General features: G+C 45.6%; 9 protein-coding genes and 2 long non-coding RNA genes across 107 annotated transcripts in view; 4 read left to right on the top strand and 7 right to left on the bottom strand.

The window, feature by feature from the left end:
• The window catches only part of LOC147650014 (hemoglobin subunit alpha-D), a 932-nt gene extending 762 nt beyond the window's left edge, over window positions 1–170 (bottom strand). Inside the window, exon 1 of the mRNA XM_086854468.1 lies at window positions 12–170. Coding sequence (XP_086710594.1) covers window positions 12–103 — 92 coding nt within the window. The 5' untranslated portion in view covers window positions 104–170. The remainder of the gene's footprint in view (window positions 1–11) is intronic.
• A 2,219-nt stretch (window positions 171–2,389) lies between these two features.
• LOC111935906 (hemoglobin subunit pi) lies at window positions 2,390–6,971 on the bottom strand. 3 transcript variants are annotated; one of them, XM_023936532.2, is made up of 4 exons: window positions 6,877–6,971; window positions 4,354–4,521; window positions 3,219–3,423; window positions 2,390–2,667 (listed from the first exon to the last, which is right to left on the bottom strand). In XM_023936532.2, the coding sequence occupies exons 1-4, from the start codon at window positions 6,888–6,890 to the stop codon at window positions 2,539–2,541; spliced, it is 516 nt and encodes a 171-aa protein (XP_023792300.2). In that variant the 5' UTR covers window positions 6,891–6,971; the 3' UTR covers window positions 2,390–2,538. The 3 variants fall into 3 exon arrangements, with proteins under 3 accessions (XP_023792300.2, XP_086710595.1, XP_023792299.1); XM_086854469.1 differs by lacking the exon at window positions 6,877–6,971 and adding an exon at window positions 5,816–6,101; XM_023936531.2 differs by lacking the exons at window positions 4,354–4,521; window positions 6,877–6,971 and adding an exon at window positions 5,816–6,101.
• Window positions 6,972–9,606: 2,635 nt separating this feature from the next.
• NPRL3 (NPR3 like, GATOR1 complex subunit) lies at window positions 9,607–50,944 on the top strand. 14 transcript variants are annotated; one of them, XM_086854453.1, is made up of 14 exons: window positions 9,617–9,868; window positions 11,289–11,358; window positions 16,194–16,232; window positions 19,654–19,783; window positions 22,921–22,995; window positions 25,052–25,205; window positions 25,980–26,061; window positions 32,181–32,318; window positions 33,028–33,184; window positions 34,994–35,100; window positions 36,261–36,390; window positions 43,945–44,134; window positions 45,273–45,465; window positions 50,240–50,944. In XM_086854453.1, the coding sequence occupies exons 1-14, from the start codon at window positions 9,751–9,753 to the stop codon at window positions 50,403–50,405; spliced, it is 1,749 nt and encodes a 582-aa protein (XP_086710579.1). In that variant the 5' UTR covers window positions 9,617–9,750; the 3' UTR covers window positions 50,406–50,944. The 14 variants fall into 14 exon arrangements, with proteins under 14 accessions (XP_086710580.1, XP_086710579.1, XP_086710585.1 ...); XM_086854456.1 differs by lacking the exon at window positions 16,194–16,232 and adding an exon at window positions 16,445–16,517 and having other exon boundaries at window positions 9,729–9,868; XM_086854457.1 differs by lacking the exon at window positions 16,194–16,232 and adding an exon at window positions 16,445–16,517 and having other exon boundaries at window positions 9,729–9,786.
• Window positions 21,215–22,185, bottom strand: LOC111935909 (uncharacterized). 2 transcript variants are annotated; one of them, XR_002867913.2, is made up of 2 exons: window positions 21,951–22,185; window positions 21,215–21,839 (listed from the first exon to the last, which is right to left on the bottom strand). It is a non-coding gene; the product is annotated as an uncharacterized LOC111935909 (long non-coding RNA). The 2 variants fall into 2 exon arrangements; XR_002867914.2 differs by having other exon boundaries at window positions 21,215–21,833; window positions 21,951–22,075.
• Window positions 48,362–66,333, bottom strand: MPG (N-methylpurine DNA glycosylase). Of its 6 annotated transcripts, none has more exons than XM_086854463.1 (8): window positions 66,188–66,282; window positions 65,778–65,879; window positions 62,120–62,258; window positions 61,309–61,534; window positions 58,081–58,285; window positions 52,921–53,249; window positions 51,994–52,122; window positions 48,362–51,731 (listed from the first exon to the last, which is right to left on the bottom strand). In XM_086854463.1, exons 4-8 carry the CDS (start codon window positions 61,528–61,530, stop codon window positions 51,711–51,713), a joined length of 906 nt encoding a protein of 301 aa, XP_086710589.1. In that variant the 5' UTR covers window positions 61,531–61,534; window positions 62,120–62,258; window positions 65,778–65,879; window positions 66,188–66,282; the 3' UTR covers window positions 48,362–51,710. The 6 variants fall into 6 exon arrangements, with proteins under 6 accessions (XP_086710589.1, XP_086710590.1, XP_086710588.1 ...); XM_086854464.1 differs by having other exon boundaries at window positions 62,120–62,261; window positions 66,188–66,263; XM_086854462.1 differs by lacking the exon at window positions 65,778–65,879 and having other exon boundaries at window positions 66,188–66,333.
• RHBDF1 (rhomboid 5 homolog 1) lies at window positions 65,058–124,619 on the top strand. Of its 22 annotated transcripts, none has more exons than XM_086854431.1 (20): window positions 65,058–65,201; window positions 87,798–87,953; window positions 89,244–89,299; window positions 104,673–104,817; window positions 106,709–106,842; window positions 111,793–112,006; window positions 113,697–113,903; window positions 114,576–114,698; window positions 114,857–115,017; window positions 117,225–117,476; window positions 118,040–118,151; window positions 119,012–119,086; window positions 119,627–119,788; window positions 119,894–119,994; window positions 120,606–120,669; window positions 121,091–121,185; window positions 122,097–122,172; window positions 122,664–122,764; window positions 123,021–123,174; window positions 123,861–124,619. In XM_086854431.1, the coding sequence occupies exons 1-20, from the start codon at window positions 65,142–65,144 to the stop codon at window positions 124,278–124,280; spliced, it is 2,868 nt and encodes a 955-aa protein (XP_086710557.1). In that variant the 5' UTR covers window positions 65,058–65,141; the 3' UTR covers window positions 124,281–124,619. The 22 variants fall into 22 exon arrangements, with proteins under 22 accessions (XP_086710557.1, XP_023792325.1, XP_086710555.1 ...); XM_023936557.2 differs by lacking the exon at window positions 65,058–65,201 and adding an exon at window positions 66,278–68,944; XM_086854429.1 differs by lacking the exon at window positions 65,058–65,201 and adding an exon at window positions 66,300–69,264.
• On the bottom strand, window positions 86,937–90,767 carry LOC147650015 (uncharacterized). The gene is made up of 2 exons (XR_015277352.1): window positions 90,597–90,767; window positions 86,937–89,090 (listed from the first exon to the last, which is right to left on the bottom strand). It is a non-coding gene; the product is annotated as an uncharacterized LOC147650015 (long non-coding RNA).
• Window positions 124,620–124,743: 124 nt separating the features above from the next.
• On the bottom strand, window positions 124,744–127,398 carry SNRNP25 (small nuclear ribonucleoprotein U11/U12 subunit 25). 2 transcript variants are annotated; one of them, XM_086854471.1, is made up of 6 exons: window positions 127,266–127,398; window positions 127,106–127,196; window positions 126,925–127,030; window positions 126,766–126,840; window positions 125,753–125,814; window positions 124,744–124,934 (listed from the first exon to the last, which is right to left on the bottom strand). In XM_086854471.1, the coding sequence occupies exons 1-5, from the start codon at window positions 127,389–127,391 to the stop codon at window positions 125,760–125,762; spliced, it is 453 nt and encodes a 150-aa protein (XP_086710597.1). In that variant the 5' UTR covers window positions 127,392–127,398; the 3' UTR covers window positions 124,744–124,934; window positions 125,753–125,759. The 2 variants fall into 2 exon arrangements, with proteins under 2 accessions (XP_086710597.1, XP_086710596.1); XM_086854470.1 differs by having other exon boundaries at window positions 127,106–127,391.
• A 9-nt stretch (window positions 127,399–127,407) lies between these two features.
• On the top strand, window positions 127,408–127,991 carry POLR3K (RNA polymerase III subunit K). Its single transcript, XM_086854472.1, has 3 exons — window positions 127,408–127,537; window positions 127,650–127,737; window positions 127,808–127,991. The coding sequence occupies exons 1-3, from the start codon at window positions 127,427–127,429 to the stop codon at window positions 127,933–127,935; spliced, it is 327 nt and encodes a 108-aa protein (XP_086710598.1). The 5' UTR covers window positions 127,408–127,426; the 3' UTR covers window positions 127,936–127,991.
• Window positions 127,992–128,353: 362 nt separating this feature from the next.
• GTF3C1 (general transcription factor IIIC subunit 1) lies at window positions 128,354–166,203 on the bottom strand. 5 transcript variants are annotated; one of them, XM_086854375.1, is made up of 38 exons: window positions 165,695–165,927; window positions 165,376–165,514; window positions 164,617–164,826; window positions 164,280–164,456; window positions 163,052–163,195; window positions 162,383–162,479; window positions 161,808–161,931; window positions 158,704–158,859; window positions 157,933–158,048; window positions 156,613–156,937; window positions 155,451–155,662; window positions 154,850–154,965; window positions 153,002–153,155; window positions 151,964–152,067; window positions 151,543–151,724; window positions 150,986–151,246; window positions 150,608–150,753; window positions 150,107–150,204; window positions 148,493–148,589; window positions 147,599–147,776; window positions 147,075–147,210; window positions 145,921–146,059; window positions 144,086–144,167; window positions 143,265–143,450; window positions 142,631–142,788; window positions 142,375–142,517; window positions 142,108–142,189; window positions 140,894–141,006; window positions 139,897–139,959; window positions 139,265–139,358; window positions 138,203–138,375; window positions 137,379–137,663; window positions 135,173–135,426; window positions 133,529–133,815; window positions 132,358–133,021; window positions 130,858–130,897; window positions 130,003–130,195; window positions 128,354–128,739 (listed from the first exon to the last, which is right to left on the bottom strand). In XM_086854375.1, exons 3-38 carry the CDS (start codon window positions 164,742–164,744, stop codon window positions 128,518–128,520), a joined length of 6,129 nt encoding a protein of 2,042 aa, XP_086710501.1. In that variant the 5' UTR covers window positions 164,745–164,826; window positions 165,376–165,514; window positions 165,695–165,927; the 3' UTR covers window positions 128,354–128,517. The 5 variants fall into 5 exon arrangements, with proteins under 5 accessions (XP_086710501.1, XP_086710502.1, XP_086710500.1 ...); XM_086854376.1 differs by lacking the exon at window positions 165,695–165,927 and adding an exon at window positions 165,558–165,606 and having other exon boundaries at window positions 145,921–146,056; XM_086854374.1 differs by lacking the exon at window positions 165,376–165,514 and having other exon boundaries at window positions 145,921–146,056; window positions 165,921–166,199.
• On the top strand, window positions 165,836–221,463 carry KATNIP (katanin interacting protein). 50 transcript variants are annotated; one of them, XM_086854378.1, is made up of 28 exons: window positions 165,928–166,396; window positions 167,089–167,216; window positions 167,623–167,698; window positions 169,176–169,345; window positions 173,917–174,002; window positions 175,545–175,682; window positions 177,674–177,938; window positions 179,275–179,424; window positions 181,465–181,628; window positions 182,647–182,759; window positions 183,165–183,279; window positions 183,650–183,856; window positions 187,875–188,015; window positions 192,818–193,703; window positions 197,927–198,655; window positions 199,215–199,423; window positions 203,081–203,144; window positions 205,042–205,219; window positions 207,530–207,695; window positions 210,851–211,008; window positions 211,304–211,368; window positions 211,721–211,831; window positions 213,639–213,778; window positions 213,956–213,979; window positions 216,559–216,660; window positions 217,324–217,484; window positions 219,823–219,920; window positions 221,235–221,463. In XM_086854378.1, the coding sequence occupies exons 3-28, from the start codon at window positions 167,637–167,639 to the stop codon at window positions 221,288–221,290; spliced, it is 4,758 nt and encodes a 1,585-aa protein (XP_086710504.1). In that variant the 5' UTR covers window positions 165,928–166,396; window positions 167,089–167,216; window positions 167,623–167,636; the 3' UTR covers window positions 221,291–221,463. The 50 variants fall into 50 exon arrangements, with proteins under 50 accessions (XP_086710538.1, XP_086710530.1, XP_086710515.1 ...); XM_086854386.1 differs by having other exon boundaries at window positions 219,832–219,920; XM_086854392.1 differs by having other exon boundaries at window positions 165,930–166,396; window positions 183,165–183,255.
• The last annotated feature ends 11,515 nt before the right edge of the window (window positions 221,464–232,978 follow it).

Raw genomic sequence — 232,978 nt, forward strand, 5'->3', positions numbered from 1 at the left:
CAGGCCTGTACCTCCACAGGGTCTCGGCTCCGATATCCTCCTCGGCGCCACCCAACTTTCCCCAGATCTGCTGGATCAGCTTCTTGTCCTCGGCGGTCAGCATGGTGGCGGCTGGAAGAGTGGGCAGGGGTTGGTGGCAACAGCACCCGCAGGGACGCCTCTTATAGCTGCTGGTACCTCCACCCAGCCTTATCTTATCACACTGAGGGGCGAGGGGATGGCCGGGCCCTGGGAGCGGCTGCGGCGCTGCCTTGGGGGCCCCGCATAGCTCGGGGGGGCCCTGCCCTAAGGAGGCTCCTGGAGGGCCCAGCTGCCTGTTCTGCCCCACTGCATCAGCCCAACACCAGAATGGGGCAGGGGGCAGCACCTTACCAGGCTGGTACCTTACCCCTGGGCATGCCCCATGGGTACTGCAGCCTTGTCCACCCTGGCTGGCATGTCCTCCAACCTCCTGTTGTGATCTGTCATTCCCCACGGATGGGCCAGGGTCCTCCTGGCTCTGAGGGTGTTGAGGTAGGTCCCACAAGTGTCTCATGTCCCCTCCATACTTCGGTACCCTTCTCTGCCCCAAGAGCCCCAGGGCCTCTGAGTAGGAGCCATGAATAAGCCCTTCCAGAAAAACCCAGACAGGGAACAGCCTCCCCTTTGGCTTCATGGTCTTCCCAAAGTCCATCCTGTGATGCTTGTCAGTTCTGGACTCCTTCCCTTCTTCCCACCTCAAAGTGTGCTCCTGCCTCTTCCCATAAATGCTGGGAAATCCCACAGGGCACATGGTGGCTGATCATACAGTAGCAGAATTTTATAATAATAGAATTATTAATGTTGGAAAAGGTGTCTGGAATCATTGAGCCAAATCATTCCCCCAGTGCTGCAAAGGCCACCACTAAATCAGGTCCCCAGGAGCCACATCTACACATCTGCTAAATCCCTCCAGGGACAGGCACTTCACCACTGCCCTGTACAGATTGTGCCAGTGCCTGACAATGCTTTCAGTGAAGAAATTTTTCCTAATATCCAAGCTAAGGCTCTCCTGGCACAACTTGAGGCCATCTCCTCTGACTCTCACATCCTTTTCTCAGCCTCTGCAGGAAGGAGTTGGTGCAAACACGGGGTAAGGTACACACCAGATGCTGCCCTAGCACGGAAGACATGGATTTAAACTTACAGGTTACCCGACATTCATGGATGCAGAATGCCTTAAAAGCTGTTGTGGTGACATGTTTAGAGCCATTTGATGGCCTGAGAGCTTCCACATCACCCTTCTCCCTCTTGTCCAAACACAGTCCCTAAATTCCATGATGAGATGAGGACTGCCACTTGCAGTGCTGGCTCAGGCTGGCCATCAGAGCAGCTGAAGGCTTTGCACACAGTTTCATGCCAGAAGTCTCTGAGACAGGAGCTGACATGGTGCTGTGCTTCAGGTTTTTGGTCAAACTGGCCCCAATAACAGGCTGATGTTCCAGATTTTGTTGAGCAGTGTTTGCACAGCATCAAGACTGCCTCTGCTTCTCACTCTGCCCCCCACCCAGGGAATAGATTTTGAGGTGCTGGGAGAGAACACAGACAGGCAGATAGGCTAATCAGAGGTATTTCATACCATATAACACCATTCTCAGCAATCAAAGGGAAAATAAGGGGTTTGAGGGAGTTTTAGGGCGGTTCTCCATGGTTTTTGCTCATGAACTGGCTGAACATCAGCCTACCCATGGCATATGGTGAGTGATTGTCTTTGCATCCCCTGTTTTTTTTTCTTCCCTGTGCTTCCACCCAGTCTTCACTTACTAAACAATTATCTCTGTTTATTTGTTTGATCTCAACTCCCCAAATTTTTCTTGCCTTTATCCTCCTTTGCCCTTCACCTCATCCCATTGCAGGGAGGGGGGGAGGTGAGTGGGCAGCTGGGGTGCGGTGGCTGCACAGTGGAGTTAACCCAAAGAAGAAACACGTCAGATACCACATCCATACCCCATGGAGAGAGGCACAAGAGGACAATACCCTGCATTGCAGTGAAGGTTTGGTTCCCAACAGGCTGGGATGAGATTTGGATAAGTCAGGCAAAAACCTGGGTCCGTTCAGTGTCCTAGCAGGGTAAAAGACTCTTTCCTGGTCAGCCTGGAAAGAGACTGTGGTGGATATACCTTGGTGAGCAGCTGCTGTCACAGGGCTCCAGCCCATTCTGTTCAATGCTATGTTGCTCCCACTGAATGTTATGTTATCCCCACTGAACTGGCATACGAATTAGTATGAGTTCATTAGTATATGAATTACTATATGAGTTTATAAAGTCTAATATTTCCCCCTCCATATTTTGTAGACATTTCTAGACACCCCTGCCTGAACAGTCAGGTGTGGGCAGAACACATTGAGATGAAAGCACAGAGACCATAGCTCACATTTGAATTATTTATTGGGTTTTGAAGATGACTGAGCTCCTGCAGCAGGGTTTTAAAGAGCTGCTCAGGAAGAGGTGATACACCAGAGCCTGTGGCAGCAGGGCTGGGCTGTGGATGGGCATCCCTCACCCTCTTTTGAGGTCGTTTATCTGTACTTCTCTGTCAGAACAGAGGAAACACTGGCCAGGAACTTGTCCCACGCAGCATGAACTTCTGGGGTGAAGTCACTGGGATAGCGGGCAGCCACGGAGCACAGGATACAGTGGGAAAGCAGCTGGAAGGGAAAGCAGCATGAAATCCATCACAATGAGCACCAGGTATCAGTGTAGGGGTCTGCAGTGGGCCTTGGGCCCAGCATGCTCGGGGGTGACAGCTACGTGTCCCAAGCAGGCAGTGCTGCTGCCTGAGATGGGAGTGAAGAAGCACAGTTGTCTTTTGTACAGGGCAAAAGGCACTGCTTGATCCCACTCCCTCTTCCATGTGCCCCTTCCTTCCTCAAGTGCAACAAAGTGGGACTGTTTATAATTTATTAAAACTTTGCTCAAGACAGGTGATGTAGCTTGATGTGTGAGGCAGATTCATGAATTACAGCAAAAACAGCAGAGATTTGAGTCTGTCTAACACAAACCACAGGAGCCCCCCCGAGTAGTTCTTTGCCTGCACTGGACCAAAACTTTGATTAAAAGACCCAATCTCAGGTTAAAAATCATATGAGAAACAGGCTGAGCAGCAGTGAGGGATCAAGCTGCCATTAGCCCACATGACCTGTGGTCTCTAATTTTGTGATGGCAGTTTCCACCCCTGAAAGTCTCTGTGCTCACTCACCTTGAAGTTCACAGGGTCCACCCTGAGGATGTAGGCATGCAGCTCGCTGAGCTTGGCCAAAGCCCCTCGGATGTTATCAATGTGCTTCACAGCTTCCCCGACGGCGTTCATGACCTTGGAGCCGTGGCCACGGAGCTGAGCTGAGCCTTGGCTCAGATCGAAGTGAGGGAAGTAGGTTTTTGTCTGGGGGTGGCTGAAGAAAAGCCTGGAGGAGAACATGAGGAAGAGGGTGAGCAGTAGAAATGGTGTGAGGTGGTGAAACCTCAGAACAAGTGCAGTGTAAACCTTCTGCAACATGTGCAGATTAGACAGCAGGTTTATCTGTAGGTACTAGAGAAGAATTAAAAATTATTTAAAACTTAATGTAGTTTTAGGTTTGGTTTTGTTTGGTTTTGTTTTTAATAAATAAAACCCCCAACTTGTCACCAAATTTCCTGTATTATATTATAGCCAAGTTTCCAGGACCTTCAAACTGAAATGAACAAACCAGAATTGATATGAATGGTACTCAAACTCCTGAAAGGAGGATCACAATACTTTATGCTGAGCTGTAAACAGCATTTAAATCACTTTGAATAACAAGAATTTCTGGTAATTTCCAGACCCTTTTATGCCAGCTTGCTTAGTTGGTATGGAGTTTGAATTACTGTGCCATGCTTCATGCAGGGGGTCCAGCTGTCTTGTTTTCTAACAATTTGTTACTCACCAACTGGAACAATGAAACGTGAGCATCCAGTGAATTTAGTGGATATCTATTTTCTAAATGCATAAAAACTGTAAGAGAAAGTGCATCACTTGTACAATAAACCACTTCAAGTTTACCCCCTAACAGGGATAATGGTATTTAGGACACTGAGTATGAATGACTTTGAATTCCTCGCCAGTGCTTCTGGCAATGAATTCTTCTGTATGGCTATAAGGAGAAAAAAATCCTATTAAATGGTTTAAAAAAAAATGGTTTACTGCTAGATTTTGAAGCATTTAGCAGCAGAGATATAACTCCTGAAGATTACATATCAAACAGCACAACTCTTCATCAAGTCTTCCTGGTCCCAGCCTGCTCTCGCTCACCCAAATTCTACATGAGACGCATCCCAATAGCAAAGCCCTCTTTGGAGGCCTGCTGGGGCCTTACCTCTCCAGTGATTCTGCCCCAATGGCATCAGCTTGGGTGGCCACCTTGGCCCAGATGGTAACCACGGCGGCTTTCTCGGCTTGGGTCAGCGTCATTGTGCAGGAGGTGCTGGCTCTGTCCCCTTGCAGTGACCGCTCAGAGAGGTTTGGACTCACCATCCTGGCAGCCCTGGTTATAAAGGGGAAGGGGGGAGCAGACCTTGGTGCCTGTCCACACTCATTGGTCACTCCAGAGGGCCGCTCATGGAGTGGGGGACGCTTATCTCCCGAGAAGCAATGGCTACTTTGGCAAGGGTCAGCACACTGCCCTCCTCGCCTGCCGGCCTTATCAGCTTCTCGCTTCTTAACCTAACGGCTGTGTGGTCCAAAGAAATTGTCTGGACACATATTGATACATGAACAGAGAGAAAATGCTGCAAAATTCCACTGATGAAGCACTAAGCCACATCTTTAAGCTGAGGAGCATGTGGACTCCAGCATACTAAGGAGCTTGGAGAGGAATCTGCATTTCCTCCCTTGGTTCACAGATGTGAACACAAGGCTCTGGGCCTTTCTGACCCAGCCACTTCCAATATATGTGGCTGCACCATGTGCAATATTTCACATAAAATGCTTTGTAGGTAGTGGTAGGACTGGCTGGGAGATCTGTAGTGTAGTTCAGAGGAGAAATGAAATCCTGATTTTTTTATAAAGTAAGTTCAGATTTTGCCATTTCCTTCAGGACTTAAATTTTCCAGCCTCTTGCAAAGAATTAGGGACTCACTTTACAATTGCTGCGTGTAACAGTACTGATAGGAAGGATTACTTTGGATACAGGAATAGAGTCTGTGAAACTGAGTATGGTGCTAGAAAAATGTGTGTGTGAGAAAGCCCAGTCAGATTTCTTTTTTGTAATTCTCAGACTGCACACCTTTGATTTCTAACTGTGTGATCTTATTGTTAACTGTCCCCTACACTGTAAAATAGCCCTCAGCACTCCAGTTAGTGCTGGCTGTGTTGTGCTATGTGCTGGCCATGCACAGGAGCTCCTGGTCCCACAACAGATGGCAGGTAAGGACCAAACAAGCAAAATGAAGACCAGCACAGGTCTGTAATCACAGATAAGTGGGCAAAGTGTCAAAGGAATACCCTACTGGAGACAGTTGCTGCAGAACCTCTGAGAGTAAATACCCTGCCAGCACATAAAGCAGAGGTAAATCTGTTTGCCATGCTGATAAACTCGACATCACCACTGAGAGCTGGCAGCTGTGCACAGAGCACTGGCTGGTACAGCCAGAGGGGTCAGATAATGTTCTCTGCCCAAGCAGCCCTGCACACTTGTGTGTCTCAGCCAGAGATGTCTGCATCTGACAGCAGCACTACCCACTGCCACAGAGGGTGTTCCCCAGCCAAGCTCTTGCTGCTGAAGGGAAATCCCTTCAAGGGATGAAATGATCCTTGGGTCATGTCCAGCCTATGGATACCTGTACCGAAGCACAGGTGTCACACAGGAGTGTGCACTGGCCTTGGAGCCCCTGAGGAGCCACAGGGAGCTGTGCTGCTGCAAAGGCACTGGGTTTGGGGTGGCACCCGTATGTGTGTGTGTGTATGGCAGGGTTCTCCTCTGTGCTGTCACACAGGGATAAGTCTCTCCTCTCTGGGCAGACTCCACAGCCTGGAGGAGTTGATCCATACACTACAAAGAGACACAAAGAGACTTTCCTGGGGCTGTGCCTCTGCCACTGCATCCTGGGCTCAGGTGGGAATGAACCAGTGGTAGGGTCAGAAGCAGGGATGGGGTCAGACAGCAACTTCTGGATCCTCTGGTGTCCCCACTTTGCTGGGGCAAGTGGCACTTGCAGAAGGGCTCCGACCCACCCCTTGTACTCTGCACTGGGCTCTGGTTTAAGCTTCTCTGCATGCCATCTGTCACACAAATTAAAATAAACCTTGGGCTTTCCCAAAAGGCAGGCACAAAGCACTTGGGGCCTCTGAGTCTGGCTGGGTTTGGGGATCCTGAATTATCATATCCTCTGTGGAGGCCAACAACTCCTCTGGAATTTAGTTTCAGATTGTGTTCAGTGCCACAGCTCCTCCTCAGTCCTTCTGACCGTGGGCTGGGTAGTTCATTCACTTTAAGAGGGGATATAAAAGCAGACTCACCTGAGACCCAAGGAGGACAATTGCTTTACCATAGGGAATATTATCAGAGGGTTCTTTGTATACCTTCCCTCTGATAGTGCCACACACATCCCCTGAAAACTCAGAGCTCACTCTGGCTACACAGATGCTGAGCAGTGCAGTCCCCAGTTCAAAGTGCCACTGACAGCATAGGCAGAGCCAGGGCATGGACAACGTGGTATTCAGTTCATACAACTTAAATGGATGGCAGTACCAAGAGAGGCTGTATTCATCATTCCTTGCTACACACATTTTCAAAACTTGCAGTTTTCCCATTGAAAATTTACTTTGAAAATATAGATGCTGCTGTGAAATATCTATTTACAGAACGTTTTTGTCTCCTCCCCAAAGTGCTGCCTCTTACCTGACGTGTTGCATGGCAGTGCTCCAAGCTCTCCTCAGTGAGAGTGCTTTTAATCAGGGGTTACTCAACCAAGCTGTGACCCAGATAAACACAGGGATAAGGCACAGACCATCAGCACTCCTTCCTATTCTGTGTAACCTGGGCATTCCTCCTCTGTGACTGCAGGATTAAGATTTGTGTGTACACAGAGGGATGTCTGCACGGGAGGATTCATCATCACTGAAATCATGATGGAATTTTAATTCCTTTTCTGAGAGTTACTCCTGCACTATCACAGAAACCAGAGCAGCCAAAAGGTGACAGTGCTGGAAGGACTTCATTGCTCACTCAGGATCAGGGCTGTGCTGGGGATTGTTGTGGGAACTCCTCAGGAACAAGCTTGGTGGCAGAAGTCTGATCCTCAACACAATGTGACGTGGAAAATGACTGCCTCCAGCTTTGCATGAACCTCTGAGCCAAATTCCTCATCCCAGGGCTTCAGCTACCCACGGGGTGGTGAGACAAGGGTGTCCTGGCCTCAGGAATGCAAAGAGCTGGACTCAACATGATTGCTGCTGTTCCTGTGTCACAGGGCCAGCGGTGAAGACATGTCCTCTGGGAAACCCCACCAAGCCTGTCTTTCTCTCTTGCTGCTGCTTCTCAAGATGATCCACACCTCCACTGCAGAATGTCCATGGGCAGGTCACGAATCTTTGTCAGGAAATCACCAAAGGGGATTATTTTTTAAAAAAAAAAAATAATGTAGGTATTTTTTAATCCAAAATCTGTTCCAAAAGCCAGCTACCAGGGTTTCTCATTTGAAACAGCAGAAGCAGGCAACAGACCTGTTAGCTAATTGTAAAGGTGGGACTCCAATTTCCAACAGCCCTGATTGTAAATCAGATTGAATGGCATCACTGTGAGATCAGGGATAACTTTCCCCATGGGCCTGTATTATCCACAGGAATTGCCCTGCCCTTAAGTAGAATTCTGTGCATAAGGGGGCACATACATCTGCTTTAACTCCAAAATATTTGAGGCATATTAAATTTTTAAAGTATGAAAAGTGGAGTCTAAATCTTGGCTTCACTGTTTAATTTCCTACTAGGGCTTGAAGAACTTGCAATGATTGCTTTAAACGACAAGGCAAACTACAGCTAAATGTCCAAGAGCTGGGAATGACAGATAGGCCTATAATTTATTATTTAAGAAAGTAAAATTATATTTTGAGGCAGACACAGTGAAATTTTAACGTGACAGCCCAGTGCTGGTGTACCAGGAATGCTCTGCTGTGATAACATGACTGGTCTTTAATCATCCCAGGACAACTCTCTCCCCTCAGCATCACCTTCTCTTGCTCAATAATTATCGCTGGCCTTGTGCAGAATGGCCCTGCAGATTACACCCTGCTGGGGCTGCTCATCTCCCTCTTCAGCCACCCACCTCTGTCCCGTGTCCCTGGGGGGACTGCAGAGCAAAACCCAGAGTGGGGATATCTCAGAGTGCCCAAGCATCTGAATAGTGCAGTGAAATACAGAAGGATTTGCATAAAACCCCAGGGCATCCTCAAATATAATTACTGATAACTTCTAATCTCAGTTAAACAAAAAAAATACAAAGGCACCAAGACTGCTGCCAGGGGAGTAATGTCACCCTTCCTAATCCAGAGGCGGGAGTAAAAGCACAGGAACCATAGGCAGGGTGTACTGAACTGTGAACATGAGCAACAAGCCCAGCCTTTCCATGAGCACGGGGAGCCCACAGGTCTGATTTCCACAGCTGCAGCCACCCTGGTATTACAGAATTGTTAAGGCTGGAAAAGCTCCCTGCAATCAGCTAGTCCAACCATTAAACCAGCACTGCCAAGCCCACCACTAAACCATGTCCCAAAGTGCCACATCCACATGTTTATTGAGTATTTCCAGGGATTACGATTCTCCCACTGCCCTGGGCAGTTGCAGTGCCTGTCCACTCTTTCCATGAGGATGATAACCTCTGGGGGTCTGGGCTGGGGGAGATGATGAGCCCTCGCTGCTCTTTGCTACCAGCTCTCAGGAAAGTTCTGGAGATAATGACTAAGCTGTCTGGAAGCCCACAAATGACTCAAAGTGGCCAACTAACAGTAGTGGGCAGTCCAGGATCCCTGTGGAGGGGTCCAGGGCTGGGGTCACCATGCACTGTCTGGGTACCAGGCTGAAATGGGGGTGCTGGGCCATGCTGGGGACACTGGGCTGAGCTGGAAGGTGCTGCTTGCAGGCACGTGAAGCACTGGAGTAAACTGGGAGTAAACTGGGAGTGTGTGGAACAGGGAGTGCTGTTGGGACACTGGGATGATTGAGAGAAAGTAGGTGTCAGGTGCTGATCTGAACCGAGGCCCTGGGCTGTACTGGGGATGGGGCTGTGTGTGAAGCGGGGTCTGAACTGGGAGCACTGGGCTGTACTGGGAACAGGGCTGTGGGTGAGGTGCTGGTGTGAACTGGGAGCACTGGGCTGTACTGGGAATGAGCTGTGGGGGCATGAATTAATGGTCGGAACTAGGGGCACCTGCCTATATTGGGGATGGGGCTGTGTGTGAGGTGCTGTTCAGAACTGGGGGCACCGGGCTGTACTGGGGATAGCGCTATGGGGTACGAGGTGCTGGTCAGAACTGGGAGCACTGGGCTGCACTGGTGATGGGGCTGTATGTGAGGTGCCGGTCAGAACTGGGGGCACTGGGCTGCACTGGGCACGGGCCGTGGGGTCGAGGGGCAGGGCCACACCGGGCAGCGGCCCCGGCCCCGGGCATCAGCCGCGCTGTCCCCGCCGGGGCCGGTCGCGGCGGCCGCGCCGTGTGCCGGCGGAAGCGGAAGGCGCCGCGGCCGGGCCCTTCCTGCGGGAAGCCCGAGCCGAGCCGGCATGGGCGAGAGCACCAGCCCCATCAGCGTGATCCTGGTGAGCTCGGGCAGCCGCGGCAACAAACTGCTGTTCCGCTTCCCGTTCCAGCGCGGCGCCGAGCACCCCGCCGCGCAGGACAGTAAGTGCCGACACCGGGAGCTGCGGCTGCCCCGCGCCCGCAGCAGCCTCAGCCGGGGCCTGGCATCATCCCCTGGGGGCCACACGGACCCCTCACACACCCTGTGGGGGCCCGGAACCCCCTCACATCCTTCACACTGTCCGTGGGGGCTGGCACCCCTCACAATGTGTCTGGGCACCTGTCACTCCGCACCCCTCACACTCTCTATGGGTACCTGTCACCCCCCCCGCCACACCCTCACAGTCTCTCGTGTCTGTCATCCCACACACCCCTCACACTCTCTATGGGTACCTGGCACCCCCCCCCACCACACCCTCACAGTCTCTTGTGCCTGTCATCCCACACACCCCTCACACTCTGTGGGTACCTGGCACCCCCCCCGCCACACCCTCACACTGTCTCTGGTGTCTGTCATCCCACACACCCCTCACACTCTCTGTGGGTACCTGGCACCCCTCCCTCACATGGGCCATGAGAACCTGGCATGCCTCCCAGCTCCCCATGGGACTCTGCACCTCTCAACCCTTGCCCTGCAGGTGCCCCGGGCCCCCTCCCATCTCACCTCAATTGAACCACATTCCTGCCAGGTGTCATTATCCACCTGGTGCCTTACTGCTGTCCCCGGGGCAGGTGAAGCCCGTGGGTTTTGGGAGCTGCAGGGGAAGGAGGAGGCAGGGTGAGAAGGAAGGCACTGATTTTGAAGAAGGGGTTCAGTAAACACTATAAGCTTTAACCAATAATGGGTAGAAATGACAAAACTTTAGTCTGTGGTCTTGAATAGTGTGCTGGAGGAGATTTAATTTCTCCTGGAAAACAGGACCGTGACTATTCAGGTACCAGCAGTGGTAGCACCTTTGCTTGGAGGCACGCGATTTGGGACAGTGCCTGTGGCTGGGCTGGGGCCAGTATCAGAGCCTAAAGGTGCTGCAGGGTGATGAAGCTGTGTGATTTGGGCTGTGTGCTAATGGCTGTGTCAGGAGAAGTTTGACTCCCCTGCTTAGGCTGTGAGTAGGTTTATGAGGAATCATCTCTAATTCCCTTTCCATTTTTATAGATAAAATCTGAAAGATTACTTGTTTTTTTTTTCCTTTGCTGACTGTTTTTCTGCCACCCCACTCCTGCTTTTTGTTGGTAAAGGATTTCCCTTCCTGTGACTGTTGGGAGCATTATAATTGTCCCAAAACCTGAGCAACAAGGAGGGAAATTACATTGATCAGAATTTTACTTTTCACTCTTGAACTGCAAACTGTTACCTGTGTCAGTTTCTGTGAATGTTTCACTTTCTCCTCTTCATCATCCCCTGTAGGATAAAAAATTTCTCCTATCTTTTTTATGTTCTTTTGAGTGAGAATAGAAAAATATGCAAACACACATTAAGCAGATTTTTCCTGGGTAAATTTATCTTTATTCTTTGCTTCAGACAAGCCAAGGAGTCGATATGCTGTGAATGGTTCTGGTGACACCACAGAAGATCAAGATGGGGACTCCAGGTAGGAGGGAAAACATTTCTTCTGGCCTAAGAGGTTGAAATGAAGGAGAGACAGCCTCCTGCTCTCTTGCCTCCTACTTCCTAGGCACATTCTCTTGGACTGTATAGAAGACAACCTGGCAAAAAATGCTTTAATATCAAATTATGAGCAACTTAGTGCTTACTAAAGAGGACTGTCTCATGAGGGAATACTGCTGAATCTGTTGTTTTCTGGGCGAGGTATAGGTTAGCTATTCTGTGATCATAAGAAAGGCAATATTACCTTTTCAAAACTAGGAGTATTAATCCTTTGGCAAAATTCCTCTTTTCTTTACCTGCCTACTTCTAATTGGATATATTTTTCATTTGCCTCAACTTCTTTCCTAGCTCATGTAATAGTCATATGGAATTGCTGTGCACTAGTGAATAACTAATTTTGTTTCTCCAGACAGAGCTGCTGTTGTGTCAGTGGAGTGACACAGTGGCTCAAAAGGAAACTGAGACTTGAAGAGAGTTTTTTAAGTACAGGAAATCAGAGGGTAACAAAGACACTGAAAATAGGCAGTGTTCAGCATGTATGGATGGATGGACCTTCTAATTAGTTTTTGTTGAGCATTTGAAATCTGCTGTGTAGTTCTAAATTTATCACTACTAGATACGGGAGAAATCTGGGAGAGAAAAAGATTTTTTTAGTCTGCTAGCCCATAGTTCACTTGCAGATCTTTTTTGTGATATGTAGTTTAATCTGCAGTATTAATAAAAAAGGGGTAGTTGCTGCTCTTCTCTTTTATAAGAGTACTAAGGAAGTAATCATCACTTTCCCCCAACCAAAAAAAAAAAAAGTAAGGTTGCTGTTACCTCTGTGGCAGAGAATGGTTTACCTGAAATTGAAATCACCTACATGACTGTAAACATCATCAGTTAATTTGGTTTTCCAGGGCTGGGATCTTATGAAAACACATTTTACTTGAGATCATTTATATCTCCTGCCTCTTCTGATGCCTTTGAAACCTTCCAATGCAACCTTTGGTTGTGTGTCCAGTGAGTGCAGTGTGGACAGTGCACAGCTCCAGGGGGAGCAAACCATTTGTGTGTTTGGGAACTGGTGACTGGCTTTTCAGACAGGGTTGTGGATGGCAGGAGGGCTCAGTGGACACGTTTGCTGGTTATCCCAGGGATTAAGAAGATGTTGGAATGATCCCAACTTCTGTCTGACACTGATTCTTGTTGCCTCTGCCATTCTGGCAGGTTGGACAAAGCACTTAATGTGTGGCTGTGTTTATTGTATGTTGCCTATGTTGCTGAATTAGTGTGAGACAATATATGGTTACTGCAGTGATGTAGGAAAAGCTTTTATCATTTCAAATGATGGTCAGGTGAGAAAACTGCTGGTGTTTTCCTGAAACCTACACTAAACAAATATTTAGATTGTCTCATTGTAGTGATGCCCAGAACATTGGGCATGAAAGTTCATGCTTAATCTCCTGGTCAGGTATTTGTTACTAATAAAAGTTTTCAGATCTGTCTGTATCTCCCATGCATGTGAAAGGGAAATAGAAGAGCAGCAGAATTTCTGTTGCTCTGAAAGCTTATTTCTTCTAGATGCTGGATATTGGAGTCCAGCCCACTGCTGGTGCTGCTTACATGGCTGGGCATTTGATTTCTGAAATTAAAAATCCCTTTCAAAATGGTGTTTGTTTCCAGTTTGATTGTTGAATGCTTTTTCCCAGCAGCAGTGCAGTCATCACTCCTAAGTCCCCTGCATCACACACAAGTGTTGTAGCAGTTAAATGTGTCCTCTTCAGTGGTACCTGTTAGTAGAAGAACATGCTGATGCTCTTTATATACTGAGTGCTGTCAATTTAAATTAGACAAGAGGAGCTGTGTTGGCAGAGTTCATATTTTTCACTGACTGATATGGGTGGAAGAAATATTCAAGTTTTAAGTACACAGATGCTTCTTCCAGCAGAAGACAAAAGGGCATCTTCAAAACTGTGCAATGGATTGCTCCAACTTTGATTTGTATCAGGTAATTTTGGTGCCTTGGAACAGAAGAGATTCTAAGGGGAGATTTGACACAGAAAAGTGCAGATCCCCTGGAGGGAGGGAGATGCATTTGCCTTGTAAGCTGGGAAAGGAAGGGAGTTTAACTTTCATATGCCATGACACCAGTATCATCACTGATTGTTTTCTCACCAACATTATGAATTTTTGCTTCAGTTTGTGTGTTTCTATTGAAGATCAGAGACTAGGAATGGAGCAGCTGGTTTTGTGAGAGCCATTCCTTCAGTGGCAGCTCTATCCCTGTAAGATCCTTCAGCAGCACAGCAGTTCCCTTCCTGGACACTCAGTGCACTCAGTCTATGGAGAGAGTTCATCTGCATCAAGTCCAGTCTGTTTTCTGATGGTGATGATTTTCTGTCTGAAATTGTCCACAATAAAAGTAATTTATGAAGTGATTTTGTATTATTTTTGGAAGACTTTGTTGAGGAAGAGTTGGAAAGAGGTTCCTTTCAATCCCTGTGTGTCAGGAGCACCCATGGGTGTTTTTGGTGGCACAGACTGAGGCTGTGGGTGGGCAGACCAGTAGGTTGAGTTGGTGGTGGTGGTGTATGGCAGGTTCAGTAATGTTGTAGGGCTGGGTTTTTCCCACTGCATGCTCAGTACAAAGGTTATTTCAGATTTATCTTGTAGCTGCAATGGTTCCTAAGAGGGTTGGTCATCCTTCTTTATATTGTGTGTCTGTCTTCAATTTATTAGCAATCTAGCACCAATTGTGTCCTAGGTAAGATTTACTGTTGCTTTTTTCCCTCTGAGCTGTTGGAACCCAGATCAATTACTTTGGAGCTGACCTTTCCTAGAGCAGTTCAGGTGGATGTATTTCTTAATACTCTCAGGAAGGACAAAATTAGATCAGTTTAGGTGCCTTAACTCCATTTCCATGTGGCATATTTGTATAGATAATTGGATTTCTTTTAGCCTCTAGGCTCAATTTCCTGGTCATTGTTCTGCTTTTTGGTTTTCTTAGAGACAATGGCAGGCTATTCATGATAATCCTTCCTCTGGGTTACTGGGGTGTGTTTGCCTGTATTAATTTCTGCTCAATGGAGCTGTGTTTGGGTTCTCAGAATACATGTTTTATTTCCTGCTGAAAGCAAGCTGAGCAGCAAAAGTGTTTGAGGTGTGTTGATCATGGCCATGCAACAAAAAGGTATTCAGAAGACTGTCACTGTCAAAACAAATTGCTTGTCAAGTGTCTCTCTTCGTTGGCTTCTTCTCAGCCTTTCATCATTTGCACTTTTCAAAAACATCCTTCATTTTCTGAATTTTCTACCAGGAATACACCCCCTCACAATGTTTATGGACATGCCTGCCAGTTGTTTTTCTTTCTCCTGAAAGAATATGAGGCAATTACCCCTCTGAAGCCATAAGATAATGCTATGCTAAATTGGTTTGAAATAGAGGTTTTTTTTGGTAATTTTTCTGAAGGTGGTATAGCCAGCAAGCAAATATTCTAATGAGGAAGCACATATAGTAACATATGTTACAGCAGACTTTGCATTTTTTAGTAGCAGAGCTGACTGACTGAAAGAATTTTAGCAAATTTTCTGTTATAAAAAACCCACGTTACTGACAAACAAGGATTTGAATGTCTCTTTCTAACAAACAGTAGTTCTCCTGTGATAACATTTGTTTCCTCTGTCCCTCTTTCACTGGACTCCAATGTTCTTCCTTGTATTTGTTCTGAAAGGCTTCCTTTCTGTAAGCCTGTGCTTTTCCATTCATCCACCCATTCCTTGAAACACCCTTCCTGTAATATCACCCCATTGTGTAGTGTGTCATTTAGTTTCTCTAGGTTCTCTTTTCAATGTGACTGGCAGAAATCTGTGTTTTGTAGTAAGAAATTGTTGGAGGTTTTCAGTTTGTCTCCCCTTTCTCCTGTGAGATAGTATAAGGTTTTTATCAGATTCATTTTTCAGTACATTTATGAAGTTGTTTCAGGAAACAAGGCCTTTTTTTATCTTGAGGGAAAAAGTGGCAGTTGACTGTTAAAATGGAAATAGGTGCTTCTGATACAAAAGTGAGTACCAGTGCTAACAGAGTCCTGCTCTGTACACCTGTTGTAAAGAAGGGTTTAGGATTCTTTGCCTTGGAAGCTTTTTCAGCCTCCACTTCCTAAGCTGTGTTTATTGCCTGGGGCATGGAGCAGGGCAGAGAAGGACTTTATGTGTGTGCTAAGAGTCTGCAGCCTTGTGCCTGCTGTGTGGATCCCTGCAGGAGCAGTGGTGGCTGTGTGTGCCAGGCCCTTCACAGAATCCTGCAACAATAACCCTTGGCATCCTCTTTTCCTAAGTCTTGTGGGTATGGAAGCACTAGAACCAAGTGGGAAGAGTTGTGGGTCATTTGGGGCTACATGGGAGGTTCTTTGGTAGAAATGATAGTAATAGTCTAGGAAAGAAACTGAGATTTAGAATCTGCTCTAAATCAGGCTGCAACCTCTTCTGTTTCACTTAAGGTAAGCATGAATTTAGAAGTGCCATGGAAATCAGCTCCATGAATGCTGTGTACTGTGGGAATACACATGGCAGCAGCCACTGCTAGTGCAAGGACTAAATTACCTTAGCCTGCTTTCTCCATGTTGTCAAACAGCCTGCAATATATCCCTGGAATTCACCTTCCATTAACTTTTGACTCTCCTCAACAGTTATATTTCCTTTACAGGACTTTAACCCTCAATAGTCCATCCTAGTTTTTAATATTATCTCTTTTTTTTTTCTTTTGTATTTTGTGTACTTGCCTCGTTTATTTTCTTTTGTTGTGTTTTGTTTTGTGTTTATGGCCATGTTCCCATTTCAGAGACCAATGTCCTCTAACTGATGAGCAATTGGTTTCAGGGTAAGACCAAATGTTCTAAACAATCACTTTTGTCTAGAATGGCTTTCTTTTCTCACCATCCTTTTAATTGTGCTTTTGTTTCTGGTTTCTGTTTTACACTGAATGATAAGAAAATGATATGCTAAATCACAGTGTCTGTAGGAAATGTGTTGCTAAAGGTTTGTGCCAGGATAATTACCAAGGTCCTACTAACATCTCTGTGCTTCCTGTAGGGAATCCAGAATGGGTGTGGCACTGTCCCGTCTGTGAATTGGGAAAAGCTGGGAGACTCTGGGAAAGCAACAAGTATGGCCTTGGCATTGTAGTTATTCCAACAATGAGCCCTAAATCAAATTGTTTTTTGAGGAGAAATGACTTGAAAGTACAGATCAGTGAGTAAACTATTTAATCCCAGGGTAATGATGGAGAGCTCTTTAGAGGACCCAGGTTTGTGGGTGGTTGCTTGTTCTTGGTGCCCCACTCAGCTAAATGGGATGATTACACACATGGAGGGAAAAGTGCTTAACTCCAGGCCTCAGAAGGAAAAAAAATAATGCATCCCTAGTCCCCGCTTAACACAAGCCTCACCTACATACTCAGATCCTGATCTAAACTACTTCAAAGAAAAATTCTTTATAAAAAGCTTGCTTTGAATTCCTGTGGCATATAAAAAGTTATGATCCATTCTTGGGGGAAGAAATGAATTAGTGTTTGAAACTTCCCCCCTTCTCTTCAGTGTGCTGTTGCTATGTTGTGCTCAGGAGACAAGAGTTAGAATATTTTGGACAAATCAAAGCTTTTTGTTTATTGTTTATTCTTTCTGCCTGCTGAATTCCTTAATACAGAAGAGGTTTGCTTTCCCCTGGAATTCACAATGCTCAGACTAATCTCATAAAAGGAGAAGGGTTACTACCCAACTGCAAAAGCTAATCTGCTTCTAACAAATTCTTGGGCTCTCAGAAGCCAGTGTTTTTAGGTCATCTTAATGTACCCCAGAGGTGGGAAAACATGTACTGAAATATTTACAGTAAAAGAGTTACTTTCTAAGCTGAGGTCACAAATTGAAGTAATGGGAATAACACATCTGTTCCTTGATTTCTCTATTGTCCTGAGACCTATGGAATGTCAAAATTATGTAGAGCACTGGGGATTAAAAAAACTCAGAGAGCAAAAACTATTAATCCAGGCAGTCAGAGGAGGAGAATGGGGCTGGAGTCCAGGTGACTCTTGGGAGAACCTATGGTGATAGGAGGTGCACCTGTGTCAGGATTATCTGTCCCTGATCATATCCTCTGGCTGCAATTCCAGTACTCTCCCAGACAGAGAAGTACTGGATGTCTGTCACTTCTGCTAGTGAGAAGATTCTGAGGACTTTCCAAATTCAGCCTTTTAATCTCTTCCTCCCCAGAAAGCCACATGCAAGGTAGGGCAGACAGGGGCTGTTGGTGTCAAGAGCTGTCCTGGGAAACTGCCAAATTCCTATGTTTAGCACCACATTTATCTGTTAAAGGATCTGCTGGTGTAATTCCTTGTGGAAGTTATCAGAATGATCAGTTTATCAGCTCCCAGGTATCCTTTGCCAAGGCTGGAGGAGGGAAGGGTAACTAATTTCTTATTAGGAAGCCGACATTTTCTAGTTTGCCCTCCTTCTCCCTTCACCCCCCAAAACATATGCTCCTTTTGGATCCACTGCTATTCCCATCTTCCTGGCTCCATGAGGAGCCTATTAACGAGCAGCTGAACAGGACAAAAAGAGAAGGAGAAGCTCACTGCTGTCATGGTGACTTTTTTTCCTATTTTGAATGTTATCTCCAGGGACTGGCAGTCCAGGTCCTGTTCCAGGTTGCTTTGCCCTTTCCTCCCAAACTTCCCAAGCTGTGCAGCCCAGTGGCTGAGGAGCATGGGCTCAGTGGCCCCAGGAGTCTCTGGCTAGTCTCTGCTTGCCCTTAGTTTGGAGTTTGGAGCACAGCAGTCATGGATTTGCAAATTTGTACACAGCTGCTCCTTCCATAAACCAAACATAAGCAGTGTGCTGTGGTCAGAGTGACCTGTTTGTACAAGCACCAGGGCCTTTGGCAGTTTTGACCTGTGTGGTCCTTCATCTCCAGTATTTGTAAATAAAAGAAATTTCCCATGTCCTTGAGTGCATTTGTCTTAATTTCTGTAGTACTCCATGACTCAGAGGGAAGCAGGACTAAGGTACATTAATTGCCTCTCTGGGTATGGAGGGCTCACTTGTGGCCAAGAGATAAGGTGAGCACAGCACACACCCATGCCTGCCCTCCTCTCTGAGTGATACTGGGTTATCTGGGATACCTGCCTGCTGTGGGGGGGTGGTCTGGCAGGGACACACATCCCTGGGTGTAAATACACAAAACAAAATAAACATTTTCATTCTTAAAAACCGACTCTTGTCAGAAAGTAGTTTGAAATTCATTTGCTTAAATAGGAGCCTCTGGGAAATCAGATGAGGAGAGGACTTGTTAATAACAAGCCTTGCACTGCTCCTATTCTTGAGCAACAAGGATACTCTAACAGCTGAGGTTCTCTTCCCTGTGGGTTTGGGCTTCACTGTCCCAGGGGACACCTTGAGGAGAACAAGTGTTGGTGGAGACCAGACCAATGTTGCCAGGTCACCGGAGAGAGCAGTTGTGGAAATCCTCCCTTGTCACACTGGATTTTTAGCTGTTTTTGCAGCAGTGGCTGTGTTTCACAGGGCAGACCCCTTGTAGAGACCTGCCCTCCTGTCTCTCAGCTGCTGCCTTGCCCCCACAAGTCCAGAGCAATTCAGTAACCCCATGGCTGGCATTGGGAAGGGCCTGCCCTGTATGAATGTGATTTATCAAATAAGAAAGCCCAGGTGAGGCCAGGCAGCTCTTGGAAGGTGCCAGTGGTCTGCTGAGCACGGCTTGAGATCTGTTAAGTGAGGAACTTGAAATGTCACTGATGAGCTTTGGGAAAGGAAGGACAAGCATTGGTTGTGTTTCTTCTAATTGAATCAGCTCTTTCTTGCCTTCCCCTCTGCCATACTGGGTGGCTTAAAGATCTCTGTTGTGCTTGAGTGACAGGCTGTGTCAATATGTAGTTGCTTAGTGAGTTCATTAACCTGCAGCTAAATCCAGACAATGGCTAACTCCAGCTGTTTTTATATTTAAGCAAACTGCATCTAATCTTTTCAATGTATTTTGCTGAGCATGTAATTAAATGAGCATGACCCTGCAGTCTTTGTTGTGAATGCTTCGTGTTTTATAATTGTGATGATCTGAGTGATGTAATTTAGGGGTCCTTAATTTTCCATAATTGGTGGTACTCCAGGTACAGCAATCTAGTCACAATTTACAACGCCTTAAAATCTTTGGAGTTAAATATATCCATATTTGGAGGAATATTTTGGGGGGATGCTTTTTGAAAACTGTAATAACTTCTGTTTCTGCTCTTCAAGGTTTTCGGATGTCATCCTGGCAACAATTTTGGCTACCAAGTCAGATATGTGTGGCAAAAAGTTTGAATTGAAGATTGATAATGTTCGCTTTGTTGGCCATCCCACCTTGCTCCAGCATGCTCTCGGGCAGGTACAGTGTGAGATCCCCTCTGGGGACCTGCATTCTTCACAAACTGCCTGGCTTTAGTGGGGAAACCTGGAATTCAGAATGTGCATGTTGGCTCTTGGTCCTGGTTTTACTTCCTGATGCTCCAAGCTGTCTTTTGCTTACTTGTGTGTTAATGGAGTGAGTGACAAACTGAGGGAGCTGTCAGTGATCACAGAAACTCTTCTGGTTACTGTAGGGAAGTAGTGTGAGTAAAGAGAATTAAAATTGGGCACTCCAGCTTGAAAAGCTGTTTCTCACTATTTTAGTTACTGCAAGTTAGCTTTTAGCACCTCTAATTAGTGTGGTAGTTAAAAAAACACACTGAAAACCTTCACAAATGCTAAAAGCTGCGTCAGCCTTGTTTGACTTTTAACTTTTCCCGAGGCTGAAGATGATCCACAAGACTTAGATGGAACATGTAGGGTGTTGAAAGAGATCTAAGGTTTTCTTGTGGGACCAGGTCAGGCTGCTGTTTGCATTGAGACCTTCTTCCATGGCCTATGTTTTAGGAGCTCAGAATGAGAGCAGTTCTCTACCTGGGCTATGTAAAATGCCCTGCTTAAATCCAGGAAAGAGTTCATGTGCCTCTGTATCCTCATATTCTGTATCCTATTCCTTCTTCCTGATCAACTGTAGGAACGAACTAGGTTTTGGTAATTTCTGAATCCACACTGATCCCTGTCACTGAACTGCTTTGGTCTCATTTTTCATCAAATTTGCTAAGTCATTCCTTTTTTTCAGGGGAAAAAGAAGTCTGCTTGCCAATTCTGTCCTGCTTTCTAGCTATAATTAGAGGTGGAAACAGCTTTTTGGTAACTGCTTCTTGATATTTAGAGGACCAGACTGCTTTAAACCCAGCAAGGAGCTGGCCTAAAGCATCAAAAGATGCTACTTTGGGAACTCAGTTGTGAGTCTACAGGAAATGTCATGGAGGATCACCAAGATTCAGTCCTGAAAAGGTTAAACTGTTTTGGAAGACAGGATTCAAGTGTGCCCAAACTGTGCAAATCCATCAGCAGCCCCAGACAGGGCAAATGGTGAGCCAGGCCCAGGGTCTGTACTGGGACCTGAGACAGGACAAGGGTGGCATGTACTGGACCAAGGGTCCATCCTGGAGACAGGCACAGCTCCAGGCCCTGGGCTGAGCTTAACTGGGGCTCCCAGCTGTGTGACTGGGGGTAGGGGTGTGTGTGGGAACCCAGCTGGGACTGGCCAGGGACATGAAGACCTTTTGGTGCCCTCAAGGCTCTGACAGCAGTGGTCTGTTCTCCCTCAGATAATTTTCCTTTATTTTACTAATCTCATCTAAAAGGCCCAACTTCCTAAATGTGCTGTAAATGAGGTTGAAAATTTGTATTTGCATTTTTTTCACCACTTATTATTGTACATTCTTTCCAGTCAGTTTAATCCTAATTGCATGAAATGTCACTTCTAAATAAAATTGCATCTTGGCAAATAAAGTTATAAAGAGCTGTAAACAATTCCTTTGTTACTTCAGAAGGAACTTCTTTTTGAGTGTGTCTTATCACCCCAGGAGGCACCCCAGAACTTTCTAGAGTCAAGAATCTTCTAGATGTGGCAGCCATCTCTCCTGGTTTGTGTCAGTCTAAATTTGGGACCTTCCTGCAGTTAGGAGGAAGCCAGATGGAGCTGCTTTTCCATGGAGCTCAGGCAGTGTCTGGAGTAACCCAGCAGCCTCTGCTTTACATTTCCTCAAAGTTCATACTGCAGTAAATTAATCCACAGGACAGCTCAGCAAATTCTTACTCTGATGAGATTCAGGAGTTACAAGAGCACAAACATTTAATCCTGTGTGCCAGATTGCTTTTTTCTGTAGCAATGCTCTGAATTCTTCAAATTCCTTCAGCATTTTCTTTCCCATCTCAGTCTTCTTTTTTTCTGGTCATGAGGTGATATGAAATCTAGCCTCTAAATCATCCCAACTGATGTTAGTGGTGGTGTAGTTTCTTTGATTTTAAGGAAGGGACAGGATCAGTCATTACACTTGGGAATTCACAAGAGATCCTGGAACCTGTAACTCCAGAACAGATAAACACAGTAACTGCCTTTACCACTCTCCCATCACTGCCTTTCTGACAGAATGTAATTTTCACTTTAGGGAACAAAAGAAAAACCAAAAAATACCTACCACCTCTTAGTTTTCTAAATTTTGAGATTCCTGAGTGCAGGCAGTCAGATTTTGGAGTTCAGTCCCAAGCAGTGCCCTGCTGGTGCTCAGAATCTGTGGGGAAGAGCAGATGCTGTTCTGTATTTGCCCTGGCTCAGGTATTGCACACACTTTAGGTAGAGACCAACTATTGTTTGGCCTGGCAGGTTCCAGCTGTTTGCACTTGGGATTGGGTGGGTGTTGAGCAGGGAGCTGCAGGGGAGGTGGGAATGTCCTCTGCATTTTGTGCTCCATCTTGTGGTGACACGTGCTCCCTTTGGAGTTGGTCTCGCTGTGCAAATTCCACTTGCTTGTCTAAACTGTTTCTTCTCACTGGAAAGTTTGAATCTGCCTTAGAGATGGAGCTCTCTGCTACAAAGAGGATAGAGAGGCTGGATAATGTGTTTGAAATCCTGCAGGAAGGGGAAAATCAAACCTTTTATTTTAGAACTGCTGTTCTAGAACATATTTTGTCTATAAAAGCAGCAGCTTGTAACAGGATGCTACAGGAATTTAGGAAAGAAAGGAATAGGTGTGGCCTGAGATGAGAAATCTGCGGAATTCTGTTGACAGTATATCTGACACCTGTGCTAAAGAATTTAAACCCAAGGCCCTTAATGATGCTAAATATATTAACAAAGACACTAAGTAAGAATGCTGTCTTAACTGACACTCATTTCCATGCTTGTGACCAAAAGGCTTTGGTTTAATTCTTCACAGCTTGCTCAGCAAAGGCAGTGTTACAGAGTAACTGTGACACTCCAATAAAACACAAAATCATAGTTCTAGTTTTTGCAAGTCACATTTGATGTTATAAATTGGTTTGTCTGCTCTCTTTTCACAGCTTGTTATTTAACTTGGGCTTTTTAATGTTTTTTTTTTTATTACTTTCCCTTTGTTACTGTCTCCAACTGACAATAGCTGATGGGATTTTCTAAAAAATATTTTTCAGGTATCCAAAACTGACCCCTCACCAAAGAGAGAGATGCCCACCATGATTCTGTTCAATGTGGTGTTTGCACTAAGGGTAAGGACTGTCTCCATTCCATCTGACAGTGGAATGTGCCTTGGATCCATGAGAGAATGCAGTGGGCTCACACTCCAGGCTTGTTCTATGATTAATGGCCAGTGTTTGAAAGCTGCCTCCTCTCAGCAGTGAGGTCACTGTAAAGGGAGAGTGCCAGGGAGCAGCAGCTGAGCAGCTAAATGAGAAGAAGGTACAAGAATAAAGAGGTTTCAATGCTCAGCAAAAACCTGGAACAAACACATAGTTTCTGCCTGGAATTTTTTCAGGCTTCCTCTATTAATGAGATGCTGGTGTTAAGGGATCCTGGCTTGACTAATTAAGTGTATAAAGCCCTAGAAATTTCATTATGTTCAAGCATTACTTGATTTTTGAGCTCTGGCTTTCTTTTCCCAGTCCACAGGTCATTTAAAAATAAAAGAGGGAGCTGGAATAGTCTTTATGGTTGATTTTTGCTTGACTGGATGTAATGCCATGGTTTAAAAAGCTCCAGCTCCCTGCTGGTGAAAGGAACTTTTTTTCCTTTTTAGCACTAGTACATTTCTTACCACTGACTTTGCAGTGGTGACATGGACATGGCCCCAGCCTGCATGGCTTGTCCTGAGATGAGGAGCAAGGTTTCACACAACTACCCAAATCAAGCAAGAAATTGTTTACAGAGCTCTGCTGGGAATCCAGTGTTCTGGTGCTTTAGGACACTCCTGGGTCATGGAGTGCTGAATTTGCAGTGGAGGAGTTGATTTTAGATTTCACATGTTAAGAGATGTTGTTTTGGTGAATTGTTAAAGCCCTGTTCTTTGCTTGCAGGGAGATGTGTGCAGATGCACCTGCAAACACACACATTGATGCACACTGAGCCCTGTGGCAGCAGAAGAGTTGAAACCAATGCTCTTTCATTCACAGTGAAGACTAGCCTATATTTTTCTGGAATCTAATTTCTGGTGTTTCTAGGAAAGCTTGCTTTCTTTGCCCTTCAGCCATGTGATGATACCGATGTAACTGTGTGTGTGATGCAGCACCAGATCCATTTGCCAAATGAGACTCTCTTAGTTCACAGGGAACAGTCAGGTTTCTGGAAAGCAATGGGCAAGAAGCAAGTGGAAATTTTTTCCTAGGATGGAGTAGTGCAGTGCAGGAGATGGGTGGAGGCCCTCAGAGATAAAGATGAGTGCCCATCTGCAGTGGGCAGACAGAGCAGGCAAAGGCCCAAGTGTGATAATCAGCTCTGCTCCTGCTGTGTTTGAGCTTCAGGGCTACCGACGTGGCGTGACTCAGCAAGAACAGTGGAGTCAAAAAACTGATGAGTCACGCTTTGCTGGTTTCTCTGCCAAGTGGTCACTTGCCAGAACTTTAAATTCCTTTAAATGTCTTAACAAACATGAAGCAGTTGCTGACTCATGCTGGAGCTACTGAATTCCCCCCACCCCCCCTTGGCAGCTGTACTGATGTGATAGATTTTTCCAGCACTTTCTTTCTGGGGCTTTCATAAATGCAGTGTCAGTAATAAGCCATATTTGTGAATTTTTTGGGAGCGTAGATCCAAATTAATTCAGATTTGGGATGAGAATGTTGGTCATGAACTGGTAATTGTTACCTAGTTGCTGCCTTGTCTGTACATAGGACAAACACCAGTGTGGCAATGTGGAGTGAGTGGGACATGTTAGAGCACTGCAGCCCCTGTGCTGCCAGTGAGTTTAACCTGAACTTTGGGATATTCTGCCTTTTCAAATAGCTTGACACTTTCTTGTCTCACTGTGTGAAGTTGAGGTCTTTGCTCTCTTCTAGTAAAAGGCCTACTAACAACTGGAAAAACAAACCAGATGGGATTATCCTGCTCCAGGTGTGGTGCTCCTTTGATGCACATAGACAAGCTTAGAAATCCAGATTACATTTGGATATTGCTGAGCTTCTGCTTGGTTGTGGGTAGAGAAAATTCTGTTCTTATTCTGTTCTTATTCCAGTCTGATTTTTGGTGTCAATGGAAACCCATTTGCCTGTTCCCCATCATCCCTGTAGCTCCACGTGGCCGTGGCTCAGTGTCTGCCCGTGTTCCCCGCAGGCCAACGCGGACCCGTCCGTGATCAGCTGCCTGCACAACCTGTCGCGCAGGATCGCCATCGTCCTGCAGCACGAGGAGCGCCGCTGCCAGTACCTCACCCGCGAGGCCAAGCTCATCCTGGCCATCCAGGACGAGGTGTCTGCCATGTCAGAGAGTGAGTGCTTGCAGCAGCAGTGGCTCTGGCCTGAGCACTCCCTCAGGGAGGTGCTGATTGTGCCTGGGATCACTGTGAACAAGTTTTGGTGCTCTGTAGCATTCTGACAGCTTTTCCCTGCATTCTCCCTCAGCCAAGTTCACTGTCTGTATGCAGAGATGTGAGTTTCAGAGGTGGAGTAGTTTGCTTTCTTTGCCAGTTAAGTTCAGCACAGTCCCTGGAGACTGTGCACTGAGCCATGATGTTTGCCTGTCCCTGTCAGGCTGACATGGAAGAGCTCCTGGGTGGCCTGCTTCACCCAACCCAGAACAAGTTTTGCATGCTTTAATGCTGTCTGCTGAGTCACCAGACTCCTCATGTGGAAGCTTTGGTCTTACATGCTGTTACTTGGCCACCAAACAGTTGCAGAGCATTTTTATATGGAAAATGTTCTGTAACAATATGCACTGTTTAAGGTGAACTTTGACAGTGATGCATCATCTTGCTGCAAGCATTAAAAATTAAAGCTAACATCTAGAAAAACAAAGCATTTAAAGTCATCACTTGTCAAATTTGGTTACATGTACTTAACTGAGTTGAGATTTAGCAGAAGCTGACAATAATTCACTATTATTATCTTAACGTGTAACTTGAATTATTGTAAAAGCTTTGAAAGATAATTGTAGATTAAAATGGTACAAATTCTGTCCCTAAGATACAGGTTGATACCTAGTGGGTGAAGAGGAAACTCTTTGAAGTCAGTTATTTACTTTCTTGTTTTGAATCTTTCTGTAGCCACAGAAGGGCCCCAGTCACCTTTTCATCACATCCTACCCAAGTGCAAGCTGGCCAGAGATCTCAAAGAGACATATGACAGGTAAGTTGGATTTTAATCCTAGCTCACAGAATGCTGTGAGAATTTCTCACTGAAACCCCTTAGCTTTGTTCCTAAGGATATTACCCACTTCTTCATGCTGTTAATCATTGGAATTTGGGTTTTAAACCAGGTAGAGCAATGTGGAGCCTGGCAGTCAGGTGAAATGTTTGCAGAACTGCTACCCTAATCATTACCTTGGTCTGTCTTTGGCATCTTGTGATTAAAAGCTGATGATGTCTGTCACAGCTTTAAGTATTATTTTTTCCTTCCTTAGCTCAGGGGCATTAATAACAAGTGAACTGTAGAACTGACAAGTGTCATAACAGGAATATCACAGCACTGGAGAAGTGCTCTTAACCTGCAGTTAAGGGGAAAGTGCTGCAGGAGCACTGATCACAAGTCAGCTACTGCCCTGGCCCCATTTGTGCATGTCTGGACTGCAAATTTGGATGAGATGCTGAGACTTCCAGCAGAATGGAAAATGTAACATGCTGTTTCTTGACTGGATTAGAAGTTCTGGCAAAGATTTCAAAGCAGTGTGGGGCTGGAGTTGAACTTGAGCAGGGGCCTGTGCCTGTCAGTGCTGCCTGCTCAGGCCCAGGGTACCCTGCAGCCAGGAAATGTGCTTGGGGAAGGGTCTGGACAGAGGGACACAGAACCTCTGTGTGAGAGGGAAGATGCTGTGTCCCTTGCTTGGGGTGTTTGTCAGGGATTCAGGGAATCAGGCTGGAGTTCTTCAGGGAACCCTTTACCCTCCCTGGGTTGTGGCTTCTCGTGTACAAAGATGATCAGAGCCCTGTGAGGTAAGGCACTGGGAGCCTAAATAATACTATGGTTGCAAAGAGCATCAGAAAACTGCTAAGGTGCTCTTTGTGTTCAAGAGCTGTGAATTTCATCTCGTTTGAAGGAGTGTGATATACGGCTCCACACACCTTGCACAAAACCTGTACTAAACTTCTAAGTAAGGCAGTATTTATGCAGCGTGTAATTCTAATATTGCAATTATATTTTTCTGTTCCTCCAGGGCTATGTATTTATGACTGGGCAAACCCTGATCGTGTTTCCAAATATTCTAGGGACACAGTGACATCTTGTGGCATTTAGCTGTGACTGTAGCAACACGGAGCTCGTGGACTCTGCTGACATGAGCCTTCCCAGAGATAAGGAGGAATAGACAGACCATGGAGAAATACACTTTGGTGCTGCTCCCAGCTGTAAAACAAGGCAGTTTCTTCCTCATTTAGGCATTGTAAGTGGGGAAGAACTGGTGCAAGTTGGATTTTGACACTTTTGTATGACACTGTCAAAAGCAAATGTAAGAAATAAGGTATTGGTAAAAATCTGAAGTGCCTGTGTGCTTGGTTGGAAAGTGGTACTTGAAAAGGAGCTGACAGTGTTGTTGGGTGATAAGATGTTCTGCAGGGTTTTTCTATTAATACTTCATATGGAGCACAGGAAATATGCTTGTTGTACTGGCAGTCAGATCAACTGAGAGGAGCTGCAGCACTTTGCCACGCAGGCATAGATTTGAAATTATTTTTTAGTAAGGTAGAAAAAGGGTTCTAGAAATACAATTTTTTTCTGCAAGTCCAGGATGAATTAATCATTCCTGTGTGGTAGCAGCTCTGGGTGAAGTCTGTGTGGCCTTCTGTGAAGTGAGGGTTAGTCATAAGTGACATGGGGTTACAAAAAAGAGGAGATAGACAGGAATGCATAAAATAAGTCTCGTCTGTAAGATAGGCACCAGTCCTGCTCACAGTTGTAAAACTTCTGCTGCAAGGAATATTTTATCCAGTTTGGACACCATATTTCAAGAGGGATTTAGGCCACCTAGAGAGTGTGGAGGAGTGTGAATGACCTCAGAGGGAAGATGGAAAGATTTGCTCTGTTGTTTTAAAGGATAAAGGACTGCTGGGAAGGGTAAACCTTCGGATGCAGGCGGTGACAACGTGCTGCTCTAAATTTACAGAGACTTTGGATGTAGGGGAACAGCCATTGGAGTGGAGAGAGCACTTTGAATTGCAGATGGAGCCCAGCTCTCTGTTTGAGGTTTGCTCCAACCAGCATTTCCAAGTGCCTGCTGATTTCTGCAATTCCAGCCCAATTTCCAGGGTTGCTCCAGAGGTGCTGTTGAGCCCTTGGCTTCCTGTAGATGGTGCTGAGGTATTTCAGGCAAGAACCTACACATCCCTGAGCAGGTTGGTTTGTGCAAAACCACAAGTAGAGGAATATTTTTGTCATTCAAAGTGTTCCTTGGTTTTGAATGATATGCCTGTGTTCCATAAGGCAGGATCAGTACCAAGGACATCTTGACTAGAAATGGAGTGATATTGCACTCAGACAGCTCAGAGGCTTTCAGCATCTAAGTCCTGGGACATTTTGTCTCTAATGAAGAGAACTAGAATGTTTCCTTTGGATTAATTCAGAAAGTTGAGAGTCTTCATTCATCTTGTCCTGAAGCTGAAGCATTGGTGTGGAACAGAAAGCGATGAGTTTTAGGCCCAAGAAAGTTTTCAGGACTTCTAGTGCTGAAAAACTTACAGCTGTTACAATATGTGTCTCTTTTAAGAAGCTTTCACATAGTTTTATCTGCAGCTGCAGATAATATGTGAGCTTGATACTTACTAACTGCCTGTCTGGTTCTAGCAAACCTCTCTTAGCTTTGCACTGGAATAAAAGTGAAAGTATGGAGAGGTTTTGGGGGAGGTTTGGATTGTTTGTTTCTTCTTTTTAATACAGAAGAGCCTAATTATCTTTTAGCCTAGTGGGACTTGAACTTAGTGGTAGATTTAGCCCATCTCAGCAGCTTAGGGAATAATTCTGTGAGACTTAATGAATTATTAGATGTGACTTCTGTGGCTGTGCTATAAAATACAATCCAACTACAGTTATTTATCAAAGGATAGCCCTTTGTCCTTTATAAGGAAATGTGAAATCATTTCAAAACTCTGAGTAGTCACAACCTGTAGGAAAAACAAACTGCAAAGCTACAAGCCCACCTCCACCACACTGGAAAACATGGGGTTAATTTCTGATACAAACAGGACAGACGTGATATGAAGTGTGTATATGTAAAAGTTCATAACTCTTTTATAAATGTGAAGTGGGATTTCTTTGTTTTGCCAATAATTATGGAAAAGGCTGCAGTTCTGGGAGATACTGCCAAACTTTCAGGCTCTCATTTTGGGGCAGTAGCTCACAGTTGAGGACACAGCAGAACAGAGCAAAAGAGCAGTGATAGTCCCTAAAATATTCCCCAGCTTCCTGCAGCTCTGGAGGGGTTTCTGTACATTCAGCAGCTTTCAGCTGATCTCACTTCCCGGAATTAGCCCACAGTCCTGTGAGCCAGAGTAAATATTTAACAACCACAGCATCCTCTGATAAAGAGGTCCATGGCTTAACTACTTTCTGTGTTTCTTTCTATTTCTTCTGAACTTTGCTCCTTTTTGTATCATGAGATGTCTCATGGGCCTTATGATGGAGAGACATTAAACAGCTTTTTCCTGCTTGCCTCTCCCTGTCTCAGTTTTAAACTTTGTTATCTGATCATCCTGATCCTTGCCCATGTATCCCTCAGATCACTCACCAGGTGTTATCAAACCAGAGAGTAAAAAAAAAAAAAGAATGTTGAAACTTAAGTTTTTATGGAATAAAATGTCTTGGAGGCTTTAATATCCTATTGCCTGAATCTTTGTGTCTGTATTGGGGACATTATTTAACCCTGCTGTCTGGCTAAGGGCAGTTGCAGGTGTTGCTGCTGGAGGGTGTAGCTTGTTCCTTGTCAAATTACAAGCACTTAAATTATTTTCCTTCCAAGGAGGGGCAGGTGAAAGAGGAATTGTGTGCATAAAGCTGTAATGAAGGCTGGAAATTGTACAGCTGAATGCAAATGCAGAAGAATGAAATTAAGATCCAGATCAGAACTGAAAATCTGGTTTTCTTGTTGTCTTTAATTCTAGGCTCTTGTTGTATAGTGCACTGTAGACAAAATTATGCTGTGGAGAGCGTAATTATGTAATTAAAGCTTTTGCCTTAGTGCACTTAGACCAAAGAATGAAAGGAGCCAACTGGATCTTCTTCTGAATGTTAAACTCCGCAGGAAAATGTCTCTGCAAGTATTTCATGCTTTCATGTATCTCTGCTGGTCTTGGGTAACCTGTTTCTACAACCCCACCAGCTTTCAGGTGGTCTCTGAATTTTCTTGTCTCATTTCTTTATTGCCATGTTTCTTCTTGGGGGGATTTGGCCTGGGAGATGATGTGGATAACCACAGCTTCAGCCCTTTTCCCTGATGTATTTTGAGGGAATCCAGCTTTATCTGTCAGTTGTTCTGTGGTGGGATAAGCAGTGTTACTGGAGCTGCAGCATTTAGTGAACTAAAGCAGAGGTGTTTGTGCTTTGCATGTTCCTTCAGGGCTGGGAGCCTCTGGGCAGATGAGAGCTGGGGGGACCAGAGAGACACTGGATTCACCCTCTCAGTTCCTTTTAAAAAGAGGAAAACACACAGTATCTGCTCCATTTGCAGCTTGAAAAATCAGCATTTTCCAGAGTTCAATGCAAGATTTGAGAACAGAATCTTTTGAAAAGTGTTGTCTGCAGTGAGATGTTCCCCAATGAGTCTGATCATGTACAAGGCAGGAGGGGATGGAGTTTGCTCCCTCACCACTCTGTTGTGGTTTGGTGAGTAGTTGCACCAGCAGCCAAAGCTACCCAATGTTTTTGTTTAAAACTGGAATTTCAGCTCTCTCCAAACCTCTACACAAGCCAGATGAGCTTGAAAAAGAGCATGTTAGTTTGTGACCTGCAGTTGGATGCTGGTCATAAATGGTTAAATCACTGCATAAAGACTTTTCCAAGACTTTTATTTGGTCCCAGCCTGTTTCTGGCATGTTTTTAAATCTGTTTTGTGTAGAGGGGGAAATTCATGGCAGTTATTGACACAAAAGTCAAATTGTGAGCCTCAAAACACTTTGAATTTAAAATTCAGGCTGGAATTTTTCAGAGTGCATACTTTGAAATTTGATTTTAAGCCAAAAAGCATTGTCTGGTAAAAAAGTTTAAATCAAAGGGCAATGAGAAATACAGTTTTCCAGTGTGTACAAGATTAGCTGTTGCTTGAGATTGATCAGCAAGGTTATGTGTTCCTAACTCAAGAAGAGGTGTGGTGAGCCTTGCTGCTTCCTCCCAGCACAGCTGTTCCAGGCCAGCATTCCCTGCCCGTGGAATGGGAATATTGTGAGGGTTTGCAGGGTGGTGCTGGCTTAGCTCCTTATGGTACATTACCCATTTCAAGTAAATATAGTTCCCTCCTGAGGTGTATTCCACCTCTTGTCTAGATTTGCAGACTTCTGTAAAAGCACCTGAATGATGTTCCTGGCTCTAATCTCCAGCTTTTCTGTTTTTTTTCAGTAAAAGAGGCTTATTGTTGCTTTCAGGCTGAGCACCAGGGTCAGACTTTATTGTCTTCATTATTCCTGAGACATCCATCACTTCCACTCTGGTCCTGTTGTCTGGAGTCAGCTTAAGGGCTTAGCTCAGTCCCTGTGGTTTCCTAGAATGAAGAAACCATGTAAGAAGCACGTTTGTGATTTCATGTGACAAGCAGGAACAGGTTTGTAAGGAAACAAACAACCTAAGCAGAGCCCAAGGAGGCTGTTACTGTGGAAATGTGCTGCCTGGAACAGCCCTTGCCCAGTACAGGCATCCTCCTCTCCCTTGGAGGGGAAGATGGAAATTGGAGGTGAAAACAGTGTGCCCAGTTCATCTTTGCCCTTTGCAGCTTTGGCCTAGGGAATTTTCCTTTGCCTTGCAGTAGATCTTGAATAAACTTCTTTGACTTGAGACACTGCTGCAATGTTAAGAGCAGAGGGAATAGAAGGTCAGTGGTGAAGTGTTTCAAATCTCCCTCAAAATGCTACAGGGGATGGTGCTCTGTAAGTCCAAGTGTAGGAGGCCCTTGCAGGTAGGAGTCAGCTGTTCCTCAGCCAGCCTGGGGACAGACAGGTGTATTCAGTCTTTTCCTGTCCTGATCTGGTTTCTCTGCAGGGGTGACCTGGACCACTGTTTTAATTTGTAATACAGGGTAAATGCTGTATGCATTTATTGCCTTCCTGTTTTAGTCTCTGCACGACAGGGGTGGTTCGTTTACACATCAACAACTGGCTGGAAGTGAGTTTCTGCCTTCCTCACAAAATCCACTATGTCGCCACCAACTTCATCCCCCCAGAGGCAATCGAGAGAAGTCTGAAATCTATCAGGTAAGAGCAAGCTCTGCCCCTCAGAGTGTGGCTCGTCCGTGCTCCTGTTCCCAGGGTGATGGTGGAGATGTGTGAGGTGGCACAGGCAGGGGGATGGTGTGGCTGGGCTGGGCAGGAGGGGGCCCTGGGCTCAGGCAGGAGCTTCTGCTGTGGCTCTGGGCTGTGCTGGATTCATGGTGGTGGGAAGCCACAGCCTTGGTGTTCACTTTAGATGGTTGTACTGAGGGGATGCTGCAGGAGTGGCTTGCACTGTTTGCAGCCAGGAATTGTGTGTTCATTTTAATCTGTTGACCCAGAAGTAATTCTGCTTTTGGAAGAAAGAGAGCCCAAGTCCTTATTTCCTGTGTTTGTTTACCTGCAAAATTAACTGACTTCTGCTTTCTTCCTTTCTTCTGTTCCATCTTGTATTTCAGTAATGCAGATGAGCAGTTTTCAGACTTGCTCTCAATTGTGTGCCAATACAGTGCAGCCTTTTTTCCTTGTCACTGGGGTATCCAGTTACCATATAACCCTCTGTCTTCTTTTTACAGGAAGCATCTTATGCTGTGACATAAAAATAAGCTAATTTTGAACCCAATTAGAGCAAAAGGATTATATTAGAAATTCTTTTTTTACCATTACGATGACCCCAGGTATCGTGGTGTGGGAATAACAAAGCCTTCAGGAGAAGCTGCAGTTTACTGTGCAAATGTATTCTATTTTTCTGCAGGCCTTACCATGCCTTATTACTTTTAAATGATGAGAAGTCATTGCTTAATGAGCTCCCGTTGGACTGCTCTCCTGCCCTGGTGAGAGTAATTAAAACTACCTCTGCTGTGAAGAATTTGCAGCAACTGGCTCAGGATGCTGACTTGGCATTGCTGCAGGTATGGGGAGCTGTCAGCAGCTGCTGAGAGCCTTTTCAGCCACGAGGTGTGTTCTCCTGTGGGTTCTGTGGGGCAGGAGCACTGCAGCTCCCTTGGTGTGAGCAGAGAGAAGGGACAAAGTACCAGCCCTGGAGCCTGGGGAAAGGCTGGGGAAACAAAGGGCAGGGCTGCAGGGACAGTGCTGGGCAGCCCTGCAGCCACGTCCTGTCTGGGATGGGAGTCCCCATCCTGGGGGTCTCTAATCATCACCACTGCTCAGGACAAGTCCATTAATGCCCGATGAAAAACTTCTCTTCAAATTGTGAGCACCTCCAAGGGTGCCTCCCACAGCTTCTGTGGTCCAGCACCTGACCAGCATCAGAGTGAAACCTTTCCTCATTTCTAACGGGAATTTCCCATTGTTCTCCTTGTGTATGTTGCCTCAGGACCTGTCCCTGTGTCCCTCTGAGAACGGTGGCTCTGTCTTCTCTGTGCCTCCTGTTTGGTAGCTAAAACCAGAGCAAATTGTACTCCTGACTGGTACCACAGTGGCCTGTCTTGGTCCTGCCATGTTGATGTCTACATGCAAATGAAGCACCCAAAATGCAAGTGAAGGTTTACAGCTGCCATGGCCAAATACACTGCCCCTCCTGGAGCTGCCAAGATCTTTTCTACCAAAGACTTGTGGATGCCTGTAGAACCTTCCCATCCATTTCCCTCAGTCCATCAGTGCTCAGACTTGGCAGTCATGGGAAGAAGATTTAGTTTAGGCTTGGGCAAAGATTTTGAGCCAGTGTCCCCAAGCCAGCAGCTCTTTCCAAATGCCTTTCCAGTAGTGACAACCAGCTCTCAAATCTGAATTGCTGGAGGTGATGAGATGAGCCCTTGGAAAGAGAAGTTTGTGTCAGTGAAAGGACAAGACTCTGGCACTCATGTAAGTTGTGAGGCCACTGAGAGACCCCTGTGGATGACTGATGATTTGGGATGATTTTATGAGATGATCCCAGAGAAGGAAGAGCCACTCCATGCTCCTAAGGGTAGATGCAGACCCAGGAACACAACCTGTGCTCTGTGTGACAGGGGAAACACAGCTCATCATCACATGTTCATAGGTCAGAGCCTTCTCTTGTTCCAAGGGAAAGGTCCTGCTTTGTAATAAAACTCCAGGTCTGCCTGCAGTGCTCTGTGGTGTTACTTGGCTATGGGATGAACTCTGGAAATTCCCTACTGCTTCTGTAGTTTTGCTCTCCACAAAAAAGCACAGTTAAATGCATCTAATGATACAGGCTGGATTTTATGTCTTGTAGACACTATTTATGTGGCTTTTGCAGAGCCATTAGCAACCACTGACTTGTTTAACATATTAAAATACTTTGTGTAGCTCATTACTGAAATGCCTCTATGCAGTAAAAAGGCAGTGTTGGTTTCCTTTATGTTTCTGTCATGATTCTTTTGTTTTATTTCTCACACATTTTATTTTTCATGTATAACACAATGCATTTTGTGCATAAGAAAAAAAAGTTTGGGGGGCATGAAAAGAAGCGAAACTTTTATTGATAGAGTTTGAAGGAATTCCTTTGAGGCAGGAAATACTAAGTTGCTTAGAAATGTGAAGCGAATCTCTGGAAATTCATAACCTTGTCAAATGCTTTTTGATCTGCCACATGTTATATTAAACCATGAATTTATTCTGAAGGCAGGGTGAAAGGATGGAACATTTTTCTTTCATTTCAGCTCAAACAAGACTCTTTTTGTTGTTGTATGGAACGCTTGCTGAGCGTTTGTATATTGATTTTGCTCCCCTAATTTTCCCCTGTTTTCTTAATACAGGTTTTCCAGCTTGCAGCACATCTTGTTTACTGGGGCAAAGCAATTATTATTTATCCTCTTTGTGAAAACAACGTCTACATGCTTTCTCCAAATGCCAGTGTCTGCCTGTAAGTAGAAGGAAAAGGTGTTGATGGCAGCACAGTGCTGAGGAGTGCAGATGCACTTTCCTTCCCTGACTGGATACAGAGTGGGATCTTTCTTCATGAATTTGTTGAGACTGTGCAAAACACAAACCATTACATGAGCCTGAACTTGCACAGCCAGTGTGGGCAGGGAGGAGCAGCAGGGCAGATCAATATTCCTCTGTGGTGGTGAGGGCCCTGGAAGCAATATTTACCCTGTGGAGCTGCTGTCAGTATTTTTAATACTCCTGCTCACTGAATGTCCAATATGGGAACATTTACAAACCAAAATACTTTATGATTAAGTTAAATGAATGGTTTGTAGGGCTCTCTGTGTAGCTGGCACACCTGAAATGAATCAAAAGTAGCAAAAGTTGCCATTATGTTGTTTCATGTGCTGGCATTCCATACTGTGTGCCCTGTCACAGACAAGAGGGCAGCATGGCCATTTGGAGAGCAGGCAGAACCACTGCAAGGAAGATGTGGAGGCAGGGTGGGTATTTTTGCTCTGCTGAAGATTGGCAACCCTTCCTCTGTTGGATTTTGAGATGCTTTTAGACTCTGTGTTGGAACTCAGTTATAGGAAAATAGTTTTAAATCAAAACTTTGGTGATGGAAATATAAAAATAGGGCTGGAAGGGACCTTGAGGTCATTCAGCAACAACTGTGCCTGTGTCAAATATGGCAGTGCTGGTCTTGAAGACCTTTGGAGATGGAAATGCTAAGGCACTTTTCCTGATATTTACTTTACTTCTGCTCAGTCCTGTTTCTTGTCCTGTCAGCACGGGGAGGGGGCACAACCACATCTGCGGCTGCAGTTGGCACATTCAGAGGTGGTGTGTGCATCCTGCCCAGCCCTGCCCAGGCTCTGTCCCTTTGATCAGAGCCTGCACAGGTCTGGACTTTTTATCACCTTCATTTTTCTCCTCTGGATTCCCTCCATGCCTTGAACAAAATGCTGGAGCTGAATGTAAGGCTGAGGTGAAAGTGGATGAGCTGCTGGCTGCCTTCTGCAGGACACAACATGCCATCAACTATGCTCAGGGGTTTTCTAGATCACAGGGAATATTACATTTGGGAATTGGATCAGAGTTACCCTGAGCAGCACTAGAGAGCTGATCTGTGCCTTTTTCTCTCTCCTGCAGTTACTCTCCCCTGGCAGATGCCTTCTCCTGTCAGTTCCGGGGTCACAACCTGCCCTCCATGCTGGCCAAGTTCTCCCTCCCTGTGTCCCTGTCCGAGTTCAAGAACCCTCTGGCGCCGCCTGTGCAGGAGGTGAGCTGGGCACTGCTCCTTGTTCTGCTGCTCCTGGAGCACTCAGCCAGGAACCTGCTCTTGCACATTTATGAGTTCCCAATTACTGTGTTTCCAGCCTTATGATTTATTGTTTCATGTCTTTATGCCAAAAAGCTGTGGGGATGTTCAAGGTGAGAGGATGCTCTGTGCTGGCAAAGCACAGTCCTAAAATAAGTGTTAGAATGTTTCTTTTCATGGAGTGATGTAGTAGGGAAACTGAAACTCCATTTGGTCTGTTCCAAATTGTCATTAGTTGGTAGGGCTGAATCAAGTTTGTGGATTCCTCACAATCACATTTGATTTTATTCTATTCCATCTGCTCCAAGTTCACAATCTATTTTTAAAAGCAATCTGTCTGTTCACTTGGTTTTGCTGTAAAACTGGAATTGTTTAAAGGCTTGTGGAGGAAGTAGGCTCAGCATGGGGTCAGCAGAAGTCCATGTGTCACTGCATTAGCTTCTTAGTGCTCAGATCTGTGTTAATAAAATATGGATTTGGGATTTGTGAGCTGTTCTGCTTGTGCATCGATCATGGCTTGTGGCATTTCTGGGAACTGGTGGAACACAGGAAGGAGCTCAGTAACCTGAGGTCTCCTGGCTGATACTGTTCTGTTCCCAGATGGAACAGCCTGGACCTCTGACTGTGGCTCAGGGTGGCAAAGGAAGCATAGGCAGAGTTCTTTGCCTGGTTTCTTGTGTTTGCTTCTGGCCTTCAGACTTGGGTGCCTTGGAGGCTCCATGGGTTTAGCCCCTGCTCAGATACAGAGATTACCATCCCCTTGCACTCCAGCACAGCTGTAATTACAGGCTGGCAGAGATAATGGTCAGATATAAAGATAATTAATGATGTAGGTCTAATCCCAGTAGCATGTACTGGTCAGCTGCCACCTTGGGAGGCAGGGGAAGAGCAGGACCCCACTGTAGTTACAGATAAATAAGTGTCCTGAAAATTGAAGCTGAAGTCATAGCATTAATTTTATTCTAGCTGCAGTAGCTTCAGGAGACATTCTCAGTAATCCTTTTAAAATTAATTACTTGCCTTAATACTTCTCCTTTAATAGTTCTGGTTGTTCTCAGATGTCCTACTTTTGTTAAAAATACATAAATAAAAGTCTGCCACTTACTGCTGCAGTTATGCCTTGAAACAAGGGTGCAATAAATGCTTTCCAGAGCTGATGGAGTGCTAAAGTGTGTTTTTAGTGTGAACCTTCCCCTGCTGTTCACCTGTCTGTGGTGGGGTCCTAAGGGTCAGCAGCACAGCTTGCTTTCATCATCCTTTCAGCTTTATTGGAAGGATGAAGGGTGATACTGTGAAAAGCTGTGTTTTTTTTGATAAAGCAAAGTGTGACAGTTCTTAGGGGAGTTTAGAGCGAATTTTTATGTATTTTTGTATCAGTACATTTTCTTCCACTTTGATTTACCTATGTAGCACTTCCTGTATTATTTTTTGGTTTTTTAGTCTTTTAAGAGAAGTGACTCCAATCCTTGCCCTGAAGTGGTCAGGCTCCAGTTGTAGTTCACAGAGATCTAATCAATACAACAATTAATCTAATGAAATGTGGGTGGGTTTTTGTTAAGCTTTTCTGTGATAAAAGATGTTGTACTCTGAACTGTAAATATTGTCAAAATGTATTCGCTTTGCCTTTGAAAAAAATTAGCAAAGGTGGGACTTCCCTCTGTAGTTTTGTTCTTTGTGTGCACAGGAGGGGATGTGAGGTTTTTTAGCTTTAAAGATTGCCAGTTATCTTGTGCTTTTCATCGGGCTGAGGGCACTGTCTGTGCTCCTGAAGGTCACTGTGCTGAGGGTCAGTACTGTGGGAGGAGGTGTACCTTCTACAGAAACTGCTGTGGCCTCATGGCATCCAGGGTATCCATCCCATTTCATTCTTCTCTCGAGCATGGGACTGGCTCCCTGCTTTTGGCATGTGATTCTGGATGGGTAAAAAATACAGAAGGCATTAAAGCCCACCATAGGAAACAGGAGAGCTCTCAGAGCCCTTCCTGTTTTTTTGTATAAAAATATTGCTTGATTTGAAAGCAGACCAAGTTATTTTTGTTCAATTACCATTACATAAGTGGAATTCCTGTATTCCTTTGGGTAGATGAGAAAACAAAGTGACACTCATCTTTCTGCTTGGTGTGCTGTGGTATTTTTTGGCTGGTACAAGACATGAACAATGTGAGCAAGGACAGGACTGCCTTGGGAGTGCAAGGCTGTGTTCTGCTTTTGGTGTCTGCCTGTAGGTAGGAGGTGTCAGATGAGTGGTGTGTGCCAGGCCTGCCAGGGCTCTCAGCTGTGCCCTGTGCCAGGGACTGAAACTCTTGATTTTGTCATCTTGATCTCTTTTCTTGCCTGAGATGAGGAGCAGTGTATTGCAGTGGAACCCTGGCCAGTGTGTATCTGTCAGTTGAGAAGATTTTGGTATCCCTGCAGTGCTCCCTGCTGCTTCCCTTTCTCTGTGTTTCCCTTGGATTCCCTGGGACAGCAGCAGGGTGAGGATGAGCCCATGCCCTCAGCTCTGCTGACCTCAAGAGATTTCGGTGCTGTTGAGCCAAGGCTCTGCTTTTCCTTCCCCCTCCCAGGTGTGTGCACACAGGAGCCTTCCTCCCTTCCCTCTTCCCTTTCCTAGGGCTCTGGCTCCTGTCCAGCCTGACTCTGTTCATTTAACTTGTTTCAGCTGCACAAGTTTTCTGCCAGGTTAGCAGGTGGAATTCACTCAGGGAGATGCAGCGAGCTCCAGGGCTGGCACAGAGTGAGGAAGGTGATGTCTGCAGAGCTTGTGCACCTGGGGGGTGAGGGAAGCAGAAGCTGTTCTCCCCATTTCCCAGTGAGTTGTCCCTTAGCTCCACAGTGACTTGTAATGTCACCAGGACTTGCTGCAGTGCCTGGGTTTGTCCTGGATCTCACCAGGGTGCAGCCACGGGGTGGGGACATCCTGTGGGTTCACACCAAAGGGAACTCATCTTGCCTTTTGGTGTTTTTGCTGGAAAAGAAGCAGTTTGCATCTCCTCTCTCCCAGCCCCAAAGAAGCTGTCCTTGTTCTGCTGCCTGTGGCTGTTGGCTCGTGTCCCTGTGCTCTCCTCTCGAGTGGCACAGCCTTGCTGTGAGTGCAGGGCACGCTGGGGTGGAGCTCTGGGGTTGCTCAGTGGGTTGCACACCCCTTCCAGACCTCCTGGGAAAGCACAGGAGCACCTGGTGACCCAAAGCCTTCAGGACATGCTGACTGGCAGGATCTGTACCAGGCACTGCTGCTGGTGCAGGAGAAGGCTTTGATCTGCTGTTCAGGATAAGGATTTCCTTGTCCAGCATCACATTTCTTTACCCAGCTATTCTGCACAAAGTTGCTTTGCAAACCAAGAGTTAGGGATGATGTTTGTGGCTTCCCCTCCTCTGCACTGTAACCTCAGCCAATTTATCTGCTTCAGAAGCTGTAACACCTCTCTGCCCTGGCTTGAACAGACATGGACTAGCAGGAGGGATCTTCTCACCTGTAAGGAGTGTTCCTAGGTGAATTAGACATCTCATTTCCTTCCTGCACCCCTTTATCATAATGCACATTGTCATTATTATTGTGGTTCTTTAATTCTCCCTTGATGGGATGTGGATAACTGCAGGAAAAAAACCCCAAAACCATATGGGAAAGCAGGACAGCTGCTCCTTCTGAGCAAAATCTGTTTAACTTTTCACATTTGTTTTAGTCTGGGCCATCCTGCTGGGAGTCAGGCACAGGGAGATGAAGCCCCTGCCTTTGCCTGCAGAAAACATGCTGAGCTTTGTGCAGGGCTCATGGAAAATGAGGCAGGAAAATGTGTCAGGGGATGGAGTGGGAGGGGAGCTGAGCTGCCTGCACACCCTGAATGGGCAGCTGTGTCTTCAGGGAGCCACACTGCACATGGGGCTGCTCTGCTGGAAGGCATTAGGAGCCACAGGAGCTTTTGTTGGCAGAAGTTGGGAAGTGGGATTAAGATGCATTTATATTCAGTTGGACTGGGTATAAAATCAGGGGTTTAGCACAGTAAGTTAAAAGACTATGTCATGCTAGGCCTGAATGGAGGGAATGGTTAAGCTGGGAATTCAGAGCTGTTCCCTAATGATTAAAATGGCAATATTAGACAGTAAATGTTTCATCCTACATCAGTAGGAGTTTTCAGAGTCTGTTTCCTGTAAGATAGGGAGAAGTTTTCATAGCTTATGTGTTTTCCATGCAACACCATGGTTTGAATGCTGAAGGAAGGTAATACATTTCAGCAAACATCCCTGCACCCCAGTGGCTTTGAAGGTGTCATCATCCTGAGCCAAGGCAGCCCTCAGTTCTCCAGTCAGACCTTGAAGAGGATTTATATCAAATAACTGGATAATCCAGGCTGGAGAAAGGGGGCTTGTGTGCTTCAGCAGGCAAAACAAGCTGTGTTTTCACTATCTCCTCACACAGTGAGAACCAAGCTGGGATTCAGTGCTTCTAGGCTGCTGTTTTCCCTTCCCTTTCCTGACCCTGTTGCTGCTCCCAGTTATCCTTAACATTTTAGGCCTGGGAAAGAAAACAGCCTTAAAGAATCCTTGCAGGAAATTTAACACATTTGTTCTCAAGAGTTTTACAAATGGTCCCAGAGAATAAGGAATGTTGGATCTTTTCTCTTCAAGACTTGGGGCTGAGCTTTCCTCTGGCCATCCCAGAGTGCTCAGCTGGGCAGTGCAGTGCTGTGTTTTTGGAAGCCAGTGCAGCATCTTTGCTTGTGCCAGTGAGCACAGAGCAGGGCATTGTACCAGTGCCTTGCATGACAACACCCTGGCACTGCTCTGGGGATGGCCCTGGGCTGCTCTGTGCCAGCAGGAGCAAGCCAGATGTGGCTGCTGCAGCAGACAGGACCCCCCCAGAGCAGGCTGGAAAGAGGCAGCAGGGGCAGACAGGAAGCATGAAAGGAACATGGATAAAATTTAGATTGAATTGGTAGTTAAATTAAGCAATAGAAAATGTTTCACTTTATGTTTCCATCACAATCCTGGTGTTTCAGCCAAAAAAATCTGGATTCCTGCTGTGCCAGAGCATGACTGAGGCAAGCAGTCCTGGGATGAAGTATATCCCTGCCTGGGAAGCTGCTCCCAGCCTGTTTGGCTTCAGCAAGGAGCTCATCTCTAATGAAATGCCCTGAGAGCAGGCACAGAGAGAACCCTGCACCTCTGGGGAAGGAGCAGCATTTGCAGCCAGCACAGCACAGATGGTGCAGGGAAGCCTCTGCTCCTGCAGCTCTGGGTGAGCTCCGTGGGAGCTTGGGAGGAGCAGATGGAGAATGGATGGAAATGCAGTGCTGGTGTCCAGAAGCACAGGCAGCAGAATGTGTTAGCAAAGCCTTTGCTAGAGCTGATCTGTGAAAACACTTCTGCCTTTGGTAAGAAATGGGTCTAAACCTGGAGGAAGTGGGAATGGTGTGAGGCACTTGCAGTGGTGGCACAAGGCTCATCACATGGACAGGGGCCAGTGCAGGATGCTGCAGCACTTGGGCTTTTTCTAGGACTGGGTTTTAAGAGGTACCAAATTCCTGCTGAAGTTTGGCTAGTACAGAGAAATGTCAGGGATCATCAGTGTCTGGTCTAGGGATGATTGTTCAGGTCACTTCAGGATGGAAGAGTTTCCTCTGGCTCTCAGATGTCCAGCTCTCCCACCCAGAGGAGGCACAGAGGTGTTTGGCAGGGGCTGTTTGCACAAGGCTGTGGCTGTAAAGCTGTAACCCCACTGCTGCCTGGCTTCTTGTTCCACTGGGCCATGGCTGCTGCCTTGGGGTGGCTTTCTAGGTGTCTCCATGGAGTGTGGAGATGATGGTGCTCATGCAGGATTAGAGAGGGATGGATGAGGCTCTCCATGCACATGGGGCTGCAGCAAAAGAAACTGGCTGTTTTTGTAATTCATGGAACCACCAGAGTGCCCATGGGAGGCTGGTCTGGGTCAGGCCCTACCCACCGCTTCTGTAGGTCTGGCAGAGCCTGTCTTCCCGACTCCTTGGATTTTTCCAGGGTTGTTTTGTTCTCTGAAATGTGCAGACCTCTTTCATTTGCTAATCAGGTGTCACTGTGTGCCAACAGGTTGGAAATTTAAGTAAAATAAATGAGCCATCTTTCCATCCAGGCCTGCAACTGGAAGGAAGGATTTCAGCAACGTAATCGCTGGAGTAAACCTCGCTCTCCCAGGCTGGCTTCAGATGTTAGCAAAGCATTTATGTCTTTGGTGTCTTTTGCCAACCTTCCTCTTCTGTAAATTTTCTGTTAAACATGTGAAATGAATTATGACTTTTCCAAAAAATGCATGTTTGAAGGTGATCCCAGATATGTTTTAAGATTAAAACCGACTGAGCCCCCAGAAGTGGTAATCCCTGAAAAGACAGGGTGTGGGTCTGTCTGCAAACAGAAGAGGTTTCTTCTGTGGTTTGATAGCAGAGGAGGAACTGAGAATTACCAGATTTATGGAAAAAGGAAAATTATGTGGGCTGATGAACTTGGGTTTGGGGCTTTTATTGTGATTTGGCCTGTTACCCTGATGATTAATGCAGCAGAGTGAGCTTCCTTCTGAGCCTGAGCTCATGCTGCATGTGTTTGTCTCACCAAAACAGTGGTGGTTGCTATGAAATCCCCAAACAGCCTTGTCAGTGACTGTGTTCTGAGCCCTTTGCTACAAGAGTTGCCTACAGTGATATGAAAAGGCTTTTTATGCAGAAATCAAGACACAATGATGCATTTTGAAGGCTCTTCCTCCCAGACTTCTGAAAACAAACCCTGCAAACTCTTGTCCCTCGCTCTGCTCGTGGTGTGGGTGTCCAGCAGGTGTTGGGCAATATTTAATGCAGCTCGTTGCTTTTGAATCTGTTGCCTGCCTGAAAAACGCAGGGGTCTTTATTAGCTTGGCCCTGTGTGTAGCAGAGGGAGGTGAAATGATGGTGACTGTGCATTGAGAGGGGACTCCTTGGCAGCTCAGGCTGCTGTCCCCTGCCAGGGCTGGTGCTGCTGGTTCTATATTGCCCAGCCCTGTCAGGCTCCGATCCCCAGAGCCTCTCCCATGGCTGAACAGCAGTTCCCCATCTGACAGCAAAGGGCTCCTATTCCTGGCCACCTCCCAGGTGCTTCAGCTCTGCCCCATGACCCTGCCCTCTCTCTGGCTCTCCAGAGGAGCCTGCACTTCAGTCTGACCATCTGGGATTAACCCTTCAGTGATTTATTTTAGTGGCCCTTGTGTAGAAACCAGCAAACTGTTCTGGAGCTGAGGCAGGGGCAGGGCAGGTTCCTTGGAGGCTGTGCTGGTCAGTGTTGCATGAAGATGTGGATAATGAAAGGCTCCACTGCAGCCTAAACAGCCACAGAGGCTCTGAGTGTGATGAAGGTTTGTGTCTGGTCACCTTTTTGTGATTGGAAAAGAGATAAACTCTTGTGTGGGGAGAGAAGCATTTCTCCATGTGACTCATTACTCACCAAGCGAGTCCTTTGTGTGCTGTTTTCCTCCTGTATCTCACTTCCCAGATGCTTAACCCCTTGTTTCTCCCCCTGCAGACCCAGCTGATCCAGATGGTGATCTGGATGCTCCAGCACCGGCTCCTGATCCAGCTCCACACCTACGTGTGCCTGATGGTGCCCCCGAACGAGGAGGAGTTCCGAGCCCAGGATGAGGACATGCCCTTCACTGCCAGGGTTGGGGGACGAAGTTTGAGCACCCCCAACGCTCTCAGCTTTGGCTCTCCAAGTATGAACAGACTTTTCTCTGCTGTTCAGACTCCACCTCACTTCTAGAGCTTCCCTTAGTGCTGCCAAGGGCCTTCAGGCCTTGGTAATGACACATCTCCTCTTGCTGCAGTACTTGCTAATTAGGTCCAGCCTTTCCTAAATTTAGAGCTGGGCACTGGTGAAAGTCCTAGAGGCTATTAGACTTCTTTTTAGAAAGAAGTAATGCTTTGCAATTTGCCAAATTCTCATTTGGTTCTGTAAAATATTTTTATGTGAGGTACTTATTTGTTTTTTAAAGTAACTTTGTCCTCCCTTGCTGCACTCAGAAGTATCCCCTGTGCTCCTCTGGCAGATTGTGGTTTTCAGGACAGAAAGAAAATGTGAGAATTTGTTCAAGCAGCATTGGTTTCTGTGGGCTGTAGAGCCATTAGAGCCACCTGAGGAGACACAGAACTGGCTTTGCTGTCACAAATGATTGATTTTTGTTTATATCCCCTGATCTCTTTAATCTCCCCAGTGCCATTCTTCAGGGTGATTCCAGGAAAGCATTCTTTCAAGAGAATGAGTCAGATAGGATGCTGAAATCACCAAACTCTCCTGCCAATGCTGTTCTGAGCAGCCTTCTCAGAGCACCACTGGGCTTGGATATGGGGAGTGATCCTCTGTATAACTTTGAGCTTTACAGGAGTCATGAATTAGGGCAGAAATCTTGGAACTTGAGTCAGATGAGTCTGTGATCTGCTTTTTCTGGCTCTCTCACAAGAGGATATTGCTTCTTGGCCTCTCTGCCTGCTCCCACCTTCTGTGCTGTTAGGCTTTTCATGTTACCACTTCATGGTATTCCAGCACAGCTGTCTGGGAATTCTCTTTTCAAATGCTTTTTATGGACTGTTTATGGTCTCCAGAAATACAATTTTTGACACAAATTGATGACTCTGTTGAAAAATTTGAATTTCCCGTTGAGAAAATTGCTGTGTTGTCATATGACTAATTGCAGATTCATGGAGTACTTGGAGAACCACTTTCTCTGCTCTCCAGAGAAGAGGGATTAGTTGGAAAGGCTGCACAAAAATAGCCTGAACTGATAAACTTCACATCTTTATGCTGAGGAATATAAAAACTCAGTGTGTATGTGTGTCTCTCTCTTGCCCTGATAGCCAGTAGTGATGACATGACTCTGACAAGCCCTAGCATGGATAATTCCAGTGCTGAGCTGATACCTGGTGGGGACTCACCCCTAAATAAGAGGATGACAGAGAATCTCCTGGCAAGCCTGCTGGAACACGAGCGGGAAGCCATCCTGAATGTCCCAGCTGCCCAGAATCCAGAAGATCTCCGCATGTTTGCAAGGTGAGCAGTGCAGGATGCTCATTGTTTCTTATCCTCCCTGCTTTATGGAAGGATTGGTGTGCAGTCTGAGAAAATCCTGTTAGCCTGGGGATTTGGAGGAGAAATTCTTTTGGCTTTGCTCCTGTGTTTCATCTGTAATACAAACTAATATTTGTGGCACAAGAACACGTGGTAACAAAGAGTCCTGGGCGTGTGAAGGAGTGTCAGGGGGTATGGTTGGACTTCAGTGTTTGTCTGCCAGTTTTCCTTGTCCACACATGGCAGACACAAAACTGCATCAGCCTAAAAAAACACTGTAAGCAGGCAAGGCTGAGACCCAGTGATACTGATGCTTCCATTTTGTGTCCATTGGTATTTCCAAGCCAGCTCTCCTTAATTTTACAGTTTGTAAACTCCATGGAAACATGATACACAGAGCCAGCCTGAATACTTTCACAGTGTCCCAAGGTGTCTTTGGCAGTGATGAGAGCTCACTGCTTAGGTCAGTTAAGCTAAAGGCATTAGGGTGTGTGATCAGTGGCACACGTTTTGTTGTTACAAATTTGCACTCCACAAAACCAGGCACTCTGTGGTTCTACACGTGGTGAAAGCAGAATGACTTCCAGAGCAGCCATCTGGGAAGAAGGAAGGGGAGGAAATACTTTTTCTTCCAAAGGATTTCAAAACTCATTGGAATCACTGGAATGCAACTTTCACTGGTTTTCATACTTGTGGAGAAGAAAACCACCTGAGGCAAGGACTGCAGCTGTTCCATATTCTGGATTCAGTTGGTAATCCCCTGAAAACCTGGTTCTTGCCCTAGGATGGATACAGGCAGGTAGCCCAGGGAAGCTGTAGTAGCAGAAAGATGCTTTCCTTGTCTGTGGCAGAGTACAGCTCAGGGACTTTGACAGAGCTCTCAAAACATGTGGGTAGTTACTGCTCTCTGAATTATTTGTCTTCTTCATCTTCTGCAGCTCTTCAGAGAATATGCTCTGACTGGGAGGCAACATTGGCCACTTGAGAACTCTGAAGTGTTTTTTTCTTTATTACCAGCTAAGTCATTACAAAACCACTGAGAAAGAAAAGTAACAACAAAATCATATTTAATATCTTAAGACAGAATTTGTGGGGGACTCCTTGGACCAGTTCAGTGGTGATGCAGATTCTCAGTTATCCTAGTGAGAGGAAAGGATATTGTGATTGCTCCTCTCTCATACCCTCAGCTGGGTAAAAGATCCATTTGGAAGCTTTGGAATTGCAGATGCAAGAAATGTCTCTGATTTCTTTGTGAAACCAGTTGAGTGATGTTTATTGTGCAGTTTTCTCCTGCCCCAGGTTCTTTTGCAGATCCCCAGGCCTTACCAGGTCAGAATTTCCAGTCTACTACAGATTGAATTGGCAAATGCAGCGTGCTCTGAGGCACAAGTGAGGAACAAACAGATTAACAGTAAATAAACAATAAACAGATGGGTCCTGTGGGCAGATGCTGCAGTCTACATGTAGGAATGTTCATGCCAGACCCTCTTGGTTACTGCTGGTTTTATGAGACACCACAACTTGTAGGTTGTAGTGTATTTTCTCTCTTTTTGTGTCATAACCATCAGAGATGAGTGAGTAAATCTCTTGCTCTCAGTGAAAGAGAAAAAGCCATGCTGAAGCTGCCTGAAGGAGCTGATCTCCCTCATTACCCTCATGCAGGTACTGCTCCAGCCCTGCTCTGCTCTCACAGCTGCCTCCAGAGCAAAGTGCTATAAATGCACAACCGGTGCCCTAAATATCCTGTGGAATTTGTCCTTCCCAGGATGCTGTGTGTGCACTCAGAGGGATGGGCTATTTCCAGCACAGAGTGCTGGTGCCTGTCCAGGGCTCTGCACAGCCTGTGTTTGAAGGCAGAAACCTTAAGGGGAAGTAAGGAATTACTAAATCTTGGCTCCAGCATTGGCTGCATTAACCCTCATAACACTGAATTGGAATTTAAATCCAAGTTCTTTCCTAAGGTGCAGCTAAAAGAAGGTGGGTATGTCCTTCCAGGAGCAAGCTTGAGAAGGAGCCAAGTTCTTTTTGAGCTAGGTTCTGAGTAATGTACACCAAGCCTTGCTCACTGCACATTAAGCAGCGCTTTTGAAACCTGAAGAAGTTGGAGGCTGCACTCATGGCTTCTCTCCCAAGCCATGGGTGTGGAGCTGCTTTCAGGGCTTATTTGGGTGAGAGATTCTGAGATTGGGAGGTGAGATCCTTCCCTCCACTGAGGAATGCTTGTGGACAGTTCTGCTCTGGTTTCAAGCAGTGCTGTGGCAGGGATGTCTCCTTAGCCAGAAATAAACGAATTTTGTTTCAATTGCTAGTCTGAGAGAATCCTTTTCTTTTTAGTCTGTGGGAACACCCCGGTGCTGTTAGAGGGGCAGCTCTTGCAACCTGAGGAGGGGAAAACAGTGATGAGCAATGGAAAGCAATGATCTTCCATCGCTGCATCTGGATGTGCACATGTCAGCAGACACACCTGTGCAGCTTCAGAGCGACTCAAACACGGTGTCACTGCCCCAGGAAGTGCCATCTCATGCTGATTGTGTCCAGAAATGTTCATTGCCCAAAAAGATGGAGGCAGTGCCCACCTTCTCTGGAGCTGTGAGTCCTGAGGACAGCCTTGTAGATTCTAGTTGGACTTTTGGGAAAACCTCCTCCCCGGGAGTGTGGTGCAGCCCAGGACAGATTGCCCAAACACGTGGAGGGATCTCCATCTCTGAAGGGCTGGAAAAAGCTCCACAGCATTAGCAATAGTCCTGCTGGAGCAGGATGCTTGGCTACACTTTGGGGGTGTCTTCCAGCTGGCTTTTTTGTGATATTCTTTAATATCCTCTCTAGCTTTTACTGGAGTGGAAAATATGTAGTCTTGACCAGTTACAAATCCAGACTCTTTCTGAATATAAGATGGATTTATTTATTGGCAAACTGCTCAGTCTGTGCTGCTGTGGAAAGCCCAGGCTGTACCATTTGCATGGAAGAGAGCTGAGGCAGGGTATGAGCACATGGGCACAAGAGCCTGGCACAGGGAAGGGAATCCCCAGAATCACTTTGTGAACTGTGAGATGAGTTGTAAGATACAAGTATTTTGTTCATATCTGCAAGAACAGTCTGGCTTTGAGTCTGCCACCCAAGAGCTGGCACTGTCCCTGTGGGCGACCACTTCTCAGTGCTCACAGTTGCCATTGGCCATGGGGAGGTGGCCAAGGAGCCTCAGGCCAATACCCAGTGGGAGACAGTGTAAAAGGCAGATGCACAGCCCAGGTGTGGAAAGACTGGAGCTTGTCTCTGTTGTTTGCTGCAGGTACAGAGGCACAGTTGTGTTCTCCATGCTGGTGCCAGCTCGAGATCTGGCAGGGGAACAGCAGGAGGGAGCTGGCAGCGAGCTGGGGCTGCCCAGCCTGGGGCTGCCAGTGAGGATCCTGCTCTGAGCCCGCAGAGCTCATGGGGGAGAGGAGGGACATGGCAAGTTGGGAAGCAGAGAAACACCAGTGGCACTGGGCTGCCTCTGTCACAGTGGGGCATGTGATGGGGGGACCCTTGTTACACGGTGACTCCTTTCCTGTGAGGCTGGTGGGTGACAGGAGCACCCACCCTGAGCAGCCAGGCAAGTGTTGGTCCTGCAGGGGAAGCAGGAGCCACTCCATCCTCCAAAACAGGCCGGAGTGCCCAAGTGGCTCTTGGGTGTATTTTGAGGGCTGTTCCTGCATGGGGGCTGTGTGAATGGATTGGAAAACAGATCATGTCATCTGCACTCATTTTTATGGTCAGTTGGCACGAAGCTGCAGATGGGTAATGGAACATGAGCAAAGGCTGCTGGAGCACAGAATGTGATGTGGAGGCACAGCTGGCTGTGGAGCTGGGAAGGGACTCTGGCCTTGGGGCCTTCACGGGGTGGGGAGTATTTGAGTCACACGTGGGGCATGGCTGTGACATTTGGGAGGGTGTTGAGACAGACTGAGCAGCGAACTCAGGCTTCATGTGAGGGGCTGGCTCAGAGGGAACTCTGGGGAGGGGCCACTGGGGACTTCTGCTGTTTGTCGTGGGCCCTGCTGTGATTGACTGTGCAGGGCCAAGGTTTTCTGATGGCTGTAGCATGTTGGTGGCCAGCAAAGGGGTATCTGTGCTGTCTTTGTTTAAAGAGAATAGGGAATTTAGGAAGCCAGCATGGTTTGAGCTTGGGCTTCAGGGGATTTTTAACTCCCACAGCTCCTCTCTGGTGCCTACCACCAAAATTTCCATCTCCCTGTTGTGACTGCTCCACCCAACCCAAGCTGGTCAAACCCTGAGTGCAGGACCTGTAGTTACAAAGCCCCTTGGGCTGCTGTGAGGGAAAATTGCTCTTAATTCTAAAAGGCAGTGCAGGTACCCAGGCCCCTGGTGCAGAGCTGTGACAAAGGGCAGTTGTAGGCTTAGCTAAGAGAGCATAGGATAAATCTGCCATGTCCTGACTTTTCAAGGCTTGTTGGCACTTGAGTTTGTTCACATTCTGAAATTAACTAAGTTGAAAATTGACAGTCTTGGGAAATGCCCCAGACTGAGAAATCTCTTGATCCAAGGAAGACCTTGGCAAAGTGCCACAGTGGATGAGTCCCATCCTTTTCCAGGGGATTTCTGTGCTAGGCATGATATAATTCCTTTTTCATGCAAATGAGGGACAAAACCCAAACAACCTTCTGCTTTGCATCCCATGGGAGAGGAGACCTTGGGGGTGGTACTGTGAGTTTGAGCTGCTTTTGGCCCACGTGCTCCCTTGCTCTGCTCCCTGCAGGCTGCTGCACTACTTCCGAGGCCGGCACCACCTGGAGGAGATCATGTACAACGAGAACATGCGGCGCTCCCAGCTGCTGATGCTGTTTGACAAGTTCCGCAGCGTGCTGGTGGTCACCAGCCACGAGGACCCCGTCATCTCAGTGTTCCAGTCCCTGCTGAAGTGACTCTGCTGCCACAGGAGGGAGGAGCCTGCTGAGAGTCTAAAGGATGACTTAAAACTGCAGGAGGTGGTTTCAGTTCCTTCTTGCTGTGTGACACGCAGCAGTGGTTGTGCCCCTCGGTGCCTCGATGTCCCAGCTGCTCCCCGAGGCTCCGGGGCCTGCTGCAGGACAGCACGTGCTTGCTCAGCCTGGATTCCTGCCCTGCCACCTTCACAGCCCTTCCCTGGCCCTGCTGCTCCCCAGGGATCATCAGAGTGGGACAAGAGGGTTCTGCTGTGGCGCTGCTGGCAGAACGTCACCTTTGAGGGGACACTGGTGCCCTGGGAGTGCTTCCTCTGCTCTCCAGCGTGACTGCTGGGACACTCAGCCAGGAGAGGCTGGCCCCAGGGCACAGCATGCATGGCCCTGCTCCAGGGCTCAGGGGAGCTGGCCTGGCTCTGAGGGAAATGACCCTGGGCACCCAGGAATTCTGTTTGATCTCGCAGCAGCGAGGACAGGGGTGGGAAGGCAAAGTATCACAAGTAAATGAAATTGTGAATGAATGACTCAGTGTGTCACAGCTCATTATTTCCTCACCCCAATTCCCTTATTCCCAAGTGTCTGTTGGAGCAGGGCTGTCACCAAGCAGCCTCTGTGCTCCTGGGTTTCCATGTTTCCCAGTTTGTGCCTGGGGGTGGGAGCTTGGTGAGCAGGACTGAAAGGTGCTGGCCAAGCTGCAAGTTCAGGGACGTGTTCCATCCAGAGGCTGCTGCTGAGGGCACTCAGGCTTGTCCCCCAGGGCTGGTTTTGTCCCTCCAGTTCCCCTCCCACAAGCATGGCTGTGGCTGCAGAGAACCAGACAGGGATCCTGGCCTGGGTTAAAGCTATCCAGCAGGAAAATGAGATACAGGGCTGTGTTTCCTGCTCTGGTTTGGACTGCTCCTCCAGCCATGCCAGGGCCAGAGGAGGTGACAGCCCTGGGACATGCCAGGGCCTGGGGACAGCAGGAGCTTGTGCCAGCTCACCCCTGCCTGTGTGTGAGGTCACTGTCCCCCAGAGCTGCTCATGCTCTGTGCTGCACGCCCAGGGGAAGAGAGGGGGAACTTTACCTCCATGGTGGTGTGGCTCCTCGGGGTTTGTTGTTAAAGATTGTCAGGTGCCCTCTGACGACCTTCCCTTACACCACACATGGCAGCTGGAGCTTTCCCAGAGCTGCAGGCTCTCAGCAGCTTCTGTTGCCCACACAAACTGGGTGAAACTGGGACCTTTAGCTGACTTACCTCCCCCTTCTATGGGAAGCTACTCCATAACAGCTTCTTTGGGGTCCCTTCACTGAGTCTGGCACTGCAGCTGCAACAGGGATGGTAGAGAAGAGCAAAAAACCACATCTCACCTAAAAATCAGATAAACATCACTGTAGGCCCTATCTCAACCAGCCCCAGCATCTGAGCATCAAGGTGAGCTACTGCAATCAGAAAAAAGGCTGCCCAGAAGGGGCTAAACCAAATTATTTCATGGGATGGGGACAAGAATATTTAAAAACTTGAGCTTTTTTATTGTTTGTGAACCGTAAGGTGGGGATGGAAGTGGGGGGTGTATCCCTGTCACCTACCCAGTGTGGCTGCAGTCCTGCAGGTCCTGCCCCGAATCCTGGAGGTCTTTCCTCTCTGCACCTCAAGTCAGGCTGCTGCACCAGTGCTTCCTCACACAGTGCCAAGTTCTGAACTGCTTTCAGAAACAGCTGGGAAAGTGAACAAAACCCATTCTTGTTCTGTCTTGTCTTCTGGACATTAGAGAAAAGTAGATGTTGGAAGGGGTCTCTGCTCAAAGGAAAGGTGTTAACTCAGGTCACTCAGGACCTGTCTGTGGAGGTGTGAATGGCCCACAGCTTCTCTGGGGCCCTGTTCCAGTGTTTGACCATTCTGTGGGGAAAATTTTTTCCGTAAGAGCTAATGAAAACTTCCTGTTTTCCAGCTGGGGGCCCATTGCCTCTCATCCTGTCTGACAGCAGCCTGGCTCTGTCTTCTCTACCCCCCCGCCTGACGTAGCTGCAGACAAGATCCTCCCTTTACATCCTTCTTTCCCAGCTCCCATCCTTTCAGTCTGCTCTGCTGCCACCCCATTTTTTGGCTATTTCCCTGTAGCAATCAAGCACTGGCCACTGCTGGGGGCTGAAGCTCTGGGAGCAGCCCAGAGCTGTGATCCTTCTCTCACCCACCCTAATTAAGTCTGGATCTGCTGGCAAGGGAGAAAGTGGCCTTCAGTGTCCAAAGTGTCCAAAACCAGTCTCAGTTCTGGCTGGGAGGCCCAGGCTAGTCTCCTACAAATAAAACTCCACCTTGCCCCATTCATTGTGACAAAGTACATTTATTGTTAAAAACCCCCCAAGCCCCTCTATCTGCCATGATGCAGCCTGAGGCCATTGTACAGAGCATAGCTCAAGTCCTGGTCCCTGGGACACATTCAAGACTAGTCAGCTGCCAGGGGAGTGTCCCCTTGCTGCCATCTCTCTCTCAATTTTCTTGTCTACAACACTCACAAATCTGTTTCCTCGTAAATAAAACCTGAGTGGTTTCTGTGCCCATTCTCCCCTGTTGCCAATGCCAATCCTGGTGGTGGCCACCACGTCCTGCTCCCCCGGTGGGTCCTGTCCAGGCACCATCCAGATGGCAGCATCCTGAGTCAGGTCCCTTTGGTCAAAAGTCTTGTCGATGCCAAAGGCCTGGCAGAGCTTGGAGGGCCCATTGCAGAGCTGCCAGTCCTTGAGCAGCCTGGTGGGTGCTTTCCTGGAGGTCCTGCGCAGCTCTCTCATGGCATCCAAGCCCTGCAGAGGTTCCAAGGAACGCAGCAGCACTGCAGCCCCTTCTCCTGTGCAGAACAAGAGCTGGGTTTAGTATGGGGTTGTTTTTTGGGAATGCCTCACCTTTCAGCCCACTGCCGGCAGCACTTCAGCTCTGAGCCTGTGGCTCAGCCCGATGGAGGAGGGAATGGCCTGGGGCACCCAACCATGAGTGTCCTTTGATCCAAGGGCACTCCCTTCCCTCCTCCACATCTCCAGTGTCCTGTAGCTCTGTGCCCTTCATTCTGCAGTGCTGACTTGCTCTTCCCAGCTCCGCCTGATGTTGCTAAGTCTGGCTGCTGCTTCAAGGCTTGCCAGAGGGCAAGAGCTTTTTCTTAGGTCAGCACAATGTTCAGGAATAAATGTACATCTGGTTCAGTTTTGGCAGAGGTATCCAAAGCTGCTCCCAAACCCAGTGGATTTCTAATAAACTCTGATTACAGGAACTCCAGCTAACAAAGGAGAGGAGGAATGAGAGTGGATGCTGCCAGCAGGAAGAGGCAGCTTGCAGAGGGAAACTGGACAAAGAGAAACCTGGGAAGGAGCTGCAGGCACTGGGAGCAGGCACTGCGGAGGGAGCCTGGGCTGGTACCAATCCAAACTCCCCCTGGAGGTGTAACAGGTGGGATGAGCACAGCCTTGGGTCACTGCACAGCTCCAGCAGTGTGATTTGGATGTGCCAGGGAAGCTCTCCCAAGGCAGGGACCTGGGGCAGGACAGGGCTGCACAGTCTGGCTGTGGGATGTACAGCCTGGGAGCACCACTTAGAGAGGACCTTTCTATGACAAAAACTGAACAAAATGGACAAATTCTTTTCTCAAATGGGATTTGCCACCCTGTCAGAAGACTAGGTCTCCTGCCCTCCCAGCTGCTGCAGTCAGATGACAGTGAAACAAAGACACAGCTCAGAGCAGACATTCCCTGTCTGACAAGGAAACATTTCCCTGGTGTTTTCCAGTGGCCAGCAGGGAGGTCTTCTCCTGCTCCTGAGTGGGTGAGGAGAGCACTGGCACAGGGCCTGTGTGCAGCCCCACACAGAACTCCCCTTGTGCTGGCTGCCCTCCTGCCAGCATCTGTGCCGTGCTGTTCCCCCAGAATTCCCTCTCCAGCCTCAAACATCTGGATGCTCATGCCTGGCAAAGGCTTTCTTTGTAGGCACTGGCAGATCCCTAAGGACCTGTGATTTCCCAAAATAGAATCCCTCTCATGTTTTGTACAAATCCCACACTAAATTACCCCTCTGGGCTCCCAGTGAGGTCCTGGCTCTCTGAGGTGTGCCAGCTGCCCCCACTACAGCTCGGTGAAATCAACAGCCTGAATTCCAACAGCTGTCAGCAATCTGTTCCCAGGCACTCCCATCTCCAAGGAGAGGGGGATTGATGCTAATCTGGCAGCCAAAAGCCACTTCCCTGGCCTAACAGTGATTTAGAGCTCAAAGGTCATTTTAGAGTTTTAAGAACATGTTCCATGTCCTAATTCTGCTTTTTATCGATGCACAAAGAAATATCCTTCTCATCATGTTGCTGCCTCCCTTGCCAGGAACAACTGTGGGATTCTGAGCAATCACTCATTACACTACTTGCTTTCATCCATCTCAAATGCAAGTGGAAACTGTGGTCACACTTGAATTGAACTGAGTCCTTGGGAGTTCACATGAAGAGAGACGAGCACTTCATGTGGAAACTGCAGGTGCTCCCAGAGCAGCACAGAACTCAGCCAGGGGTACTGGGAATTTCTGTCTCTGGCTGCTTTTTCTGCATTTCCAGCTGGAAGTTTCCAGGTTCTTTCTAGCTGTGTGCAACACATACCCCACTCTGCCCAAAAAGTAGCCTTGGGAAGAGATGGAGGCAGCAGGCAGGACAACAGTGCAGGGATACCATGATGAGCTACTGCCTTCTTCCCCTCACACCTTTGGGTCCTCCCGTGCAAACTTCCACATTAGAAATTTAATTTTAATTCTCAAAGAGTAGCTGAATCCTTTTGACTCAACTCCAGAGCGCTTCAGCCTGACTTCATCCCCCTCCCAGCCTGCAGCAGGTCACTCTCAAGGGCACCTGGGATCAGCATCTTCCCAGTGTGCACACACCAGCAGCAGCAGGGCCAGCTGGGAATGTGAGATTTATCTCCCCTGCTAAGAGTCACTCTGTATGATGAGCAGCATTCAGGGCTAAAAGCTGGGATCTAACAACACTACAGAGGACAATTCTCTCCCTGAGCAGCCAGAAATCATAACATGGCAGTGAAGTCCCACAGCACAGCTTCCTGCTCCTTCCCCAGAACAACTCCAGCTCCCAGGCTTGGAAACAGCTCTTGGCCACTGGAGAGAAGAGAATTTTCTCCTCCATTCCCCCACCTGACTCAGTGCTCCTCGACACTCCCTTCAAAATCCTACTCTAGGTGCTGAAAGTTAGGGAGAAGTCCCTGCAGTGTGACCCTGGGCTGAGCATCGCTGGGCTCTCGATTGTACAGACTATTCCTTCAGATCTGGCAGCAAAACACAGTCCTCAGCAAATTCTAGAGAAATGGATCACAGCTAAGTGAAAGAGAAGCATGAGTGGCATTCATCCTCTTCCTGAGGCAAGGGAAGCCCCACATGTCTCTTAACTCTAGGGAAAGCTCTTAGTACTGAGATAATTGTGCTGCTCAGGATATACTGTAGGATTCATGCACACTAAAAGACTTTGGCTATATTTTTTTATAAGCTCTTCTCTACCACCCATGATTTCTTCAAATGTAGTGATGCCTGCCGTGGCTTCAGGCACTTGCAGCATTTCACTCAGTGATGGGAAGACCTCTCACAGTAAAATTCCCCATGATGATGTGCACAAAGATTTCCCCTTCCTCACTGACAAAGAACCTGGAGCCCTCCCATATCTCATTATGGTTTTATGAACACAGAGCTGTGGGTGACACACTCTTTCCATCCCTAAGTGATACTGGAGCCTGAACCCCAGCATAAACCAATGAACAGAGAAGGTTTATTCCACCTGGAGTCAGAGGCTGTGAGGTTGTGTATCAGAACAAATGATCCCTAAAAAGCCAGAGCTCCACTGATTCAGAGGATACACTTGTCTCGGAGCTGTTTATCTTCAGAGTGTGGTCTGTGCTATGAATAAGGACCAAGCTATGCCACAAGAGATGTTGTTTTTGGTTTTTCTTTGCCAGGGTTCTTTGTGTTTTTTCACAGCCAGAGTCAAAACAAAGTTTCCAAGATCTATCCTATATCCAGAAATGCTTTTGCCTTTTACCCAGGTACTACCATGAAGATGACTCCCTCAATCCTTCCCTCAGACTAAACAACAGCAGAATTAAACAACTCCTTCTCCCTCTAACTGAAGAAAAACAACTCAGGTGTGATTGTTCCCCATATTCTTTCTTTCAACACTCCTGCATGTGAGCAAATACACAGAAGGAGCAGCTCCTGTTTTGTAGCTGCCATCAGTGAGGCACAACATGCACAGCCATGGTATTGACTGCATTGCTGTGACAAAGCTGGCAGCGACAGCTCTGCCTGGTGTCACTCGTGTAACATGACAGGGAGGAAGTTTGTAACAAAAAAATCCAATGAATTCCAACACCACAGGGAGCCCTTTAACTGCTTTGCTACAAAACAAAATATAAATAAATATAAATAAAAATTTCCCAAATTGTGTTTTTCAACAAAATCTTTCTAGAATTCAAAGGCTAAACTTTTTTTAAATAGAAAGTATTAATCTTAGTATTTCAAACACAGAGAATCCCATCCTGACAAATGAACCATGTGCTTTCATTATCTGAACATATTTGGCAGAGCCAATGTAATGAAGTTCACATGTGTTCATCCACCAGACTCCAGACCCCCATTTGAAAGTCAGGCTCTTCCCCAACACTATAACCTGGCACTTTTTTCTGCTTGGTTTCTGTCCAAAGGCCAAAACCTGAGCATTAATGGTCACAGTTACAGTTGTTTTCCATTTAGGAATACAAAGGCTTTTTAACATTTATCACTGAAATAGTGAAAAAGAAAGTAAATTGGGTTTGATATTTTTTTCTAACAGCGAGTAGTTACCTAGGAAACACTTGCTGCCATTTCAAGGTGTGTAATTAAACAACAGCTTCATTGCAAGGCACATACTGTCATTCTTACAGGAAAGGAAAAAAAAGAAATTTTCAGTAATGCTTGTTAAGAGTCTAGAAATATGGAAGGACAGTTTCAGTAAATTCCAAAATAATTTAATTAGAGCTTGATTATTTTTTCTTGAGAATAATAAACTATTGGAGATTCTGTAACAGTCTGGGTATTTTGATTTTGATTGGGTGGGTTTTTTTGCTTTTAGATACAGCTAGACAGCTAAAATGCTCCTACTAACTCCTTGCTTAAGCTTAGGATATCTCAGACTCTTTGTTTTCCCCAACATTTCCTTAAGCCTCAGAAGATAAAGGTAAGAGACAGAGGAGTTTCCTGCCATGGCAACAGACACCAAGATTTAGGCTGTCACTAATGACTCCAAATTTTTCTCTACATCACCACTTTTGAGGAACAAGGTTCACTGAATCACATGACTGAGGCAGCAGCCCAGGTAATCAAAACTGAAAGCTCCATCCTATCCAGATTCTCCCTTGTTTCTCAAAATCTGTGTGCCTGAACAGCTCCCATAGCTCCCAGCTGGGACAAACTGGGCAGCTGGAGATGGGCCCTGCCTGCTGTGCTGTGTCCACAGGTACACCATGATCACAGTGGCAAAGCCCAGGCCCCATGGGATGATGATGACAGCAAGTCACTGACACCACAGAGAGCTCACAAGTGACTTGCAGCACCACTGTAGCTTGAAATGTCAGCCCCATCCTGCTGGCATTGCATCTCTCTCAGCCTCAGCTTACCTTGGCTGGAAACATTCATGCAGAAATAAATCCCGTAGATCTGATACACGTACAGAGTTCCTGGTTTCATGAACATTGCTGCATTCCGCTGTGTTTGCTTCCCACCTTTTGAGTGGGAAGCTTCATCTTCCCCACCCAGATAAGCTTCTGTTTCAACAATCCTGCCCCAGAGCTCTCTGCCATCAGGAAGTTTGCGAACTAAAATCTGAAAGAGAGGTCAGAGTGCATCAGTTACCAGCCCTCAGTACAAAATAACCACAGCAAGAGCTGTGGAAACACAGAAGTGGGAAAGATAGGACCTGATGGTACTAAAGCCTCTCCAGTTAGCAGTCTGTAAGCCAACACTGACTTTTTCAGCTTCCAGTGCTCAGGCCACAGCCCAGTTCCAGGAGTTCCTACCTGTCACTCACCCCACAAAATGCCTGGAGTGTCTGGATAAAGCAGTATTAAAAAGAATCAGTTTATGATCCTACATATACTAAAGCCCACAGAGCTGCTTTTGTGGTTATTTTCTGTATTCTCCACTCCAATCCATCAGGTTTAAGGCAAAAATCACCGCTGACAACAACCTTGAAGCATCATGAATGTATAATCTTTAGATCAGAAGAAATATGACAGTGGCACAATTAAATAACTGCTATGATTAGACAGTTTCTCTCCCTAGAGATGTTTCAAACAAGTCCCAGTCCCAAATAACAAGAGATAATCAGCTCTAGAGAGAGCATCAATGCTATTTGAGTATTTTATGCAGCACAGAGAAGGGCAGTGTGGGAGAGCTGGGAATTGGCTTCAGGCACACAACAACAGAACTTTGTTATTACAGTGTGTTCTTGCTGCTGGTACCTCCTTAAATAAAACAAAGCAGATGCAGGGGAAACAAAACACGACAGTCAAGAGATTCTCTTTAAAAATAAAACAACCACTGAACTTTGTACAAAGGAATTTGTGGTTTGACCTGATTTCTAAACTTTGTGCTTTACTTAATGTGTATGAAATACTGCAGCAGGGTCTTGTTTGGGCACCAGCTATCTGTTTAATTATAACACTTTAATTATGCAGCTGTTCAAAAATGACCTTGAGAAAACCAAGCTTAATTCCTAACAGATGTTTGTGCTGGATTGCTAATGCAGATATTGATCTGATCCATAATGGATGCTCCAGGAGTTGGTTTCCAAAGCTGCAGCTCTGGTACACCACAGTTTCCCTACAGCACTTGTCAATCTGTTGAAAATAATCTGTTTATTATTTTTTATGAAAAAAAATAAAGCACTGGTGTTCAGCAAGTGCCTGGGAATGCCCCAAAACCAGACCCAAGTGGCCACATGTCTCCCTCAGTATGATGAAATGCAATGATTAGGTTATGGGTTTAAAAGCATCCAGGCATTTCCCTGTCTTCAGACACACCAAATATTCTTTTGAATAAAAAAGTTTAAAAACAGTGATCATTCCCAACACCTCAAAGTAAGCCACTTCATAAAGGTTATTTTTCTCATTGAGGATGGATCTTGATGTTTTGGCAGTTCCCTCTGAAAGGCCATTTACTGCATGTATCTTTTTTGTTTCCAAGAACTCAGGTATCATGAAGGTAAGCAAGATTAATATACCAGTTGTCTCCAAAATTTGGTAGAATTAAGGTAATGAAGGAAACACTAAACTACCTTTATGAGAGAATAGGCTGGGTCATGGGAGACTGGGGGTTGTACTTTAAAGAAAATGTAAAATTAAGATAGAAATCATGTGGTTTGGAATAGTAGGCCTAAGTAGGAAAAATACAGAATTAGAACTCAAAAATCATCTGCCTGGAATAACTGAATGCATGAGGGTGATGGAGCCATTAAGACAACAAAAATGTATCAGTAATGGGAGAATTCAGGCATCCTCAGATAGACCAGGACATGTGCAATGATTTCTTAGACACCATCAAATGCACAGAGCGAGGACTCAGGAACCTCATGAGAAGACTCACTTCTCAGATCTGGAGCAAAACACAAAGTCTTTTCCAAAGACTTATTCCTGAAAAACAACTTAGTATCATGACTGTGAAGGATAAAGTTCAGTGTCTTTTCACAAGCATTGAAGTCCAAAAATAATCTATCAGAGTCCTGCCTACCAGCAAAAAGAGGAAACTACGTGAAGTGAGGGAGCTTGTTGGGAAGAACTTTAGAGGCAGCCAAAGGTTAAGGCCTGAAAGGCAAGCCTCTAGCAGGATGTCTGCAAAGATAGCAGCACATGTGGAGTATCACAGAGAGGTGAAGGCAGACCAGAAAAAACTCAGCAGGGCTGAAAAGCAGAGCAAAGGCGTCACTTACAAGCAAGATATCCTTAGAAAATAAAAAAAGGCTGGATGCAGCAAAACAAGCCAAAACCAACAGCTTGTGGAACAAATTCCTGAAGTTATCTAAAGCCATGAGAACCCTGCAGACAATAAGGGTATAAAAAAGACTCAGAGAAGATAAGACCATAGCAGTGAAATGGAACACACATTTTACAGCTGAGTTTAGAAGGTCCCCGACTGGAACTTTTTATAGAGAAAAAACTGAGGGAACTCCCTCCCCTGGAAACAGCCAGAGTTTTCTGAAGGACTCACTAAGCAGAAGAGTGAATCTCTACCACTCTGATTTCCAAAGGCTCTCAGCAATGTCCAAAGACTCCTCAAAGTTTAGGCAATGGCCTAAGGGAGAAGTCCTTGCATGAACAGGTAATGAATTGGAAACTCAGAAACAAAAGATAGGAATAGCACTATTTGGAGTGAAGAGAGCTTAACTGTGAACTGTGCAATCCTTAGCATAACAAGACAGTAAAATGGAGGCAAAGAAGATGTTGCTGACTGCAGAGCATTACTTTCCACTGGGCTAAACAAGAAACAAAAAAAAAAAGTAAAGCAATTGCTGAAAGGAAAATAATGGGCCTGAAATAGCCTTCAAACCACAAGCAGCTAAGCACATTTTAGTAAATAGAAAAAGGGAGGAAAACTCCACCAAAAAAAAAAAACCTCAATTAAAAATGTGACAGACTAAACCTGAAAAATTACTCCTCTGACTTCATCTAGAATAGATTCGGCTACCGGTCTTTAAATTCCACTGCACTTAGCAAGAGAAGGAATGAGAGCTGTATTCCTAAAATAGCCAAGCCTGGGAGTCAAATGGCAAAGAAAGAATTTCATCCTTTTACACCAAGTTATTGGCTAGCACATGCTCCAGTACAAGAATCTTGGTGCTCATGTCCTACCTGTCCCAGAAACGACTTGGCCAGACTAACACAGGGCTGGTTGAAAAAATCTTCTTGTAGCTGAGGAGATGTTTTTTTCTCTATCACAAAATATTTGCTGCTTTTTGGAGAAGGATCTGTTCCAGGTGTAGTGTTCAGCTGCTCCACGGCATCGATCTGAGGGAAGCTGGTGTTGTTTTGAAGAGCACTTAATTGAGCCAACAGCTTTCTTTTTCTTGGCATAGCTCTAGAAAATAGATAGAAGTATAATTAGGATTATAAAACTTATTTGAAAGCAACTCATTTCCACAAACTTCTGTTTTTACACATCTCCCCACAACAATGGATCTGAAAGCTATGACTACACGGACAACCTATGCAAACTGCAGCAGCAGGTGACAGATTTAGCTGTGTTTGCACCAGGCTGGGCAAATATTGGGCTCTACTGATGAATAAACAGATTGAGTATTCATCTTTTAATGACTGCAGATAAAAGCAACTGTGCTCCACTAAGCATTGAAAATAAGTTTGCTGTTAGGTTAGAAAATTCAGAAAGTGAAAGCAGAGATGAACCAGTAGTATTGTACTTTTTACCTACAGCTAATGTAATCTTTTAAGCAGACAGAAAAAACAGAAAACAAGCACTTCAGAAATTGTGCTGCCACAGAAAGCCCACAGAAGTTGTGTATCAACCATTTTCAAAGGTAATGTAACAGGATCAGAATTTAAACCTCCACAGGAAATTTACAGCTGCCCTATTCCCAGTCACAAACTCGTTTATTGTGCTGCAGAAGTGTTTGTGTTAGAATCCCCCCAAAATGATTCAACTTACCAAGAAGATTCAACCCACTGCTCCAGCCCACAGCATGGACCCGAGGCAACTACATCACATGTTCTTCTGGTTTGTCAGCACTCTCTTATGTGAGCTCAAGAAAGCTGGTGTTATGTCTCCAGTGCTGCAGTCCTTATACCTGCTGAACAGACATAAGCATTTATTCACTGGATAAAGTGCTTTGAAACAGGCCAAGAGATTCTGGAGATCTGACAAAGAGTTGTGATGCCAAGAGTGCACCATTAGATCAAACTGCAGAATAATTTGCAGTTTTCTGTTGGTCCAGAAAAAGCCCATCTCCCAGTGCTGGAGATACTCTTTAGCCTTTGTTTTTCAGTGGGGAATGCAGTTTTCCTATACTGAATACACAGAAAGCTGAAATAAAACTTTTCAAATGCTCCCATTGGCACTAAATTTAGAAAGTGTCAGCCTCAAGAAAAGGACTTTTACAAGAGAATGCAAAGACACCTGTTCTACTTGAACCACATGTAGATGTAAGGGTTCAACATCATACAGATTTAGAAATGGAGAAAGAATCCTATACACATGTGAACCTGCAAGCAAGTATATACATCAGTAATTAGCTGTTTCCACTAATTTTTTATAGATCATCAGCTTTTAAAAATTATTACTAAAACTTTCAATATCAAAACCAATCTTTATTTTGGTCTGCTGATTCTCACAATGAAGTTCCATCAGCAACAGTTTCTTTTCACTACAGTGAAACAAATTCAGCATTGCTACAATCTGAATCACCAGTGCCAATTCCCCAACAGTGTTATGTTTCACTTCAGAAGAATCCAGACATACAAAAATAGGCAGGAAAAAAAAATCAAATCACATTGGCATGACTGGCAGAGAAGTAGGATGGTTTTATTTTTTTTCCTGAACACCTAATTCTTCATTGCAAAAATTTGATGGTGTCAGAGACTTGCCATAGAACCACCAGCTCCATGCCAGGTACTCTGCTCTGAATTGTGGCTCTTACCTGGTGGGAATTCTGAAAAATGTTGTCAGAACTCACTAGCTGCCTCAGACAAAACTGTCTGGTGAACTTGGCAAATGATTCCTGTCTAGGAGAAAGTGCTGCAGGAAGGAAGGGCCAGAGGAGGAACACTTCACCATTTCAGACTGACCCTCTGAAACACTCAGTCAAGGCAGCACTTCCCACTGAAGACAACACCTCCAGACTTCTCTGACACTTTTAACTGGAACTTCCAGCTCATCAGCCACACATAAAGACGTGCTGCAAACATGGCTGACTCGAGTGGAGCATTAACTCATTTGGTAATTTGTGCTCTTATGGAATGCGACACCAGAAACAGGATCTGAGCTGCCTGGCACCTACTGCACTTCCAATTAAATCATTCCTAAAAGCTGCAAGTGCTCTTATTGACATGTTACAGCAGCAGCCTCAGGGCACTTGTAACTTCATTGCTATGGGCTGATCCTTGACACATCTCAGCATCTTCAACAGAAACAGCAGCAGGAAATTGCCTTCCAGCCAGGAGAAATGGGTCATGTACAGAAACATGAGGGCAGAGTGAGGGGCTACAACACCAGCTTAGAAACCCAGAAAAAAAAAACATTCCACCCTCTGTCTCCCTGCTTGTTCACAGTAAGATCTGAAACACAAAGCTTTATGCCTCAAAGCCCATCTACACTTTCTGGAAAATATGTTGCTTGTAAATACAAATCTCTTCTTCCCAAGTAAAAACACATTGTAGAAGGTAACACATACCACAGATCCAAGCTCTGTGTATTTGGGAAGCAAAAGGCACAACCTCTTCTGTAAGTCTATATACAAATTTTGCAGCTCTTCATTTCTATCTAGATTTTCTTGCTTGTATAATAAACAAATTTTACTCCTGGGCCTCAAATAATGAGCTGTGTGTTTAATCACTTTTTACTAATCCTGTTGTAACCAAATTAACTACAAGTTACTAAGTACATCTGGGAAACACATAGGAAAAAAAAAAGGTATGGAAGTCAGAAAAAGAAGATCAAGAGCTGAATCAGCACAAGAGCCTAGAGTGTTCAGGGCTTCTGGGCTAATCTCAGGCAAGTGGTTCAGGAGCCTGCAAGCCAGAATTGGAGAGACACTGCAAATCTGTGTAAAATCCAGCTCAGCAGCAGATACACCCTGTAGTCAAGGCACAACAAAGTCTAGAGAGGATTCTTTAATCCTTCTAACAAGACTGCATTTGCAGACATTTCCTTAGCTATTTAATGAGTTTTCATGAAAAAAAAAAAAAAAAAAAAGAAACAGAAAAAAAATAAATCCTGCCAACAATTTGCATGTGCTTTTGGCTCCCAGGTCCAGATACCTGCTAAACCTTCCTCAGGTACATCAATTTTTCTGACAGAATAAAGAAGAGTACATAAAACACTGGAGAGACAGTTCCTCACAGCAATTCCCAGTTGTACAGATTTTAAGTGGAAATACATGCTAGGTCAATGCTGGGTCAGACCAAAGGATACCTCTCCCTGTATCCGGCTCTCCAGCCCAGGTCAAGAGCAGGAGCCTGGGGAAGAACAGAACAAACATCCAGTGCTCTTCCACACATCCTCCACGTCTCTGAACTGGAACCTTCTGATCCAGGCAGTCTTCCCTAGGCCTCAGTAAGAGTAGCCAAAGGGAGACCTTACCAGGGAAGAAAACTTCACAGCATTCGCTATTACTGCTCCAAAAACTCACTCATTTTGTGTGAGGAATCTGCACTGCTTCCCACCCACATGAATCAGTTTACACCTGCAATTCACCACCCTCAGCCTCTTCTTTATCACTTTAAATAAGGCAAAGCCAGCTGGAAACACTGATTTTCCATGTCATCTACAAACCATCCCTGCAGCTCCCCAACAGTGACCTCCAGCCACCAGGAGAGCTGCCCATTTACTCACATCCTCTTTCCTATCTCTGCAACAACTGTGTATTTATGACAGGGGAACTCCCTTATTATGCCCAAGGCAGCTCAGGTAAAGGGCTCCTGTATAAAACCTTTCTGAAATCTGAGTACAGACTATGAGCCAGAACTCAACATGCTTATTTAGACCTGCAGAAAATTCCAGCATTTATTTTAAGGTATGACTTTTAAGCCACATTCATTTTCCCCCCTAGATACTTCTGCAGCCATCCAATAACCCTACCTTGCTACATTTTCTATTAATTCACTTGTTAATGGTCAAACTTCCAGGTCTGCAGTCCTTGGATTTCCCCATGAACCCTCTTTAAAAATTAGTGAGACATTTGCTGCTGAAACCATCACTAGCAACACTGTCCTTGGGGGCTGCATCTGGTTTGATAGTTTATTCCTGCCTGTTTCTGCCAGTTTGGCAACTTATTCCTGCCTGTTATTACTGTCTTTTTTTTCCATAACCTTTTAAACAGACATTTTAAGGCAGATCCTTCAGTGAGTTCTCAGCATGAATGATGTCTCTCTGCCTTTCCTGTCTAGTCTACCTTATTAATAACCAGAAGTAATAATGGATAGTTTTCTGGACAAGTGTGAGAAGCGGGAAAAAGAAACCTTGAAAAAAAGAGTGCAGGCATGAGCTAACATAACCATAAATATAGAGTCAATTTCTCCACAGACAGATTCTGACAGCACATGCAATCCTAATACCTCAAATATATGCTAAAAGGGATCCTTTTATTCACCTTACTAAGTGCTGGGGATCTCATTTCCTTGCAATTCAAATCCTCCAGACTCCCTACCGGGCATCTTGAGGTTTTTTTGGGGATGAAACTTAACCCATGCTTCTGTAAAGAACAAAGAAGGTAACAACGAGCAATGACGAAAAACCAACAAACAGAAGCCTTCACAGCAGAATTACGCTCCGTTTTGGCTGAGGACACTCGTGTTTCGGAGCGGAATCCAGGGCCGCAGCGAGGGGCGTGCCCGGCAGTTCTGGGCAAAGCCGGCCGGGCCCGCTCGGGCGCTGCCGGCGACGCGGCCGCAGCCGAACCCCGGGAATCCGAGCTCCCTCCTCCGCCCGCCCCGGCCGATCCCGGTCGCTCCCGGCCGTTCCCGGTCGCTCCCGGCCATTCCCGGGCTCCCCCTCACGCACCTGCCGAGCCCGTTCCCGCCGCGGGCGGGGCGCGCGCAGCCCCTGCCGAGGCCCCGCGGAAACCCCGCAGCTGCCGTGAGGGGCGGGCCGGGGGTGGGAGAGGCGCGGCCGTGAGGGGGAAGAGCCGCCGGTAGCGCGGCGTTCGCAGCGGCGGCAGTTTACAGTTTCTTTTTCCTCAGCGGTGTCTCGTCGTGGGTGTTGTTTTCTGGAGCACAGACCCTCTGTAAAACCAGCGTTTGAACTCTCGCTGGTTTTCAGCATCCACTTCTCGGTCTTTGATGTTAATCATTAATTCATCAATACAAAGGCTAAGAGAATTGGGGGTGTTCCGCCTGGGTTAGAGAAGGTACACGGAGACCTTAGAGCCCCTTCCAGTGGCTAAAGGGCCTTCAAGAGAGCTGGAGAGTTGGATAAGGGCCTGGAGTGACAGGACAAGGGGGAATGGCTTCAAACTGACAGAGGGGGACTTTGGGAAGGAATTGTTCCCTGTGAGGGTGGGCAGGCCCTGGCACAGGGTGCCCACAGAAGCTGTGGCTGCCTCTGGATTCCTGGAAATGTCCAAGGCCAGGCTGGACAGGAACTGAGATAATGTGAGGTGCCCATGCCTATTTGAGGAGATGGAACTGAGTGATCTTTAAGGTCCCTTCCAACCCAAATTACTTTGCGATTCTTGTCCAAAGAGGCATGAACACACATTCTGATGAACAATGCATGGTCACAAGCTGGTTATATGGAGAGCTACATTAATTACTCCCTCAGTTCTCCAAACAAGTATCTGGCCTGCAGGAAAAAAATCTTGGCTTCAGCTTTTATCCAGATGGAGCATATGGTCAAAATGGGGTCAAAATATGATTTTTCCTCACAACATTCTGGGGACATGCAGTTGGGGCCATTGGTCCATAAACAAGTGTTTGCACAAAAGGTATGAGGGCAAGTCTGATGAATCCAAGTGGATTTATTCCCATTTGTGTAATAAAATACACCAGGATAGCACCAGCTAGGGTCCAGTGATGCAGAGAATAGGCAATTACTGTCTCTACCCCTTTTGTGAATTTGGAAGGGAGAAGGATAAATTACTGACTATAATTTTAGGGGACATTGACAGCTTTGGAGGTGCAGCCAGGAATATGAGTAGCCACAGGTTCTTATGGAGACAGAAATAGGAACCAATTCATTTGACCATGGATTCATACTCAAATGTGAATAGAGCAGATGAAAAACTCTGACATTCCTGTAAACCATGAACGAAGCCCAGAATTTCCAAATGTTACTATTCCAGTTTAATAAGAATGTGTAAAAAAATACCCAAACAAACCATGAATGGAGCAAACACAGAGTCTGTTACACAATATTCATTCTTTTTGACCGTGAAAAAACAGCTGATAGACTTTGGAACCCAAAGCAACTTCAAGAAGGCATTGAAAAGCCCTTAAATCATTGTAAAGCATGATAGCATTGCTACTGTAATGGTGTTAAAAAAAAGAAGGGAAGGAAACATGAATAAATCATAAAGGTATTGATACTGGAGATCTCTGTATGATGTTTTAGTTAAAATAGCTAAAAATGAGCTCACAAGAGAGGAATCCCTGGAGGGATGTTACCTGCTGGCTGCACAGATGTGTTTAGCTCTAGTCTGAAACGAGCCATTTGTGTATTAGCAAAGACAACAATCATTTAAAAATGATTAACAATGTTGACTGAGTGAGTGTCTTTGAAAGAGCATCTCGGACTTCCTGACTTGCATGGTTCATGTCCCAGCTTTAATGTGGTATTAATATAAAAGCGGAAGACCAAGAAAGTGCGTGAAAAGGAAGATAACCAAACATTAAACTGATCTTTCAGCAAATTATGAAACTTAAAGGAGAAATTGAGGAAGAATGAGAGCTGTGGGAAGGATTTCCTGGGGTCAGACTAGTTCAGCTCTGCAGACTTTTCCCCTGTGGGAGTCTGTGGGACAGGCACTCTCAGGAATGCTGGCTTCTTTGGCAGCAGATCTATTTCATGCCCAAAGGAAGTATTTAAAGCTTTTAGCACCTGAGGAATGCAAATTGCTCCAAGCGACAGCATATGCCATGTTCTTCATTTGTCCAGTAACTTCACTGTTACAGAATCAATGCCTAAAATAGCTTCCTGTAAAAGTAGATCTGTTTGAGAAGATTAAAGTTCCCTTCCCTGTGGGGCAAAAACTTTTTAATGTGAGAAGAATGACTTGGAATCTGCAGTTAGAAAATCTGGCTGATGGAGACCCTGGGGTCTGTGGCACAATGGCTTCATACAGCGCGCCAGGCTTTTCTTGGAGCAAAAACTGTTTGCAGAGTGGCTCCCAACAGCTCCCAGGCTGTGCAGAGCCCTGACTTATCATCCTTTTACAGCCAGGACAGCAGAGCAGTGTGGAAACAGGACAAAGCAGTAGGGGCAGATTTTCAAGTTTTCTCTTTGTAAGGTGCCAAATGAAGCTTCAGTGGTGTCTGCTGAAAGCCTCCTCTGTCCCGTTAGGAAGAGACACGGAATTCCCCAGCAGCCATCGCCTGGACACTTCACGTGGCCACGCTGCTCTTGCCAGCAGCGTGGGACAGCTGCAACACTTCATGAGCCAACTCTTGAAGAATTCCCATGGATGAAAGCACTCCAAACAGCACACGGTTTTTATGACATTCCCTCCTGGCCTCTCCTGACATCCAGTCTTGGCTGCAGCTTCCTACTTACCCGCAACTGCCAGTGTGTCTTATCCAGAGCTATTTCCAACCAGCATCTGAGGTACAAACAGCACTCCAATTAGTACCAGAACAAACCCACTGCTAGAAGGGAGAGGTGCTCATAGTTACTTTGGTATCTCCCACGCCCAAGCTGAGCCACAGGTCAAATGTCCAGTTCTGTAAACCAAGCCCATTCAATTCATTATGTAAGCAGATGTGTGTGTGTATTATCCTGAATTTGGGGATATCCTTGGTCGGTACTGGTCCACCCCCTTTGCACTCAGGGTGCAAGGAATCCTTCCAAGTATACTGCAAGCAATGGGAAAACCCAGTAAAGCAACACAGCTTCTGGGAGCCTCAGCTCTGGACCAGAGAGGGCAGGCATGTTCTATTTAGTAACCTATTAATGGATTCTACAGGGCTTTATTTGTTTGTTTGTTTTGTGTGAAAGACATTTTTGTTCTCTGACAAGACAGAAGTAGTTGGCTTCACAGGATTGCTCAATGCAGAGAAACAAATAGATTACATATTAGGAAGGAATTGTTCCCTGTGAGGGTGGTAGGCTTTGGCACAGGTTGCCCAGAGAAGCTGTGGCTACCCTGTTTTCCCTGGAAATGTCCAAGGGCAGGCTAGACAGGGCTTGGAGCAACCTGGGGTAGTGGAAGGTGTCCCTGCCCGTGGCAGAGGTGAAACTGAATGGGCTGTAAGGTTCCTTCCAATCCAAACTATTAAAAAAAAAACAAACCTCAAAAAACCCCAAAGAAACCAAAAGCTAAAACCCATGTGAGGAAGTCAAACTGTTGGGCTCTGGTCCCTATATCTGTAGGACTGACAGCTTACGTGGTATCCCTGGTGAAACTGGTTTTGGTGGTAGCATAGGACAGCCGTGCCTGGGAACCTCTCCCAGCTGCACGGGAGCAATGAGAAACTGGAGAGCGAAACCAAAGGCTCAGATGAACTAGCAGAAGGTGAGGAAGGATGAGATGGAGCTGCACCAACAATCAGCCAAGCTTTTTCAAATATGGTAGTTTCCTGTTCTGGAGGGGTTAACGACAGCTCATTCGGTATTTTCTAGATCAAGATGCAAGCATGCTTATAAATCAGTCAGAACAGAGAAAGGGTATACACGAGAATGCTGGAGAAATTTGTGGAGAAATATGTGTATATCTGTCCAGTCAGAGCATGGCAAGCCTCAGAGCTGTTAGCCATCTTCAGCTCTGCCCCTCTGCTGACAGTGCTCAGAATGTGCTGGATGCAGGGAAAAAGCCAATTAAAGAAATTCCTCTGGCTCCTTGCCCCCAACCACTTATTCTTGCCTCTCCTTCAGAACAGTTTCCTCTCCACTGTACCAGTACAGTAATGTGCAGAGCTGTGCTTAAACCAGCTCCCTGACCTGGAGGAGGTTCACATCCCTTCCTTCCCTGTGCCCCTGCTGAGTGCCCTCTGGACTGAGCAACACCTCACCTTTGACATGGATGGCCTGGAGCAAGAGCAGAAACAGGCATAAATGGGGTGCAAAGCTGAGGTCAGGGTAATACACTGTGGAATCACCAATTTTCTGCATCCTGTGCAATGTCAGCATGCCAGGAGATAGCAGCACTTCAGATAAGCTCCACCAGTGTCTCATAACAGATGAAAAATTGTACAAATTAGGATGCAGTTGAGCTGATGATGATAATTTGTTTTTACAGGAGTAATCCTGTGCCTTTTGCAATACAGAAATGCTGCTGGGAGGGAATTTTCAAAGGTGATGTGTATGTGTATGAGTGTACTGGGATAAAAATTGGTCACATACTTACTGGCTTCCCTGGGATAAAACATCAGAGCATTTTCCAAAAGAGACCAGAAGTTAAGTTGTGAGTAGGACTTGCTCACTCTCTGTCTTAGAGATTCATTACAAAACTTGGCATGGAGAGTGAACAAAGACTGAAAAGGAAAGAAAGTGGCCTAGAAAGTGCCAGGATAAAAAAGAGGGACAATTCACACATAGACTGAGGAGCTTATTTCCATAGGACACTGTGAGTACTAAAATGTTTGGGTTCAAGAACCTATTGAAGAAATATCAGGAAGAAAAGTCTGTCCAGGCTATTACACACAGACATAGCATCTCTGCTTCAGGAAGTCCCTGAGCCACAAACCACTGGGTCTGGTGGAGTATTTAAGAGAAATATTACTCCATACTTGACCTGTTTTCATACTGTCTGTAAGCTTTGACAGTTGGCTGCTGTAGGGGGTGGATATTTTCTGCTCTGTGGATCTGTTATCTGACTCATCCACCTCTTAGAAACGTTTTGCAGGAGTCACAATTGGTTTGCTCATCCTGCTTAGCTGATATCTTCTAGTAAATTTGAATTCATCCAGGAAATGCTCAGAAGGTGAAAGAGAATGCTCAAAGAGCAAAAATGCCCCAAATTCTTCTTTGGTGAAACAGGACTGCCCACCCAGACCCTGGTGTTCGCTATCACAGACATCCAAATTTAGGAAACATATGGGTGTGGGCATACTTAGAGTCATTGACCACAGGCATGACATAGCACTGGTTACTAAAACTGACCTGTTTGTCTTGCAGGATATGGTAAAGAGACTTGGATTGAATATCATTGAGTAGGGTCACAAGAGTTAAGCTTGAAATAGCAGAACTTGAGAACATTTGGGATGTAAACAGGTGACTGGAGGGAGTATGTCACAAGCTTTTTGCAAGGGATAATCATTGACCAGAACTGTTGGCACACAGGACCTGGTCTGAGAAAGGCTTTCTTGCCTGTATCGGTGCTGGCAATGCAAAGATTAGCTCTGTGTATTCTGCAAGTTAATTGTAGTTGGAGTAATTTGTAACTCCATTCTGCTTGTCCTCTTAGGTTAAAAGAAAAATTAAAATGCAGCAAGAGACAAGCTCATCTAAACTCACAAGGCAGAGCAGAAGACAGAGACCCCTTCTCTTGGGGTCTGCGTTTCAAGTTTAATTGTTCTAACTAAAACTGCTGCTACATTTCCCTGTTAACCTTATTTCTCAGGGTAAGGAAATTTACAAACTCACCTTGCTTATCTCCTCTTTTAAATCTGCAGGCTGAGTTCCTGTAGTTTCTGTAATAAAACCTGATTTCTGGATAGAGGGAAAAGATCTGGAATCATGCTCTCCTTCCAGAAAGAAACAAGAACGTGCTCAGCAGTTCCTTACACTGTTTGGAGTGTTCTGGGTGATTGGAACTGGCCAGCCAGAGCATGCAGTCTGTGGGACACAGGAGGTGGATGGTGTGGCGGGGCTGGGGACACAGGAGCTGTCAGCATCACCAGATCCTCAGGAAAAGCACTAGGAGACAGAGGTTATTGTAGAAAGGAAGGGAAAGGAAATGGGACAGAGGAGTCTAGGAAACTGTACTTTGTTCCGTTGCTCAAAGAGCAACTTAAACATGAAGGATCTCCAGTTTCTGTCTGAGGCCCCATTTAAACAAAAGCGTTCTTGAACCCTCAAATCTGTCTTCAAACAAATCCCTTAGGTTTGATGTGATTATTTGTTTCCCAGAAAAGCACAGGCAGCCAGAGCTCCAGGGTAAGAATTCAAGTAACTGGAAAGCAGCAGGGTGCACCCTCTGCATATCAATTTTTTAGTTGGCATCAGACTTAGTGTTCCAGTTCCAAGAACTGCCACTGAAAACAAACTCCTCCTTTTGAAGAGATGGGAACTCACATATTCCCAGGGAATAAAAAACGGTTTAGGGACATAAATACAATATAGGTAAAGTTTGCTTTTGCATGTAAATCACTAATGCTTTCTGCAGTGCTCACTCATTTTTAACGTCTCCATCCTCACCCGCTGCTTCAGTCAGCACCGGTCTGTGTTGCAGCTTTGCAACACCGCAAAGCTGTCTTTTCCTCTTACTTTAAAAATATAAAAAATAAATGAAAAAAAATAAGAAAGAAAATATACCAATCCTTACCAATAAAACTATGCTGGGAAAGCCCCAGCACAAATGTAATTGATAATGAAAAATAAGTTCCTTTGCTAAGAGATCTTACTCTCCTTGAGGTACTAATTCCTCCAAAGTAACCAAGAACAGTTCTTGGCAGTATAAGCCTGATCTCTGTGTAAGTGGTTTTTATCCAGCTTCAGGGGTAAATCAAGTGCCTAAGGAATCATCTCTGCTGAGCAGCAGCTCCTGAAATTGGGCAAAGATGGTGACTGGGCTCCAGCTCTTTTGGGACATCCAAGCCTCTCTGCAACCAACTTTCAAATAACCTTCTCCAGGTTATCAAGGTTAAATCCAGGACACCTTCATTGCGAAGCTATGGGTAAGGCAGCCTCTCCTGGCATTTCTGAGCAGTTTGGGGTTATTATACTGAAATCAGCAATTCCCTGGGGCACATCTACCCTAACTAAAGGTCTTGACGCACATGAAGCAGCCAATTTAACCAGTGCTGCTGAATCTGCTTCTGCCCCCTCTGCTTGTCCTTCCAGTGTCATGGGTGGCCAAAGAGGACATGTAAGAGCTGGCATCAGAGGCAGGTTTTATTCCCATAGCAGAATATGTGAATTTCCATAGGGGATGTAAACTGTGCTCTCTTTCCAAGCAGGAATCCCTTTTCCCTACTGCAGATTGCTGCCCATCAGAGCTTGGTTTCCCTTTCTGCTCTAGGAGCTGATTGAGATTGACACCACATCTGCTTGCAATGATCTGAAACTTTCTTGTTTTTCTCTGGGCAGCCCCACTGAAGGCAAATCATGTGTATACAATGTGCACATCTATGTTGCTTTAGTTGGAATATGAATCCCTTTTGGCCTTATGTTAAAATACATCATCATGTGGTGAGAAACAGAATTTTGACTGGAAAGATAGGAACACAGAGCCAATATAAATATTACTGAAAAAATAGGAATTACTTTCAAAAGACCTGAACTCCCAATTTATTTCTTCCTGCTTCCTGAAAATTTATCGTGCTTGCCTAGATCATGGCTTTTTCCTACTTACCTGTTTTCCCTCTGCTGATGTGTTTCTGAAAGTACAGCAGAAGCTGTGTCTTGCTACTTTTGTGAGCTGCAGTAGCTGTTTGAATTAAAACTTGCAGTTGTGTCTTTAGTGGGATTGTGGGTTAGTTCTACTCTTAACAAATTTGTAGTGACATAGGGTAAGCAAAGATACTTTGGAGTAAGTCAGAATTCCTGCATTCCTCCTTGTATAAATAAAATGACCAAAATTGGGGTTTTGGGTTTTTTTTTTTGGTGTGAACTGCTGAAGAATTCCTCAGCATGTCTACAGAGGAAAACATTAAATTTAAAACTGTCTTAGTGCAGTCAACACATTTGTTTCACTTTTCTCTCCACCTTTCTGAACAGTAAACCAACCAATAGTGGATAGACAAGGACAAAATTAGGAGTCCAGTGGCCACTGGCTTTGGTCACCCTGGAGGAGGTGAGGGAGGGGGATGAAATCATACCTTGAACTGCTCCTGGAGCTTACAAGGACCTCATAAATGCAGGTAGCCACTGGTAATAACCAAGGAATCTCTGGTTGCCATGCACCAGACAGGGCCTGGAATGGTGGTGGGACCTCCATCCTTGGAGATTTTTCATCTCAACTGGGCAAGGCACTGACCACCTTGCTCTGGATTTCCAGCTGGTCCTGCTCGGAGCAGGAGTTTGGAGAGGAGACCTCTGGAGCTCCTGTGCCACCAAAATCCTTCAGTTAACTTTTTGTATGACTTCAGGGTCAAGCAGTCCTTTGCTGCTGTCAGCCACAATCACCACTTTGCACAACTCAAAGCACACAAATTTGCAGAGTGCAGGCCCTTTGCTGCAAGAATCCCAGCAGCAATGGTTTCCTTCTTGATTTCACCAAAAAGGCAACTGCTGCTCCAGCAGAAATATTCATTTTTCAAAAGCCTGATGAGTACAGGTTTCTTACAAAGAATGCTCAGAAAATCTGCTCTTTTCTACCCATGGTGGAATTCAAAGAGCAGTTGCCTAATGCCTGAGGGACTATTCTAAGCCCTTCCTTGTGAAACTCCTCCTTAAAGGGGGTCTTCCTACCTCCATGCCCCATGTCCCCTGCCCACAGTCTCATCTCCTGAGATGACTAACCATCCAAAACACCATGGAGGAGGTATTTCAGGTGCAGAAATGGGATGCAAGGTGGTATTTCAGGTGCAAGGGATGAAAAGATGGGAGAGGACCAGGGTGGCTTAACAAGCATGTGGGAGTGAGGAGCAGAGAGAGGCACTGGAAATGTTGAGTGACTTGGGGGACTCAGATTGCAGTGTGCCTTTTTTCCAGAAACTGTGACTGGCCAGATGTCACATTCCTCCTGGGAGGGCTTGCAGTAAAACAAGGTTTCTTGCCTGTTTTTGCATTAGGAAACTCCTGACAGGCACTTTATCACTTATTGACTTGCATCTGGATGCCCATTAATTTTGTTCTGTCACTTCTGTCATTTTCATTTCCATAGCATATCCCATATTTGGCCTGCTGATGTGTAGCATTTCTACAACATCACTTCTCCAGATGTCAGCTTCAAACTGGAGATTGAAACATCTGGGGAGAGAAAAAAAAAAGGCAGAGGCTTTGGCAGCTGGGGTGGTACATGTGATGACAGATTTGGAAGGGAAGCACAATAGCTTGATGTATTTGCTGCAGTGACTACAGCCAAATAACGGAGGTGTTATTTACACACCTCACACTGGCATCCACACCAAATTCATTACAAGCCAGCTCCTATTGGAATTGAGTTTAGTTTTTTTGACTAAGAGGTTTAGAAGCTAAATGTATAACAAATTTTTGGAGTCAGTGCTGCCTGTCTGGAGTGATTTTTGTGGATTAGCTGAGCTCTCACAAATGCTTTCTACATGCAGTTTGCTGGACAGTTAGAGGAGCTGCCATCCTATTTTCCCAGGCTGACTGATTGAAGTTTAAAAACCCCTGTTCTAGTCAGAGATAAACGAAGTGATCATGAGAAAGGAAATGGTTCTGTGAGTAACTCCTCTGTCCTGCCCTGTCACCCTACAGCATGCTGTTTGTCTGCCCTTTCCCAAGAGAAGTACATCCACGTGGCTGATCCCACTATTTTGGGATAATGTATATTCCAGGGATTTGGTGTGGGTGGGAACAAGAGAAGCTGAGCTCCCATGCCAGCCCTCTCCCGTGGTCTCCTGGCCATGGCACATGGTGCTCCCAGGGTCTGCCTTCATCCTCTTACTTTGGCACCTGGGTCTCTGCTGCTGGAATTCACAACAGATTTTGAGTCTGATCTCTAAAAATGGAAAAGAGTTAAACTATTTTAAGGACTCCAGGGAGGGAGGTCAAGGGAGTTTCAGAGTTATGGGGAAAGAGCAGGATGCCAGCAAAGAGGGGTGGGACCAGTGATGTGAACTGCAGCCACAAAGCTGGGATGTGGAGATATTTCACAATGGGAAATAAATGAGCCACTGGCATAATGGGCTACAGTAGCCAAAAACCTGAGGCATTAAAGAAACTGCTGAGCAACATTTTACCCAGTTGGTGTCCATGGGAAGGGTCTTCCCAAAGCTAAAGGCAGGTGCTAAAGTGGCATTGCAGACCACAGGAAACTGAGCAAAACAACAAAAAACCCTCCAAAGATCCAAACTTTGTCTTTAACCATCCCAGTGCTGTCAGAATTGCTTGGTCCATCCACACTGTGATGTGTTCAGGAAAATCCCTTATGCCTGGGATCCCCTATGAGCTGTGCACACAGCAGGCCAGGGCTGGGGGCTTTCCAGGGCTGCTCTTGCATTAGCCAGCAGGTGTTTTCTAAGAGGTTTGCAAAATGGGCACTACAGGAGGATGTTACCTTGCACAGGTGAGGGTCACTTGTCTGGACAATATATTCTTTGAATTCCCAGTTTTCTGTGTGGAGCTGTGCTCAAGGTGAAACAAGTTTAACACTGGTGAAATGCATTGAAAGATATCTGCTCTGGGCTTTTGCAGCTGAGCATCCCAGGGGCTTTCTCAAGGAGCCTCTCTGCCCAAGCAGCTCTGGTAACCCAGGTGCGATTGATCCCCAGTGCCAGGGAGCTGTCCTGGGTGGTCCTGGGGAAGCACAATGGGCACATACCCAATCATCTGTCTGGAAAATTCATCCAGCATTCCAAACTGGACACAGGCCTTCATCTGGTGTGGTGCCATCACTCAGCTGGCTGCAGAGACAGCATCTCTGTGTCCCCTGGGGAACACCAGGCCCACACCTGAAAAGGGACAAGGTGCAGGGCAGTGGAAGGGCTTTGAGACTTAAACTGAGCTGGTATCCTGCAGCTGTAAAATCAGATGTAAACTCTGTGTACATTTGGAGCTAAGTTTAACCTCAGTCCTTCCAAACCTGTTCCCACACAATTGGAGATTTGCCATACTAGCCCACTGTGGAGCATGTGTGATATTTTGGGAAGAAGAAGGGATTTTTTTTCCCCCAGAGCTTTTGCCAAACCTCAGTTTCTGAGCATGATGGTGTAGCTTAGGCAGCAGGGTGCTGGTACAGGAGCTCTCCATGTGGCCTAGGAAAAGTAAACCAGGATGAAGCCCACTGGTGGATGGTTGCAGGCCCATGGCTTTCCCAGGCTTGCTGAGCTGCCCAGCACCACGGCACTGCGGGACTGTGGTCAGGCAGGACTCAGTGCTGCTCCTTCCTGCTCTGGTCCCAGCATGAGCTGTGAGGGAGCCCAGGATTCCCAAGCTACTCTGGGCACTAAGCCACTGGCCTCCTTCCCATTAGCCATAATCACTGGTTTGCTGGAAAATTTATGAGACCTGCTGTAGTGATATTCATGAATACAGAAGCTGTTGTAAATGTAATTTGTTTCTAGGATTTGAAACACTCTTTATCTGAGCCACTTCAGCCACCCATCATTTGCAGTGGTTATGACAGAGCCTCTGCTGATGGGCTTGGATAGCTGTGAGCTCCTGTCAAGGGTTGCAGGTTGATCCCTGACTCTCCCAGAGTCCAGCTTGTGCCAAGAAGCATGGCAATTATTCCCTCTGCTTTGGAGTTATTGCTGGAAATGTTGTTGTTAGCCATTAAAGTTGCTAACCCTATTTTCAAGGTTATTACAGTATTTAACTTGGCTGCTCCAGTGTGGTTTTAAAGTTGTATTTCAAACATATGATATGGGGTAAAAATAGCTGGTGTCTAATTAGAATAATCCCTGGAGAAACTCAGATTCTTCAATTGCACAATGAATTGTTCTCCTCACAACATGGCAGGCACATTTCAGTCAGTGACAGGGGGTCAGCCTGTATGAGGAGAGGCTGCAATCAGAGACCCCAGGAGAAAATTCCTGAGAGAAGCCCTGGGAGCATTTCATATCTCAGGAGACAGCAGCTTTTCCAGGCTGGATGCTTAGGTGGGACTTAGGTGACCATCATCAACAGCTTCTGCATATACATTTAGCTTTTCCTTTCCTAAGTTCCTGTGTGGGTGTGTGAGAAATATCCCCTGCCTCATCCATTGTTGGAATTTCTGGGAATCAGGCTGACTGTGGCTGCAGCATTACGGTCTGGGGTTTGGGATGGTGATAGTGCCAGAAATAGTATTTTGCGAGCAGCAGCAGCAGCGGTCAGGGGGGCAGTCAGATTCCACTGGGCTATCATTATCCCACAAAACATTCCTGTGTCTGCAGTGGGGCACGGGGCTGAGGGCTAGCAGCAGCCTTTAGCCTGCCCACCACCTCATCTCCATCCCAGCTCCACCCCAGCTCCATCCCAGCTCCACCCCAGCTCCATCCCAGCTCCACCCCAGCTCCATCCCAGCTCCACCCCAGCTCCACCCCAGCTCCACCCCAGCTCCACCCCAGCTCCACCCCAGCTCCACCCCAGCTCCATCCCAGCTCCATCCCAGCTCCACCCCAGCTCCACCCCAGCTCCACCCCAGCTCCACCCCAGCTCCACCCCAGCTCCACCCCAGCTCCATCCCAGCTCCACCCCAGCTCCACCCCAGCTCCACCCCAGCTCCATCCCAGCTCCATCCCAGCTCCATTCCAGCTCCATCCTGCAGAGGGAGATGAGTCATGCCCTCGGCTCTGCTGCTCTGGTAGCTGGAGAATGGTCCAGATCCTCCCATGATTCCCAAAGAGCAATCAGGGACTGTGCTCTGGGGAACTCTGGTGCAGGTGATGAAGTGTAAGAGGTCTGGATGAGCTGCTGGCTCTGCTGGGCAGTCCTCGATCCACAGGTGGCTTCTGAAGTCCTGCTAAATCCCACATCCATGTCCTTAGGGGCTCTGGGAATGTTCTGTTGGAGAAGATGAGGAGGCTGAGGAGCAGCTTAGCTTTCCCTCTCAAAGCCTGCCAAGTTGGCCTTACCATGGCTTTGCCCAGACACACTGAGCAAGTGCTCTCCAGGGCTCGGTCTTGTTTCATTTTTTTGTTCAAGACTGAAACCAGATACACAAACAAAAATGCAAGGCAGATGCTACCAAGTTAGCGGGAAATTGTTTGGGCATCTCCTCCCTGTGCTTCCCTGGGCACTGGGAAGTGTCCTCAGTTGGCCAGGACCCCCTGTCCTCCAGAGTGCCACCCTGGGGCTCAGAGCTGTTCTGGGATTATGCTCTGTGTGGGACATGTATTGCCTCTCTCCCCCAAATGGATGGAAATGCTTCTGTTGTTCAAAATTAGCTTCCAAATGTATTGGAATTTTCTTTCAGTATGAATTCTTGAAAATCTGGTCCTCGTTGTGAAGTGAAATGGCAACTTTTTCCAAACCCCCTTCTTTGGAATTTCTCACCGAAGGAAAACAGCAGATTTCAAGCATTTTGTCCCAGGGCAGCCCTCGGGATCACCCTGAGAGGCTGAGGCAGGGGTCCACTGGGTGCTCTGAGGCTGATTGGATTTTCACTCTAGCAGTGTTTTGAGTGTTAGAGCTAAAAAAAAAAAAATTCACTGTGCTGGTGTGGAAGATGCTTCTCATCTCCTCCAGTGAGACTGGGCTGCTTGGGGTGCATTCACAGAACCTGCACAAGTCCCTCATGACTTTACAAAGGACTGCAGAGCTTTGGGTCATGCACCCCAAACCCACACTGATACAATGAGAGTACTTTACAGCAGGGCAGAGTGCCACTAATCTTATTTAAGAATGACATATCTTATTTTCCATGTCTTTTTGTACCATCTGGACCTCTGGGGAAATATCTGGAGTGGCCTGGCAAATTCCCAACTGCACATCTGAAAGGAGTTATTTTCAAAAGGCCACAAAACCAACTGTTTGTGAGGGCTGATTTCAGAGTCTGACTTCACTTTGAGCAGTGGCTCCTCAGCAGTTTGGTTACCAGGGTCAGGCTTTTTTTTTAAATTTATGACAAAACTCAAGCTCGAGACAAAAGACACAACTGCCTTTCAATATTAAGATGGACTCTTTAGCCCTGAACAACAAGGGAGATAATTTTATTTGAAGCCTTGATTACAGAATCTCTTTGTTTGAAATCCTTCCAGAGAAGCATTATCTCATTGCATTAAACAACTGGCCTCAGTGGGCACCAAGGGAGCATCTATGTCCAGGCCTATTTTGGGATTCTGATCCCAATGTCTCTTTTGCTCAAAAGTAGGTCAGATTTTAGTCCTTTTCCAGCAGGAAAATTAAGAGCAAGTTCAAATACCAGATTTCCAGGAAACCAGAAGAAACTGCTGCTTCTATTTCTAGAAGCCCTGCCAGGGACAAGCTCCTTTGTACTCAGTCTAACTCCTAACTTTACCATATGATTGATGACTCAAATTATGAGGTTTCATTTCCCATTTCTACCTGAGATTTCTTGTTTGGGCCCTTCCCAGATGAGGAAGGTTACCACAAAGATATTTATGGACCTAGAACTAGAGCTGCTAAATTTGTAATTGCCCAGCCCCAGGGCGGAACATGCTTTTAGCTGAATCAGTAGCTGTAAGAATACAGCACATACCGTGAAAAACTGGCCTCACTTGCAACACCACTCACCTACCGAGGCTCCTTGGGGGTGATGATGTGCAACAAAATTATATTAGACTTGGGGAGGGCTGACTCTGAGTCAGCAGCGCTGGATGCTGTGGTCTCTCCATCTTCCCTGGCGACTGACATGCCCAGAGTGCTGTGCTGGCACTCTCTTGTCTTTCAAATGCTTCTCCTGGAAGAGTTGCTTAAGTGTTTGGTTTTGATGCTTCTGGGGATCGCTGATTTTTCCTTGGAAATGTCCATTTGGAATCAGAAGCAGCAGCTCCTGTGCACAGCACAGTGTTTATATCAGCCAGTGGTTTATAAGAGCAGTGTTTAAGATGCTGCAGGTGAATCTCAGCTCAGCACTAAGGCTGAAGAGCTTTTATGCTGAAGATGTGTCCCATCCAGGAGCTCTGTCCCAGTAGTCTGGGATCCCTTCCACATGTCCCAGCCATGCTGTTGTTGGAATGCCAGTGGGGCTGATGCCTTGAGCCCAAAGGACATGTGCACACCTGGGACTTGGAGCATTGCCCTTGGATCCACCAAGCAATGTAGCAAGTCACCTCTGCTAATCAATTCCTCTTGGAGCTAGATCCAAACTTAACTCAGGAAAGGCACAAAAACATTTATTCTCTCCATGGCAACCACACAGAAAGGATGATGGTGGTGATAGGCCCATTTCCAGAAAGGAGTGATGTACACTTTCCAAACTAACGGGGCTGGAGTGGCTCCTCTGCTGGGGCAGGAGACCTGATCCAGGAGATGTGAGTACCAACATGCCTTGGCTCTCTGTCTGCAGCACTCTGTCCTCATCTCTGGTGTCTGAGCTGTCATATCCTTCCACATTCCTGACCTAATCCACCCTCAGCAGTACTCGCTGCTCCTGCCAGGGGCATTTCTGCCCCTCGTCTCAGGAGCACACCGTGGCAGAGCGGGATGCAGCTGTGTGCCTGTCCCACTCTGTGACTGGAACAGAGAGCTCTGTGCAGGGAGCCCCAGGCTCCTCTGCCCCTGTCCCTGCTGCAGCAGGGCAGTGTTTATGGTCTGCAGCCAGGGTCAGGTGTGAACACTGCTGGCATGTACAAATAGCCTCTGCTGAAAGAACAAATGCTCAGTGAGCAGAAAGGGTCCCGTGCTGCCAGGAAACCACATCTGAGCTCATTTACCACTGCCCTGCCACTAATGATCGTCAATGGGCAGCTTTGGTGGTCAGCTTATCAGCACATTGCTGATTAAATAGCTCCATCTGAGACAGCCGAGCCAACCACAGATTCAATTAGCTTGGAAAAAACTTCTGAGATCATTGAGTCCAGCCTATGACCAAACACCACCTTGTCACCCATCCCTGAATACCAACTGCCACATCCAGTCTTTCTTTAAACACCTCCAGGGATGGTGACTCCACCACCCACCTGAGCAGCCCATTGCCATCTAATCATATTTTCTGTGAAAAAGTTCCTTCTTATGTCCAACCTAAACCTCCCCTAGTGCCACTTCAGACTGTGTCCTCTCATCCTGTTGCTGTTTGCCTGGGAGCAGAGCCCAACCCCTGTTTGGGTACCAGTGTGGTGTGTGCTCCTGTGAAAGAGCATGGGGCCGCTGGAGTGGAATCCTGCTGGCTCACAGCACCAGCCTCCTGGGAAAGGGCATGAGGACCCAGCTTGCTCAGTTACAACGCCTGAGTTGGAGAGATGTTGGCACTGTGGAAGAAATGTCTCTATCCACCAGCACAGCGATCCTTTGCCATGGGCTGTGGCCTGCTCCTGGGAAGGCTGTCCCTTGCAGGAGGTGACTTGTTTTACTGGAGATGTCATGGACATGAAGAAGTTTGAGGTTCCTCCCTGGGAGTTTAGCAATGAGCAATCCTGCAGACATTACCTGGGTGTTTTCCAGCAAAAAGCCATGCAGGAGGCTGAGAAGAGAAACCATACTGCTGGCAGTCACAGATCGTGAAAAAACACAGAACCAAAAGCCAGCCTTGAGAAAATATCCTGATCACCTTCCCCTGCAACCAGGAGTCTCCACTGACCCATTCACAGCAAGCACTCTCTTTTCCGTGGACTTGCACGGACCCAGGGGCTCCTCCTCCTTGGCAAACCCGTGGTGTGCCCAGCAGGGACACCCTGCCACCCCAAACCACTCCTGGGAGCTCAGCTCCCAGATAAAATCATCTGGACAGTCCTTATCCTGGTCTTTCCTACACTTCTCCAAAGCATGATGGAGCTGAGAGACTACGAGGAAGGATCTGTGGCTACCAGTATGAAGGTGGCATTGTGGTGAGCAAGGTTTGTCCATTTTTCCTGATTTCCCTGCTATAAATGAACCTATGAGCTGAAGGACAGCTTTGTCCCTGTTCCCTCAATGTCCTCCTGTAGGTTTTTAGACAAGACATTGAGTCTCTTGATCCCAGGGAGGATAATCACTTCCATGGCTGTTGGCAAGGGTAGGAGCTGGCTGCCCTTAGTACTCAGTAGCTTGAGGCTGAGCATTTGCTCCATTCCCTTGGTGAGAGGAGGAATTATTTACTAGGGAAAAGATCCTCATTAGAGCTGGAACATATCCCAGGGACCGGTGACCTCAAGAAAAAAGCAAATTTGGTGGTGAAACCAAGAGCAGAGGTGAAAAGGCCAGTCTGGTGATGGGGTCTCTGCCCAAGCTGAGCCCGGTCAGCAGTGGCTGATGCTGTGGCAGGCTCAGGGAGCAGCAGAGGCACAGGGTCCCCACGGCAGCGTGCCTGGTGTCAGGGCTCGTGCCCCTGCCCCAGCCCCCCTGCTCTGCAAACAGGAAACTGGCAAGCAGCTGCTGAATAAGTCATTTTGGGGAGTTCGTACCAAACTGGCTTTCAACTCCTGAATGTGTAGGAAGGAAAAAGCCATGAATACGCCTTTGTGGCCAAGTTTGGCACCAGTCACACTCTGCAAAAGGGACAAGAATGTGGCCATTTAGAGGGGATTCAGCTGCCCTTTACGAAATGAAATGATCCCTTCCCTTTCCTGCAAGGCTTTATTCGGGGGAGAATAGGACTGAGACAGTGAGCAGCTTCTTTCTCTTTCTGGCACTGAGGGCTGTGATGCAAACCATCCATGTTGGAGCACAGGAGAGACCCTGCTCCAGGGGAGCTGCAGAGCCCAGGGATGACCCGCTGCTCCCTCCTGCTGCAGCCTGGCTGGGAGGAAATTGGACTGGGGCAGCAGAAGTCCAGATCTGCCCTTTCCTGGCTGATCACGTGCGCCCTGAGGTGATTCCACTGGGACTCCAGCAAAATATCTGTCCACCTCCGCCACAGGGCTCAGAGGGCTTTTGGAAGCAAGCAGTTTGGAAGGTTTTGCCCTTTTCTGAAACAATTCCCCACCCAGTTTTTGAGAAGTTTCTGTATATTACATGTAAAAATGGACCGTGTCCAAGCACTTGCGGGATTTGTTTTGTGTTTTTTTTTGGAAAGGCTTGAATATTTCATACAGATCTTTCCTTTGTGAACAACTTGAAATCCAGGGGCTCTGTTGTAATTTGGAATGAAGACACACTCTGTTTTATTGAACCCTTTGGGATGCTGGCTGCCTGCCTTCTGCCTAGCTGAAGCTTTGACCATATTCACTGGTGCAATTGTCACGTCCTGTGGCAGAGGGAATGGGTTTCCAGGACAGTCTGATTTAGCTGAGGCTCCAAGAGAAAAGCTTGGTCACACATTCACCCAAAAGTTTTCCAAAGGGTGGCTTTGGAGTCTTCTGAATGACTGGTTTGGAACCTCATGAAGCAGTAGGAAGCTCAGATGATTTAAAAATGCTTCATGTGCCAGGAAAAAGGAAAACCAAGCAAGACAGATATTAGTAGGTTGGCTAGTGCTGAACCATGTTGCTCCACTGGGATCATTTGATCCACGTGGGGACTTTTTGTAAGAAATGTTTGTAATAAAATGTAATACATGCAGTAGGCTTGGGTGGGAGTCAAGATTAACAGTTGCTTTCTCTGGGCTTTCGTTCCTTTCTTGCCTTCCCCTTGTTCAACATCCTGCGACAATCATAAAAAGAGTATTTGTTAAAAACTGCTGGCAGATTCCTCTTTCTGCCATGTCCTGCAGAAGGTCTGGAAAGGCACAGACAGCTCCAGCAGTGCTTCCACAGCTAAGGGCAGCTACAGCTTCCTTAGCTCCTGCTCCGACAGTTCTGCTGGAAGAGCGAGCCTTTACAGCTCAGCGTGTTTGACAGATGTTTGTAGGCTCGCTGCTGATGGGGTTAAAGTACAAATAATCCTTCCGCTCCTGTTTGCATAGCACCAGTGCTTGAGTGCACACCAGGGCAGAGGCAGAGGAACTGGAGAGCCCAGGGAAGGGCCACTGGGAGCACTGGGGAGGAGAGCTGAGGGTGGCTTTGCTCTCCCTGCAGGATGAGGTGCTGAGGGTTGGAAGCCAGGGGCCACAGGAGTGACAGGGGGAGCAGCTGCATTGGGGTGGGATCTGTCCCTGGGAGAGTGGCCCAGCCTGGGGACAGGACCCAGGACCCACACAGGTGGTGGGAATTGTCCATGGAGGCCTTCGAAAAGCAGCAAAGCCCCTCTCCAGACATGCCAGACACAGAGCTCATAAAACCTTTGGCAGCTGGTAACCCCCTCTTCTTCCATGGCTACTGTTTCAACCTGAAAAATCAGGAATAGTGCAGAAGGAACAAACCAGCAAAGCAGTGACAGACTGAGAAGAGGAGCCATTTGCTGGCAGCACAGGGGGATTGACAAAGTCTGGATCAGAACCCATGAAATTAGATTGTTTGGAATAGTTTTTACACTAAATGTTATTGTTCCTTAAGTCTAACTAACTGAAGGGTGACATGATTAAATTGATTTTTGCTGGAGATAGGATCTCTGTTACTGACTCTCAGACAGAGTTGATTTTACTTTGAAATTTCAGCTTCTTACTTTGTTACTTGCCTATGCCAAAACTATTCTTACAGATTTGTATAAAGATTTGCTGGATTTATACAAAGCCCTGTTATTTTAGCTGAGCAAGTTCTTTACAAGCTTGTTGTCAGTAAGGGAATTATTTTTCTCCAATTACTGAATTCATATTTTTACATCAAGATAGCATATCTCTGCTCTTTCTTCAAAAGTGTAGCTTATTGACAGACAAACCAAAATTCCTCAGCTCATTTATGAACTCCTTCAGTTCATTTATGAGTAACTGAACTGGACATTTTGTTTTTATTTTTAATTTTTTTCAATTAAATTTCCTTTAAATACAGGAATTTAGGAGATGGAGAGCTTCACTGTGACTGATGCTGAGTTTGAATCCTATCTGCAGTGTTCAGTAATCACTCTTTATTGCCAATTTTCAATGTTCTCCTTCAAGGCTTGTCCCCTGCTGCAGTTTAGAAGCCACCTGGGCTAACCTGGAGGATGCCCTCACTGGCTGCAGGCTACCAAAGCTTGCTGCTCCACCTGGCAACCTCTCACAGTGCTTTTGGGGATTCTTTGGCACCTGCAGGCTGACTTGCATCTTCCTGCCTCTCGTGCTGCTCTTCTTCATCAACAGGAGCGACTCTTAGTGCTGGAATAAAGTGTGACACAGGTATCTGATAGCCAGCCTCGGGGAGGGGGACACAAACAAAGACCCCAAATGGCACCATGACATCCAGCTCACATCCCCTGGGGTTCATTTTTGCCTTCTGGCACCCCACCCTCCTGTTAATAGACCCTGGACATTTAAATGAAAGTCCCTGCTCAAAAGCCAGGCGCCCCAGAATTACAGATCAACAACTAAAAGGTAATTTGTGCAATTTGGATTCAGGCTCTTCCAGGCCTGCATTCCAACAGTGAAGGTTTGATCACACCCTTGGCCACTGCTCTCCGTATTTGACTGCTTTATAAGAGTCCTTGTGTGCCTCTTGGAAATAAATCTGCCCAGTTTTGAAATTCTGAAGCAATATTATTTCATCTCTTGCCAAGAGTGGATTGGAAAATGATAAGAGTCTTTCAGGCTACATAAGTGATATTTTGGGAGTTTTATCTTACTTCTTCCATGACATTTTTATTCCTTCCATATGAAACACACATATATATGTATGTTAAAAGCACCTTTTTGTGTTGAAGTAAACTGGGGAAAAGGAGGTTATTTTGCTAAGTGTCATTTCCTAAATATTTTGGAAATCATAGCTTGCTTTACACATGCTCTTTTCCTTTTTTTTTATTTTCTCTTTTTTTTTCTTGCCTTTGTTTTTGGCCAATTCTCTCAATGAGCTGACCAAGATGAAAATTGCCATTTTGATCCGAGTGGATTTTCTGTGTGAAATACAATTGAAAATAAATATTTCTGTATGGGCTAGCCATGAAATCCTAGTTGTATCTCATTTTCACTCCTCCACCTCCTCCTGGCACTGCAAGCACACACATTCCCTGTGGCTAAAGCCAGGAATGATCAATTGCAATTAATCTGGGCAGAAAATGAAGGGCTTGAATTTTGATGTGATTTCCTTGTGCTCTGCTGGGCAGCACCCCTATGGCTGTGAGTGGTCTGGGGTACCACCATCTTCCCAGATCAACATTTTGGCTCCTCTCCCTGCTTGTTTCCTGCTCCCCAGCCCCAGGCGGACTTGCTGATGAAGTCTGTGGAGGGAATTATCTGTCCTGATTTGGGCTGAATAAGCTACAGGCAGTAATGATGGAGCTTGGCTTTATTTTTGAACTTCTTCCATGGGCATAAACCTGCAGGTCTGCTGCCAGCTCAGCCACATCCAGCACCTGAGCAGGTGCATGGAACTGCCAGGCCAAAGTCACCTCTGTGTCCCTCCTTGCCACGGGTGTGACCCCACACAGTAAAGTCTGCACTGTCTGCTGCTGTCTGGGGGTGACAGAGGCTTCAAAAGACCTTCCACCCAGTTTGAGGTTTTTGAACTTCACGTAAATTGAGTGGCTTATAGGAAATCGATGTTGCGACATAGCTGCTTGTTAGGAGAAGTTGTTTGGTTCTTTGGGGTTTTTTTTGGGAAGTGAAAGGTTTACACTCAGAAAAATGTCAGTATTTTTTTTGCAGGTCAGCAGCACCCTCCCCGGCTTGGCATCCACTCTGGGGGCACCAACACTCCCACGGTGTGTGAGACAGGGCTCTGCTGAGGCTGGGTGCTCAGAGCAGCCCTCTCTGCTCTCCCTGGGGCAGAAAGCTGGGCCAGCTGCACACCAGGAGCTGCAGGTTAGTAAGGATCAGGGGGAGATATTTCTGTAGCAGCTCTGGTGAACAGATCCTGCTGTACCATCCACACTTCTCCTATCCCCAGGATCCCACACACCCATGTGCAGCTGGGGGTGAAAACCTGATCAGCTGCTGGTACCCAGAAACCTGGTTTGCTCCCCAGCAAGGGGCTGCAGGTCCAGCCCTCTGCCCTGGAAAGGCATTCCCCAAAGGGAATCCCCGTCCTTTCCCTCCTGGCAGTTCCCTCTCTGGCTCCTGGCCAGGCCACCTGCGTTTGAAACTCCGTGGGACTTCGCTTGGGTTTCTGTGTTATTAATCCTCCCCAGAAGAAATCCCAGGCCTTTCTGGACCTCTTCCCTGTTTGCTAGGACAGCTGCCAGGGCTGTGCTGCTGCTTCATGTCAGCACAGGAGGCACTGCAAAGCCCGTGTATTTCCAGAGGGCAAGGGGAGCTCTGTTTTTACTGGTCAAGGCTGCAATCTGATGCTCTCTGCTGTGCTTGCAGGTACTGGGATGCTTTCTTGGCCTAAACACTGAACAAAGCAGGTTGGAATTGAATCATCTGTCTAGGGAAACAGTGATCCTGATAAAAACAGACCTCTCTGCTCCTGGTATGTCCTAGCTGTCCTCACAAAACTGTCAGGCAGGGCACACAGGCTGTAACACCACCATTGCCCTGCTTGGATTATAATCCACATTCAGTAGAGCCACAATTTAACACTTGGTGACACAGGATCAGAGCTCCAGGGAGTGCTGCAGACAAATGTGCATGCAGGAGGGGATGCAGCTGGAGATGAGCTGTTGATCAGTTCTGTCCAGTACCTGAGGGCCATTCTGCACCCCTCCTGGCTGGTGCAGACCCAGCAGTGCCTGGCTGGAAGCAGGCAGGTGTGTGGCTCACCAGGCCTTGAAGCAGTTTTAGCAAGCTGCAGCAGTGAAAGTGCTGATGGATATCTATTTCATTGGGTCTTTAACCAAAGATCACACTTTCTCATGGGTTGCAAGTAGGGAGGAAATCCCAGTTCCAGCAGAGAAGAATGAAGCAAATTCATGTAATCACGTGTTCGCCTTAAACATAACAAGAAAGAGATCTCCTTCAGCTGGTCCTCAGAGGCCACATTTCAAATAGAAGTATTCCCTCAAGAGGGAGAAAACAAACAAGGTTTTTGGGCTAGATGACCTGCTCCAGGCCAGGAATAGTGGGTGGTCAACACTGAACTGCTGCCATTCACCATCTCGTGCTTGAGCAGTCAGAACCTGGCCTTAAGTCACCTCATTCCATCTATTTTAGGCTAGGAGGACTCAGTGCACCGAAGGAGAACCACCCTGGCTGGTGATGGCAGCAAGGTAGGTGTATTCTTTACCAACAGGGTAGATTTTATCCAGCTCTGCAGATTCCTGCAGCTTGGCTAAAAGAATCCAGAGTCTGGGAGCTGGGCAGGGAAGCACTGGGGAACAAGAATTTGTGGGATGGGGTTAGCAGCGGTGCCTGCAAGTGTTCTACAGGAGCAAGAAGTCACGTTTCAGTGACAGAGCTTTTGTTGCAAATTGCACATACTATTGGCAGGAGGCAAAGAACGAGCAGGGGTGGGTCAGATTCCTACTCCAGCTCCAGAGCGTTCCTCCCGGGAGATGCTGAAGGGCCCTGCATTACTCGATGCTTCTTTTCCTTGTTTATGTGGTAGAAACATCTGAAAATAATTTGTGCCTGCTAAGCTTTGCGGACAGTCAGGGTTCTGCGTGCGATTTGGTCTCCACCTCAGGCAGGACTAGCTGGGGCTGCTCTGTGTTTGCTCATTAGCTAACGAGACATGATATGGTTAGCAGGGCTCTCTGGGGGCTGCCTTCGATGCGTGGCCGCCGTGGGCACGCGCAGCGCTGGGTGCGGTACCGATGAGCTCAGCTCGTCTGGATCACGCAGGTCGGCGGGGAAGATGCAGTAAGATGGGAAAGGAACATCATCCCCCCAGTTATTACTAACATTGAAAGCATCTGGAGCTGTGGGTTGGGGACCCGCTCAAGAGGGATGTGCAGCCTGCGGGCCTCGCTGGAGCTCCAGCGAAGCTCTGCGTGAGCAATGCGTGCTGACTGATGCTCCTTGGAGGATGGATGGAGAAATCCTCCGCAGCGATCCCAGGACAAAGGCGAGGATGGCTGAGCAATCGAGGTGGGAGGATGCCCTCCAGAAGGGTAAAATGTTTAAACGGGGAGGAAAGAAACAGCTTAGAGGAGGGATGATACGCTAACCACATGGCTGGAAGAGGAGGTGTGAAAACTTGATGGGAAACACAGCCTTAAGTGTAGGGGAATGCGGCGGGGAGAAAGTAAAGTACAGTGAACCAGCGAGAAAGAGCGAGGGGAGAGGGGTCCCGGTCACCCCTAGTGTGCGGGAGGCTTAGCGGGGAAGGCTCCCGTGGGGGGCAGCGGGGCCAGGGCTCGGCAGCTCAGCGGTGCCCAGCCAAGGGCACTCCCGGCACGGGAATCGCGGCGGCTCCCGCAGCGTCGCCAGCAGCCGCGGGGCCGATGCTAACGGGAGCCGGCGGGGCTAAAGGGCGCTGCCCACCGCCGAGGCAGCGGGGAAAGGCGGGGGCCGCGGGGGCCGCGGGCGGGCCGGTGGCTTCCGCCCGGCGCGGCGCATTCCTACCCCGTGAGTCAGGGCGGCGCGGCGGGATGCGGCGTCCCGCGGCCCCGGGCGCTGGCAGCTCCCCGCCGGGACTCTCAGCGCCGAGCTCCGCTGGGCTCCCGGCTCCCATTTGCATGCCGAGGCTGTGAATGGCGTGCCCGCCCGGCCGGCCCCTGGCACGGGGGAGGAGTCTCCGCGCCCTCCGCGGGCCGAGCTCGGCGGCGCCGGTCCCTTAAGCCGCGCTGGGGGGGCGGCTGGAGCCGAGCGGCCGCTGCGCTTCGCCCGCCTGCACGGTGAGTGCGGGGCCGGGGGAACCGGGGGGGGCTGGCCGGGAGGGGCATCCCGCCGGGGCCGCTCCCTGCCCGGCTGAGGTACCGGCACCGCGCCGCTCAGCCGGGCAGGAGCGGCCTCGGCCGCCCGCGGGGGAACGGCGTCGCCGGAGGCAGGTGCCGCCCCCGACCCCCGTGTTTGGATGTTGGGAGCTTGGCGAGCTCAGGGCTTTGGGCTGTAGGTGGAGGTGCGCGTTCACGGCTTGTTTCAGCCCATCCGAGTCCAGCCCATCTCCGCGCTTTCCCACCCGTCCCTCCCCTGATGCTGGCACCCGCGCTTTTGGCAGCGACTTTGGGAGATGAGCCGGTGGAAAAGATATGGTTCTTTACGTGTAAAGGTTAGTTTTCCTGCCGGATCGAGTCCCTGAACTGAGTTCTCACACCGTGCACTGCTGGCACGAAGCGAGGGGATCAGGGCAGCCTGACGCGAGCAAAACCAAAGCTTTTGCAGGATTGCACCCGCAGTGCCGAGTCCTTTCGGGCTCCTCAGCGAGCAGCCCCATCCTGCCACACACATCCCCGCAGTGCCAAAGTGCCCCACGTGGATGTTTTGCGCTGTGTTTTTCTCCAGTGTAACTCAGGAGAGGTGGGTGGCAGCACAGATGAGTTTTGTCCGGTGCACGACTCGGTTCGCTTCTCTTGCAGGTTGGCTTCGTGGCGGGGTGCACGGAGCTGGTCAGGGATGTCTCCAAGCCGGGTCTTGGAGCAAGCAGGAAGTTGTTTCCTTTCTTCCTGTTTTTGTCCCCATGCCTGCTAATTTCCTCTGGGAAGAAAAGTGCATTCTGCAGTAAAGGGAAAAAATAGTCACACGTAACGGGAAGGGACAAGGCAGCAAAGCTTCTGAATGAAGCATGGGACAAGGAAGGAGCGCACAGCAAGGACAAATAGCTGCCTGTGGGCTGTGGCCACGGGGATAAAAACGGCCCACTTGGGACAAGCTGGGGAGCAGACCCTTGGAAGAATTGCATTTCCACTCCAGTGTATGGAAGGATGTTGCTCCTCAGCTCTTCCACCTCAGTGGTGCAGGTTTGCCGGAGAGGTGATGACTCGTGTTGGAGTGGTTGATATAGTTGGAAGAAAGAGGTGAACTTTAGATACTTCCTTTAAGCTTTGATTGTTAAATGGACTTTATGAAAGGGCTTGTGTGCCTTTCTTTTTAACCCTCAGTTGCTCTAATAACAGCTATTATCCCTCCCTCCTGCTGCATCCCTCATGTCCTTAAATCCTCATGGCTGCCCCTGCTCAGCCCAGGTCTCCCCTGTCTGTGTGCAGGCTCTTGGGGAGCCTGTGCCATTTCTGAGCTGGGATAATGCCAGGCTTCCAGGAGGTGCTGTGCATTTGGAACAGGTCCCCAGCTTTGTCCTGGTCTGAGTCCCAAGGAAGGAGCAGCTCTGGCATGTGGACGTGTGTCCGTGCTGTTCCTGCTTCTGTGCGTTCCCATGAAAGGAGGTTGATGCTGTGCAGTGTAAAAGCAACTCCCACAAAACTAGTTCTGCTCTGGGACTTCCCATGACAGGCCTTTTTTTTTTTTTTTTTTTTAAGCAATCCACTTGCAAGAGATCTGCCTACAAACTGGCTTTTCAGGTTCTGGGGAAAGCCATGGGCTGGCCCTGGTCTCGGGAATGTCTTGCTCTGTGCTGGGTAGGCTTCAGCCAGCAGGATGAGCTTTGAATGTGGAGAGTGCTGCTGGCCTGCAGAGCACAACAGGCACCTCTTCCAACAAGCTTGTCCTCTCTGTGTCCTGGTACTGAGACTGTGTGGCCCTGATGTGTCACCTCAGGCAGGAATTATGTCCCTCAGAGAGGGCCAGCACCTTGTCACTGGGCTTGGCAGCCAGCGCGTTTCACTTTCGTGGCAGGGACTGCAACCAGGCTGCAGCTGTGCGAGGTCGCCAGGCAGGAATAGGAATTCCTTTTGGGGTCATCAGTCCTGTTCCTCTGGAATCCAGCCCCGGAAAGTAGCCAGCAAGTCCCAACATGTTCCCTTGAAAGAGGCAGGGTCTGCTGAGTGTGGCATGATAGGACAGTTTATTCTGGGCACAGAGCCCTCATGCTCAGATATAATTAGTAAAGGTTTGATTCTCTTCAGTGTGTTGGATCCCTCTGCAGTGCAAACACAGCCTGGTTACTGCTGAAGGCCTGAGATGGGCAACATGACCAGGATTACCGGCTTGTTTTCCTCTTCCATTCCGTGTATCCAGCAAAAAGTTGAGCAGAGTGTGTGTTGTGTGAGCCCCGTGGTGCTGGGGATGTGCCTGCCAGGCAGGACTGGCTGTGAGCTGAAGATTCTGACATTTCTTTATCTGTTACTCTACAGCTTTTATCCAGCAGACCAGTCTTTTGATAAGATTCTTCCCTTGTGGTTGCTGCCTTTCTTCCATAGCTGTCTCTGGAGGCTTTGGCACCCTGTGGAGACCATGTGCCTTTCTCAGAGGTTCCAGCATTAATTGTGACCTGACGTGACACTTCTGTTAATTGCTGTTCCTGCAGCCACCAGCCTATAGCCTCTATATGACCCATTTCAGTAGAAATACTTGAAACTCAAGGATGGATTCCTTCCTTAACATTTTCCCTGAGCTCAGATGTGGATTAGTTTCCCTTTCTTTTCAGCTGAAGAGTTGCTGGACTTCAAGTTTGACATTTATCATCATCTAGTTGGAAAGAAAGGGACATGAACTGTGTAGATCTCACACTGTTGCTGTGAGGTTGCCTGCCAGCTGCTGGGTATGTACATGTTGGAGTTTTAAGGAACCCACGGAATGCATGTGCTGCCTGCCTGCTCAAGGAGCTGTGTTGCATCCTCTCTGCTGTGTGACAATATCTCAGTGTGTGCTGTGGGTGCTGCAGCTTGAATTTCCTGGGATTTGTGTCTGGGTCGTGGGTAAAACATCCTGGTAGGATGGAGATGGTTTCTTTCTTCAGAGCAGGGGAAGCCCTGGTGTCCAGGGTTGTGTAGGTAGTTCTCTCCCTGGTGGAAGGCTTTTTTTTAGCTTTGTGGTTGATTGCTTTGTTTTGCTTTCTCTTTGTTTGTTTATTTTTTGCCTTGTTCAGAACTAGTGGACCTGAATGGGCATCAGGTTGCTTACTCCAGTAGTGCTCAAGAAGTCCCCTCTGAGAGAATGGCATGTAAAAGGGACAGTCTTAGCCCTGCAGCTCTTAGTCCCAAGAGATTAGGCAGGCAACAGGCAGGATTTAACCTTGGAAGGAAATGGATCTGTTTGGCAGCATTTCCCATGGTCATGCTGGCAGCCCTGTTTCCATGTCCTCGAAGAACCCCAAGCTAATTTGGTGTGTGCTGTGTGCTCAGACCATCCAGGCCTGCTTACAGCGGGTTGTGGGGACCCTCCCTGCAGTGCACCCTGAGGTGGGCAGGGCTTGCCTGCCAACCTCTCTGTTTTCACAGGATGTCTCTTCCTCTGAGAAGTGAGGTTTCCACAGGGAGGAGTGGAAATTGTGTCTGTGCTGAGATTGCCTATTGTCATATCCTTGTTAGCTGAACTTCAGGGATTTCTGACTGTTTGCTCCTTTTTTTGGTCCTACTCATCTTGCCCAGGAGCAGCTTCAAATCACTCCTCTCACTCTTGTTTCAGTCCATGCTGCTGTAGAAATGAGGAGGTTTTATTTTATTTTTTTTTTCAATTTGTTTTGAGATGATGACGCAAAGAGCAAATTAGCAACTGAGTTTTTGACCAAATCATTCAAACTGTGGTCAAATTCTTTTGAGTAACAGTGTCTGTTTCCCACTGGGTGAAGACAGAGAGCTTATTCTTCACATTTACCTTAGCTGTCAAATCTCTTAAAGCTGTAAGAGTGCACGTTTTGTTGCTTGTGTGCTCTGCTTGCTGCACAGACAGCAAATGTCAGATTGACATAGGGCTTGTTTTTGCTGTAATTTCCTTTGAATACACTCTTCAACTATCTAGGTAAACAATTTATTTAAAATATAATTACAGCTCCTTTTTGCCTACCAAAGAAATGCTGGAACTGTGATGATACAGACCCGAGCAGCGGATATGTTCTTAAATTCTGGGGCCTTCAGCAACAAACAGACCTTGCCTTAGTAATCAGAGCATCTCTAAAGCACAATGTTTATTAAAGGAAATGTAATTTCTTCTCAGAGAAGTCTGAGGTGTCATTGCACAATACTTCCCTGGCACGTTAGAGCCTTCCCAGAGGGAGAAGAGATAGCAAGCCATGCCTGATCTTGCCTTTTCTGGAAAGCTTACCTTTGCCACCTCCTCCCCTTCCTGTTTCCACTGCTCAGAGCCAGCCCCTTGCTCTGCTGGTCAGCAGCGATCCCTGCTTTGAAGGTTTTCTTTCCTTTAAAAAGGAACAATCCCAATGAGGTCATCCTGAAACTGCACAGGATGCTGCATTTACAGTCCTTCAGGTCTGGCATTTACTTGGGTTTGGCTCAGTGAAGGTTAGAACTGATTTTAAAATCTGGGGGGCTCAGACAGCTGGGTTGACAAATGCAGCTTCTGTATTTTGGGAATCACTGCCCTGTAGCAAACACCACATGGGAGGTTTGTTACTCTTTTGCTTAAATTCAAAGCCTTAAAGTGAACTGTAGAAAACTCTTGAGTTGTTCTGCCAACAAGTGTGAGTGTACCTTCCTTTTCCCTGGCTGTTTTGGGACTATCATTTCAGGGAGAACAGTGAGCAAGAGTATGCTGTTCACTCAGACTGAAGAAGTGTGGTTCACTTAGAGTTTTAATATATTTTTTGCTAAACCAAACTAGAATTATGATTACTTCTATTTGCATTATGAATGAGTTGTTGCACTGGGCACACAGTGAATGTGCAGAGGTGTGCACACACCTGCAGAGCAAGGCAAGCTTTTCCTGCAGCTGTTTCCAGTTGGATACTGCAGGAGTTGGTGTGTGCCTGGCTATCAAGCACGAGCCAGGGAAGAAATCAGAGCACCAGTGGCTCTCCTGTGTCCTTGGCTACATCAGCTAATAGTGAGGAACAGCAGCTCCAGCCAAACCAGCTCTGCTCTGAATTCTTGGCTGTTTAACTGGTCCTTTGAAGGATCTCCCCTGGGCCTTGGCTGCTGTGGGCATTTTTTATTCTCTCACTTGCACCCAGGTGAGCAGAACTGTGGTGGTGCTGGAGAAAGCAGGTGTGTGATGGGGAGTGAGGATGCTCTGAGTTTCAAAGGAACATGCCAAGAAAGCTGTTCTGAATGGCTCTGTGGCTTCCATCCTTCCTGAATATAAAGTCTGTCTTCTGGTGGCTCCAGTGTTTGTTATTGTTATTTCCTCTAAGATTTTTTTAGGTTGCTATTCAGTGTGGTTTTATGTAACTTTCCATAGGAAATGTTGTCATTTGTGGCAGTTTTGATCTCTTTTGCCATTGAAACGTTTTTATTTAGAACAACAAACAGTGATTCTTAGCAGCTTTCAGTACCCGGAGTCTTTGCTGTAGAGGATGAGTAGCTTTTGGTCTAACATAATTTTTGGTTTGGCCTATTGCGATCTTCTTAGGCAAGGTTGCTTTTCCATCAGTTGTCCATTGATATTGTATTTTCTAAATGAACAATGTTGTAATCACTAAGACACATTACTTTACGAAGAAAATTGCTCTTGAGCTGGGTGCAGGGGCAGCAGCTGTTCCAAAATCAACCAGAGCCACTGTTTACTTCTGTCCTGAGTGTCATCCTAGTGCTCTGCTCCCAGCTTGCCTTGTGTCCTGAAGTCCTTACAGTACTTGTGATGCATGTGAGAGCTGGTAGAAAAAACTCAATAAATGCAGAATTTCAATGAAGATAATACCTTTTCTGGGGTTGTTTATTGCTTCCTAATATGGGGTCATGGCTGCACTGGCAAAAGTATTTTTGTGACTCTCACCTTGCTCTATAATTGAGGCAGTGACTGTGCCCATGGTACTTGGGGGCCAGCCAGAACTTAACTGAGCATCTGTTTTACTAGTGATGGTACTAGTGATGGAAATAAATCTGGAACAGGGTCCTCTGAAGTCCTGTTGAATTGTTTAAATGAGTTAAATGTGCACTGGAACAGTGTCTGGTCACTCTTTTCTGAAGAAGGTGCAGACCCGTGCAGAGCACTGAGACAACTGTGCTTTGTGTCTGCTGGGGACCCTGAGCAAAGGGCTCTGCTGGCTCAGCCCAGGCACCACTGAGCCAGCAGGCAGCTGTGGTTACCTTCAACCAGGGTGCAGGAACAAGGCTTGCACAGCTGATCCTTCCTCTGGTGGCTGACAATGGATCTCTTGGTGCAAACAGCTCCTTTGGAGGACCAGGCAGTGCTGACTCTGCTGGCTTCCCAAGGAATGGCAATGCTGCCACAAAAGAGCTTGGTGTGCCATCACTGGAGCTGTTGGCAGGTATCTCATCGTGCTGTGCCCTGATGCAGCTTGTGACAGGCTGTGACCAGGCTTTTAGGATGTGGCTGCTGGAAATGTGGCTATTGGATGTGGTGGCAAAGCCGCAGGGTGTGTTCACAGAGAAACATAAACAGGATGAAGGTGCCAAAGTGCTCCAGAAGGTTTCCACTGCCCCTCCTCGTTGTTGGATGGTTTATGTGCAGGCTGATGCCCTTGCTGGTATCTCAGGAGGTTGTAGAAGGCTCTGGGCTGGATTTGCTCTGGAAGGTGGAGTTGGAGATCGCTCATTGCTGGGCCCTGGGTGTGTTGGCTGGTGCTGCAGACCCGCCGGTCTCATCTGGGCCACACGTGGCAAGGACATGGGAAAGGCTCCTCTGTCCAGCCTGCTCTGCTTGGCTCCCTTCCACCTATTCCTTGTGGGTGCTCCAGGCCATGGGTGAGCAGGGGAAGCTCCTTCCTTGGGAGCCCCTCTGTGAGGCTTGGCTGTCAGCTCTGGAGAAATCTGTGGATGGTTTGGATGTTTCCCCATCTAATGACCCCACCAAAAAATTCACTCTGCCTCTGGCGACACAGTAGTGTTTTATTCCTGTTGCACTCAACACCTGCACTGAGGGTGCTTCTCAGAAGATTATTTAGGGATGCTGAACCCACCACCTTCCTGGGATAATTGTTGACTTCCCACAGTGCTACAAATCAGAGTTTTTGGCCATGTTTTCAACAATCATATCAAGCTATACTGCCTTGAGAAGCAGTCCAGTCATCTGACTCCAGCTGCTCTGTTTGTTCCTGCTTCTTCCCCTTTCCTTTTGCTGGCACAAGTGTTTGTGGAGCCATGTGGGAAGGAGCTGGGGCTGGAATGAGCCATTTTCTCTGCTGAGCTCATGTGGGTTGTTTCCCAGTGTGGATCACCCAACAGCTGTGGGGATGCTGGTGCCAGCAGCAGGAGGAGGGCAGCACACAGGGCTGGGTCACTGCTTTTTCTGTTGGCTTGCATCTCTTTCAAGTGTCTGAGACATCTTTTTAGCTCGAATTTTGAGCATTGGTTTCTGAGTTCTTGCTACTATTTTGCCCTTTGTCTGCTGCAACAAAAGGACCTTGAAGATCAGCCTGTTGTTTGTGAGTGTTTGCATGTTGCAGTTGGGGGTCATCTTTTAACCTGCATTTGAAGTTCAGCTACTGATCTGGGGACTAACAGAAACCAGAAGAGGTTTTGAAGCTTCCTGTTTTTCTTCTGTCTTGTATATGAGGGCATCACACCTTCAGGTCCCTGGTGAAGCTGCTTTGAAAGCTTTTAATGCTGGTGTTCAAATAGGAAGTAATTTTTTTTTTATTATTTCCATCATGACCTTCATGTTTTACTGAAAATCAAGAAAATCAGTTGCTCAAGGGGATATCAGGTCTCCTTTCTTGATCATGGAATTGGCTCATGTACATCCAGACTTCATTGGCAGGTATTTTCATTACCTGTACTTAAACCCCTCTGTTTCTGTATGCAGCTGAACCTTTCCCAAGTTCAGTGGGTCCCAGTGGAAACTTTGCCCTCCTGCTGAGCCATCACTGAATAGGCTGGTCCTACCCTCTCTCTCTGGGTTGAGCAGGGCTTATCTGAAATTGTCTGAGCCTCTTCAGGATGCCAGATCAACAGGAAATAACTTACTGGGGTTAGTTTGTGCTGGTAAAACACCTTGTAGTGTCTCAGTGGAGTAAGGCAAGCTGCTCCCTGGGCAGCACCATAGCTGGCAGATGGGTTTGCTTGCAAGCAGAAGCCTGAGCCCTGAGGAGCTGTTGCTGTGTGATTTGGTGCTGCAGCATCAGCCTGTACCAGCGCTCAGGCAGAGAGCAGCGAGAGGGACCGTGGGGTGTGTGTGGGAACAGCAGTGCTGCCAGCTCCCTGCGGGGCAGGGCTCAAAGGGCAGTGTGTCTGCACAGAGCTCTGCCAGCCTTGTGCTCAGAGCTGCCTGGACTGCTCAGACACAGCTTCTGCTGTCTGCAAAGCCTTGCAGCATTTCCCAGCTCAGCAGCCGGTGTTGGGAAAGCAGGAGAGGACCCTGGGCAGTGCTGATGGCCTGGTTTGGTTTCTCAGGTATTTTCTTAGGGTGTGCAGTGGTGGTGGTCTCGGCCAAAGCTTTGGTGTTTCTGTGCCCTTAGCAGCTTAACCGAGAGTGCAGGGCCACAGGCCTGTCCCACCTTCCCCGTCCCTGCCTGCCCCCAGCTCCTCCATCTGGCCTGTTTCAAAGGGCTGGCTCACGCCTGGTGTTTGGGATATTGTTTGTAACTCGCTGGGTCTGATCCATGCTGGATGGTTTTATTGGCAGCCACGAGACTGAAACCCAAGTGCTCCTCTTCTCCTTGGACTTCCTGCCTTTTCCCTGCTGTGCCAGCAGCGATCCTCCTGGAGAGGGAGGCACAGCCAGGAGCTGTCTGCTTTGGCTCGTCCTGTCTGGAGAACACTTTGAGGACCTCGGTTCCTTTGCTGTGTCCCCCTGGGTTCCTGTGCCTCAGCCAGAATAGCTGCGTGCACAGACCCCTTCAGGTACATGGGGCTTCCCTGGGACTTTGTGTAGCAGGCACTGTGAATACAATTGTTGCAGTGATGGGGTTTGAAAAGTGGAGGAAAACAGCTGGAGGCTGAGCACAGAAGGTGGCGATCGGATTGCAGTGGAATAACCCCGGTGTCTGTTACCTCCTGAGGGTGTCTGTAAGAACATGCACACACTACTGGAGAGGAGCAGTGGTGTTGGAAAAAGCAGATGCTGTTTGTTTGTGTGGTAGTGTTGAATTAAGCTGGGGTTTTGGTTTGGTTTGGTTTTTGTTTGGAATGTTTCTCGGGGGGGAAAAAAGCCAGCTTTATTTTAAGTGAGAGTGCTGGTAAAGTGGAGATTTTGGAAGAAAAGAAATCGACATGGGAATAGCTTCAGTTGTCTGTTTAAATGGAAAGATGGCCTTTCTTTGAAATGACAGTGTGAGCTTCTAAATGTATTTAGGATGCCTGTCAGTTTTAGGAACATGCTCAGGCTTCTGGACAAAGCTTTTTCTTTGCTCTTTGGGTCAGTAGATTTCACTAAGCAGCTTTGCTTGATCATGTGCCAACTTTGGTATTTAATGTGCTCTCCCCCTTCCTTAGTCTGACCCACAGCACAGTGGATTTGCCTTTCGTTCTGGTTCTGTGACCTTGCTCTGGCACAGACCTTCTGAAGATGAGTTTCCCAGACTATCTGGTATTGATACATTTTTTTTTTGTTTGTTTATTTTAATTGAAATGGACTTTATTAATAATTTTTATGCTGCTACCAGCTGATCAGTTAAAAGAAGCTGGATTTGCAAATACCCCTCATTTAGTCTTGTGTTTGCATATTCCTGAGCTTTGTGGTGCTGGTGGAACAGAGTCCAAACTCAACGAGTACAGGCAAGAGGTCTGAAACAGCCCCTGAATGAGGGCTGAGCTTCTGGATGTGGGTGTGGGAAGAGGGGGTGGTAGGAAGAACATGGAAGAGATCTGTAGAGTCAGGACTTGCATGGAGAAGGAGGATAGGGAAAAGCTGATCACTCTTCTAGTCCAAGAACTACAGAGCAGCAAGTGAACCCGGCAGGTTTGTAGGCGAGCTGGAGCAGGCTTGTCACACGGCACGTGCTTCAGCTCTAGAGCCTTGTCATGTGCAGTTAGGAATATTAGAAGTTTGCTTGGATTAAAAAATGATCTGGATAAATTCTGGAATAATAACCATTGGATGGATATAGAGATGTATACAGAACTGTTACATGCAAAGACATTTCTGGCACAAGAAGCCTGTGAGTTACTCGTAGCACGTGCCATGGCTCTGTCCTGGGAGATAGGACTGGGAGTGATCCTGTGCTCCTACCCCGTGCCAGGCATCCTCGGCTGAAAATGAGATAGTGGCTTTAGAGGGACCCTGAGCCTGACCTTGCATGGCTGTGCTCTGTGTGTTCCCATCCTGCTGCTGTTGGTGGCCTCTTGACAGTGCTGAGAAGTTGGAATTGATGGTTTGGGACCATTCAAACGAAATATGTATCAATGCCGTCAACTTTGAAACAAAGCCCACTGGCCTGATGAAATACATAAACACTGGACCCTGAAACTGACCCCTAAAAGTAACCAAGGGGTCAGTGTGAAACTCAGCAAATGCTTTCACTGCAGTGTTGAGACAGAAATTAGCAGCACTTGGAGTGAGGTCCAGGTGTAATACGGGGTGTTACCTGCTGTGCAAAGGCTGTTGGAGCGTGTTGCTGTACAGCTGTGCACACAGCTATGCATTGATGCTCATCTGGTCTATATATCCATATATTCAGCTGGATCCATGTTCAGGCTCCCCGTTAACCCCCTGGAGACCTGTCTCTCATGACCATATCCCAGACCTTTTTGTGCTGTGGCTGATTATTCATACAGAATTCACAGTGCTTGCCCTGGCAGAGCCTGATCCAGTCTTAGGTGTTTGCAGGGTTTATTTTTGGCCACCCCAAATGCACACAGGGAGTTGGGAATGCTGAACAACTCTGCCTTCACTGCACTCTTTTATTGGGAAGTGAACCTGTTAGTGAGTTAAGAAGGTTGAATTGGTAGAGGGATTTGCTCCTATGTCCTCTGTTTACAGCCACCCTGGAAACTCCTCACCTGAGGATTAAATACTGAATGCATTTAGACAATTATTATATATGCATTTTTATGCTTTGCTACTTAAAGAACTCTTTAACTGCTGAAGTGGAGAGAAAGCAGAGCAATCCATTGCTCTGTCAGAATGTGATTTTGATCTTGAGATCTTCACCTTACCTAATGTACAAAGTTGAGCCAACTTTGGGGGTAATTGTAAGGCCACAGGCTTGACCTCTGTGTGTGCCCTGTCCTCTTTGGCAGGTGTGTACACTCTGCAGATCCCATGTGCAGTCTGCAAGGGTGGCAAGGAAGCAAGTCAAGATACATGGACATCACTGTCTGTGGCAATTCAGGAGGGGAAACTCAAACCAGATTTAATCGGAAGTCTTTCACAGGGTTTCACGTTGTTGCAGCAACTTTTGGGCAATACAGGCATGATTCATCCTCTGCCTTCCTGGCTTGGCCTCACTGATTGATAAAGCTGCAAATCTTGCATGTTTGTATTCTTTACACCACAGCTCCTGCTCACAAAGGCAGCTCTGTAGGTAGACAGGAAGGATGTTGAGAGATGTTGGCTCAGTGGTGAGATGCTGAAAAAACCAGAGTTGCTACTTCAGAGGCTCTGAATTTGCCCTTGAAGGCACAAGAAGGAGGCTCTTGAGTAGTGTGAAATAGATTGTGTTTGGTCGTGCCAGAGTGGTGGCTCTGTCTCTCTCGGCTGATCTCTGATTAGGGCACCTCTTGGAGATGTTTGTGATCCTCGGGGGTAAATGCTGAAGCTGGAGCATTTCAGGTATGAGAAATCTGCTTTGCTTTCTGACCTCACCATGAAGACAAATTTGCAAGACCTTTTCCAGTAAATCATGTCTCACAGCAAGTTTACTCATACCAAGCACAGGCAGGAGTTTCCCTAATACTCTCACTGTTCTTATCTTATAGGAAGTCAGAACAGTTGTATTTACCACCCCTGCAGCTCGGCGGGGAGGGAAGGAAGGGTTTGTGTCCCTCTCATGCAGAGCGCTACATCTGTGCAACAGGACTGTGCTGCATGTATGGAGGGCATGTCTGTACAGGCTAGATCATGAATTCCCAGACTTTTGGGGGCCTGTGGTATTTGCTGAAACCCAACCTTCATCCACCTACAGCCGAGTCCTCCCTTTCTGTCGTTCCGGCTCAGCTGAGCACAGCGCTCCTGGCAGCTGGCCCAGCTCGCGCGACTGAACCAGCAGCTGGCCTTCAGCTCCTTTTAGATGAGATTCTCTCCTAATCCAATCCAGATCATCCCCCACTCCCATTTGTTGACCTATTTCCCCCCCACCTGCCCCCCTGCCTTGTATCTTTTGCAGTGGTGTGTGCGGTTCCCTTTCCAGAGCAGCTGTGGGAATGCGGTGGGAATGCCCTGTGAGGCAGCGCACGTTTCGGAGAACCGGTGCCTAATTTAGGTTGGGAGGTACCCGTGCAGGTTGACTGGCTCAGCCACTGCGAGGCTGGGATAATTCAGGCAGCTCAGGGCCTTGTTTAGTTGTGTGCCAAGTGTCTCTGAGGGTGGAGAACCCTCTGCCTCTGGTCCCGGCCTAGGACTTGGCCTCTCTCAAGGAGGAATCCTTGTGTTAAACTCACTCTGCATTTAAAATAAATGGGCTGTGTTAACACTGTAAGAGCACTAAGTTTTAATTCCAACAGAGTTTTTCTCCTACTCCCTGTCAAAGCATGAGTGCCTGCTGATTTAACTGGTTGCTTATTCCATCTGTCCACTGTGGTGAAGAGGCTGAGGCACTTGATTATTTTTGTCCACTATGGCTAAGGGCTGTAGGCCAGGCTAGGGCCATGCAAGGAGAGAGCTGGGAGGGAATGGAATTTGTTGTCCCATTCTGCACACATGCTTCCCACTGTTCACTTGAAGTTGTGTGTGTGATAGGAGAGGAATAAATACAAACTCGTAGCGTAATTTAGGTAGGAAAGTACCTGTGGAGGTATCTGAGCTGATCTGCCTCCAGTGAAATCTGTTTTTTGAATTGTTTCTCTGAGCATGCACACTGAAGTGGGTGCTCTGCCAGCCTGAAAGGCTCCTGTGGTCCCATACAGGAGGGCAAAACTGCAGCAGAATGGGCAGGATGACAGCGAGTCACTCCGTTCACTGCGGTGTTTTGATTACACAGTGGTTTTTATTTAAATACCATGTCATTATTATTTATGTATGAAAACCACTCTTAGTTCAGGATTAGTGCCAGTTCTCTAATGTTCATGCTATACTGGTATTGCTCTGTGCATTGTGTTGTGCTTTTAGAAAGTCACTACATTTAAAAGAGATTAGGAACAGTGATGAGAAGTGGCCACTTGTTAATTGCTAAGTGGTAGGTGGGTTGGAAAGTGTGGTGTTTGGCTTTGGGTGGGCAAAAAAGGGTGTCTGTGAGTCACAAGCTGGTTTTAGAGGGAGGTCAGTGGCTTTTGATACTGCAGTTACTTAGCTGGTTGGTCTGGATCCAGATCTCATTAAGATTTAATTCATGGCTTGTTCTTAAGGAATCTGGATCTCACAGTAGTCTCAGCAAAAATCTTAGTGGGGGCTCAACTTGTGACTGCAGTCTCTGTATCTGGCTCGAGGTTCTGTGTCCTCGGAGTGCCAGGTGCTGAATGACCAGTGTGGGCACAAGCTGTGACCCTGAGCCCTCATGGGGCACTTTGGGAATTCTTCCCACCTGGGTTTTGGCGCCCATCAGCCCCAGCTGGAGGAGAACTCTGCTCACCCTGCCAGCATGGGCTGTGAGGGATGAGCCAGGCTCCCTCTGACTCTGGTGTCTCCCTGTCCTAGGCCTGAGGAGCAGCGTGGGACGATGTCGGAGGCGCGACACGACAGCACCAGCAGTTTACAGCGGAAGAAGCCACCATGGTTAAAACTGGACATCCCGGTGCCGGCGCCCCTGCCCGTGCCAGAAGAGCCCATTCAGCCTGTGCAGGTACAGGGGCTGGGGAGGAGGGAGGGTCTGAGGAGCTGGGGAGGGATGAGCTGGCAGCATCCCTGTGCCTGGGGTTCCCATCAGTCCTGGCTGGGGGAAAGGCAGCGTGTGGTGGCGGGTCATGAGGCCACATAAGAAGGGGCAGAGCCTTTGAGTAAATTTATGAGCAGTAATTAACTCCCCTTGAAGGGGATGTGGGAGGGATGAGGGTGGGTGGCTGATGTGCTCACATCAGTGGACGTGACTGTTTGGACGTGGGCATTGTGAAAAGTGTCTTGGCTGGGATATTAGAGTGAGGTATTCAAACAAGCGTTTCTTAAGGGGATTAGAGGGCTGAAGGTCTCCCAGACAAGCGCGAGGGCCTGGAAGTGCTGGAGCTTGTGCTGAAATGAGCAGGGTATGAATTTGACTTATGAATAGCCAAGATAATGACAGACTTTCATCAGTAACAGCAAAGCAGTTACTGGCAACACAGAGCTGTTAGCAGCATGAAGAACATAAGAGGACCATGTGGGATGAGAAATACATAACACTGAGGAGTGCTGAAGTAGAGATGAGGTGATAGGTTAATAGGAGCTGTGCAAAGCGTGAGAGTAAAACATCCTTACTGGTGCTGGGAATAGGAAGAGTATGAGGAATACCTGCTACAGGGTATTGAAAACTGCTGTAGGGGTGAGACCTGGGTATGAATGCTGGCTGCTTGTGTGGCCTTGCTGCAGGAACAGACACTTTGTGCACTGAAGGCAGAGCCAGAGGGTTCTTGCTGCCCAACTCCATGGGTGGATACAGGGCCTGGGCTCAGTCACTTATGTGAAAAAAGTTTAGTCATTAGAGAAATGGACGGTTATCCAGCTTCCATGGAGTGGGCTGAGGACAAGCTTGTCTTAAGAGGGAACTTCTAATGGACTTGGAACCGCAAGAACTGTCCTCTTCAGCATTCTGTGATCCAGGGAGTCAAATGCACTTCACTTACGTGACAGCTCCTGGCAGATAAATCTTGGTTCTGACCTTCCCTTGGAAGGAAAGAGTTTGGGGGTCAGTCTGTAGGGATTACAAGTGGAGTTCAGGATTTTACCAGCGCAGGTTGAAACCTTCTGAATCAATTATTTAAGGCTTTGATGGATCTTCCCTTATCTGGAATCTCTAGATCCAGCTGAGCACCTGGAGAGACACTCTGTGCCTGATGGAAGCTGCTGGAGTTGATGTTCTCTGCGGTCTCAGGTGCTCAGCCCAGGCTGTCAGAATAAGTGCATTGTGTGCTCCTCTGACTTACAGCCTGAGTATCTGTGCACTGCTTTTACATAAAATATACCAAAACTGTTAATGTAAGTGGAAATCATTAGCTTTCTGGGCTAGAGAGGCTGAAGTAGTCTTGAGGCAGAGACAGTGTCTGACCAGAGGATCGATCAGAGCTTCACTTGCCAGAGGGGCAGTCTGCTCAGCCTGCCCTGTACGAATGGGAGATGGTGTCTCTGCTGAGCTGATAGAGATGTAATCCAGAGCAGCCCTGGGGATCTGGTTGTATGAGCTGAGAACAGCCTGGTGACCTTTCACCTTGTGTCACATTTGGTAGGTGACATTTAGCCAAGACATACCAGTGTGCCCAGGCAATCAGGTTATGAACAAAGCCTTTCCCAGCCTGCTTAGGCTGCAGCAGGCATCAACTACAGACCCACCCACAGCTCTCACAGGCTTTTAGTGCGGGTCCAGAGCCACTTTAGAAGCAAATCCCACTGACTGTGCTTCTCTTGACCTTGTGGAGTGGTCTAGGTGAGTGTGATCTGGGTAGACAGCAGCCAGGAGGATGTGTTGCAGGGGCTCATGCAGTACATGTGGAATTGCTGTCATCCTCACTCCCAGAACTCTGACTCCCTCCTGCTTCCCTCGGCAGCCGACGCGGCGCCAGGCGTTCCTGCGGAGCGTGAGCATGCCGGCCGACAACAGCCGCGTGCCGTCACTGCCCCACGACCCCGCCAGGAGACCGGTGCTACAGCGACAGACCTCAATCACCCAGACCATCAAGAGGTGAGGCACGGAGCTCCTGGAGCCCGCTGCAGTGCATTCCTCCATCCTGGAGCCGTGGATCCGTGATTCTCTGCTCATCCCTTGGCAGCAGGGTTGGGTTGACTCCCTCATTACCTCGTGAGGCTGTGGAAGGGTGGCTGCAGGTTGGCCCCGATACAGAAGCCCAGTGGTGCTGTGTAGTCTGTTTGTAGTATGTGAGAATAAAGTCCTGGGAGGAGGATGCTGGTGACCAGGACAATGAATGGTGTTTGCTGCTTACAGACAGATTTTGGCTGCCCCCATGCTCCACAGGGGGGCTGTAGCAGGATGTGTCAGGCCCTGATGTTTAGCTGTGCCTTAGATGGGGTGTGCTTGGTGCAGTGTCTGGGAGCTGATGGTTGCCACTGGAGCAGTGCAGGGCTCTCAGCAGCTTGGCTCCTAGCACAGTCTCATTGGCAGGTCCTTGAGATGGCTCCAAGGGGTGGTGCAGAGCAGGGAGAGGCTACTCTGGTCCTGTGTCCCACTCGAGTCTCTTGAGACACAGCCACACAGAGCTGGATGCTCATCCCTCACCATGGGAAAGGCTTATCCCAGTTTGCCTGGAGGGAGTGGCTCTCCCAGCTTCTCTCCTGAGATGACTCGATTCCATCTCTGGCAGCATGTCAAGCCTGCCTGGATCCCAGGAGCATCCCTGGAGCTCCATGGGTCAGGGGTACTTTCAGCCAGCCAGGCTTCGCCCACTCACAAAGGAGCAGCTTTCCAGCTCTGGGAGATCTCCCACACACTGTTTTCCTTTGCCTCAGATGTTCCTCAGCTGCCTTGGTGGTGGAGCTCTCCTGCATCAGCCCACTCTGATCCTGCTTCTTGTGAGGTTGGGAGGGCTGAGCCCGTGAGGCAGCGTCTGCTCTTTTCAGGGCATTGGGCAGCCTCTGGGCCTGCTGAGGCTGTCCTTGTACACCTACATTGTCTCTTCACTTGCCTCCTTCCCCTGGACATGTTCCTTGCCAGAACAATTAGGCAAGAGCACGTCAAGGATGAGGGGATATCCTGGGAGGGTGCTGTGGAAGCCCTGACAAGAAGCATGAGGTAGAAGGGCCAGTCCTCATAACATGCAGTTTGTATGTCAGGGAGTGAGGAACTGTGAACTGCTTTGGTGCTGGTGTGACAAATTTACTTTGGGAAGGACTTTACAAGGAGCAGAAGTGCAGGAGATGCATTACACAACACTAGCCATAAAAGCATGAAATGAGTGGATCAGAAACAAGGCCAGGGAACTGGAGAGTACCAAGGCCTACACCCCTGTTTTCCATTTAGCAGTTAGGGATGCAGTGGAGAATGCAGACCATACATCCCTAAGTTGTCTTGGGATTTGTTCTGTGATTCCAGGAAGGCCGACTGCCAAGTTTTCTGCTTAGCACAGCCCTCAGAATGCACAGAATGTGAAACTGCAGAAGGACTCCATACCATCTTCCCTGGAGGACACAGATCAAGTGTGAACATAAAGTCAAGCCTGTGTAGTCCAGAACAAGGCATATGGGAGTGATTCATATGAAAGCATCTGACACCATTTCCAGTCTCCCAGGGTGTCTTGAGATGTCCATGCAAGGCAGCAGATGTGGCACAGATAGACCTGTGCACTAGGCAAGATCCTGTCAGGGCACCAGTCACCTGTCCCTAAGCAGATCATATCTCGGCCTGCTGACACCTCCATGGTTTCACATTGGTGTCCAAAGCTGTGGAATGTGTAGTTGAGTGTCTGGGCTGAAGAAGGCAGGTTTAGAGGGGGAGCTGAGGGGGATGGCAGTACTGCTGGTCCCGTCAAGAGCAATGTGAGACACTCATCACAGGTGCACCAAGAGGATTCAGCAGCCTCCTGGGTTGAAAGATGCTGCTGTGTGGCTTGAGCTTGGTTGTTTCTCTTAGGTCGTGCTCTCAGCTGGAGGCCACTGTCACATGCAGTGAGGCACAACTGCTGCCCTTGGGGCTATGGAAGGAGGTGCAGTGGCTGCTCCTCTCCACAGCCCCGGAGGTTCCTTCCCCTCAGCTCTCTTTTCTTTGCAGCAGGCAGGTTCGGTTTCAGAGGAGTCAGACCCTGCCCGCTCGTGGGCACCGGGGGGCCAGGAGCTCCCTGAGAAAGCGGCAGTCCCTGCCCCGATCGTTTTTCAGGTACTGGTAGCACCGAGTGTGAAACCCACCCCTGCATGTGTGTGCCAGGGCTGTTGTGAACTGCACAGAGTCTGGCTGTTGCTGAGATCACATTGCCTTCCCAGGACTGTCCAAGAGGCCTACAGACAGGCAGAGTGAGAAAGTTCATGTGTGCCTCTAACAAAAAACAATTGTCACTCCTACTAAATGTGTAGGCAGCTGTCAATAAGTAGCATGGACTAACAAGCTGTCCACCCGCCAGCCTCACTCCCTCCTGCCTTTCCTAACAAGCTGTCAACCTCCTGGTGTTCACCATGGCTGGAATAATATCTCCCCAGGGAAGCCTTAGCCCAGCCTGCCTTTGCTGGCAGCAGTGCAGCATATGTTGGCCCCAAAGCCTTCTTGGGGCAGGAGGGGAAGGAGAGGAAGCAGCAGCAAACAGACACTGTTGTGTTGGTCCAGAGGGGCTCAGAGCCGCTGAATGGAATACAGCATCCACTCTTTCCCTGTTGACATCATGGCTTTTTCTAATGCAAATGTGAATGTCTTCTTTTTGAGGTGGAGGTCTTTGTTTACATAGCACCAAGGAGATGAGCCACTCCAGGATTCCAGGGCACAATGGCCAATCACCCCAAATCTGGAGCGCAGGAAACTCTTAAACCAGGCAGACAGTGTGACTTTGTGCATGGCAGGGACTGGACCTCGTGCCCTGTATTCCTGTCCTACCATCCTCACTGCCCTTGGCCAGCTGCCACTCTGGCACTGTGACTGCCTTTGGGGCTGTTTGTATTTGGCCTTTTTGTATTTCGGGGCTGCTTGGCTGCTCTTCATGACAGAAGAGTGACAGCAGGCTCTGATGTTGGTTGTTACAGTGCCCTGGGGACTCTGTAGGATGTGATGGAGTTCCCCAGCTGAGCAGAGACATTCAGCATCTTCCCAGGGTGCTCCAGATGCCCTAAAGTCTTTAGTGGAGTATTTTGGCTGTGGTCAGGGAGTGGGACAGCTCTTCACCCCAGCCCTGGCCCAGCAGTTGTCTCTGGCAGTTCCGGAGTGTTCCTCGCTGTGCCAACAGCTGTGGTGGTGCTTGTCCTTCCAGGCTGGTGGCAGCACAGTTTTGGAGAGCTCTGTGGCTGCTGGTGGTGCCATTCCTCAGCAGGCTCATAGGGGCCCAAATGACCCTCAGCCCCTCTCCCTTTGAGGCCCTGTGTAGGGCTTGTCACCCAAGGTCACCTTGCCATTGAAGTGCTGGTTACAGCGGTGTGTGGGGAGCCCTCTGAGCTGGCAGGCTCTTCTGTGGTGTGTGTTGTGCCAGAGCAGATGGCAACTTGACCTCTGTGCTATGGGCTTGCTGAGTCTGTCAGGGCAGGGGCTGGCCCTGGGCCTTTCCTCTGGGTGGAGAGGAAGATTGATTCAAGGAGATGTGGGTATGTGGGAGCAGAGAGGTGCCCCAAGGTTTTCACAGAGCCCATCTCCAAAGGCTGGCACATTGACTTGCTGGTGGCATTTGGGTCAGTGAGGTCAGGTGAATTCCAGCAATGGCCCACATGACCTCTGAAGGGTCTGTCCTGTATCACTGGGAGAACTGGGAGGGCTGAGGGAAATGCGTGGTGGTTGCATATGGAAGGCTTTAGCCAGCAAGGCCATGGATTTCAAACACACCTTTTGACATGGTGGCAGAGCACCTTCACCTGTTGGCTGATGGAGTTTTTGCTTGAAATGGTGCAAAACCACAGGGCTAGTTTCCTGTCTCCAGCAGACTGTCTCAGTTCCCCTGTGTGACCTAATTCTAGATTTATCCCAGCCTTTACTCCAGTGTGTATTTTAATGCTCCCTTTGTGATCTGTGAGATCTTGCTTCTCAGCAGCTGGAGATCCTGCCCCTGAGCAGGGGGGCTGAGGCCAGGGGTTTGGGTTTGGCTTGGAAAGACTTTCAGGTTTCAACACCTGGGTCAGTCAGCTGTAGGCTGAGACAGCTTGTCATCTCCCGAGGATGGATTTGCCATGGTGGGAAATGCTTGGCAGGGCTGCCATGACCCCTGTAAGTTTAGGGTACCAGCTGTCCTGCAGGATTTGAAATAGGCTTTTAGTCTGACTTATCCTGATCCCTCCCTGCCTTCCTTGGGATTTTGCTTCTGATCCACTGCTCTTCTGTGGCAGCAGCCACTTGGCAGCAAACCTGCCTTTTGGCTTCAGCCTTGTGCTCCTGCTTCTGCAGCCAGCAGCTTAGAACTGTGTGTGTCTGCCTTTGCAGAGACCAGAACTGCAGCAAGCTTTGCTGTTAATGCTACCCTTGAGGAGGTTAAAAATCCTGCAGCGTGAGATGGAGAAGTTAGGGAGATTCTGGGAGTGTGGAGGGGAGGCTGGGAGAGAAGAGTGATTTCTGGTGGCTTTTGGGAGAAGTTACAGAGCTGTGAGACAGTACAGTCTCACAATGGGGACCTTGGGCCTGAAGATGGTAAGTGTTTGCAATAGATGGTTTCTAAAGTAAAAAACACCTTTCAGAAAGTTATTTTCTGAATTTCTGTACCATTTCTTTTCCTTTATTTTTAGAAAAACTCAGAACAAACTGTCCTTTACCCACAGTGAACATCTCCTGTCATTTTTCTTCTGTCTTAAGAAAGAGAATGCTGTTGATGGTCAAACATTTCTGGCCAGCATCTGTCAGGTTGCTAAAACCATCTGAGCACAAGCTGCAAGATGCTCCTGGGAAAGAGTTCTGTCTTTGAATTGGGGCGGGCTGGAAGTGACCACCAGGGCTTTGTCTTTTCACGTGCACAATCCAAGCAAACATCCTTCTTCTTAGCACTTGTCTGCTGGCATCTTTCAGAGGCACGGCAGACTGGTTTGGGGTGAGCAAAGACAGCGATGCCACTCAGAAATGGCAGAGGAAGAGCCTCCGCCACTGCAGCCTGCGCTACGGGAAGCTCAAGCCTCAGGTCATCCGGGAGATGGACTTGCCCAGTCAGGACAATATTTCTCTGACAAGCACAGAGACCCCTCCTCCCCTCTACGTGGGACCCTGCCAGCTGGGCATGCAGAAGGTGGGTAAGCTGGGACAGAGGCAAGGCCATCTCTGTTCCCTGCTCGGTGTGTTCAGCATGCTGGCAGCTGTGACCTGTCTGCGGGCTGAGCTCTGCCTCCACACGTCTGGGCTCTGTGCTCAGACACTTCTCACATCCCAGGTATGGTTTGGCAGCTCTCTCTCTCTCTCTCTCTCTCTCTCTCTCTCCCTCTCTCTCTCTCTCTCTCCCCCCACTCCCCCAGCAGCCTCTCTCCGGTCTCGTTGGCTGAGATCCCTCAGCTGTGCTGGAGCCCTGCTTGTCATGCTGTGACTGTGGTGATCAGGGCTGTGCAGGTGTCCAGGAGCTCTCAGCTCAGCCTTTCTGCTGCAGGGACAGAATTGTGTTGTAGCCTGAGTAGCCCCTATGTTGGACCCAAATGTACAGTAGCAGGGCTGGAATCACTGGGGACTTTATTCTGCCCCGAGCAGAATAAAGGCTTGTGGCACAGCTGCTGTCCCCAGAGAAACCTGGTTATGTTTTAGGACTTGGAGAAGTGTCTCTTGCATCAGTGGTGCTACAGCTCTGCTCAAGGGTCCTCAGAAGTGGTTTTGAGTGCCTGCAAAAAGCACCTGGGTTTGGTGCTACCTCCTGCTTGTTTCCTTTAAGTGTGACCCAAGGGGGCAGGGCCCAGATGAGCACATCCAGTGACCAGAACTAACCACAATATCCAGCCCTTCCCACTGCTCCACTCAGCGACAGTAATTGGTGTGGTTGATGACTGTGCTTTGGTGAGCACCACTGGGTGAGTGGGAAAACAATTCCTTCCAAAGCAGGTCAGTCTGTGACCTGCAGCCTTGTGGCATCACTAAAGCAGAGGAGAATGTAGTGCATTTTTCAATCACATTTCACCTTGTTGTCCTCTTTTTTGTTGAATGTCTTACACCTAATCTTTGGTGACAGGAGACTTAGAAATATTGCTGAGCTCTATGTGGGCTACATTAAATCAGAACATGGTGTCAGTAGGTGTGAGCTCATTAAGCTTTGTGTTGAGTGTGCAACTGTGGATTAAAAAACTCGTAAAACCTTGGGATAAAGCATAGAGGTCTTATGGAAACCACAGCTGTGATGATGTAAGGACAGAGGCAAGGTTTGTAGCTGAAGGCAATATTTTCATTACGTTGATTTGTATGTTTGGAGTAAGTGAGAGCGCTGGCCTGAGGAGTCCCAAGGAAGGGCTTGCAGCTCCTGGAAGCTTGCCTGCTTTATCCAGCTGTTAAACTTAATTAATGGAAACAGATGTAAATATACAGTAAAGTTTCAACAGGATAACAGGAAACTGCTTAAGTCCTGGGCTGTCCAGTATCAGGAAGGAAACTAGCTGAAGAAAGAACATTTCTGTTTTCAGGGATTTCTCGGACTCCTATTTAGACAGCACATACTCTGAATGTTGAGCTCATTGGCATGGCAGACAATGAAACCAAGAGCTTAGGAAGGGCTAGAGGAGGTTTGGAGTCTTATGTGAGGTACTGGAACAGACTGGTTGACAACAGTCAATGCTAACAAAGGAGAAAAAAACCCAATAGGATCTTCCTTATCTCCCTATTGTAGAATTGCTTGTTGGTTCTTGGTCAATCCCGGGAGCCAGGCCCCGGCCGTGGTCTCAAGAGGAGAGGGGAGGCTTTGGGAAGGGTTTGGGGGTGATGGACTGACAGGCCGCTCCTCTTGGCAGATCATCGACCCCCTGGCCCGGGGGCGGGCGTTCCGGATGGCGGAGGACACGGACGGCTGCAGCATGCCCCACACGCCCATCACGCCGGGGGCCACGTCCCTCTGCTCCTTCACCAGCTCCCGCTCGGGCTTCAACCGGCTCCCGCGGCGCCGCAAGCGCGAGTCCGTGGCCAAAATGAGCTTCCGAGCGGCCGCCGCGCTGGTGAAGGTACTGCCCGCAGAGACCAGCGCTCCCTGCCCTGGGAGATGGGTGCAGGGGAAGGAGCTGCTCAGCAGAGAGGATGGGGATAGCTGTGGTGGAGGGCAGGAAATGAAGTCACCTCCTCTTGTGTTTCAGCCATGTGTACAGGAGGCAAGAAAGCAGGGAGGGTGGTTCAGGTTAGGTACGGGTGTTGCTTTTTCTTTATTGGCCTGGGGACTTTGATTCCCACAGCCAGCAGCCTCAGAGCCTTCTAGCAGGCCCAGTTCAGCCTGTCTGGAACTTTGGGTGGTCCATCTGCACCTGGTAAGCAGCCACGGAAGAGCAGAAATACCTGAGGCTCTTGCTATACAAGTCTCTTCATCCTGCCTTGTGCCTGCTTTCCTGGGCTCAGAGATGTTTTTGCTGTGTCCAGCAGCAGCCATCACTGTGGTTTGGTCAGACACATTGTACAGTAAGTGGTAGAGGAGCACGTGGCAAGCCTGGAGGAGGGTGTGTGGGTTGAGAAGGGTGACAGCTGTGAGCCTCACCTGAAAGGTGTCACACGTCACATGTCATGTCTGCTCCATCCACAAGCATGAGCCAAGCTCAGCACTTGGGCTCATGTGCACTGGCTGGGGTGGGTTTGTGAGCTGGGGGCTCAGGTTTCTGGGTTCTCCATGCCCCTGTCCCTGGCTGCAGGGCCGCTCTGTGAAGGACAGCACCCTGAGGAGGGCCCAGCGGCGCAGCTTCACCCCTGCCAGCTTCCTGGAGGAGGACACGGTGGATTTCCCAGATGAGCTCGACACTTCCTTCTTTGCTCGGGTGAGGGGCAGGTCTGGCATGGGGCTGGTCCAGAGGCAGAGCAGGACTCTGCTTCTGGCAGGACTGTGTGTTGTTAGAGCAGCACTGCTTTCTGCCAGGGCTGCTGTCTCAAGTGGGATGTTGGCTTCTTCTGATGGGACTGCTGTCTCTCTGCCCAGGAAGGAGTCCTTCACGAGGAGCTCTCCACTTACCCGGATGAAGTGTTCGAGTCACCATCAGAAGCTGCAATCAAAGATGCTGAGGTGAAACCTCCAGATCAGACAGATCTCACAGGAGGTGCCTTGGACAAAAATGAGCTTGAAAGAAGCCACTTACTACTGTGAGTATCTTCATAGTAGCTGTCAAAGCCTAACATGGGGTAGCCAACTCATTTGGAGTGGGGCCTCCTGCATGGAGGAAGTCAAGAACTGAGTGCTGAGGGTGCTTGGTGCAGAGCTCAGAGCAGTGCAATGATGGCTTTCCTTTAAATCCAGCTGAAACCTCCTGTCCCAGCTACCCATGTGTGTAAAAGGTGACTCTGAGGCCACTTCTGCAGTCACTCCAGCAACTTCCAGCCTCATACTAACGTGTTTCAGAGATTGTATCATGCCTTGAGGAAGCAAAAGACACTTCAAATCAGCTGTGAGGATGCTGAGGGCCCAGCCTTTGGCTATGGAGAGCATGGCAAAGTGAGAAAGCTGTTGCCATTGCCACAGTCACCAGTAAATGTTGTCATGCTCCAAGGAGCGGTGAAGCATTGCAGAGTGTCAAGCTGGGCTGCATTCCTCGCTTGAAATGAGAGAAAGGTGTGGCACTGATGCTGAGAGCCCTACAAATATGTGGGTGGTGCTGTACTGTATGCCTGGATTTTTTCCACCTGAGTAACTGGTACTGAGTAATTGCTCTGTGTTGCTTCCGAGTCAGCTCACCCCGGCAGAGAGCTCTGCTGGGTGTGAACATGGAGCAGACAGGGAGGTCCTTGTTGTGGTTCTGCTGCTCTCAGCCCGTCTTGCTGTGCTGGCACTTTCCCTTCAAGTGTTTCCAAGAACTTGACTCAGTTTAACATAAGGGGAAGCACAAATGGTGGGAGTTTGTTGTCACTCCTCTGAGATGGTTTCAGTCTTCTTGGCTCCCTTTGAGTCTCCTTAAATAGTTTTATTTATTGAGGAAAAGACTTTTTTTTCACACTTCAGAGAGCTGTTATCAGTCGCAGCTGGGTGTCCTTTCACGTGGTGATATGTTTGTTTGGGCATGGGGAGATTTCCAGCACTGGAAATACCAGGAAGCAGCACATCCACCACACAGAAATCTCTTGACCTCTTGGGCAAGGGCAAGCTGCAGTGGAATCTGCACCTTCTGCTGGAGAAGGACTTCCCAAAGGGAAGTTTGGATGTTCAAATGCATCTCCTACAAGGTGCAATGTGAAAAGAGCTGAAGCTTCCATCAGTATTTTGGCTACAGAGGTTCAGATTCTCCCTTATCCTGTTGCTTGCCCATAGTTCAGAGCTGTCATGATCTCTCCAGATACTCTGGTCACCTTTCAGGAGAAAGATTGTTGGCTGTTTCCTCTCAGCACTTCTGACAATGTCTTTGTGCAGAGTGGGTTGTTTAGGAAGCCAGAGGAGGTACACTGGAGCAGAGCACATGTCCAGAGCATGCCTGCTGCTGTGCCAGGCAATGAGGATGGTGAAGTGGGAAATAGCTGGGTTTGTTTGGTCAGGTCTGAGTGCTGCAGATGTGATCTGCACCCTGCTGTCTAACAGCAAGGAAATACAAAACTATCTGGATGTGATGGAGACTTAAAAAGTAGCTATTATTTATCAGTAACCTGTGCAATGTTCATCAGACCTATTTTGACAAAAAAGCCTTCTTTCAGCTCAGGATGCTTGGGATTTTTATTGTGTGGTTGAAGCCTGCTTTTTTATTTTATTCTGAAAAATGCACACATTGGTACAAATAAGGGAGGAATGGAAGAGAGATTGTGAGAGGTAGTTGGTACAGCATGTGACAGCACTGCTTTCTTGGTCTGGGAAGCTGCTTGGATTTGTCCAATTTGCCACTGTCATTTTGCCAGTTTGCCAATGTCATTGAAATGAGACATTGAAATGACATGTAAAGGTGGATATTTCCATTTAAAGGTGAGTGTTTCCACTGCTGGGCTAAACTCCACTTCCATTTCATAGCAGAGGGCAGAGTAAGAGGACTGAAGTAGGGGAGGAAATAGATGTGCCTGAGGCTGCAGAGGTGCCTGTTGCAGCCTCCCTGTTTCAGCCTGAAACACTGGAAAGCCTCAAGAGCTCCTCAGTGGTGGAGCTTTGTTTGGCACAGCTGCCTCGTGCCACTTTCTGTGTGTGTGCTCTTGCTTTCTGCCACTTCTGTGCTTTCATTTACCGGCTCTGTGTAATACAGCTGAAATACAGCTCCCACTTCAGGGCACCTTGTCTGCCCTCAGCTGCTGCCCAGAGGGGGTGGGACAGAGAGAGGCTGTGCTGCCACCAAAGACCACGGGAAGGCTGGTCCCTACTGCTGTCCTGTGTTTGATTTCAGCCCCCTGGAGCGAGGCTGGAGGAAGCAGAAGGACGGGGGCCTGGCGCAGCCCAAGGTGCGCTTGCGGCAGGAGGTGGTGAGCGTGAGCCCCCAGAAGCGAGGCCAGCGCATCGCTGTCCCTGTGAGGAAGCTCTTTGCCAAGGAGAAGAGGCCCTATGGGCTGGGCATGGTGGGCAAGCTGACCAACAGGACCTACCGCAAGCGCATCGACAGCTACGTCAAGCGGCAGATCGAGGACATGGATGACCACAGGTGAGAGCTGCGCTCTCGGGGTGTTCCCAGCACAGCTGCTGAGCGAGGGATTGCTGCTGGCCCTGGGGGATTTGGGTCACTGTGTGCTGCTGAGCCTCCCCATCTCTGTCCCTTGGAGCCAGCAGCGTGTCTGTGCCACCGTGCACTGGGACCTCACCCAGCTCCTCATGGTGTGTCCGTGTCTCTGCTGCCTGGGGGAACTGCAGGTCTCTGTGCCACCACCACTGTCCTGTGGTGAACAGCGAGGCTCAGCTATCCCTGATCATCCCCCTAGAGCCATTATTTCAGACACACAGCACGGTTCAACGTCAGGCTTCGGTGTTCTCATGGATGTTTTCTTGGGAAAGGGTGGTTGTCCAGGGTAATGGGGGAAACAGAGTAAACAGGTTCTGTTTTCAGCAAGACCTTAGGTCATTGCCTCCTGTCCTGTGCACTCCTAGGTGATCCTGGCCGTCTGCCCCAGATTTTGGTGAGGTTTCTGGGGGAAAACAGCAATCCCCTCTCTTGTGTTAATAGATGTCATATGCCTGTGTTTCTGATCGTTTCCCCTTCCCTCCATCCAGGCCTTTCTTCACTTACTGGGTGACCTTTGTGCATTCACTCATCACCATCCTCGCTGTGTGCATCTACGGCATCGCCCCTGTGGGGTTCTCACAGCATGAAACTGTTGATTCAGTAAGTGAATCCCCCTGATGTGCCTGGAGTGTGATCGAGTTTCAGCCCTCAGCTGTTGTGTCACAGCAAACCGGCTCTGTGCCTCCTGGGCTGGCTGCTGGCTGTGCAGCCCTGGGGGACTGCCTGGAGGCTCTCTGGGAGCCCCCACACCTCCTCCTCTCCCTCCTGCAGCCACGTTGCTCCTGATGTCAGGTTATATCTGACACACAGCACCGTGGCTGTGCTGGCAGCACTTCCACACAGCTTGTTCCCCTCCTGGTGGAGACCAGAAGGATGATCAGGGTAGGGAAATACTTCCAACTTGAGCTAAGTTTTCACAGCAGTTGTAGGATTTAGGAGCAAAATAGACTTGTGTGACTTTGGGAGCTGATCTTGAAGCTGTTTGTAGCCTTCCCACCCCTTGTTAAAGGTTCCTGGGGTACAGATACCTCTACAGCCACGTCTCTGCTCCATGCAGGAGATGTTCTGGGGAGCATCTCAGCTCCATATCTGACAGCTTTCAGAGCACTGCCACCAGCACCTGGACCTGCACTGCCTATGGGTGCTGCCTGTGCTGCTCTGTGGAGCTTTGTGCAGGCTCAGGCCACTCCAAGGGCTCCAGACCCTGGGATTTCTTGAAAGTTTTTCTTGAAGTAGCCAGAGATAGACATTTTAAATGAAACCTTAACATGAAGGTGCCCACATCGTGATGGGGCTTTACATGTGATCCTGCAGAAGACCAGTTGGAGAAAGCTGTGGGTCCTGTCATTGGCTGTGGGGATTCCTGTTCATCCTGGGGGCTGTTTTCAGCACTCCCTGCTGCTTGCCCTGGTGACCCTGGGGGCTGGGGCTCACAGGGCTCTTGCTTTCTCTCCTTGTAGGTTTTGCGAAACAGAGGGGTTTATGAAAATGTCAAATATGTTCAGCAGGAAAACTTCTGGATCGGCCCCAGCTCAGTGAGTGCCATTGGTGGGACTGTTAGTGGGTGGATGGGGGTCTGTGTGCTGCAGCTGTGCCACCCCATGGAGCAGAGCCCTCTGCTGCTTGCAGCTCACGGATCTGCTGTCACTGCCAGGGAGCAGCAGCCCTGCCACCCCCAACTGCCCTGCAGAATGGGTGCCTGGAGGTTGGGATGGACCTTGCACGCTGTTCCTACAAAGACAGGCACGGGGTTAGAAAAAGTGCAGAAGTTGTATGGTGTGTGACAGCTTTCCTGATGCCATTCCTCTGGGAAAGATGAAAATTAAGAGGAAACATGACAAAGTTTTCTTTCCCAGCCACAGTGCTAGCCTTCCTGGGGCTATGGGCAAAGAAATCCCTGAACTTTTGTTCTGGAATTGTCTCCAAAGCAAATATGGAGAATGTGCATGCTGTGTGTTGGGCTTCATCATGCAGGACTTGTCCCTGGCTCTCGAGTCTGCAGTTCCCCCAGCCTGTTCTGCCCAGGCAATCATTGCCAGTCCCTTGGCTGAGCTGAGTGTTTCCATCTCTGCCAGGAGGCCCTGATCCACCTGGGGGCCAAGTTCTCCCCGTGCATGAGGCAGGACCAGCAGGTGCACAGCTTCATCAGCGCCAAACGGGAGAAGGAGAAGCACTCGGCGTGCTGCGTGCGCAACGACAAGTCAGGCTGCGTGCAGACCTCGGAGGAGGAGTGCTCAGTGAGTGCCATGGCCCTTTCCTGCCAGTCCTGCAGGGGCAGGGCCACTTCTGCTGATGTCTCTTTTCTCTGGGCTTCATGGTGACACCTCTCCTCTCTCCTGCAGTCCACGCTGGCTGTGTGGGTGAAGTGGCCCCATCACCCCAGCACTCCGATGCTGGCAGGAAACAAGAGGCAGTTCGGCTCTGTTTGTCATCAGGACCCCAGGTAGGTCCTGCCTGGCCCAGCTGCCATCCTTGGAGGGGCAGGGCTGCTGTAGAGTCAGTCCCAGGCCAGTGGATTGCTGGATGAGGCAGCAGCTACTCTGGAGGGCTGTGGGGCAGTGATGTCCCTACACTGCAGGGGAGGCTGATGCAGGCTGTGATCATATTTCTGCTCACCCCTGGTCTCTGTTGTGGGCTGCTCACCTGAACAGTGGCCTGTTGTGAGCTGTGGGTGCCTTCCTCAACCTTCTCCTCCTCCTCACCTGCTCGCTGTGGAGTGCAGCAGTCAGGAGCCTAGCACGCCTCTGTCCAGGAGCCCTGGGTGTGCTGCTGGGTGCCCTGGCACAGGCACTGATGTAGAGCTGAAATCAGCTGAATTCCTGCCCCTGGGGTGTGCCCACCTGGAAAGGATCTAGTTTGTTGCTGGGCAGCTGTGTGCTTTCTGTGATCTCTGTTGGAAGAAGGCTGAGGCTGATCTGGTCTAAGGTGTCAGTGTCAGCACCCAGGGACACAGGGAGCTGTGGAATGGCAGCCTGGGCACAGGCAGAGTGTGGAGATCCTAGCTGGTGCTGGGGAAGGGTATTTCTGAGGCTGATCTGTGCTTTGTTGCTGCAGGGTGTGTGAGCAGCCAGCCTCGATGGAGCCGCACGAGTGGCCAGATGACATCACCAAGTGGCCGGTGAGCATGGCCAGAGGCACAGGGCCTGCAGGGCAGCTGAAGGGTGGCATTTGCATCCCCTGTGCACAGCCCCAGCTGCGCTGGTGGGAGGGCAGAGCTTCTGCTGCTTGTCACAAACACCAGCTCAGGGCAGCTGTGCTCTGCCCAGCCAAGGCTCAAAGGCCTCCAACAACAGAAGTTGTCCTGTGCCAGCTAAAGCCCCTGTATCCTGTCAGGGTAACAGGGAGATGGAAACCAGCTCAGCCTCAGGCTGCAGAGGAGGTGTCACCTGATGCTCAGGCAGCTGGAGCATCAGGCACTGTCCTGCTGTCAGAGGGAGCTGTGTCTGGGATCTGGCTTCTTCCCAAGGGGCTGTTTTGATTTTACCCAGCCAGCAAGCAAAGCTGTGGTTGTCTGACTGCAGCCTGTTGTTGTTTTCCAGATCTGCACAAAAAACAGTGCTGGGAATTACACCAACCACCTCCACATGGACTGTGTGATTACGGGCCGGCCCTGCTGCATTGGGACCAAGGGAAGGTAGTGAGTTTTACCTGAATGGAGGGGCTGGGTGTTGGGGTGAGACACAGGGCCTTTTCAGGTGGTAGACACAGCCATTTGGCCTCCTTGTCCTTTCCACACACAGCCCAGAGCCCTGCTAGGAAGGGCTGGACAGAGAGCCATGACAGGTCTGGCAGATGGAGCAGGAGTCTGGGATGAGCAGGAGTTAACAGCCAGCTTGAGTCTGTGGCACAGCAGAGAACCTCACTCCACTGCTCCTGCAGTATGGAGGGATTTGGGTACCAGTTTGGAGGGACTGAATAATTCTGCTGGGGAGTCCTGCACTTTTCCTTAGGAATGGCCAGCTTGTTCCTGACAGGCTCTATTGTCCCCAGCCTGCAGTCCCTGGGTACTCAAAGGAGATGCTGGGAAATGACCCACTCTGGGTTTGCAAAAGAGGAGAATGCTGGTTTTCTCATATTATCCCTGAGCTTGAGTAGTAACCCAGTGCTTGGGCTTGGCTTTCCCTGCTAGGGAGAAAAATGTGTGGCTGCCCCAAGGAGCTTCTCTGTCCCTGAAAGTCATGACCGGGACACTCTTGACATAGCCCCCCCTTCCCCTGTATCAGCTGCAGACGCACAAGACTCCCCCAGTCTGAGGCACAGCTTCCCCAGGCTCTGGTGCTTCTTCCCAGCTCCAAACAGCAGCTTTAGGACCTGCCTTGGAGCCCTGGCATGCGGGTCTGTGGAGGCATTCCTGGAGGAGACGGGTGTGTGGAGAGGCACCGGGCTCAAATGGGAATTGGTGCCTTTGTTGAGACACTACAGCATGTCAGGAGCAGCTGAAGGCATCAGTTCTCATGGATGGGATGAGGAAAGGAGAGTGGGTGGCCTGGGAGGGCACAGGAATGATCCATTGTGCTTTCCATGTGCGACTTGTGCCTCCTGCAGGTGTGAAATAACCTCCCGGGAGTATTGTGAATTTATGCGGGGCTACTTCCATGAGGAGGCAACGCTCTGCTCTCAGGTAAGGGTGCAGCTGGGGGGGTTGTATGGCTGCCCTTCTCCCTCCAGGTGCCCCCAGCAGCTTGGCAGGACCTGGGGTGGCAGTGCTGCAGAGTAGGTGTGAGTCCTGTGTCCTGTCCCACCCTGAGCCTGGGGGAAGCTGCTGCTCCTGACTGGAGGGGCAGAGCTGGCTGCATGTGTCCTCCTTTGGGGGCCAGTTTGGGACTTGGGCTGGCAGCTGGTAAAGCCCAGCAAGGACCACTGAGAAAGCAGTGGGAGAAGAATCCACAGTCTGCTTTGTGGGTGAGCAGATGCCTCAGCTCTGGGTGCTGGGGTGAAAAATGAGTGCTTAAAGCTGCCACAGGGAAGGGATGGGGTCATAAAAATTCGTCTTGGAGACAAGGCTTGGGACTTGGTTCAACAGAGAAGTGAGAGGGGAGCCCCTCTTCCAGAGCTATCTGCAGCCTGCCCTGGGCTTGGAAAAGAGCCCCTCAACACCCACTTCTGCCCTAGGTGCACTGCATGGATGATGTCTGTGGGCTCCTTCCTTTCCTAAATCCAGAAGTCCCTGACCAGTTCTACCGCCTCTGGCTCTCGCTTTTCCTCCACGCTGGGTAAGCAGGGGTGTACAACTTCCACTGCTGGGGTGGGGGCACCCTCAGCCCCGGGATTGCTGTGAGGGTTGTGGCTGTCCCTTGTGGGGGACACAGGGATGCTGAGCTCTCTGCCAAGGTTTGCCATCCCGTGTTTGTAGGGAGGGATTAGCCACATGGGTAAGGCCAGAGCAGGAACTCTCAGCAAGGCTGGGGACAGAACACAGGGGTGACTTCAGTGGCTGCTGCTTCAGCTCCTGTACTCTGCACTTGGCAGGATCCTGCACTGTCTGGTTTCAGTCTGTTTCCAAATGACGATCCTGCGGGACCTAGAGAAGCTGGCAGGATGGCACCGCATCTCTATCATCTACCTTCTCAGTGGCATCACTGGGAACCTTGCCAGTGCAATATTTCTACCCTACAGAGCAGAGGTGGGTCTCCTGCAGCCCAGGGTCCTGGTAACTTGCCCTGAGCACAACCCTTCTCTACATTCCTGTGCCTCTGTGGCTGAGGCAGAGCCAGCAGAGCTGGGCTCACCACTGCAGCCTTGGCACTTGTAGCTCCATGGCACCACACTGTCATTAACTCCTGAGCAGCAACACCCCCGGGGTACCATGGGCCTTCCAGGCCTGGGCTGGCTGCAGGAAAAAGGCTGCCTCTCATAACAGATGGGGGATTGTCCAACCACAGGGAGAGAGAGGCCCCAGGCAGGCTTAAAATCAAGTGCTGTAGCTGGTGTCAGACACTCCATGTGAGAGTGGCACAGAGCAGAGCTCACCTTGCCCACAGGAGACTGCTTGGCTGGGTCTGCAGGACTGCCAGCTCCTTTCATGAGGAAAACTGCATGGTGGGTGGGGGGAGCCAGGAGATGGCCTTCAAGGGCTTCTTCCCTCTGGCAACTTGAACCAGATGGACCCTCTTTAGCCTCACACCTTGATCCTAAATCCAGGCAGGCCCCTTTACTCCTGGCACCCTGTTATATGGATGAAGTTGCAGTCTCTCTGCCAGGAACCACTGAACAGGAATTGAGTAAGAAGTGACTAATTCCTGCAGCTGATTAGAGAGGCCAGGCAGGTGGCACGAGCCTGACATTCTCTGTAATGCTCTTCTTCTGCAGGTTGGCCCTGCAGGATCCCAGTTTGGAATTCTGGCCTGTCTCTTTGTGGAGCTCTTCCAGAGTTGGCAAATCCTGGCACGCCCATGGAGGGCCTTCTTCAAGCTGCTGGCTGTGGTGCTCTTTCTTTTTGCCTTTGGCCTCCTGCCTTGGATTGATAATTTCGCTCACATTTCAGGATTTATCAGTGGTTTCTTCCTCTCCTTTGCCTTCCTGCCCTACATTAGCTTTGGGAAGTTTGATTTATATAGGAAACGATGCCAAATTATAGTTTTCCAGCTCATCTTCATTGCACTCTTCTCAGGACTGGTGATTCTGTTCTATTTCTACCCCATCAAATGCGAGTGGTGCGAGTTCCTCACTTGTATACCCTTCACAGACAAATTCTGCGAGAAATACGACCTGGATGCACAGCTCCACTGACAGCAAAGACTGGCTTCTCGAGCAGGCCCTGGAGATGGACTGTCTTTGCATTTGCTGTGCCAGTTCCATGGGGACAAAGCCTCTAATCCAGTGACACTTCTAACCCTGCCCATGGTTAATTTAAACTGTCTCCTTAGCACTTGGCAGGCATGGTTTGCCTTATCTCAGAAGACTCTGAAAAAACAGAATGTTTGTGCCTTGTTCAATTGTATTGAACCTTTTCTGCTGCCATTATTTTTATTACACTAGTTTCAATACTACATTTTTAACCAGAGTTGTTTACTACTGCTAAGGTGGTGATTAAATGGTGAGGTAGCGTTTTAGCTACTGTGAATTGTTCTGAGTAGTCTGTGCCTACCTTTGTTATTCAATCTCACTTCTGCTATTTCCTGTACCCTGTGGAGCACCCAAACCAGCCAGATACAGATCTGCAGCTGGAAATAAGGGCCTGAGGAGCCTCAGAAAACCAGAGGGCCTCTTTAATCCTTGGAATCCACATACAGCTCAGAGGCAAACACCACAAACAGCAACTGTAAAAACACGAGAATGTCCAGTCAGTGGAGTTTGTTCCTCTTTGAAGTGTGATAGCCTTCTCCTCCAGGAAGGTGCTGAATCCACAGTCTGGTCTTGGTAGGGCTGGGTTTTCTGCTCTCTCTGTTTAAGAAAGAAAATACTTGTCAGTGACAATAATTACTGCATGCTGGGCTCTTCTCACCACACTGCTGTGATGGTCCAGGAGGGATCAGCCACTGCCAGAGATGACTGCTGGTCACAGGCACCCTGGAAGAGGTGGCTGTTGTTAGGGCACACATTTTATTATACTGGATCTTGTAAATATGGCAGTGTTAAAAGAGGACTAAAAGGTAACTGTGGTCTAAAAGGAACAGTTTTTTAACCCAGCTACCTGGAGCAGCAAAACAACACCGGGCTTAGGACAAGCTGCTCTTACCCCTGTTCTTCAGGCACTGTGACTGTTTTTAAAAGCATATTTTAAAACTTACAGAGCCTGAGAGTGTTGGCCCCATCGTGTATTTGTGTGCACAACTCTCTCAAAACAGCAGGATTAATACCAGAGCTATGTCTGCATGAGTTAGAAACACAGCCACACTCCTGACAATGATTTCCAGACATTCAGAAAGCCTAAAAGAAAGCAAGGTCCTGGAAGGAATCACAGCAGCAAAGGAACACTGTGTTTAATGAGTTTAAAGACAATGTAGAAGCAGATTGAGAGTCTAAACCTAGTCAGTTATTCCTGCTGCTGCTCCCACTCTCTGTTCCCTGGAGTAGCTGAGTTACCATTCCCTGCCCTGAGAGGAGCACAAACATTACCAGCATCTGGAACCAGGTGCCAGCCCTGTGCAGACGTTCAGAAATACTCTGCCAGCCAGCAGAGAGCAGCAGCATCAGCTCTGAGCCTCCACACCATGGCCTGGGGAAGATGGGGGAGCTCTTACTGGGCATTCGGGACTTACCCCAAGGTTACTTGCGGAGCTTCTTTATGAAGCTGACCTCATCCCGGTTCCTGATGCCGTACCTGGAGAGAGAGAGGCTGTTAACTGCCAGCTTCCCAGGAAAAACAACCTGTGAAACCCTATAGCTTCATCTTTCCCAGGGACAGATGGACTCCTACACTGTCATGCTGTGCTCTACTAGAGGACACATTAAAATTTTCACTTGTGTATGTGGGATGTGCTGCCAGCACTGAAGGATCTGCTCATCTGCCTTTAACTGCAACATCTGTCACTCAGGCTCACTCTTCCAAGGACAGCTTTGATTAGGGCTGTCTTGCTGTATTTTTAGTACTTCTGACCACCTTTTCTCACTGGCCTGCAACAGGCTGGCAGACCCAGCACTGCTGGGAAGTGCCTCATGCCTCCTCACCTCAAGAACGGGCAGGGAAACACAGGAATCACCTGTCTTGTTACCATACTGAGAGGTGGCTGAGCACCTCCAAAAATCAACACCCATCCTTGGGTTTCTTCACAGAATCCTGGAATTTTATGGGGTTGGAATGGACCTTACAGACCATCCAGTCCCAACACCCCTGCCATGGACACGCCACCCCTCACTGGACCAGGTTCCTCAAAGCCTTGTCTAACCTGGCTTTGACCACTGCCAGGGCTGGGGCATCCACAACTTCCCTGGGCAGTTCCTGTTCCCTGTTCCTTCCTATCCCACATCTGTGCCGAGCTGAGTAACAGTAACCATTCTGCAGGAGTTTGGGACAGATGGCCAAGGGTTCTGTGGGCTGGTCTGAACTGGCTGAACCCAGCACAGGACAGCGGTGGCTGAAGAACCCCCTAAGGCCATCCTGACCTGCAGAGAGCCTCAGCCTGCCTGTCCCACTTCTGTGGGCAGTGCCGTCTCACCTCCCAGCCGCTTTCCAGCACAGGACCCCCTGACCCAGGGCACGGCCTCGCACCTCAGCCCAGCCCCTGGGGATGCTGCGTGGGCTCCTCTCAGCCCCCAGAGCTCAGTTACTCACTCTCTCAGCTTCTTCCTGTCATCCGCCAGCTTTTCTCCATTGTACGTTAGGTGGTACGTCCTCCAGATGTACTTCCTGGGGGAAAAGCACTCAGGGGGAGCCGCGGGAGGGGGTCTGGGGTGGGATGCGCTCCCGAGCCGCCCGCCCGGCCCCTCTCACCAGCTCAGGTGCTGGACACCGCCCTGCCGGGCCTGCCTCAGCTGGATGTGCCTCCGCAGCGCCTTCTTCAGCTCCAGCACCGAGGCGTTCTGCACCACCACCACGGCTGCGGGGCGGGGAGAGCCGGCTCAGGCCCGCCCGCCGCGCCCCGGGCCCCCGCCCGCCCCGGCCCCGCACGCACGCACGGTCTCGCCGTCCGCCTTGCACACCCGCACCGTCATGGCCTGCCCGTACTCCAGGGCCACCTGCGAGCCGATCTCCTCCGCCGTCACCTGCGGGCGAGTGAGACGGCCGTGAGCCCTGCCCCGCCGGCCCGGCCCGGCCCCGCGCCCCGGGCGCACCTGCGGGGGGAGGTCGCAGAGCAGCGGGTCCTGCAGCAGCCGCGCCAGCGCCGCCTGGAACAGCTCCAGCACCTCGGCGTGCGCCAGCTCCTCCGCCGGCTCCTCCGCCGGCTGCTCGGCCGCCATCGCCGGAAGGGGCGGGCGGCGCGGCGGAACCGGCGATGCTGCTCTTCTGCCCGGCCTGCGGGAACGTGCTGGTGGCCGAGGAGGGGCCGCGCTGCCACCGCTTCGCCTGCACCACCTGTCCCTACGTGCGCAACGTCACGCGGAAGGTACCGGGGGGCGCGGGGGGCGCGGGGGCGGCTCGGGGCGGGGGCCCGGGGCCCGGTGAGCGCTGCCCGGGGCCCCCGTGCCCGCTGAGGGCTCCCGGTGCCGCTCCCGCAGGTGACGAGCAGGAAATACCCGCGGCTGAAGGAGGTGGACGATGTGCTGGGCGGCGCCGCGGCCTGGGAGAACGTGGACTCCACGGCAGGTAGGGCCGGGCCGCGGGGCCGCGGGGGCTCGCTCTGCCCCGCCCGCCCCTCACGGCGTTGTCCCCGCAGAGCCGTGCCCCAAGTGCGAGCACCCCCGCGCCTACTTCATGCAGATCCAGACGCGCTCGGCCGACGAGCCCATGACCACCTTCTACAAGTGCTGCAACCCGCAGTGCGGGCACCGCTGGCGGGACTGAGGGGCCGCGGGGAGCGGGGCCGCGGCTCCTGCAATAAACGAGGCTCTGCCGGCAAACCAGCGGCTGCTGCGTGGTTCCTTTGGGCCTGGCAGGGATGGGGAACGGGCTCCGGCCCGGAGCTGCGGCCCCGGGCAGGGCAGCGGGGATAAAGCCGTGCTGGGAACAGACGGGCCTGGCGGTGACCCAGCTGAAGCACGGTGAGGAAAGCCCAGCCCCGGGGAGCTGCTGTGCCACGGCACAGAAGGCAAAGCAGAGGTGAAGCGATGACGCTGTGGCCTTCAACAGAGCCAAAAAGGAGAAAAAGAGGCCTTTGCTGTGACCTGTGAAAAACCTGTCACTTAAGGCACAAACTACAAACTATACACTGCAAGCAATAATCGATAAAAGGAGATGTACTGCAAGTAGGATCACGTATTACTTGTGTTTTAACACCAAGCTTTATTCTCAGTTTAAATACGTTCAGAAGTAAAAAGGATAAATAATTTAATAAAAACATGACGGAGCACAAATTGTAACATTTAATCTGCATGAGCACTCTCTCCCACGGGCTAAGCCAATTTCAAATGATCAGCTTTACCCTTTCTATACAGGGATAATCTGCACCCATTTATTCCAGTTCATGTCGCAGGGGAAGACTCTCCCCAGCCTGAGAGTACAATCTATTGTGGGCTCGTAGTAGATGGTTGGGCTTTCACTCAGTTTGGGATTCTGTAGTTGTTCTTCCACCGTTGGCTGAGAAAAGAGTGACACTGGGGATGGCTTTTTCATGTAGAATCGTCTGATGCAACCAAGAGTTTCCAGGCCCTGCAAAAACATTCACGTATTTTAATTTGGCCAGTTGCAAAAAAAAAAAAAAAAAAAAAAATTAAAATAAAAAGCTGTGAATGTTGCTCTATCTACAGTGTTCTCAGAAATTTATACAAAAAGTAGCTTCACTTGAGCCCCTGAGGAGCCCCTGGTTACACACAAAACTAAAAAGGATAAACAGCTTAACAAAAACATGCAGGCTCCGGCTATAGCTGGATGTATTTAGCTACTTTCAAGCACAGTGATTGATACATGGTTACTGACACAGACCGTGATCAGCAAGAGATGTCAACATTTAGGACCAGTTACAAAAAATCTAAGGTGATGCCTTAGATTAATCTAGATGTCAATCCCAGACTTCTGTGCCAGTCTATATTAATGGTTAATAGGTGTATGACAAACTCTGTCCATGGTTTCAAAACCAGTTCTTAGTGAATTCATTGGCACAGAATTTAGATCGAAGTTCTCCACTCTGTAAAATGCAGAGGTAATTAATTGCTTGATTTTGTGGGTTTGAATTCACATTTCCCAGGAATCCCTACTGGAACACCCAGAACAGGATACCCATGAATGGCAACACTCCCAGCTGGCACTGTCACCACGGGGTACAAGCCCTGGGGAAGAAGTGGCACATGGACACTGGAAAATGGATTTCCAGTTAGCAGGGAAGTCATGCCTTTGGGAAGGGTCTGCTTGAGATTCTGAGTATTTAGAGGAAAAAAAAATAGAAATCAAAGTTCCATGTCCAAAGTAGCAGTGGTGGCAATCGAATGTCAAAATGTGGGAACAAAATTATAAGAAACTCAAAATTTTCTTGCCGTCTTTTGTTTGACAATTAAGGACCTGTAGGCAGGTCAGATTTACACATTATCTAGCACAGACATGTTTCAGTTTGATTCTCATGGAAGATTACCCATCTAGAAAGTATATAAGAAAAAAAAATTAAAAATACTTGGATTATCTGTGGTGATTGGGAGAAGGTTCTTTCCAACCCAAACTATTCCATGATCCTGTGATACCACTGCATTAAACAGTCAACCTAGTGTTTCATGTTGACAAGCCCCTTACCCAGACTTTCACCTCCCTGTACATACATTTCAGAAGCAATCTCAAACTGTAAGATCAGTGACAACACGGGTAAATCAGCCTTCCCTCCTCCCTCACTGCGTGCCTCGCTCTGCCTTTGGATAATTTGCACCCAAGGGAGCAGCAGGTTGTTCTCCCCATTTCCCTGTGCCTGCAGCGCTGTCCCTGCTGTACCTGCAGGATCTCCAGCACGGCCACGGGCTGCAGGACGCCGCTGTAGTGCTGCAGCAGCCCGGCCTGCGTCACGCCCGGCTTGGTCATCACGTGGTAGAGCACGGCCTCCATCATCCCCTTGCACACCGGCTTGTTCAGCTTCCCATCCACGGTCCTCCACGGCCTCCCGATGAAGCAAACGTCCTCACAGGCCCTGCCAAAGACACTCCAAACTCAGCTGGCAGCAATTCTTCGGGACAGGCTCCTCATCATTGCAATTGCTGCCTAACACAGGCTCTCCCCACACCCATTTTAATCCTGTGGCTGCTCTGAGCGAGGGTTGGTGCTGCTTTACCAAATCTGCATTTTTCACTAGGGGTTCACCCCTTTTAGCACCAGCAGCTGCCTTGGGTCTCGATGAGCAGGGAAGCTTTGCTCTAGTATCCTCCAAAAGTTATCCAAGACCTGCACCATGCAGCAGCAGTGCTCCGATGGGAAGAAAATTCCTAATTTTTAGCATTCTGGTGTCCAAAAGACATTCCCTGTGTGGAAATTCACATTTCTCATACTGCAGTTTCTCCAGGCCTTTCCTGGGCACTGGAAGCTGGCACAGGGCTTACTTGAGCAGTAAAATCAGTTTTGGTCCTCTGATATTTGGAGCTCGTTGGTTTTTGGGTAAAATTATCTATCAGAGACATTTTTTTCAGCATGCACAGGAGCACAATGAACATTAACAGGAACAATGGAGTGAGGTTTCTCCATCATCAATGCTCACTGCTCATCAGAGCACAAAACTGAGGTTTCCAAACCACTGCTTCCAGTACTCTTTAGGCAGTGCCAAGTGTTTGGTATTCTGCAGACATCTCTCTTACTCACCGGTCCCTGGCTGCCTGGGAGACATCTGTCATGGAGCTTCCTGGAAAGAAAAGGACACATATTTTCTAATTAACTCAAACTCCTTATCTAATGGAAGGAGAGTTAAAGGTGGCCAAGCTGTGAAGTGCAAGAGCTTGCTAAGGAAACCACAGCAGCAAACTACTCCACGTGCTGCTCTCAGTTTTGGGGAGCTCTGAGCTGCCCCTCTGCCCTGCCTACAGCACACTCCTCCCACAAACACATCTCTTTACTCAACCCCACTTTTTGTGGCTCCTTTCCCCAGTCCCAGCAGGTTTTACTCCTGGAAGTCTGGATGAACCATAGTGATTGTATGGGCTGAAAGAACTGAGCTTCACAGAGAGCTGTGCAGGGTCTCAGCCTGGAGCTCTCCCAGGGGTCTGGGTAACCTAAAGCTCCTGGAAATCAGAGGGAAGCTGGGCAGAACTCCAAGGAGCTGGACATGTGAATGCAAACTCAGGATTCCAGCAGGGCTCAGTTTCAAAGCAAAGGCTGTCTCTGCAACTCCCATTACATTATGTCATGGGTTTTAATTAGACAATTACTTAATGAGGTATTCCTACCACACCCAGAGGGTAACAGCTTTGGCTTAAGCACATGTAAACATTCACTGGCCAGTGGGAACTCTGTGTTTGATAACAGAACTCCTGTTTTTTCCCTCTTATGCTACAAACAAGTCAAGCATGTTAAATCCAGGAGAGTACTTCAGTAGTTTAATTTAAGAACTGCTGAGGTCTCTGCTGTTTAGACAGCCTCGAGTGCATTTCCTGCAGGAAGGCTCCAGTTAAACAATCCCAAACTGTGGGATGTTAGGGATCACTCTCTGGACCTGGGTACTGGCAGGGCTTGGCAAGGTACCACAGGAGCAGTGAGCTTGTGGTTCAGTCTGAGATTAGAGCTCATAAAAACCAAACCAAAATGAAATCCCCCACAAACTGCTAAATGTAAAGCCTGGCAAGAACTACTAGCAATTAGAAAACTGGCAGCAAAAAGGAAAGGAAAATGAAGTCCAATTGGGTTACAAATGAGGCTGTTAATCTCACTGGCATGTGCTGCTTCCTGGTGAGTGGTTTAATGAGTTTAGGACTTTTAGCCATGGACATTCCAGCTAAATGCACACCAGCAGTGCTGTGTTTTGTAGGCTTAGAGATGCCTGACCTTTGGACTAAAGCCAGAGATGAGAAACTTCAGATCCAAATTATTCTGGAAAAGGTTAAGACATGGAAACAAGTTTCTAAGGAAAACATACTTCTGGACTAGGCATTCCAGCAAAAGGCACAGGAAGGATTATGTGATGTATTTGAAAACTCTGAGACCTTCCAGATGAATTAGTGTTAGGCCAATTTATCTGTGAGAGAAGACAATCTCTCTGGTACAGCTGAATAAAGAATCTAGGATTTGCTTATAAAGTGGAGCTGCTGGTTTGGGATCAACTGCTGATGAGCTGGTTTGCATTTCAGGGATGCAGAGGACTCTCCATACCTTTAGAGACTCCTGGGTTCTCCTGGAAGTAGGAAAGATCATCATCCTGCTCACTGGCTGATTGCTCAGGGATAGGGATCTGCTTGCTGTGCTCAGTGCTGAGCTTATCGTTCTCTAATTCCAGCTCTTTGTCCTCAGAATGAGATTTAACTGGTTCCTTGTAAGTGTCCACACCCATAGGCTCTGCAGCAGGCTCTGGGAGTTCAGCTGGGGGTTCTTCCTGCCCTCCCAGGGAGCCTCCTCCTGGAGCTTCTTCACCCCCAGTAACAGCTTCTGTCCTTGGGACAGGCTCAGAAACAGCTGCATCCAAGTTCCTGCCATCTGCACCGGCCAGAGCAGGCTGTGCACCCTGGCAGAGGTGACCATCACCCTGGGGGACATCAGTCTTACATCTCTTCCTCGGGGGCTCCTCATCACTGGCACACTGTGTGTCTTTTCCCAGCTGCTCCTCCTCTCCCAGACATTCCTGTCCTTTCCCTGGCTCCGAGGGCAGGTGCTCCTGTGGCACATCTGGGAGAGCAGTGTCTGCCCCTGGCTGCTCAGCATCCTCTGCTTTGCTCTTCAGGCACACCGAGCGTAGCAGCCAGGGCTTGGCAAACACGATTGCCACCAGTCTGACAGTGTGGCCTCCTACTTCTAAAACCTGCTGCATTTCAATGAGGTCCTGCAAAAAACAAAAAAACCCACAACAAATTGTCTCAGGAGCTTTCACTGACAAATGTCACTTTAACCCAGTGTCATGGAGCTGTCATGATTCACATGGGAGGAGCGAGAGTTTAGTAGAATATTCAGTTTTGTCCCCAGCTGCACTGAAGTTGAAAAGATGTTTTACCCCTTAAAGCTTCCTAAAATTACAGCATGAGATGTTTTTCTTCAGCCTAAAGTAAGCTAAAAATATAACTGGGAACAAGTACTTTGCTTCCAAAGGTTGATGTTAGCACCTGTAGGTTTCTGAAACAGTCCATTTCTGTCTTTGATTAAGTGCTGCTTTAATTTTTGGCCTTCCTAACTTTGAGGCAAGATTGCTTTCAGGTGTGGTGTGTGATCTCCTGCCTAACATAAATAACTCTGTTCAATTTATAGTTGCTTCTGACAGCCTGGAAGCTCGTCCTGTTCAAGGGGAATACTAAGCATGCAAACATTAATGTATGGAAAGCAGCTGTAAACCCACCTGAATGTACTGCTCCAAGCTCCTGCTGCGTTCAGCTTCCACCTGTTCATAGCTGCAGAAACATTTGCTCAGCTCAGCTTTGCAAATCCCGAAGTGGGAAGTGGCCTCTATGGCCTTCCTGATCTCCAGAGCAGCTGCCACGTCCCCAGGGTTGTACCCATAACGCTCTGCACACACTTGGAGAAACTTCTCCACCTCATAGTTTTCTTCCTGGATTTTTATCAGCCTGGTGAAAGTTTCAGGGAGGCAGGAGATACCCACAGCCATGTGATCCAGCAGGGAGGGCACTGCAAAGCAAATAAACCATGGGAGTTTAAGCTGTGAAGCAGCGGTTACTGGGCAACATACTGCAGGAAGACAGATTAGAGGTGTTCTAGAGCAATTAGAAACAGAGCTCAGCTTTCCCTCTTCATTGCTGCAGCTTCCTTTTCTCTTTCTGCTTTGTCTATCTGTCTGAAAAGACCTGTAAAGAGAAGCAAACTGGTTTACAAGGGCTCACCCTCCCAGCAAAGTGCATTATGGCTGGAAGGCAGTGAGCACCTAGTGGTGTTCTCTCTAACACTGGGTCAGCTCAGCTCTGAGTTAATGAGGGAATCCTCTCCTTTTTTCTTGAAGAAGGTCAAGTGAAAATTCTAGGGCAAGGAAATGCTGTAGAGGACACTTTTAATCAAAAAGTCCACAGCAGAAAGCTGTTGGCCAGATACAGTTTGAACTACCACTTGACAATGCTTTAGACAATGAGTTCAACAAAGCATCTGTGTTCAGTGGCAGGTGCAGCACTGCCCCAAAGTGACCCCCCTGTACAGAGTATCCACAACTGAAGCCATGTAACCCCTATCCCAGTCCTGCCTGATGAGGGTGCAGCTCTGGCACTGCTCTTCTGCTCCCTTCCCTTTTCCCTGCAGGCCTCTGGAACTTTCAGGGCAGCTGCCAAGGAAAAATGGGCTCAGCTGTAATGAGCAGTCAGCTCAGCACAGCTGGAGGGCACGAGAGGCAGCACAGACAGGAGAAAGAATTTCTGTTTTACCTCTGTCACAACAGCAATGGAAATGGGCAAGGGCAGCACCAGGCCATTTCAGCTGAAGAGTTCAAGGCTCTTGGATGCAAATGGACACATTTGCATTACAGCTGAAAACAAGAGTTCTTTAAGGGGCTCTGCTGGTGAACTGCACACAGTCAAGCTCTATCATAAAAATGTTTAAATTACTGAGGTAAGAGGACAGATATTGGACACCACTATTTTAGCACTTGCATGCATGAGACAAGTTAAATGAGAATTTCCATTCAAGGAGCTCTGAAAGATTTTCTTTTCTCTTTACAGAAGAGAAAGCCTGTGTGACATCATATGGTATTTTAAGTTGTTGAAGGGACTCAAAAATCTCCTGGAGAGGGGTAACAGGGCAGAGGACAGATTGCAGCAACAGTTTAACACAACACGAAACAGAGACAAGGCCTTGTTACTGACAAAAGCCTAAGTCTGCCATCTGTTTTAAATCAAGAGAGAAAGCCTCACAAACTCGATGTGTAATGGAAACAGAATGTTCCTGTTAGGGGGCTTTGTTTAAATCAATTCCTCAGCAGGTGAGTTCACCATCTCTCCTGCTCCAAGCCATTTCTGTGCACTTTAGGCCAAACAGAACTAACCTGGAGAGCTGAGCCTTCCTGGGATGGGGGTACATCTGAGCCTGACCTTCACCTGGCAGGAGTTGACCACGATGTTGTCACTGGGGCTCAGGTTGCGTGTGCTGACAATGCCAGGGGAGTAGTAACCTCTCATCAGTAAATAATTGGTGTGAGAGGCTTGGCGAGGTTTCACTTCGATTCTGCGTTTGCCTCCAGAGCTGTCATCCAAGTCATCATCGTCATCATCGTCATCCTCAAGTCCTTCTTTTCCCAAGCTACAGCAAACACAGGAGGTTGGATTTGTTGTTTTTTTTTTCCCAAAAAGAAGAAAGTGATTCATGACACTGAGCAGAGCAAGGACACGGCGCTCCTGCACTCTGGGCTTCGGTCCTGGACAGCTGGGGCGGTGTCCACACCAGGCTGATTTAGAGCATTGAGAACAAGAACTACAGAAAAGGAAACACACTAAAGCTCCCTGGGAAAGGAAACTCTCACTTTTTTTTGCAAATGTGTTGAACTGAACCCAAAATATCTCAGCTTCCAGTGCTGAAGCTCTTTGGTTCAGCAGATGCTTCATCTTGAGGGAACATCTGTGAGACATGAGAGCACGAGGGATGCTGCAGGATGGGGCAGACTGTTTACTTTTCAGGTGAAAGGAGGAGAGACAGTTACAGATTTCAGTTACTTTAAAAAATAATAATTAAAAAACCACCAAATACCAAACTGCAGACATCCTCCAAGTCAGGGAAAGAACAGAAGTAACAGCCAGGATGGATTCCCAGACACAAACTTAGTCACACCAACACTATTCCAGGACATGGTAAGAACCACTACGTGTAAAGCTGAAGGCTCTGAACAACCTGATCTAACTCTGAAGTCACCTCTGTTTTAAGCAGGTTATGTTAGGGACAATGAAAGGTTACTTTCAATCTTTTCTAAGATGAGATAGACCTTAAGTACATTCTTTTAAAACACACTTAAAATCGAAAGGGAACACCTTATTTAGAGTAAATAGTGAGTGCACAACTCAAGATGCCCCTACTCAGCAATGGGACCAGTCCAGGGCTCAGTGGATTTTTGTTAATAACCTGGCTGATAAAACAGCTCATTCAGCTTGTACAGGACCACCCAGCTGAGGACACTGCAAGTATATGAGAAGCTGGGATTTGTATTCAGAATATCTCCAGCACACTGGAGAATCAGCCTGGAAAAGAGCAGGGAGTAATTTCCTATGACAAATACATGTTATTTATGTTACAGTACTCTGCATCTGTCCCTCCACACAGAGAGGGAACAATTAACCAGATAAAGGAAAAGCAGCTTGTTAGGTGAGTCACAGGAATTATAAGCTGTGCATGGATCACTGCACCGGGGGGCTTTGGCTGCTATTTTTTTGGCAAGGCCATGGCCCTTCAGAATCCTGGGATGCATTAGCAGGTGTTTCACCTATATAACAAGATGGAATTGGCACAGAGCTGCCAGCAAGAGCATGGCATTTGTTTTTTGACATCACAATTCAGTGCAGAAGAAAATAATGAGAAAGACAGAGAACTGGGTAACGTGAATAAAGTGAAGGAACTGAAGCTGCTCATTTTAAACAACAGCACACTATGGGAGAGGGACCAAATACCAATCCTCAAGTAGGTACTAAACTGCTCTGAAGAGAAAGAGAACAAAGTGTTTTCCATGTGTATTCACAATAGGAAGCAGCAGGTCAAATTACTAAGAGATCGTAGTTGCACTTTTAAGAAAGCACATAATGACTGTAAGGAAAAGGGCTCCCAGGCTCCCACTGCCTGGGGACAGTTTCAGCTAATGCCATTGCTGCAGGCTTACAGGAAAATGAAATCCAAGAGGAGATGGTGCACAGAAGCACTGCTGTGGTGAGAGGTTCCACTGATAAAGCTGAAACCTCGTTACCAACCCTCTCAGTCTGTGACCTGCCAAGGCACAACGCTGATGAAAATGCTCCTGTAGCAGGCAGTGCTCTCCTTTCCATGTCAGCTCTGATGGCCAAGCAATTGAAATGTCACATGTGAAGGCAAACGCAGCCCAGGGCTATAATGACAGCCACTAACTTAAGTGCCATTAAGTCTCTTCAGAAATAAAAATCTAAACAATAGCACAGTAAAAACGCCACAGTGCAGTGCAACAAATGCTAATTCCTGTCCAGTTTCATCTAAGTTATCCCCAAACTGTATTATCTAATGCAAATAACGGCATTTACCTTTTTATCACTTCATTTTCCACCATAGAGCTGTCCACCACAATGATCTGCTCTGGGATTCTCACATTCACAGCCACCAGTCCCAGGGAGAACAGGGAAAGCATGGCCACACACTGGCCACCAGGGCCATCCATGGGAAATGCCACCATGTCTTCTGATGATGCATTTTCTTCATCTTTAAACGTGAAGTTGTGTGGCTGGTCTGATTTTTCAGCATCCTTGAGCTTCTCCAGGAACTGGAAGGACTCTGTACAAATGGTACTGGGGAAGCGCCACGTGAAAACTCTGCACAAAACCACAAAGAAGCACAAATCCTTCCAAATCTGCTCTGAGTGTTACAATTATGGTAGTGCAAAGGAGCCAAACAATTGAAGTTTCATGCTAGAGCTGGTGACTAAGCACCTTACACACCTGATTTCACTCTTTTACTTTTTCACTAGTTCTTTTACTATTTTCAGATCATTAGGTGTTTATGTACTGTGTAAAGGTCAGGTAGCATACAGCAAATTAAAAGCAAAGGTATCATCTGCTGCTTCACAGGAACGCTAAAGAAATCTTCCCACCACATTACAACTGTGGTGCTGCATCTCCTCCCCTCTCCATGTGTCTCTGGAGTCCTGCCCAGCTCTTGGCTCTATTCCCTCAGTGCCCTGATTGCTCCCCACCTAAGGACTGACTGATGTCAGCTCCACCTTCACCTTCCTCTGCAGCCTCAGCTGAAGGTTCCTCGCTCCAGACACTTCTCATGTGTTGTCACCTCCATGCCACGCTGGGGTAGACGTTTTCCTTTGCTCCAAGCCCAGCAGTGTCCCCCTGCCACCCACCTGTAGTAGCTCTGGGACAGCTGGTAGGACATGGGCGCGAAGGGCAGCGCGCGGCTCTTCTTGGGCCCCAGCGTGTGGTTGACCCTGCGCCGGTTCACCAGGCTCCTGCTCTGGCACTCCAGGAAAGCCTTCACCAGGATGTCATCCCGGTACTCCCGGTACAGCCGGAACGTCTGCAAGACAGTGACAGCTCTGCATCATCCAGCTCACAGCCACTCAATGGGTGGGAAGCAACAAGCCAGAAGGAAAATTATCCTTATAAGTTCCTTTTATGGCCTTTCTTGCCATGGTAAATGCCAATTAAATTAATTAAATACTACACAACACTTGATACTCAAAATGGGATTGGGCTCCCACTGGAATTATAGATGTGAAAAATGCTCCTCTGCCACACATTTTGGTAAATTCTTCCCCTCATTTCAGCAGAAACACTTGGCTCTGCGGGCTTGGCTATCCAGGTTCCACTCTTGTTTATGAGATGTTAAACTCCCTTTGAACTTTGACCTTACTTAAGCACTTGACTGATTGATGATCTCTTTTTGTAGTCCCCAAGGCTGAAGGAGAGGCCTCCCCAACACCAGTGTCAACTGGGTATTAGGATTGTTTTTGTGATGTCTCCTCCAGAACATTCCAGCTACTCAGGTGGGCACTAAAGCATGGTACAGCTTGACCCACTGGAAGTGATGTGGAGCTTATTTCATGTGGTTTTAGGGGATTGTTTCAATCACATCTTGCAATCTCATCCTCAGAGAGAAAACAAACTGAAAATCTTCCTACAATATATAATTTCCTAAAAGCAGAATACTCCTCACATAATGGATACAAATCCAAGTTTCTGGGTTTCTTTTCTCCCGTTTGAAAAATGAATGTGCCAAGGGAGGAGAAACTTTAGGGTTGTATGATCACATGTGGATGTGGCACTTGGGGACATGGTCTAGTGGTGGCCTTGGCAGTGCTGGGCTGATGGTTGGACTTGATGATCTTAAAGATCTTTTCCAACCTAAACAATTCCAGGATTCTATGAGCAGTGAAGTTTGGTCCAGACACTCGCCTGAAACATACCTGAAATGACTGGCAAGATTCCATCTGGTGATCTGAGAGTGCCAGCGTGCTCAGAATCAGATTCTGCAGCACTAGAAAATGAATATCATAAATACTGAAAGAAAAAAGAAAGAAGAGAAAAACATTTATTCCTGGTAATTTTTGAATATGAGGTACTTATTAAACCAGCACAAAAATATACAAACTCCATCACCTGCTTCTGAAATAGAAGCATAGAGGCACGAGATCCTACAGCTCATTCATGGAAAGGAATCTGTTAAAAGATTCTGTTAGAATCTGTTAAAAGGCTTCCTCCACCTTCCACCCTGAATTTTTGGATCAGTCCAGATAATCTGACACAAAGCTTCCCTGATAACATCTCCTCCTCTTAAGATACAACACCCATACAGAAAATGTACACTGTTGTCCCAGTGATAAAATAATTTTGAGGTCATCTCTGTTATCATTTTATCTACCAAATCTCTGTCAGAGGCCCCTGCAGTCTGCTCAAAGTATTTTTCTGTTAATAAATTTATACACTGCAACAAACAGATGAAAACACTGAATTAGGACACTCTTTATATGACTCCCACAGATGGGAAGGGCTGATGTGGCCTGGTTCTAATGAGGAAAGTGGTGCTACTGCTACTTACCTGCTCAGATTATCTTCTTTTGTGCTTTGATTTGTGTCTTCTCCAATTGCCAGCACTCGAAATCTAATTTAGGGAAGGGAAAGGAGAACATTGGAACAAGATTTTCTGTGATTTTCTGTTATTTTGCATCAGCCATGAAGCCCAGAGGCTGATGAGCACAACTGCTAATGAGGCAAGTGCTGGGCCAGCCCAGGGGACTGTCTGCTCCAGCAGTCCTCAGCACAAGGGTCAGACAGGAAAAGAACTGTCCAGATCCATCTCCACTCACATATCTGTTGACAAGGAGATAAAACAATGGACAGGAGATGGTTTCAGCACTGAAAGGATTTGTCATTCTATGGAGGTTTTGGACTTCCAGTTACTGCCAGCAGCACTTTTGCTGTAATGCACAGCTCTTCCCAAAATAAGAAAAAACTACAAAGGTGCTAAATTTATTATCATAAAATGGTCTGAGACACAATTCTTCCATGCTGCTCTTCAAGTGTTAATCATCATGAAAAAGCTTAACAACCTGGAGCTGGAGAATTCTGTACAAGGCTGAGTGCTCTTCCTTAGCTTTTAGCAGCACTGAGATGATTCAGCGGAGCAACCAGCTACAATTTGTGATATAAAATGGGGCTAGTTAGTCTGGAGAATGTTAGATTTCTATTGCAATGAAGTTACATATGAGTAGTAACATCTCTAACACTAAGGCTGAGGACTTGACAATTTCAGAAAATCTGCTGTAGTGAATTTCTGGTTTAAAAGTCTTATTTAGCAATAAGAATGGTTTGAAATCAGCAAAATTGTGCAAATAACTGCAAATCACTTATATGTATTTAGGAAGAGTGGATATGAAAGAAACACTGCTGGCTGTATTTAGTAAAACTTCATTTCTTACTCAGGGTACAAGTACAGAGGGTCTAAATCATGCCCAGAGAAAACCCTGCTCTGAATTGCTGTCCCCTCTCACTGCCTCAGCCCATGTGCAGAGCCAAGAGCAGCATGATGAAAATACCTGGAAAAGAGCTCCTCCAGAGTGTCAGGAATCTCCAGTTTGGGATTCCTCAGGGTTGAGCTGAATTTCTCTTTCAGTCTTCCCACAAACTCTTTAAACTCCTTTGCACAAACCTTTGAAAAGAGGAGACAGAAATGTCATTAACCTCAATTTCTTAGAGTGGGAAAAACCCCTCTACATTTAAAGTGTGCATGAAATCCTTGTAGCAATAGCTGAAATCTGAAGTCAGAAGCAGTAAAACAGGCAAGGCAAAGCAGAGAAAAGCTCATGCAGTTTGTGTTTGCTGATTCAGTGAACAGTTGCAGGTTCCATCTGTAATCAGCTCACAGCTACAAACCAAGCACCATGAACATATGTTCTAAGACAATTTCCTGAATTAACAGCAAGATCTCTTGCTAGAGCTATGTTTAAGCTTCTGCTCAAGCCCTGCAGCCTTTTCCAAGTTCTCCATGAAGTCTGTTTGCACAATCATGGCTTGGAGAACACCTGTTACATCAGAGGAACGTTCTCCGGAAACAAGTTTTTACTTCCTTCCAAAGCCAGACTCTGGGGATGGGGACACACATTTATTTCAGTGATGTCTCATCAATGAACAACTGCTCTGCCTTTAAGCAACATGAATCTAACAACAGAACTGATGGGCTTTTCTGACAATGGTAGGAATTGCCATTCCTGGGTAAAAATGAAAATGGAATTGTTTGCACTGAAAGTGTAAACAACTTTTCAATTTGAAATTATGGCTCATTAAAATGGAGAAAAAAAGAAGTAAAATCTTTTGGTTGCTCAAATCAAATATTATAAAATTTGTTTGTGTTCCTGCACTCATCCACAGAAGCTAAGGCGACATTTCAACACATAACTGGAATAAAAAATTAGAAATTACAGAGCAAAACCATTTTCTTGCTCAGATAACAATGTAGCTGAAAGGATAAAAGAAGTATCAGCAGATAGATATGTTAGTCATGGGTGTTTATAAACAAGCACATTGAAAACACAATGGTTGTTGCACAGGGGGCTGTTTATGTGCCTTTGGAAAGCTGCCCTGTGTCCACTTTACTCCCAAACCAGCAATGATGCTGCATTTTTACTGTGATGCTATTTTAAAAATAGCTACATGTTCAAGGGAGAGAAAAGAGATGAAATCACAGCGCAAGTACTCGGTAATCCAAACAGCATAAAGTACTCTATGAATTTTTGGAATACTTCCCTCCTACCTGTGGATCTTCATAGTTATTTTCTCTATTCATGAAATCGTCAATGAGGTCTTTATCTTGGTAAACCTCAGCAAGGCAGACTCTGCAAGGGATACAATTGAAGGTGTGGCTCAGAGCTGAAATTTTCCCAGTTCAAAACAGATCTGACAGCAGCAGGTTGGAAACAAGATGGTATTTTTAAGTGACAGGAAACAAAAGAAAGATGTAGAAGGACCATGCCTCTTCAGGAGGATTTAGCTTATATCTAGAACACAGAAAACTTCTTACTTGTAATTGAGGTAGGTCTGTGGGTTTCTGACAATGTAGCGGGCTCTCCGCCCCACGGAATGGGAGGTTTTATCCAGGGACTCCTCGAAGCTGGAGTGCATGAGGTCCCTCACCACCTGCCAGGGCACAAACGGCCCTTTCACCTGCGGGAGGAACAGAAGTGTCTGCGGTTCAAACTTGCTACGTGCACACACACGCTGAGAGCAGGATGAAGCCCTGGCTGGTGAAATGTGTGTGCTCTGGGTGTGCTCAGCACCTTGGCATTGAGCACGTGGCTGGCAATCCTGCAGAGCATGAGCAGGCTGTCCTCCTGCACCGTCCAGGTCACGCGCAGCCGCGTCATCCTCAGCAGGGCGCTCTGGTCAGCCTTGTCATGGTAGCGCAGCCGTTTGCGATTGTCTGCAGAATCCTCTTCTGACAAAGCCAGGGAAACAAAAAGAGACATTTATCTCAGCACTCCATATTCTGATGAACTCAGAGGCTAAGCACCCAAGAACGAGAGATGAGCAGGGAAGGAAGTTGCAGTCTAAAAGTAAAATGCAGCAGTAGCTCTCCCAAGCATGAGAAAACAAACTTTAATTGGCAAACTGACAACCTAGGGCATCATTCCATGAGGAACCTTTAAGCCAGCAATCAAGAGCTGATCATGGATTGCAGGGAGCCGCACTGGCACAGACTCCATGAGGATTCCTCCAGCCTGTGCAGCTGTGGCTCACACACAGCTCATGGGCACAACGTGCTGCTGCTTCTCCCCAGGACAGCTGAGCTTCCTCACTGACAGAGGCAACCCACAGCCATGGTCAAACTGCCCTGTCCCACACCCTCTTTTCCAAAGCAGCTTCCTGCAGGTCCAAGCAGAGTAAAGAATGCTGCTTTTTCCTGTCTCTTACCTTTCCTTTTCTTCTTTGTCTTCTTTCCAACATCTTTCTTAAGCCTCTTCCTCTTTTGGCTTTTTCCACCTCTCACTCGTCTAGTTCGATCTTGGGTTGGTTCTTTAGTTATTTCAATACATTCCTCTTTCTGGATAAGTGACTCTGATCCTACCTTTGCTTCTCCCAAAATATTAATTTTGTTACCTAAAATGACAAATATTTACAGCAGTGGAGCTTTATAGCAATGACATTCTACAATGTTAAGGTATAAAGGTCAAATGACAAATTTCAGTAAATTAAAAGACAAATGTCCTCTCAGAATTGCTCTTTGTTAGTCTTGTCATTTCATGCCCCTTCTCAGCAGTTCACAGAATAAATTCCTACATTAATGAGGAATCATCAAGTAATTAAGTCTAGTTTACAGTGCACAAACACAAGGGAACAGAGCTGAGGTTTTACATTCAACCTGAAGCATTTTCTTTTCCTTAGCTCAAACATTAGGCTGGATAACAGTGCTAAAAAACATTGGTCCCTCTGGACATTCTGCAAACTGCACATCAGAAATTACAAAGCTAGAAATCATTGTTCTATAAGAAGTTATTTACACATCTACTTTACAGCCCCAGAAGTATCCTAGATCATTGTAAGGAGACAGGACAAACCCATGTCATCAATAGGAGATAAAAAATTATTGTTCCATATAGCCAGTAATAGGGAATAAAATCATTTATCTGTTTTACTGTCCCAGAAGCATCTCAGGTTACTGGAAGAACAACCCACACCCTTCATGCTGGGTTTGACAAAGGCAGGAGGGGCTGTGGCACAGTCTCAGGCCTTACCTCCAGTACTGAGTGACAGGGGATGTTTGGTGAGGAAGGTTTGGAGCCTCGCTGTCAGTCCATTTTCAGGAACTGTGTTTTCCTAAGACAACACAGCTTTAAAAAAGGTGACGTGCAAAAGGGGTGCACTGGTTTTAACAACAACCTACTTTTATAATCTGAGTAGTGTCAGAAGTAAGTTTGCAGTTTAAAGGAAAAGATCCCTGGCTACAACAAAGAACTAATTTGTATTATTACTACCACACATTAGAACGGCTTCAGAGCTTTTCTTAAATCACACTGAAATGACCACTAGACTGTGAAGGTTAGAAATTTCCTCAAGTTTAAAAGCAGTAATTACTAGAAAAGAAATGCTGCATTCTTTCATTGCTACAGGGGCCAAGCAGAGTTTTCTGTAAAACAGTATTTTTGCAAAGCATTTTACATTCCAAAGGAACTTCTGAAAAGCATAAAACTAAAACAAACACAAACACTGAGTAAATGCCTCCTGTAGCACATTCTGCCCATCCTAAATCTGAACCTGAACCAACTGCAATGCACTGGGAGTTTTACCATTCTCTGCTAAACCCATTTCTCTTGGGTGGAGTTCACTGGGGGCAGAAGAAGGGCACAAGATGTGGAGAGGAAAGCAGAGACCAAAGAGCTGCTGGAGGTTGTGTTACTGCTCAACAATGAGGTGACTGAACAGCAGACAGAATCAAGAGTGAAATGATCCTGCCTGAGGGAAATAAATTAGCAACTCTAATTTTATATCCACTGATAGGCTCTGACTTGTGCACTACTTAGGGGAGAGTAATTACAGGCAGTTCTGTGAAAGTCCCTGCTCAATGCCTGGTAATGGTGAAAAAGCAAAGGAAATGTATGGATTTCTTGGGGAAGTAAAGCAGCATCGAGCAGCTGTAAAAGTCTGTGACTGCAACAACCTTCAAGAGCTCTCAGATTGTATTTCCACCTTAAAAAGGACAAGTTGAATGATCACAGGTTAAAATAAAGGCAGCAAGAATGATTAAAGACAGGACAGTTCCATGCTGGGAATAGTAGATGTCAGTCTTAAAAAAAGGAGATGAATATGAGAGACAGGATAGATGGTTACAAAAATCCAGTGAAACAGTAAGAATAATGAAGAATGTGTTTTTCACAGCTTCCCTTAGTTCTACAATTACTGGGAAGCTTAAGGCATCAAAAAGAAGTGGTGGCACATAGAAGGAATTTGAAACATTTTGCCAAAGGAGGCTAGGGATAGTAAAGACTTACATATGCACAAAAACCAGACAAATTAATGCCAAAAGAAAAAAGCTATTACTGCTTTGAAACATCAGCCCCAGATATAGAATGGCCTTGAGCCAAAATTGCAGACAGCTAGGAGAGCATTCTGAGGAATTACCCCTTGCTCTTACAGGCTTCCATCAGAGACAGGACATTAGCCACAATTCTGATTTGCAATGTGTTGGGCTCCCTATTTTTTTATTTTTATTTATTTTTTCTCTTGTGCATTTCCTTGTTTTGAATGTTTTGTTTTTGTCTGACAACTTCATCATTCCAGAAAGGCAAGAGGAACCATTGAGTAGTGTAGACTTTTTCATTGAAGTATTTCTCCTTTGGTTGAATGTTATAACAAATTCATTGTCAAATTCAGTTCTCAAATCAAATTTATGTCCAGTTCTTTCATTCATTTCATCACCAAGATTTGAGAACATCTGGCACTCATTTTGTTCCAGTGCTGCAAACCCTTACTGAGAGCATGCAAACAGTAAGAATTTGGTGTCACTACCTCAACCTTAAGAACATTAACATTTGGAGAAGTCACTACAGTGTATAAATTTTAAAATACCCACCTTCCTGGTCTTGTTGATGATGTAGCTTGTCCAGATCCAATTGCGTTTCAGATGCCCATAGAAGCTGGAATCCAGACCTGCAGCTCCCAGCCCATCTCCAGGGATGGATCCATCATCAACCACCTCTCTGCTACCTCTACTAGCAAGAAATAAAAAACCCTCAGGAATTATTTTGTACTGATTCCTTCTCAGTGCTCTTAACTGGTGTGTGTGTGCAATGTGGCAGAAATCCCCCACTGCCTTCCCAGTTTAGGGGGTAATATTACACCATCAGTTACATCCCCAAACTGTTTCTTTCTTAAAGATGTCGCAGTCATCCCCAGCCTAACTGCAAATAAACACCAGATATCCCATTTAAAAGATTTACTGACACACAAAGAGACCATATGCAGAAGTTCAAGCAAGGATCAGTGGAACTGGATTCCTCAACTCCATTATTTTTTTAAGCTAACTTGATATATCTACCTGCAACATGGAACTAACTGAAAATACTTTTAAACAGACTGTTTATTGAAACAGAATAGAATATTGACAGAGCTAAACCACAGTGAACAACACAATATAAAAAATGTAGCTGGGTTCTGCATAGCTGTCACAGGTTGTGAGCATGCAACCCTCCCAGGTATTCTGGGTGTGATTAGGCAGAAGATTAAATGCTCCAGAGATCACCTTCAGATCACAGTGCACATTAGAAATTAATCTGCAACCAATTACAGCTAAGTTAGCAGCACAAAGGGACAGGATTCAGAATGTGGCACTGGGGAGCTGCTGAAGCTACCTGAGATACCATGATATAAAGCACAGGAACAGAGAACCTTGAAATTTGTTATTCCTGGCATTCACTGTCTTTGGGAAGCATTCCCTCCCTCCCAGCTCTGGTCTCCTCAGGACTCCTGCAACACGGATTTGTACTGCTCTGGAAGGAAATCCCAATCTGTTTATCCCTCCCTCCAGCACAACAACCTGCTTGGCAGCCAAGCTCTTGGGAACATGCAAGAGAACTACATCTCCTTTGACTCAGTTCACTGCTGAACTCCACAGAACACCCAGCTGAGATGCTCGAGTCTCAAGGGCTTTTGCTCTTGAGTAACATCCTCAACACCTGCACAGTCCTTGCCCTGCTCAAGCAGCTCGCAGGGGCCAAGGTGACCTACGTAGTGTATTCCATCATGGCACACTTTCGCTCCAGGTTGTGTTTGTTCACTGCTGACTCCTGCTCCTTTTCCACATCCAGGGCAGTCTCCTCCCCTGCGAGGCTGCTCCTCTTTGTCCGAGGACAGCGGACAACTCCTGGACAGACAAAGGGGTTTCATTCTCAGCATGGCAACTTAGAATTTTACTTATTTTCAATCCACCCTGCTTTGGCAAACGACTGCTCCCACATAGTACTGCCATTTTTATCCCTTCCCAATACAACATGCCTGCCTCTCACAAAGAAGAGTTAACTTTGACAACAGGGCAGCAATGCTTTGCCATGAACACAAATGGATCACAACTTCATAGAATTATACAGACACAGCTCCCAACTTTTTTTTTTTTTTTTGTTTGCACAGGACAACATTCCAAAACAGCAGAAGTGAAAAAATAGAGCTTGGCTCAAGTTTTAGGAGGGGAAGAGGAACAGTGGTGTGCCCAGAAAGGGCAGTGAGGGTGCTCAGGAAGTCCAACTGTGCCATACCCAGGGGTGTGTTCAGGCAGACACACTGCAGATCAAACCAGAAGTTCTCCACGTCCTGCAGGGTGTTGAGGACGTACCAGCGCCGCTCAAAGGGGCGGCTGCTCTGTGCCAGGTTGTAGTGCAGGTCACAGATGGTGGTGTCCACAATCACAGCATTTCTCTTCATGTACACAAACACCTGCCAGACACAGCACAGCTCGGGCTGTAAACATCACTGAAATTGCCTAATTAACAGAACACACAGTCAGGTCAGGACTGGACAGTTTCTGTTTTTGCTGATTTTAGCCACTGCTCTGACAGCAGCCACACCCATTCCCACACTACTGCACTGTATTCCCAAATTCCCTTGACAGCAATCCAGAAATTTCCTTTCTAGATTTAGAACAGTTTCTTTTCACCCTTGTACACAGGATAGTCCAAGTTTCCAGAGAGTGGCTATTTCCTGCAAGCCCTCACTCAGGATTTGCATGGATGTGTTTGGGAGCCTAATCTTATCCTCATCAAGTCTGGTCTGCTTTCTCCTTTGCAGGTGCTCTCTAGCTAAAAAGATGCATATAAATCTCATTATTTTACTCTGATCAGTGCCTTTATTCTGTGTCAGACATCCAAGCTTAACACCTTGATGGAAAATAATGTGTCATACTCATTTTTCATTAAGCCTTGCTAGTCTGGGACCTCCTGGGTCATTATTGTATGCAGTGTTCAGCATTATACTTTTGAGTAGTTCTCTTCCAGAGAAAGAGGTGAAAAACTATCTGCACAACTTACAGTGAGACTTGGATCTGGAGGTTTGCACATACATCTGAAACATCAGTAGTTCATTTAAGGTAATTATGAACCCCAGATCTTGAAAAATTTATGAAGAGTTACTGTCTTTTAATTTTTTTTAATTACCTGGTCTTTGTCTTGAAACTTCTCTGTTGGGCCAAACTGCAGCAGCCCCATGTAACATAATCTCTGAAGGTTTTCTATCACTGAAAAGATGTACCTCCTGCAGCAATGGCAGGAGTGTTACAATTAGCACTCATGAAAAAAGAAAAATTATACCAGAAAATCCAGTATTTTCATACAGCAACCCGAGCTTTCAGCAAACCACAGAGTTATAGAATTTCTGAAGTGGTATTTTAGCTTGAATTATCAGCCTATGAAAAACATGTAACACCCCAAGGGTCCAAATTCCCTTTCCTAAAATCACAAACCAAATATTTTAGCCAAATACAAATCAAAATTTTGCGAGCAAAAAAGAAAATTAGCCAGAAATAACACATGTAAAAATGAATTAAATATGGTCAACAGCAGATCTGCAGACAATTTCATGTTATGTAAAGAAGACAGGAGTAAGAAAGCATGACTTCTAAATACAGGCCTTTGCATGTGTATGTATGAAGAGCTGGGCAATGATTCTTGGAGTTCAGGTTGTTTAAAATTACCACTCCAAGAAACTCCTTTCAGTTGCTCAAAGCTTTGGCAGAGCAAAAAGTGCAACATTTTCCATCCTGCATACGTACATCTATGGCAAAATTCTGGCAGTTGCAGGAACCTCCTGCAAGATTTACTTTCTGAGACAGTTTGTAAAAAGTAGCTTTGGCCACATTTAACTTCACTAAGATCGAATTAAATGCAGTTAAATGGGAGTTGGATTTTGGCAGGAGTTTTCTCTGGGGGTCAGAAAGATCAAGCCTAGAAATTTGGCTCAGGTAGAAGTTTTAGTGAACAGAGGCTGAAGAGACAGCTTGGTTATGTGTCATATTGTTTTTCATCAACCCATCAGATGGAGCCTGCAGATTTCATAAAATGCCAATTTTCAATTTTTCTAATTTCTAACATTTAGCAGTAGGTTTGGAATTGCAAACCTCAGCTCCCCATAAGCCTTGGCTGTTGATGCTGCCCAGCCTCATTCTCTCACCAAAGACACATTTGCAGGTTTGGAAAATGTCATATAAACCTCCAACCATTCATAAATAGTTGGCAGTGACTTTCTGGGGAAAACTAACAAGATGCTCTTGATTCCACACATTCAAATCACTTTCCTTTCTTCAGTTCAATCTCAAGTTTTACATGTCCTGGAAGAGAAATGGCAAACCATGGCAGACATGCCACGGAGAGTATGAGGAGAAACTGAATGTGTGAGAGGCAGGAGCTGGGAAATGTGGCACCTCTGGAAAGATTTATGAAGGACAGCAACACTTACACCCTATTAAATTCTGAATTTAGCAGCAGTCAGGAGTGTGTTTTATCCAGAAGCAACATCCAGCTGATGAGTTATGAAGGACAGAACCTCCCAGCTCTCAAGCACTGTGTGACAGCATACATGAATATTGTTTATTAGTTTCTTATTACCTTCTATTTGGGAGAGAAAAATACAGTTTGGCACACTATCCTTTAAGGATTGATGATCCTTGTCTTAAGTGCCACAGTTCTCTTTGACACAAACAGGAAATAACTGAGAAAACAATCAGCCACTGCTGGTTCCTCTCTAGAGTCACTTATTTTGACTCAGCTGCTTACCTTTTGTAGAGGAGCTGCTGTCGGACTGGCCTTGGAAGAAATCTGATCAGAGTGTGCTTTTTTAGTGGATCATTTAAAAAATCTTCCAGACCTTCCACCTAGAATTATTTTAGAAGTTAATCAAAATGCAAAATGTAACTATTCCCTCAAGTATAAAGCTTTGCTACCAGAATTGCCTACTAAAATATTTTCTAAGCAAAACTTACTGCTTTTGTAAAATGCTTAAACATTATTCCTGTTAATCAATGAGGCAGAGGACTCAGTGAGATTATAAAAAGCTCTTGGCAAAATAGTAGCTTAAGAATTTGCAGTATTACAAGGCTATACATTTTTTTTTTTCCAGTGAGCCTGTGAAAGCAACTATTTTTTCTGTAAAAGACTAAAGTGTCTCCTCTCCTCTCCAGGGTCTAGTTTTGCTAAAACAGATTAAGGGGATATTTGTTCCAGCCTATAGGTAGAGCTGACATCATCAGATTTTGAAGGAAAACAAAAGAGCAGTACCTTGTAGCTGACTTGTACAATTTGAACAAAGACTGAGAGAGGCAAGCAGAGGAGAATGTCACTGACAAGAGCCCATCCAAACCCAAACTCCCTATGCATGGGCAGGGGGGGGATGTAGCGCATCCACGACGAGTCATCCATGTACACTGCGAACAAGAACACTGCCTCAGACACACCAAACCCAACACTTACAACAGGAGTTTCACTGTCAGTGCTCAAGCACAACACAACTGGCAGCTCACAGCCTGAAAATCTAAAATGACCTGAAAATTCTTTAAACCCTTTATTTTCAAACCTTTCTGAAGTAGACTTTTATCTATTTTTCACTGTTGAACTGTGCTAAGGTCTGTAGTAAAGTCTGGATGTGCCACTTCTTACCTGTTTGATTAGACAGATCTACTTCAGTCTCCTGTGTCTCAGGATTCACCACAGCTGACACAATTTCTAAGGTCCCATCTGGCTGTGCTTCAATTATAGCTGCATTCTCATCCAGCCTTTGTGTTTTCTCACCATCACTACCTGCTTTTTGCCGTGTTTCATTTAAAGGGTGTCCATAAATTAAGTACCAGAGGAACATGTGGACCATTCTTAAACGGGGCATTTTGGGAAGAAAGCCGAGAGAACGTCCAAGTCCTGGAACTGGGAGGGAAGAATAAAGACCAAATAGAAATAAAAAGAGGATTACAGGAGGAGAAATATCTCTCCATGCAAAACTAAGGCGAAGAAAAAGTAAATACAAATGCTCCAGTTCACAATTGTAAAAAAAACACAAGTAGCTAAGAGAACATTGGATTGTGAGACTGGTTTAATATAAATCAAATTTTATTTCTATAGGAGAAGAAAAAAACCCTTTGTATCTCAGGAAATATCTGAAAAATATTATTAATAATAACTGGGAAGGTGAAGGATGACAAAAACCCCAAAGTTGGCTGTACCTGTAACAGGGTGATAGTTCTTTAACTGTGTTATGCCCATTTTTTCATCAGTTTTTCCCGCCCGGCTATTATCAGCTTTACATGAGCTCTCTTGCATTTTTCCTGAATCAGGAATTGTCTCTTGCCCCTGGTTTTCTTCTTCACCATGCTCCTGGGATGTTGGTGTCTGGGGGACTTTAATCCTGTAGTAAAACCACACAGCACTTAGGTACAAAATAAGCAGAGTTCAATTCCTGTTCTTCCCTGACTTCAGGAGACAGCAGCACGTCGCCTCAGCTTTGTGCTTCCATTTCTCTTTTGCTAATGAAGAGGTTGTTTGTTTGGGTTTTTTTGTTTACCTTGTGTTTATTTCCTCTGCATATTTTTGCACACCCTAGATAAGCCAAGTTCCCCCAAGCCATCCCAGGCACCCCTGACTTGCCTGTTTGCAGTGCTGGAGTTGGAGATGCGGAACCGCACCTGCTCGATGGCGCTTTTCACCAGGGGATCATTGGGGCTCACTGAGGGGTGCACAACAAATTCCACCTGCTCACAGCAGCACAACACAAACAATAGGTTTATGGAGATACTGGCTCTTAATCAGCTGCATAAATTATCTGAGATTAACAGTTAATTAGCAGTAGCCACAATGGATGAATCTATGATGGTTTTAGTAATTCACAGAACATCAACACTTTTGGATGAAAATCTCTTGCTACATTGCATTAAACAAGAGGTCAAAATACATCGTCTTTGTACCAATAAACTGCTAATGACATTTCTACAAACCTTGGGTTTTTAAAAGCTGAAATATTTGAGAAACAAATACTTTGACTTGTAAATGTTAGGCTGAGAAGGATAAATGAAAAGTCAGAGCTCATAAGGTGTAAGGCCAAGCTAACACATATTGCTGCTGAAAGCACACACACAATTCAGATTGGTAGGATTTCGTATGTGCTCTACACTAAATATGCAGCAGGTAATTTTCAGTGGATTCAACCTCTTGCTTATGAGCATTTCACACTAGAGTAAGTACAAGTCTCTACAACCACAGATCTGACTTCCATAAACCTCACTAACAGTGGATTTTTGTTTTAAAGTAAAAAATCATATTCTATAAACTTCAACTCAGAAGATCACTTAGGATTTTTCATATACTCTTAGGTTTTAAAAGGGGTTTAAATAGATTTTTGGTGCAGCCTGGCAGTGCAGGGAGAGAACCAAGAAACACAGAACTGATGAGCAGCAGAACCTCTAGGAAGGGAGACTCAGAGACTTTGATCTCTGGCCTATTCCTTGGTCTCAATTATCTGCAGCCCAATAAAGGAAAGCAGTGATCTGGTTCTCCCAGTAGCTTAGTTTGACATGAAGCTTCTGGGTAGCTCCATTGTGGGTCCTGCTATAAGAAGTGAAGTCACTCATGCATTCCAGCAAGAAGACACTGTGAGAAATGAGATGAGGGCTGTGTCTGTGCTGCCACCTTTTTGCTGATGCCATCCTGGATGACTGTGGTGCGGTAGAGCCTGAGGAGCCCGTCCCGCGCCAGCCTCTGCACCAGCCGCACGATGGACTTCTTGCAGCATTTGGTGGAGACACCTTCTTGCTTCTCTTGATCCATGACCATCTTCTGAAGTCTAAAAGATGCCAAAGATACCCTGCATTTTAAGGCCAGCAACGCTCCAAACTGCCTAAGTGGTTTGTTAGAGGATGTGGGATGAACAGACATTTCTTTCCCTACTTCTAACAGTCCCTGCTCCCTATTGCTTTTTGCTGGAGGCAACTGGGAACTTTTCTTTACATTTCAGCTCTGGTTTCTTTGTACTCAAGCTTTTCCTTGTTAGGGGAGAACTGCTGTTCTGATGACAGCAAATTCTCAATGCCTGGTTCCCCTGTGTATGGCTACAGTGCAATTATGAATGCAGCCTCCCTAAGGTCAGGAGACCCTACAGCTTTTTTAGGTGGTGATTTAACAAATGCAGTCAGTTCTTGCAGTCTGTGAGCTCAGTTCAGCTTGGGGCAGAAAGGATTTATTCAGTGGTTTTGGAGCACAGAAACAACTCCTGCATGCATAACTTAGGTACAGACACACATATTCCACCATGTGAAACCAGCTCCCTTCTCCCTTCTTCCCTTGCCACAGTTGGCAGGGGTGTGCTCACACCTTACTTTCCCCATGCCTGTTCCCATGCACTTTCCCAAAAATGTCCCAGGCCCTAATTCCAGGCTCTTTCAGTCCTGGGGAACCAATTCTGAAAAAGACCTGGAAGATAATACGGGAATCAATAAGGGAATTGAACGTACACACGGACTTCAACTGTCCCGAAAGATTACCACATCCTGGTAATTAACAAATGGAAGGCAAACACCAGTAAATTTCCTTGGCAGAGACTGGGGGGACACAGAACTTCTGCTGATTCTGTGAGGAACCTGTTGGCAGCACTGAAAGGACAGTAGAGACCTGAAATATCTTCCAAGCCTGCGCTTGGATATGACTCAATCAATCACTGATGAGGCTCTAATTTTATAACTCTGCAAGAGAACAACAGAAGGTGACAGAAGGTTTCAAAATTCTCAGACCAAGGAGAGTAAGGCCATGATTTCTGACTAAATTCCTACAGCAAGCAGCCCTGGGTATACTAACATGCCACGATCTTCTGTGCTGACACAGAAGATGGATGGTGCAATCCTATTTGTGACAACACAGTACTGCAAATTTAGGATTTAGCAGAGCACCGGAATTCCCATTTCTTTTTGGAGGTGAAATCTTAAAGGGCTGAAAGACATTATAACATTTAGGGAAGTATCTCCAGCTCAGATAAGGTGTCAAGAGAAGACAAATAACCACACCACACGAAACTGCACTGAAAAGCAAACTTTGGGGGCCCTGTTAGTCTGCCAGTGATCAGTGACGAGTGACATGAAAACCTGAGTCTCTCCAGCCCATACAGAATAACACATAAACAAGTTTTGAAAACATGCAAAGATAAAACTGATGCAGATGTAAGAATCCTGCAGCAGGGTTGTGCTGTACCTTACAATGTGGCCCCAACTCTGGCATACTATAAATGGTATTATAATAAGTTCTTTGATCTGTACTTATGAGACATATAATGAATGAAAGCACTCTTGTGTAATTATCCACATGCAACTATTGTTGCTTCCAAACAGCTGATTAAGATTCAACCTCCCACAGCCTCCCTTTGCCACCCTCTCCTTCCTTACTGCAATGGTGCCAGCAGGGACAAGCAAAGGCAGAAAGGAACAGGCCCCCAGTGCTCCCAGCACCCCAAAAGCAGAGGCTCCCCCGTGCTGCTGTGCCCTGGCTCACGTGAAGAGGCTCTCGATGAGGCGCAGGTTCCGCACGGCCTCCACGATGAGGTTGCGGCGCTTCAGCAGCCTGCAGGTCTCGTGGGACCTCTCCACTGCTGCGGCCTTGGAACGCTTCTGGGGACAGCACAGCACATCAGAACAGGTCATCAACCAGCCACGGGCTGCAGCCTAATGGGGGCTCCTCACACTCACCAACAGCTGAGCAGGTCCCAGCTTGGTTGGATTTATTTGTAACAAACTACTCAGATGAAGATTCTCTCTTATTTCCCCTTCCCAGGAAGGCAGACAGTGGATGATAAGCAGCACTTGTGTGCTACATTAAGCTATGACCTGCATTCAGTGAACACTGAATTTGGAGAGCACCAGGAAAATAACCCAGAACTGTATTTTGGACATCTACTCTCCTATCTCCCAAAAAAATTTTCACTTACAGCTACAACAAAGCGCAGCCAAAATATGAATGTACTTTGAAATTTATTTAATAAATCCCAAACAATTTGATAAATACAAAAACTCTAGTTTGAAGTCTTGCTAAAAGAGCACAAAACTTAGCTCAGACAGCTGTACCAACAAGAAGATATTAAGACATGTGGTCTTACCTTAGGATCTTCAAGTCTGACTTCCTCCACCACAGCCACATCTCCATCTTCATCCGTGGGATGAGCACAGGTTGAAACACTGGACTCCTGCTTTAGGGTTCCCAAAGTAGAACTATCCCCTGAAATGTTGTCTGGGAGCTCCTCAGGTTCTTCAAGAATTTGAGGGGAAGGCTGCTTCTTCTCCTGAGATTTCACAGCTGTTGGCTTTGAGGCTGGTTTGAGAGCAAAAAGCCTTTATTTGTTCTGTTCTCCCTGTTCAGTGTTCTCTCTAAGAGGCATTCTCCCATCTACCCAGGTAGCTGCACTTAAAAGCATTCTGCTACACTTTTCCCATATTCTGCCCTGCTGGAAGCAGTGGTTTGCCCATGAAAGACTGCATTCAGCCTCCAAAAGTTAAAAAAAGCATGAATTTTCTGTCATCAAATAATTCTCTCCATGCACAAACCTATTCACAGCTTGGAAAGCCATGAAGGGGTTATCCAAAAATTGCTGAAGAAAGGAGAGTTTCTGTCTCAAAGATTCTCAAGTTCTGCCAGAAACATGACTTTTCTGACTTAAAGCGGAATGAGAATTTAATTTTACTCCAAAGATAATCTACATAGAAAAATAGAGGTCTTCTCTTTTCCCTTGGAGTTCATCAGAGAAGATGTAGGAACATTTAAACAGGTTAAAAAAAATAATAAATTAAGTAAAACCCCCCCACCATATATTTTTAAAAATGTCCCCCAAAGGCTGGTATATTTTCTGAATAACTAAAGAAAAAGCTGAGGCAACTAAGTTCAGGGGACAAGACATTTTTGCAACAAAATACTCAGGTGAGTAAGGCTGTGGGTCAAGTCATGCCAGCCCTGAATATCCAAGGAGCACAACGTGTGAGCTCAAGGAAAAGGGGTGACATGGCATGGGGTCAGGAGAGGCAGCACAAACACTACTGGGACACAGGCACCAGGCCACACTTGAGCCCTGAGAATCTCCAGAGGCTACCACACTTGATGTTCCAAACCATAACACCTTCTGGGGAAAGCAGGGAAATAACCAAACAGGCTTAAAAATAAATTTGTGACCAAAACCCATAATGGAAGCAAATAACAAGTTATTTGTTCTTTAATAAAATGATCCATAAGAAAAATGTTGTTGTTCAGATTTCCAAATCACAAGTTACCTTTGGTTGGTGTTGTCTGATGGACGTGATCTTGGACACGTGATTTCAACGGAGAAACGGAGTTGGCCTTTTGACCTTTTCCTCTCTTCTTCCTGTCCTTCCTTTCTTCCTCATTGTCAGACTCGGAGGCCACATTCTCCTCTTCTCCAGGAGACCCATCTTCCACAGGTGGGGAATCTTCTGGCACCAGAGCCAAAGTAACTGTAGCCAACTGCTCACTCCTGGCCTTCTCCCTCTCAAACTGACGGTTTAAATCACTCTCCTCGGCAAAAATGTAAGAAATGTACTTTGTTGTCCTTTGTCGACCTTCATCCTCCATAAAACCCTAGGGAAACAGTTGGAATGTTATTGTACCACTTTACTTCTCCCATCTTGCTGTGTTCTCCAGCATCAACAGTGGGAAAATGTTCTCAGTGTTACTCCCCACCATCAAAAGATAACATGTTATTCTTTTTTTCTAAGTAATAAAAATGTCCCTAACCTTTATGCGGAGAAGACAAAAGGAATTCTGTGCTTGAAAAATAAACAAATCTGGATTACCAGTGTACTAGAATGAAACTCCTAAGGTATGTGGGATGGAGAGAAGTGTGAGGAAGAACAAACAGTGTGTATTCAGAGTGGAAATAATTTTTCCAGAACAATAATGTTTGTGAAATAAGGGCATAGGAGCTCCCTGAGTGACTCAGACTTCAGTGCAAGTGCTGCTGCCCTGTCTGCTACAACAGGAGCTTTCAAGGATCTACAAACACACACACTTCACCAATCAATAAAGGAAGATTTCATTCTCACAGCTAACTGGGGAAAAATATGTATAGCTATTCCAATGGTTTATTTTTTAACTCTACAGAAATTTTTACTGAATGACAATATTTTTCTAAAAAGATTCCCCATGGAGGGAAGATGGCAATTATCCTGCCTTTGTGGAAAGGGACTGTTGAGTGCATGCAAGACATGACAGCTGGATTTGTCTTGTGAAATGAAAAAAACATTGAAATATCTCGAAATAGGAAGTTTAATCATCATAACTCCTTGAGAAGTAACTGTTTTGCTCCAGAATTTCCTGGTACTTTCAAAAGGCAAGTAGAGAAATGATTTTACATGGACAGAGAGGGTCTTTGAGAAGATCCTTCAGTGCTCTGATTGGAGCAGATTACAATCCTAATACTGAACCCTTGCCTTACACACCTTTTATCAACTGAATTAATTATCTTTTCAACCTTACCAAGACTCTCCCACTGTCATTCTCAGATCTCTGCTGTTTCTAATGTTTGAGGGTAACAATGTTATTCCTAGAGTAATAAAAATTTCCTTCAGTCTTACCTTGACAAGTTTGTACCTCTCCAGAAGACGACAGAGCATTCTTGCTTCCAGCTTCCCCACATTCATAGCCAGGCGAAGTTCTGCCTGAGAAATACCTTTGGTTCCTCTACTTTCAACTGTTGCAGAAAGAAAAGCAACCAAAAAAAAATCTCAGAAAAATAATCAGACTGAATAATATATATATATATATATATATATATTTATATATATATATTTATATATATATATTTCTATATACATTAATATTTCCCTGAACAACAGTATATGACAGAATAGTAAATTTAAGATTCCTCACTAACTAAAGACATTTTCATAGACACATAAAATAGTCAGCCAAATACTGTCATAAACCATAATTTTACATGAAACACTGCCCAGCAGAATGCTGCATGGAGGTGACAAGCTTCAAATTAGAAGCATGGATGATTTTTTTCCCTGGCAGCTTTCCACAGTTAGATATTCATTTCTCCATTTGGAAAAGAAAAGTGATAGGAAAATAAGGAACACTGTTTGCTTCATCTTTTCTCATCCCATCACAACATCCTCTTTCTGCTGGTGGTACTGAATAGTTGCTAAGCTTCCAAGGAGGGCTAAGGGTGGCAGCACCTCCAGTCTAATCTGGACATAAAGCTCATTTTGCAATGAAAAATTGACACTTTCTGATACAAAAGCACCCAGAATGTAAAAACACCTGCAATATATACATTTCCTTTATACTTCAAGGAGTAAGGGTGGAATGGGAGAAGTCTTCAAATGTCTTTCATCACCTACTTAGCTGATAAGCCTGGGTGAGCATATCTCTCTCACAAACAATATCCACAGGTGGAACAACTTTTGTGATGATCTCTTCATCATCATCATGATAATCTTCCATTTTCTTCCGAAATTCCTTCAGCAGTTTAAGGCAACGGACCATGACATCAGTCCCTGTGAAAAATGAGTGTTAGTAACAGCTCCTAACAAAGTGCAGAGGGTGTGTACAGCTTTAAACAAATCTATTTCTCTCAGAAACATAAAGTAGCAGTGCAATGGGGAACAAATGACTAAAGAGAGCTGGGTATGTCTAGGAAAGGTTTGTTACAGATTTTCCCTTTGTATGAATCTGGCAATCAGGTGAATTTTTGAGGTGCTCCAAACCTTCACATCTGTGCCACTGCTAGGACTGTCCAGTAGGAGAAACTCACACAGCATAAATAAATAAATGGAGGGATTAAGCTGATCCACAGAATTACCCCTGGAGAACACATATTTGACTGGGAGATCACTCACTGTGTATAAGCCCATTCCTTTTTACAAGGACAGAACATGCCCACCAGACACAAGATTCTTGTAGATGATTTAATTTCATATCTTAGCATGTTCCTGTCCATCAGCTGTGCTGTGGTGACTTCTCCACACACTGGGACCTCCCAGCAAAGGGTAAAGTAGGGACAGATGGCTGCAGGAGAGATGAGATCCTGCTCTCTTCAGTGTCCTGCTGGACCACTTCACACCAGTGGTAACTCAAACTGGTTTACTGGACACTACCACCTTGGCAAGTTGCAGTGATTCAGCAGCAGCAGCCAGTTCAACCTGCAGCAGTGGAGAAAACATCTCCAGCCATCCCTGCTCCTCTGCTACAGACTGCTGTGAAAAGGCCAGGTGAAGGCTTTAGCTGGAATCACTAAGGTTTCAGGTGATGAATTTTATCTTGTGTTTATATATCTGAGCAGTTACTGACGCCCAGCTGACACAAATTTAACCCACAGTCACTTCACCACATGACTGTGCTCCAGGCCACATGATTCCATTATTCTCCCTCAAGATGAATCCTTTCTCTAGAATGCTGCTTAGGATTTAAGTGCTGGCATTTTGGTAGGGTTGCAAGCACTGTTTTTATATTCTTTGTATTTCTACAGCCCATTAATTTTCACTAGAAGCAGTATTTGAAAAAGCAAACAAAAAAAAAACTCCACAAAGAAATCTCCCAAAACAAACCAATGTCTTTGCCTTTAGCTCCTGTTGCCCAGTAATGTTTTTCTCATAGCAGATGCTCTGGCTTCATCCTCAGTGTGTCCCACATATTTCTATCTTCTTTTCTGTATAACTCCAGAGATTAGACTATCCTGATCTCTGATGAAAACCAGCTATTATTAATTCATCCTCCTTTAATACCTAGTGTTTTAAGGCATTTTTGTGGATTTTCAGCTTTTACATCTGTAAGATGGAATTATTATTCAAGTGAAAGATTCATCACAAGGCATTTTTCCCAATAAACTTAAGTAGTAAATGCAGCTGCTGTTCTGGCAATCTCTGACAGAGCACAAAACACCACTGACTTAGGGGCTACCACCAGGTTTGTAAGTGAGCTTGTATTTTCTCATCTTCTAAGTAAATACCTTAATTTGAAGTTAAATGCTTTTACTATTGCCTATGAACTGTTTTTTAGGAATGCTGTCTAATCTTTTGGAGTGTTTGCAGCTCACTGGAACACCCCTGAAAGACCTGGGTCATTTCTCTCTCAGCCACGCTTGATGCTGTACCTATTTTGGCCTCTGCTTCTCTTTGCTCAGAATACACCTTCCCTACAGACAATTTCCTTCTCCTAGATTTAAAAGATTTGAAGGAATTTGTCTTATCAAGAGCCTTAATCCAACTCCATGTAATCAGCACTCTTTTTTGTCCTCTGGAATTTTTCATGGTTCTACTGGCTCTTTCACTTGCTCCTTTAAGATCACTCCTATTCCCAAAGACTACGTAATTTGCAATGTTTAGTTCATATCAGATTTATTCTTTTTTCTCACAAACAGTTCATTATATCTCTAAAATAGACACTGTTCATCTTTCAGAACTACTTTCTTTTTAACTCTGCAAATCTGCTTCCTAGGATTTTCTGTGATTAAGGATTTGGTTTAGATTTCTATCAGGAATTGCATTAATTCAATTGGTGGTACTATCCTTCCTCATACTTTACATTATTATTTCTTGTAGTTTTTTCCCTGTGAAAGTTTTATCTGTATCTTTTTCTGTGAACTAAAAAACCCTTCAGTCTTTGAGAAACTTTCTTTTGTTCCCTTTCCTCATGCAGTTCTGCTCTTCTTTGTCTTTCCACTACATGTTTGGAAATCAGCAGCAGCTCTTGTGAACCAATTAAATTGGCATTCAAAGCTGGTTATGCATTAAACCACCCCTCAGCAGACTGTGACTTTTTTGGATAGCAGTTTTGGGCATCTCACTTACCTCAACCCTGATACCAGCTCAGCTGGTGAGAGCCAATAATGCCAAGGGTGGGGTTTGACCCCTGTACAGGCTGTTCACTTAAGAGTTGGCCTCAATGATCCTTAGAGGTTCCTTCAAACTCAGGATGTTCTGTGAATTCCAAGTGCTGTAAGACCTTGTTTCCATAATTTGACAGGAAACTTTGCAAATAAGCTTTGCATTCTCATGACTTTCAGGAAAAGTCATAAACAAGAATGGTCTGTTTTTTAACTTATTTTGTAATGAGCTTTCTTTTCAACATAAATTTTTTGTTCAACAACACTCTGCTTGTGTTGTGTTTTTGTCAAGTTCATTGACTTGTCATTTAACTTCAACCTGAAAGGTCAGCAGACTGCTTTGTAACTACTCTGCATTGGCTTGAGCAGTCTTATTTGGTCCCAAGACCACAGATTACATTGATACCCAACAAACCTTATGACACTGATTCCTTAAAAATGTGTAACAAATGCTTAATTCAAGTGGGCTGCAGCATTTTGACTTTAATAGCACATTTATCTACATAATTGCATGGACAGATTTTTTACTTACACCTCCTTTAATTTAAGATATGAATCTCATAGATAGAATGGCATCAGTGTATTCACATAAAAAGAAAGCAAAACCACTGTTCCAGTCACCTTTCTTTGTCTTGTAGGGTCCTCCATTGGGGTTTATATCTTGCAAGGGGACAGACACGACCTTGGCCAGGCCAGCATTCATCATGTACTGATAGAGACGTTTGAAGGTTCTCTCACAAAGGCCCTGATACAAAGAGAAATGCCAAAAGTCACTGAAGCCCAAAAGCTTCACCTGCTGCTGAGTGGTATCAAAGGCATTCATACCACCTGTTCTTATAACATAGTATCTTGGGCTAGGATATTCATGAGAAACTTTTAGTGCAGAACCTGAGATGTTCCTGAGTGTCTTGTATCCCTCCAGCTCTGCCATCCACACAAAGAGCAGCAGTGGAAAAGTAAGAACTGCATGATGACCTCTATTGACAAAACGTTTTTGTGGCTGTAGTTGGAACAGAATTGCTTCCCTGTGACAAACACCAACAGCAGCTCAATCTGGTATGTTTTTAGGATCCATCTTTTGATATCCTAGCCCAGAATTTTGTGCAACTTTAGAAGCAGGTAGTATGAATGAGAGCCTTTGATACTTGGCATCTAGATTCCACTGAGTGAGAATCTGAAAGAGTAATTCATCTCACCAATTCTTCCCTCAAGTTTCTTAATGTATCCATCTGGTTTGAACGAGCACTTAGCATACTTGAGAGCTTCTCCATCAGAATATCGTATTTGCTCCTCCTAACCAAAAAAGAGAATTATTTTACATGTAAGTATGCATATAACTTCATAAACACAAGCTGTAGCTCTAGAAACTGTCAGTCTCTAGAGAAAGTATGCTAAGTGTTCTCAGATTGGTTCTTGAATTCTAGTTTTCATCTCCTCCTGTGAACAGCACATGAGATAATTTGTCTCTAAGAAAAGAGCTCAATGAGGAAACAATGACTAAGCCCAAGCTGTTACTTCACTGGCAACGCACAGAAGCACAAGTTCTAATCATAAACAAGATAGGAAAATGAAACAAAAAATCTACTAGAAATGTGTTTAAATGAAAACAGTAAAAATTAACAGAATGATTAGTGCTACAAAAAGAAGAGTTATGTTTATGTAGGCAAGTGACAGGCACTAGAAGAACCTATTGCTTAAAGCTCCAAGACTTAAAAAGCTCCAAGTTTTAGTGTCTGACATTTGGAAGAGGAGTTAATAAATTGGAAAACGTCAATTCCAAAAAACTTTGATGGTTCTGTGACAACAGAACAATCCCTCATCACAGTAAAAGGTCAAAGTGTACCCAGGAGACCCTTAAACCATACCTATCAACATGGAAGCGAGTCAGGAGCAGCAGAATCGAGTGCTGCTGTGCTCCACTCGGCAGTCGGATGACGTGGGACTGCATCGTTATCAGACCACTTCTGTCCAACACTCTCCTGTGATAATGAAGCTTTCCAGCATCCACTCTAAAGAAAAGATGGCAAGATATCTCTAGGAATAGGAATTTCTGCAAACAAAATTGAATTATCCAGCACCCAGAACACTTTACCTATGTTACCTATGGCCTTAGTGACACATGCTAATTTTCAAAGTTACTCAAAACCCAAAGTCAGGAAGTGCCACAATAAAGAAAACCTGTGAAATTTTTTTTCATAGTTAATCCAATTAAACAGAGAAATACCTCTGATTTTCACCTAGAGCCTTTAGGCACAGAGTGTCTTGACATGGTTTGATGAGGGGGTTGAATCAGCATTGTATCTCCATGCCCTCTTTTTCCATCCTCTCTTTCTAACTTGTGGCTATGCTGCAGTCACTGCCCTCCTTGGAACAACTCTGGGATTCATTTCCCTTCTTGATGAGCTGGCTTGGGCCACCAAACTGACAGAAAATCATCCATAAAAGCTTTCCCCTCTGTCCCTGTCATCTTAGTTACCTACAAGAGCACCCTAAGCAGCAAAAAAACAGTGCCAGGTGGTGTGCAAGCTACAACCCATTCATGTCCTAAAAGCAGTGAATCCTTAGAGCAATACTGATATTCTCCAGAACTTCAGGACACATCCAGAAGTTCTCCAAGAAGGTTTGTAATGCTTCTCCATCAGCAAGATACAGGGCCTAGCTTGGGAGCTGGTAACTCAGGCTCCCACTCAGTAGGGGAGATGTCACACAGAGAAATGATGTGGGCAAAAGGTGGCCATCCAATAATCCCTTCAGAACTTGGTAAGATATTTAGATAGCAATTTAGAAAATGAAATTAAAAACATTTTTCCATCCCAAATTTGAAGAAAAAATTATCTAGAAAAAGCAAGAAGTTCCACAAATTAGAAACCTGTGTATTGACCCACCAGACAGGTTTTTGGGTCTCTGAGAAAATATCAGGAAGGACAATAAACTCAAGGATGAGACCAATACAGTGGTACCAAACAGGCTCCCAGAACCAAGCACTCCTGGTAGTAAGAATGAAACACTACAGTACAGATGAGAGATCAAATATTCACAGGAATACTTAAAAACAACCTTGGACTTAATTCCCAGAGCAAGACACAAACTTACTTGAAAGCCCCAGTGTGAAGGTCCCTCTGAAGCTCCCCCTGCCACCGAGCTCGGCCCAAACGCTCCAGAATGCAGTAGGAAAAGTCAGGAAGTTTCAAGTCAGGGTCCCCCTCCCAGCCTATTAAAGCTCTGTAGCGCTGCTCTTGGGAAGCAACAATGACTAATTTCTCTCCCCATCTAAGAAACAGAAGGAAAAGTAATGTATTGTTACTGGCTCCATAAAAACAGACAGATCAATCCCTTTCCACAAACACCATTGTTGATATAATTTGTACAAACTGAGTAAGAAGTAAATTTTAAAACTTTGAAGTATTTTAATGCCAAGGATTTCACTCACTTTTCAACAGCTTCTTTGTAAGTGTAACAAGGCTGCAAATCCTTCTTCCTTATTTGATCAGTGATATCTACTCTCTCTTTAAAATACTGGCAGGAACCTTGTATGCCATCTTTGTTGTCCAAAATCATGTGGATAGGATAAATATCATCTGAAGAAACAGGATCTCTTTTGGATTCCAATATTCCTGTTTCAAGGTCAATTTCTTCATATCTGAAATAAAAGCCAAGAGCCAGTATTTAACTAAGGAAGGAGAAATACAAGATTGTCACGAACAACACTGATACCTCTAGGAAGTTTCTTGGAAAAATGAAACTCTTTTGAAACCTCCAAACTGGAAAAATACGAAGAGCAGAGCTGCACTCCTCAAGCATGACCAAACTTTTTTAGCATGGAGAGTGCAGGAAGGAGATGCATCATTTAATCTTTGAAAACTCAAAGATATGGTGGGAATAAGAAAAGTAGTGGGAATAAGAGAATCATATAGTTCACAGGTAAGGAAAATGACAGGTACATTCACCCTGCTGTCCAGGACAAAAATTCTGCCTGTACCTAAGTAGCAAGCAGTCATTTGACTGGAAATCAAACCAGGACTGATATACAGATCTTCTAAATCATAGTATAATCAAAATTGGAAGAGAGCATTAAGATTATCCAGCCATCCACCAGCACTACCACTGTGACCCCTAAACCCCATCACCCAGCGCCGGATCTTAAACACCTCCAGGCATGGTGCCTTCACCACCTCCCTGGGCAACCTACTCCAATGCCTGACGCCCTGAACAGTGAAAATTATTTTTATAATGCCTGAACAGCAGCTCAGAGCCACCCTGGGCCCCGCCTGCTGTCACCGGCTACCCAAGCGCTGCTGCAGCAAAGCCTGGGCGAGAAGGGGCAGCCCCTCAGCCGGGCCGGGTTTAGCCGGCAATGTGCCCCGGGCTCACCCCTCAGCCGGGCCGGGTTTAGCCCGCAATGGGCCCCGGGCTCAGCCCCTCAGCCGGGCCGGGTTTAGCCGACAATGTGCCCCGGCTCAGCCCCTCAGCCGGGCCGGGTTTAGCCCGCAATGTGCCCCGGGCTCAGCCCCTCAGCCGGGCCGGGTTTAGCCCGCAATGGGCCCCGGGCTCAGCCCCTCAGCCGGGCCGGGTTTAGCCCGCAATGGGCCCCGGGCTCAGCCCCTCAGCCGGGCCGGGTTTAGCCCGGTAATTGGGCCGAGTTTAGCCCAGTGACCAAGCCCACGTTTAGCCCAGCAACCAGGCCCGGCTTCTCCGGCGGCAAGGCCCCGGGGCCGCCGCGCTCGCTGCCCTCACCGGTCGTGCAGGCGGAGCGGCGGGCGCGGCCGGGGCAGGAGGTAGAAGCGCACGTCGGGCTGGGCGCTGAGCGCGGCCCAGAGCAGCTGGTGCGTGTCGGGCTCCAGCGGCAGCGGGAAGGGCGGCGAGCGGACGGTCAGGCGGTGCCAGAGCGCGGCCACGGTGATGCCGTCCAGCCCCTCCAGGGCCACCTCGTCCAGCAGCACCCACAGCGGCTCCATGGCCTCCATCCCCGCCGCCGCTTCCGGGCCCGCGGCGCGCAGGAACTGACGGCGGCACAGGCGCGACCGTCGCCAGGGAAACCGAGCAACAGGCCCGGCCGGGGCCGAGTCTGCCCGGGGCCGAGTCTGCCCGGGGCCGAGTCTGCCCGGGGCCGAGTCTGCCTAAGGTCCGTGTCTGGGGATTCTGCCCCGGGATCTGCGGCCGTCCGGGGCCTCGTTCCCCGGTCCGTACGGGTTCGGAAGCTCTGTCCCGGGGTCAGTGTCCGTCCCGGGTCCGTGTTCATCTGAGCGCTCTGTCCGGGGTTATTGTCCTCTGGGGACTCTGTCCGGGCTCTCTGTCCTGGGGCCGTGTCCGTCCTGGGGCTCTGTTCGAGGTCAGTGTCCGCCCAGTGCCCCTCTCTGGTGCCTCTATCCCGGCTCCGTGTCCATCTGGGGCTGTGTCATTCTGGGGCTGTGTCCGTGGGTCTGTCCCGGCTCCGTGTCCATCTGGGGCTGTGTCCATCTGGGGCTGTGTCCGTGGGTCTGTCCCGGCTCCGTGTCCATCTGGGGCTGTGTCCAGGGCTCTATCCCGGCTCCGTGTCCATCTGGGGCTGTGTCCGGGGGTCTGTCCCGGCTCCGTGTCCATCTGGGGCTGTGTCCGTGGGTCTGTCCCGGCTCCGTGTCCATCTGGGGCTGTGTCCGGGGCTCTGTCCCGGCTCCGTGTCCATCTGGGGCTGTGTCCGGGGGTCTGTCCCGGCTCCGTGTCCATCTGGGGCTGTGTCCGTGGGTCTGTCCCGGCTCCGTGTCCATCTGGGGCTGTGTCCGGGGCTCTGTCCCGGCTCCGTGTCCATCTGTGGGCAGAGCCGAGGCGGGGCCGGGCCCCAGCCGTGCCTCGGGCTGTGTCCGGGCTGTGTCCGAGCTGCCCTGCGCTCGGTGAGACACAACACGCGGTGCTCTCTTTGGTACAGAGCTCAACGAAACGTGCTGGTGGCACATCTCAACTTCTGAAAGTGCAAGAGCACACCCCGGCACACCTTGCGGCAGCGGTGTGGTGAGGATTGCTGGAAAAATTCAGGTTTCCTGAATGGCAAGCCAGGTAAAATCTTCAATTAAACACTTCAGATATATACAGCAGTGAATAAGGTGTAGGATGAACTGACCTAACGAGTGGTAGCAGCTCAGAGAATTCCTTCCACAGCTCTTCTGCTGTGCCCCAGGGCTGTCTTGCTTGCCAGGTCTGGCATTATAAACTTGTTATAGCATATGACTTCTACTTTTAGATTTTTTTGGTTCTTCAGTAGATTGTGAAGGGTTCTGAAAATAAGTAAAACAATTGCTGTTTCCTCTGTTCTTTCAGGAGCTTTATTTACAGCCCTGACAGCTTTATGCATGGTTGAAGGAGGAATGTTTTTCAGTTTATAGCCTTCTCATCTATTGAGGGTGCAAAACCAGTGGTACTCTGTAATAAATCATTCAGTGTGACCATTATATTCTCATTTCAGGTATATGTTAAGACATGGTGACTGACTTTGATGAAAAACATGACGAATATTTAATATCCCTTCAGCAGAGAAACCGGTAAGATTTGCATTTGTTACCACTTTGGGTATGAAATATTTGTTGTATCAAATATCAGCAGCTGTGATGCAAAATCTGACTTGCTGTGCCTTAAAACATTCAGGTGTTCTCTCTTCTTCCCTTTGTTTTCTAAAAGTTCTTATTTGTAAATGAGATCACAATGTTTCCTCAGCATTTAACATATAAATACATTATTAAAATAGTTACTTTTTCCACAGCTGACAGAAAGATTTTTGTTTATAGAGCAAGAGGTTGTAGATTCAGAAGTAACTGGCAGCTCACGCTGTGTGAGGCTGTAGTTATGAGGCACAGTTGTTATGTTGTCAGAAATACAGAAAAGTGGGAAATAAGGGCAGCCAGGTTGCCTTTGCAAACTCCAGTGTTTCTCAGACAAGTTTCAAACATTTATTTTCCTCTTTGTTCATGTGCTCCTGTCATTATACCGTGGACAGATGAACTTCATAGCTTAATTTAGAGGAGTCTACAGAACTTTCTTGCTGGATTCCTTCCTTTAACACAAGTCATAAGATTTCTAATCAAATTCTATAGCAAATTTGGTAAAAAGACCTTGAAGGCCACAATTATGTTAAAAGACCAGACAATTTTTGTGACCACATGTTTCTTTCCTATACAGTACCCTAAAGCAGTTTTAGAAAAAGATAAAAACAGTTTATTTAATGATTAAACCAACTTGCATCCTTTTGGTATCAGAGCTCTAATTCTGACTGCTGGGGATGTGCTCTTGGGAAAAGGTGGCTGGTGTCACAACACAGACATGTGGTGGACTTTGGCTTGTGGATTGACCCATCCTGGAGTCTGAGGGAAACCAGGTGGTGCAGGGGAATGCACAAATTGTCACCCACATGATCCCAACCTTCTGGCCTGCATGTCACCTCACCAAAGGAATTAGCATGGTTTGGGTATAATCCATGGTGAAAGGAGAGAAGATGAGAGTTGGAAGAGGGAGTGCAGCTGCTTCACTGAAACTGAGCCCATGGAAGGGCATTATTTTGATTATTTTAACCAGCATTTAAATTTCTGGTATCTCTAACTGCAGTATTGGCTGGGGGCTTTCCACCTCCAGTTTCAAGCCACAAATAATCTTTTTTTTATTCTTGAAAAGAGGCCAACAGTTTTTAAGCTTTTTGAAATTCTAACTGAAATTCTTTAAAATTCTTAAGAGGAAAGGTTAAATATGCAAAATACAAAATGGAAGAAAGAATGTGAAATAAGAAATAACACGGGAAAAATACCAGAAAGGAAAAGCTTGGTCAAACTTCATCTGTCATCTGTGTGTGGGTGCTCATACAGACATTACAGAACAGGAACAGACCCTGGGAGATGTATTCTGAAAGGGTTCCTTGAACTGGGAAGGTATTTTTCAGCTTTGTGACATGGTGTGTTGTTGTATTTATTGCTGATCTGACCATCTGTGTATGCACTGTGCAAGGATGAATTATTGGCCTTTCTCCTTCAGGCTGCAGGAACGGTTAAAAAGAAAAGACCCTGTGCAAATCAAACTGGAGCAGTTGGAAAAAGGATTTTCTTCATATGTGAATGGAGCTAACTCTGAGCTGAGAAAGCACCGCAGGAAAATCATCCCACACAGCTCCCTGAGAAACAGGGCCAAAGCCACCAGGACAAAGGGTGAGTGCCAGAGCTGTAACTCAGTCAGAGAGGTCACTGTCATCCAGGGACACCAGGCACCACTGGAGCCTGGTGGGATGAAATTCCATGGAAATTGGATTGCTTAAGCTGGTTGTGTGTAAGGAATAGTCTCTGCAACATCCCATCAATTTTTCACTCAATCCCTTTTTAATTCCAACATTTAACTTCCCTGCCTCTTCATTTGTTAAACAGCTCTAACTAAAAGTAGAAGATTAGAAATGTATACAAATTGTCAGGGGAAAATAATGGTCTACCTTTGACACGTAACACCATAAGAGGATTTAAGATCTGATGGACTTCAGTGTTATCCAAATCTGGTGTCCTGAGGACAAATGACATTTGATGACATAGGCTGTAATCAAATTATACCCAGTAATAGCTTCATTAAGCTCATAAATTATGTTTAAGCCATAATAGTTGTCTTAAAAGGGTAGCTAATCTTTATTTAAATATTTGAAGTAAAGAAAATTGACTGTTTTTTCCCAGTGATTATCTGGCTTTATGGAAAAATGAGTATTTTGTTTCTAATTTCAGTCTGTCTGTCATTGAGAGCAGTGTAGTGACAGGAATAATTTTGCATGCATGAAAGTATAAAATATGAGCTTACTGGCCTTCTAATCTATTTAGCATAATGAAAAGAAAGTTGATTTTACTAAATCCCTGTGTAAAGCAGTTTACCAGCCTTAGTCAGTTATGTTCACACTTGCTACAACCTATCTCAGAGTGGTTTTTAATGTGTGATAGCCTGCTTAAGCTTCATTTTCTCCTAAAAATGAAGACAAAGAGTTAAAAGAGTTACCTCGTATGATAATTTATTGATTGAAAGTATATTAATCTCAGCTATAGTGGAAATTAACTTTTCCTTCATTAACTGTTCCAACCATGTCTCTAACTTCATTTCCTTAATTTGTCTTCCTGCTACACTGGGCACATAGTACTTGTTTGGAGGCTTAGGTATATTCAGCTTGTATAATTTCCTGCAGGTTATGGGATGGTGATGAGGAATCAGCTTGTCACCTGGCTCCACTGTTCTCTGTGAGAGTGAAACCTTGTGTGTAATGATGTAAAAATCGTCCTGTTCTTGGATACTGGGGAATGGTGGAAATTGGGTGCTCTGTCACACAGGACTGATACATCTTCAGGTAGCTAAAGAGGGTGTAAATCAATGTCTTGGACTTTATGCTCCAAAAATTGTGAAGGGATATTGTGGCAGCAGTCCTAGTAGAACTCTGTCAGGAGAAATTTCCTCCTAAAGTTCTGCTGTGCAGTTGTCATGTCTCAGCTTAACTAAAATTCTTTATTTCTATGGTCCCTTAAAGCCATTTGCTTCAGCCAAGGTAGAATACATGTCCTAGGGATCTCTGAAGACTCCAGTTGCAGTCTCTGCTCCTTCCCTCAACTCCATCAATCAGACTGTAGCACCAGCTCTGCAGAAGATAACTCAGTGTTTTGCTGTTTCTTAACTCTCCAGTAGTGTTGTTTTAAACACATGAAGCTGCAGTGAAAGATACCAAGTGCACCATCATCTCGTCATTTTTCCTCTTCCATTTGGTTTTGCCACCAGAGTTCAGAATGGGAGTCATGCTGGTCTGTATGAGCTTCTTACCTGGGGGTTCTACCTTGGCAATTTTGTGGTCTCTTTCATTTCTACGCATTTCTTCTCAATGATTGAATATGATTTTACTTACAGGAATGATTCCTAGCTGAGATACAGCACTGAGTTTTCTTCCCTATCCATCTCCCATAAGAGTTATTGCATCATTTATTACTTCTAAAGCATCCATCTATAGGATTAGTCTTCACTGAAAAATTAGGAATGGGTGGTACTTAATAATCCAGAACAGGCATAAATCCCTCTTTTTGGTTCCTGAAAGTGTCATCATAAATCTGTTTGTCAGGACTGTTTTCTTTGTGTTCCCTAGAAGTAATTACTGATAATAGTGATTGATAAAGTTTTTATGCATAGGATTGGCAATGAATTAAAATAAATGATGGGTTGGAGGGTAGTGAAGCTGGGCTCTAGGTGTGCTGACATTTCTTTGGGTCTATAACCCACACATGGTTTCACAACTCTGCTTGTTGTTCCAGTGAATATCTGTGTGGTCACAAATGTGGCTTGAGGGTAGTGTGGTCCAAGACTATCCTAATCCTAATCCAAGAGTTTGCTTGGATTAGGATTAATATTTTGAGGATGTACTTCTCAGTCCTTGCCTAGTCAAACAGTTACTGACAGCTCAAATCTCTGAGGGAATGACACCAGTGGAGCTGTTCTGTGTACCCAAACAGGTACTGGTTGGTATTCACATCCCATCCATCCCATGGGAGGGATATTTTTGTTCCAAAGTAATGTTTGTTGCACAGATGACTTGCTTAGCTGCATCAACCTCTGCCTGGGATTTCAATTACTGTTTTTCCTGACTTAGAGAGACCTGGTCACATGAGTCCATCACTAAATAGAGTCATGGACTCGCAGAACTGGGAGGGACCTTAAAGCTCATCTTGTTCCACCTCCTGCCATGGGCAGGGACACCTTCCACTATCCCAGGCTGCTCCAAGCCCCATCCAGCCTGTCCTTGGACAATTTGATGCCCCACGTGCCAGGGCCTCATCACCCTCACAAGGAACAATTTTTTTCTAATATCCAATCAAACCCTGCTCTCTGTCAGTGTGAAGCCATTCTCTCTTGTCCTGTCACTCCATGACTTGTAAAGGGTCTCTTCAGACACTCAAACAGTTCTGAGGATAAATTACTCTGCAGTGGTAGCAGGAGTCCTACCATCTCCCCCTTTCCTACTTACATTTGAAGCACACTTGAGGGGCTTCTGGGCAGCTGCTTTGAAGAGATGGATTCTCAGAGAGTGCAAGGGAAAGGTGCTTCCAGTTCTCTCCCAAAGCAGTGACTGAATCCAGCCATGCTTCTCACAGTGTCAGCTCAGGACAGTTCACCCTCAGTGCCAGCACAGCCAGTGCAGCAGAGCAATCAGCACCAATGCTGACTGAAAGGATTTCTGGTGTTCCTTGGGAATAGCCTACTGGAGTAGCAAGAGCTCTGGTTGGAAGGGCTTTTTCTCTTCCTTGGAGCAGTCCACTCCTTTTCCCCTCTGTGTTTACTCCTGTTTTGGGCCTCTAAAATGGAGAGATACTTTGTTCTGGGGCATCAGAGCAACATCCTGTAATGCTGTGATCACTGCAAATGGACATAAGCAAACACTGTTCCCCCAGGATGCTCCTACCCTGGGCCTGTTCCCTCCTGTCTGCTTGGACCAGCTTTTGTGCAGTCTCCTAGTGAACCAGACTGCCCAAAGGCCTATAATTAAAGGAATCTTTTATGTTTTCCCACAGTCAAAACTTGCCATATCTATTCTCTGAACAGTTCACTGCACAGGTGCATGTAGGGTTGTCCAACCCCCAAAAAAGAAAATATGGCATTGAGAGCTGTAGTGAGCAACCTGATTTAATTCAAAAGTAAGCCCTGCTTTGAGTGGAGAGCTGGACTTGGTGACCCCCAGAGGTTCCTTCCAAATGAAATCTTTCTGTGATTCTATGACCTTTGTAGGACAATAGCTTCTTTTATTGGTAGTGCCAGTTCCTGCAGCCTTAGGGTGACCATTAAATTATGGGTTTAAGAAAAAAGGTTTTGCATCAGCTGTTTTTCTCCTCTGAGAAGAAATGGAAGCTGTAAATCTGTCTTGGCCATAGGAAATGAGATGCCTTTATTTAGGATGCTACTGAGAGTGTTGGTGATGCCTTTGTTCCATTGAGGACGGTGATGTCACCTGCAAGTTGTTTGTCTCCTCTCAATCAAAGCATCTTCTCAGAAATCCATTGCTTCACTCTAAGTTGGGGCCATTTCCAGCACAGAGACCCTTAGTTCTCCTTGACCATACAGAGATTTTTTGCAGAAGTTCCTGAACCAGCTCTTCCTTGCCTTAGAAATGAAGGATAATGGTTGTTTGTACATTTATACATGAAGAATCCTTCTCTGCACAGTATGTTAAATACCCAACACATTGTGTTTAATTTGCCAATACCTTCTGTTTCCTTAATTTTGAGAGTAAATACACAATTCCTTTGTAAGCCCAGCATATTACCTGTTGTTCATCAGAACCCTGTCTGTCAGTCTGCCTTTGGTAGTTTGGTTCTGGGCTCAGCTGGCTTCCTCAGGCAGGTTACTTTCTACCCAGCTGGGGGTCAGAATGATGTGTACATTCTGTTCTAGAAAGTATTTCTATATTTTCATATCAAGAAAGGTGGGGTTTCCCCTGCTGTTAAGCTATTGTGTCTTAAAAGAATTTATTCTCTTAAAAACACTTTATGATAACTGTCCCTGAAGAGGTTCAAAACTCCTGCTGTTAGAATTGGCCAGGTTCTGATATAGGATGTCTTTACAGCTGTTGATTCCATTCATGTGTCAGATTTACTCTTCTGTCCTCAGCTGGGGGGAGAACAAAAAACCATAAACTCACGAACAAAGGTGTCTGTTTGTTGTCTAATATCGTATTTCTGCTTTTTCTCTTCTGTCTCCTAATCTTTGTGTGTCTCTACTGAAGAAGCAGCCGAGCTAGAAGAGAGTGGGCTGCCAGAACACAGCTCTCAGACTGCCCCAAACAAGATACAACGCAGGAATTGGCTTCAGGTATGGGGCAGGTGGAAGAAACTGGGCTTTGAACTAATTCTTAGGTTGCAAATAACTTTTTTAGGTTGCAAGTGGTACAGAGTGGGCAGCTGGGATTCTCTGAGTGGCTTGGATACTGACAGCATGAAATACTAACCTGCCCACATTTGTGTCTGCTTGGAAGCCTGAAGAGGCAAATCTCATTGAAAAGGTTTGGTTTCAGTGACATTCATCTCAGAAACTTTTGTAGCCTGGACATGAGTGGCTCAATGTGTCCTCCAGCAGAATAGCTGCTGTTGGATGGCTCTGATGGCACCCTAGGGAATTTATCTTGTGCAAAGGACAGAGAAACTAATTTTGGAGAGACATTCTTGCTGCCTGTTCCTGCTGTTTTCCACCCTGCAACAGGATTGAGGGACAAAGAAATGTAATTTGCATAATTTGAGTCATAATTTGTGATAAATTATTGTAGATCATAAGGGAGGGAAATGCATATAAATAAAAATATCGCATCTATAAGAAATTTGGAGCCATCAGCTCCACAGTTGTTGGTTCACCAGAGAAATCTCACAAGAGAAACCTATTTTCCTTTGGCCTAAAGAGGGATCTGAGTTAACCTGTCAAGGACTTAATTAAAAGAATAAATGTGAATTCAGAACAATGGAGACATGTCACCCAAGTAATTACACTACTTGATTAGCCATTGGGCTGCCTGTGTGTCCAGCCTGTGCTTGAGTGATGGGATCAGAGGTCTTTGGCACTGTGGATCAAGTGTTTGTGCTATGCAGGTTTTCTTTTCTTTCAGAAAATACTGCACATTCAAGCTTTAAGGCTGCATTACTTTGTTTACCACCCTTACTGCTTAGTTGAATTCATTTTCTCAGCTTCCATTATGGCCTGTCAGGACTTCTTTGCTGAATTTGCCAGATGTGTGGCTCTGTACTAAAACCTGGTTGCTACTTGGGACTAGCTTAGGATGATTCCTTAAGACTTTTATCCAGTTGCATGGGAGGATAGGAGTTATTATATTCTTATGAACAACTAGAATTATTTAGCTAAAGAAAAGTGCAACCACAGACTGGGAAGGAGGTTGTGTTTCCTTTCCCAGTGATTTTCAATGGGGATTTTTTGGATAACTGGAGGAGCCAACAATTCCTGGCCAAACCTGTCAGACTTGGGCTGTGCAAAGGGATGCTGTGAGGGGGAAAGATAGGCTCACTGAAAGAATTCACCCAGGTTGTCTTAGGATATTCCCTCTGGGACATCTCTGCCCCTGGCACTTAGAAAATGCTAGAGGAGTGTAGGAACAACAGAGAGCAAGGTTTAATATCACTGCCCACTCTGGGCACAGCAGCAGCAGCAGCAGGTGGGGAGTTTGACCAGGGCTGTTAAATATAACTCAGGAGCCCAAAGCTGAGCTCAGGGAGGACAGAAACCTTCTGTGGAACAGAGGGGAAAAGCAGTATTTGATCATGCTATTGTTATATGAAATGTGATGGTTACTCTTTTTGTACTGCTGATAGACAGAAGAAATTGAATTTCTTTGAACACTTCTTTTGACAGAAAACTGTGGCAATTAAAACAGAAGGAGGAGGTAAACTCTACATTAAACCATCTCTGGAGTACTCTGATGATTTTGAATCATATGAAAGCTTGAATGTGGAGAGCAGCAGTGATGATGATGTCGGTCCTCTCTCCCAGGTACAATTGGCAATTGCTTTCTGTTGTTCATGGCAGTGTGATTTGAAATGTGATCGTGCCCAGGTGTCAACCTTGGCTGGAGCACCCAAACCCAGTCTATAGTGGTGTCTTCATCAGAGAATTTTGCTTTGATGAGATGTCACAAAAAGAAAGAAAAAAATGTAAAGTTTCTTGGAAAAAATCAAGTCTCAAATCAGCAACACTACAAAATATTAAACTTTATTTTTAGGAGGTGGGATACTGTCTCTGTTGGGTTGAATTGAGGTATTTCCTGCAAGGAGCCTCATTCAATTCACTTAATGGTTGCCTAAGTGAACATCACTCCTGGGTGTCAGGTTAGAGAAAGCTGAAAAAACAGCTTTTTGTGCCTTTAGGTTGGTCTTTAAATAATGATGCTAAAATTGTTGCATGTCATTGTTTTACCTAACAAAAATCAGACTATTTGAAAATGTTATAATCAATGCAGTTGCTTTGCATCAAGGGTTGTTGTTATATTGACTGTGCAGCCTTCCATTTGATCACTAATTGCAGTTTGTTCTAGCACACTTCACAAATGTGAAAGAAAATGAATCAATGAACAAAAATTTATGAATGTTTTTCTGCCTAACCAATTAATGACATAAATAAAGCTTTTCTGGGTAGTGGAGTAGCATCTATATATGAAACTGTTTACAGATCTTACCACTGATATCAGACAAAATTCCCAAACATATTTTCCTAGCTTGCATCTTTCTCTCGTCCCTGTATTGCTCTTGCATTGATGATTATTTTTTGCTCTACAAGCTGGTAACTTGTTTACTCTGGTGGATATTTATATATTTTCTAAATATTCTTTAATAGGAAGCTCATAATTTTAAAAGAACCCCTCACTTTTCTTTTTATTCAAGATGGAAATAATTTTGATTTTTGCTGGGGCTATAATGTGTTTTTTTGAATGTCTTGTTACAATGCAGATGCAGAGGTTTCAAAGGAAAAGAAAGCTTGTGCAATTTCCTGTCAAAGAGCTGGAAATATTAGTTTTGACTGTCATAAAGACATGCTCGATATCAAGGCTCAGGTTGCTTATAAACCCTCTTTTGAACCTGACTTTGTCTGCTCTTTGTAATATATTTCTGTCAACATGGATTTCCTAACAAGTGTAATCTGTAGCAGCTTGAAACTTTCATTGCAAACTGAATATAGACTGTCACAGTTCATTTGTACCTAAGGTAGCTTCAGGTTTTCATTTTATACAGTTTGCTTACCTATGTTTATCTCAAAACTCTAATACCAAGGACAAAAAAAAAGCATTTAAGAGATGCAAGGTCTTTTCCTTTTGCATTCATAAAAGCCCACAGCTCCTGCATCATCTGTGCTGTTTGTGGTGTGTGATGAGAGAGGCAGGGAAGTTTTTTCTACAGTAAATTTCAAAATAGGTTATTTTTTGCATAAAATCCTGTTACAGTGTGTCCACTTCAAAAAACTCAAACTGGGAGCTTAGCCCATTAGACCCCAGCTCTTTTTCTGCTGGTTTTTGAAGTACAGATGTGTACAAGGCAGGACTATTATCATCTATCATGTGCTTAAAAAGGAGTTGCTGCTACATGAGCTTGACAGTCTTGTGAAGGCATTTGGAAATTTTGGATTGCAGATACTCTTCAAATAGCAAGGCACAACTGTGAGACTGCACAAATATATGCCTCTGCTCTCCCCCTTACTTGCTTTTTTGTAACTTATTCCTAAAAATTGGTTTTGCACATAAAAACTCCTTGGCCTACAGAATGTTCCTGCTGGTTACTGATGAGAAGGAGCACAGGAGTTGTAGGATGACTTTTCTTTACAAGCCCTCATCAAAAGAGGCCAGACATGACATAGGAATGGGAATATTTTTAGCTGCATCACAGCTCCGAGTTCATCAGATTCTTCTTTCTCCTGGGGAGGAAGAGGCAGCCACTCTGGTTTATTTTAAAATACAAGTTTGAGCTTTTCTGACAGATGTGTTTATATTGTAGCAGAAATTGAGAAGCAGCTTGCAGCACAGTGTGGAAGAGGAGAGGATGGAAGAAGACTCCCTTAGTGATGATTATGATTCTGTTGAAGAGGATGTGTTTTTAGAACCATCTTCCACTGAGGAAGCAATTACAGGCTTTGAAGGCCTTCAGTTGGATAGCAGTGGGGCACTGCAGAAGGAAGGTTCTGAACCTCAGGATGCTGGGAGACGCTCTGGCCTTGATTCTGGTGCCCCAACCGTGCTGGAGCTCAGCCAGGATCAAAGCAGTAAGTCTGTGTCTTCCATGCTACTACAGTGCTACAATAATCATTCTTTGAGGGAATTATTTTTAAGGTTGATCATTAAGAGTTATTCCATACCCTCCTAAATTCTCTTGCTCTTCAGCAAAGCTGTTGTTTTCATCTTCTGATTTGGGACACTTGCATCCTCTTGTACTTCATTAAGAATTTTTTTGGCTAATCCAAAGATACAGACCTGGTTACTGCACCTGCATTGCCAAATCTCTCTAGACACTTGAACTAAGATTGTCTCAGACTGTCTGTGAGATTTATCAAGAAATTTTCATGGTTTTAGATATATTTTTGAACTGTTTTTGCAGTAATTCAGGCAGCCAAATCTTCCCAGTCTCAATTTTATTTCACATCCTGGGTTCTGGCTGTTTGTCCCAGTGTGTGCTCTTCATCCCTGTAACTGACATGAGCCACTTCTTTTTGTCTCTTTCTGTCTCCTTTGGAGACCTCAGTGTCCAAGACCACAACCAATCATCAGGTCTCAAAGATTATTTAGCAAAGGGTGGAGAGTTCAGACAGAAACCAGACCTACACTTACTTTCAGTATTTCTCAAAATTCCCTCCCTACTCATTTCCGGTAGAGTAATTGGTTTTGGTTTTTTTGGTTTTGTTATTTTACTATTTCCTTTTCTTTCCTTTTCCTAATCTATAGTTAATTGCAGAAATTCAGAGGAACAATATTGCAATAAATTAAATAGAGGAGTGTTCCTTTCATTATCATAGATGTGAGTGGAGTGTGAATGGGGAGAGGAGCAGAAAATGAGACCGGAGCAAGGGATGGAAGTGTAGTGAGAACAAAATCACTGGGAGAGTGCAGGACTTTTTGTCCAGAGAGAAATTTAAGAGGTGTGATGGAAATAATAGAGGCATTAATAATTCCCAAATCAAAAAGTGAAGAAGTGCTTATATGAGCTATTCTAGGCAATCCTCTCCCCCTCTGAAACTTCTAAACAAGACATTTGCATCTAAGAATTTTCTTTGGTATAATTGTGTTCACAAATGGCTTGGGACTTCTTTTTTATTTTTGCTTTTCTTGACAGTAATGCAGGTAAATATCTGTCAGAGATGAGATATCCTGGTACATTATAATACTATTTTTATTTTGTTTCACTGAGCGAGTGCCAGCCATCCATATGTGCTTCTACATCAATAGAACAGTGTCAGTGAAAGGGAGGGAAATCATCACTTTCAACTATGCCAACATAATTAAAGTGGTAAAACTTTAGCATTCAAAATCCAATCATTTTTCCTGGGCTGGCTGCTTCCACCTAACTTTAAAGTTTTTTACTTCTGTTTGCTTTTTATCTTGCAGAAGTGAAGCCAGTTCGAGTTCTCTCAGCCAAAAGAAAGGACAGTGCTGAAGTGTACATTCCTGTCAAACCAGTCACGCTGAAAAATAAAGGCACTCGGCCACTCTCTGCTGAGTTCTTGCACCAGGACAGACATAAAACAATTTGTTCTAGTAAGAAATAAGAATATATGATGTCAATAAGGAGAGTTTTCGTGCTTTTCCCCCCTCTGGCTCAGATGCAATTTCAGCACACATCTGTCATTATGTGATTCTTTTAGCTGTCACTGCCCTTTTTTTGTTTTTAAATGGGATTTTCTGTGCTTTTGTTGTTGTTTTTAACACCTCAAATGTTCTGACTTCAGTGAAATTGTGATAAAGTATTAAAGCCTGTATACTTTAATTTTCTGCCACATCTTTACCATCTTCCTTCCCTTTTTGCTTCCACAGCACAAGTCTTGCTCTCTCCCTTTCAGTCCTTGCTCTGTTTCCCACTTCCCTCATGGAGGTTGATTCCCTGTGGTGGTATTAATGGACAGGTGTGTTCTCCCAGTCAGCAGCTGATGTTTGGTGGAAGAGTTTAACACAACAGATTTGTAGCAATACAAAATGCAGAGTTCTCTACCACAATAAAGGCACAGTTTTACACTTCATGACAAAAGAGCCCTGTGGCTGCTTGGGACTGTACTTGAATTACACCTTGAGCACTGAGATCAGTCTGCAGTGTTGGGTAGATATAACAGTATCTAGGACCATACTGGAAAATATTTTTCTTGGACTGGAGAACATAATTTGAAGCCACTGCTTCTTATTCTAAAAATCTGCTGCTAAGGTGTGGTCTTCAGCTGGGGAAAAGCCTCAACAAAACACAGCAAACCCCAAATGTAGGGGCTGAAGTTGTGACTGCAGTTCAGTGCAGTCCTTAACAAGTCTGATCAGCTTGAGTTTTGAAAGGTCTGAGGCGAAGTTTTCAGACCTGCCATACATACTCTGTAGTCAGGCTGCTCTTTAGAAAAAAGCCAGAATCCAGATGTGTCCCAAGAAAGCACTAAGGCCAGTGGTTTTGAAAAGGCAAATAATTAGTTTCTTAATTAGCAGAAAACCAAGCAGAGAAAAAGAAGTTAATTCTTTTTGGCTTCAGAATAAATCCCTTTTGTAGCTTCTGAGACCCTCACCCACCATCTGTTGGAGCAGATGTTGCTTTGACTTCCCAGAGATGTGTGCAGCATTTTCTCAGGTTATAGTAGTGCTGTTTGGAGCTGTTTCTGTCCAACTACTGTGATAAAGCCCAAATTAATTTCATTTCAGGGGGATGGTACAGTACAGAAGAATAAGCAGGTCTTTATTCTATCCCTGTTTTTGCAGAGATGGCTGATGGTTGTTTAAAGTTTTCATGGGTGTATGTGCAAAGAATGAATGCACACAAATCTCAGCTCAGTTTGAACTTCTTGTCTTTTCAAGGTGGACTTCATGTTATTTGCTCTGTGCTCTCCTCCCTGCAGCATTGAGAGCTCTCTGGCACTTCAGTATTTCCCCTCACTCTAAATGTCTGTACAACTTAAGTCTCTTCTCTTCCCTTGACTTTTAAAGCCCTGAGATATAACCACTGTGCTTCTCTTTTAGTCCAATCTCACATCATCTGTTGTTAAATTTGATTTCCTTTCTTTCAAACCTGTTTCTAGGCTGTGATGTTTCTGTTTCTCCATGAAGTTTGGGAAGATTGGGATTCGTGTGGGCATTGTGATGACTGCTTAAGTGATAAGGTCATTTCTTTTGCCTTGTAAATAGCAACTCCTAACTCCCCTTATTTTGCTAGAAGTCTCTGGGGATTCCTCCAAAATAGCTGAACACCCCAATTACAAATTCCTGCTGTGCTTAAATTATATATACTTCTTTTTAATGGACTATTACAAGGCATTTCCACTAAATACCAGAACAAAGCAATCTAAAAGCATAAAAATTATGTTTCTCATTTGTTGGTTTTCCTCTTCTTACGATCCTGTTTTAACTGTTGCCTAAAGAAGATGTGACTTGGTATCTTAACATAAAACCAAAGTGGGGGAATTCAGCTTCATTTGGGCTGGTTATAGACTGCTTGCAAAGCCCCATGTCAGTAACTGAATGGGAAGTTTCAGATGTTGGAATGTTCCATACTTGTATGTCCTGAACAAATGAGTATTTCTTCCTTTTTTTTTTTTTTTTTTTTGGTTCCAGAGCCCTTAAGTCGACCGGAAACATCCCTTTCACTAACCAGGAAGAGTATTTGTGAGAAGGATCCAGACTTCTCTGTTTCAGCTGTTGTTCAAGCAGTACAGATTGAAAATGAATTCTTGCAGGGAGATCTGCAAGGGCAAGCAGTTGCCACAAACCCCCAAGAGGTATGGCAAAAAAAATAAAGCTGTTTGTTCAAGTAGCAAAACCCCGATGAGTTACAATCTCTTACACATTAGGATTGTGTATGAATGAATGGTGATGCCTTCTAAGTGTAATTCTATTTGTTTTATTCTTCCAAAGGGTTGTTTCCTTTAATCTGCTTCCTCAGGTTGGCATCCCACAGCTCCCTCTTGATTACAGGGATCACTGAGCAACTGATAGACCAGCCATATGATGTGTCTATACAGTCAGATGCACAGCTGCAGGCCCACTTGAGCCATTTGCATCCTGCAAGCTTTTGAAGCAAGGCAATGTGTGATTTCCATCCCAATAAATCCTGCCTTCCTCCAGGATTTTCTAATATGGGCACTGCTTCCTGTTTGTGCATGCTCTGCTTTGGAACAGAGCTGTACACTGCTAGATCTCACTGAGGACAAGCTGGGGAGGGTTTTCTGCCCCAATGTGTGTTCATTTCTTACCTCCAAAGACCATCTTTAAAAACTCATAAGCAAGGAGATCAACAAAAATCAACAAAAAAGTTGAGTAGAGTCAGAGAAAGAGCCCATAGCATTATAAGATTGCAGCACTTTTCCTCTGTTTTCTCTTATGTATCTTACTGATACCTCTTTATTTAAAAAATATTTTTTTAATGCTAATAGCACTGAAGGGTTTGAGGATTTTTAAAGACTTTATGATTTTGGAGGAGAAAGTCTAGTAGACCTGTGCCAAAGCTTTGGTCAACCCTGAGTCCTACCAAATGTACACAATGAGATTTTATGTATCTATACGTGTGTGTATATTTTCTAGTACTCAGCCTTTGCTTCTATGTTTTCTTCCACATGGAAGATCAAGCTCCAAGTTCATCTTTTTCATTCCAAATCAAGACCAATTCCATTAAATGTGCTTTAACTTTGTATAGAGTTACAGATTAGCTGGGCCTGAACTCTTCTTCCAGAGATGCAAATTGATGCTGTTTTGGTGTGACCAATCTGAATGAAACATGTTCATCTTTTTCTTTCTTAGAAAACATCTTCTGTTCCATCTATTCTTTCTGCAAAGACTGAACCTCCAGAAAAACGCCAGACAAGGACTACAGTTACCAGAACTGTGGAGAGATTCTGCCCTTTTGGAAGCAGGTATATATTTTTATGTATTTGCTTTAGGATAACTTCCTTTTCTGAAGAGAGATTTTTTAGAATGCCACCATTCTAATTGCTACACCTGAGACAAGTGCAAGTAGCAAATCAGCCAGTGCAGCCTTGGGCCACTTTCTGTGGAGCAGGATCTGCCAACATCTCACTTTATTTTCTTCAGATCACCTCTGCATTCTCTTCTCCCACTGCCTCAGAATCAGCTGGGAACTGGAGCCCAGCTTTTTAACCAAACTCTGCGTATCTAAGGTGGAATGCTGCAAAAGTTGTCATTCAGTGCGTGGGTACATTTTCCTGTGGGGCTCATCCTATCATCTCTTCACCTTTGCACCAACTATTTCTTAAAAATGCAGGAATGATGAGGAAATAACCCAGAACATGTTGTTTCAGACAAAAGAAGAGATCCCTGAAAGGCTTTGTGGAGCGTGGGAGCCATTCTGTCTGTGACAGTGACAGGTCCCTGGCTGGTGGCAAAGCTGGAGTAAATTCCAAGTGGAGAAAGAAGGTTTGTGCATATGTTCACCATAATTGGTGCTTCCCAGTGTTATTGATACAAAAGTACATTGAATGAGCTGTGTCCCTCAGTTCTGCCCTACATCAGGTAATAAATCCATGGCAAGGTAAGAAAAGACAATTTCTCACTGTTCATCAGAATGACAAAGGAATCAGACAAAGAACATAGTTAGTTCCCTTCTCTTAAGGCTTTTTAAGAGCAGTATTGGTGTAACCCTGAATGATTGATTGAATGTCATCCAAATAGCCTTGACTTTGCAATCTTTTTGCTTCTGACCCATCCGTTTTGCAGTCTGAACAATTTTGTTTCACATTTTATTGGCTGGTCACTGATGTTTTTACCATATTTCATTTTGGTCCAGGTGACAGCCAGTAGGGAAGTACATGATCCCATTTATGTGACTATGGAACTTCTTTCCAACTGGGGGAATCCAGCAAACGTGGGCCTGAGCCAGGTGGAATTCTTTGATTTGCACAATGAGAGGATCTTTGTGTCTCCTCATGATGTGGACATTCGAAATGCTGACAACGCAGGGGATCTGTGCTGCCTGGTCAATAAGAACTTAAAGGTAAGACAGCTTAGTCCTGGATGTTAAAATCTCTCATTATAATACTCCTATAATACTCTATCTCCAGGTTTTTTGTTCAGAAACATTTTGAACCTGACTGAATAACAACTATCTGAGAATTAAAAAAAAACCCCTACAAATATTGCTTCTTATTAACAAATCCAGCTCTCCTGTTCAAGAAGTTGCTATTCAGTTACAACTTTGTTTTAGAACTGAAATAATCCTTGTGATCTCAAGGTACAGGAGCTTCACTGCTAATTTTTTTCAGATGGATAATACAAATTTAAGTAAATTTATAATGAAAATGTGCCTGTTTTCTCTTGTTCCCTTGTTATCTTTTTACCTAGGGAAGAATTACAGAAAAATAAGACTGTGTAGATAGTTTTGAACAAGAGATTAGGAAAAATATATGGCAGGTAAAAGTCTTTCATGGCTCTTGTGTGAGATAGTTGAGGATGAGGATGATAGTTGTGTGAGATGAGGAGATATGAAATGCTCCCATACTAATGACAATGGGCAAAAGATAGTGACAGGTGTGAAAGAATTAGCAAATGTCCACAGCCTTTCATACAGCCATAGTTTCATTTGTGCTGCACATTCACTCTGTGCCATTTTTCATGGGCCTTCAGAGCAAGGATTCTAGTAAAAAATTAGTATGATTTTAGTGGATGAGGATACTGAAGGAAGTCTATTAAAAACGTAAATTACAGCTCATTTCATGCTAATGGTGCTTTTCTGCTCACAAGGTAGATAAGATTTGGAACAGGACAAATATGGAGTATTTTGAAATTTAGTTGAAACTCCTTATGGAGTGTCATTTCCAGACAAATATTTTTACCTGAAGCATCTTCCTTACTGTCTCCTGAAAACTGTAGTTTGGATCTCATGAATACCCATTCTCTTTTTTAGGCTGTTCTGGCTGGCAGGTGTCACTCAGTAGTAGTAGTGGTAGTAGTAGCAGTTGTAGTAGTAACTCTCAGACTCTAGAGATATTTGAAAATAATATAGTAATACATTCATTAAGCCATTATGAACCTGTTACTCTCAGTATTACTCATACATTTATAGATTCCATTATTCTTAAGTAATGAGCTTTTATATTTCATTGATTAATATATTCCCTTGATTTGTGACTCTGTAATCTCCTCTCTTGAGGCTGAATTCAAGATGCACTCTGGGCAGGGAATATGCTCTTAGGCTGTGGGTGTGGGGTACCTGAACTGCAGATTCCTTCAGAAGGCAGAGCAGCATTTCCAGTTTGTGTACATTTCAGATCATACAGGAAAGCTTTAGGGTACATTAAAAACCCAGCAGATTAATCAATCTCCAAGCAATGAACATTTTCAACAGAACAAAAACTTGAAATAAAAACTTATTGTGTGGAAAATTCATTTTACCATGGTTAGAACACTTCCATCTTTGATCATTTAGGTGTACTTTTGTCTTTGAGAATACTCTTATTGAAGATGATGGATTTTATTTTATTAGTTTATTTATTACCCTTGCAGACTTTTAAGAAGAGCACTTAAACTGCCTCCTTCCTTGTATTTTGTGATCTACTGTAAAAGAAAAAAATGTCTGTCAGAATATCTGGTGCTCTCAACCTTTTAGATTAGATATAAGGAAGGATTCTTTACTGTGAGGGTGAGCAGGCCCTGCTACTGGTTGCCTAGAGAAGCTGTGGCTGTCCCATCACTGGACAACTTGGACAGGGCTTGGAGCAAGCTGGGATAGTGGAAGGTGTCCCTGCACATGGCAGGAGGTTGGAACTGCATGATTTTTAAGGTCTCTTCCAACCTAAACCATTCTGGGATTCTGATAATATTTAGTAAGTCATAGATTAGGTACTTTATTGAAATTGTTTTCCACAAACCTTTTTGATTCTTATATGCATATAGAGGTCTTTTAAACCTCAGAATAACAAGGACAGATAAATATCTAACAAAGGTGTTTCTTCCCCATGGGGAACCCTTAGACCTGTCATTCCTCTTCACAGTGCTTGAGGGTTCCTTTAGCCTCCATCTTTTACACCTTCAGTGCCCACTAGAAGCAGTGCCAATCTCCCTCAAAATCTTAAGACTAAAGATTTCCACTCTCCCCTTTTTCCTTGGTCCAGTTCAAATGTAATTCTGACTCCTTAACATACCACGTTCAATCTGATGGTACAAAGAGTTTTTGGGTTAGATTTTTCATCCCAGGCTCAAGTACCTCTTGTGAAGGCAAAGACATGACATCACTCTTTGGCATAAAACACGAGAGTCCTCCACAGTCTCTTGAGTTTTGGCATGGATCCATCAAAGTGCCTTGAATTTCTGGTGTCAGATCTTTGACACCTCATGGGGACTGTAACACCTGTTTGGCTGTGTAACCTCATCCCTGTCAGTTATCTCCTCTGATAAACAAAATGATCCTCATGGCTGCCTCTCACTCAGGACACAACACTCAGCCTGGCTCTGATAAACCTCTGTGTTTTTTGAACACCATGTGCAGTTTTACAGAGAAACCAGTGAGAAGAAGGAACAGGTCATTTTGGTGCTAAATCAGGTACCCACCCTTCTGTGAAGACACCTCTGGCTGTCAGTACACCCCAGAACCTATTGATTTCTGGGGAGTCAGCTCCTGGCTTGAGAGGCCTGCAGATGCACTGCTTACTAGATGTTGCCTGCAGTTGGGAAAAAGTTTTATAATCATTCCTGTTCATAGGATGGCTTCAAAAACATGATGCAGCTTTGAAGTTGACCCCAGAGTTGGGTGAACAGTGATTTGAGGGCTGTCCTTCATTTGTTTGATGTCAAGAGGCTTCTTTCGTTTTAAGTAGAAAGGATAAAGCGTGTCTGGCACCCTCATGGCTGTTTGTGCTCCAAACTGGTGTTAAAAGGAGAAACAGTCTCCCAAAGCTTTTTGAGAGGCTCTGGGGCAGAGACCCCTCAGAGTCTGGATGAGAGAGATGACCATGGTGAGAAGTGGATCTGTTCATGATGGCTCTGAGCAGGCTCCAGGGCGCTGTCCTCACCATTGTTTAGTCACACAGCTAAAGGACTCTGGAGGAAAGCTCTGTGGTTAATGCCTTCAGGAAAAACTGAAACACTCACTTCAGAGAGAAAAGAGTGGGAAAAGACTGCCTGTTTATCTTCTGTGTGTGTATCTGTGTACTGTGTGTCCCTGAGATCCAAAGGGGAACTAATTAATCAGCTGCTTTCAGATCACTGATATGTTACCCACATGTGTATCCACTTTGTGCCCTTGTTCATCTGTTTTCGGGTAGCACTGGACATCAAATATATTAATATATTTAATATAAAAATATATTAATATTCTACATTTTGACTCTGAAGATCCTTCTTTCTGAGCTGCCACATATCCTTTTCTTACATTCTGAACATGTAGAGGCAGCAATTCTTAATGATGTCTCTTAAGAATGAGGCATTTCTTTGGCATTTCAAATCTCTTGATTGCCAGTTGTATGTAAAATTCATGTTGGGAATTCTGTGATATCTTAGAAAATTTCTAGTGTAGAGTCCAGTATAGCTCTGAGGAATAGACCTGTAAGTGAAGCTGATTATCTGCAAAGCCTGATTAAAATAGAGGCAGGCAGCAAAGTAAAATTCTCTAAGATTCCCCTCCTAAGGGGATGAACCAGAAGCCAAGAAATTGTAAAACGATTGTAGAATGTCCATTGTGCTCAGTGATCCCCCCCTAGTGCCAGCAAAGCTGATTAATTTGATAAAAATAAACTGGGCTTGCTCTGTCTGTGCTCTGAGCGTGCAGATGTTTCCCTGGGACAGCAGGCAGCTGACCTTTAGCTCATTGCCAGGTTGTTGGGAGCTGTCTGGCAGGCAGGAGAGTGGGATTTACTCTTGGGAAATGAGGCTGAGGTTTTGCTCTTTGCGTAGCAGATTTTATGAAACGTTTACTTTTCTAATGGCCGCCTGTTCTGCTGGGGGGGTGGGGAGTTAATTAAAACACCCTGCTGGAGGAGAAGGAGCATTAGTGACAGTCTGCTTATCTGTGTTTTTAGCTTCCCAAGGAAAGATGCCTTTGGATGTGCCCTTTTCACCCACCCGTCCAACTTTACTTTGTTATCCGCAATCCCACCCGCTCACGTGACTTTGGTATATCCAAGATCAAGATTTGGAATTACAACACAACAACTCCCAGTGTAAGTAGTCTTTTCTCAACTCCTCTGTATATTTGCTCTTGCCTTGCCTAGGGAAATTCAGTGTGATTTTCTTTCTAAAAGCATGAAATAAAAGTAGATACAATTTCCTGTAATAAAACAGGAGCTATGAGATGTCCCTGTCTGCTGTGAAATTTGCTTTTGTCTTAATTGTAAGTGCTAACAATGTAGTGATAATGTTTTCATGGGCACAATAAGCATTTGCTTTCAAAGCTATTAAAGATCGCTAAAGACCTAATAAAAGGATTGCAGGTCCTGTCATTAATCCTTTACTGTGGTAAGAAATAAAGATACAAAGGTAAGTGCATCTCAATATTCAGGGCTTTCAGCTGTTTAATCACAATGTAAATAAATAAGTGTTTAAATATGTGTTTTCTGGTGTCTATAAATATAAACAAGCTGACTGCTGCTCAGTTTGGGGTTTGTCACTTTAACGAGAATCATAAAATGGTTTGAGTTGGAAGGACCTTAAAGATCATCCAGTTCCAGCCCCCCTCCCTGGGCAGGGACAATTAAAAAGTCCACTACTGTGTGCTCATAATAAAACCAGTAATCTACTGTTACAAGAGAGTCATATCATGGCAGATGGCAGATGGTCTCTTGTCTGTGTGTTTGAATGTCACCATGAATATTATTCTTGTTTGTACACTGCAGTGTTAAGAAAAAAATCTCAGGTACTGGATCAAAGAGGATTTGCTGTCCTGGATTATAAATAAGAAGCTTTATCCCTCTGGTTTTGCTCTCATCCATGTTCTTATATAAGCACATATGGTAATTTATACATACGGAAATGGCCATGGAAGGGACAGCTTAAAACAAATTTACTACAGCATGATTTATATTTCTTTTCCTGGAATTTTAATAGCTTTTCTCACTAAAACGTGGTCTACAGGACGTTCCATCATCATTAGAGTGTGGGAAAGGGCCGCTGTTGTTGGAGGTAATGGTGTGATTTGTTACCAATCTACTGAATAGAATGCAGGAACTACACAGAAATGTCTGTCCGTGTTTCAAGGCTCTGCTTCTTTAATAACCTGCTATGAGGAAATGTAAAAAATCCATCGGGAGTATAATCCTATGGATTTTGGTGGAAATGCAGCAGTTTACCCTTGCTGAAGAAATGTCTCATTATCCTTAAGAAGAAGGAATAATACAAAGCAGTTCTGCCTAATTCTGTAATTTGTCATGAGGAAGTTTTGTCTAAGAAGTATAAACCCCCAAAATACAATGAACGAACAATTTTCTTCCTGCTAATATAAATCCAGAGCCAGATTTCTGTGTGGATTTTGGGAATAATTTTAAATGCCTTCTTTCCCTCAAAAAACATGAAAGTGAGAGATGTCCAAGTACTGCTTCCAAAAATAGGCCAAAAATTAAGTCAGGCCAGTACTTTTGTATATTTGAATTTCAGAACTTGAGTCTAGAAGGAGAAAAAATATGTCTGAAGGAAGCTGTAAAAGTCAGATGACATCAATGTCATGGATTCATTGATTAATTGAATTACAAGGAAGGTCTCAGGCTTCATCTTGTCTTTATTTACTTAAGATGAGACCCCCCAAAAAGGAAGTGATTTTTAGTCTGCAGGAAGGGAACAAGTGTAAGGGCAGCCAGTTTTTTTCATGTTTGTCTGCAACAGTCAGACATTTTGCAACTACATGATACAGCATTGAAATTGCATGGTTACTTGGTGCTATTAAAACTTTTTTCAAAGATCCAGTCTAATGTCTGTTGTATGTCTTCACAAAACTGGGAATGGAATCAATACCAAAATTCCTTAAGGTCTTAGTTGCTCTCCAGTTAAATAAGTCTCTTCTTCAGGTGGTTTCTTGTGTGTTTGTTCCTTTTGTGCCTGTGTTCCTGTCCATTCTCTTGGGGTTTTTTTCAGTGCTGGATTACCCCTGGGGTGCATTGTCTGTAAGGATGCAGCAGCTTTCTTCCAGCACAATCAGTTTTGTAGAAAAATTTTCTTTGGTTCTTGACTTCTTTCCTACTGCTTCTTTTTCACACTTTTCTGAAAAGTCAGGCAGAAGCAATTTCAGGTCCTCTGTCCAGGAGGAATTCTCAGAAAAGCGCCTCTGGTTTTAAGCTCAGTCCTTTGTGCACAAATATCACAGAAATGGCCAGAAATACCATCCCCATTTTCTCCTTGGGAGGCACTATCCCAGCAGACACTCTGTGAGGGCTGAGGGTGCAAGCTGGGAAGGAACATCAAAAGGAACCAGAATTATTTTCACAAAATATTTTTTCTTCCTGACACTGCTCATCCCTATTTGCTTCTTCTGAGACATTGTGCCCTTTTAATTACTCTTGCAGGAGGAAAAAGCCCTGCCTTGGATGAAGTATGGAGTGTTTGTTTACAGGGTGGGATTACTCCTGAGGAAGGGATTTTTCCAGCCTCCTCACGCTTGAGGAGAGCTGAGCAGTGGTGCTGGGGAAGCTGAACTGCCAATCTTTTCCACCAGAACAGATCACTAAGCAACTGGAAACTCAGCAGAGGGGTGGGAGGGAATAAAAAAGAGCAGTTCTTAGTCTTGTGCCTGCATATGTTTGTTCTTGGAGTCTCTGAGATCTGTTGAGATTTTTCCTCCCCGAGGCTCAGTCTGCTCAGGATTTCGGTGCAGATTTTCATTAGCTCTGCTGAGCTATCAGCTGTTGGAACGCCTGTCCCAGTCCAGTCTGTCTCTGTTATCCCAGAAATACCTGGCTGCTTCATCTTGGTGCAGTTCACACACCTTTTCTGCTTCCTAAAATATCTATCCCAGACATTCCACAACATCAGAGAGTCTCCCACTGACTGGAAAAGTAGTTTTGAAGTGAGTGGCTCTTTTTTGGGCTTGACTGTCCCCTTTTCAGGGAGAATGAGCTCTACTATCTCATTTTGTAGTGTTTTCTCTGTCTACCTGACCTCCTCTGCTGCTGGTGAGTGCAGTGGGATTTCAAAACAAGTTGTTCTTAAGAAGTTGCTGATTTTAATTTAAAAAGATGACATTGACAGATACTTTTCAAATGTATATCTGTATTTTTGTGATCCCCTTCAGTTTATACCTATTTCCAGGAAAAAATGCAGAACAAAGGGCTGGGTATTCCTAACACCAGTAGAGCTGGAATCTTATGGAGAAATATTCCAGTTATCCCAAATTCAGCTGTGAATATCCAATATCTCTAGCATTTAAGCAGTACATTGGCAGTTTAGATATACAGAAATTTTAAAAATAGCATTATTGGGACATCCTGATAGTCTATCTCTTCCCCATTATAGTTCCAGGCAAAGACATGCAGGTAGTTTTCAACAGATTGCAATTATTTAATTATGTAATTATTGAAATGTTTTGATCCCCAGTTAGATCAGCCTAGCACAGTGTTCCTCATTCAAGGTGAAGAAATATCCTGTTTTATGGCTGACTGCATCAGCACAGAAATACAGCATGGATGATCCTACAGGAGTTCCACAGGCAGCCAGGCCATAATGGCCAATTAAACTGGGTTTACAGCTCTTCACTGGGAACTCAGTGAAGGTTATCTTTTTCCTATCAGGAATGTGTCCTGCATTCCTTCACCCACTCCCCTCCCTCACCTGGAGCTTTCTTGTCACGCCTGCATCTTCTGCTTTTCCTCTGGGTAGGTCCAAATTGCATTTTTTGGTCTCAGAGATGTTATTATTGGGAAGGCAAAAGGATGGAAGCTATGAAAACTTGTAAGGCTTAAACAGTTTGTTCAGGAGTGGAACCAGAGACTTTTGTGCTTGGAAGGGAAGGAGTGACTGGTTTAGTCTGGGAGCAGAGGAAAATTTAATTCAGTTTTCAAGGAGAACTGACAGGCTGGAGATGAGAAAGAGGGATGAAACTGAAACTTCTTACTTTCACAAAAAGCTTCTTAGTTTTCACAAAAAGAAGGAAAGAACAGAGAGTCTCTGAAAGACTCCACAAGATGGACAAGTTAGAGAACAGAAAGGAGATGGATTGTGTCTCATCTTCTATATTTTCTTTGAAGATAATGGTATTTTTGTCAAGAGGGAGAAAAGGTTATATTGAAATGGTGAGGAGAATAGAAAGAACATTAGTTCTAACTTCAATGGAATAAAAAAAAATCAGGTATTGGTGAGTGCCACAGAGAAGGAGAACATAGAGATAAAGTTGTGAGTGGCAGAATTGTGTCTGAGATAAAGGTCTGCTGTTTAAAAGGCTAGTTAAGTGTTGGAATAGGCTATCTAGGCAGATTAGTTGAAAACTGTTAAAACTAGTTTTTTTCACAATGGTGTAGGTTATTTTACATTCTTCAGTGGAAAGAGATGGACTGGATGATTTTTTTTCCTCACTGTACTTTCTAGCTCTGCATTTCTGTGACTCTCTGTAAATCTTTTTAACTCTGATGGCTTTGATCTGGGTGGTTGTTGGCTGTGGAACATGTCGTGAAAGTGGTGAATCTTAGAGCTCCTGAAGCAAAATGTGCTCTGGAATTTATATCCCGATCAAATATAATTGTACTTAATCTAGGCTTTTTCCCCTCAAGCTTTTCTAAATAATCAAACCTTTTCAGACAAAGTGGTTCATAGCAGTGTCTAGCAGGGTTTTCAGTACTTTAAAAAAAAGAAAATCTTATATATTCCACAGTATTTTTTAGTAGTTTCAACTTTAGATTAAAAAGCAGTCAAAAGCATGTACTGACACAGGGTTTAATTGTTTTCATCTGTCTATTGATTAGGTGTTTCAAGTGTCAGAGTCCCAGAGCTGTGATATCTAATGCTTGAAAGCTTGATTGAAATCTTCATACCTTTATTTTGGTAGGACCTGGATGTTGGAGCAAAGAAGGTGAAGTTGTATGTTGATGAGGACCTTGTATTTGATGGTGAATTAGAGAGAGGCTCTGGAGATTTCCTTGCTGACCAGAACACTACAATTGACCTTACAGATCACAAGCAAGATACCTCAGCATCCCCCTCATCTGAGAGGAAAGAAGGAAATGCACCTGCAGGCCCAGACAAGAAAACAGACCAACATTTTAAATGCTCAGAATCAAACAGTGCTTCAGTGAACTGGAAAGCTCTGCCAGAAGAAAATCTTCTTGAGCCTAAGATGAATTCAATCAGCTTTACAAAGAAAAATTTGTCTCAGTTAGAGGATGATCTAAAAGTGTTCCCATCTCAAGTTTGTATAAAAGATGCCAAAGAGGAGGCAGCAGCAGAGCACGTTCAGTCTGATGATGAACTTTGTTTGAGTGAGCAAATGGAAAAGTTAACAGGAAGAAAACTGACTAATTCTGCAGGTGCAATTCCTTCTTGGTTACAATCATCTTCCCAGGTAGCACAGAATAATCAAGTTACTCCCAGTAGGCAAAAGCCTTCATGGCTTGCTACAGAGCAGAATTTCAACTCAAGATTTCAAACACAGCCAGATGAAACAAAGAAAAACTTCTCAAATCTGATAAACGAGGATGTCAAATGTCAGAGGCATGAACTGGGAGGACCCAATAGTAGAAATGCAACTGGAGATGGGAGATCACAAACACTGGCCAGAAAGGATGCTGATGAGGACTTGGACATTTTTGACCACCTTTCCAACAAAAACTGCTGCAGTTTACAGAACCCTCTGAGTGGAAGGAGAAGTGTCATGTGTGGTAAAAAAACAGGATTAAACTCTACAAATCTTGGAGAAGATGATTCTGCTCTCAAAGGTAAGAAGACACAATAGCAACCTCAGTACAAGTGCTGACATGTTCTCCATTTTGCAGAAGCACAAACTCATTTTGGGTGGGAAGGGACCTCTTGAGATTCCTGGAAGTTTAGACAGGGCATATTAGTTTGGCTATTTGTGATATTTTCCTCATGAGAATACTCAGTCTCTCTCCTGGTCTTACACCTGATATGAAACACTCTTCAGGAAAATTTACATTCTGATTTAGGGGCTTTTAATTTATTTGGAGCAGCTGGAAGACTAAATTTCAGTAAATTATGTTCTAAAATTTGACAGTCCTGCAGACAGCAAATGTTTGCTAATATCAATTAAAATCTACAGAAAGATAAAGTAGATTGCATCCCAAATTTGCAGAGCTTATTTGTGTAGTAGCTTTGTGTCTTTCTCAGTGAGAATAGATGCTCAATATATTTATTCAGAGTGAATGGAAAACTACCCTTATTTTTTCTTCTCTGCTCATAACTTTACAAACCTCTCCCTCAGACGTCTTATTTATAAATAAATAATATAAATAAATTTAGCTGTTGTCTGCTCTGTGCTGTTGATTATCCTTGTTTTCCTTCCCCAAACTTCCTGTTGGAGGTGGAGGATCCTGTGGCAGGATCCAGCAGTGTGTCCCCAAGGAACAGTAGGAGACTTGTGCAACTTCCCAAGTTCTCCTCTATCCCAACATCTGGCTGTCCATGGCTATGAAATTTTCAGGGCATGAGATAATATTTTTGTCTTTAACAAGTGTAAATAACAAAAAAGTAGAATTTGTTACCCACAAGTTCTACTTTGTCTCTTTTTCACCCAACACATCATTGCTTGGGATATATTTTTGTCTTCCTTTTTCAGTTTCAAGCTATGTCACTCTGACTCCTGGTTTTTGGACCCTTCATGCCCCTTCCTTGGCATTCTGTAATTCTTCAGCATTCAGTATCTTGTCTCAAATGAAGAGTTTAATACAACAAGGACAAGAAGACCCAGAGAATTGGAATAAGATGTTACAAAACTACAAATTGAAATTTTGGGGATGATTGAACATCAGAAAAAATTACATGAATATGTATCTTGCTGTATATTGAATTTGGGTGTTTGCATGAAAGTAAGGGTGACAAGGGACAGAAAATGTACCTAAATGAAGGAGTGCCAGTTCAAATTCTACTGCAGGTACTGCAGGGATTTTTTCAGACCAAGGTGAGGAAAATGGTTCTTTCTAAACTTAGAATGTCTGAATTTTTCCTTGTCTGACCTTCTGTGGAGAAAACAGCAATTTCATCAGTGTGTCTGAAGTTGTACCTCGAAGAAGAGAAGAATAGCAAAGTTTGGAATAGATGCCACCTGTCCTTCACCCACCCCACTCCCTGCAGCCCATTTACTGTTTCACACATTTTACAGTATCTGTTACATTAAAACCTTCACATGCTGAAAGCTGTAAATAAATCCCACCTTGGGAAGTTCTGTTCAGTTGTGAAAATGGAGATAAATTAGGAACTTCAATGTAAACTATAAGATGAGGGTTATAATTTTTCAATGTAATGCCCTCTGATTTTGTTCAGAGCTGCTTGTCCTGTGGTGCTTAAAGCTCCTGATGTGTTTTAGTCCCTGGGAAATTGCAGCCACCCAGCAGCTTTTGTTCTCTCTGCTGTGTGTGCAGGCTAAAACCATCTTCAAAGTGGAGCTGAGAGAGCTTTAACAACAGGGAAACCTTTTAAGTGTTTCCCTGAGAGTGCTGGATTTTAATTGGCCTGGGGCTGGGAGAAGGACAGTTCCCAGTGGAGGGTGGGACAAAGGGAAGGCTCAGAGGCTCCTGTGGATGTCACAGCATGGCTTTGGTCACTAAATGGTTCACAAGAACAACAGGAATTAGTAACAGCACGTACAGGCTTGTCTCAAGTTAATGTTGCTATAAAAACATCACTTTTTCTTTGATAACCAGTTTAATGTGCCAAGGAAATGGTGGGAGTAGGCTGATAAAATTTGCAAATACCATATAATTTGGTTTATTATGAGTTAAGGAGATTGAAGAACCACACAGAACGATGAACTTGAGGACTGGAGCAATGGAATGCAATTCAGTAGAATGCTTGCAGGCTCATCTGGGGACTAATAACCAAAAATTAAGTTGTAAGCTGAGTAATCATCAATTGCAAATGACTGAGGAAGAGAAGAATCACAGTTGAGTAGCTGATAGCAGATTGACTGAGATGCTGGTGTGAGCAGTGATTGGAGCAGTGCACTCCCAGGATGGATCAGCAGAAGCGTTTTGGGTACTTGGGAAACCTCAATATCTCCACACAGGCACTTGTGAGACCTCGGTTGGAAAGCTGCAGCTCTGATCATCCATTTTCAGGAAAGCTGATTACCAAGTGGAACAGATACAGAGGAGAGCTTTTAGAATGATTTGGGAAATGAAGCATGTGATTGCAGCACGGAAATATGATTGCTGTTTATAACTGCAGGGAGTAAAAAAAGATATTAACACAACAGAGGGAGAAGAAAGGTGGTTTTTTTCTATGTAGTCTTGCCCCAAAATGTAGTCTACTAAAGTTTTGAGAGGAACTGTGTGGGGTGTGTTGCCATCAGAAGCTGAATTGGTGGTTCAAGATACTCCTGAGCCTACAGGGGACTTGGATATTTGGGGTGTCATTAATAAATAATGCATTTTAGAATCTTAAAAAAGTCACACCCTGTAAGCCTGCAGCCATTCTGCTTTTGGGCCACCTCTGCTTTCCTTTCAGAGCTCCACTTGTGTTACACTCCTTAAAGTAGTTCATGAACCTCTTCACTTCCCATTGCACTGCCCTAGAGGGGCTTCAGAATTGTAACCTCTAGACTTTGGAAATACTTCATGTTTGAAAAGAAAAGGGAAAAACCTTCCCAAACAAGGATGGTCAATGGTTGTTAAGTACTCTCATCCCAAAATTTTCAAGATTTGACATTTTCAAGGGGTAAATATATGTACAGTACCTTGTCCAGGTGAATTGTGAGGCTCTGGAATGTATTGTTGGGGATCACCCACCTCTTGGGTATCTGTACTGATAGTGATGTGAGCAAGAAAGTGACTTATAAATGTCTGATGTTCTCTGAAATATGAACCTTTCCTTCATGTCTGCATTTTCCTTGTGGTGTAAGGAATGGCCAGGTTGGTCTCCAGCCTTCCATTCTGGAAGACAACCCTTTTCCAGGTAGTTTCCCATCTGCTTTAAAACTCTTAATTTTATCTCACGTGTCCCCACTGTAAATGATTATTTGCCATGGATAGATTAGGAACATTGCCTCTTTCCAGTATTTCCAAAAACACAGTTAAAAGTCTTGAGCAGTCTTTTGGGAAAACTTTATTTTGCATTTCACAGCGATTGGCATTTATTCTTGATAACCATTTGTTTTAGTACCCACCCAAGGACACTGTATGGAAGTAAATCTGGCTCACGGGCCCATAATTGTTTAGTACTCCACTTCCTTTTCTTCATTTATTTGAAGAAAATGCTTGAGTGACTGCTTTATTGAAAATCTTAGTTATTATCTGTTCTTAATTGTTTTGAGATGGAAATGAAGCAGTTCCCCAGTGCAGCTATGAGGAGAACATGCATTGCTCCCACTGTGCCCCTCTGATCTCTTATCCTCGCTGCATTCCCATTGGATATCTTGTCATTATCCTCCTTCTACACCTCACAATTGCTGAAAAGTGGGAAAAATATTTGGACATTACCTGCCTAGAATGCAATGCTCACCTCATCCTCCCTGTCTGCTGAACCTACTCCTTTTCCCACCGCTTTTCTTTATATTGAGAGGAAGAACCAGCTTTTCTCTGTAATGCTTTACATTAACCAGTTCAGCCATTTCCAGCTGTATGAAAGACCTGCAGAAATGCAGAGGGATGATTTAAACTCTTGTGACAGCCACAGAGTAAGTATCACTGGGCAAAAATCCCAATTTCTTTAGGGGCTGAGGCAAGAATTTATAGCCTCAAACTTATTTGCAGTTTGTACCATGGCAGAAGTTCTGCCCCTCCGCAGGTAAAAGTGATTTTGTTCATTGTATCTAAGTGGGGAAGGGAAACTGGGACATGTGGCCTTCATGGTAGGGAGGCAAAGTAGAAGTGCTGCTGTCAGAGAATTTCACAGTGAGGGACTCGGCATCATTCTGCAAAGTCAGTGTTGGAATGGTTTGTTCCCAGTCCTGTTTGTACATTAAATACCTTTGTAATGTTGTTTTCAGATGAAGGCTTTCCCATCAAGGACATAGCAACCTCTAGAATGAAGTGGTGCAATGAGCAAGAGCACACTCTGCAGGAGTCCTGGAACTCCTTGGTGAAATTTAATTATTCCCACCGTGGCCGGATCTCGAACATGGATTTTCAAGGGGATATCTTTGATGAGTTTCTCCATCAACAGAAAATCAACCGGCCTGGAGAATATCAGAGAAAAGAGGGACTGCAAACACTACCAAAGAGGCAAGAGGAAGAAAATTCTGTGGAGATACAGGATGGAAGTGATTTCAAAATCCCTGTTTTACCTTGTGGGCAGCACTTGGTGATAGACATCCGAACAACGTGGGGAGACAGACATTATGTTGGTCTTAATGGAATTGAAGTTTTCAGTTCCAAAGGAGAGCCTGTTCAGATTGCAAAAATAACAGCTGAACCCTCTGACATAAATATTTTACCAGCTTATGGAAATGATCCCAGGATAGTAAGCAACCTGATAGATGGGGTGAATCGGACCCAGGATGATATGCACCTCTGGCTGGCACCATTCACCCCTGGAAAACCTCACTTAGTCTTTATTGACTTTGTGAATTCCTGTCAGGTAGCGATGATTAGGATCTGGAATTACAATAAATCCCGCATCCACTCCTTCCGAGGTGTGAAAGACATTATCATGGAGTTGGATGCGCAGTGCATCTTTAAAGGAGAGATTGCCAAAGCCTCAGGAACCTTGTCTGGAGGTAGGCTATCATTTCTTATTTTGCTTGTGGAAACAGCAGTACAATACAAACAAAATACATTTAGCTTGTTTGTTATCACTTTCCACTTCAAAGCAAGCTGGCACTTTGTCTGGTGTTAGATTTAAAATCATAATGCAAAGCCCATTAATGCATTCTTCACTGATACTGGGGATTTTAGCAGCATACAGAGCTAATCTCCATTTTTAACTATGTCTTAGCAACAAGTCTGTGTTTCAATCACACCAGACAGAAATTTCAAACTTGCAGCTTTTTGCTTGTTTTCACATGCATGGTCTTTTGGAAAAGGTGATTCAGCTTTTTTCCCCCATTTTCTTTTATATGTATTTGAAATCTGACTGAATTCTCTGGGTTTTTTCCACTGTGCAGTATAAATTTGAGAGTGAAACACTAATTATAGGCATAGTCAGTATCAATTTGCCACATATTATCTTTAAACACTGCTGCAAATTAAATGCAAAGAAGGACCAAAAATAATTTTTCTCATTCTTTACGTTCCTTTTGCATTATTTCTCCATTTAATTCTGTGTGTTGCCTTCAGCTCCAGAGCACTTTGGGGATACCATATTGTTCACTACTGATGATGATATTCTTGAAGCCATTTACTGCTATGATGAGACATTTGATGGAGAAATGGGAGATTCCAGCTCCCTGAGATATGAGGAAGAGCTGAAGAGGCCAACAACTGCAGACAGGGAGGGAGATGAGAGACCTTTTACACAAGCAGGGTTGAGAACAGAGGATCAACAGGTGGGGGCCTCTATGTTCAAAACTCTCTATAAATGTCTGTTTGAAACCTGGAAGTAATGGACACATTTCCAGGCTGGAATAAAACCTCAGAAGGACTAACACAATTATGACAATTTGAAAGTTCTTTTTTCACCAGATCAATAATTTATGCTATTTTTTTTAAAGCCCTAAAGGTCCTCCAAATGTTGGTTTCCCTGATTAATTAATAAGCCTACTTCTTCACTTGGACAGAGACTAGGGGGAGTTCTTCATGATTTGGGTACTCCTGAAGGTTTCAGCCCTGTCAGTGATTTTTCCCATGCTGTTACTCCTGTCATGAGTAGCTGTGCTCCCTGGCACTCCAAATCAAAGGTTTTATCATATTTTTCATATTGCTGATTTCTTCCTCCACAAATTAGGGATGTCTCTTCCTCTCAACCCTTCCCTTATTTTCCCACTTTTTCTTTCTTTGACTAGCATTGTCACAGGTTTATGTGCATTCTGCAGCATAAAAACACCTTTTTTTTTATTCCATTCAGGAGGTATTCCACTCCTCGGAGAAAGGCTGTATTTCCAAGCACTCGAGCTCTTGCCTTATGCCATTCCAGCCCAGCAGTCCAGTGTCTGAGCAAAGATCCCACAGGATTTTCTCAAGATGATGTGTGACAGTCTTTGCCCTGTTTTCCTTAAAATGTTCTACTTTCTCAGGATCTTCCTGAGCACCCTCTATTGCATCAGTGTGGTTGTTTTTTTCTAGGGTTCACATTCTTACTTGTGAGTCTGTCAGGAGACCCAAAGCTGAATCAATCCAAATTCCAGCTGCTCCAGCCAAAACCTTCCCAGGGATATGTGGTTCCTTATGAACCTTGTGCCAAACCTTCCCCTTCTGTCTCGACCTCTTTTTCTTGTGGCTCACAAGACAGGAGGAGAGCCAATGGCATTGGAATTTGATCTCACTGTTAAGACCAGAAATCAGTGGCTTTAACCTTTGGACTTCTGCAGTAATTTTGATCTCATCTTTGCTTGCAGTATCTGAAACTGCTCAGAACCTTGTGCAGTGCACGATTTCATGAAGACAAGCTGAAGTTGACCTTTCTTTTCCTGTTCATGAGTTTATTGTGAGCATTCACCAGGACCTCTTCCATGGCAGAAGCTTGACCCTGGACTGTCTGGTCCTTGCTCAGATACAGGCTCTGCTTTTCATTTTGCTGTTCAGCTCTGATGCCCTTCACACCCCTGTTCTGACTGTGAAACTGCTGTATCAGTGGTGGAACAACAAAAGCTGTTGTGACTGAGCCATTGATCTCCCTGTCACTGTGTATTTGCTGGTTCCATCAGGATTTCTGTAGGGGGATGTTTATGCTACCAGAATGATACAGATCCAGTGCACAATTTGTCTTCCCCAGCCTAACATTGTCAGACCAGTATTGACCAGTTTGAGCAGTCCCTGCTGTTGATCATTTCCCTTTATTCCCTGTTCAGTAGATGAAATGGTGTGTTTTACTAAAAACTTCACAAAAGCTTGCACAGAAGTGGCTTACTTTTCTGTCAGTGTTATCCATGGCCATCTCTCTGTCCACTCTGAATTCAGGAATCCTTAACATGTTTATATGAAGATCAGACTCTGGCTACTGCCCTTGATTCAACTCTGGGGCCAGTAGTGGCTGCTTAGAGAGAATGAAAGAACAGCACAAACACAGAGTGGTGTTGCTCTGAAACACTCATTCAGCCCCTTGAAATGTGTCTCACAAGGATTTTTTCACTTAACCTCTGTGTTTAATATCCTGCCACAGATTTTTATTGCATTAATTCATCCACCAGCTTTTTGAACCCACGTGAACTTGTAAAATTTACAGTGCTCCGTGGCAAGTTTCCCAGCTGAACCTGCATGGCACAAAGAACCTCCTTCTGTTTGTTGCTAGTTTCATTTAATGTTCTCTAGGTTTTGTGTTGGAAGAAACAAAACAATTCTTCCCCACTCCGTTCCTCAAGCTACTCAAAAGATTTATACCCCTGTGTTAGGATTCTAAATCTTTTCCAGAATGGTTGCTCCTACTTTAGTTATTCCTCCCAGGAAGGGTGTTGGACAGTGTGATCAGGTGTTAAGACCAGGGTAATACTTTCTACTTTTTATTGGTAATACTTCCTACTTTATATTGCTTTTCCAATAACTCCTGTATTATGGTGGTGTTTTGTTTTAGCCATAAGAATCTAAGAACACAGGTAGGACAATGCCGACTAGCAGAAGTAGTTAAAATAATAGAAAATGAGACCATATCTGAAAGAAAATATATTGGGCATCAGTGGAATGGAATCATCAGGAAGGGATCTGAGTAGATAAGAAAGCGAGAAAAGAGGTGATAAGGTGCCTTTGCACAAATGGTTTCTGGTCTGCTAGGGAGAGCATTGTTTTGCAGTCAGTAAACGCAGTGCCTTTTATTGTGTCTATGGGTTTTGATTTTAAATAAAGTTGCAAATTTTAATTCCCAGACTGGTGTTTTAGAATAGTTCTGAGGAACAGAAGTGGTTTGTGAGAGAGGTACCCCAGTGGGAGGGATTTTCCATGGTTTAGATTCTGTGGTTTTATTTCAGAGCCCATTTCTTGTTCAGTCTCACCTGAATTACCTTGACTGCCCCAGGGACATTTGCTGCCACATGAAGGATATTGCAGTCTGGGAACACATGAGATCCTGGGGATCAGTGGTTAAATTGCAGGGATCTAATGGAACTGTAGGAGACAAGTGTTGACAAGTCTTTATTTATTTTTCTTAGGCACAGTGTAGATCCATTTGATGTATTGTGGATGACAGGAGGTTTATTTCTAATGATGAATTAAAGAGTAGGAGTCTGGACTTCTAATTTCCTGTTTGGCCTTTTGACTACTAATGAGGATTGAACTGGTGTTTTTATAGAGCTACTTAGAAAAATGCTAGGATTTCATTCTAATCTACTATTATTTATTTTGGAGCCAATACTGGTATATGTGAAATTAGGATTGTTTTCTCTGTATAACATTTTTACATTTGTGCACAGAGAACAGGATTTGCCATTTTATCACACTCATTGAAGTGAATTCTATCTGCAATCCTTTGCCATTTTTGTCTTTACTACCCTAATTGGCCCAGTGTGATCAGCAAATTTTGTCATCTGTTTCTTCACTTTTCTGAATAGCATAGGCAATTTTTAATTAGTATTGCCAGAGCACAAGCACAAGGTTTTGGGCAAGTTTGCTTGTTTGTTCTGCCTCTTAATTCCTGAGAAGAAATTGTGGTGGCACTCTGTGGTCTTGACTTCCTTCCAGACTCCTTGTCTCTGCAACAGATTTGCAACATATTGCAAATACAGCATATTATCACTTGCTGATGGCAGTTTGCAAGGAAATAAGTGCGATTTAAGGATTTCAGCCTCTTTCAGAAGCTCACACTGTGGAGTCTCCCATTTCACATTTCTATATGCACTATGCAATAAACCTGCCCTAATAGTCTTGGCTTTCTGAGAACCCACCTGATACTCTACATTTTGGGTCATGTTTTCCATTGTTTGCAGGACAGCCGGGGTGGGGAGGCAGAGGGGAGATTGATACACAAAAACAAACAGGTACAAATATCAGACTTTATAAGCAGTCAATGTCAGTGTAATACTGAACCTGTTCCTTGCACCTGTTGACTTTCTTTTTAGGTTCAAGAGCCAAACTCTGTCTCTGAATGCATACCAAAGGACAGAGGAATATTTACTGGAAAATGTAAGTTCTTACATTTACTTCTTGCTTAACCAGCCTTCCCCCAAACATGTTTTCAAGGAGGATCTGATTTGTCAGAGCTGCACAGCACTTTGTGACAGATGCCAGGTCTAGAATAAAGAAGAGTAATTGAATATTTAAGGCAGAAGCTTTGTTTGCTATGGCATTTACAACATTATATTGTAACAGTTGGTTTTTAATCTCAGAAAAGTAACATTAGCCATTTGTCTAGTCCCTGAATGGGATTTCTAATAGCTGTGTCCCTTACCCAGTAATTCTCTCCCAATCCTTTGTATTTATGTAGACTGACTGAATTTTTTAGATTGGATTGACAATAGAAACCCCAGAGTAAAGCTAGATCAGAGTGTTATATCCCTGCCTAAGTACCTGATTTATTATCCTATACCAAACCAGCTCTCTGGGGCCTTTCAGCTGTTGTCCAGAGAGTTTCTGGGTAGCCCAAAAGCTTCAGGAGCAGTTCCTGGTCCTTTGACAAGAATTTCCAGCAGGGTGTTAGGAAATTTTTTTCACCCTGAGAACAATCCAACACTGGATTGGGAGGGTTTGGAGTCTGCCAGCCTTGGAGGCAGGAAAGCTTCCCCTGGATAAGCTCCTGAGAGCCTTGATGCTGGCCTTGTTTTGAGCTTGGAACTGGATTAGGCACCTCCAGAGGTCCCTTTTCCCTAAATCATCCTCAGATTCCGTGAAGGAATCCTAAACTCTGGGGAATACTAAATCTGTGTGGATGGCTGCTCCAGTGCAGCTTTCCACTGGAGACCAGAGTGATTCTCCTGAGAACTCCTGCCTGCCTGTACCCTGAGCAGCTTTAGTCTCAGCACTGGGCTTGGGAGCAGTATCTGCTGGCAGAATAGCCAGAGCTGCAGGTTTGTCAGCTGACAGAGCTGTTTATTTCTCTGTGTCCCTGCAAATGCTGATGAGATCTTACACCCAAGTGAATCTCTGTGTGTATCAAGACTTGCTCTGGCTTTTAGGGGTAGCTGCACTGGGTGGCTTAAGAGGTTTAATGCTTGTTTGTTCTACAAACATCATGACTGCTGGTGTTTCTTTAGATATTACCCAACCTGATTATTTGTGAGTTTTCTGTAGTGTGTGAAATGAAAGGTATTTTTAATGTACCGAGATGGATTTTTATGGAACCTGATCAGATTGGAATTTTACTTGTTTTATCTGTAAATGCTATTTCTATCTTTTCAGTAAGGCATAAGACAGGTGGAACAGGAGATTCACATTCAGCCTTTTGTGCATCCTGTTTATATTCTGGAGATACAGCCTTATCAATATTTCTGCTTTTCACTGATGCTGTCCCATGAAAATACTTCCATGTGTCCAGTTCTGATGTGAAGAAAATAACTTAAAAACATTCGTAAACCGAATTTTTTTCTTTGCTTTAAGCGTGTGTAGGTGTTCTCTAAAAATGTATGGATTTCTGAGAGGCTGGATTTATGTGAATCTATACAGTCACTTAGCTGGTGAAAGATGATGGATAGACTTCAGACTAATGGGTCTTCTCCGTGTCTGCATGATCACAAAATCTGTCATGGAACTCTTAAATCAGTGTCAGTGGCTGGCTGTCAGTGTGCAGCCCCAGTAATGAGGCACTTGGGAACGTGCTTGATCAGCACTTGTGTAATCTCAAGTGAACAAGGTGTTGATAGCACATTACAGAGCTCTGACACAGATTAAAAAAGCTGCTGTTATGTGGAGGTAGACAAACAGAGCAGGAAATACCCGATTCCAGCATATAAAGTTATTTAATCTGTACAGAAATATCCATGCTGCTAATCATTGGGGTTTGCACTCACGTTTATATTGGGTACAATAATACTTGCTACAAACCAGTGAGTTTACAGAGATATTAAATGTACATTCTTTTATGTAGGCCTGCAGCTGAACTTTACCATGACCTGGGGAGACTCTCATTACCTGGGACTCACAGGACTTGAAGTGATAGGAAAGGATGGTCAAGCATTAAAAATCAATGCAGAGCAGATTTCTGCTTCACCCCGAGACTTAAATGATCTTCCAGAGTACACAGGAGATTCCAGAACGTTAGAAAAGTAAGTAACCAAAGACTTGGGCTGCATTTTACATCAGATTTTCTAAAATGACAGATTTCTATAAACTTCTGTTATGTTAACACATGTTAATGTGAACATGATTTTCATCCCATCACTGCTCATTCTTGGAATTCACAGGCTGTCCAGGAACAGCTTGTTGTAGAAACATGAATGAGATGTTTCCAAAAGATGGTGTTTGAGCTGGGAGATGAGAACATGCCTGGTTGGTATTTCTGCCAAGGACTTTCCAGGAAGAAATGTGGGTGTTCTTTAGCATCTGTCTGTGCATATTGAGTGATATTTATGCAGGATTTCTGGATAATTTCAAGGAAAACTTTCACGTTAGCGAAGAGTGAAGATGTGTCGGGGAATTGCACAAATAGGTGCCATTCTTTTGGCCACTTTGCAGCACTTTTTTTTGGCAAATCTGATGAAGTTTTATTCATTGACAAGTATATTTCCTCAGACTTGTGCATCTAAATGGCAGCAGTATAGAAATTGTAGGCTGTAGATCTGGAGAGGACTTGGCATTTGGATGTTATTGAAGCTGCATCCTGTTGTTTCTGAGTCATCTCTCCATTTGAAAGGGTATTTTTGGTTGTAATCCTGTCTTGCTGGTATGTTTATGGGCTGTGACCAGGCTTATGAATTAGGACTTGTCTTTTCAAAGGCTCTGGAGTCTTCCTTAGAATGTTGTATTTATCTCCATGCACACTAACTCCATTGTTTGTAATTTCTGCTAATCTGACAAATGCAGATATCAACCTCACTGGTGTGTAATTCCTTGTTCCTTCTGCCATCTTCTATCAAAATCTCCTCTGTAGGCAGTTGCTGATCTAAGAAATCTTCCCATGACATCCCCTGTGATGAACAGATTCTGGTGGGGGAGTCTCTCCAGACCCCACCCTGATGGACCCAGATGCAATGAATTAATTTACTTTTTTTGTTGGTGCCTTCTCCTCTCTGAATGCTCCTTTTGCAGCCTAGTGATGTGTTGATCCTACAGAATTTTTGGCAAGCTTTCAGCTCCTGATGTATTTGAGGGATTTTATTTCTTGCATCTTTTGCTTGCTAGCCTTCAGACTCTTTTTTAGGCCTGTGCATATGCCTTTAACCTTCCAGAGTTTATGAGTCCATCAATTTATGGCTTTTTTGATCATGAATATTGCTGAGAGATGGCTCATAATAACTTTGTTTATCCTGCTACTGAGCCAGGCTGGCTTTGAGTTTTCAAGTCCTCCTTCTTCCTAACATCTTTCTTAGTAAGTGGGTTATATTTTTAATTTTTTTTTTTTTTACATTCTTGATTGTTTTGCTGGAGAACTTTTTTGGGCACAAGAAATAGATTCTCTTTTGGCTCTGGATATTCCTGCAAGCATGTTGAATTTGAGTATATTGCAGTGCTCTCAACTGTGGCATTTGGAATAGGTCCCGTGTACTATTCAAGACCAAATCAAGAATTATCTCTTTTCTCATGGACTCCCTAATCAGTTCCTCTATGGAAGAGTCATTATTCAAATCTTTTTCTTTAAGGAATTGCCAAGTCTGGCATTCATTCTTCCATTAAACTTTTAAATAAATAGTAAGTATATACTTACTTTTTTTGGCAGTGTACCAAAGTAATTACCGTGGAAAATTAATTCATGTTTCCCCTTTACTCCATCTCTGTATGGCACAGTTTGTGGCAGAAGAATATAATGTCAGAAAATACCAGATTTAACTTTGTTCAGTCAGCCTGAAGTCTGTGCTGTCATGAAAAGACATTGTCCTGCTGGTTGGAAGATAGCAGGGATGTGCCTAATTGTGGCCACGAGGGATGTGAGCAAGCCCTGGTCCTGCTCAGGGTTCTCCAGGTGCCATCCAGCTCCTCCTCGGATCCAGCAGAGCTGTGTTGGCATAGAAACACCCTGCAGGGTGCCAGATACACTGCTTTGGGCGTGGAGCTGGCTTAATAAATTATATCGTGGCTGGGTTTGAGTTCTGCCTTCAGCCACTTGGCTGCAAAGGCAATTGAGGTTTTCTTTGCCTGTCCCTGTTCACACAGGGAAAACCTAAGGATTTTGCTGTTTTTCCTTAAGCAGACCCAATTAAAGAAAATACTGTGTTTTTTCTCCCCCCACTGCCTTTAGTTCAATATTTGCATGCTATTTTTGATGTTTTCTATGCTTTTAATTGCGTGCACAAGGACATGAGAAGCTCTGGAAGCTGGAAGTGGCATCTAGAATGAAATGAACCCTAGGAAAGTCCCTTCTTTTGATGAGAGAAGCCAGCTTTTCCCTTTGTGCAGCTAATGGACTTTTCTCTTTGTAGGTTAATAGATGGGACTAATATCACAGTGGAGGATGACCATATGTGGCTCATTCCCTTCTCTTTTGGAGAAGATCATCTGCTCACAATCCATTTTGATAAAACTGAAAGCATTGCAGGGCTTCGCTTTTGGAACTATAATAAATCTCCAGAGGATACCTACAGAGGGGTAAGTAAAAGAAAAGGAGCACTGCCAGCAAAAATATACAGCATTGGAAAATTGGTAGTGTGATGAATGAATATAGCTGCCTTAATGGAACACCATAAATCTTTCTAGATTGTCTGAGGCTGAATTTTGTGGCAGGTATAATGCATTCCTGTCTCCACAAACAGCAGATAGTAAAAAAAAAAGCCAGAGATGGCTTAAAGAACTCTTCAAAACTGATTTTTTTAAGAGACACATACAATAGCACATATTATTTTCAGGATATATGATTCTGAAGTGGTATCTTCTCAATATGTTGTATTTAGACCTGCTGTATGATTCTGTGTTTCCTGAAATGCAGGGGATGATATGAGGGAAACTTTTCCAAATAAATCCTGTTCAGTTCAGGCTCAGAAGGCCACTCACTTAGTACTGCCTTTTCCAGGAACAGTCTTGTGAAATATTAACATTTAATAAAGGGAAAGTTGCCACCTTCAAGCAGTTTGGCTAAAATAATTTAGCTAAAAATGTCTGATATAAATTCTCTCTTATTTCCAGATTGCCTGTTTTTTATTTTTTTTCCATACTAAATTGTTGGGATTGACAATTGACACCTAATGGAGATAATTTTATAGTTTTTCACTCTGAATTTGGCTGTCCCTCCTTCCCCTGCTGTACTTACACATGTAATGATAACACTTGTAATGATAATGATAATGAAGCAGAGGTTGCTGTTCATTGCACAAAAGTTTAGGAATCCACCTGTTCCCAGATTTTCCACCCCAAAAGGCAACTGTTACCCTCTCCACGTCCAAATTCAGGCAGTAAATAAGAATAAAAATGTTGCCATGTATTGAACTGGAGAGAGGACAAAAAGGATCTTCCAATTAAATCTCAGCTGATCCAGAGATTTGAGCAGAGGGCCCTGGTTTTGTGCTCCATCACATTTGCCCAGCACGTTTCACACATGGCAGGGTTCTGGAGCATTTTGAATATTACCATCTAAATATACCCCCTGTACAAATGGGGGCTTTTAGTGACATTTGTGTCCTGATTTCAGCTGGGATAGAGTTAATTTTCTTCCCAGGAGCTGTGTTTTGGATTTAGGGTAATAATAATGTTGGTAACTTACTGATATTTCAGTTGTTGCTGAGCAGTGCTTATTAAATCTCTAAATTCTAACGTGGAATTTGGTCTCTGGAGACCAAACCAAGAAAAAAAAGGTGTATTTTCAGCAGTTTACTTGGCTAGGCAGGAAAAAGAAGTGAGTCTGATACAGGTCTCTACCTGCATGAATACTGAAAGTCCCTTAAGAATTAGTGGATCCTACTTAAAGGAGGAGCCCATACCTGCAGTCCTGTAAAGAAATAAAATAAATTATTTGGAAAATAAAAGATGCAAGGTCCCCTGGGGCACAGGAAAGGAGGTTTTAGGCTGTTAACCCGGGGCATCCTTACATCTGTCTCTTGAAGTATTTCTGCTCCTTCTAGGAACCAGTCCCTGGGTGTGAGATGGAATGATTTGCTAGGCAGCTGCAGGCTGGGGGATTCTATTCACAGCTTTAGTGTGAGAGGGTAATGGCAGCGACTGTCAGAATGAAGACTTGGGTGCTGTTTGCAGCTCTGTGAAAAATCACCTTGTGAGAGCTTTGTTATGCCATTTGTAAAATGCAATATGTGACGGCTGAGTGCCTCCTCAGATGATGAGAATTACTTAGAAATGAGGGCTGTAAAGGGCACATAAATATAAGCAGCTGTGGTGTAATAAGTAAGATTCCATCTCTGGCTCTCCAGACTTCCCATTTGCTACGTGTTTCCGTTTAGGAAAGCGTATTTCAGTGGATTTCTCACTTCCTCTCCTTAGCCTGGCAGACTTATTCAGCTGCAAAGCAGCATGCAGAAGAGTTTCTCATATGAAAAAGATGTTTCCTTTATTTGATCCCAAGTGTATTAAAGATGAGGCCAGAAATAGTTATTTCTCCACATTTGGTAGTCATACAAACATTCCCGCCTAATTAATCTTCATGGAAATGACTGAGCCCCTCCTACAGTCTAGCACAAACTGGTACTTAGTACAAGACCCAGGGCAGTAAATGCTGCTTGTGATGAACATTAAGTTATATTTAACATGTTAGAGAGCAAGGTGCAGTGATTGAATGGTTCTGTGCCTGGGATCATGGATACAGCTCCACATGCTTCTGCTGGGGGAGGGTAAAGGGGCCAGGACTCCTGCATCATCTGAATAAATGTGCCTGAATTATTCACTTTAATCTCCAGAGGTTGGATAAGGTGTGCTTAATTGTCTCTGTCTGGTACAGGTACCTTATTCTTTATTCATATGCCCTGAGGTTACACATAGCCCTGCCCAGCAGAGGAGTTTGTGTGGTCCTGGAGAAGTCCAAGTGCCACCTGCCACAAAGATAAATAGAACTGCTGAAATGCAGGCTGCTGTAAATGCAAAAGAAACACCAAAGTCTGCTCTGGAGAGAGCACCAGGCTGTGGGATTTCTGGAAGGGTGCCCCCAGCCAGGGCTGGGCAATCCCAGCTGATTTAGCAGAGCATTCAGGTGCATGATATCTCCTCAGATTCCCTTTGTGACATGGGCTGACTTGAGAACTGAGCATTCCCATTCTCTTGGTGCGTGCAAATACTGCTGCAGGCTCAGGAATCAGAGGGTTGTTTAGGTTGGGAAAGAGCTGTAAGATCATCATGTCAAATGCAAACCTCACACTGCCAAGGCCAGCACTGACCCATGTCCCCAAGTGCCTCATCTACACCTCTTCGAAATCCCTCCAGGGATGGCATCTCCACCACTTCCCTGGGCAGCCTGTGCCAATGCCTGACCACCCTGTCTGTGAAGAAGGGCAGCTTCAGTTTGCTGAGATCCAGTGCCACACAGTAATTGAAGGATCTGTCAATACTTTTTTTAGTATTTCCTCCCCCAAATCCTCACCTCTGCCATGCCCATCAGTGCCAGTGATGACATGGACACTATGGATTGCAGCTGGTATCTGCTGGGTTAGGCTTTCTTTTGCCAAAGGAAGTCACACTCTAGAGGAATGAAATAAATACAGCTGAATGAAACCATTTCAGTCTCTGAAGTGAATGGAAATGTTTGCAGTTATTTAATGTAAGTCATGTCATGTCAGGTAATCTTATGTTTTGTTCTTTTAAACCAGGCTAAGGTGGTCCATGTGATGCTGGATGGGCACAGCATCTCCCCCCTGGAGGGCTTCCTTATCCGCAAGGGACCAGGCAACTGCCACTTTGACTTTGCTCAAGAAATTCTCTTTCTTGACTATTTACAGCCCCAGCCAGCTCCTAAAGTACACAGGAGGTAAAACAGGATGTCTTTGTTGTCTGAACCACAGAGTGATTTCTCTTCACTCTTGTAGTGTCATTTCCCATTGCCTGTTGGAGCCGTCTGTGTGAGGCTCCTGGCTGAAAACATGGAGCAGAGCAGAGCTTCCCTTGGTTTTAGCTCTGACCAAATTTCACTGTGGTCCGAGGGGAGTCTGGTCCATCATGGGGTGGTGTCTGTGGAAATTTGGTTCTTTTTGTTTGTCCTATTCTTTTCTGAATGAGCCAAGGGTACATATAAAACCTGTTTTGCCTTGGTTTTTTATTGGCAGGACTGCTTCAAGAGCACTGGAACAAGCCAGTATGGACTATGAAGCACCACTAATGCCCTGTGGTTGTATCCTTCCCTGTCATCTTCCTTGTCACATGGAATATTTAAGAGTTACATGCCATGGTTAGGAGTCCTGAGCTTTTTGAATCCAACAATTTCAGGTGCTTTAAGGTATGACCAAGATACCAAGAAAATGAGAAAGGCTACCATAAAGTATGGCTTAAGAATAAATCAGTGAAACATCATGTATGACTATGTGGCCTGTTTTCAGATCCTCTGGTAGCTTTTTCTCCTGAATTGCAAATAAGAGCATCTGACATTGTGGGCTGCACCATCATTTTTCAAACTGCAGATTAAATAGTCTGTTAGGACAAAGCTTCTGTATTGATATTTTCCTTAATAGCATTTTGCTTGTTAGTTATTTTCCAGTTCCAGCTCCTGACGAGTTGGGGTGATCCCTACTACATTGGTTTGAATGGGCTGGAGCTGTTCAATGAACATGGAGACCAAATCCTACTGACTGAAAACAGTATCCTTTGCACCCCTGACTCTGCTGATGCACAGTTTATTGTGCAATATAATATAATATAATATAATCCCTGGCAAATTGTCACAGGGCATCACTTCCACATTGCCAGTTTGTCTGGGATAAACTCTGCTTCTATTTCTCTGTATTTGGGTGATGAATCTCTTTTCTGTATGTTTTTGTGGCTTCTGTATACTTCCAGAACATTTCTTCTCTCAATGGGACACACCAACAAAGCAGGACAAAGTTAGAGAAGGGAAGGCTTAAGAAGGGTGTGGTATTTTCTGCTCTTGACATTTCTTCTATGGTGGGGAAGGACCAGAAAGTTTGCTGAGCTATAAATTCATAAGGAAAGATGGAGTTCAGTGCTTTTTTTTTTTTTTTTTTCTTTTATGGAATCTTTCATTGTGCCCCAAGAAAGAAATTTTTCATAACTCTTGCTCTGGAGATTGAGGCTGTTCTAGACAACCAATGCAGTCAGGAAGGTCAGGGCTGAGAGTTTGAATGTGAATCAGTGTTCCCTGGATATCCAGCAGAGGGAATGAAGGGCATGTTGGGAAGATGGATGTTCATCAAGGTTACACTTTGTGTTCTGTACCAGTTAAGTCTTTCAAGAGCTGAAAGCTTCATACCCCAACATACAACTCCCATAGTTCAGGTACATAGAAGGAACATTTTTTAGCCCTTGGGAAGAATAAATAGCACAAATGCTGCTGGAATTGTTTGTCTCTAAGGATCCTCACTGCCTAATAAACAGGGAATTAAATGAAATAAATGCTTTTTCCCAAGTGCTATTTTGGTTTTTATCTTGTATGATACACCCTGAACTTGAAACATTTATAATGGGCAGGAAGCATTTTGAAATTGAGAAATGGTAACAAATTGTCTTGAAAAACCAGGGATCTTTAACTGACCTGGTGCAGCTCTACAGTGCGAAACAGTGCCAGGTAAAGAATCCTCAGCTCCTTTTGAATGATCACCTGTTCCTGCCTGTGCAGTTGTGTGTGGGATGTATTAGGATCCCAAAAGGGCATATTTGTCTTAGCGCAATATTTAATGTGATAATTCACAACTGAATCAAGCTTTTCTTAAACACGTGAGGCATTGCTGTGTCATTCCTTCAATTCTTTATAAACACTTACAGACTTTCAGAAAGCAGAACAGGGGGAAATTATTGTCCCTCAAAATGGATTGCTCAGGATTCATAATTCTGAAGACACTGTCATCCATCCCCATTTCTTTGCATGTTTTTAAATATTCATATATGTTTTTAATGTAAGTGTTCTTTTACAGAGAAAATCTGGTTCAATGGAAATTTCATCTTTCCCTCTCAAAGAAATGAAAAAAGGGTTTATTACACAGCTACTGTTTTTTGCCACAAACCTTGAGCAACTTAAGCAAAACCTAGTCTGACTGATGACTGCCTCCTGTAAAGACACTCTTCTTGATGATAGGTTTTATATGATGAATTTGCACAAGTTTATGATAAAAATATGTGACTTTGTCACTAAAAAGATGGGAAATGCCTATTCTTGATAATGGAAATTTATTGATGAAGTCATAAGTACAAATCTGAGAATAAATTGAATGCAGCTAGTTACTTAATTCCTATTTTAATAATAAATTGGAACACCAGAATATCTAAGGATTGTCCTGCTTTTAAATATGTGCCCCCAAATTCCTCAGCCATGCAATCCTGTCAGTACTGCTGAAAACTCACTCATGGAGTTGGGAAGAGCATAAACTTTTAAATACAGTGCTTCTGAAATATCCCTTTTTGTGTTATTTATGCTTAAAAGTTTTTTTTCAGATATTGCTGCTTTTCCAGATAGTGTCAACATTTTAGATGATGTATCTGGAGACATCCGGACTCCAGACAAGCTGATTGACAGAGTGAATGACACCACTGATGGCAGGCACATGTGGCTGGCACCAGTTCTTCCTGGTTTGGTACATTTTCCATTTTCATTCTGTTTTAGTGATGTGTGTGGATGGAACTGGAAGCATGGAGGAAAGAGGAAGCGTATAGAATTCATAGCTAAATTTGGTATTAGTAACAGATGCTAAATCACTGCTTTTTAGAAGTTGTTTGTATTGCATTTTATTTTATTTCTCTGCATTGCACAGGCAGCAGCAGTGGTGGTTTCCCAGGTTTGTAATCTCCTCTCTCCAAGGGACAACAGCAGAAGATTTTCCAGAGACGGTTTTTGAGTCACTGTGACAGAGATACTGAGGAAGGAGTTCTGTGCAATAAACACCTTTCTGGTGCTTTTAAATTCATTTTTACAAAATGCAATGAATGTTGTTCCAGCAGTGAGAAATTTTTTTTTAATCTCATCATCTGTGTTGAATTCAAATTCGTAGATTAGGGATGGCAGACTTAATATTTCATGTCCTAAGGCCACAAATGATTCAGCCCTTTTACAAGTCCCATGTTTAATGGCTGGGATATCAAAAATCTAAACAGGAAAAGTAGATAAACTTAGATGACTTCTGACCTTGTTTTGGGAAAAGACATTTTTTAGGGACCTATAATGGACATAATTAAGGTGGTTTTATTTCTTATAAGAGAATGGATTTAAACAGAAAACAAAGTATAAACCTGATATGTGGTAAATTATCACTTTCTCTGTTGGCAAAATCCTCACTCCAGATGTTGCAGTTACTAATTAGGATATTAAAAGTGAGGAATTGTTAATTTATATCATGATGTGTTGTATCATGAAGGGCTATAATTAAGGTAAAGCTTTTAAGTGTACTTGGGAATAGTGAGCACTTGCATTTCCTAGGCAAGTGGAAACTCTGTGTGATGCTTGAGGCTCCTGCTGTGTAGATCCCACACCTTGAATCCTGGGAATTTGATGGGATGCTCAGATGTCTCTTATAATAGGATGACTGATTGATTTGACAGCCATCTGAGTGTGCTCATGTCCTTACAACAGACATGCTTGCAGAAGCTGTTTCACTTGGGAAAAAGGAAAATAACAGGCCCTGGAGTTCTCTCTCTCTGTGTTGTTCTGCCTGACACCAAAGTACTGCAGAAGAGCACAAAATACCAGTATTAAAGGGTAAATTGATAATGTGTGAAATGCAGGAGGCAGAAGCAATTTAATGGTGTTTTCTGTCCTTGAACTGTAGCAAATGACACCTCTGTAAGATCCACAGAGTATTTTTCCCTCCTCCGTCTTCCCTGGGATGGTTGTTGAGCTGGGAGGTGCTGGATGGAGCAATCAGCCTATTGCTGAACCAGAGCTTGTGGATGCTCCCATCCTCAGTGCAGGCTGCCTGGAAAGCTGCATTAACTCTTTGATGTTCTGTAAGCTTCAAAAGCTTGAAGGGAATTGGTATTATTATCTTTTCCTTCCTAAATGTCTTTTCCTTTTTTAAATCTAAAAGTGGTTTCATGTTGTTCAAATGAATTTCTTACATAAGCAGAATTTGAATTATTTGTTCTCCTGTTACTGATTATCATTTTATTTGTTTGTTTGAATGGATTTGATCAAATATATAATTTTCTGTGGGACTAACAGTTATTGTTGGAGACAATACTCCAGTTGTCTCATGGAAAATCACAGATATGAACATTTCTATTAATCCAATCTACCTTTCTTTCTTCACTAAAAAAAAACCCAGCATAATGATTTAATATAACCTACAGTATCTTCTCTAGTACATCAAAGGATTAAAACTTCAGAGGATGCTAAAGATGAAGCTTAAGATATGTTGATCCAAAGTTGATATAGTGGCTCATAAAAGGAAAAGCATGGAATTAACTGTAACAGGCAAGATTGGTTTCCTGCCTGCCTAATCTTTGGTCTTAACATCTTGACATTAACATCACTGGAAGGCAGATGAATAATATCTCAAGCAGTAATTGTTTAGCAAGCATCTGGAGGATTGTCTCTAAATTCCTGGTAGTATAACTCATACAAAAATTGCAGAATTTCTGCAATAGCTTTCAGGGCGTACAGGGGAAATTTTAGTCTTGAAAACAGAAAGGTGGAATCCCTTTGTATTTGGTAGAAAGAGATGGAATGAAATAGAATAAAATCATTGATTCACAGAATGGTTTGGGTTGGAAGGGACCTTAATGCTCATCCAGTTCTACCCCCTGCCATGGCAGGGACACCTTCCACCATCCCAGGCTGCTCCAAGCCCCATCCAGCCTGGCCTTGGACACTTCCAGGGATCCAGGGACAGCCACAGCTTCTCTGGGCACCCTGTGCCAGGGCCTCCCCACCCTCACAGGGAACAATTCCTTCCCAATGTCCCATCTATCCCTGCCCTCTGGCACTGGGAAGCCATTCCCTGTGTCCTGGCAATCCAGGCCCTTGGAAATTGTCTCTCTCCATCTTTCTTGCAGGCTCCATGTGGAGTAGAACAGAACAGAGGAGGCACCAGTTTGTTTTATCCCTAAGGACATGTCTGTATTTGGTTTATGAAATACTCATTAAAAGTGTCTTTATGCCCTTCCTCCAATTTCCAGGCAGTCCAGGATGACAAGGATGCTCTAGATCTCATCTTCTGTGCTTTTGAGAGCAGCTGTGGGGTAGAGCCAACATCTGGGAATTATCAGCAGGGATGATAGCTGAACTTCCATCGTCAGCATCGGTTATCTCTCCTCCAGCTATACCTCTTTAAATATGAACCTCTTTTGATGTAACATGCATGAGAATTTAATTTCTTTGGGGAATTTGTACTGTTAAATATAAATTAATTCTCTTTTACAGGTGAATAGGGTATATGTCATTTTTGATGTACCTACTACCGTGTCAATGATCAAGTTATGGAATTATGCCAAGACGCCTCAGAGAGGTGTGAAGGAGTTTGGTGTAAGTAATTTTCCTGTGCATTTTGTATGTCCTGGTGAGTCAGCTGGCTCCATTCTGTACGTGTTCTGACAGTTTGTTGAAGTGTGATTCCATGTAATCTCAAAGGATGGGATTCATCTCATTTAACTCTGCATTTAATATTAAAATGACTAATCTATGCCAGTCATCTGTCCTCCCTTTTTTTGTCCAGGGAAAGAAAACTTTATCTGATTTTTGTCTTAGATAATTGCCTGAAGTCAGGATAACACTTGCCTTTTTCCACTGACTGTAGAGTAGGCCTAGAAGACTAGTTTGAACTACACCACCCAAGTTTTAGACAGCTGAAGTGAGGTGAGATTCATTAATTCCTAGATTGAAGAGTGATTCACTCCAGTGAATAGAATGGCAATTATGTAAAACACGAAATACGTTTTTAATTACCTACTTGAAAGCTGCATTAAAAAACATCAGTGACAAGATAAAAAACTTGGGGAGGAAAAAAAAAAATCATACTCCAGCAGCAAATAGAGAGAAATAGAAGTTTTAAGGAACAAAAGCTAAATTAATGACTGGATTTGCGAAGCAAATAGGGAAAAATGCTTTCTAGTTAATTGCTGGAGACAACTGTTGGAAGCAAGGCCTGGTTTCTGATGGATTTTTGGTTTATTTCTTCAATGTTTGTAGCTTCTGGTGGATGATTTGCTGGTGTACAATGGGATTCTGGACATGGTGAGCCGTGTGGTGTCAGGCATCCTCCCCACATGTGACCCCGTGGTGCCCTACCACACCATCCTCTTCACGGATGATGAGAGGATTTGCCACCAGGAGAGGAGAACTGTTATCAGGTACGTGAGTGGATCTTGGCTGGGACAAAGAATCTTGGCTTTAAAAACTGTTTTGATGTGACTGACGTCAGCAGTGTGTGTATTGCTGAGGAAAATTCCCTTCCAGAGCATCCCTGGCCTCACTTGAGGAGGAATAAGTAGATTTTTAGATATGAGGACTAAATTACCAGCTTTGTTTGCAAGCATCTTTTAGCACTTCCTGGTATTCATGATTTATATTTACATCTGTTTTCATGAAAACTTGTAAACACAAAATAAAAAAGTTAGGCTTCCTTAGAGAAGGATTAATAAATCCCAATGATATTGCATAGAGAGGGAAAAAAATAGTTAATGAAAAAAACCAAGCATCAAAATTAAAGAAAATAAACTCCTCTGACTTGACACAGATGCTAATTAAGGAGCCAGAATTCTACTATTTTATGAACAGACTAAAATAATGACTAAATTCTAAAATGAGAAATGAATTGCATTTGGGGGAATGATGCTTTGAAACCACTAAGTTGGCAATCTCATAGAGAATGTGATGAAACGCAGTGAAAATTGCACTTATATTTAGAAGGTCAGCATTGGTAGGGTCTAAAAAACAGTCCCTAGCAAGGAAAGTAAAGATTTGAAAGAATAATTTATTTTAAATGGGATTGAAAAATGAAAAAAATAAAAATTTATAAAAATGAACACTTTCTTACATGTTGGACAGCTGACAAATAGAATGTTTTGCACATTTATCACTTGGGAAAAAAAGGCAAGTTTTGCATGGATAAATGGTGTGTGATCCACTCAGAAGGATATTCAAACATTTAGAAATAAGCAGAAGGAACATGAGATGCCCTGAATAAAGGCAGAAGTTCACATTTGCCTACGGCGTTTGTTTTCTTGTGTTTCCCTAAAGCATCGGCTTTTGTCTACTGGGTCCTGCCAGAGGTTAAATAAATTATTATTGTTTGGATGTGTTGTGTTGGACTCATGTTTTTGTATGAGTGGCTGTGTTGTCATGGTAAAACTTGGAGGTGAACAATTTTTTTAAGTGAAAAAGTCACTGAAATGAAAATGCCTTGAGGAAATAGAAGTTTTGAGAACATTTTCAATGGGATAGAAAAAGGAGGAGGATGGGAAATGAACCTTTATTTTCCTCAGCTTTAGAGCTTTCTATGAGTAAAATGATTTTATTGGAACCAGGGAGGCACCAGCTGTAATCACAGATCTTTTTCACATAACTTCCTTTGCACATATTTATAAGACATATGTCCTTTGATCTACTTTAAAGAGGAGTTTTTGGGGTCACAAACACTGCATAGTCTCTTTTTCAGTCGAGAACATGCTGAGCCTCTTCTCTTCCAGACTTCTGTGCAGGAGTTTTCCTGCTCTTTCTTCCCAACCTGGTCTGCAATCATCTTTTCTCTCTTTTTTCCCTCCCACCCTACTAAAATACAGGGTACTTCAGCAGCAATGGAAGACCTGCTGGATAATATCCCTTCATTTAAAAATGGTCTGCAGCTTTTAGATGTTGCTGCTTGTGATGTTGGTCTATTCTCTTTCACACAGCACTGTTCAGTATTTTATGAATTCGAACTTGAGTCTGATATTATCATCAATAGTGTAAGTTTTGGTTTGCTTCAGGTTTGGCTCTCCTGCTTCACTCTGACAGTTTGAGAGACATTACATTTTTCTTCAGAAATAGAAACCCATTTTGTGCAGTATTTGGAGAGAAAAGAAAAAAAATACACTTCTTTTATTGCAAAGGCACAAATGGGTTTTTTTGTGAAATGTGAAAGGGAGATGTTATTAGTGATGTTTCCCTTACCTTTCAATTCAGCTCATGTTTTTCCCTGTAATTTGTTTAGTTTAATTTACCTTTGAAGTTATTACTTCTTTCCCAAAAAGAAATGGTTAAAATTTTGCAACAGCCTGCAAGCAAAAGTTGTCACAGTAAATGAATTTTGTTTAGTTCAGAAAAGTTTCAAATAATGCTCTTTCAGAATTACAAAGCAGTGTGGAAGTCCCATACGAGGATTTTTATACCCCCTTTGTACAGCTCTGATTTAAAATCTCACTTTGCCTTGTGGTTCAAGCTGTGCAGGCAGGCTTGAAAATTGTAGAGTGAATATGATATTTATATTTGAATGTGTGCCTGAATGAATGCCACTAATTAAAACTGGCAAGAAATGCTTCAGGTGGATGAGGACAGGGTAATTCCTGTGTGGATAATCCTGTGTATTGTGGCTGTGCTGTGGAGCTGTTCAGGCTGCAGGACTGCAGACATCCTTTCTCTGGTATCCTTGTCCATGACTCTCATAACTTTTCCCAGTGTTGATTGTTTTGGCCATTGTACTGATTTCAGTCTTTTCAGCAATCATGTGGAGGATCAGGATGTACGAATGATGAATGAAAATGAGATTGTCACCAGCAGCAAAAAGAAACAAGTTGTGGCTGATCCGGGTGAGTTCTGTCTTCCACATTTTTCTTCTGCTCAATTCCTGCAGACACAGTGTGGATAATGAGCATTGTTCCAGCCCTAAACTGGGAAAAGTGGGAAGTCTAATGTATATTTAGCTCTGCTTTTTCTGTCATAGAAAGACAAACTGCAAATTTCATCATCTGGTGGGTTTCTACTCTGTATCTAAATCTGAAAGGGGATGCTGTGGTTGTGGTTCACAGCACCATAAGTGCAGAAATCCTCAGCAAAGAAACTGGCTGAAGATAAATTGAAAATGGCTGCACAATTGAAAATTGTGCAGGTTCATTGATAGTTTTTGGAATAATAAGCTCATTGCATCCCCACTGGCCTTTTAAGCAGCTTCAGAGATGGTGCAGATGTGTCTGAGAATCAGCTGCTTGAGCAAACCCAAAATCACAGTGAGTGTAACAAGGGGGAAACCGTGTTGACTCTCTTCCTCCCACTGTCTTTCTGGTTGGTCTTTTTGCTTACAAAGTGCTAATTAAACAGACAACCTCTCTTTTTTCCCAAGGAGAAAGAGTAGATTGTATTTATAGTCTGAAGAGTACCAGTCATTCATTGTAAATTACTCAGAATAGCTCCCTAAATACATCTCAAATTCTTAGCCAAGCTGGTATATTCATGATTGGTTTTTCTCTCCTGAGCATGACACTTTCTCCAATTAGTTCTCTAGAAAGTGGTACAGATATTATTTGATGGCTTTTAATAACAGTTCTATAGGAGAAGGATTTGAAATGCCATTGCCTGTAAAAAAACAGCTTGAAAGTTATTATATTTAACTTTATTTAATACTTGTCAAAAGTATCCTGGACATCTCTGTGCCCGTTGGAGTGGCATCCTGGCTCCCAGAGCAGACTGCCCAGTGAAGAACAGCTGTCATTGCCATGGCCATCACATCTTTTCCAGCACTGAGGACACAGAGCTTCTGAAGTCACCAGCTGAGGGTGGCCTGTTGCCCTCTGCCCCATGTCCCCTCTGCAGTCCTGAGCCACAGAGGGTGTTGATAACACATTTGTGGAATGATTTGGGTTGGAGGAGACCTCAGGGGGATCCAGCCTCCTACTCAGGCCAGTGTCATCCCTGAATGTACAGCAGGTTGCACAGGAAAACAATTCCACGGGACTGTGGAAAAGCTGGCAGCACTCACTGTCAGTGTCAGAAACATTACTGAGAAGGGTGGCTCAGCTTCATTCTGGGGTGGGAAGAGAAATGGGAATTTTTGTTCCTCATTTCCATGTTGCATGGCTTCACTGTTAGTGTGCAGTCCTAAAGCAGCCCTTCATTTTCCTCAACAGCTCTGCGCCCCAAAACCTGCATCAGTGAGAAAGGACTGCAGAGGAGGAGAAGATAACAAGGAAAGTCCTGAATGCCTCCAGCTCTGAGTAGCTGCAATCCAGATCTCCAAAATATGCATATCCAAATGGAAGATTTTCCATATCTGCTGCTGCTGAACCACCTCCTCTTTTGGGAGGCAGTTTTATTTGCTACAGGAAATTTTCTTCAAAATGAAATCCAAAGCATGAATTCAGTTTCCTGGGGTTTTTTTGGTCATGATCTGTCTGAATTTTCCCCTTTATCTCTTAACTGAAAATCCAGGGAAGAAGGAACATAAAGGAGAGAGTAAGAACCTTTCTGCTGACAACTGTTCTGCCAAGTACCAAGAACTTGATTAAGCAGGATTGTGCACAGGTTTTTTAGATTATGTCTAAAACTTTTATTCCTAAATCCTAGCTGAATGATCACGAAGATCCTCACTAGAAGGAGGTGTTGCTTTATTTCTGATGCCTGTAAATAGTTCTCTGGGAAATGCACTTATTAGAGGAAATACACTTCAGCTGTCTGTCTCTGGGCATGTTTTGATGCCAGGACTGTCTGTAGGAGCTGACACTGTTTCTGACACCTAGACAGGTTCCACTGGGCTTGCAGAAATGTGATGGATGCTTTTAGGAAGTGGAGATCAGGAATTGGCTTTATCAAGGTTTAATAAGTGCATTTCAGCTGTCACCTTTTCATGTTTTGCAGTGAAATAATTATTTCTTTCATCATTTTACTACCATGGAAAAAAGCAAGTGAGGTGTTTTGCCTGGAGTGCCATTGACAGGTGCTCTGCACATCCTTCAGAGTCCTCCTGCTACAGAGCAATGTTTTTTCCTCCTATTTTGCCTGAGTTTATATGAACAAGGAGGCCATGCCTCTGTGCTGCACTAACCAGATGTTGCCAGCAACAGATCATCACTTCTGAGAAATGGTAAATGCCTTTTAATTAGCTGAAGGTAAGGAGAGAAGTGCATTTTTAAACAAAAATACCCTGCACATGTAGTCATTTAAATAAAAACTCCAACCAAATAAATATGCTGCAGGATTTGCTATGCAAATGTACTTTTTGCTGAAAACTTGGTGTTTGTGACAACCTGTAAATCTCTTCCATGGATTCTCATTTTGAACTTGCTCATTCCTGCGATTCTGTGGTTGTTTCTAGAGGGAACTGAATGCTGAAGTCAAGATGGGCTTTTACACATAAACCAGAGATACTGGTGCAGCTCAGTTTAGAATCAGCTGTGCTGCTTCCCTTTCTGCCCTGTCAGGAGTGTAATATCTTGTATATTTGCTTATTAAAACCCCACTGCTGTTGCCTGAGCTGAAAGGACACAAGATAACAATGCATTTCCCAGGTTTCTGTGTACTGATGGAACAAAAGAATTAATTTTGTACTAAATACAAACTGCTTTACTTTTAAATGTAAAATAGTGTTTGTGAGTACATTGTACTTTGTTTAAGGGTTCTTCCCAAGATGCACTGACTGAAGAGCTCTCATGTTCTGAGAACTCTCCCCTCGTTTGTTTCTGGTGTAATTCTACCAAAAACCAAGTGCTAATTTTTGCTCCAAATCATATAACAGACAACTCCAAATGAAAAAGAGGAGGAGCTGAGAGGAAGGGTATTGGAAGGGCACAGAGCAGATATAAATGTCTGTGTTTGGAAGGGGAGAGGGTGTAGCAAGGTTTTCAAGGCTTAAGGCACAATCACAGATTTGTCATGTGGGCAATCTTGAGATGGGATGGGGCCTGTCACATTTTTTGTTCTTCTGACAAAATGGCATTGGCTATGCAGAGAAATGAAATGTGCTGTTTCCTGGCACTGATCAGCATCTCTTTTACTCATCTGAAAAGGTGTGAGGGGGAGAGGACTTGCTGTGCTCACCTGTCTTCCCTGCATCTGTCTGGAGCATCTCAAGTCCTGCGTGGTGGGCTAATGATTTTTCATCCTAATGCTCCAGGTTTTGGAAATTATTGCAAACTAATTGTTCGAGCTCAGATGGGTCACAGTTCTCTGTGTTTCCCTGCCACCAAGTTTTCCTTACCTCAGCTGGTGACTGCAGCCAATTTCCAACACCTTTTTCCCCTGGAAATCTGTCCCCAGTGGAGCTGGTCAGGGTGGACATTTGCCATCCTCAGCCAGCAGCCCTTGTACCCACTCAGGAGATTCCCCACAACTTCCACGGTGTGGAAACACCATGATAGTCTTGAAAATATTTTAGAAGATTGTCAAGTTGTGGAACATCCTCCCTGGCAGTGTCTGTGTGTGAAAGATGGGGTTTGCCAGCCTGCTGTCTGAGGTGACAAAAACCACCAAGGCACGGCCTAATGGAGTCCTTGGTTCTAGTCAGTCATTCTAGAGAGCAGCAGAATGTTTAGAAAATACTTCATTCATCTCTGTGGGGTAGGAACTGTCAGTGTTTGCCCTCCTAATTGGAGCTGAGATGTAATGACCCTTTATATAACCAAAGATAATTAAGAGTCCTAGTTAGCCCTATATACTCAAACATGGACATTTGATTCATTTCCTCAGTGAATCAGGGTTAAAAAACCAGGTTTATTCAATTTATCTCCTTTTTTTTAACTAGCTACTCACAAGTACATTCATGTCAGACTGGCATTTACAGGAGGGACAAGAGGAAGAGTAAACATGCAATCATGAAAATCCCCACAGAGCTCTTGAGTCAATGTCAGGCACAGTTTCAGCAGGAGTAATTCAGCAAGGATGTGTCCACTAGCATCATTTGACATTGTCAGAAGCACAGTAAAGGAAAAGGAAGGATTCATAGGAATTCTTGCTGAAGATTTTGATGTAAATTAATAAAGTTTCACCCAGTTTCAATATCTGGGCCCCACAAAGACCTTTATGCCATAGTTGCTCACCTTCACCTGTTGTGGTTGGATTTAAAGGGCTTGGATCAAGATAACAGAAATGAATTTGTTTGTCCCACGGTGACACTGAGAAGGGCAGAGGATAAAGAAATAATCTGTGAGGAAGAACATGCCAGGCTGCCTGCTTTTTGATCTAGAAAAAGATATTTTTGTCAGTCTTCACAGTGTAATCTGAAATGCCTGGGAAGGCCTGCAACTTTTCAGTTTCTGCCTTTCTGTGCTTCAGTCCAGGAGCATTTAAACAGCAGGGAGAGGCACGTGTCCGTGGGTAAGGGAGCAAGCAGTGATGCAGGGTGTAAAGGGCACAGAAGACATGGAAACCTGTGTATTCCTGAGTCAGGGCTCTCATCCATGAGCCCACTGGGGCTACAGCCAGCAGCTGAATTAAACTGAGCCCTGCTCATGGCTTAGGCTGGACTGGGACATGAATTGCACTGCAGCATCCTGCTCAGGTGGTGCTGCTCTCTGTAAAATCTCTGCTCCTGCTGCACTTGTACCGTGTCCCTGCTGTGCTGTTCCCCTGGTGATGCCCAGCCCTGGCACGTCAGGGGTGTGTGCTGGGCTGGTGGCACTGGCAGTGCCCATCAGGGACTGGATGGGGGTCTTGGAACAGCCTGCAGTGCCCAGAGACAGGAGCTGCTGCCAGTGAGGCTGTGAGGGGGACAGCAGTGCATGAAGGAGGTTGAATGAGGGGGTGTTTAAGCTTTCTGAAGTTTCCAGGAAATGCTCACTTTCCAGCAGAAGTCAGGTAGGAGCAAACATGAGGGGCTCTGTTGACATCTGGGTTCTGCCACATGCAGGGGAAGAAGTCAACTTCCCTTAGATTGATTGGTAAGAGAAACATTCCCCATTCCCTCCTGCTCTCTGCAGCTCCACACCATCCTGAGGAATACAGCCAGTGGTGGGAATCCAGACCTTGTGTAGGGTGCCTTGGGCTGCCCTCCCTGTTCTGGGGCTGCTGATCCAGAGGCTGAGCTCCAACAGGAGCTGCTCTTGTGGTGAGAGTCACTGCAGGAGCCAAATCTCTTCCAACATTCTTCAAGAAACATGAACTCCAGCAGACACCACATGGTGATGGCTTCCCCATTGTCCTTCACCATATACTGCAGGCACTGAAACTCTGCACCCTGCAGCATTTGAGGAGCCTTCCTGGCTTCCCTTTTTAGCTTTTTTTCCATCATGACTATCTTCTAGCTTCATCATCATGCTCAGGAGGTCAATTTGTCTGCCAAAACCATTCTGAAAGTGCTGTTTAGAGTCACAGTTGTGCCTTGCTGGTGTGACCAACCTGTTAACTCTGCAGACACACGTGCTCAGGTGTGCTGCAGGATTAGTTTCATTTCTCACATTTCCCATATGAAGGGCACCTGCTCTCCGATCTGGGGTGTCACCCACTCCTGTGTCACAGCAGGACACAGGACACAGGAGTGTCCTTACCCCTCTTTGTGTGGGGTCCCTGTTTTTGGGCATGGCAGTGCTGTGTGCTGGGCTGTTGTGAGCCCAGCAATGCTGCAGGAGAGCTGTTCATTTTGGAGGTGTTTCCTCTGAAGAGCAGGGTGTGACAGCCTGGGAGGGTGTTTGCTTCCCTCTGCGGGCTGAGGCCCTGCTGCTCAGAGCACAGGGAGGGACTTCCTGGCTCAGTGGCCTCTTTGCCCATTTCTGTGACTATTTGCTTGTTTGCTGAGAAATGACTTACAGCCCGTGTGAGACACAAACATCCCTTTATCACACAGCTTGTATCACCCTAATGGAATTCTGTCAGCTGAGGATAAAATGTGGACTAAGAAAGCAATTATAGAGTGAATCTCCAAGCTGCAGGAAGAGCTAAGAGATGGGGACCGAGTGCCCAGCTGGAGTAATTTCTGGTCCAACTGGCCTCTAAATCTTGCTGTGAAGAGATCAATTTTCCACCCTTGTCTGACAGCATCAGTTCCCTTCACCCTGGCTCAAGACCCTGTGAAGTGCTGCAGTGTTAAGATCTGCTAAAAAGAAACACTTGCAATTGGTGACTTCCTTCTTACTGACCTAGGAATTACTGGAGAAGGGGGAAATCGGGCTGTACAGCTTCTGTGGCAGCTCTCTGGTATTCCCTTCAGCTGCTGGCTGAAGGAGAGGACTGACCATCCCAATGAGCAGCAGGGCAGGAGTTTCCCAGCCTGGAATATTGCTTCCAACACCCGTAGCTCACTGCTTTGGCTCTAATTAGGAGAGGAAAACGACATGACCTGTGAGCCACCTTCCCCAGGTGTCCTGGTTATTTCTGGAAGGTCTCAATTATGCAGTGAGACCACAGTGGGATCCTGCCTTTAGCTTTCAGCTCGCTCAGGGTCTCTTTGGGTGTGACTAAAATCAACTTGACTCAGAAACTCTTAGTGTTGGTCTCTGTCCTGTCTCTCATGGGACTTCCCAAAACACCAGAATGCACAGACTTTGTGCAGTTTGTGGAAAGAGGATGGGAATTTCGGGGAACTATAAATCCAAGGAAATGTATCAGACAGATAGAATTAACTCATGGTCAGCTCCTCCCTCTGAGATGTCACAGAAACATTAGGGATGGAAAAGACCTCCAAGATCATTGAGTTCCAGCCTGTGACTGATCACCACCTTGCCAACCAGACCAGAGCATTCATAACTCTTCGGTTACAAAAGCAGGCAGGTCTCTCACCCAACTGTGAAATAAAATATCTAAAAGAATGATGGAGGGAAACAGCACATTAAAGAATTACAGGATTTTCTTGGCAGTAATGTGGCACCTGAGGTAAGGTCCTGCTTGGGCAGGAGGTACATGGAATGGAGCCTGAGGAGGATAAAAACACAGAGGGAGGGGATAGGAGCAGATGTGTTCCTCAGGGAAAGTGAGCTGCCTGCATGTAAATGCAAGTGAAATGCAGCAGTGCTGGTTGGGATCATGAACTTGTTTGTTTTCCTCAGTTTCTCTGCATCTAACTGGGAAAGGAGCTTCCCACTGGTTTTTGACAGAACATGGTGCTGGGCTAAGCACACGGAGGTAAATGTCAAGGAGTGTTAAAAGAACTTATAAATAGCCAAGTCTCCTTCTCAGCAAAAGAGCATTTACAGCCTGAAAGTCTCGTGGCCCTGGAGGAACCTGGGGTGGGAGCAGTGGAAGGGGAAGTTTTGGGTCTGGACACCTCAGAGCCATCATAAGGGCCAGAAAGAGACTGGTTCTCAGCTACTGCCTCCTGAGAGTGTGAGCCCAGCTGAGAATTATGGACTAAACTGGTCTCCAGGCTGTCCCTGAACTGTCTCCAGACTGTCCCTGAACTGTCTCCAGACTGTCCCCAGTCACTGCAGCTACAGCTGAAACATGTGAGGCAAATTCTGGGTGCAGAGCAAGTGTGCTCAGCAGCAGGGAAAGGGAACACAGAGGAAGCTGCTGTGGCTGGGAAGGTTTCTCAGGGAAATGACTCCTCACCCAAGACCATTGTGCTGGGGGAAGAGAAGAATCCTGTGGTAAATACGAATCAGGACGGCTGAGCCCTTTTATGTCTTTCACTGAGAGTTCTCTTCTGCCTGACAGCGTGAGGTGGCTGCCAGAACAGAGGTTTCTGTGTGAAACAAGCTGGGGAAAGGACTTTCATCTTGAGCAAGAAAGAGCTTTTGTGTCTCATCAGAAGGGGCTGGGGCTGGGGGAGCCCCAGCAGAGCAGGAGGATGCTCTGGCCAGCACAGGGAGCTGGGACACAGTGGGGCTCAGCCCTGTAACTCCCCAGTGGGGCTGTTCCTGCCTCTCATTATTCCTGGCTCTTTGCTCCCATTCATCAAAGGTTTCCCTGACTGCCTTCTGCAATTACACACCTGGTTTTTTTAACCTTACACAAGTCAGACCAGGTGACACAGAGCTTCAAGTCATTTGGCCTGGAAAACTTCTAGGGATGGAGGATGCACAGCCTCTCTGGGCAATGGTTTAATACTTAATTGTCTTAATAGGAAAAAAGTTTTTCCTTTGGCACATAATAACCTGTACTTTCCCCCCCGAATAAAGGCACAGATCAGCATGGATAAGACTTCTGGCATTGCAGAAAGGTCATCTCTGTTGTCGTCATTGAGCTGTGTAATAATAAATTCCATCTCTCAACTGTAATTTCAGATTTGCAGATTAGCAGAAGTCTTATGATCCGCCTCTTTCCTGGTATGCTGGAGACACTGCTAAAAATAGAGTAAGTAGCAAAGCTACCTGAAATGGTCTGAGCCTAAACAGTGGTAAAAACTAATTTACGGTGAATGTCAGTTCTGGCTTGTTTCCAAAGGAATGTTTTGGGACAGCTTGCTATATACTGGAAATTGTTTGGTAAGGATTCGTTGGTGAACAGATGAATCAAAGTGACATTTCCATTACCAACAGGAGATCTGTCGGTGGCCAGAATTCATGGGGAAGGATGTGGGATGATAGTATGACTTTTCATTATGTTTAATATTGTCAGAGAAATTAAATAGCCACTATTATTCATCTCTGGGGTAGTAACGTATCTGAATAGTAACACAAAATGGGAGATCTGATCAAAACCCACTGACCCAGCAAGACATTGATGTGTATTTTAATCACTCTCTTTGGGCCACTCAGATAATTTACTCTTCATAATAAATCTGCAAGAAGCTAGGATTTGCATTTCTCAGGGCAGTGCTTGGGAGGATCAGTGTTCTGTCCTTGTGTGTTGGTCTGAAGCCCTTTGGGACGCCCCAGTGTCGCTCTTGTTCCTGGGGGGAGCAGCATTAAGGCCCTCAGGACATCTACACTTTTGTCACCTGCCTGTGGGTTGAGAATAAGTGTCCAGAGATGATTTATAGGGCACTTGTTTCCCTGTCAGGCTCTGAGGAAGGGAGGGGTCTGTGGGGGAGGGCTCTGCTCAGAGTGGAAAAGTAACCACTTACAGAAATGGATGGATAGGAGAAATGGAAAACGGTCTCGGGAGGCACTTTCACCTTGGAAAACAAAGATTGTAGGTTTATTGTGAAAATTACTGAAGTCAGGTTGAAATGGAGTGTGCCAGAGGCACTGGGTATATAAGTGCATGGAGAACACATTATGAGGAGCAGACATTCAGGTAGGACTAATGGAGAAGGCATTACTGGTAATTAATGGCACTGCCCAAACCCTTGTGACTCTCAGTTCAGGACAGATGATGCCTGTAAGTGATATAAAGATGCAGACAGTTGCCTAAAACTTGCTGTGCTGTATTGTAAAGTCATAAAGCAGAAGAGCTGGTGGACTTGTTTTGCATAAAGCATTTGCATTATGCAGGGATATTATTATTAACAGTACAAAGGGGTAACCCTTGAGGTCATAAAATGCATGGTTCAATGAGTGACTTTGACTGCAATTATGCATTAGAGATATTAATGAGAAGGCTGATAAATGAATTGGTGATGCATGTAGATTTAACCACAGCAAAGAGCCCTCCAAACCAGTGCTACAGAAAGTTTGTCATTTATCTTCTTTATCCACTGATGCAGATGTAAATTAAGTTTCTTTTATTCTTTTTAAAGTGTTGTTGTTGTTAGAAGTTTGTTTTTATTGCAGTGGTTTAGCTTTTGCAGCACAGTTTATTATTCAGGGTTTTTTTTACTGGAATGCTGTCTATCAGAGGGGTTGGACAAGCTGACCTCCAGAGGCTCTTTCCGGCTGAAATTATTCTGTGATTCCATGAGCAGTATGCATCAGGACCCTCTGTTTAACACAACTTATCTGCTGTAGAATCTGTTCTGCCAACTGGAGCCCATCGAGCCACAGCAGGGGGGATATTAATAGGTTGCTTATTTAATGCAATCAATCAGTGCAAACTACAGATTGCCCGAGGCTGGAAAAAGTATTGTTGTCCTCACACTTCTGACCAGACATCTGCTGTGGGAGATGACAGGGGGAAAGGCAGGCTGTGCCAGGCTCTGAGGACCTCAGGATGCAGGCAGGATGAACGCCAGCACATCCCTTGAATGAGTGTGATGCTAATGACTCTCCATCCGGCCATGGCTGGAAAATAGCAAATGGAGTTAAGAGAGAAAAGGAAAGAAAGTCATTTGGTCTGGTATCGGGTCTTGGAGCTCGAGAATATGTGTTATGGTTTAATGAAGAGTAGAAAGAATGAAACGTGGATTTAAAGGCTAATTTTTCACCGTGTGTCTGATTGCCTGCCCTGCCTGTCTCCATACAAGTGGAGGTGATAACATTTTGGAGAGAAGGCTTATTTATGCTAAGGGGCCGTGCAGGAGGGGTTGGAATCAGTGTGAATTGTCCAAGAAGAACAATGGCTGAATCTCTGTGAGTGTCACAGTAATGGGGCTGTGTAATTGCTTTTCTGTCTGAATACCAGGCAGCAAGACCTGGAGCCTTAAGACAGAGCAAGCTTGCAACAGGGCACATTCTGGCAAGCACAGGATGTTAAAAATCAACGCCAAAAACATTGCTTTCAGGCCTGTATATTTAAGACACTGCTGTCTTAGTTTGGTTGTGCTGACTCAGTTCTGTACTCTGCAGGGAGAAGGGCTCTTCCTGCAGGTGTGGGTGGCCAGCCCTCGCCCTCCTGTTGTGCTAGGAGTGGGTGAATACAGAAAAAATAGACTGGACACAGAAAAACTCTTTGGGATTGTGGGCAGACAGCTGTGCTGCTCTCCCAGGCAAAGCAGCAAGGAAAGTAGACTTGTGGAAGCATGAAAGGACTTGGTTATGCCCATCAACAAGAGGAAAATGAGTAGAAAATCAGTGGATTTTTCTTCTTCTATAGAAATCAGGGAAGGTGCCTCAAGTACAAGGAAATGCTCACAGAGATAATTCAGTGACTGAAGATTGAGACATCTTCACAGAGCAGAGCTGCCTTTGAGCTATAAGTGCAGCAGAGGGAAAGGAAGAATTGAGGAGTCTGTAAAGGACAGGTGGAATGGGTTTGTCCTGCAGCTTTCTTCTCCTTCCCTCACAGCTGAGGGCTGCTGTGGCTGGCAAGGCTCTGGGACAGACTGTAGGGCTCAGAAGGTGCAGATAATAATAATAATAATAATAATAATAATAATAATAATAATAATAATAATAATAATAATAATAATAATAATAATAATAATAATAATAATAATGTTGTTGTTGTATAGAAGCTCTGACAAGACTGGCCAGCTCCAGTCAGAATAACCTGGAATAACCCAGAATAACCAAATAACCTGGAAATTCCATTTGAATAGCTAAAAGCCAAAACTATCAGGGTAAAAGACCTGATGCACCTCTCCAGAGTGTGTGGAGGTGATTCACAGCACAACTGACCCTGTAGAAGATGACACAAACCTGAAAGGGACCCAGAACTGACATTATTTGACAGAACCAGCCCTGATGATGTAAAGTTAATAAAAATAATTCATGGACTTGTGCTGGATCTGAGGCATGAGGAGAATGAGGCTAAAAGAGAAAATCTGAGCATATTGTCTGGCCTCATGAATATGAGAAACCATAGAGCCTGTTCTCACAGGAACAAATGTATTAAGATTTTTCAGGCAGGAGGGCAGGCAACACAACATATAAAGATTGATATTGCTGAATGTGTTTTTGTCAGTTCAGTGTCCTCTGGGGTTTATGGAAAGCTCCAAAGAGAGACCTTGGAGAGAGGTGGGGGTCTGGTCTGCCACAGAAAAATGAGTGTGAGCAGTGCCTGTGTGTGTTCTGTGGGAGGAGGATCAGCCTGGTCCCACCCAGGTCATCCAAAGGGACAGGTTTTCCTACAAGAAAGAGCCATGAAAGAAGAACAGGATGCAGGGGGTGTTTGTGTGAGGCTCAGACACCCCTTCCACAGTGCACAGAGCCCTCACTGGCTTTGTGATGGTGCACCCTGGGGGACTGGCTCTGAGGGGACACTGCATCTCCAGAGACTCCAATCATCCTACTGCCCCTGTGCCCACCTGTGGAGGGAATTGACTTTTCCCAGTCCCTCTGGGTGCTGCCACTGGGCACACACAGTGCACAACCCTGATATCCCTGCAGGTACCTGGAGTGCCAGCTGTGGATCTTGGCTGCAGCGTGGCACAGAGGGGCTGTGTGGGCAGTGCCGTGCCTGTGTCTGCACAGCAGCTTGGAAGTGAAATAAATTGTTAACAACAGGGAACTTAAACCAATGTCTTTGTGAGTGCAGCAGAGACCATCCCGCTGAAAGGCAGGTGGGAGCTCTGCCACTAAAGTCGGTGTCCCCAAGGAGATGTGCCCAGCAGGTTCAGAGTGTGGCTGTGGCCCCCTCCCATCACCCAAGGTGATCTGTGGTGGCACTGGCAATGATCTGCTTTCAGTGGTTTTGTAATTGTTTTTTTCTCCTCCCTGTTATTTTTGGAATAAGCTTGAGGTGGATTATAGCCCAGCAGAGGGGGAGAGGGGCTGAACTCTCAGGTTACCCATGCCGTCCTCGGGGCCTGGCAGGAGCGGCAGGATGGATGTGTTCTGGGGTTTGATGGGTTTGTCACACAGACCAGGGAAGGGACTCTTTCCAAGAAGTGTCACTGACTCTGAGAGGGACTGGGTGAACCAGCGGGGAGTGTGGCTGCCACTGCCACTGCACAGCGCAGCACGAGGACACCGCTCCAGCCCTCCACCCTCACCTTTACAGAGCAGGCCGCAAGGCCTGGCAGAACCTGGGGGGACAAACTGCTCACCCAGGGCACGTTGCTGGTTCCCAGATGGGGAGGAAGGAACTCCAGGGCCATTTTCGGGTGTTTCCCCATGAGCAGCATCCTCCTTCCCTTGGGACAGGCTCCATAGTGGTGCTCACCTTAAGGGTCCCTTGCAAGGGGCCACAACCTTTCAGCTGGGTTAACCCATCTGAGCTGCTCTGTCAGCCTGGTCAGCACAGACTG

This window comes from Cyanistes caeruleus, chromosome 17 (assembly GCF_971803275.1).
Source record: "Cyanistes caeruleus chromosome 17, bCyaCae1.hap1.1, whole genome shotgun sequence".
Classification (NCBI taxonomy): Eukaryota; Metazoa; Chordata; class Aves; order Passeriformes; family Paridae; genus Cyanistes; species Cyanistes caeruleus.

Bases quoted from the DNA above. Each gene is read 5' to 3' on its own strand.
- LOC111935906 (XM_086854469.1), bottom strand. From the start codon at position 6,024: ATGGATCAACTCCTCCAGGCTGTGGAGTCTGCCCAGAGAGGAGAGACT. The intron at 4,522-5,815 runs GTATCCATAGGC...CTTTATAACCAG, and splicing joins ACACCTGTGCTTCGGTACAG to GGCTGCCAGGATGGTGAGTC. The intron at 2,668-3,218 runs GTGAGTGAGCAC...TTTCCCTTCCAG, and splicing joins TGGACCCTGTGAACTTCAAG to CTGCTTTCCCACTGTATCCT.
- MPG (XM_086854462.1), bottom strand. From the start codon at position 61,530: ATGCCAAGAAAAAGAAAGCTGTTGGCTCAATTAAGTGCTCTTCAAAAC. The intron at 58,286-61,308 runs GTAGGACATGAG...CCTCTCTTTCAG, and splicing joins CCAAGTCGTTTCTGGGACAG to ATTTTAGTTCGCAAACTTCC. The intron at 52,123-52,920 runs GTGAGTGTTGTA...TCACTTTCCCAG, and splicing joins ATTTACGAGGAAACAGATTT to CTGTTTCTGAAAGCAGTTCA.
- KATNIP (XM_086854378.1), top strand. From the start codon at position 167,637: ATGGTGACTGACTTTGATGAAAAACATGACGAATATTTAATATCCCTT. The intron at 167,699-169,175 runs GTAAGATTTGCA...TTTCTCCTTCAG, and splicing joins TCCCTTCAGCAGAGAAACCG to GCTGCAGGAACGGTTAAAAA. The intron at 175,683-177,673 runs GTACAATTGGCA...TTTATATTGTAG, and splicing joins ATGTCGGTCCTCTCTCCCAG to CAGAAATTGAGAAGCAGCTT.
- GTF3C1 (XM_086854373.1), bottom strand. From the start codon at position 166,150: ATGGAGGCCATGGAGCCGCTGTGGGTGCTGCTGGACGAGGTGGCCCTG. The intron at 150,205-150,607 runs GTACTGCTCTTT...AAATAATTCTAG, and splicing joins TTGTACAAGTCAGCTACAAG to GTGGAAGGTCTGGAAGATTT. The intron at 142,190-142,374 runs GTAAGAAGTTTT...TATCCCTTGCAG, and splicing joins CAGACCTACCTCAATTACAA to AGTCTGCCTTGCTGAGGTTT.
- NPRL3 (XM_086854455.1), top strand. From the start codon at position 10,340: ATGAGAACCTGGCATGCCTCCCAGCTCCCCATGGGACTCTGCACCTCT. The intron at 10,545-11,288 runs GTGAGAAGGAAG...TCTTTGCTTCAG, and splicing joins CAGGGGAAGGAGGAGGCAGG to ACAAGCCAAGGAGTCGATAT. The intron at 19,784-22,920 runs GTACAGTGTGAG...AATATTTTTCAG, and splicing joins TCCAGCATGCTCTCGGGCAG to GTATCCAAAACTGACCCCTC.
- SNRNP25 (XM_086854470.1), bottom strand. From the start codon at position 127,391: ATGGCGGCCGAGCAGCCGGCGGAGGAGCCGGCGGAGGAGCTGGCGCAC. The intron at 127,031-127,105 runs GTGCGTGCGGGG...CCCGCCCCGCAG, and splicing joins GGCGGACGGCGAGACCGTGC to CCGTGGTGGTGGTGCAGAAC. The intron at 125,815-126,765 runs GTGAGTAACTGA...CTCTCTCTCCAG, and splicing joins GACAGGAAGAAGCTGAGAGA to GTACGGCATCAGGAACCGGG.
- RHBDF1 (XM_086854429.1), top strand. From the start codon at position 69,202: ATGGGAAAACCCAGTAAAGCAACACAGCTTCTGGGAGCCTCAGCTCTG. The intron at 117,477-118,039 runs GTGAGAGCTGCG...CCCTCCATCCAG, and splicing joins GAGGACATGGATGACCACAG to GCCTTTCTTCACTTACTGGG. The intron at 118,152-119,011 runs GTAAGTGAATCC...CTCTCCTTGTAG, and splicing joins AGCATGAAACTGTTGATTCA to GTTTTGCGAAACAGAGGGGT.
- POLR3K (XM_086854472.1), top strand. From the start codon at position 127,427: ATGCTGCTCTTCTGCCCGGCCTGCGGGAACGTGCTGGTGGCCGAGGAG. The intron at 127,538-127,649 runs GTACCGGGGGGC...CCGCTCCCGCAG, and splicing joins TGCGCAACGTCACGCGGAAG to GTGACGAGCAGGAAATACCC. The intron at 127,738-127,807 runs GTAGGGCCGGGC...TTGTCCCCGCAG, and splicing joins GAACGTGGACTCCACGGCAG to AGCCGTGCCCCAAGTGCGAG.